The sequence below is a fragment of the Triturus cristatus genome, chromosome 5_2 (assembly GCF_964204655.1).
Source record: "Triturus cristatus chromosome 5_2, aTriCri1.1, whole genome shotgun sequence".
Taxonomy (NCBI): domain Eukaryota; kingdom Metazoa; phylum Chordata; class Amphibia; order Caudata; family Salamandridae; genus Triturus; species Triturus cristatus.
The window spans coordinates 793,835,759-794,124,116 of record NC_140588.1 but is presented as its reverse complement, the minus strand read 5'-3'; the positions used below and the strand labels follow the sequence as shown (position 1 = coordinate 794,124,116).

The following is a 288,358-nucleotide window of genomic DNA, read 5'->3' as shown; positions in this document are numbered from 1 at the left end:
AGTGGTTATATGGGTTGTTAAGTGGGTACATGAGTGGCCTTATGGGTGATTGATTGGTTGTCTGAGTACCTGTATGGGTGTATGAGTGTCTGTGTGGGTGGGTGCGGGGGGGTGTGACTGCCTGCATGGATGAGTGAGTGAGTGAATCAGTGGCTGTATGGGTAAGTGAGCGCATATGTGAGGGGCTGTATGGGTGACTGAGTGTGTGTATGTCTGTGTCAGTGAGTGAATGGATGTGTCAGTGGTATATGGGTGAGTAACTACATATGTGAAAGGCAGTATAGGTGAGTGTTGGAGTATATGATTGGCTGTGTGTGTGAGTGATTGTGAGAATGGCTGTATGGGTGAATGTGTACTTGTGTTAGTGACTATACAGGTGAATGAGTATGTGTTAGTATCTGTATGAATAAATGAGTGAGTGCATGTACAACTGTAGGTGAGTAAGTGGCTGTGTGATTCACCCTATGGGTGAGTGAGTAGGTGTGTGAGTAGCTCTATGGGTGACTGACAGTGTCTGAGTGGCTATATGGGTGTATGAGTAGATATATCAGTGGCTGTATTAGTGAGTGAGTTGGTGTATGAGTGGGTGTATGGGTGGTGGATGTGTGTGTAGACCTATGAATCAGTGAGTGGGTGTGTAAGTAGTGGTATGGGTGTGTCAATGGTTTTGAGAATAGTAATGTAGAAGTTGGAGTGGGTGTATGAAAGGTTATATTGGCGTGTGAGTGGGTGCATCAGAGATTCTGTGGATGATGTCATCAGTGACACCATTTGAGATGTCATGAGTGATGTCACTGACCATGTCATGAGTGATGTAATTTTGTGAGGTCATTAGCAGTGCATTGCGGGGGCTGAATTTCTCTGGTTATGTACAAGTGAAACCTGAGCCTTACAAGAACATCTCTGTAACAATTGTTTTTTCAGTGAATTTCTAAGGTTTTATTAAATGCTCATTCCTAACTATAGCGTCTCTGTAACCTTTGTTTTGTTTCAGTGAATTCCTACTTTTTTTAACAGGTAGCCACATTGGCAGAGTGGTGGAGAAAGGGGGCAGGGCATCTGACCAGTTCTCAGGAATCCCACTGAGTAGGACTTACAAGAGGTACCAGGAGGGCTTCTTGGCCCCAAAGGTCCCTCAGGAGTAAAGTGTAGTTTATCCCCCAACCAGTAGTGCACCACGAGCTGCGTTTGCAGAGTGGCGGAGAAAGAGGATGTCGGCTCCGAAGACCACTTAGTAATCAATCTGTGTGAGACTTATTGAGGAAAGCAGGAGGGGTAGTTGGCCTCCAGAAAGTCCCATCCAGCAGGATTGCTGAGACCTGATAGTAAGCCATACCCCCCTTCTTCACCACTCTGCAAACGCATCTCCGGGCGTACTGCTAGTAGGGGGATGAAGTCCCCATGGCTATTGAGGGTCTGTAGGGGCCTGCTACCCCTCCTGTTACCTCCAGCAAGTCCCACACAGTGGGTTTGCAAGAGTTTTCGGTGGCCACGTCCCCTTTCTCCACCACTCTGCAAACACGCCTCCAGGTACACTACTAGTTGGGGAATGGAGTCACCTTGGCTCTTGGGGGCCAACTAGCCCTCCTGTTACCTCCAGTAAGACCCATCCAGGTAGATTGCTGAGACATCGTCAGAGGCCATGCTCCCTTTCTCCAGCACTCTGCCAACGCGCCTCCTGGTGCATTACTTGTTGGGGTAAGAAATACACTTTAGTCCTGAAGCCCACCAGTCCCCCCACCAGTGCTTAGAGGCATGTTTGCAGAGTAGTGGAGAAATGGGGCCTGGCCTCTGACCACCTCTCAGCAATCCCACTGTGCGGGGCTTACTGGAGGTACCAGGAGATCTTGTTGGCCTCTAAGGAACCTCAGCAGCAAAGGGGACTTCATCCCCCACACAGGAGCATGCCAGAAGGTGGGTTTTCAGAGTAGTGGAGAAAGGGGGCGGTGCCACCAGCGAGTTGCTGGCTTTTTTTTTTTTTTTTGGGAAGGGGGCTGTGTGGCCCCCCTTCCCTGGACCATTTTGCACACCGGGGACCCCATCCCCCGGGCCCTTCCCCTTTTTTCATGTTTTTTAATAAAAAGATGGGAGGACCCACGTGGCCCCCATCTTGGGCCAATTTCCGCCCCAGGGACCCCATCCCCTGTGGCACAACCTTTATTTCATTTTTTAATACCTCAAAGGGAGGGTGGCCGAGCGGCCCGGCTACTGGGCCATTTTTGGCCCCGGGGACCTCATCCCTCAGACCTGTCCACGCTTGCTTTTTTAAAAACTTTAGCGGGGGATCCTCTGCAAATTTATTATAAAAAATGCTTATTACCCCCGGTGGTGTCCCTCAGGGACCCCCCCCTCCCATCTCTGGGGGGTCAGGGTATTCCTACCCTGTCCCCTTTTCTTTAATGATGTCCTGGAGATTTGTCAAGCAGCGCCAAAGTTATTAGCAAAACAAAAAAGATTTTCCTATGGAAACTTTGGTCCTAACTATACAGGTGTGTGTGTGTGTGTGTGTGTGTGGTTGTGTGTGTGTGTGTGTGTGTGTGTGTGTGTGCGCGCGTGTGTGTGTGTGTGTGTGTGTGTGTGTGTGTGTGTGTGGGGGTGTGTGTGTGTGTGTTTGTGTGTGTGTGTGTGTGTGTGCTTGCATTTTACTGCCACCGATCTGAGTGACTGAGCACGGACCACGTTATTAGTGCACAAAGGTGTTTATTCAGACTCCTCCTCCAACACCAGCCATCATGACGCGTTTCGAGCCCCACGGCCCTTGATCACATGACGCGCTCTCAGGTGACAGGTAAGTTTAAATACGTTTTTTTACATTTTTTTCACCATTTTTTTCTTTTTTAAAGTGACAGTGCAATGGGTAAGGTACATAATAGACATAGCAGACAGACTTGCGACCTTGTGAACTTATAGGCAGGTATTTTAAACATAGCAGCAATTACTAGATGATTACCTGAATAAATAAATAAATTAATAAACAGGTAAATAAATAAATACACATTCCCAATTGGTCATCTGTTAAAAACAGTTTACATATATAACTATAAAAACCCTTACTGTGAATAACTTGTACCTAGCAGCTTGAATGGACTTCGGCAATAGTGCTTGGGTCTGGCTGTGTCTAGTTCTAAGTTAATATATGGGGTACCTTTTTTAATGGGTGTCCCCATTTTTACTTTTTTATTTAATATCTATAATTGTCCCTGCTTGGTTTTGAAGTGTATTGCCTTGTCTTTGTTTTTGTCCTGTCACGCTGTAATACCGTTAATTTTGCTAGATTATCCTTCGGGGGTTAAATGTGGCATTCAGGTCTCAATACCTGGTTTTAGGCCAACCTTGTTGAAACTTTCATTGTTATCTTGTATAGCCCTCAAGGCCCTTGTATCTGCCTTGATTGTTCTGTTGCGGGCTCTAAGGTGTCAAACCCCTCACGTGATCGTATCCATTACACGTAGTGCTAAAAATATTGATTTGATAAAAGTGTAAAGTGCTCAAGTGCTATTATCATAATTGATACCCCATCTTAAATCGTGAATAATTGTGTTTTAAAATAAATTTAATTTGGAGTTAGGTGGATTTCATATCTGGTCAAGTGACCTTGTGACTCTTGTTAAAAAGCTGACAGTTTCTGCTAAATTTTGTGCAAATGATTCCCTAAAGGCAAGTATAGAGCTCCTCGGTAGCGTTCAGGCCCCGTGCGGCCTTTGTAACTAGATCCAAGATATATCGGGTCTCTAAGCGTCTTAGTGCCTTTTCTCTGTTACCTCCTCTCTTGTTAGGTGCGATGGCATCAATGAGGAAATACTTAAGACCAATCGGGTTTCCATTGTGTTTTTCCTCAAAGTGTCTCGCCACTGGGTATGATTTTTTTTTTTTTAAACATTTTTATTGGCATTTTTGGTTTCCTTCTGGACACAAAATAAAAACAACCAAACAAACAGGTCAGCACCGGTCAACACACCCACCTTGCCCGCCACCCACCCCCCCCCCCCTCTCTCTCGCCACTGGGTATGATTGATCGTGGTTTTTGATGGCTCTTATGTGTTGGAGTACCCTTTTGTGGCCCTGCAGGATAGTACTTCCCACATATTGTAGGCCACATGGGCACTCCAATACATAGACAACAAACTCACTTTTACAAGTTAAGGCTTTGGTGATGAATTTGCTCTCTTCATTGAAGGGCGTCTGGTAACTAGTTTTGCTTGTCCCAAATTGGCATGCTCTACACACTTTACGTTTATGGAATCCCTTCCTCTGAGATAACCATGAGCCAATTGCTGGTGTGCCTACATCATTGTGCACCAGAGAGTCCTTCATTGAAGGTGCCCTGCTGAATGTGATGGACGCTTGTTTAGGTAGTAAGTGTCCTATCACAGGGTTTCCTAACAGGAGGAGCCAATATATAAATATATATATCGTGCAAAGGGATGCTGGCTATCCTGGTGAAATTCGCTTGGAGCGACAGAGAGAAAGCACTGGCAGAGATAGCCACCCTGGAAAAGGACCTAGCCAACGATGCCGAGAAGAGTAAACAAGAAGATTTAAGAGAGGAAATGAGGAAACGGCTACATAAATATGAACTAAAGATAAGGCAAAGAAAACAAGAAAGATTTGAGCGTGATGAACGAGACTATATGCAGGGAAGGATTTTAACTTTCGCTAAGAAATTTGATGAACCCCGCAAAGAACTGAACAGAAAGAAACCTCCTGGATCCACAGCAAGAATTGAAACCTCCGAATCGGAGATTACAGAGAGTGAGCTATCAGGAGATGAAACAACTGCCCCTCCTAGTGATCAAATGAAAACCCCTTTTCACCAGGAGTTCAATCTTATCCGCCAAACCTGGCTCAGAGGTGGCAAGAGCAAGCCACCCGAAAGCGAAGCCAGACAAGAAGAGGCGGCTGGAAGGGGAAGAGGAAGAGGAAGGGGCAAAATAGCATCACGAGGAACACGGAGCAACAGGGGCAAGAGATGGTAGTTGATGCGGATGATCTTACTATCATCAACCTCACACCACGAGTTTTGACAGCAGCAGAAGAATCTGCCCTGAAACTAGGACTGTCATTCTGTCCCAATGATCGTATGGAGTACACACAGACGAGAATCGATCTGTTCAAGTTCACACGCAAAATCAAACTACACAAATTCTTTAAACTGAAGCCATCAGTAACGGAAGCAAGACGACACAAGCAAAAATTACAACGGAAAGAGACAGATATTTTAACAGCATAGGATCTCAGCATGCTTGAGATGCTTGAGGAATTACGAACAGAAGAAGAATGTGAGGACAATCAGAGTGGTGATACAGCAATGAGAGCATGCCGGGCGGGCATTGAACAGGAAACACCAGCTACCACTTTTAAGCCTCCATCACTTTTCAACCCGCAAATGCCATATGATGCGATTGATGCGTTCTCTGATGCTGTATTACAGGACCTCCTAAAATTTAGAACTAAGGCCATTCCAAATAAATTCAAAGAAAGGAATTTAACAGAAGAACAAGTAATGATCCTCAGAGATCTGACCTCGGATGACCAGATAATCTGCAAACCTTCTGATAAAGGAGGAAACATTGTACTACTCACCAGAGAACAATACTGTCGTGAAACCTTCCGTCAATTGAATGATAAAAGATACTACGAGGAAACAAACAAGGAACAATATCATATCAGTATCTCTTTGTACCACAATCTCATTGATAAATGGCGTAATAAAGGAATGTTGGACACCAATGAATTTTTCTTTCTGCGCAATACTGATCCAGTAACACCGACCTTTTACCAACTTCCGAAAATCCATAAGGACAGAACTGACCCACCTTGAAGGCCGATTGTCTCCTCAAAAGGAGGCCTCACTGAAAATATGTCCACCTACATAGACTCTTTCCTTTTCCAATTGGTGCTTCAATTGGCATCATATGTCAAAGACACCAAAGACTTTATCATACAGATGAATGACATCAAATGGGAATCAAACTATTTATTAATTGCCTTAGACATTACCAGCCTGTATACATGTATTGATCACAATCAAGGCATAGAGGCAATGAGATATTTCCTAAACAAAAGACCCCTGAAATTTATGGAACATAACAATATGCTGATTGAATTTATCCAATTCTGTTTATCGAATAACATCTTTTTGTTCCAGGGCCAACTATACAGACAGCTCTCAGAGACTGCTATGGGGACCTGCTTCGCTCCCAGCTATGCGAATTTATTCGTTGGCTGGTGGGAGGAGCAGGTGGCCCTTAGCAATGAGAAGAAAAAATGGGCCGAATTTGTAGTTGTATGGCATAGGTACATCGACGACCTTCTCCTAGTTTGGAGAGGGTCGGTAGAACAGGCGAAGGATTTCATACGTGATCTGAATAACAACGACCTTAACCTTAAGTTCACGTATGAAATTAGTCCAGCAGGAGTGAGCTATCTAGAGCTCAAGGTATACGTGAGAGATGGAGTTCTCGAGACAGAACTGTATAGAAAACCTACTGCCGGCAACTCTATCTTGCATGCCGGCCCTAACCATCCTCCCAAACTCATCAATAGTATACCGTATGGCGAGTTCCTTCGCCTTAAACGCAACTGTTCAAGAGAGGCCGACTTTGAGACAGCAGCTGCCCACTGTATGATAAGATTTCAGGCCAGGGGTTACAATCATGAGGTCTTGACATCGACACTCAATAAAGTCAGAAGAATTCCAAGGAAAGAGCTTCTAATTCAGAAAGATGCAAACCTAGTAGGTAGAAGGAAAGATAATGAGGCTGGCAAATTCCGTATGATTACAACCTTTTCGGATGATGCCAATACCCTAAGGAAAATGCTAAAAAGAAGCTGGCATATTCTCCAGACTGACTCAGTGATAGGCAAGGATATTCCATCAGTACCATTAATCACATTTCGGAAATCACGGTCACTAAAAGATAAACTTGTTCACAGTCATTTATCACCGATTGCGCAGACAAAAGGCACACTGAAAGAAATGCAAGGCTTCTTTCCCTGCGGGAAATGCAGGGCCTGTAGTAACAGCAAAAAGACCCTGAGATATAACATTCAAGGAGTAAAAAGACATAGAGTTATAGATAAATTCATTACATGTTCCACCACACATGTTGTCTATTGTCTGACATGCCCTTGTGGGCTGAGATATATAGTTAGCACAATCCATAATGTTAAAATGCGCATCCTCGAACATCAGCGCGCCATAATGAATAAAGATGCCAACTACCCAGTAGCCAGACACTTCGCCCTTAAACATCAGAGCAACAGGGAGCTGTTGCAATATTTTGGTCTGGATCATGTGCCCATAAATCCTAGGGGTGGAGATAGAGTACAAAGACTGAGGCGACTGGAATCCCGCTATATAATTGATTTACACACTAAGGTCCCTTATGGTCTGAATAGCGGAGAAGAATTAGTTGTACACCTGGGAAGATGATTCTGATTTTGATTACTAAAATCTGTACTTTGAAAATATGTTTCTTGATATTTTACCATCTGACATGCATAATATTGCCAGACTTTAAGCCTTGTCGAGACCTGGTTCCTGTTGTGTTTCCTTTCTTTTTCCTCCTTCCTCTCTCTCTTCTTCTTTCCCCCCCCCTCCCCCCTTCACCCTTCTTCTTTTTTCCCCCCTTCATTTTCACCTTTTGATGTACTAGTATCAATAACAGGAGTGTTGCTCATAACATGAGCTTAGTTGACTGAGGGCGATAAGCTTTCTAATAACATATGTTTAGAACATCGTCATACTGAGAATTGGAGCCAATACATGGCATTATTACGTTACAGTGGCTTAATGAAATGCCGATATACGGCTTAATTTGTTGATAAAACTGTCCTTGAATTGACGGGACTGATTCTGTTTATCAGAACACATGCGGTATTATACCGGTTTGTTAACTGGCGAAATGAGATGCTATATATTATAGCTCATATGTTAAGATGTCTGATATTCAATCACTTATGGTAACACATACTGTTAATATACTAGGAAATGGAATGCACCATAGCAATAATGATGAATTTTGCATGATGAATACACTGTTTTAAGATGGCCGCCTTGTTAAAATGCAATAGCGAGGCTTGTATCACCGTCATCGATTTTGTTGCAACGTGAATGGCGTAAATTAATTTAAATGTCGGCGCGCGGCGTCTGTAACCAGACACTGACGGAGGAATCTCCGAAACGCGTCTGTCTTTCTGTTTTGGTTCATCTGCTAATTAAATAAGAGCCGATACAAAACCCCCCCCGTAAGTGCTTGACTTTGTAAGAAAAGACGAAGTTGGGAAGCTTGAGTATTGACACGTGGGGCACCACCCCGAGACAGCACCCGCCCGTGAGTGACTTGGCTTTTGGTGCAAACTTGGGAGCAATATATATATATATATATATATTATTTATTTTTTTCCACTGAAAAAAACAATAGTTACAGGGATGTTATAATTAGGCTCAGATTTCACTCATATAAAACCATAGAAATTCAGCAGTTATAGTTACCTCAGCTAACTATAACCTACACCCCCCACAATGCATTGCTTATGACCTCACATATTACATCACTTATGAAATCGAATCAAGAAAACGGCAGCCATCTTAAAGTAATCAGTGTGATAAAGGACTAATAGTTTAGGAACCAAAGTAACGGCGGCAGCCATATTGAAATGGCACAACTAACTTTAAGGAAACTATTACAACGACCATGTTCGATATAGGCAAAGTTATTAAGGGGACCGTCCCAGCTTGTCTCGCAATTGGATCAACATTAAGGTATCCAGAAATTAACAAGAAATTAATTAGTGCAAAATGAAAAAGTAGAGAGAAAAACTCAATCAGGAAAATAATCTATATAATTTAAAAGTGAAGCAAAAAACACCACTAGAGTGATTCCTTTGGAGTGAACAACATTGGGTTATAAACAATTCATAGTCCCACAGTTATAAATTGAGCCAATTCATAAACATATATAATAATTCTTAACAACCATTTTGATGATAGAAATTACATATACGAATCATATTTGATGTTTATAATTCACAAGTTGTAAGATATGATACAACCATATTCATGTGATAACTGATATGACATAGTAAAATTCAAAGGTGCATATCATACTGGTAATCCATATACTAAATATTTAACATAGATAGTTTGAATGAGAAACTTAACTTATCTAATCAGGCATTATTATTTTGCCAGATGAAATATAAAAAGGCACCAATCGCACATTCTTATGCCCCAAATTTTGCAATAATGTTTGTGGATAATTTTGAGCAGGCCTACATTTACAATCAAGCCGCTAATCCATACTTTCAAAATATCTGCAACTGGCAGCGTTACATCGATAATGTTTTCTTTATTTGGACTGGTGACAAATCTTCTTTTAATATCTTTTTGTTGTGGTTGAACTCAGTTCCCCAGATCTCAATTTCACTTCACATGCTAGTAATGAGAGTGCTGACTTCTTTGACTTGACAGTCATTCCTCACGATGGAGAATTGGCAACCAAACGTTACACCAAGCCAACTGCACGAAACAATCTCTTAGAATATACTAGCCACCATCCCAAAGGCCTGAAGGATGGTCTCCCCTTTGGGCAGACTACTTCCGGGAAGTGGATATTCTTGGAAAAAACTTGAACAGCGTGGGTATCCGAAGAAATAGATTAAACGTTCACTGAAGAGGGCATGGTACAATCTTCAAGAGTTTTTACTTACACCCCGGACCCCCAAAACACTTGATCGTATACCGTGTGTTACTACCTTTAGTACAAAGAGTAACCAAATCACTAAGATTGTTAAAAAGCATTGGCCACTTATTCAACCTACTGGCATTACAAAAGAATTACCTCCTTTTGCCTCCAAAAAAGGAAAAAACATTGGTGATCATTTGGTCCGAGCTGCATTGCCTATTATGGACCCTCCCGACTTGACCACAATGTGGGGTCTCAACAAGATTGTTGGCCACTACCGTTGTGGCAATTGTCTTATGTGCAACTCTACTTTTAATACTAAGCAGTTCACACATGGTACCATAACATACAATAAACGCAACCATACAAATTGCAATTCGCAAACTGTGGTGTACGCAATTAGGTGTTCTTGCCAACTCATTTATGTGGAACAAACAACACGACGCACAAAAACTCGCCTTTCGCAACATAAAGGTCGTATTAGGTGTAAAAATGAACATGCACCTTTGGTAGCCCACTTTATTGAATATAACCATACACCATCTGAACTACATTGGCAGGTGATCAAAATGATCAAGAAGCCACCCAGGGGTGGCGATATTGCACTGATATTGAATAGAACACAATGGATTTTCTTGTGTGACAGTATTAATAATGGTCTGAACACTTTGGAAGAGTGCACTGCTATAGAGTCCAGTTAAAATCTGCCTTCTAACTTCTCCTGTCACGTGTCTGTAACCTGATTGTGACATAGTTATTTGGACGGTTGTTACACTGTTTGTCATGCACTTTTGCCTATTATAACCATGCTTTGCTTCATGACTTTGAATTTTTTTTTTTAAACTTGTTTTTATTGTTTTTATTAGCAGCAGCACAATACAGTAATCAGGCACATAATTTTCCACAATGTAGAGCAATGCAGTAGCCCCTGAATGCGGCAAAATGGCAGAAAACAATTCAACAACGGTACATTTCCTCAACATCCACCATCCCACTCCCCCACCCCCGGGCCCCCCCATCCTAGTCTGTGTCTGAGGCATCATCTTCAGTGTCTGAGGGCGGGTCACAGATGTCACCCCTATAGGAGTTCCACGCTCCCCATACTTTACTCCATTTGCCAGGACAGCCCGTCTAATAAAGGCCGACTTCTCTGCAAACATGGCTTCGTCCATGTCCGTGCCCCAAGCAGTGAGGCGCGGCAGCTCCCCTGTCCCCCATTTTTGAGCTATGTTGCGTTTAGCTATCATAAATCCTAACGTGGCCCAGCCCTGCGCCAGGCGCGAGAGGTCGTTAGGCTCCCAGATATTCAGCAGGCAGCGTCTGGGTTCTGGCACCAGCGTGACTCCCCCCGACTGTGACAGCATGTTCATCACCCCCCGCCAATACTCCTGAAGCACGGGGCAGTCCCATATGGTATGGAAGAAGCCTCCCACCTCCCCGCAACCACGCAGGCAGAAAGTGTAACGCCCTGAACGTCTCAGGATCGTTTAACAGACACGACAATGAGGACGCAACCACTTGTGAAGGGTTAGTTCTTTTAATGAAGGCAAATAAAATACAAAGAACAAACAAAAGTTATAGTCACTGGAATCCTCCAGGCTAAGTACGTTACCAGCCCACAGCACGGATGGTCCTAACCGTCCTCTGCATATACGCCGATCCCGGCGTATGCCAACAGAGGGCAGAAATGAAATGGCCGACAATGCCAATCGGTAGGCTGTGAGGGGCACGAAGAGTGTTGGGGAGAATCGAGGAGTCAGGGAAACACCCAGCCGGGGTCTCTACCTGAAGGGAGCAGCCGCTCAACCTCTTCCTCAGACTGCACCGGGACGCGGAGTCACCTCCTGGTGATGCGTCACCGATACCCCAATCACAAGCAAGAAGACTGAACCGAGAGCAGCCGCTCGATCGATCCTGTGGACTTCCGAGTCTGTAACGCGGCAAACACCTCCTGGTGTGCGTTACAGCTGGCAGTCCCTGTGTCTCTGGTCGGGCTGGGAGTTACGACTCCAACCAGCAAAAGCGCCACTGCGCTTGGACTCAGCCGAGTCAAAAAGCGAAGCTCAATGGTTGACCGGTAGAGCTTCCGGGTCCTTCACAGGTGACGATGGGGCAAGACACGGCCCAGGGAGTAACGACTCGACCTACCTCCGTTCTTGCCTTACTGGAGCACCACTCCGGAACACTGCTCTTCACGAAGCAGGTACGTCGGTGTAAACACAATATCCGACAGCCTTGTACCTCCCGGTTCCTCCCTTTATAGGGCGTGTTTTCCTTGAGTTATGTAACAGCTCTCCTGTTTACATAAGGGCGTGTTTCCCTTGAGTTATGTAACAGCTCTCCTGTTTACATAAGGGCGTGTTTCCCTTGAGTTATGTAACAGCTCTCCTGTTTACATAAGGGCGTGTTTCCCTTGAGTTATGTAACAGCTCTCCTGTTTACATAAGGGCGTGTTTCCCTTGTATGACAGGAATTCTTGACAGTACATCCTCCCTCTCAGCGGCTCCCCACGGGTCCAGCGCTGGCAGGAAAACGCCGATGGAACAAGGAGACCAAGCGCGGAGCATGAACCCCTTCAGCCGGTTCCCATGAATGCGCCTCCGGGCCATAGCCTTTCCACGCAACCACGTACCACAGCTTCCCCCTGCGCCATTTGGACGCCCGTATGCCCGACACTTCATACTCCACCTCCGACTCCACGCATACCGGCCTAGGTGTCCCAGACGGCTTGGAGGGTGCTGGTTTGAGCAATGATACATGAAAGACAGGGTGTATCCGCAATGACTGGGGCAAGCACACCTTCACGTTCACGGGACCCATACACTTGGTAATTCGATAGGGGCCAATGTACTTGGGATGGAACACACTGTTCTTTCGAAACCTCATGTTTCTTCTGGATATCCAGACGTAGTCTCCAGTGCGGTACAGTGGCCCGGGCCTTCTCTTCCTATCTGCCGCAGCCTTGTATCTTCTCTTGGCCTCTATTAGGACAGCCCTTGAGCGCATCAACGTGTCTTTTATGTGTGCCACCCTGTCCGCTGTGGCGGGAATCCTGTCCTCTCTGAACGGATGTAGAAATGGCAAGAACCTGGGATGTTGGCCATAGTTGCTATAGAACGGAGATGACTGTGTGGAGCTGTGAGTGGCGTTGTTATAGGCTATCTCTGCAACCCATAGCAAGTCGACCCATTCTTCCCTGCCCTGGTCCACAAAACATCGCCGATACTGTTTAAGCGTTTGGTTCAGGCGCTCGGTTTGGCCGTCCGTTTGAGGGTGGTAGCTGGTGGACAGGGCGGTCTTAACATGCAGCGCAGTGCACCAAGTCTTCCAGAATTGCGCAGTAAACTGCGACCCCCGGTCCGACACGATCACCCCAGGTAATCCATGCAGTCGTACCACATTCTTTAGGAGTAGTGACGCCAATTCCCCGGCCGTAGGGACTCTCTTGCAGGGGATGAAGTGCCCCATTTTCGTCAAGTAATCCACCACCACCAGTATTGCCGTCATCCCCTGGTCTACCGGTAGGCCCACCACGAAGTCCAGTGATATGCTATCCCATGGTCTATCCGGGGTCGGAAGTGGATGTAAGAGCCCTTGGGTTCGGCCATGGTCGGCCTTCATGGTAGCACACGTAGGACACTCCTGTCCCCACCTCCTGACATCCACTCTCATGGTTGGCCACCAGAAATGCCGTCCCATGCTAGCCACCGTTTTTTCAAAGCCCAAATGACCTGCGCATGGAGAGTCATGGCACCAGATGAATGCTTGTTTCCTTAGCCTAGGCGTGGGTATCAATAGGCACCTGCCCTTCAGGGGTATCCCGTCCTTCAGCTGCCATTCTCTGTGACTGAGGAGCCACCTCCGCCATGCGAATGACCTGATCCCTCTCTTTATTCCCCTCAGGAAAGTATCCGGTTGGATAACCCCCAATACCATCCTCGGGGAAATGATGGAACGCTTGGTTGCAGGCAATGGTTCCTTAACTGCAGATTGACGGGACAGGGCGTCCGCCTTCCGGTTTTCCGTCCCCGGCCGATATGTGATGCGGAAGTTGAACCCCGCAAAGAAGATCATCCACCGCAGCTGCCTGGGAGAAAGGTGTCTAGTGGCCGTCATGAACTGTAGGTTCCGATGGTTCGTGTACACCGATACCACATGTCTTGCCCCCATCAACCAATGCCTCCATTCGGTGAAGGCGTCCTTGATTGCGAGAAGCTCCTTCTCCGCAATATGGTAGTTGCGTTCGGCGTCGTTGAGTTTGCGGGACATGTACGCAACGGGATGAAGCACCCCTGTGTCGTGGTTGCGTTGGGACAAGATAGCCCCCAGCGCCACATCCGACGCGTCCGCTTCCACCACGTAGGGGAGATCCGGATCGGGGTGAGCCAACACCGGCGCCTTACCAAAGGCGCTTTTCAGGGCCTCAAAGGCTTTGTTCGCTTCAGGGGACCAGACAAACTCCTTGGACTTCCTCAGTAGCTGTGTGATTGGGGCCACCACTCCTGAAAATCCATCTATAAACCGCCTGTAAAAGTTGGCGAAGCCAATGAAACTTCGGACGTCCTTCACGCTTTGGGGCACCGGCCATTCTTTCACCGCCTTGATCTTTCGTTCTGCCATCTCCTGTCCCTCTGGACTCAGCATCACTCCGAGGAATTCCACGGATGTGACGTGGAAGTCACACTTGCTGAGTTTACAAAACAGCATGTTTTCCCTCAGCTTTTGGAGCACAGCTTTGACGTGGTGTACGTGCTCCTCCACACTGGACGAATAGATGAGGATGTCGTCGATATATACGACCACGTAGATATCCAACTCCTCTCTGAATACCTCATTCAAAAAGTACTGAAAGGCTGCCGGGGCGTTGCACAGACCGAACGGCATGACGAGGTACTCAAAAAGGCCGAACCTGGTCTTAAAGGCGGTCTTCCACTCGTCTCCGTCCCTCATGCGCACCAGATGGTATGCCCCTTTCAAATCCAACTTGGTGTAGATACGAGCTTTCTTGACCTGTTCCAGAAGTACACTGATGAGAGGCAAGGGGTACCGATTTTTTATGGTTATCGCATTCAATGCCCTAAAGTCCACACAGGCTCTCAGCTCCCCATTAGCCTTCGGGATGAAGAAGAGTGGCGAGGCGGCCGGAGACTTGGACGGGCGGATGAATCCTAGCTTGAGGAGTTTATCCAGGTACCCCCGCAGATGCACGTTTTCAGGCTCCGTCAGGGCATACAGCCTGCCGCTGGGAACGCTGGCCCCTGGCACCAGGTCGATCTGGCAGTCAAACTGTCTATGTGGTGGTAGCACTTCCGCCTTCACCTCATCAAATACATCCTCAAAACTGTGATAAGCCTGGGGGAGAGCCACATCTTTTTCTGCCGCTGTAGCCACCGTCTGACTCCCGCTCTCATCTGCGTCAAGGGATTCCGTTCTTATTCCACAATGCAGGATGCAATACGGTGACGTCATTTCGATGCGATGTGTTGGCCAATCCACAAAGGGGTTGTGTTTCTGTAGCCACGGCAATCCCAATATGACGCCATATTGGGGCGCTCGGATGATGTTAAAATCGATTTGTTCCAAATGGTTCCTCCCATATCTCATCGGAAGGACCCCCGTGTGCTGTCCGATGGGCCCCGTCACCAATCGCCTTCCGTCTACCGCATAGACGTCTTCGGGTACTGCTTTGGGAAGAAGCACTAGCCCTAGCCTGCATGCCTCGTTGTGGTCCATAAACATGCCTGTGGCCCCTGAATCCACCATGGCCACAACGGGTATCCACTGGTCATGCACTCCCACGTGCACCGTGATAAACAGGTGTCGTTGTCCCTTAGTGACCGAGTTGGAAAGTGAAGGGATGGATGAGTGACTCCGAGAAGCCCCTTCTCTGGTCTTGGAGTCCTCTAGTTTTCCGCCGGTATGTCCACCACGGCTGTTACCGACCGGTTGGCCCGATAACGTGACGTCTTCGGTTTGGCAGGGCAGTCACGTACGTAGTGGCCTTTTTTGCCACAATATAGGCACAATCCTTGTTTACGGCGTGACTCTTTCTCCGTGGCTGTGAGGCTCGCTCGTATTGCGCTGATGTCCATGGGTTCTCCCTTGGATGCGGTGGAAGTTTCAGGACTTCCCACCGTCACATAGGATGGAAGGGATTTTCCTTTTCTCCCATGATCCCCCTTTCTTTCACTTAGCCTATGTTCCAGCCGTAATACCAGGTTGATAAGGCCCTCACATGTCTTGGGTTGAGGGTCAATATGAGCCACGGCGTCCTTGAGCTCATCGCACAGCCCTTGATGGAAGAGCGCCGTCTGTTTAGCAACAGGCCACTTGGTTTCCGCAACCAGCCTTCGGAACGCGTTGAGATACTGCACCAGGTCGTTGGATCCCTGTCTCAACTCAAGCATTTCACGGTCCGCCGTGTACGAGTCAGCCCTTCTGTCGAATACCTTCAGGAATTCCTCGCGAAAAGCACCCCAATCACATAAGAGGGGGTCGTCCCTGCTCACCAGAGGTACGGCCCATTGTGCCGCGTTTCCAGCCAAATAGGATATAAGGAAAGCCACACGAGCCTGACTCGTGGGGAACGCCTTTGGTTTGCACGATAAATGTAGCGCCACTTGTGTGAGGAATACCTGCACTGTGTTAGGATCCCCACTGTACCTCTCTGGTGTTGCCAAGGGGATGGCTACCGGCATTTCCACTACTACCGCAGGGGTCTGGTTCGTGAGGGAGGTGCTGGGCGTGAGCGGGTCTAATTGGATAGCATCCAGTCTGGCTTTTACATCGGCTGTTTCTTGCCTAGAGGCAGCCACTTCAACTTGCATGGCCGCTAAAGCAGCCAGCACATCATCAAGTGTTGCCATGTCTGTTATCGACCGGGAGACAGTTAGTGTTATTAAGGTCGGATATTTTGTAACGCCCTGAACGTCTCAGGATCGTTTAACAGACACGACAATGAGGACGCAACCACTTGTGAAGGGTTAGTTCTTTTAATGAAGGCAAATAAAATACAAAGAACAAACAAAAGTTATAGTCACTGGAATCCTCCAGGCTAAGTACGTTACCAGACCACAGCACGGATGGTCCTAACCGTCCTCTGCATATACGCCGATCCCGGCGTATGCCAACAGAGGGCAGAAATGAAATGGCCGACAATGCCAATCGGTAGGCTGTGAGGGGCACGAAGAGTGTTGGGGAGAATCGAGGAGTCAGGGAAACACCCAGCCGGGGTCTCTACCTGAAGGGAGCAGCCGCTCAACCTCTTCCTCAGACTGCACCGGGACGCGGAGTCACCTCCTGGTGATGCGTCACCGATACCCCAATCACAAGCAAGAAGACTGAACCGAGAGCAGCCGCTCGATCGATCCTGTGGACTTCCGAGTCTGTAACGCGGCAAACACCTCCTGGTGTGCGTTACAGCTGGCAGTCCCTGTGTCTCTGGTCGGGCTGGGAGTTACGACTCCAACCAGCAAAAGCGCCACTGCGCTTGGACTCAGCCGAGTCAAAAAGCGAAGCTCAATGGTTGACCGGTAGAGCTTCCGGGTCCTTCACAGGTGACGATGGGGCAAGACACGGCCCAGGGAGTAACGACTCGACCTACCTCCGTTCTTGCCTTACTGGAGCACCACTCCGGAACACTGCTCTTCACGAAGCAGATACGTCGGTGTAAACACAATATCCGACAGCCTTGTACCTCCCGGTTCCTCCCTTTATAGGGCGTGTTTTCCTTGAGTTATGTAACAGCTCTCCTGTTTACATAAGGGCGTGTTTCCCTTGAGTTATGTAACAGCTCTCCTGTTTACATAAGGGCGTGTTTCCCTTGAGTTATGTAACAGCTCTCCTGTTTACATAAGGGCGTGTTTCCCTTGAGTTATGTAACAGCTCTCCTGTTTACATAAGGGCGTGTTTCCCTTGTATGACAGGAATTCTTGACAGAAAGGATGTGTCGCGCTGCCGATTTTATGCAATGTGCGCCTGGTGTAATAGGAGCGGTGGAAGATGCGGAGCTGCACCAGCCTGAGCCTCGACGGTATACCCGCCTCCCGTGGCGAGGCCAGCGCCTCTCGCCACTCCGGTTCGTCAAATTCCCCCAGATCACGGGACCATTTCTCACGGAGAGGGCCCATTGGGTCCGGCAGGTTGTTAATCAGCTTACGGTATGTAAACGATGTGGCCCTTTTCGGCATAAAATCCGTTAATAACCGGTCCTCCAAGGGCGATGCCTCTGGTACCGCCACACCCGGTGTTAGCCGTGCCAGCAAGGCGTGTTTAATTTGCGTGTAGCGGAACCATTCGGAGGGCGCCAGTTCATATTGCTGTTGGAGACGGTCGAATGTGATAACGTCATTCCCATGCCACATGTCGCCAATCGTAGAGATCCCTATAGCGTCCCACTTGTCAAATCCCCTGCGTGCCGGAGCCTCCCAAGCTGCCTGGTGTCCCACAGCGGTGTGAGCTTAGCAGCACCCCGCGCCACCCTAATCTGGCCTGCGCTGCATGCCATATGGCCACCGTTTGCCTGAGAGGACCGAAGAAAGCCGGAGTCAGCCCACCACCATACAGGGTCGCCAACACACCTCGCTCCCCCATTATGTCCCTATCTGCTCTGAATTCCGGGTCCGTATGCGGGACATGAAGCCATTGGTTAATTACTTTGAGCTGCGCCGCCCAGTAGTAGAGCTGAATGTCGGGAAGCGCTATCCCCCCGTCGTACCAGCCGCGAGTCAATTTTGACTGCGCTATGCGCGGCGGTCTGCCACCCCAAAGAAGGGTAGTCACCTGCTCTGCTATCGCGCGGAAGTAGTCTGGCGGGACGCGATACGGTGTGTTCTCCAGCACGTAGACGAACCGGGGAAGAGCCATCATTTTAAAGTGGGCCGCCTTCCCCAGCAACGCAAGCGGTAGCGTACCCCAGTGGCGCACATCGCGCCGGAGACGGTCCAATGGGGGGTGCAGATTTAGTTGTATGAAGTCCGTGGGGTTGGCCGTGATGTGGATACCTAGATACTTAAACGACTCCGTCACCGTCTGCAATGGGCAGCCTATGGGGAGCCGGGGAGCGGTGCCGCGCAGCACATAGAGCACCGATTTCGACCAGTTGATAGTATAACCGGACGCTCTCCCGAAAATATCACAAATGTTGAGTAGGGCGAGGATGGAGCGTCTCGGGGAGGAGAGATAGAGTAGCACGTCGTCCGCGTAGAGGGAGATACGATCCTCCCAGTCATTTGTCCATTTAAGTCCCCGTATCTGGGGTTCCCAGCGGATCCAAGCCGCCAAGGGCTCCAGCACCAGGGCGAAGAGCAGGGGCGACAGGGGGCATCCCTGTCGGGTGCCACGCGTCAGGGGAAAGTCGTTCGATATGTGTCCGTTCACGGCCACATGGGCCAGTGGGTGGGCATAGAGGAGCCGGATCCAGGCCCTAAATTTGGGCCCAAAGCCCAAGTGCGACAAGACGGCAAAGAGGAAGGGCCATTCGACCATGTCAAATGCCATTCGCGCGTCCAGGGAGAGCAGCACCGCTGGTTCCCGCACTTGCCCCACACGGGCCAATACTCCGTGTAATCGCCGCAGATTAAGGGCCGTGCTCCTGCCAGGCATGAAGCCCGACTGGTCTGGGTGTACAATGTCCGGCAAATGCGGCGTGAGCCTGGATGCCAAGAGTTTCGCGAGGATCTTCGCCTCTGCGTTCAGCAGAGAGATAGGGCGATAGGATGTGCATTCTGACGCCGGCTTGCCAGGTTGTGGGATAGCCACAATAGTAGCTGTCCGCTGATCCTGCGGGAGTACACCCGCTCGGAGACTATCCGTAAACATGTTGAGCAAATGAGGGGCGACCGTCCCGGCCATTCGCCTGTATAGCTCGACCGGTATTCCATTAGGTCCCGCCGCCTTACCCGACTGCAGCGCAAGGACTGCCATTTGCACCTCCTCCGCGGTACTGTCAGCCTCCAAGGCGTCCGCCGCCTCAGGGGCGAGCCGGGGCATTGCCAGATCCTGCACATACGTCCCTGCCTCCTCCTCTGTCATAGATGAGCTGAAGGAGTAGACCCGCCGAAAGTGACGCGCGAGAGTGTCCGCTATCTCGCCAGGTTTTGTTAGCACCTGACCTGCCTCAGAGGTGAGCTGCGCTATCCACCTGGTTCCACCCTCCCTCCTGTCAAGCCATGCCAGGAGCTTCCCTGTCTTATCCCCCAGGTCATATATCCTGTGCCGTGTGGCCAGCAGTTGCTGCTTCGTATGCTCCGTAAGGTGCGCCCGATACTTGGTCTGCGCAGCCCTCAGGGCTGCGGCTGACTCCAGAGTCGGGTCCCGAGCCTGTCGAGCCTCCGCCAAGCGCAATTCCCGTTCAAGCAACTGTAGCTCCGCCAGCGTCGCACGCCTGTGCGCTGCCATGGTAGTGAGCGCCTGATCACAGAGGACTGTTTTGTACGCCTCCCATAATATCGTCGGCGAAGCGGCAGAAGGGGCATTCTCCGTAAAGAAGAGGGTCGTCGCCTTCGACAGCGCTTTATGTATCGCCGGGACCTGGAGACAACCTGGGCGTATCACCGGAATACGGCGACGTGCGAGGCCGTAACAATCATATTTCAGAAGTATAGGGGAGTGATCGGAGATACCTCTAGGTCGAATCTCAACACTATCGATATTGCGAGGACAGTCAGTGGACCCCAGGAAGTAGTCAATCCTAGTGAGACTGTTATGCACCCCCGAGTGGTACGTGTATTGCTTTGTCGTTGGATGGTGCAACCGCCACAAATCCAGCAGGCCCATGGCCTCCAGAAAACCTCCGAACCGAGACAGTCCCGCCCCACCCGCTCGCTGAGGGTGCCTATCAAGTGCTTCGTGCACTACTGCATTAAAATCACCGCCGATGAGCAGTTCTCCAACCGGTAGGTCGAGGAGGAATTCGCTGAGCGCCGGCAACGCGGTGGCGTGCATGGCAGGGGGGATGTAAACGGAGACTACGTTAAGGGGCCGTCCCTCCCACTGGATGGCTATAGCCGCAAACCGCCCCGCTCTGTCCGTTTTATGTTTGTGTATAATAAGTGGGTAGCTTTTCCGTACTAAAATACCCACCCCTCTAGACCCGGAAGTAAACTCCGAATGTACTACCATTTTGTACCCCCACCTGTCCATCGCTTTACTAGTGGTGTCGATCAAATGGGTTTCCTGCAACAGGACAATCGCTGGGGCGCATCTCTTAAGACTGTGTAGAACGAGGCCTCGCTTGATTTTGTCCCCCAGGCCACGCACATTCCATGTGAGCAGGGAGAGTGGTGGTATCGGAGCGGAGGGGCCCAGCTCAGGCGCCTCCTCCCAGCCAGTAGCCATCAGAACGCTTGTGCACCAGGGAAACCAGCGGCGCGCAGCAACCGGCGCGCAGTGTGTGCTCTGTAGTGGTTGCATGTGCCGCACAACAAACATTACTGCCAATGTAAACCTTAACTGCTAAAAAACCCCAACAAATTACCCTCGTACCCCCCAACCCCCTCCCTGCCATGCGGACTCTAAACCGCCCGCCACCCCAACTCAGCAGAGCGCTTTGACCCCATATCCCAACACCTAACTTGCGCGCAAGGAGCGGAAGGTCCGAGGAAGACCAGTACCTTCCCCATTTCGAGTGTCCATATGTCCCGGGCTACTTTAGGAAGTACAGCCATCTCCTCACCCCATGGTCGTCCCCCTTACCCTGCACCGTCCATATAAGTAAGCAGTGTCCAACACCGTCGGGTTAAGCCTCGTGCTGCAGCCGCGCCGCAGCCATCAGAGCTTCATCTCGGCCAGTGGGGTCCGGCGCCTCTCCCGCCGGTCGTTTTCGCCTGTCGGAACGGCCTGACTGCTTCACCTTCTGCCACCCCTCCAGCCAGTCATGAGCTTCCTCCGGCGATTCGAAGAACAAAGTCTTTCCCTCTGCCACCACTCTCAGTCTGGCCGGAAATAGCATAGAGTAGGAAAGTTCGCGGGCCCTCAGGCTCTTTTTGACTTCCAGGAAGCTCCGCCGCCGCGCCGACACCGCCGCCGTGTAGTCCGGAAAGAAGGATATTTGGGAGTTCTGGATACGCAAGGGTGGGGCCACGCGGGCCGTCTGCAAAATGGCATCGCGATCGCGGAAATTAAAAATGCGAGCCAGGACCGGCCGGGGGGGAGCCCCGACCCTCGGCCTCCCCCCGGGCACCCTGTGCGCCCGCTCCACTGAGAAGAAGGCAGAGAGCCCCCTGGGCTGCAGTTCAGTTTTTATAAGGTTCTCCACATAGAGGTCCATGGCTGGGCTCCCCTCACTCTCTGGAATGCCCGTGATGCGGACATTGTTGCGGCGGGAGCGCCCCTCCTGATCCTCAAGCCTCTCGACCATGCGTTTATTCTCGGCCTCCAGTCGCGACACCTTCTGAAGCAGCGTGCCAGTGTCTCTCTGCAGAGTGGTAGTCACCTGTTCAACCTCTGTGACTCTGGCGGACATTTTTTGGAAATCCGCCCGGAGGAGCGTCACGTCCGTGGAGATCGACCCCACCGTCGCTTGTACAGTGGTCAGGGCGGCCATGATGTCCTCCAGCGTTACTTTCGGTGGGCCGGCCGGGTCAGAGGCCGCGCCCGCGCGCTTGTCGTGATCCGTCGGCGGGGGTGAGCCTTTAGTGAACGCATATTTGTCCAGTTTCCCTTGGTGATGCGCCCAACTCCCCTTACCGCTCATGGTGAGGCCGGGGACCAAACTCCGTGACGGGCCGTCGTCCCCACGTCTCCAGGGGGGGGGGATAGAGAACCAGAAGCTGCTTTACTCCACACTGGACCCAGAGCAGTATTGCCACCCTTCAGGTATCTCCAGGGGGGGCAGGGCGATCGACGGAAGGCGCCCCAGCGAGCCAACGCCAGCGCGCCAAGGCCGTCGCAGTCTCAGCTGCCCAGGGGCCGCACCCCTCCTCTCCCCCTGCCCCCGGTCACTGCTTCTGCTGCTTTGCGCCGCTGGTAGCACCTTTAGGCCGCCCCCGCACTTCCAGCGTCGCCGACGGTGCTGATCCGGGGATGTTGTCCCGCAGGGGAAGCTCCGGTGGCGCCGAGCCGCCACTGCCCCGCAACGCCACCCCGCTCCTCACTCGACGATGCCCCGGATGTACCAGGGGTCTGCGTGGCCAGTGGGCATCCTCCAGGGCAGTCAGGCTCCAGGCTGCTGTTCCGTGCCGTCCGCTACACTGTCCGGTCAATTGCGAGGCAGAGGTGGGGGGCCGCCACTCAGCGACCCCGGGGCTCGCGCACTGCACCTGGGCACGTTGCCGCACTCGAGGTCCCGGCCTCCGCCGAAGGTACAGGCCCAATTGCGCAACACGGCCGCGGCAGGTCTCCCGGGCGCGGAGAGACTCCCGGGTGACACAGATGGACGCCGCTTCGTTGCAGCGCTGCAGGCGTAGGCTGGGAACTCGCCACAGGACACGGATCAATGTGCGGATGGCGGGGAGGACGGTCTCACCCCCGGAGCTCCTTCAGGCTGCGGCCATCTCGCTCGGCAGCTAGCCACGCCCCCCATGACTTTGAATTTTAATATGTGTCTCTCCATATTCTCTCTGAATAATGACAATGCAGATACATAAACCAATTGATTCGTTAATCTGAAATGTGCGATTGGTGCCTTATTATATTCATCTGGCAAAATAATAACGCCTGATTAGATAAGTTACGTTACTCATTCAAAGTATCTATGTTAAATATTTAGTATATAGATTACTAGTATGATATGCACCTTTGAATTTTACTATGTCAGATCAGTTATCATATGAATATGGTTGTTTCATGTCTTACAACTTGTGAATTATTATTTTTTTTTAAACTTTTTATTAATAGAGCTCGCAAGATCATACAGTGTAAAAACATTTCCATTAGTACATCATGAAGTGATCACATAAAATCGATAACAGATTGGTCATGAGGGAATACAGAAGCTATTACACATCCAACAAGCATCTATTCGTCCACACCCAACCCTCTATACTTTCGCCAGGGTGCCTACACTTTCCCCCACTTTTTAGCACATCCCCTACTTTAGTACTCTGTTTCCTCGGCACGTTGGCACCAGTCTAGGTCACGTTTTCATTCCTCCAGCTGCGGGGGTTCGGGTGCCCTCCACCCCCTGGCAATGTTTCGCTTTGCTATGCCCGCTGCCAGGGCCAACCATATTCCCGCATATCTGGACCAGTCAAAGTCGCCTTTGATCATTAGTAAAAGCCACTTCGGCTCCAAGGGGACAGTCTCTCCCACCACTCTGGTCATAGTGTCCGTGACTTTCTGCCAAGACCGAGCTATCTTGGGACAGTCCCATAAAATATGCAGGAAAGTACACTCTTGCTGACATCCCCTTACACAGAGTGCTGTCAGAACCCTACCCCATGTGTATAGGCAGGACCAAGGATAATAAGTACGGTGTAGAATCATGAGCTGCACTAGTCAAAATCTGGAGCGCATTGCGACCTCTCAAGGGCTCTAAATTGCCTCCTGCCACTCCTCATTATCTATGCTACCCAGATCTTTGATATGATCAAAAGGAGGGACGCGGAGCCAAGTTTATTAGGTCCTGCTCGTAGGCCCCAATGGAATAGTAGATAAGGAATGAGCAGTTCCTAGGGGTGCTGTCTAGGACAGGGGGAAGGGGGGGAAGGGGAAGCACAGGTGTTTCTTCGAAATGCCCTCACACACCCCAAGGGATGTCATGCTTCATCATATGGGCATTTGCCCCTCGTCTGGCCGGCGCTGCAATGCCTGACGGGCTCCCGAAACCGGGGCTCTTTATCGGGGATCTTTTGAAGAAGCCGTATGGGTGCGTGTGGGTGTGAGGGCGGGTTGGTGCACTAGGGGTGAGATGGATAAAAAAGGTTATAAGAGCAGTCCTACCAATTACAGTTTTAATTCATGAGGTAGCACCAACCTTATTAAAATTGTGAAGAAGCCCTGTATAGGAAATAATGTTCCCTAAGGGCTAATCTTAAGTGAGTGTGGTCAACATGTTTCGTGCCCCATCTGCCCCAGAAGGGGTCAATGGCACTTCGTCAGGACCGATTAAATAAGAAATGAGTGCACCGCCATATCGCACTAGTTGCTGATTACGGCAGGAGGAAGTTGATGGATAACTGGTACTTGGGATGTACCAAAACCTGTGGAAAAAGGGACAAGGTGAAAAAGGGGGGGGATAAGACCAGCGGTTAAACCTGCCAAGAAAACATTAAGTACAGGTGCTGTGGTGAGGAACACATTTGTGATTTTTTAATGAACTTCAAGTGGCTAAAAAACTCCAACCCAGCTACGGAGTGATGGTAGACTAGGTAGATGAGTCGTGAGGGAACCAGTGTTCGGTAGTCCGAGGTGGTAAAAAAACCAACAGGTAACGATCGAATGTGGTTCAGTGAGAGAGACAAACTCGACTAATCATGACGTGCATCAATAATGAGCGTCTAATTAGGCAACAAGATAGAACGTCTAAACAGACCACTACAATTGACCAGGACCTGTATGGTAAAGAGGTTAACAAGTTTTTTGATCCGGTGGCTAAAGCACATATGACAAAAACCCGACTGTAATACAATAACAATAGTAGTGGACTAACTAAAGACCATGCAAGAAAGAAAAGCTGCTGTAAAACGGGTAACGGGCATATGTTGATGACTCACCCCCAATGGCCTAATTCGGGCTGACGGGGAGGTACAGAGCACTATAGTTGCTCCGGAGTCTAAGAGGAAAGCAAAAAGAAAAGAAAAACATGACAGGTCCTGTTACAGAAAACTATTGGCAAATCGGCGTGCAAGGAAGGCTTACCGTATTCGATCAAAACCATGAATAGTACTCACAGCGGTAGACAAGCAACTTTGCCGGTGTCCTACCCTCGCTCTGGGCCCCGTGGAGAGACTCTTTCGTAGGCGTGCTTAAGTAGCGCTTTGTGATGAGCGTACCTGAACGTAGCGGCCATCTTGGAATGGGCTCACAGAGCAATTCCAACGAGGAACACTTTCCGGAAGTTCTGGTTTTTCGCCGTAATCTCGCAGCAGCCATATTGGAGTGGAATAGGTGTTATACAAGTTAAAAGGTGTAATCTATCTGATCGAACGCTGACCCTTATTCGTATACCTTTATGTTCGTAAATCATACCCAGACTTAATATGATATAGTGCATAATGTAATAAAGGAAAAGTTAAAAAGCATGAAGGAGGCAGAGTTTCATAAGGTGCTAATGTGGTATAGAGTGCCTAAAGCAACCACCTTGGAGTATGTTTCTCAAGATTAGACCATCCATCATGGGCATGTAATTCTTATCAGTGCAGCGTTAAAATGTGTGGTAATTCAAAACCAGAGGGGTGGTATCATACCAGTTAAATGGAGTTGTGCCATAGATTGATTAGAAATGACGTGAGACCAGTTCAGCCTTGATGTCTCTAATTATTGTTTAGTTCTGCCCAGGGTATGTCGTCATTTAAACCCCTGAGATGAGAACCCAACTTAAACACCCAGCATTGTTCTTTCCTAAACAGGGGTTCTTTTGTGATGTTGGGAAAGGCCTCTAGAATAGTCCGGTTTAAATCATTGGGCGTATGATTGTTTTCTACAAAATGTGAACACATTTTAGTATTTATTTTTTTGCAACGTACGTTGCTTCTGTGTTCAATTAATCTGGTTTTGACTTGGCGAGTGGTCATCCCAATGTATTGTAGGGGGCATGGACACGTGATCAAATAGATACAATTACGAGTGTTGCAATTGGTGTGTCTTTTCTGGGTCCAACTCCAGTTGCTAGTAAGTTGAACTGTTTTGGAAGCTCGAGTTAAAGGACATGCCACACATTGACCGCAAGGGTAATGACCACTAGCCAGAGGTAGGTTCCATAAGGTGGTGGGAACTGCAGGGTCTGTCTTTTTTGGTCTGGTGTTAATAAGGAGATCCTTGAGGTTTGACGTGCGTCTGAAGGCAAATCTCGGTTTTGGTATCGACAAATCACCTGAGTCCAGGATACGCCAATGTTTATTAATGACCCTTTTTAACATGTTGGATTCTGTGGTAAAAGTAGTCACACATGTAATCAGATCTGATTCAGGTTTGGTTTTTGATTCCAAGAGGGTAGATCTGTGAGTGTTGCGTGCTCATTTCTGTGCATTATCAATGATACGGGTAGGGTATTGTCTCTGAGCTAGATTCATACTGAGTTCAGAAGCTTGTCTTTTATAGTTTTCCATTTGGCTGCAGTTCCTGCGGATGCGCAGGAACTGCCCGTAAGGAAGATTATCCTTAAGTGCTTTTGGGTGGAAACTATTGTATAGTAGGGGACAGTGGCTGTCAGTGGGCTTTTTGTATGTGATTGTTTCCAAATAGCCCATCCGGTTGATAACGGTAAGGTCAAGGAATGGTAGTTCCCTTGTGGAACAATTAGCGGTGAATGTTAAAAAGGGGTTGAGGTCATTGATCCATGACATGAAATTTGGAATATCTTCCATATTACCCTTCCAAAAAATTAAAATGTCATCGATGTAACGCTTCCATAGGAGAACGTTACTCGAAAAAGGGTTGGTATCCGTGAGCACATACCTTGCCTCAAAGTCCGACATATAGAGACATGCCAGACTAGGGGCAAAGGTACTGCCCATCGAAGTACCTTGGGTTTGGTGGAACATCAGTTCCTCAAATTGAAAAAAGTTTTCGGTGAGAGCGATACTTGCACACTCCATGACGAAACTCACGGGGGTAGGTGAGTCCCAGTTCGTATTGAGCAAGATTGTCTCAACCACCTCAAGAGTATTAAGCTGAGGGATGTTGGTGTAGAGGGCCTCAACATCCAGCTTAAGAAGTACATCTGGATGTGGGCCCTCCAAGTTGGTAAGTTCAATCAATTTCAGGACGTCTCTGGTGTCTTGTAAGAATGTAGGGGTGGTACGTACTAATGGTCGTAAAAAATTATCGCAAAATTTAGAAAGTGGTTCCAAGAGGGACCCTATGCCAGACACAATTGGTCTTCCAGGGGGGGGAGATACCCCTTTGTGGATTTTTGGCAGTGTATAAAAGTAGGGTATTCTTGGTTTAGTGTTCACTAGAAATTCGGCTTCATTTTTAGAAATCCATCCTTGGTTCATTGCCGCTGTGACCATGGAGTTTATTTTGGTAGACAGGCGGGGCGTGGGGTCAGTAGTGAGTGGTGTATAGTAGTGGGTATTTTGTAATTGGCGTAGACATTCCATTCGGTAGTCTGTGCTCGCCATAATCACTATAGCGCCACCTTTGTCTGCTTCCTTGATAGTTATGGCAGCGTCGTCGGCTAGTGTTTTTATAGCCAGGGCCTCCTCATTGGTCATGTTCGAAAAATTCGAAGTATGGCGTTTGTTGGAAATTTCTTTAAGTACTGCTTTCTCAAAGGTGAGGACTTCTGATGGGACCATGCTGGTGGTAGGAGTGAAAGTAGAAGGTTTTCGTAGACCGGTGTCCGAAGGCTGTGAATTCGATTGTTCGCCAAAGTAGGCCTTGAGGCGGATTTTTCTAAAGAGATTATGGATTTCCAAGTTAGTGCGAAAGGCATCTACTTTAGGTGTAGGTACAAATCCTAGGCCTCTTTTAAGGACATTTGTTTCTGTGTTGGTAAGAAGGCGATCTGACAGGTTTACGATTAGTTTCTCTTCTCCTGGTGGCTCCGTAGTTCCATATGTAGTGGTGGTTGCGGTGCCTGATCCTGCCATTGTACTTGTTTTTGTTGGTTCTGTGCGCCTCTTCTTCTTCTGCCTCGCCCCTTGCCCCAGCCTCTGCCTAAAAAAGGTTGTGGTTGGAAGGGTGGGAAGAGGGGTGGTGGTCCTTGTGGATATTGCCACATGGGTGGTCCATGGAATGGATAAGAGCCTTGAAAAGGAGGCGGCCCTTGGAAAGGTCCCGGTCCTTGGTATGGTGAATTGCCATTTCCGTACATGGTGTTGGTGGGTCTACGAGACTGCTGGTTGTGGTAATAAGTCCCTTGCGACTCAGTACTCGAGTTGCTGCTTGAGGAATTGGTGCGTCGGCGAGGATTAGTACTGTCGTCGGATAAGTAGTCATCTCCAGAGGGTACAAAATCATCTTTAAGGTAGGGATACACCTTTTCCTTGCTGAACCGTGTGATGTCCTTCTGGAGCTTGGTTACTTTTTGTTGCATCAAGTAATCTTTGTTGTCATTGATCTCTTTTGTTATTTCTGCCAGTTTTGCCTTGAAGGCAGTGATGGTTATGTTGGCCTTCATAGTACCTTCTGCTATGGTAATCTTTTGGATGAGATCGTCAGCTAACCTTTTAGCGGTTTTTATAATAAGTACCAGAAGATCCCTGGTGCATTTCCATGACACCTGGGACCATTCCACCTTAAAGAGCTTGTCCTCTAGGAAAATCCTTGGGGTGTTAGTGACGATCAAACCGTTCGGTGCTATATTTGCACGCAGATATTCCGTCATGATGGCACCATGCATGATAATTTTCATGAGTTGCCTTTTCATGTTTAAGATAGTAGTCCAATCTCCAGCTGAGTTGCTGGTTGATGCCCCTCCATCTGGATCCAGTATGGAAGGTCCACTCAGGATTTCTGAGACGTAATCCTCGCCAAAAGACAGGCCTTGGATGTTGTCCATGGCGGATGTGAGGCGACTAGTAATAGCTAGTAGGAGGAATGAAAGTCCCATACGGCTTCTTCAAAAGATCCCTGATAAAGAGCCCCGGTTTCGGGAGCCCATCAGGCATTGCAGCGCCGGCCAGACGAGGGGCAAATGCCCATATGATGAAGCATGACATCCCTTGGGGTGTGTGAGGGCATTTCGAAGAAACACCTGTGCTTCCCCTTCCCCCCCTTCCCCCTGTCCTAGACAGCACCCAGATCTTTGACCCAGGCCTCTTGGAGGGTAATCAGGGGGTCTGGTAAATTATTTAGCAGTTTGAGATATAGCGTAGAGGTCGGCTTCTCAGAGATGGGGTAAAGTAACAGTCTATTCTCTAACAGGGAATAATCCGGTATCACGGCCCCGCTGTGTATGTGGGCGCGCAGAGCATGTGTGAGTCTCATATAATGGTATTTCTGGGACTGATGTAGACTGTATTGCTTCTGGAGATCCTCAAACGTGAGGGGGGAATCCCCTTTTCAAATGTCCCCCAGGTATTTGTTACCAATTAGTTTCCATCCTTTAAAACCGGTCAGCACGGCCACCTCACGCAGCGGATCTCCCATCCATAGGGGGTCCTACCGGTCAGTTTTCCCACCCAACCAAGGAGTCTATTAGCCTCTCTCCAACAGTGTAGAACCACTTTAGTGTGTTCAGGCCACTCCGGTCGTGATCTACGAGAATATAAGAGGGGCTCACAATTCTCTCTTGGCATGACGGCTTTGTCAACCCTGTAGGCTGGCTCCTCCTCGCCTACATATACCCAGTCAATAAAGACCTGAAGTTGCGAGGCCCAATAATGCAGCCTGATGTCTGGGATGGCCAGGCCACCATCGTACACTCCCTTTTGCAACTTGTGAAGCGCGATTCTCGGGGAGCCACCCTCCCACAGCAGTGTCCGAACAGCCTGCAGTATGCGTTTGAAAATAGTCGGAGGGAACGGGTAATGGGTGTTTTGCAGGATGTAGAGAAGCCGTGGTAACGTCATCATTTTAAAAAGGGCTGCCCTACCAATGAGGGAGAGCGGGAGGGTGTGCCAGTGACTTACATCTGCACCTAAATGACTCATTTGGGGTTCAAGATTCCTGTCTAGGAACACCTTCTGGTCTCGCTTGACATAGATGCCCAAGTACTTAAAGCCCTCAGACACCATTGGAGCCGAACACAGCGACGAAGCCCTAGGGGGGGGACCCAAAAATGAAAAAATCCCCGACTTTGACCAATCAATATTGTAGCCGGAATAGCATCTGAAGAGCTCAAAAATATGTAATACCCGCGCTATTGACTAATAATGTTGTGCCTGATATAGAACAATTTCGTCGGCGTAGAGGGACATATGCTCCTCCCACCCCCCTTGTGCAGCTATACCCCAGATCATGGGATCCCTCCTGATCCAGTGCGCCAACGACTCCAGCGCGAGAGCAAAACGGAGTGGGGACAAGGGGCACCCCTAACTTGTGAATTATATACATCAAATATGATTTGTATATGTAATTTCTATCATCAAAATAGTTGTTAAGAATTATGATATATGTTTATGAATTGGCTCCATTTATAACTGCTGTTATGTTCTTCACTCCAAAGGAATCACTGTAGTGGTGTTTTTACCTTCTCTTTTAAACTATATCGATTCTATTCCTGATTGAGATATTCTCTCTTCTTTTTCATTTTGCACTAATTAATTTCTTGTTAATTTCTGGATACCTTATTGTTTTTTTTTTTTTTTTTTAATTTTTATTGAACAATAATTCGGTTACAAGCACGGGCCTACAACCACCAGGGCCGGCCGCTAGGTACAGAATGAAATATACATTTATCAAGGCTGCAGTCAAGTCCCGGGGCGCAGCCCCGTAGTGGCTCCGGATAGTTCTAAAGGAACAGGAGACTTAAGTCCAACAGACACAAAAACTAAAAGAAAAACAAAAGGCGAGGCATAAGGGCAAACAGTGCGGGTCAGGCTTCCTCCGGGGAACTCCAGTGCAGACCATTAAGCAGCCGGCAAAAGGAAGGAGTACCGGGAGGCTGGGGACGGGGGGGGGGGGGTCAAGGGAGATGAACGTCCATATGTAGTTATTACAAAAGGTGCCAGGAACCATCAAGGGTCAGGGGGACATGGCGATATCGGTGTCCACCAGATTCTACCCCATGCCCCGGGCTTACCACGGGCCACATACACAGTCTTCTCCCTGAACATACACCAGTCCATATTCTCCTTCCATACTGACACGGTGGGTGGCCGTTGGGCGCCCCAAAGCTGCGCTATATCTCTCTTGGCAATCATGTTCCCCAGGGCCGCCCACCGAGTCTGAGCCGCGCTGTAATCATTGGGCTCCCACACATTCAGGACACAGCGACGCACCTCCAGCAGCAGCACAACCCCAGTGACCTGTCCCATAATCGTATGGACCCGGCGCCAGTAGTCCGCCACCTCGCGGCACTCCCACAGGATATGGAGAAAGGTGGCGCTGAGCCCACAACCCCGCTTACAGAGCCCGTCGTCGGAAAATCCCATCGAGACCAAGCGAGGACCCGTCACATACACCCGGTGAAGAATCTTGAGCTGTACCAACCGGAGACGGGCCGGAATGGCGATGGATACCTTATTGTTGATCCTATTGCGAGACAAGCTGGGACGGTCCCCCTTAATAACTTTGCCTATATCTAGGATGGTCGTTGTAATAGTTTTCTTGAAGTTACTTATGCCATTTCAATATGGCTGCCGTTACTTTGGTTCCTAAATTATTAGTCCTTTATCACACTAATTACTTTAAGATGGCTGCCGTTTTCTTGATTCGGTTTAAATAATTAAAAAAATGTTTTCAACAACTGTGGCTCGCATATATTGATAAAAAAACCCCTTTTCAGTTGTATTTTTTTGCTAAATGCCCATGATTGTCACGTTGTTAAGTGGCTGACAATTGGCCTTTACCGAGGGAATCCGTCCCGTAGAAGTCCTCTTTTTATTTTCATGCGCTGGACGCTATAACTACATTGTGCGCGTCCTGATTTTCACTCCCCGACTTTAGAGCGGGGATTCATCAGAGCCGGGATGCTGGTTGAACGAGGTGGTGCCTAATGAGCAGTAAGTCGCTATCCCTCTTGATTCAGTTAGTTCAATTTTTCCATCAGTAGACTATAACGCTCGGCGTGCCCCTTTTTTAATGTATGCATACCCCTATCATCCTGCTGAGCTAGTCAGTCCGATTCTACTTCTTCTTGAAGAACCAGAACCTTTTGGGTCCGGCGGTGCAGGGTACGCCTTAATCTCCTGGGTTCTCCTGCTCAGCTACACAGAGACACGGGGACACTCCGTCGGCGTAAAAGATCAGATTTTATTAGCTGCAGCTAGTACAGTTGTCCTAGAAGTACACACTGTATGTTCTCAGGAGACTGCCACTTCACTCCGTGGCGCACAATCTTATATAGGTCATATGTGAAATATATATTAACCAGGAACACACCTAAAGCAGATAGAAAGAACCAATAAGAAAAGTTGGAAAACAGATCAGAACCAATAGGAAAGGTTTGAAAACAGAGTATCGGGTAACACGAAGAGCCTCTCCTCCAACTGTGTTTGCCACCCCTGCCCACAAACTAATTCATTAACAGGTCTGTGGTCGACTCGCAGGTGACGAGATACGTTTGTGTGCTTTGGAGGACAGTTGTGAAACGAGAGAATACGAGCAGAAGACAGCGAAGGCCAGACGATAAGATAAAGTTTAGAAGAGAATAGTGTGAACCAACAGATAGTTGAGACAGGGATTAAGAAAACCAGACAGGGATTAGTTACTCGGCCAGTGCTAACATTAGCTTTGTAAATAGAGGCAGAAGGCTTATTTTGACACAAAGCTGCAGAAAAGACTATGTTCGCCGGGATGCCTGAGTGAGGGCAACACAAACTGGCGGCGGAGCACAAAATGGCGGGTCGATTCGATCACGATTGAAAATCGAATTTCCTCAGACCCTCCTTTTGCCAGAACTCAGGCAAGATACATAGACTCACGTTAGCCTGAGTCAATGTTGATGGCTATAAGGTCATCGAGCTGTTGCTGTAACATCATTCTAATATTCTCTGTTACTTGTGGTTTGGGTTTAGGGATGCACATAGTAGCACACAGGTCGCAGACGGCGGGACCACAGTGTATACAAAGGCAACAAGAGAAAATGATGGTCAAAACTACTCCAAGGAATGTCAATACCTTCCAACCCCATTTGGACAGTAGTCCCCAAAATCACTCCAATAATGACCAATCTCCTTCGTCTTGGTGAATCGACTCAGAGATTATATGTAATTTAGAGATAGCTTGGTATACTGTCGGAGCGTCATCAGGTATGAAAATACAGCAACTTGACCCGATCAATTTGCACACTCCACCACGATCCGCAAGAACAAAGTCTAAGGCAACTCGGTTTTGTAACGTCATAAGACGATCTGCCTGTAGTTCTGCCGTGATATTACTTAAGGCTCCTACAGTGATGTCTATAGTGGTTTCTACGACACGAACCAGTTGCCTTATATTTCTGCTGTTGGCCATCGGACCCCAAAAAGGAAGAATTCCTTTGAGGAAATCTCCTCCCTCTTGTCCTGCTGTGTCTTTTGAATCAATAATCCCTCTGCCATATCTGTTTCGATGATGATTTGCAGAAGCGGTGTATGTAGGGGGAAGAAGGAAAGCTATATAACAGGTACCAGAAAAACCAGTTGGCAACCACGTGTAAGCCTTATCGTGGCAGATAAAATACGTGCCTTGGGATGGTACTAGAGGAGGCGAGTTCTGAGAGGAGTAGACATATATGTGGGTACAGTTGTTTCTTTGTATGGTATCAGTAGACGGATTATTAATTTGTAGACAGAAATTTCCCTGATGAGGAATAGTCCAAATTGGTGTTGATTTTCCTTGTTTAACTTTATCACTAAGGCTAGTGACATAATGGGTGACGTTCCAGTTGGTGTACGCTTTCCTTTCGTCAATGGAAATCTTACTATGCTCCATGATTTTAGCCATAGCTACCATTCCCTTTATTAGTGAACTATGACTGAAATCCGGACCACCAATATATGAACTAACGGGTCGTCTGAATTTACTTTGGTAGGCAGTGGAGAAGATGACAAAATAAGCCCAAGCGGAACCCTCAGAAGAAAAAGGAATAACTAAATACGGCATTCCTTTCTCTGTGGTATGTGGTATAAGACCACACACCCAACAGTCAGTTGTATTGATTACTAATTGGTGTTGATGTAATAACTGGACAAATGAATTGTTGTAATACTCGGTTCTTCTAATGAGTTCATGTTGAGGAAGGGTATGAAATAGATGTGGAGAGACAGTAGAAGAAGACAAAGAGGTAGAAGGAGAGACAACTTTTCGCTGCAGAGAGTAAACAATCCAACTTATACACGCCAAAAGAATACATAATAATATAATGATACACAAGGTTATACTAAAATGATTGTACATTAATTTACATAATTCTTTCTTCATTTTATCCTTTCTCTCTCTTTTCCCTAATGTAGTTTCCATCTTTCTAATGGATAATCACAGCAATCTTCCTCAATCACTTAATTATGATTATCTGCCGTCCTACGACACTGCAAGTCCTGCAGGCCTATTGCCACTACTCAGGTCACAACTAAGACTCCTACCGTGACCCTGCAACCGGGATAGAATACTACATAAGTGAGAAAAAGAAATCTTAAGTGTTCTTCAGTCTGGGTCTTAGGTTATAGTGTTCTTTGTCAGGTACAGTTTGGTCTTGGAATAATGTTCTCGGATTTGTCGTATTTAGGTGACGATGTGGCGGTACAGCTTGCTGAAGAATGTCGTCGTCCTCTTTCTCAGACAATGTTCCGTTCAGGCGTGCATCACTGAAAGGTACAAATCGTGGAACCTTCTCGCTCTTAGAGTCACCAATGCCTTTACGCATCCATTGATCAAAGGGTAGGGGCAAAGGCACTTTCTTACAATGCACGCCGTGAATCCAATTTTTCTTTCCTTTGACCTTTACTGCTGTTCTCGTGGTGAGGAGAACCAACCGAGGCTCCTTCCACCTGGGCTCCAAATTTTTCGTCCTTTGGAAATTCTTTGTGCAGACCCAGTCACCTGGTCGGATGGAATGACCTGGGTCTGTGGAGGCCTCCGGCAAAGCACTCTGAACCTGTTGATGGAGAACACGCAATTTAGTTGTAAGTTCATGCAACGATCAACAGTTCGATCAACATTGAATATGGCAAGTCTGAGTATTTCTTGGGGCGAGGGACTCCCCATATATTAGCTGGGCGTCCAAACACCACTTCATAAGGGCTAAGTCCCAAACGAGAGTGTACAGCAGTTCTGGTGGATAGAAGAGCCAATGGTAAAGCATCGGGCCAATTAAGTCCTGTACTAGCTTGCACTTTAGCTAGCTTTAACTTCAAAGTTCCATTGTAGCATTTCACTAAACCCGCTGATTGTGGATGGTTTGCCGCAGGAAACTTTTGCTTGATACCAAGTCCCGCACAAACTTTTTGCATGACTTGGCCCACAAATTCGCTTCCATTGTCACTCCAGAAAATGCGCGGCAAACCAAACCTGGGAAATAATTCTTTTAATAGAACTTTAGCTGTGGATAAGGCTTTCCCCCTTTCTGGAGATGACTGCGGAGTGCCCCGCCTCCGGCTAGTCAGGTGCCCGAAGCTTCCACGCCCATCCCGTAATGGTGTACTTTGAACGCCAACGTTAACGGCGTCTTTCTCCTGCTCGGCGACTCGTTTCCCCGTTTCCCTGTGCGGCGCCTTTGATGCAGACCCGCGGAGTGTGGGGTGAGAGGCAAAGAGTTAAAACAACGAGACAAGTGTTCGGAGGAGCCAGAAGCCAGGAGTCCGGAGCTGTATCAGTTTCGACACCAAGCGAGCGAGTGAGTGAGTAATGCTGTAACTGGAGCTTCATTTTTAAAGTGCGGTCCGGTGCACCTTAAGACTCGACTTGAATTAATCTTTGAAAAACGGTCCCTGAACGGTAACTTGAGCTCTCTGTAAAAAAAAAAAAAAAACGCTTCCATAGATCAAGACCCAGGATCCGTTGCCTTCTCGCACTGAATCGCTATGGCCTCGAAGGGGGAGATAAAAGGACTAGGACTATAACTATATGATTCTGCCTTCTCGGTCATATAAACGCCACATCACATTCAAGCTTTGGGGGGGGAAAGACTTTGTTTCTAAATATCGCCTACTAGCAGCTGTTGGCAGTGGCAGTGGCAGTGGGAGAGATAACATTCTTGCCGTTTTTACTAAAGTTGAGGCGTGTAGCCTTAATTAAAAAAGTCTTCCCTTTCTCCCTCTCTACCTAAGAAGTAAGAAGAAAGAAGAGAATAAGAAAGGCCAAAGGGGGAGAAAAATATGGGTAAACCCCTAAAATATTGCAGCGGGATGGCTAAAAATGACAACGTAGCCCGTCAAAAAAAACAAAAAACTCGCCCAGCTCAGGTGAAGGAAACAAGACAAACTGCTAGCCAGGTCCAAAAGGGAGATGAGCCCACGCCCACTCCAGTCCAAGATAGCACCTTCGAGAGCTCCTAAGAGGAGCTGGCCTTATCAACGCCCCTAAAAGCCAAGGAGCCTCATACGGAAGACGAACCTGGGCAGCTTCGCGAGTCCGATAGAGTGGATGCTGATGCTGATGGTCCCAATGATAAAATAAATCCTTCCAAGCAGTTTCCGCTATTCTTCAAAAAAGCAACTTTGCCACCTCCGGTCTCCAGCTCTAGTCCACCAATAAGGATTACAACCAAGGGCGATTTAGCGGACAGGAACCAGATAATTAAACCACTCGACAGTATACCCCCAAGACAGGAATTATCTCCTCAGAGTCATTCAATTGAAGGGGGCAAAGATCTGGAGTCCGCTCAATCGCAAGGAAGAGATCAAAACTTAAATTATGTGCAAGGAAGAGATCAAAACTTAAATCAGAATATGAATATGCACAGGGGCTGTGAGACTCAAATTCCGATAGCTGCTGAAACATCGGACGGAGGCTCATTTATAGCATTGGCCTCATCGCATCTCGATTCTATAGGGTCTGAAAGCCCATTTGAAGTGCCTGTACCAGTGCCAGTGCCAGTGTCAGTACAAGGGGAGATTACAACTCTTACTACTCTTATTACGTCTCCCAAGTCTACTGAGTCTACTATATCTCAGATTGAGTCAATCATAAGTTTGGAGAAAGGCGAGAAAAGCGACGTAAGGCAATTAGACATCAAGGACCTTCTCAATCTTATTCTAGAGGAAATTCGTGAGATGAAGAGGGCACAGAAAATCGAAACAGCAATATTATATCAACGCTTGGGAAAAATCGAAGAGGCGATGCAGGGGTTCCCTATTAGACTTCAGGAGGCAAAAGCTAGAGTCTCGCTTCTTGAGGATCAGATGTTTACTGTGTCTAAAGAAATGAAAGCAGCCACAATCAAAGAGAGACATCTTGAAAGTAAGATTGAGGATCTCGAAAATCATTCACGAAGATCAAATCTACGGATAGTCGGAGTTCCAGAGGGAATTGAAAAGTCACAGCCACTGCAATGGGTGGAATCCTTTATTAAACAGACTGTCCTTCTGGAGTTTGAAGGAGACCTCACAATTACAAGGGCACACCATGTACCAGCACAACCTTTCCCAAACTCTTCGATGCCACGAACAATTTTGGTTAATTTTATGGACTTCCGAATAAAAGAAAGAATAATAACAAGAGCAATTCAGCAGAGGCAGTTTTCTTTAAATGCCACCACCAAATGTCGTATTTTTTCTGACATGAGCGCCTCAGCTGCTCGTAAAAGAAAAGAATTTGTTAAGCTCTTGCAACTCTTCAAAACTTATGGTGCCCAAGCCTCAATTGCACAACAGTCCAAACTAAAAGTTCTTGTCAAGAGCAAGTTCTTCTTGTTTTCTGACCCGGATGAAGCCCAGGCATTATTAAAGGAAATCTCAAAGGGAGACTAAATTTAAATGAAAAAGCTGCTTGATTTCCACAAATAATTTTTGATGTTCAAGGTTCTAAGCTAAACTCACAAGGAAGGGGTGGGGTGGGGGTTCCAGGGCACTAAGGGTGTAAGGTCAAGACACCCAAGGGTGTAGTAGGGTGGGTAATAATGTGGCTAGCGGGGTTGGTAGGGGACTTTCCACATTCTAGGGAGGGGTTTTCTTTTTCTAGGGGTGGGTGGGGTTGGGGGCGTCGAGTGTCCACTTATGGCAAAGGGGGGAAAAATAGAGCAAGAGGTTTTTGGAATAAGGTTACGATTAGAATATATATGGAAAGGCAAGGTAGAAAATTGGCTATGAATAGACGGATAGATGGCTAGGGAATTGAATAAATGCAAGATTCTATCAGCCAACGTAAATGGCATATTGAATAAAAAAAAGTATGGCGCTCTAATTAGATGGCTAACTTCATTAAGTCCTCAAATCCTTTTCCTTCAAGAAACCCATTTAAAGTCCAACTCCCCCAAGCTGTTTATACCTAGAACTTTCTCGAAAGTATTCTTTGCATCCTCAGGCTCAGCAGCGAGGGGTATAGCAATTTATCTCTCAAATAAGCTTCCTTGGGAGGTTGTAGAAGTTCATAGAGATCTGCAGGGCAGATGGATATGGGTTGCAGTAAAGTTATATGGGAAGAGGCTTAATTTAATTAATTACTACGGCCCGATAGGTGATGATGAGGCTCCAGTGATCCAAATATACACTTTATTATCGGGTGCCCCGGGACAGATGATACTTGGAGGAGACTTTAATTTTATATTGGATCCAAGAAAAGATACGTCAAACAAACAGAGGAGACAATTAAAACCGAGCACTAAAAAAGTTTTGGAAGCTATTATTAAGGGTTTCCAATTGGTGGATGACTGGAGGGAAAGGAATGCGGAGAGAGAATTTTTTACTTTTTACTCACATCGCTTTCAAACTGCATCCAGAATTGATTTCTTTCTTAGCTCCAGGTCCCTCCAGATTGTTGAAGCAGGTATAGGATGTAACCCCTTTTCTGATCATGCTTATATTATTCTGGAGATTAAAATCAATGGAGAGAATAGGGAACGACCCAGGTGGTAGCTGGATGGTTTCCTACTGCAGAACGAGGAATGGGTAAGGGATTTCAGGGTCTGGATTGGGGAATACTTTCGGATCAACGAAAATACTGCTTCCCCCTTTTCTGTTTGGGGTGGTTTTAAAACGACAGCTCGGGGTCTAATAATAGCTTTTACAACTGCCCAATATAAGGATCGAAAGGATAAGATAGCTCAATTATAGCTAGAACTTGAACGGGAGTACGCCCTTCAATTGCAGTCTCTTCCCAATAAATATGACCAGGCAAAAATGGCATTGAAAGATTTCTTTACCATTGAAGAGGTTTGCAACTCTCAATTATTTCAACAGAGGGTCTATGAGGAGAGACAATTGATCGGCAAACTCCTGGCAAATTCTACTAGAAAGAAACAGGAATCAGCTTCAATAATAAAAATATCGGATCCCTCTACTGGTTCGGAAGTAGTCGACAGCTCCAGAATTGCCCAACTCTTCTTGGATCATTATGCCCGGTTATACTCCACTGAATATAAAATACAGAAAAATTTGATTGAAGAGTATTTCTCAACTTTAGACCTCCCTCAACTATCCTCGGAGCGGATCCTTAATTTAGAAAGTCAAGTTGAGGTAGGTGAAATTTTAGCAGCTATTAAATCAACTGCGGGATCTAAAGCCTGCGGGCAAGACGGTTTTCCAATTGAGTTTTATAAAGTTTTTTCAGAGGAATTACTTGTTCCTCTGAGAAACCTGTTTAATTTTATAAGAGAAGGAGGCCAGGTCCCCAGCGAATTTAAAGAAGCGATTATTGTTTCATTCGTTAAAAAAGATAAAAATCCCAACGATATGAATTCGGATCGGCCCATAAGTCTTTTAAATTCTGATTACAAATTATTAATGAAGGTTTGGGCCGAGCATTTGTTACCAGCTGCTCAGGAAGTCATTCATAGAGATCAAACGGGATTTATAGCGGGCAGATCAATGGCTGCCAATACCCAATTTTTAATACAAGCTTTAGACTATATTAATATTAATCGTATTCCTGCAAGTATTGTAATGGTCGATGCAGAAAAAGCTTTCGACCTTGTAAATTGGAAAACCTTATTTATTACTTTGGATCAATTTGGCTTTCCGCCAATTGTGGTAGGAATGCTAAATAATATTTATCAGGACGCTACAGCAAAGCTTGTAATAAATGCTACCTGCGCAGGAACAATACAAATTAAACGTGGAACGAGACAAGGCTGTCCACTCTCTCCTTTACTTTTTACTTTTTTTATAGAACCCTTGGTTCTAAGAATCCGAAATAATGCTGCTATCCATCCCCCAATTCTTGATATGCCTAAACTTAAACTATTCGCCGATGATATTATTTTATACCTGGCCCCTAATAGGATTAATTTCGAGGAGGTCTTGGGAGAATTTTCTCAGTTTGAAAGAATAGGCGGCTACAAAATCAACACAAATAAAACAGAAGTTCTCGCCATGAACGCGGATATAGACGCATTTCCTTGTTCTTTAAAATTACAGGCATCCAGAACTGACCCCATAAGATACCTATGGATTTATGTTTCCTCACAGTTTTCTCAATTATTTGATCTAAATTATTTAAGGATGAAGACAAAAATAACCAAATTATTGGATCAATGGTCATTGCTTCCATTATCAATAGTAGGGCGAGTATCATTAATCAAAATGTCTATACTACCTCTATTGATCTTCCTATTCACCAATGTTCCTATTAAAATCAATCAGGTATTTTTTATGGAAATCGATTAGCTTTTTAGACAATTTATCTGGGAGAAGAAAGCCCCCAGAGTCAAATTGAACACCTTACAACTACCAATAGATCAGGGGGGACTTGCGCTTCCACACGTAAGATCATATTATGAAGCTGCCCTTCTTGATCTTGTATCTGGGCTGTTAGGATCTTCCTCTTGTAGAGATACTTTTTTCATCGATAGAATGCTGCTAGAAATTGGTTCATCCACTCCAGTGTTTTTAAAAACTGCTAAGCTTCCTAAGAAAACTCGATATAAAACTTTAAGGGACTCCCTTTTTAAACTTCAGGCTATCTTTAGGGACATAAATCTGATGGGCTTTCAATATCTTAATATAAGAGAATGTGTCAGCCTCGGTTTCCAGATACAAGCTAGTCATATTAATGCTTGGGAGAATTCTGGATTAACCGAACCGAGACATTTTATAGTACAGAATAGGCTGATTTCCTGGCAGGAAATATTGGCCAGGATAGGCACTCCTCTGAAACCGGCATTTTTTGAATATCTGCGGCTAGTCTCCTGGTTGAGAAGTAATGGTGATATAACCGAATCTCCCAATCATTTGACAGCTGCCCTTTATGGTGCCAAATTACGAGGAATAGGCAACTGGTATAAGTTGCTACATAAAATAAAACATCCTGCTTTGATCCAGAACCATTTGGAAAAAATAAATCGGGAGACCGACTGCAGTTTATCCGAAAGAGAGTGGCAGTGGATCAGCCACTCAGGTGGCAGAGCATTGCGTGCTGCCAACTATAAGAGGATGGCCTTTCTTTCAAGGTGGCTGGCCTATCTAACACCTTCTACTCTAAGTAAAAGGTTCCCAGATGTAGAAGATAAGTGCTTTCGGTGTTCCAAATCTGGGGAAGGTGGTTGGCACCATATTTTTTATGTATGTCCCGGTCTGAGGTCTTTTTGGGAAGCTGTTTTTCTAGACATTGAGCGCGCAACCAGAAATAAAATTCCGATCGCAGCAGAGACTGTACTATTTGGCTATTGCAAGGGAGGCTCACAACTGTCTAACCCAGAAAGAGTTTTTATCTTTATCGCTAGTGCGGTAGCACGCTCCTTAATCTTGCAAAATTGGAGATCTAATGAAGCCCCCTCTCATCTGAAATGGATTAATAAAATGAAAAGGGTTAAAAAATTTGAGGAGGCCTATGCTAGGAGGGTAGGAGCTGCAAAAAAATATGAGCGAAATTGGAGGTTTTTTGAAATATTGGAGAAGTCTTCTCCAAATCCGATCTCTATATGAAAGTGAATCTCCCTTTTTGATTGCCTGCCAAGAATGCATTAGCACTTTTTAGTAATTATATTTTAAATACTGGAAGTGATGAATCGTTTTGAAACTTGTTTTCTATTGAAGTTTTTATGCTATTAAATTCCTTTGATCGCAATACTTCCGTAATTAGTAATGTTTTGCACTTGCACTTTAGTGGTTTGGAGTATTGTATTTTTGCTGTTTGTACATGGCACATTGCACTTTCGATTGGAAGTGAATCCATGTTTTGATTGGCTTTCATTAAGAACGCATTCAGCACTTTATAGATTTTATACTATTGAAGTGGTGAATTGTTTCAATGTATGTTTTTGAATCGATTTTTATATGCTAATGAATGTTCTTCATTGCAATACTATCGCAACTATATACGTTTAGCACTTGCACTTTAGTTGTTATTGCGTATATGTACTTCTGCTGTCTTGCACTAGGCACGTTGCACTTTCTCCTAGTACTTCTATTTCTTTGTACTATTACATTTTTAAAGCCATATTATCTACGATATGAATGATAATTGTACTTCGCAATGTACCTCTTGCTCTGCTCAATAAAAAAAATAAAAAAAAATAAAAGGATATGGCTGTATTGTCTTTTAGAGGGTATGCTTCAATCCACCTAGAAAAAGCGTATACCACCACTAGAACATATTTGAGGTTGTTGCATCGTTCCATATGAATGTAGTCGTTCTGCAACACTTCAAATGGATATGTCGGAGGAGCAAAATGACCCGCTGGAGTTGGGGTTCCCTTTCCTGGATTGTACATCAAACAAACAATACAATGTTTCACTACATTGTCTGCACACTTTGGGATTCCTTCATTTTGCCACACTGGAGCCAGAAGCTTGCATATAACTTTTGCACTTATGTGGGCTGGACCATGCGCCATAGCAACTACTGGAAGTACATAGGTGTCTGGTAACAACCAACGTTGGTGCTCAGATAATTCCACCCAACATCCCATCTCATCTAACATTCCTGTACTTTCTTTCCACTTGCTTAATTCTTTCTCTGTAGCCTCTTCCTGAATCGACCTCACACTTTCTACTGTATTCTCATACATTCCTCTCTCTCTAACCCAGTTCGCAGGACCCGCAACATACATTCGACTTGTAGCATCTCTCGCTGTCTTTTTCGCTACTTCGTCTGCAAACGCATTTCCTCGACCAACATCATCTGTAATCTTCTTGTGTGCACTACACTTTACAATTGCAATCTGGGCAGGTAAAGAAAGCGACTTAAGAAGATCAGTCACCAACTGACCATGTTGTATTTTAGTGCCATGTGAAGTAAGAAATCCCCTCTCTTTCCAAAGACGCCCAAAATTGAACGCCACACCAAAGGCATACTGACTGTCAGTATACACATTCACTCTCTTTCCTTTTGACAACACACATGCTCTTGTTAAAGCTATCAGTTCTGCTGCTTGAGCTGAATTGTGTCTGATACGGGCTGTTTCCACAACTGTATGTAAAGTAGTAACAGCATAGGCTGAGACTGTATCTCCATTAGGAAGTTTAAAGCAAGAACCATCCACCCATAGAATTCCATCTGGATTTTCTAGCGGCGTATCTTTCAAGTCAATCCTTCCTTTTGTCTCTTCCTCAGTACGGAGGAAACAATCATGTTGTTTTTCATCGTTTTTATCTACTGGAAGAGGCAACAAAGTGGCCGGATTTAAAGTGTTACATCGTTTGATGTGCACATGACCAGCCAAAAGTGTCAACTCATATCCAGATAAACGCGCACTAGTAAGATGCTGTGTTTTCGTTCGGTTTAGTAAGGTATCCACTGCATGCGGCACCATAACAATAAGTGTGTTGTCTAACACTACTCCAGCAGACTGTCGAATAGAATTTGCTGCTGCTTCTGTTGCTTTAAGACAACTAGGCAATGCTTTAGCTACCGGATCTAACGTAGCTGAAAAATATGCACATGGTCGCTGTTTGTCTCCAAAACGCTGCGTTAAAACTGACAACGCACAACCTTCTTTTTCATGAACATATAATGTGAATGGCTTACTATAATCGGGAGTACCTAATACAGGAGCAGAACATAGCGCAGTACGTAAGTCATTGAAACTCTTCTGACATTCGCCAGTCCATGGAAGGCGCTGAGGTGTATCTTTCAAGGTGAGTGCCAACAGAGGTTTGGCCAACAGAGAGAAGTTAGGGATCCACTGTCTACAATAGGAAGTAATACCCAGAAAGGCACGGACCTCCCTTTGTGTGGATGGCACAGACATTTGCGCAATCGCCTGAATTCGTTCTGGGGTTAATCGTCGTCCCTCCTTTGATAGGAGATGACCCAAGTAGGTAACCTCTCGACGAACATATTGTAGTTTGGAAGGTGAAACCTTATGATTCAGATTAAACAAATGGCGTAACAATGCAACAGTCACGTTTTTACAAATATCTTCTGAATCCGCAGCGATCAACAAGTCGTCCATGTACTGGATAAGAGCAGCACCAGACGGCAAATGAAAAGTATCAAGATGACATTTTAAAGCTTGGCTGTAAATAGAGGGACTTTCACAATAGCCCTGAGGTGCGCGCTTGAACCGGAAGCTTCGGCCTCCAAGAGAGAAGCCAAAAATATCTCTACTCTCTTCTGCAATGGGAATACTAAAGAAAGCATTCTTTAGATCGATAACAGAGAACCAAGTCGCTGTGGAAGGTATCATTGTCAACAGAGCAGTGATATCTGGGACAACAGGAAATTGTGGTACAACAATTTTGTTTACCTCCCGAAGATCAATTACGAAACGATAAACAGGAGGCTGAGAAGGATCAGTGCGTTTAAGAACAGGAAGAATAGGACTATTGCATATGTTTCCTCTCGTTTCTTCAACCACACCATTCTGAATCAAATCATGAATGATTTCCAAAAGTGCTTTTTCACCTTCAGTGGAAATTCTATACTGTGGAATACGAGGCAATTCAACATTAGGCTTGAGCGTGACAACATAAGGTGGAATCTCAAGACAGCCCACATCGTTCGGACCCGTGGCCCAAAGCGTTGCCGGAAGAGAAAGCAATTCAGGTGGAAACTGATCTTTGGACAGATACATTGGAGAAATTAAATTCTGACCTAAAGTAAGATGTACACCAGAAGGAGAACAATATATCGTAGCATGCATTCTTTTCAATAAGTCCAAGCCCAACAGATTCTCACCACAACCATTCGTCAAAAGAAGCGGAGCTTCCAAATCATAAGGACCAATTGAAATGGGCAAAGGGCAAGAAACCGGATTACGAACAGGGGCGCCAGAAAATCCTACAGATACATTCGTTAAGCCAGACAAAGGTGCCCCAGGGAGTTTTGAATAGATGATAGAACTTCTCAACGCACCAGTATCTAAAAGAAATGGCTCTGAAGCACCCATTGTAGTGACTTTAACATAAGGTCCATTTTGATCTACTGGAATCGACACAACTCCCTTACTTTGTCCATGGCTGTCCTAGTTAGCATGAAGACTTTCATTCCTGTCTTCAATGTAACAATCCTCATTGTAGTACTGTGTAGACCGAACGTTTTGCTGATCAAAGTAATTCACAGAATTAGGAGGAGGAGGAGAACGCTGTTCTTGGGTCAACATACCCCGACCTCTACCTCTGTTTGCTGACTGGAGGCCAGCACGACCTTGTGAAGCAGATGGTGTGCCATTACGCTGCAATAAAACCGGACAACTATTCTTGAAGTGACCTTCCTCTCTACAATAGGCACATTGATTAGGTCCTAACAAAGGTCGCGGAATATATGGCTCGGGCTTTTGATACACCCTCTGAAACTGCGGAGGCTGTTGAAACTGAGGCTGAGCATATCGAGGTGGATAAGCCTGTTGCAAGAGAACCTTAGTTTTTTATTCTTTAGTCTTTTTCTCTTGCTTATCTCTTTCTTCTTTATCTCTATTCTCATAATATTGAGCAGCGGCCAATATCTGAGCTGAAGAAGAGACAGCCCATGAACTTTCGGAGTCTTTCAACTTATGTGACAGCTCGGGAAGCAAATTAAATACGAACTTATCCACAAATAATCGCTGTCCACCCTCTGTAGTCATGTCCTGACCACTGTGATCGATGAATGTCTCCTCGAAACGAGTAAAGAAATCGGAGACACTCTCATCTTTCTTCTGCTTACACGCGGCTAGTTTATCCCAGTTAACTCTCAAGGCAGGCATCATCGTTTTCATTAATGTAATAATCCTACCAGGGAGTTCTGAAATCAAAGCATCAGGCTTCGCACCACCCACTTGGTTTCTATCTGCGGCAATGATAGCATCCCAATTTCCACTTAATTCTTGGGCATGATTTTCTTTACGAATCCTAGCCCATAATGCTTGCGGAACTACATTCCCCATCAACATGTCAATATATGCTAAATTCATGATTCAGGCTTCAACAGTTTGTGACAATTCTTTATAATAACCTGCAGGATTCTTACGAGGATCCCGTAAAGACTGTTTAAGGGCTAAAACTTCAGACCTTTTCCAGGGGACATGTACCCATATTCGCTGGAAGTGAGCAGGAATAGGTGGAACGTTACTTGCTGCTGGAACCTCTTCTCTCCATACCGGAGGAACCTCTCTCATTGGATAATTTTTCAGTGTCAACCTAAATGAAGGATCGGAATCTAGAAAAGTATGTGAAGAAAATAAGGTCCTAAAAGAAACAAGTGTCTTTACAGCGTCATCAACCTTAGAACCCACAATGAGACCTTTATCAAAATCAGCCTGAATGTCTAACAGACCCTGAGGAACTGAACCCAAGTCCATATCCTCCCATCCTTTAATAAGAGTATCGCACATCACATTGAAAACATATCTCTGCGTAGGCGCATTCCATTGTGAGAAGGTAGGCATAATATCAGGTACACTATACCGTGGACCCTTTTCAATCAATTTACGAGCAAGAGAGTCCAACATTTCCCGTTCTTCGGAATCTGGGAACTGACTACGAGACTGTCTTCGAGAAAATGCCGGAGACACATTTAATGCCTCAAAGAAAGGTGATAAAAGACCAGAGACTGTTTCTGTAAGCCGTTTACGCATAGACGGAGAATTGGACATAAGAATAGGGGACAAAGTATTAGGCGAATTAACGGAGAAGGAATCGGTAATTACCGGAGGAGCAGAAGGCAATGAAGATGAAGGCAAAGGAGTCGAAGGCAAAGCCGGCAAAGGCGGCAATACTTGAGGAGGCAAATGTGGAAGAGCCGGAGCAGGCGGAGGTGCAACTGGCGGCTGAACAGCTTGTAACAACTGGGGTGCATTAGTACCTTGTGCATAGGGCGGAGGCAATCTCAATAGGTGAGACATCAAGGAATCCTCTTCTAAATTCTTTCTTTTATCAGAGGTGGAAGCTGGCAACATCGCATAGCATTTATCTATTGTCATACGATGTTGTCTCTCTGAAATTTCCATCGCATTATCAACTTCATCATCTTTAAACTGCTGAGCAGCCTGTATAATGGTCATACCCTGTGCTTTCTTATCTCGTTTTTCTTGCTTAATTTTCTTCTGTTTGGCTTCCTTACGCCAAAGGCGGAAAGAGTCAAACATTGCCGGCCGGGCTTTTCTTTTGAATAAAACTGCTTCTAAATTATCTAGAATATCAGACTCAAAGCTACCATTTTCTGGCCATTTTAAAACACCATCATTCTTCGTATATCGAATCCATACCTCAATAAAGGCGATGGGACCAACACCATGTTTAGAATAGAGCTCATAAGTGGGAGTTCCAAACGAAGGAATCGGGCAAGAGTCCTCAAGCCGGGAATCCCTATTACAACCGAAGCAACGAATTCTTCCAAACTTAGTCAGACCAGGCATCTCGTGATTTCACCGGACTGTTCACAAACATCAAGGGGGCAAACTCAGTTTACGCAGCACAAATGCACTTACCCTTGGCTTTGGCTATTGCAATAGTCAAATCTAAGGACCGGAGGAAAACAAAGAACCAAAATTGTGGGCGCGACCCACCAAATACTTAACTAAGGATGTCTTGTTACGCCAACAGAGGCCCCGTCTATCGTCTTGCCTTACCATACATCATCGAAAGAGGGCCAAGGCAGGGCGGCAGTCAGGGCAGCAGTCGTCAGTAGCCGTCAGGAAGGAGTAACCGCGCTGCAAAAGACCTTCGGACCACTTTCGACATACAGGGGTCGCTTAATGTGGCTCGCGATTCCTCCAGAATTTTCTTGCGGGGTTCCTCATGACCTTCAGGCAGAACCACTACCTTTGAAGCCGCCCCACGTTGGGCGCCTGTTGAAGAACCAGAACCTTTTGGTCCGGCGGCGCAGGGTACGCCTTAATCTCCTGGGTTCTCCTGCTCAGCTACACAGAGACACGGGGACACTCCGTCGGCGTAAAAGATCAGATTTTATTAGCTGCAGCTAGTACAGTTGTCCTAGAATTACACACGGTATGTTCTCAGGAGACTGCCACTTCATTCCGTGGCGCACAATCTTATATAGGTCATATGTGAAATATCCAGGAACACACCTAAAGCAGATAGAAAGAACCAATAAGAAAAGTTGGAAAACAGATCAGAACCAATAGGAAAGGTTTGAAAACAGAGTATCGGGTAACTCGAAGAGCCTCTCCTCCAACTGTGTTTGCCACCCCTCCCCACAAACTAATTCATTAACAGGTCTGTGGTCGACTCGCAGGTGACGAGATACGTTTGTGTGCTTTGGAGGACAGTTGTGGAATGAGAGAATACGAGCAGAAGACACCGAAGGCCAGACGATAAGATAAAGTTTAGAAGAGAATAGTGTGAACCAACAGATAGTTGAGACAGGGATTAAGAAAACCAGACAGGGATTAGTGTACTCGGCCAGTGCTAACATCAGCTTTGTAAATAGAGGCAGAAGGCTTATTTCGACACAAAGCTGTAGGAAAAGCAGAAAAGACTATGTTCGCCGTGATGCCTGAGTGAGGGCAACACAAAATGGCGGCGGAGCACAAAATGGCGGGTCGATTCGATCACGATCGAAAATCGAATTTCCTCATTCTCCAACCATAATGTTTGGTTTCATTATCTTAGCATATGCACACTGCATAGCCTGGTACTTTGTACCATTGGTATTGGTATTGCAACATTACTGTTTGCACACGGGTGCTTTAATAAATATATAACGCTCTTTAAATACCCTTTTGGGTTAGACACTGGCGTGGTTGCACTGAGTTGCCAATTTTTACTTCTGTTTCACTTCTGTAACCTATGCATACTGTATAGCCTGGCATTTGTTGTACCCTTGGCATCGTAATAGCATTTGTGTATGTGCTTGTACATAGGTGCTTTATCCAATATATCATGCTCCACAATACTTTTTTGGCTATATACTGGCGCGTTTGCACACAGTTGCCTATTTAAATAAACCACGCTGCCCAACAGTCAGTTTTACTTTTCCATTTTACTCTTCCATTTGTGATCGTTTATGTAGTCCCGCATATATGGTTTTGTGGTAACTCAGGAACATGGCCTTATTTGCCCCCTTTTTATATGTTTACGGTTTTGAATAAGCACACAGACCGGGTTTGCCTGTACCAGCATACCTGCTGCACTTTTTGGACTTGCGATTAGGTACAGTATATAATCTGTATATGGGAGGCATATATCTGCTAATAGGCTCTCCACTTAACTATTATTATTTCTTGTTAATTTTTCTTTATTAGATCACAACTATCTCTTGGCAGCCCTAGAAATTATGGGCTTCATTACAAGCACTGGCGTTACGAAAAATTGAGGTGGCTCCCTGCACGGTACAAGGAGGGGCCCCCTCCAGGCTCAATCAGGAGCTATCTGGCCAGAGTGCAGTGCCGAGGGGGCCCCCTGGAGCATGGGGCCCCCCCACACCCTGGGGGCTGCGGGGTCCTGTGTTACGCCCCTGATTACAAGTACTGATTACCATAATTTCTTGCCATCTATCCATTATTGGTATGTTTTTAAATAGTTGGATTTATTCTCGTTCTTCCTTATTATGTATGGGATTTTTACTTAGTGTTTTGTTCCCCCCTTTTTCTCCTCCCCCTTCCCTCTTATATCTTGACAGAAATATTTTTTTGGTCTTACATTTGCTGTTTGGGAGGCTGTGTGTTTGATGCACATTTTAAATCTGATGAAGTCTCTTTGATGACACAGGTTATTATAATTAAAAATGTTCATCTCTCATCAACTATCCGGGTTCAGTTTGATCTATACTTCACGCACTTTTTTCATAGTCTAATGCTTTACCTATCTCCCTTATTTTCTGACACTCATTCATTCCTTGGGTGCATGATGTATTCAGTTGTTCACTTCTCTTGGGCTATAGGAATTACTCCTTTTCCTTGTAATTTTAAAATATTAATTCTCTGAAACCCATGTGTGTATATATATTCTATTACAGATATTTTATTGAAATCCAGTGGACGCTCTCATGTTTGATGTTCTGTCCTGATGATGACCCTTTAATTAACCACGGGTCAAAACGCCGTCAACGCTAATATGTGGCTCTAAATGAAGAGGATACATTTTTTGTGTTATGTGTTGCAGTTTTGTTTTGTACCCTGCTTTTGTAGTTCTCCTCAGCCACGTTTTGTCTGTTTACACATGTCATTGGTTATATTTGTAACACTGTTTGTGTAACTTTGTGAGCACCATTACTGTTCTATGTATGATTCTTTGATGATACATTTTTCTAATCAAAGGTGATTATCTGTGCAAGGGTTTAGGGTGTTTTACTAGTTGTCTAGCACCTCCTTTTTTTTTTCTTTCTCTTTTTTTCTCACTTTCTAATCAAAGTCTTACTAGACAGTCTTTGATTTATATTTCAAATTGTTGGTCTATTCTAATGATGTACTTGAACCACTGTTTGGATTCCAGTATTATTTTGCCCCTGGTTCAGGTTCTAGGGTGGCCCCTGTTGTTCGCAACTAGCTTTGTACTGGAGCACAAGGACATGTCACCAGTGACCTTGTAGGCGTTTTAACTATGTGATGGTTCGTGGTGCATCTTCATTCAAAAATATATGATAACATGAATACTCCAATAGAGAAGACCACAAGACTACAAATAGGTAAATATCAACCAAGCTCGGGTCCTTCCTCTTAACTTAAGTAAGTGCTTTGTTAGGTGGAGATGTCCTCGTATTCTTCAGCATCAAGAACTCCTCACTTAAATTGGCAGGAAACACGCTGGTGGCTACTTCTTAAGCTGTCCATCATCCTGGCAAAAGATCTTTGGATACTACTAAGGTGGGTGGGCCAAACGGGGAAGCTTCCAAGTGATTTGCACATTTGCATACTTATAGCTGTTTAAAGGGAGAACCATGGACTCTGCTCTCACCGGGACAGGACAACAAAAAACCCACTTATCACAGTCACAACAGATTGCACTCCAGATCAAAACACTCACCTTCACAAAGGATTTCAGATTGTTCTTCAATATTGAATTGCCGCGAAAATACATTTACTTTGCCTTCCCAAACCTAGGAGTTAGGAAAATTTGGCCTTCACAGACGTGGTGCTTCAACAGGGGCACCAGCTATATTTATATTTGTAAGTGCCTCCCGTTGCGGTTTAATTTCTGTGAAATGAGCATCAGGGCCAGAACGACCCTGCAGGCACTGCTCTTGCATGGAAGGAGCTTCTGGAAATGCAGCTCCCTGCATGCGAGAGCAATCGTTTCATCCCTTTCCCTGTCCGCAGAAAACTCCGCTTCCAGCAAACAGGAGCAGTTTGACAGCTCTTGTCGCTGGAAGCAGAGTGCTTGCTTTTGCTTTGTGGGAGCTGTCAAAGCTCCCGCAATGCGAACGGCTATGTCCTGGGGATGGGCACCCCGAGACATAGCAGTAGCTCACCCTGGGTGGTGAGGGTCCCCAGGGCCATGTGTGGCTCCAGGAGGGGGGCTGCTCTGCCCTCCTCCTTTGATTTTCAAGGGCCTTGTAACGCCCTGAACGTCTCAGGATCGTTTAACAGACACGATAATGAGAACGCAACCACTTGTGAAGGTTTAGTTATTTTAATGAAGGCAAAAATAATACAAGGAATAAACAAAGGTTATAGTCACTGGAATCCTCCAGGCTAAGTACGTTACCAGCCCACAGCACGGATGGTCCTAACCGTCCTCTGCATATACGCCGATCCCGGCGTATGCCAACAGAGGGCAGAAATGAAATGGCCGACAATGCCAATCGGTAGGCTGTGAGGGGCACGAAGAGTGTTGGGGAGAATCGAGGAGTCAGGGAAACACCCAGCCGGGGTCTCTACCTGAAGGGAGCAGCCGCTCAACCTCTTCCTCAGACTGCACCGGGACGCGGAGTCACCTCCTGGTGATGCGTCACCGATACCCCAATCACAAGCAAAGAAGACTGAACCGAGAGCAGCCGCTCGATCGATCCTGTGGACTTCCGAGTCTGTAACGCGGCAAACACCTCCTGGTGTGCGTTACAGCTGGCAGTCCCTGTATCTCTGGTCGGGCTGGGAGTTACGACTCCAACCAGCAAAAGCGCCACTGCGCTTTGACTCAGCCGAGTCAAAAAGCGAAGCTCAATGGTTATCCGGTAGAGCTTCCGGGTCCTTCACAGGTGACGATGGGGCAAGACACGGCCCAGGGAGTAACGACTCGACCTACCTCCGTTCTTGCCTTACTGGAGCACCACTCCGGAACACTGCTCTTCACTAAGCAGGTACGTCGGTGTAAACACAATATCCGACAGCGTTGTACCTCCCTGTTCCTCCCTTTATAGGGCGTGTTTTCCTTGAGTTATGTAACAGCTCTCCTGTTTACATAAGGGCGTGTTTTCCTTGAGTTATGTAACAGCTCTCCTGTTTACATAAGGGCGTGTTTTTCTTGAGTTATGTAACAGCTCTCCTGTTTACATAAGGGCGTGTTTTCCTTGAGTTATGTAACAGCTCTCCTGTTTACATAAGGGCGTGTTTTCCTTGAGTTATGTAACAGCTCTCCTGTTTACATAACCTCTCAACCGCTAAGCATCCTGGGAGATGTAGTCCGTTTTCGCTGGTTACAGTTTTCCTCCCCTCGCATGACAGGAATTCTTGACAGGCCTGCCCTGGGAAGGTGTTGGTCCTTGGGCCAACAACGGACCAGGACGGGGGTCACGCCGCCCCCTCTGAAACTTGTGGTGTAGGTGGTCCGCGCGGAACCCCTCTTTAATGTTTGTTAGCCCCGGGGAGGTGGTGGTCCCCGGCGGGGGGGAGAGGTCTGCACGGCCCCTCCATATATTTTTTTATTTACAGCTCTGGGGTAGTGGTGGTCCCTTGGGCACGGGGGGTCCAGCTGAATATAAACATGAGCCCCGGGGTGGTGCTGGTCTTCGGGGAATAAATAAGCTCTTGGAGGGGGCCCCATGCGCCCCCTCCATTTTTCAATAAACAGTGCATGCCCCCGGGACCTGACGCATCCGGGGGTGACATTAAAAACAAGCGCGGGAGACCGAGGTTGTTTTTTTTTTAATTCACAACGATATTCGCGACTTTCGCTGTGAATTAAAAAACACAGATTTCTTTTCTGCCCTGCCGAGGTCCCTCTGGGACCCCAGAACCAAGGCTACGGTGTTAGGGTATTCATACCCTGCCCCCTTTTCTTTTTAATGTGTATTTTTGGCTGCCAACACTTCCTGGTTGAAGTGTTGACAGCCAATCAGAGTTCTGCATGTCTCTGCACAAGCTCATCAATATTTGCATAGGCTTCTCGGTCATAGATTGACAAATTTGGATTTCCTTTCATTTCTCAAAAACTATTTCCCTTCATTTCTCAAAAACTACTGAACGGATTTACACCAAATAACCTAAAGTGTGATCCACGAACCAAAAGCTACCTTTCGGGCAAATTCTGTGTAATTCCGCCCATTGGTTATGTGTAGTCATATTCGAAACCCCTATGCGAATTAACATGGGAAATGCACTTTTTTGTACCCCCTCCACCCCCCCCCCCCCCTTTTTACTCACTCCCCCTGCTTTCTCGCTCCGAAACTTTCCATGCAAAACTAGAATCACTTGGGCACTTTGAAAATTTTTGTGAAGATTTGTCAAATGGCGCCAAAGGTATAGGCAAGTCAAAAAATGCTTTTCCTATGGAAACATAGATGGTGACCACCAGTAGGCATGTTTATATATAAAATGTGTGTGTTTTTCACATGATTGCACTGAGATGTACTTTTGAAAACAGACAACTATCGCTTTGGAGTAGGTAATAAAAGGAGACGCAGTTGTCTAGCATTACTATGAGGTACCGAGATGGTACGGCATGTAAAGTGCATGGCGCATGTTATCTGGTTTCCTTGAAATTGCACCATCAACAATTGACTAAATATCTAAAAATCTTTATTTTTTTCAGGTAGCCACGTCGAATAATTCCCGAGCGACAAGCAGAGGCAAGCATCAACCGAAAAAGTTGGTTAGTAAGCATGAGTGTGCAGTGTACAAAGTGAAAGTGAATTATATGAATAAAGCTACATGGATAAGGTTGGATGGAGTACGGGATCCACCTGTGGAAATCTGGGTGACCCGAAGGGCAGAGAAAAAATGGCTGAAACATGTCGACCTAAATAGACGTAGGGGTAATAAGTATCTCCAAATATGTCATTTGTTTGTTTTTTATAATCCTGAGACCCATAGGAACAAAGAAACACAGAGGGGATTAGAGGCTGTTTTAATTTTTTTTTATAGGATCCCTAACTAAAATGCTATGGGTTGGGTTAAGCCCATTCAGGAGCATTAGGCCTACGGGGTTTGGACCCAGTGAAAAAAGCGTGCCACATACATTTTGTGTGGCTGAAGGTCCTTTTTAAACATCAAGCAGTTGCCTGTTGATAAGACTGGTACAGTTTGGAAACAGATTAAGTAATGTGGTCGACCTCCTTTCTTATGTTGTAACTGTTTGGGTAAAAAGAAACAACTGTCCTATAGGAACATTCTGCTTTCCCTCGTATTTGAATTAAGTAATATACGTTGCTGGGCATGACGCATGCTGCCTTAAACGTTATGCCTTTTCACTGTAAATCGCTGTCATCCACATTGATGTGGCCTGTGTTATAAAAATAAATGAACTAAAACAGTTAGCATCTGAAGGGTTATCTGACAGGCCGGGTAAGGCAAGCTCGAAGGGTACACAAGGAGCCCCTAATCATAACAGAGCCCTAAAAGCGTGAAGCCTTGCGCATTTGTCTACTTTGTCATGAGGCTGAAGTTTTGTCCATGTCTTTGTAAACGTTTCTGCGTGTGCTTGCTCGTGCTCATATACGGGCACTTTCGGTGTCCTAGATTTGCCTGATCCAAACATGGTGCGCTTATTTAAAGTATTCCTCACCCTGACAGTACAGCATAAAATTACTGGAAAACAAGAACGAGGTTACAAAAGAATCGGGGAGGATTTGGCAGAGTTCCAGGAAAACAGACCTTGCTATTGCACAAGACACTACTGACATGAAAAAGCTATCCTCCTGGTAGAAATGACCAGCGGGGGCAGCATTGCGAGGAGCTTTATTGTGCAGTTCCAGTGTGTGCTATGAACGGCTCCTGACATCCTGTTGGTGCAGTGCTGGCTCTGAGGAGGCCGGCGCTACTGATTTGTGCACAGTGGAGCGCCATCCTCGGCCCCCTCCTCCCCGCCAGCTTGCTTCAGACGTCACAGAGCCGCTTCCCTGCCAGTTCCCTGCTCCTCCAGTATCCCGGCAGCCCAGCGCCGGACTGTCAGCGGCGCAGGACAAAGAGCTCGTGCCCAGCATCAGTCCCAGCCCCACAGCGGCCAGGAGGTAAGAGCCGCGGGCACGGCCTCGCGAGCAGCTTCGTTGTCCCGCCTCCCTCCCTCCACTGTGCGCCGGCTCTTTCGTTTGCTTTGTTATTTATTGTGTGCCTACGGAAGCCTCTCCACCTTTACACTAATTCCAAACCGTGTTCCTTACGCTCCACCCAGACTCCCTTGACCCCCACTGCCCTACCATTCAAGTTAGCACCGCCCTGGTCACCTGAGCCCCTGCTGACCACTTCCGTGCAACCGGGCTCATCCTTCTCTCTTCCTAACGCATAGCAAGACCTTGGTCACTCTGTTCCCTTTATGTACTCCAGGCCACTGCGCCCCTTGTAGGACACAGCCTTTGTCACTTAACTGCTTGCTGTACAGAACAGTCGTTGGCCATTCCTGTACAACACACATCCGGTCACTTGCCCTGGTGTCTTGTAGCACACCCCTGGGCACTTCGATACACAACCCTGCTGAAAGGTGCACCCATGGCCAATGTCCTGCTGTACAGAACCGCGCTGGACACCTCGCCCTTTCCGCAGCACTGCGTGTTCACTATTGCCCCTGCAGTACAGCACAGACATGGCCTCTCACTTAACACTACAGCCCGCGTCGGCTCTTCTATTCGCGCATGCCGCAGACATGGCCATTGTGCCTCTCCTTTATAACACTGCTTAGACCTCTCTGCCTCTCATGCACAGCCCTGCACACTGTGCCGCCTTCTGTACAAATAGAGCCCTAAAGCATCAGCCCACTTGTACATGACACTAGACAATCTTCCTTCTTGAATCGCACAGGCCAGTCTCCCGTACATCACGTTTGGGACTCTTTGCCCCTCCCTAACTATACACCACAGCTCAAGTCACGGTGTCCCTTCTCCCAGGCTTTTGCAGTGGCCAAAACACTTTCCTGACCATTCTGTCCTTCTTCTGTACCCCGCAAACAGCCCTGGTCAGCGTGACCCTCAAGTACGCCAGAGACGTGATTCCTCTGCCTATCTATTCCTGTTCTGCAGAGCCCCTTGGCGTACATCACAGTTCTCTCAAGGTGCATTCTCTTCGCGTTGGAGCACAGCCAAGGCAAGTGACCACTTCACCTTTCTGGCACTGTGCCCAGCACAGCCAGGTAACTTCCCAGGTCAAGCTACTCCCTTTCGCAGAGCACTGACCTGGTTACTCTGCCCTTCCTGCATGCCCCCATTTCACCTTTCGTTGCCTAATACCTTGGAGTACAGCATCTCTTATATATTGTTTACCCGGGCACACGTCCTAAAAAGAGAGAAGTGGGTGGATTATCCAAGTCAGGTAATAGGCAAGTAGCATCATGGCGCCTAACATCGCCCTTGTCATTACAAAAAGTGTCATCACAACCCATGATCTCACAGAAAGTGACATCATAAGAAGTGACATCAGAGCTTAAGACCTCACACATATGCTTAACAGTACATTTGAGCAGATTACATTATTTAACAAATTAGATTTTACGACGAGGTTGTAACAAAAAAAACCCAGACACAAAATCTGGGCCTCAACTTAAACAAAACGGTGCCTCAAAGAAATTGGCAGCAAGGAGAACTGTGACTGTAAATCTGTTCTGCTTGTTTGTAAAGTCTGCATTTGAAAATGTCTTATGCGGTTAAGGCACCTGCTGCATAGATCGTTTTGTACCCAGAAATCTCAGTGAATAATAATTGTAAGATAACTCAGGAGGTTAATGCACTTGCTGGAGAGATCTGTGTTTAGTCTAGTCCCAGTTTTTATACAAAGTAGCATAGAGGGTTAATATTGTCTCCTTCAAAGCACATCACGTGACGTGCAGATGACAGATTTGTATTAAATGTTGATGGGTAAGCGGGCTACTGCTTTTAACACAGAGATCCTTTTGTTACTTATAGTTCATAAATGTTAATCTTTCTAATATAGCACAGTGAGCTAAGGACATGTGACTCCTACACCTTGTAACTCTCACTGTCTTATGTAACACATCCTGTACATTGATTTAAACACACATGATTTATTGTTGATGTGTATATATATATATATATATATATATATATATATATATATATATATATATGTATGTGTGATGTAAAGCGCGCTGACACCCTGGATTGAAATGAGTACAACTTTAAATGAAATATAACAAAATAGTGGTATTTAAATTATTTATGTCAATACTGGGGGCGACCATCACATGTGAAATTCTTTTTTTTATTAATTCTTTTTGTTGTGAATCGACATTCCAAGTTACAGAAAGAGAGCAGTGCAGAATTGGATACACAAATACAGTTGTTAATGATAGGGCATACAAATGGTACATAATGAGTTACATCTGAAACTCTTATAGCGCATGATTATGTCTTTTACCTCAACAAAGTCAAAAGCATGCCTCTCAAGTACTTGTGAATTAATAACAAGCTGTTGGCCTTTCTTTCCCCACCATTCTATGTGCAGGTAGGTGTGAGGCTCCAGGTAGTTCGTAGCCAGCATACTCAATCAAAAGAAGGCCTGCTGCCCGCTTAACTTTGGCCTTTGTTAGGGGCCCAGCTGCAGTCTGCACTATGAAAGCTCCCTCCCCACCTGCAGGTTGCTGCATGGAATGAAAGCAGACAACCTACAGGCAGTGCTGAATGTGTCCAGGGTCTGAAAGTTACAGTGGAACCAGTTCAGGATATGTTGGTGGGTCCCAACGTCTTGGCAGGGGAGACGGCGTCCACCCTGTGAAAAAAGGGGGTTGACGCCATGAATCCGCGTGTGTCCTCGACTTCCACCCTGCTGTTTTTACACCCACAGTACAGCGCACTATACCCTAATTCCTGGGGACTCTGCCCCATCCCCTGTAAATCATGTCATACACACCGGTGGCGGTCCTGACTGTATGTCTTTCATGATGGCGGGTGGTGCTGCTGTCTAGTTTCTATGGGGCGGTGCCTCGGTGGCCCCTGTTCGGCTGGGCTCGCAGTTCAGGCACGTGTAAGCCTGTGCGGTGAGAAGCGTAGATCTGACCCGTGTTGGATGAGGCGATCAAAGTGAGCTGTCCGTCTACCTTAGAACCCATCGCTCTAAAACCAGGAGGAGATTAAACCCCCAACCTTCCGTCAATCACGAGACCCCATACATAGAAAGTAGACACAAAGCTGCTGCTGTTGTGTAATGCACACAACTAACCATAACTCGTAAGGCAATATTAGAATGCAGCACATACCCTCCCTTGCCCCTGTTGTCTGTGATTGGACTTGCCCCTGTTTGTCTGTGGGTGCTAGACAGACGTTCCTGGCCTGGTTCCCGCTGCATCAACAGTGGTTTGGCTAGAATTGAAATCGGCAGCTGCTTCCGATTCCCGCAGTCATGGCCCCGGCCCTGAGTCGCTGCTTACGTCACCGCCAACCTGACACACATTGCACCAGCGACTGGGCTGTAAACAAGCCGCGCACGTGACTAGCCACGTGGAGGTACTGCGCGCGTCACTGCTAGTTTGGAATGTCAAGTCCCGGGGAAAATGAGCCAGTGCCTCGCAATAGCGTCACGGACCTGCGATTACCCGGGGAAGGCGCCCACTGTGCGCTGTGACCATGTGCCTGCGCCCGGTCACCGATCTGCGTGACACATTCCTAACATTGCACTGCATCGCCTGTCACGAGCCAACAGTGCTTTGCGTACGCATTATGAGACCTTACCATAAGGAAAGTTAATCTAGAAGTTCCAGAGTGCAACGACGTTGGGTAAAGTGGTAGAATTGTCTGAAGTTTTACACGTGACACTTTTCTTTTTTGGTGTCCCTGCCACTACGTAGTAGTGTGTGTAGCCCTGGCGCCCCCCTGAGGCTCTTCTGACAGAATGAGGCAGTCCTGTAATAACTGATCGATCTGAAATATGCGTTGCTAGATGAGTTCTACTCAGTTATCGAGGGTCCTGTAATTTCATTGACAGACCCGGTACATTCTGGATGTTAAAGTCCTGGTTGTCTTCAATTGGACTGAAGTAGTGATTTGCCGAACGAGAAAATGAACTGAAATACAGATTTCCCCGGTGACTTTTTTAGTAACCTTATTCAGAGAGAGCGTTAGACGTGCACTCCATGACAGTATACTATAATACTGGAGAGTTTAGAGTCGTGTGCAGTTCCAGTCCCAGAGGCAGAGGTCGCTGTGAGGGGGCACGAATAGATCTGAGTTCCATTTCCACATTTCTTAAAAAATATATATATATATTGGTTTTTCACAACACAAAGCAACATTGCTCCACCGTATACATAAAATCAACATAATTACTTGCGTGGCCCACAACCAAATCGAGTGGAAGACCAAATGATTCCAACTAGCATCTTCCTTGAGATCGGAATCCTTGCAAAAATCAGCCCAGAACTGTCTACCTGACACATGAGTGCTGCTGCACTGGGCACATCAACCGAGGGTCGCCTTGCCTCCCGCCGCTGCACCGACATCTAAAGCGGCCGCAGAGCGGAGGAACTACACTTCCCAGCGGTCCTAGCGTCCTGGGAAAGGAACCCGGAAGCCACATCATCGCGCCTGGAGGCGCCATAAATTGCAGCCTCTCTCCCGCGTCGCGGGATGCGCGTGGGCGGCGCCGGGCTGAGCCCGGGCAGAGGGCGGGCCGTCTGTGGCCGTCCGGGGCAGGAGGCGGCAGGGCAGGGCCACACCATTGCCACCTGACCACAACCAACTTCCAAGGAGGACTAAAGGTACTGTTGAGACATATTAGTGTGCTGGTTTAGTGATTTGGGGTTGTGTATTGCTTGCTGGTACCTATTTCACATCATGCCTAAGCCCACTCTCCCAAAGCGTTCCCAAGGGGCCCGTGCATGCGCTGCAAAACGACAACCAACAACACGAGCCTCTGAGGACAAACTTCCGACTGCAATCGACCTAATGCTTCAAAAAGCTATTGTTGTGGTTACTTCGGAAATTGAACTAACGGAGCGCCGCCTTTCCTTAATTCCTGACTTTCCACCTTTGGACTTGTCTGCCTCTCTTACTGGGCCAGATTGTAATGAAACACATACCAGTCAGTCTTCCTCTCCACCAGCTGTAATCATCCAAGATTCATTAACAGCGCCTATGACTATCAAGAGCCCTTCACCTATACCCCCTAAAACTAAGGGAAAAAGGAAAGCTACAAGAGTCGGAAGTAAGACCAGGAAGGCCAAGGGGAGTCTTACTAAGGAAACTACTCGTTCTAGTACACAATCCACTGCCACTACCACCGCACCAACACTTTCCCATGATACATCGTACCCTGGTTGGGTTCACTTAGTGGCGACTAATATTGTTGACCAATGCAGGTCTATCATTAAAGAGGAGTTAGCACCTATTTTAAAACTAGTCCAAAGTCTTTCGACAATTTGCACTGATCCCCCATGTAGTTCTAAACCTAGTACATCTAACGCCCAAAATGTTGGCATACCTACACTTCAGACCCTATTGAAAGCTCCAGTGGTTTTACAAAGCAAGATTAACCAAACAAAGGTAACTCAGCCTTCTCTATTAACTAAGGGACCCCCTATAAATAGAGGTACTACAAGATTACCTTCCCATGCTCCCTCTGTGCAAGATCTGAGCTCTAACAATCCAAATTCTCCAATGCAGATTACTAACACCAACGAGCCTCTAGTTAATCCCATAATAGCATGTAAAAAACCTTCGGGAAACAATATGGTGCCTATGGCTACCAACCTCCCAACGATTAATCTTCCTCCAGCCGCATCCCCGTTTGTGACTATATTGACCGGTGTCCCCGAACTTAGGGAAGGGACCAATGAAAACCATCTTGATCTCCGTAACAAAGTCCTCTTTTGGCTGGCAAGATACAAACAGTACCCTTATGAGATGGCTAATGAGATTCTGATGGTGAGAAGGGTTGCATGGATAGGTCCAACAGGAAAAAATCTTAGGGGGGATTGCATGGTTATCAACTTTAGACACCCGCGGACTAACCAAAAGGTCCTCGACCATCCTACACTATTTTTAGGCCAACAAACCTCAATTAATGCATCCCCCCTTGAATTTTTCTATCCCCAGGTTCCTTGGATTTCTGTCCCTCACCGAATTGGTCCTACTTTCTTAGATAATGGGCTACCCCAAAATGTGCAATTCAAAACTAATCTGAATACTCCACATTATGGAATACCTGTACACAATCGATTTGCTCCGTTAGAGGACGTCGATTGACTGGTAGATCCGACTGACACTGGGCCAATCAATAGGGGTTCGTTCTATCCTCCCCTAAACGATGCAAGTACTACGATCAACTCTAGCAATAGTTTGACCCCTTCTTCCTTACATATTGCCCCTCAAAATACTATTGTCTCCACTAAACCCATCCACATCAAACCCATATCAAGCAAGGCGTCCAACTACTCTTTTCTCCCCACGCCTACTATTCCATGTTCCGAAATAAAGAACCCCCAATTAAATAATCTATTAAAGGTTCTATCTTGGAATGTCGCGGGCATTGTCAACAAACTTCTCTGCCCGGACTGGGATTCTTTTATCAATCAGTACGATATTTGCATGCTTCAAGAGACTTGGGCAAAAGAGGACTTTATAAAAAAGGTTTTTTTTACAGCCAATACGTTAGCCTCTGTGGGTCCTAGGGGCAGGCCATTTGGTGGGTTGTCCATTTTTATAGGGTCACACCTGGGATGTGTAACTTCAGAAATTATCACGCAGACACCTGATCTCCAATGTTTACAGCTTACGTTTCCTTCAGGCTCTCCACTTATCTTGCTTAATGTCTATTCCCGTCCTACTAAATCAGGTTGTGAATCACCTACATTGGACATTTTGGATAACCTTATCCAATCAATAAAAAACAAGGGTACCCTGATTGTCGCTGGAGATTTTAATTGTCAATTCGAGCCTCTACCGGGGCTCATTGATCCTATCACTAGGGAGGAAGATGAACAATGGTCTATACCGGCTCTCCTAACTCCACCTGCCAAGGCTTGGACACCTTTAGCCCTGCAAATTAATTCCCTAGTACTAGCTAACTCACTCAGAGCATGTAATGGGCGCTCTCTGTCGGACTTAGAGGGTAATCATACTTTTAATCGCCCTGGCCAGACCTCGCGCATTGACTATATTATGGTTGAGGTCAAAACGTGGTCGAGGGTTATGGACTTTGTAATTCTCCCCCGACACGATAGTGACCACAATGCTCTGACCCTCAATTTGTCTATAGTACAGGAGAATACTCCCACACAAAATAGTTGTAGGCCTCTACCCTTACTCCTTTCTGGTGACCGTAGACGCCTTAAGTGGCCGATGATTCTCAAATCTCCCGATAAAATTAGTTCCATCTACTCGGCCACATGCAATGCCCTCGCACAAATGTGTTTCACCTTGGACCAAGCCAGTGATTCTAGAGAAAACTACGTGACCCAAATCCATACAGAGTTAGTCACTACATTGGGAAACCTCTTAAACCCAATGATATCTAGAAAGAAGAAAACCCTGAAGGCCCTTTCCTGGTTTAACACAGAATGTAGAAAGGCTAAGTCAGCTTTACTGGCCTCACTACAATCTGGTGATAGGAATAGGGTTGCTGCGAGTAGAGATGAATACAAGCAGGTTGTAAAAGTGGCCAAGCAGAATTGGGAATATGATAAATGGGAGGATATTAAAAGAGCTCTTATTAAAAAGGACATGAGAGAATTTTGGGCAATCATCAGATCTGAATCTAAGGAAGGCCTAATAGCAGACGACCCTAATATTGCTTCGAGCCAATGGATCGACCATTTTCAGAGCTTATACGCCCCCTCGGTTCCTGTTATTGAGACCTTATCCCTCCCTGATTTGAATGATGAAGCCATTGATAATATATCTCTAAAAGAGGTGGAAAGGGCTGTAAACAGACTCCCAGCAGGAAAGGCACCAGGCCTTGACAAAATTCCCGGGGACTTATATAAGCACAAACCAGAGGTTTGGACCCCTTTTCTCTGCTCCCTTTATAATGCCATTCTCCATGGTGCTTCTATTCCCAATACCTGGGCAGGGGCCGAGATAGTCCCGGTTTTCAAGAAGGGCTCTCCCCTCTTGCCAAGCAATTACCGCCCGATAAGTCTAATTGTTGTCAGTCAAAAGCTCTTTGCGCGTATCATTCTAGATCGAGTGCAAGCCTGGATGGATGAAAAATCAATACTAACTCCCTACCAGGCCGGCTTTAGAGAGAAGACATCCACGGTAGACCAACTCTTTCGTTTACAACTTCTTTATTGGAAAACCGTGAGGGTAGAGGGTGGCAGCCTCTACCTTATCTTCGTTGATTTCAAAGCAGCTTTTGACCTAGTTCCCCGGCATACCTTATGGGCGGTTTTGGCTGAGATGGGGATGCCCGCCTGCCTACTGGGGATTATAAAACGTCTCTACAATGACAATTTCGCCCAAGTAAGGTGTGGCAAGCGGGGCAACTTGACTCCAAAGTTCCCTGTTAACCGCGGTGTTAGACAGGGATGTGTCCTGGCCCCTACCTTATTCTCTCTCTACACCAATGCACTAGTGTCCCACCTGAGGGGAGTCAAGGACATTGATGCCCCCAAACTTAACAAAGAGCAGGTGGTCGCACTAATGTTTGCCGACGACACCCTTCTGGTGTCAAAATCCCCTATGGGGATCCAGCGTGCCCTCGATAGTTTTTCTGAATTTTGTTTTCACAGAGGACTTGAGGTTAATTCCTCGAAAACAAAATTTATGGTATGTAACCCACCCAAAAAAAGTGCCCCTAATCCGTCTCTTAATGGTGTTACCTTGGACAGGGTTTTAGTGTTTGAATATCTAGGCATCACACTCTCGGATAGGATGGATTGGGGTCCCCAGTTAGCAAAAGCTAAATTACGACACACGCAGACTTGCGGTGGGATCCTAAAAATCCACAGAGCATCCATCTCTAAACCGATAGCACCCACCATTGAGATATACAAAGCACAAGCTCGGGCTGCAACTCTCTATGGGGTTGAACTATGGGGGCACTCTCCAACTGGAGATATCGGCAGATCTGAGAATTTGTTCCTAAGGTCGTTACTGTCCCTACCACCTAGCACCCCCCTTATACCACTCAGAATGGACCTGGGAGTTAATTCCATCCAAGATGAAATTGCTTTAAGGCCTTTATTGTACTGACGTAGGTTGTGGGCAACACCGGAGCTAGTGAACTATCAAAACGACCTAAAAACATTATTGACCCCCCGCGGCATAGATAACACACCGTGGCTACTTTACATTAGAAGGGAGCTCACTAGATTAGGGTTTTCAGCTTTATGGCACCATCCTGAAATAAATGCTACAAAAATTTCTAGAGCTGAATTGGTAAACGCATTTTGGTCTAATAGCAAAAATATGATGCTTACCAATAATAAATTGGGCTCACTGACTGTGGACTTTTTTTAACACTAAGATGGAACCCAAAATGGAGCCAGTTTTGGATATAATTGAGTCCAATATCTCCAGAAAACTATACATGCAATTCAGGTATGGAACTTTGCCCTTGAGTGCGTTCACAGGAAAGTGGTCGGTAGACAATCCTTTTGACTGCCCATTCTGCGGTGCCACAAGCGAAACTGACTTACACGTTCTCTATTTTTTGCCCCACATATAAATCGATTAGAAAACGTTGGCTCCTTCAATTATGTAGGAATCTGGGGACTACACACTGTAAAGTTGCCTATAGAATCCTGAAGACTGATACAGCATTACCTATAGTCTTCTCGGTATCACGTTTCTGGCATGCTGCGTGGCGAAGGAGATGTTCCCTTCTATTGCTTAATTCATAATTTTAACCAAATAGTTATCTATTCTGTGTACCACTGTTCTATATACACTTTTAACTTTTTATCTTTTTTAACTACTGTTTTTACGAATTAATCATGAATTTATGTAATCTTTATTGTACATACCTTTTTATGAACTGTAATTCTTTTTTTATTGCAAAACATGTATGTTCCTGTGGACTGTTTATCTTTTATGGTCTATGACCGAAATAAAGATTACTTTAATTGATTGGAATCCTGCCGTCCACCAACCCCTCCCCACTTCCCGCTCGTGGCAGTCCTACAGCCGTGTCTCTGAGGCTCGTCACGCCCGGAACCTCAGGCCAGGCTGTAATGTTTTTTCCATGGATCCCACACTTTAAGAAGTTTCTCTGGGCACCCCCTTGCTTTGTAAACTTCCCTTTCTGCTTCCATTCAGTGCATCATACCTGTGACCCATTGCTCTTCCACATTTCTTGTTGAACGTGCCCATTTCCATGCCCATGAACGCTTCTCAACAGGGATGAAAGCAATTGCTGCCTTGATGGCGGAGAACTGCCTTCAGTTAAATGCAGGAAAAACAGAAATGAAGGCTTCCGACTGGTGGCTTCAGAACTAGGCAAAGCTCCGACACCCAAACAGGTAGTTAAGAACCTGGGTGTCCAATTGGATCAACCCGCACCATGAAAGAGCAGGTTTTGTCTATCATTGGCAAATGCTTCCACATGATGCTCCCGTTGAAGAAAGCCTTCCCATCCCTCCCACTTTCAGCGAGGAAAGTACTGGTTCAGGTACTTATCGGTCGATTGGATTTGGCAATGCCCTACTAGCTCTGCAAATGTGACGTTATTATCGAAACTACAAGTTTTTTAAAAAACACTGCGGCCTGTCTCATTTGCAATCTTCCATCTGGGGCTGCCCCGTCTCCTCTTTTTTTGTTCTTTAAATTGGCTGCTTGTCAGGAAAATTGTTTTTTTTTAAATCTGCTGTTTAACACATAACTCATTGATGGGGAAAGGTCCAAGCTACCTATATTCAAAGCTCGATTACTATCATCCAGTCAAACTTCTAAGATCCAGTGATAAAGCTCTGCTCGCTGTCCTGCGGGTCCGAAGGTCCCGAGCCAATGGCAGGTCTTTGTCATATCCAGCCCCTCTCTACTGGAATGAGTTTCCTCTTCACATACAAATGTGCACTGATCATCTTACATTTAGAAAATTGCTCAAGGACGTGCTGTTTTAATACAGTAGTTTTCCATTTGCATGCGATCTGCTCTGCGCCGAGATGCCCCTCCTGGGGTGATTCGTGCGTGATCAAATGAACTAATCATAACATTACAAATTAACATTTCATTTTGCAGCTATTTTAATAGTTCCCGTATTTTTGTTATTGTAGTTCTGTGGTACTGCACAGTCTATCCTGATATTCTCCCCACTGACGGGATGTGAAACGAAAGCATTACACTTTCACTCTGGAGAAAATGACTTATTGTTTTATAATAATGTGTTCTATATATGACACTTTTATAAAAAAAAATACTTTGTCTAGTACATTTATGAATGCTAATTAATTATTCCCAAGTGAGACTGAAGCCCATGTCATTGACTCGATGGAAATATGAATAGAATGGTTGACCTTGCCAGGGTGGAACCCTGTATCGTGTTGGAATGTCTCACTGCAGCAGAGTGCTTAGCCCACTGAGCCTCATTCTATCATCTTACTAATGCACATGAGTGGAGAGCACTATTGGTTGCAGTGTGCGGCGACTTCCTAAGAAAACTTTGGGTCCTAGTGCTTATTTTCTTACCAATTAAGCAATGACTGGTAAAGGATGAAATGTGCACTGTAAAAATTATGGTCGTCTCACTCTGTCATCGTGGACACTTTCCAGCCTGGGTGTTTAAATTGCAATTTGCAGCTTCTCCTACCTGTTAGTGAAGGAGGGTCCTAATTTTATTAAAGACAATGGAGGCATATATTATGCTATCTCTTTTCTTGATTTGTTTATACCGCACATCCAGAGAGAACACTACAATTCCCATAATCCTGCATTCTCAAGCAGGCAGCATTAACGTCAAAGACACCCACGAACGTCCTATTTTCATGATGTGCTGGGATTACAGACTATGGAAAAATCTAAGTATAAGCAAAAACAAAAGAACATTCAGTCAGTCTTTATCCTTTAAGTTGACGCATGATTAGTTTAAACTGGGACTGTAAATAATTAGAAGAGCTAGTAATAAAATGCCAGAAGCCAATATCTTAATTTATTATGGAAATAAAATATTTATACATATAGTGGCAGCTCGGGCTGGACTGTTCCAATGTTGAACAGGGTCAAGCTTGATTTGCATATGGCAGGGTCTGACCTGGGGTGGCGAAGTGAGCTAAAGAGCGATGATGGAGTCAACCCAGATCTAATAGTGACTGGGGCCGAGTGTCTTGAAAGTTTCAGAGCTCCGTCCATCATCTCCTTGTGTATGCTAGGATAATATTTGCCTTCATTGTCTTTAAAAAAAAACAGGACTCTCCTTCACTAATTATTAGGAACATCTGCAATTCTGTTACAAGACTGGAGGCTCTATTATGCAAGTTCAAAGCTTCCCCACCACATCCATTGCAGCATGCTGAATGGGATTACAATAAAAAGTTTTCTTGTAGAAACCCTTGACCAATCTGCTGGTCTTAGAATATCTTCCAGCCTGTAACCAGCCCAGAAGGCTTTTGAAGTCATTGCTCCCCTCAATAAGTGTGCACCAAACTGATGTGTCTGCACCTGCCAAAGCCATTACCTCTTTTACCCATCTACCCAGCATGGCCGATGACACTGGGGCAACGGGTTTCCGCAGTGCTATAAATAACTGCGCAGCTGCCAACCTAAACCCCTCAGTTACCAGTAAATATTGTTGAAGACAGCTTAACTCTCACAGTGTAAGGTGTAAAGGAAAAAAGAAACTCAGTGGTGTAGAATAATTCTTGGGACGCCTTGTAATTGTAAAGTGTACCCCAACTGGTGAAAACACATAGCAGATACATCCAAAGCCCTAATATCAGTCACCTTTCTTAAAGAAACCAAACATAACAAAGCTACCAGTTAGGCTGGCAGACACTCGAATGATCATTTATCATTGACTTCCAAGGACTGAAAGAGTTGTAAAACGAAGTTAACATCCCACAGTGTATACTATCTAGAATTAGGAGGTTTCTCATACCTAATCCTCTTCAACAATCTACACATCATAGTATGTTCATCTACTGGCTTACCCTCAACTGTCTGTACCCTACTGAAATTTCAGACCTTTATGTATTAAGCAGACTGTAAGGTTTCAGAGCCGCTACCAAGAAGTTCAGAACACTTGTAACACCTCAGCAATCAAGATCATTGTCCCTTTCCACACAGCAGCTACCCAAGATATCCCATGCTAACTTGTAAGCAAACTCTAGTTGCATCTTTTGCCCAAGACGCCCTGATATATTTGGAAGCTAACTCCGAAAGATCTTGCAATTCTGAGATGGCGCAAGCCACCATCAGTACCTTGCCTTCCACAAACAAACTGTGGTATTAGCCAACAGGATTCCTCAGCAATCCTTACAACAACTGGATCAGAACTCGGCAGTACATTGACAACTCCAGGTAAGATGGGAACAATGTCTGGGTCCTCCACAGAGGAGTCACAATTGTCACCCTCTCTGAGTGTCTTTGTACCTGAGAAACACACATGGGGATCATGACGAAAGGTGGGAAAGCACCCCCAAAATCTGCCTGCCCTGGGAGAGACCAGCCCGAAAAGCCTTACAGGAGAAGAATGGGCTTTGCCTAAAGATGTGAAAGTCTGAACATACACTCCAATTTCTATTATGAGGTCATTCCCAAAGAGGAAACCCTAGATATTACTTGCAAACTCAGTTCAGTTCAGTTCAGATAACTTTATTCGATTGTAATCTTAACAATCATAAAAGCACAATACATAAACATACATTTATAAAAAAGTTTCGTAAATAGTTAAAAAAGAGCTATCCAATTCTTTTATAAGACAGGCAAATTATGTAAACATTGTAAGTAAAAGCATATAAGGGCAACAGGCAGAATAAACAAGTTAAGAATATAAATAGTTTGTGCAGAATTAAAAAGTCATTAAAGGGTACAACAATAAATAGCAGCATAATTATCCCTCCATGCTTTTCCTAAAAGAAATAGCTAATTTTAGGAAACTGCATATATATAAAGTGCATTCACAATTCAAAAGTTTAAGGAAATAAAGTGCTGGTTTAATCTGTGTGAATTTTAGTTTCTTTAGGCAGGGCTTTAGGTATAACCTTCGAGGTACTGAGTAATAGGAACAAACAAATAAAAAGTGCGCCAAATCTTGCGGAGACTTTCCGTCGCAGCCGCAAGGAGGCAGCACTTGCCCACGATGGGTCCCTCTTGGTACTGCCAGTAGGAGGTGAAACAGGTCAAAACGGAACCTTGTCAGCAAGAAACGATCATAGCCAGACATACTTGCAAACTCAGAACTCGCAATTTCCCCCCAATTTTGAGTCGATGTATTACAACAAGCTGGTACGCCTCTCAAAGGATAACCCCACCGTAGAGTTTCCTAGAAAGCAAATTGCTCTCTGAGCCCAACAGATTTCACAACAGGACCAAGATCCTCATCCAAAGTTTGTGCTTGCTCATCCAAGCAGAGCATCTTGGCAGTAGGGCCCAAAGAACCCGTGCCCTTTTCACCCCTTTTCTGGGGTCCTTACCTCCTGCTAACGAAGGTAACAACTTTAGGATCTAAAAGTGGTGCCAAAGCCGCCTTATCTGAAATCACCAGCTTGGGACATTCGCCCTCATTTTCATTCTTGTCGCCCTATCAAAAGAGCCCTTAATGTAGTTCTTCATATTTATCCAAATGGCGGGGGAGCTGCACCGATGAATTTGGATATTAAATAAGGCCAAGATCACACATACGGGAGCCCACTGCAATTATAATCCCAATAGGTTCATCCCCAGACTTAAACTTTTTTCAACATTAGTTGCACCATCATCATCATAATATGAGTTGTTATAATAAAAATAATCAATAATTTTATCATCCAGGATATCAAATGGTCTCTTACCCTGATTCCCAGTTGCACCCAATAATGAGTTTTGCCAATTAGACCACAAGTCGCCCCCTGCGCAGTTGAACCGGCACCTCGCTGTTCACTCCCATGTTCCTGAAGGGATTCCATTATTATGTGCTTTATTTTCATTACCCTTTTGCCACCTTGATTGTCTCCCACCGCTTGCTGTGGAGGATTACTGTTTCCTTGTTGACAAATAATATGTCAAATCCTCCGGGAGTTGGACCTCCCCCCACACAATTAATATACTTGTGTTTTTAAGGATATTTAAAAATACAGAGCGACACACACCTTAGTTGCATTTCAAGCTTACTTTCTCCGAGAAATAATGAGACAATTCCCTCTAAATCTTAACCACATATAAACGGAAGTGAAAGCCCGCTACCACAGGGAAATCACAAATCATAATCTTCAAGGAAAAGGTTACTTTATCCGCCCGCCTCCTCCATTAATTGTGTGAGCAAGTAAATCATGTAGCTGAAGTGAAGCAAATGAACCAGCCATGTAACTGTTGTCAGGCAAATGCAAACTTTATACCCTGCGCTGCCAAACAGATACAAATATTCCCAATCAATCAAAAACAGTGTGAAAAATGTAATTAGGCTCTACAGTAACACTCTCACTCTAAGCACAAAACAGCAGAATCAAAATGCTAAAGCATGCAAACTTGACATAAACGTAACTCGCAAGCAGCAACACATGAGGACGTTTGATCGGAACCGCGCCGAATGACAGTGTTGGTGCCTTTCTTCGATGAAACGCTTCCTGCTTGAAATGTAGGTTTGTGGGAATGTGCTGTATAAATAAAGAAGGAAAAGAGATTGCATAATAGAGCCTCATGTCTTATAATAAAATCAGTTTTATCAGGTGTGATAGTCTAAGTAGTTAAACGGAAACAGAACAAGACTACTATGCTAAAATGCATTATTGTGATATGGAAACCAAGGACTGCAAATAGTGTACAGGATGACACCATTTGGCACCCTAACATAAGGTGACACGGACTTTGGACAGGGTGATTAGACACTGAGCGAGGCGTACACGGGCACTCTTATCGGGACGCACTCTTTTTCACCCTGGGGACTTTGGGTCCCTCAATTTTACTGCAATATTTAATAACAAAGTTTCATTCAATGGAACAAATGTGTCGCAGAAAGAGAAGACAGTGCATCAACCGTGGTCTGATATGTTGGTCCCTCTCCTTCGGTGTCCCAAGCTTAGCTTCAAAACTTGACCAGTCTGTGGACTGAGGCACAAGCTACTGCGTTCTTAGACTAGAAACAGCAAAGTCCTTGCTCTAAAAAATGCACCACCCAAGCAAAACAGGGTCTCACCTAAGTAAAGTTAGCAGTAGTGTTTTCAGGGTGCCATCGTCTTGATACCCAAGTCAACAGTGAACGAGGTTCAGCTAACTGCTTTCCAGGTGAGACACAATGAACGTTTTTCAGATATTAGTTGAAGTCCCAGATTGTCTCTAGGTGTTAAATCGGGCAGATATAGCAGTGAGTCCACACCCACTAAGACTTCCTTCATAGCTACCTTACATTAGGGGATCATAACTCAGAAACTACCAGTTGCTGTCAGCATTTTCCAGTGATGGTGGTGCTGAGAGTGGGAGTGAAGGCTCAGAACCTTCTGGGGGTCTCAGAGTTGCAGATATGGGGAGCCTATGAGAATGGAGGGATGGGGGTAGTGCGGGCCCACGATTAAGGTATAGGGAGCAATTCTGCAGCTCCTCAACCCAGATGATGCTTGTCTGTGGTCTTTGTTTCTTCTTCCAGGTGATATGTGCTGCGTACTTCCTATGGCTTCTGGGTGGTCCAGGTTCCTCGAAGTGTCCTCTATGCACAGTCTTCAATCATCTTGACCTTATGTAAATCTTCCAGTGGTCAATCAACTCCTCTTCACACAAGGCAGTGATTCTCCTTCTAGATTTTGTATTCTTTGTGACCCTTGTGTTGAGAGCTTTGAAAACAGGTCACACACAACACAAGGGTACTAAAAAAAAAACAGACTTAACCCAGCCTGAGAGAGCAAAAATTCACTTCCTGGCGGTGCTTGAACCAACAACTGTTGCTAAGAGTCTAGTCGATATGCAGGTGTTGTACGAGTTTGTGGTTTGGAGAGCGGAGGCAGTATTTTTCCTCCTTTGGGTGCCACAGCAGAAAGCCTGAGTCAACTAAAGGTCTGCATTTTTTAAATGAAAGGTCTTCTACCAATCAGGGGTAAGTGCTCCTTCCTTCTTTGTCTTTAATTTTGGTGAGCCACTGAAGCAGGGGTGCCCTTGTCTCATCATTTTGAATTAGTGTTTTGCTGATTCAAATCAGACGGAGCCCCAACAGAATTCCACCAACCTACATTGAACAAGAGAAGGGTGTGGGAAGCCTCTCCTAGTGAAGAATTAGGACAGGTTTTGGGAAGGTGGCCTTGAGCACATTGATATTCTGTCTGTCATGTCCACCAGTGAGAAAGGCATTCCTGTAGCAGTGTGTCTAGTATCCCTGTTACTGAATCCTTACCTGAAGGAAGACCGCCATCGTGTGCACACATGCATATGTTGTTCTACTTGACTCCACCATTATTTCTGGTGAACCTCCTATGCACTCATCTGACACTACCCACACATGAAGACCCCCATAACTGTGGGGGACTGGACTGAAGTTTACAGGGGAGTGATAGTAGTTTGGTTCCCCACATTGGTACTGGCCAGTTACCTCTGAGCTTGGCATAAAGGAGATCGGTGGCCACCATCACTGGGATTAGGGGTTTACTTTGGATGAACCAGTCAACAGAGCTAAGCCTGCTGATGAACAGCGCCATGTTGCGCTACACCACCTTCAGAAACTGACTCGGGACTCGTACTCTGGACCAGGGTCACAGAAGCAAAGGAGAGTTTAACACAGACTCTAGAACAGAATGGGATAGGGAACAGTGACCCCGAGATAGAAAGATAAGGACTCACAATCCCTGGCTCAAGGAAATACAGTGGGACAAGCCCACTCAGCAAATTGTAGGGTACATGGACCCTGGAACAGGGTGACAGACACAAAAACAGGGCAAATGGGCACTGAGAGAGTGACGGTGGGAAAGGATGACACAAACTCTGAGACAAGCCAACATTGACTCCGAGACAGTGTGACACACATTTTGGGAAAGCCTGTTTCGGATATTGTGACATGATGACTTAAGTTCTATGACTTAATGCCTTGGAGACTGAAGCATGATACTCAGATGTTAGGATGGTAAGGCATGGACTATGGAACAAAGTGTGAGATGGGTGACTTCTCATTTTTTCAGGAATAGATGAATGCAGACTAAGACGGGAATGTTTAGATCCAGGTTTGCAGTTACATGAGTACTAGGGCATGGGACACCAGACAGTAAAATATGAATACATTCACACATAAAAATAAAGAGACAGATTCGACCACATGGATACACTGATAGGGAGAGAAGGACGCAACAGTACTGAATCAGAAGAAACCAGACTTAATCACAGACAGGCATGACACGCTAGAGGTTATCAGGGTGTGCTGCCAGGTCTTGGTCATGTAGATAAAGAGACACGGACATGAGGAAAGAGACACTTGTACATGGAGACAGAAAAACTGGAATGTGGAGACAAGGCCTCAGTGACAGGGATATTAGATACACTGATAAGGGAATTCAGACACTTGGAAAGAGAGCGGCAGAAGGCCACAGTTACTCAAGGAAGTGCAGATTCTGGAGCATCATAGACTCTAGGGCTCCGGAATATGGTTCCAGATTTGACTCCCTATGAGACTCCCAACGTAGGACGGGAAGCAACCAAGTCAGCTAATAGACTTAGAGAGTGGTACAGGAAGGCAAGGTCAGTGGGGCTAGAAGACAGCTCTAAATGCCAAGAGGCAGGAAAATAGCTGACCTTTCACCTTGCAAAAACTATGTAACACTTCTGTGAAGCTAATTAATTCAGTTGTGTGCCAGTGTACCATAGAAATAGGCAAGCTAAACTTTAATCTGGTTCGACCAAATGGAACAAAATGAGCAACAATCCAGGATGACCCATGTTTGTGCATGTTCCTTTCACTGTCTAGCCGTCCACCAAATCGCCTCTAAATACCAAAACTTCTTCCCACCTCTCCATTCCCACCGTACTCGCCTACACCTGCCCCCTTTGCTGTTCACAGTTATACTGCTTCTTTTGTTACACTTGGTTCTCTAGCCTCTGCAGTTTACCCTGTTACAACACGTTTCACTGTATCACGTGACTGTGCAGTGTGCCCCGATACTGCCCCAGCACCATGCCTTGTTGCTACAATTGTAATTGCACCCTGCCAATACCCCCGTCTCCTGCTATGTTCAAATGTGCGTTGTTTCTATTTCCCTCTTTTTACTGCTGTTTACTGTCTGTGTCCTGTGAGTATGCACTGTGCTTATCAAGGCGACATTTGACCAGCCCCTTTGGGCATTATGTACAAATCTCTGGTTCCTAGCACCTTTTTTTTGTTTTTTGTTTAAATCTGTTTTATTATTTTCACAGCGTTTACATGTGTATGCAAGACAATCTCCAACATTTCATTACAACCACAATTAGAGTCTTCTGACAGTGACGCTCAGTTCCCACATACGAGCTTGGAATGCCCACCGTGTATCCTAGTGACCTTATAGCCACAGTTCCAGGTTGAACTACAACATATGTGTTGCGTCAGCAGAGGTAAAGTCCACAATGCAGTTGTGATGTGATTCTGGGGATATCTTATGCAGAGTGTTACAGAACATACATCTCGTGTGAATGCACAGATGTTATAAAGTAAACAAACAGGAACTGAAAAAACCCCAACCACAGCAGGTGAGTCCGACTTCTACTTACACACTCTTCACTTAGTCCCCCCACCGTCCCCCCTATTGTAACTACTTCTGTCTCCCCATCCCCGTCTCTCACCCCCCGTCCTGCAACTCTTCACTAAGGTGCAACGCCATCCAACACACATAGTTGCATCTCTTTTTAATCAATGGTCAGTGTAAATGTGTCTGCGTGGTGGGATGAGGGTGCACCTGACATGTTGCCCATCTCAGGTTGCGGGAATGCCTCCCTCAGCATCCGGCTGCTGCTCTAGGCTGTCCCCTCCATGCGCATAAGGCCCTGAAGCAGACCCTCCCATTGCGCTGCCATCGGTGTCTTGCGCAGACCCAGTGTTTCCTCCCGTATGATGGAAATTCCTTCTGCTTTAGCCCATGCTATGAGGGAATACCTCCATGCCCTCATGTGTGGTGGGGACTGCACCTTCCATTTCTTTGTTAAGAGGCACTTGGCAACTACCAGCACCAGGTCGAGGAAGCGAGAAGTGACTTTTGTGGCCGGGGTCCTACGAAATTGATGTAATAAGTAAGTAGGCCACTCAAAAGGTATGCTGCGGCTCGTGCACGCGCACAATGTCTCACTAAAAGCCCGCTAGTAGGTATGCAGTGTGTGACAGCCCCACAGCATGTGCACTAGGCCAGTCCCCACCTCTGCACAGCGGGGACAGGCCGCATCCACTCGGCAAAAGTACCTATTGATCTTTTCGGGAGTGAGGTATGCCCTGTGAACTATGAATAATTGAATTTGACGCAACCGCATGTTTCTGGGAATATGCTTAGGACTCTTCAATATCTTTTCCCACGCCCTATTTTCCATCTGCCTCCCCAAGTCTTCCTCCCACCCGCGTCGAAGTGAGTCTAATTTTATCGCCGCATGCGTACGGTGGGATGCTGCAAACCACCGGACTAAGTGTCGGCCTCGACCCATTACGTGGAGATACTGTATGGTGAGATGTTGACCCGGCTCTTCCTTCATGTCCCCGCATCTAGAGGTCAGGGTAGTGATCAAAGAGCGGTGTCTTAAAAAGTGTCCCTGTGGGAGCCCCAGCTCTTCGGTAAGGGATTCAAATGATAGGAGTGTGCCATCCCGGTACAGATCTCCCAGGCTCTGTATGTCGGCTTCGTGCCTCTCCAGAAGTTCCAGCGATGTGAGCACCCCAGGCCCGCTGGGGGAGCCCACCAGCGGTATGGCAGGCGCATAAGGGACTAGGTCTTTAGTCAGTGGCGGCTCCCCCATTGGGGCGTTGCCCCCACTACTTTCTCGCAGTGCGAGAAGGCAGAAACATAAACGGTATAAACTACCATTTATGTTTCTGCCTTTTCGCATTGCGAGAAAGCAGAAGTGCCTCTGTGCCTGGTTGGGGGCGGTCCTGCTTGAGGGCCGGGAGAGTGGCTTATCCACTGTTGTGGGTACTGACTGTTTGGTGGGCTCAGGGCCGACCAAACAGTCAGTACCCACAACAGTGGGTAAGCCACTCCCCCCGGCCCTCAAGTAGGACCGCCCACTCTCCGTCTTTCTCTATGCAGAGAAAATGTCCCGGGTGGGGCGCTAGCCAGCTGCACCTACCAGCATTGTGATTGGCTTCCCTTGCGTTGCGTAGTGGAGGTAAGCTGCCTGCTGGCTGCTTCCTGCAGCAGGAACATGCGGACCCACCAGTACAGGACGGAGCGGAGGCTGTGTGGTATCCCGGTGGCACTCAGGTATGCTTACTTTTATTTTAATTGTAATTTGTTTTATTCCCCACCCGCGGGCCGAGACCCCCCTCCCTCGAGCATGCCGGCCGCCGCTGTGTTCTGATGTACATTCAACACAGACCAGTAAGTGACGTGGGGGTGTGCTTTTCTTTTAGTACACATATTATTCAGGTTCACTAGAACTAGGCGGCAGGGGGGAGCTAAATCATGCTGAAGCGTTGACAAATTATGTTGCGCAATGTGGCCCATTCTGGGATAGTATTACATCCGTAATTGGGGTTTTTACACAAGTTAACGCTGGGCAAAGGCAGCTCCTCCATAGGGGCACAGTACCGGCGGTAAAGGTACCTAACTTTTAATTTCAATCCCAGCCCGCGTTCCCGTCCCCCCCCCCTCCCCCTCCCCGAGCATGCTGGCTGCGGCTGAGGCCCGTGGCGTTAGGGCTCTTCCCCAGATTCCAGTCAGCAGGCTAGCAGCGCATGCTGATGCGTACAAGGACATACCTGCAGAGTCACTCACTTACGGCCATTTAAGTTGCCTGCACACGGAGAAGGGGCATTTATGGTCTGTTCCTGTATTGTAGGGCTGAAAATGTCACCTCGAAGAAGGTGCCGTGACAATGAAAGGGCGAGAGGGGCCACAGGTGAAAATGGATGAAATTCTGGACTACGAACAAGTAATTAAGATTAACGTTGGTTATTATTCAGAAATTGCTTTAAAATCTATCACAAAATGCGTATTGCAAATGTTAGACTTCCTCTAGGGCAGGGCGAAATGTTTGTGCCACGGATGCAATCCTGGGAAATTTCTGGTGTTTCTCATTATACTTGCTATACTAATTTTCTGAAAATTACATCATTATGCCACATAATGTAATTTCCTACCACAGGTAAACATGAACAAATAAGAGAGACGCTGTTGTTCGCAACACTTGTGCTGTTTGCTTTTTGTAGTCCAAAATGCATCCTTGCCTGATTTTAGTCACCAGGTAATGCCCAGGCGGGCATTTTTTAAACTTATTAAGGCCCGTTTAGGGCCTTGTCGTCACATGGATGGATGTCGGGGTGGGGAGGGGGGACAGACGCACAGCGGCATTGCTAAGGTCTGTGTTAAGTGAATTTTAGTTTGTGTACTTTGAAACTACATTAACCAATGATGTGACTCTTCATCTTGCACAAATTTTGAAGACCTTATGCTCTTTCACAAATCGCTGCTCTCACAATTACTACGACTTTACCAAACTATATTTCTTTATTTTAGGGATGGGCCTTCTTTTTGTGGCACGCAATGTAAAGGGCCCTTGTTTGGTGCATCCTGTTATGAGCTAGAAAGTGGTGAAACAGAAAGTATCTATCTATCTCATTTCTCTCTCTTATTTGCTCGTTTTGATCCTTCCAATGGTGAGGTGCAGTGAGTGTTTGAAGTAGAGGCAGCGGGTAGGTAGGGAGGTAGTGGTAGTCACTGGGTGGTATAGAGAGAAAGGGTACAGAAAGGTGTTTTTTGAGAGAGAATTGAATTATATGTAGCTGAGGTATAGAGAGAGTCACATCATTCCCCATGGAGATTGTACTATAATGATTCTAATTAGTGTGTTTTCTAGATGGATCATGACATGATGCTAACACATTGTTTAACCCCTTCAGTGCCCGCCCCTTTCCCCGCCCTGTGCCGGCCGTTGCATTAGCGGGCGGGGTCTATGACGAGCTGGACTCGTCATGGGCACAGCGCCACCGCGGCCCATGACGAGTCCAGCTCGTCATGGGCACTGAAGGGGTTAAAGGAAATGATTTGTCACATTTTCCTTTTAGCTGAGGTAGAGAGAGCGAGACCCCCTCCCTCCCTCCCCCCCCCCCCCCGGGGCAGGTGATGACCTCAAGTAAGAGCAGAAAGATTATTTTTTTAATTTAATTTTATTCAGCGCCTCATAACGCAAGTGATTAATGTTTCTCCTGGAGAGAAAAGGAAGTTTTGTCTAGTGGCAGTTGTGATTCACCATAAAGAAGCACAGAGGACTAATACACCTGCTGCAAAGAACGTGTACATGCACATCACAGAATGGTAATCCTCACTGGTTTGTGTAACATTTCCTATAGACTGATTAACACACGTAAGATTGCCTCTGTGTAACGTGTGTGATGTGAAGTGCTCTGACACCCTAGGGTTAGTATGAGTAGAGCTATGAAACCTGAAATGCATGTGTGTGAGAGGGACTGTACATAGATGAATGGAACTGTTGGAAGGTGGGAGTGAGGGAATCTTTGCTGAAGGTGGTCATGATGGAGGGGCTCCAAAACGATTGCCACACTCTCACTCTAAAGCCGGCCGGCAAGATTCTTATAGATAAAGCAATAGTATAGTCCATTAAATGAACCGCAATAGGTTTTTGTACCGCTGGTAGTGTTAAATTAACAGATTTTAAGGTGCTTTCATATGTGATAGTGAGGAAAATGAATGATCGGTGAAGTCAAATATTTGTCTAGGATCACAAATTTTGGTTAATCGGTGAAGCTGCAATTAATCCAGGTGTTCTGTTTCACTTTGGCAAATTAACTACTAAATGCTTATCTATTTGTCTCTCCTTTTTACCTTAAATGTTAATGCTGTGAATTAAGCTGATATTTCTTTGCCAGCGTTTAAAACTTCTTTTTATGGATAGTTTTTCTGTAACATGTGAGCATGACAAGGATACTGAAAATACATCACAATACAGAACTATCTTTTACACATTACAGTGCCTAAACTGCAAAGATTCCATCACAATTACGGACCACCATGTATGAGTTATTTTCTTGTGAAGCATCTGACCTGCTGCACAAGCCACTATTGTACTCACAAATCGTATCACTTTCACCATAGGTTGTTGGGGCTCGATCGATACGCTCGCCGCAGTGCAGTACGACATTGATTTTACGCCCTACCACTTTCAAATGTCACCAGCCGCCACTGTCTTTAGTGATGTACAAGCAGCGGTGGAAGCATTTGTAAGCCACCGCTAAGAGGAGGGGAGCCGGTGTTGGCAACTTAGCAGCCGGGTGAAAAAGCCCAGTAATACAGTCCAAAGAGAGGGGGGGTGCTGTTGTCACCGTATCCTCTCGACCTCTGTCCGCGAGCCATCGGGCTATCCACTGCAGTTGCGCAGCTAAATAGTAGTGTTCAAAGCAGGGTGCAGCTAGGCCCCCCTGGTCCGCGGGCAAGTACAGCTTCGCTAACACTATCCTATGGCGCGCATTACCCCAGAGGAAGTCTCTAAGGAGTGTAGCGAGTTTGTTAAAAAAGCCCGCCGGGACATACAATGGTAGGTTGGCAAAGTAATATAGGAGGCGCGGAAGGATCACCATCTTAGATAACGCCACCCTACCTGTGACTGTGAGTTTCCTATCACCTTTTATTGTGGGGTATAGAAGAATTGCCAAGCGATGGAACCATTAGTTTAGAAGGTCTTGATGAACAAAATCTGGTACATTTTAATGAATCCTTAACAGCAGTAACTAAGGTCTGTGTATTTCACTAATTGATGTATTTTTATAGGGTTTATTCAGTTTATATGGTTTATTATACATTAATTAACTTATAAAAACAACAATGAGCTGTAGGAGAGAAGGTTTTTCTGTGGAGAAAAAAGGTTCAACGTTTGAATTCGTATTTCCAGATAATTGTCAGCTTTGAGTTGAAACGTGGACTCACTGCAAATCCTGGCCTCCCCTAAGTCTTTCCAAAGGGGTCGGTACTTCACACACCTCAATAGAGAAAGAAAAGGAAAACGGGAGAGTGGACTAGAAACACCAGAGTTTTTACAGTAGCAGGACGGTGATGGTAAAGGCCGGTCAAGATTAGTGTCACTTTCGGAAAAGTAAGTTGTGTACTTCAGGAGATGACCAAGGATGTGTGCACTGAAATTTACATTTAGGCGGAAATAGTGCCAAAAAGGTGAATAGCATGTATGCGGTCAGCTTACCCTGCTCTACGATGGAAGATACAATGATAAGACTGCACAAAGACAGGATACCAGCTCTGATTCCCTGGATGACACAGAGCAGGTCATCTTGCACACATGTAGCAACACAAGGACAGACCAACTCAAATGGAGACACAGCAAGGTCAAAGCACAACCTCAATGAGAACTGGACGGACCTATAGAGGAGCTGATAAGGGAAAACAAAACAAAAGCGAGGACCCTAAGCTGAGTGGACGAACTAACGAGAGCAGAATGCCAGTGCAACTGCGAGCTGTTGCCAGACAGAGTTGAGTTTACAGTGGGCTCACATACTCTGCTGATGTGAACCCGGAAGCGATCGCCATACTAGGAAGTCCCACCCCACCGTACTTAGCAGACTAGATATTGCTATAAGTCCCTGTCATATCTTCCATAATCTGCAGTCCCAGCCCTGTCAATATCGCGTGATTGTTATTTCTTCAGGGAAAGTTGATGCCCCGTCTCACTTTGCTCTGAATCTAAATCAGGAAGACACCACGTACACACTTCAGCGTTTCTCTCTGTGACGACATCTTGACAATCATGAACTAATTCAGATTTTCCACTAACTGGAAAATGTGCATAAGCGTATTTGTAAAGTTAGAGAAGTCCTGAAATGTATGATGTAGATTTCTAGGAGTTCCCATGGGATTCTTGAGAATTCCATAAAAGTTAGAAATCTTCTCCAAACGCCAGAGTATTCCCTCTGGAGAAGATTACTGACTTTTTGCAGCCTGCTTTAGTGAATGGTCCGATATACCATCCCCTATAGTGAAGGATGTGTGGAAAACGCGTTTAAGGCAGTATGATGAATGATGTGCAACACATAGAATGAATAATGTGTGATGCATATAATGAGCACCGGGCGTCTTCTATATACATTTCAGGGAAAGCTATAGGGAATGTCTATAAACGTTTCCATATTTTTTTCTGTTTTCTTTTTGTTTATGACCACTGAGATTGACTAATTGGTTGTGCACCTATACAGTGATGTGTGCCTCGAGGCTGTTTGAGGGGTTTAATTTTGAACAAGACCGGTTGTGCTACATTTCTTTTTTCCTCCATGTAGTTGTTTGTAATTCTGTGTTGTGAATGACACCTAAGACCCTTTCATAAATGTTGTTGTTAATATGTTGTGTCAATAAAGAAGTCGTAAAATAAGTTAATGTGCCGTGATGTGTTTCTTGTTGTCTACTTCCACACTAGAGGAAACGTTTACCTAGGGGCCACGTTCTGTGATTGGGTGTGTAAGGAGCTCACTGGAGAGAAGTTCCACTGCACAGACACATAAAGCTGCATGCACTGGATGGAACTAGATGGGATCAGTTTTACGAATGCTGCAGAGCTAGTGTGTGTATGTGCTATCTGAGCTAGAATGGAAGCCAGAGCGCAAAAAGAACCTCATGCAGTATCTGTTTACGGCTGATGTCTTGTAACATGAATATGTGTTGCTACCAAGAGCATAAGCAATGTCTCAGTAGCTGCCCTGCAGACTGCATGATGTACATATATTCCAGTGTCACACCACACATAAAGGTAGTGCATGTTCTGTTATTCACTAGAGACTGGTTCAGTGGCACGGGGTATTCTTAAGAACTGTAGACTTGCTGAAGCCTCTGAAAATTACATTTTGGTAATTCCAAATATGTGATATTAAATGTAGTTTAAGGTTTGTCGATGGCTCAAACATAAGGGCGCATGGGTATTTACTGATGATCATTGGACAGAGTGTTACTGAGTAAGGTGTTGATAGGACTAGAAAGACAGGTTTGTTTCACAAGACTATTTAGTTTCTGGGGAGGTCGGAATTTCCCCTGTGAATATGGAAAGAATTCAGATTGCTGTCTTCCGTAGTGCAAGTGATTAAAAGCAAAATCACTTGTTACTGGAGAAAGAATTTGTGTGAGGTAGCAGACCTGAAGGTAGATGTTGAAACATACACAACTGCACTTCCTGATGCAACTTTGGTACTTCCCATATAGGATTCTGCCTACCATTCACATGGTTCGTGTTAGAATTTTCCTCGCCTTCTAGTCCCCAAAAGAATTACGCATCTTGATCATGGTAGACGGGAAAACGTACATTTACCCCGGGACTCACCACAACTGCTTTGCTCTGCTGTGTAATGGACGGAAATTATCCTGAGAAGACCAAGGTGATAGTAGGTGGTTTGCAGTTCAGTAGTAGTATATTGTACAGAGCAAATTGGATGTTTGCCTGTTTTTTGCAGCCGTGTTGAAGTTCCACATGTAGTGTGTGTCAGACCAGCAAAAGAAAAACCCATATTGGTGATAGTAATGATTAGAGCCACTTGTGAGAGAGTCGTCTCCTGTGGTTTACAGGATTTTATAGCAATGTACTGCAGCGTTTTAAAGCGAGCATCCGTGTCCTCACCTTCAAATTCTTCAACCTGGATTGCGTCCTTTCCTCAGGGTCCCGTGTGTATAAACTTACTCTTTCGGTCATGAGTGCTCTGTATACGTGCTGTGTACGGTGACTCAGTTAATGCACAGAGAGATGTTGGTAACTAATAGCCTGCGACTAGTGCTGAAACATGTAGGGTGGCTAGAATGTGGAACAGGGAGCACTGGCTACTAATCGGTTCCACCAGTTGTTCAGTTGTTCATCTTTCTGTCAATATGTTTATTTTGGATAGGACCCAAAACACAAAAAGCAGGGATGTGGAATTTAATAAGAATATCTACTTGTCCATGGGGCAGGTTGCTTCATAAGTCTACTTGTCCTGTAACAAAATCTATTTGCCCCTTTGGTGCCATGTAGTACAGTGACACATTATGGCAGCAATCTCATTATATAAGAGCTCTGATATAGCCTCTCTGATTATGCCAGGGCTCATACCATAGAAGTGCTTGAATATTTGCAATCCCCTTATGTTGCTACGTTTCCCCAGATCTACATACTAGGGCTGAAGGTATTGGTAAGAAATATTTCTAGGGTTAGAATGCCTTTTTGAGTCTGTGCAAACCTACTAACTTGCATGTTTTAATCATTTTCAATGACTCTTCTCCAATTTTTTCCCATACTGAGAAGTGTTGGAAATTTACTCCTGACAATGGTAGATGTAAACTTCTTCAAGAGTTGGGAAAAAAGTGGTTGGAGGGAAAGTGAACTTAAAACACACAGATTTTCACATGAGCAAATCTACCCATGCAGATTTGCTCATGCTAAAATGCAGTTCAGAAATATTTTCTAGGAGTGCTATTTTTGCCCGACTTCTGTAAATTCTTGGGAATTCACTAAAGCCGTATAACTGCACTTAATGCATGGACATATACCATGGAATCTTTAGACTTTCTTTATTAATTTTGCCCCTAATTTGGTCTGGCGTTGACCGTGACCTTTTGTGTTTATTAAAATTCTGCCTGTCTCTCTCTCTGTATCGGCTGGCTTCACTGTGAGTGACAGCATTCTGCTCTTTCACAAGGAGCATATCGGCACACAAAGTAGTTTTGTTCAGTGCCAGTTACTACTGTGGCAGTGTGTGCTTTTTGATACCAAAAAACAATTTTTGCTTTTGCCAATGTTCGTTTTAATGGTGAGGGCCCGACAGCTCCCACACCAATAAAGTTTTACAAAAACCATGCCCAAAGAAGTCACACATTGACCAAACTAAAAAACTGACCACCAACTGCCGGCCTACTGGCTTTGCCAATGCTTGTTTATTTGTGTTTCCCATAATCTTATTTAAACTGGTTACACTGATTTTCTATCATGAATATTTTTGGGCAATACTAGCACGCATCAACATGTGTTACTAAATGATGCTGCAAAGAAATGGCACCTGAAAGTTTACAGTAGTTTAGCTAAATGTTTTTTTCATGCTTTGTTTGTTTTATGAACATTTTATTTAGAAAGCAAAGAATGATCAATCTTGCTTTTAAGCTTTTGCAAATATTTGCATCAAATCAGAGAGTATTCTAGCAGCATTATACATAGCATCATATTGCTAAACTTTGAAAACGTGTGTACACATTTTTATACTAGAACAACTGTCAGTAGTGCAGTCGGAGCTTATATTTACTTACAGCACTCACCCTAATAATAAAGGCTTTCTATTATTGAACAATAAATACAAGTTTGAACAGCATTTAACATATAGGCAAAATATTACCTTAACTGCAGACAGTGCCCTTCCCTGATCCATAATGTGGTACTGCAAACTGGCAGCCAAAGGGATTGTGCTGCAGGGGGTTGGGCCTACTTGTCCCAAGTACAAAATAACATGAAAACTTGTTGCCCTTGACCCCAAACAATATGTCCTGGCGTCGGGCTATAGGAATGACCCATCCCTGACAAAAAGGTATGGTGGCTATACAGTGCTATTGTTTTCAGTGTTATAAGTAAAAATCACTGATACTTAGATTATTAAGATTCTGGCATGGATAGGGGTAGACACAGGCAAAGCAGAAAGATCAATCTTTTCAGAAGAGGAAACCACACTCACATAATGTGACATGCTTAATTATAGACAACCTCTCCCCGCCACCAGGGTGGACCTGCTGGAGGAAGTTCTTAAATAAGATACTTTCCTGGACAAAACAGGGGATACAGATAAAGTTAAATATATTTCAAACTGCAAAACGTAGTTACAGCTAAGGCAGGACACTATTCCCCCACAATCCTCTAAAGGATATCTCCTGGGGGGGGGAGGAGGGCACTAGAGAATTTGCGGCCAGATGGCCACACTTTAGTGCAGCTGTGCTAGCTGGCAGGGATGAATATTTCGACCAGAATCCTGCCATTCGGCCGTAGAACACCTCCAAAACTGGGGGCTGTAGTTGGCAATAGTGGGGGCGGCCATCTGTCCTGAAAAAATCACCTGTAACTCACTGACCAGAGAAATCGACCCAACATTGCGAACTGCATGAATAGGCCTCAAATGGAGGCTCAGCATTCGCTCAGCGGAGCACACCAGGGACTGCCTGGAGGCTGCAATCCTACAGCTATGACTGCCTCTGCACTGAGGAAGCTCACCTGAGAAGTGTCAGCGGTTTGTGTCACAAAGGAGCTGGGAGTGTCGCAGTGAGAGCCTGAGAGATTGCGGACTGTGCTGCAAGCTCTGGGGCCTAGCCGTGCCCAACTGAGAAAGCGGCACTACACTTACCTGTGCCCGGGCCCTCAGGGGGCGGCCTGGGGACCCTTGGCCTGGAAGCTCCCTCTCCCAGCTGCAACTTTCCCTGCCGGCAACCCGTGAGAAGACTGGGTGGAGGCAGAGCGCCTTGGAGTGTGGGGCCGGACGCCTGACCTAATAGCAGAGGCTGCCATGGTCTGAGGAGGTTGCCTGCTGGGTGCCCTGAAACTGAGTTACTGTGCGGCGGGGGGCACTCGAATTGCAGAGAGCGGGTGGCATGCGTGGGGGAGGTGCGGCTCGGAGCTTGCTACGGCGCGGACCGCGAGCAGTGAACAGGACCCTGCCGAGATGCTTGTAGTATTGCATTCAAACATTGGGCACTAGGACCTCCTCGGCTGAGGAGGCGGGTTGAGGGTGGGATAAGGGAGGAGGCGGAGTCATGCCCTGGGGAAAGGGCAGTAGTGAGAAGGAATCGATTAAGGAAGTTAGCAATAAAGAAAGTTCAGCGAATCCTGACCCTGCGTCTGTGTCCTCTGTGGCTAGGACACTACAACTGGCTACGAGGGTGGCCACGGCCCATGCGGTGTGGGTGCTTGCCCTGTGAGTCCGGCTGCCAGGAGGGACTGTGCGAGCGCGTGGAGCGCTTTTACAGGATTTATGTGGCGCGGTTCGGGAGCCTACACCGACCGCGTTCGTTTTGGCGCGTCGCGATCCGGGTGCCCACCCCGGTCGTGTCTGGCTCGCTGACGGACTGAGGGGTAGTTGAGAGCCCCCCCCTGATGTTGGAGTAGCGTAGAAGGAGTGAGGGACACCTGTGAGCCCCCCCCGACGTTGGAGCAGCGTGGAGGTCCCACGTTTACTGCATGTAAATGCGATCTGGGTGCCCACCCCAGTCGCGTGTTGCTGAGCCCCAGTACCTGTGGGTGAGTGCCTTCCTTCGTGTTCGGCTGCTGGGGGAGGTCCGGCTGCTTGAGGAGCTGCTGCCGGTGTGTGAAAGGCCAGATCTCGTGTGGTGCGAGAGTTCGTGGCGGCCATCTTTAAGTCAGGCACCTGCACCAATCCCCTGCGAGGAAGTCCCACGGCCATTTTGAAGTCAGGCGAAGCTCCCAAAAAAAATCATCAAGCATTGGTAAAGTCAACTGAAAGGCTGCTTCATCACCATGTCTACTACACCACCTCCTCAAGCAGGTCCGGCGCAAGCCAATGTTGGACATATGGGGGTGCTTGGAGTGTCGTTTCTGCGCCCACCTGAACCTTTGGTCCTCGAAACGGGAGAAGGTATGGGTCTTCGTTGGAAGGAGTGGCTTGAGGATTTTGAAGACTTCATGAAGGGTTTGCACGTGACGGACGCTGGTCAACAGCTGATAGCACTACGTAATTTAATAGGACAAGACGTCGGCCAAATCATAAAGGAACTACCTGCAGCCGATGTGGCATCTTACACTGATGTGTGTGAAGCCTTGAACCGGAAATTCTTGCACAAAAAGAACATTGATTATGAGAGATACACGTTTAACCTGGCGGCTTAAGAAAAAGAAGAGCCCATGTGCGCTTTCATCACACGCCTTAGACGTCTGGCACGCTATTGCGAGTTTGACTCTTTCTCGACCGAAGATGCCCTTCGTCTGAGGGTTATTGAAGGCTGTCAGTCTGAATCACTAAGACGGAAACTGTTAAAGAAAAGCTATTCGCTGGACGAAATTGAGGAGATGACACGGGTGCATGATCAGGCTGAAGAGTATGCCAAAAAGATGGAGCAGGGAGAAATGAAAAGCGTGAACAAGCTTTCAGGCTTCAATCTCGCAACACACGCAGATATTCTCCAGCGAAGCCTAGGTCATCCCGGTCCAAGATGCAGCAGCAACCTGTGAACCGACGACGTCGTAGCTCCAGTCGAAATAATAGACGGCGGGAGCGTCATCTCAAATGTTATCGGTGTGGCTATGATTTTCCCCACACGGACGGGTGCCCCGCTATGGGTCAGGAATGCAGGAAGTGTGGGGGGGGGAGAACCACTTCGAGAACGTATGTGGAACATACAGAAAAGACAATCAGAGAGATCAGGAAAGGTCATCTCGACCTTCGAGCACGCGTCACCAGGCCAAAGCAGTACGTGATCACAGAGACTCGTCAACAGGATCGTCCCGCTCCAGCTGCCAGTCTCGCCGAAGTTATCGATCCCGACGCGCGTCTTCTCAAGAATCAAGGTCACTGTCTCCCATCTCGCAGGACAGTGATGAATACGTGTGTATGGTCGCTGACCCCGACCGATTGAAGAAATATCCTCGGCTCAGCATCCAAATCGGCACGCACTGGACCAAATTTGTGATGGACAGCGGAGCTTCTCTCAATTATATACCAGTGGCGGAATATCAGAGGATGAAGTCACCACCGCAACTAAGCCCTGCTCATGTGAGAGTTTACACTTAGATGTCCAAAAAGCCACTCCCTTGCGTGGGAAAGTTCTCAACGCACCTCACGTATCAAGATCGCACAATTCCTGCCTACATCCATGTCATTAAAGGGCCAGAGGCTTATTGCCTTGTGAGTCTTCCGACTGCTGAGCGGCTAAGACTAGTGGACATTTTGTACAATGTTGATGACGAACTTGATGTGGCTCAAAAATTTCCAAAGCTATTTGCTGGCCTGGGAAAGATGGCTCATTATCAAATTCGATTACACATTAACGAACAAATAACTCCTGTAGCTCAACACCATAGATGGATCCTCTTTCATCTCCAAAAAGCAGTCAAACAGGAGCTACAGGATCTGCTCAAAGCTGACATCATTGAAAGGACAGATGGACCTACACCCTGGGTTTCTCCAGTAGTCGTTGTGCCGAAAAGAGGTGAACTTGACAAAGTCCATCTGTGTGTTGATATGAGGGCGCCCAACACCGCCATTGAAAGAGAAAGACACCCCGGGCCACATATCAGTGACATGATTGCTTCACTCAACGGAGCAAAGTTATTCTCCAAACTGGATCTCATAAAGGTTACCACCAACTGGAGTTACACGAGCGGTCGCGTTACAGCACAACTTTCTCAACCCACATTGGTCTCTTCAGGTACAAGAGACTCAGTTTTGGAGTGTCTTCTGCTGCTGAAATCTTTCAAGAAGCCATTAGAAAAACGATTCATCATATCCCCAATGCCCTAAACTACAGTGATGACATCCTGGTTTATGGGTCCACAACACAAGAACACGACACCGCCCTAGAACGAGTCTGTCATGCACTAATGGAAGCCAACATCACGTTAAATAAAGCCAAGTGTGAGTTCCATAAGTCCACGTTGAAGTTCTTTGGCCATATCTTCTCCCAGGCGGGAATGAGACCAGATCCAGACAAAGTGGCTGCGTTGAATGACACCCCCAGCCTCGGGATGCAGGAGATGTTCGCTCCTTCTTAGGGATGGCCAGCTACTGTGCCCGGTATATCCAAGACTATGCAACCATCAGCTATCCCCTGAGACAACTCACAAAACAAGGTCATCCGTTCCAGTGGTCGGTGGGATGTGAACAAGCCTTCAACAAAATTAAAGTGGCTGTGGAGTCAGCCGACAACCTGGCTTATTTTGATCCGAAATAAAAGACAGAAATCACTGTAGACGCCAGTCCCGTGGGGCTGGGAGCCATTCTAGCTCAATATGACTCTGAAAGTGACCAACGATTCATAATTGCTTATGCCAGCAGAATCCTGACTGAGACGGAGAAAGCATATTCACAGCTCGAAAAAGAAAGCTTGGCTGTCGTTTGGGCCTGTGAGCATTTTCACATCTTCATATACGGAAAACATTTCACATTAATCACCGATCATCAGGCCCTCATCACCATCTTTGGCAATCCTCGGGCTAAGATGCCACCGAGAATAGAACGTTGGGGCCTTCGCCTCCAAGAATACACTTACACAATTGTGCACAAACCCGGAAAAGCAGAAAACCCTGCTGACTACATGTCAAGGCACCCCAAAGAGACAACCAAGTGCAGATCGTCGGTGGCCGAGGAATACCTATGCTTTGTGGTGGATCAGGCCTGACCACCAGCAGTCCCGCTGGAAGCCATCTTAGATGCCACTCTGCAAGACGTAAAGCGCCGTATACAAAACAATGACTGGAGACACTTAGATGTCAACACTCCAAACAGCGTAGTTGACAGACATGAACTTGCCGCTTTCAAGCAGGTGAAGGAGGAACTGTCAGTAGCCACAAATGGCCTGCTCTTATGAGACAATCGAATAGTCATCCCGAAACATTTACGGCAAGGCATTATTAATCTGGCACATGAAGGCCACAGAGGCATTGTGGCCACCAAGAGAGCACTGAGGGAGCGGGTATGGTTTCCAGTGCTAGACCAAATGGTAGAGCTCACATTGAAGGACTGTCCCCAATGTCAACTGGTCAGTCGACCTGATCCTCCCGCACCACTGCAAATGTCCCGATTGCCGGAGGGTGTGTGGCAGCATATTGCTGTAGACTTCTTTGGGCCATTTAAATCTGGACAATATATCCTGGTTATCATGGATGAGTACTCACGTTTTCAAATCGCACAACTCATTGCGTCAACAAAAGCGTCCAGCACAATACCTGTCTTGGATGAAGTGTTCGCTGCCTGGGGCATTCCCAAAATAGTGAAAACGGATGATGTGCCTCCGTTCAACAGTCAAGATTTCGAGGACTTTGCCAAGCATCTCAACTTCAAGCATCGCAAAACTACACCACAGGCCAACGGAATGATTGAGAGATTTATGTCTACATTAAAGAAAGCCATTCAACAGGCTGAAGTGTCGCGGCAAGACACTCAAATGGTCCTAAATTAAGTCCTGCGAGCTTATAGAAACACGCCTCATTCCACTACCGGTAAGTGCCCCGCAACCCTAATGCTGGGCCGGCCGGTGCGCACCAAAATACCCATGGTTGACTGGAATGATGGAGCAGTATCCCACGACTCTGACCCAGATGACATAGCTGGCACTGACCGACTCAAGAAGGAGAGAATGAAGACGTATGCAGATCGTCGTAGAAGAGCTGCACCGTCCTTGATTCACGAAGGTGACTGGGTACTAGTGAAACAAGAACAGCAAAAGAAAACCGATTGTCGTTATCATGAAACTCCACTAGTGGTCACTAAACAAAAGGGAACCATGATCACTGCTGAATCGGATGAGAAGAGAATCACCAGGAATGTGGCGCACTTTCAGAAGTGCAGTCCTAAAGTTAAAGAACTACTCAATGGTCCTGCCACTGGAGAAACGAGACTTAGTGTAACTGAAACCAGTGACCAGCCATCGAGAGCGATCCCTGATGGAGGAGAACCTGACTGTCCAGACGTCCGTATCCGTCCCCGCCGAACCATTAAAAGACCGAGTCGTCTGATTGAAGAACTGTAACTATGTGACATTTTTTTTGGTTATCTATTGAAAAGATTGAACTAACTCATTTTGTTAAGAAAGGGGGAGATGTAGTATTGCATTCAAACATTGGGCACTAGGACCTCCTCGGGTGAGGAGGTGGGTTGAGGGTGGGATAAGGGAGGAGGCGGAGTCATGCCCTGGGGAAAGGGCAGTAGTGAGAAGGAATCGATTAAGGAAGGTAGCAATAAAGAAAGTTGAGAGAATCCTGACCCTGTGTCTGTGTTCTCTGTGGCTAGGACACTACATGCACGTCTCTGAGGCCCCGCTTAATGCACGGAAATTCGGCTCCCTCCTCACCCCTTCCTCTCTTGCTCAATATTTTACTCTCCGTCCCTGGGTTTCTCGTGAAGCCATCCTGACGGTGCCCCTGAGACTCGAACCTGGTTCCCCAGCTTTAAAGTCGGCAGCTCTGGCCGTTAAACCACACCCTGTAACTAGCAACCTATTTAATGGAAAGAGGACCGACACCATTGACATAGCACGTGCAACGGAGGTGGGAGGGGGCCATGGAAAGAAAGTCTGCAAGGTGGTGGAGATGCTGGTACCATGAAGTAGAGAGGGTGGTATGAAAAGGGGAGAAGTGGGAGCAAACCCGATGGGAAGAGGTATGGAATGAATGATGCAGAAAGTGAGAAGAGGAGAAGATCTGAGGCAAACTGAGTTTGGTAGAGGAGTAGGGAGAACTGCAGTGAAAAAAGAAAGGGAAGGATGCAATAGAGAGGGGCGAGTGATAGGGAAGAGTGAGGGGTGGAAGGACGCATGAGGAGGGGTGAAGGGGGAGATATAAACGCGAGGGAGGATGAGGTGCGAGTGAATAGCGAGAATGAGGAAAATAGATGAAAGAGAGAGAGGCAAAAGCCGGTAGAGCGAGAGAGAGGGGAAGGTGGAGTGAGAGCCCCCAATGATGATTCACAGTTCATGGGAAGGGGGTATGTATCTTGGACTGAAAGCAGAGGTGATAAGGTATTCTAACAACTGCTCTTTTCAAATGTCAGACCTGTAAATCAAGGAACAGAGACACGTGTCTATTTCTACTGGTAAAGGTCCCAGCTCCCCCACCACTTCACCTGTGATCTTAAGTGTGTGCTAAAGTGAAAGTGTGTCATTTCGTAGCTTTCCTAAAAGGAAGGTGTCAGGAAAGTGCCAGGTGGCAGGTCTAGGCCTTCTTTGAGAAAAATTCTTACTATGGCAGCTATTTCCGAAATCCGAGAAAGCTGCAGCCTGGAATGGCCCGTATTGTGCTGAAGGTAAAAACAGACTTTGTTACAAACCGCAAATCGCTAGTAATGCGCCAGATCTCTTCTGCTACTCCCCCTGGAAGCGGAAAGGCAGGGTGCACACACATCTACGGTGGACAGAGGCACCCAACCTACTCAGCTGCTTTACAGTTTTGTCCCTGAGCAACAAAAGCCCTCCTAAGTCTGTAAACACGCTGTAAGTGGTTACGCGTGCCCTCTTGGGTCAGGGGAGGCATGCCCCTGGCGCCGCGCCCCCTGCTGGGCCCCCCATTAACAGCACATTTTTAGGGAGATGGCTGAGGGAAGCCCGGCTCCCATTTCAAGGGTGAGGGTCATGAAAAGACGAACACCCTGCCCCCCTCGTACCATGGCCTCTAGTCTGGGGGGGAGTGGATTGGGCCAGGTTTAGCGCTTTAGCTGCTCCTTAAATGTTTGTCTGGGGATGAGGGAGGCGGAGAGATGGTAATTTGTCTCTTCGGGGTGCAAATGCACTGCTGGCCCAGTCGTGGGGGGTTTCCTGCTCCAGGGGCAGCTGGTGACATTTGAAAGTGGTGGGACGTAAAATGATTGGCATACTGCACCGCTACGAGCGAGTGTAGGGAGCAAGCTCGAACCACCATGAGGGGGGTTCGTTGCGATTCTCTTCCCGTAAAAATGTTGAAAAAAGAGAAGAAGAATTGTGCATTTTCAAGCAAATTTGAGAAAGCAGGAAGGTTAATAAAGCAATTGTGAAAGTGCCTCTGTGAACTGTCACTTTTCTCTTTACCTATCTCTCTCCCAGAATTCACCACCTTCACCTGTAAGTGGCTGCGAGCTGCTCTATCGGCGTCACTCTCTTCCAGTGACACTCTCACTTTCCCATCATCTAAGTATCCCTTCCTACCTTATCTCTTTCACTATCTCAGCATCTCCCCTCCTCTGTCACTGGCTGGGTGCTGCTGACACTGCCCGGTGACTGTCTCTTGCTGCCCCTTCCATTGTCTTGCAACCCCCATGCTCTCCTCTCCCTATCTTGCTATCTCTTCCTATCTTGTTGCTGTCACATCCATCTTGCTTGCTATCCCTCCCTACATCTCAGTATCCCTTCCTCCCTCGTCTCTTTCTCTGTCTCCGCACCTCCATTCCCCCATCATAGCAAATGACAAGTAGTTACGACAGAGCACATCTGACACAAGAATCGGATGAACTATCTCTAGACTCTACTATAGCGCCTAATATGTACCGGTGATTGCAGGTGGGTCCGGCGTCCGGTCCGGGGCGTATTTCTCATCATCGGCCTTCACCCCCAGAGCAAGAGAGAAAAGTCAGTTAACCGGGGAATAGAAAGAGAAGGAAACAGTGACATAGGGGAACGAGGGTGCAGAAAGGAACGTGTGAGAGTAACGGAGCTGACCTAATGCCCATTGCTTATATCATTACAATACAAAAGCAGAATGGTTTCAAAAGAACACGTTTGTGAATACAGAGCCACAGTATGCTTTTTGTTTTCCAATGCATGCACCCAACAAGCAGGTATTTCAGTACCTCCAGGAATAGTGTGCTTTCCCACCCAGAGAAAACATGGTTGTTCAAAGAGCGAGGAGGCGACAAAAGTAGGGCTTCACTGGCAAACACTGTAATGTGGCGCTAATGTGTTTAGGTGTGGATAAATCAATATGGCCACCTTGCTTTAGTTAGTTAGTTACTTTTCATATTTTTAATGTTTTATTTCTCTCTACCCTGAGGCTGCACTTAGAAATTGAAAAATGTCAGCAAAAGACTACGTTTCCAGCAAGTGTTTTTCTTTTTTAGATCCATTTCACAAGGAAGCAAATAAACGAAAGGAGGAAAGAGAAGGTAATACCTGTTTCTTGAAGTCTCGAACCAGTTTTTACTACATGAGGAGGAGCGAGTCAGAGAGGGAAGAGGGGGAATAAAGGAAGGGGGGCCAGCTGCCAGCAGCGGGAGAACTGGACACTGTCCTTGTCTTCTTTGGGCATGAAGGAAAAGACAGAGTTCTTTTCCTTCTCTGCCCGTTTTGCCCGTCCCCAAAGGCCGAGCCTTAACCATCGGCCTTGCCCCTTGGCAAATTCCGTCGCTGGGAAGGCATGTTTAAGAAAGTAGGGGAACGGACTCAAGCAGTGACTTACGACAGAGCACATCTCGCGGGGGGGGGGTCGCGTGGGGGTGGGGGGTCGAGGGAGAATAAAATTAAGACAAAAACTTACCTTACCGCCTCTGCTCCGCGTTGGCAATGGCGCCTCTTGAGTTCAACAGCACTGGAGTGGCAACCCCTCAGCCAATCCTGGCGCTGATTGGCTGAGGGCACAGCTTACTCTTCGCCTGCCGCCTGCCCATTAGGAGACCGAGGGGCTCCTAATGGGCATGCGCAAGTCCGTGAAAACACAAGTGGTCTCTCAGCCAGGTGCGAGAGTGTAAAGATAGTATTCCACTCAGCACAGATGATACAATTAACAGTTAATTACAGCAGCAGGAGAGGCAGGGACACCGCTGTGAGACATGCCAGGCTTCAGCCTGCTGACCCATTGGGAGGGGGAGGGAGAGCAGAACAAATGCACAAGAATGAAAGGGAAACCAGTGTGCTCGTGGAACTGCTCGGGAGTCATCAGCCTCGAAAAAGTGAGGCTGATGAGTGACAAGAGGGCAGAAAGAGTCAGATAAGTGAATGGAAGCCAAGAAAAGATGGAAGGGTAGGGTGAGAGTAGAATGCGAAGAGAGAATTCTGGCAGTAGCATATGGGAAGGCGGAGGTAAAGGTTACGAGCCAATGAGAAAGAAGAAAAAGGCAAAGTGAAAAGAGGATAAAATAAGATAAAAGTTGAGCAGAGAAGTTGAGAAGAGAGGTAGTGCAATGAGCGGGAAATTAAAGTGGGAGAGATGAGAGACTGAGACATGAGAAGAAATGGGGGGGAGTCTTAAGGGGAGACCACCCTCTTGATTTGTCACTCCATGTGCCCCAACCACAATTCTTCCTGTGTGCTCTGACAGTGTGTCCCAAAGAAGAGCTCACACTTGACTATGGATCTCTGATATATCTGTAAACTTCCACAAATGAGGAACTCGCGCCGTGAGACTGGTCTGGACTGGTTTATCTGATATGTTAATAACTAAAGAAAAGGTTGAAGCAGGGACAACGAAATAAAGAGAGCAATGAATATTCATGCAAACAACAGTACATTATTCACTCTCACAAGCAAGGTATGCTCCTCATCTGGTTCACGAATGCCTGCAAGGAAGGCAACACGGTCAGCATCTTGTCTCACGTGACAACCACATCCAGAATGCACCTGTGCATGGCTAAGGGTTCTCTGCACAACTGTCCTGTAGAAGAAAAGTGCTTCTTTCTATGCTATGAATATAGCTGGCCTAAGCCGCAAAAGGGACCATGACAGAGATACCACTGCGCAGGCTCCTGCACCCCACTCCAAGCGCCTGGTTCGCAGCCAGCGCATAACTGGGCAGAGCAGGAAAGGCTAGGCGGCGATCTCTGGACCTCATCTGTTCCACTGCCTAAAATAACATAAAAAGGCCTCAAAAACATTGCACAGCATACACACACAAGGCTAAAACAGCAGAAAAACCAGCGCAACTAGCGCTGACCGCCGTCGCGCAATCTGTTTCCAATTAACGCCAATGCAATAATTGGAGACAGATGGGATTGAAGCTCGAGCTCAAGGACCCTATGCCATCGAACAAACCAGGTGGGACAATCACCCGCCTTGCACCAATTGCGTGCTGTGTTTTAAAAAAAGACACATGCACAGGCCAATTGCGGGCTAAGAAAAAAAAGCACACGCACAAGTGTGTGTTCAGAGCTCAAAAGCCCTTACTTAATGCCTTGCAGAGCAGCGCATGCACGCTGGCTCAGGCGAGACCTAAAAATGACCACCAACACCAGCATGCTCTCTCTCTGCCTAAAGTGTAGTGGACTGGAGAGCACCCAACAGGGTGAGGGATGGAGAGTATTTAAAAAGAATAAAGTGCACCAGTGCCAATTTAAAAAGTAGGGGCATTCCCATAGAAAAGTGCTTGAAACAGCATTCACACCACTCACAACAACATCACACATTCCCATATTAAAAGTAAAAAATTCAGACACAAATAAGCACATGAGGAAAAAGCAGGATAGAGTACTTGTTTTGTTTAAACACGTTGCCGCAGAACTGTACCTTAAGCTTAGTTGGCCGTCCGCACTGCAGATTGCTTTAAATGGGCCATAGGAGAGATCCTAAGTGGACAACTAGAGCGCTCAGCCACCTAACATGGCACCTCTGGGTGTCCTGGCAGGAGGAAAAACCGATGCGCTCACTCCACATAATGAGTAGTGCACTGGTGAGCGCCCAACAGTGTGAGAGATAGAGAGTATTTAAAAAGAATAAAGTGCAGCAGTGCTAATTAAAACAGTCAGGTAACCTCAATGAAAAGTGCAAGAAATTGGGATATTACCACTCACACCGACAATATCATCCATCCCCTTAGTAAAAAGTCAAAAATTCAGACATAACGAGGCATTTGTGCAAAACGGCGTAAAAAACATGTTGCCCCTCGAATTATACCATAAGCTTGATGTCCGCTCCGTGGCTTGCTTTAAATGGGCCATGGGGTAGAGCCCAAGTGGACAACTACAGCGCACCCACCTAAGATGGCACCTCTAGGCACGCTCTCTTCGCATAAAGAATAGTGGACCAGAGAGTGCCCAACAGGGTGCGAGATAGAGAGTAAAATGAATGTGGTGCAGTAGTGCTAATTTAAAAAGTCAAGTAATATTAATAAAAAGTGCATTTAAAGGCGGTCACGCTATCCACAACTACAATATCACATGCCCCCTAATTAAAAACGAAAACATTCAGACATAAATAGGCATATGCCCCAAATGCTGGATAAAGCACGCATGGCTTGCTTTAAATAGGCCATGGGTGAGAGCCAAAAATGGTGGCCAACACTGGCACGGTCTCTCCACATAAAAAGTAGTGGACTGGAGAGCTCCTAACAGGGTGAGCAATAGAGAGTGATTAAAAAGAATAAAGAGCAGCAGTGCTAATTTAAAAAGTCGGGTTATCTAGAAAAAAAATATATACAATCAATATATACAATCAACAGAATAAATTTACAGCAAACAAATCCAAAATCAAAATAATGATCTTTTGAAAATATAGGAACAAAACAGAGAACAATTTTTTAGGGTCGAGGAAGTTAGACAATATTTTTTTATACCACTATGTAGGCATATGGATGTCTGACAACTGCTCGAGGAGGTGTCAATTCTTTTGCAAAAAAAACCAAGCATTGGCATAGCCAATAGGTCTCGCCTTTGGAACCTTATGTGTTTAGCCATGCAACAGTTGCATAACTAAATATTTATAAGGTCCCAAAAGCGAGACCTATTGACTATGCCAAGCGGCCGCGAAAGTGATCGTGATCGCGATCAAACATCAAAGCGGCCGTGAAAGTGCAAGTAATCGTTTTAAAGCGCGGCGCGCGCCCGCGCACATGCTCTGTAGCTCTAGGCTGGCCTGTAGCACTTTTTGGAGCCCTCTCAATAAGTCTCGCCAGACCAGCGCATGCGCTGGGTCAGGCGAGACCTAAAAATGGCTTCTACTCTCATCTTTGCCATTTGTAGGATTAACTCAAAACTCGCAAGCCTCTCAGCGAAGGCCATCCTCCAAGTAATGAAAGGCAAGTTTCTATCAACACTCTCCTATGGACAACATATCTTTACCGCTGCGGTAGGTTCACTGCAAGATAAGCTTCAGTGTAAAATCTACAGGAAAGTCTTTCATCTCCCGGATTCCACCAATAGCACACTGATATGCTTGGAATTTGGCCTACACCCAATAACTGGTGCATAATGCTGCTTTCTTTGAAATATATATCTTTATTGGTTTACAGCTTTTCGTAGGCAGTGCAGTAAACATTACTTAAGGTGCCAAACATGCACAGAACTTTAACAAGTAAACATACACACCCACACCCACCCCAGGTAGTCACAGTATTGCTATTGTGTAACATCTTCATAGAAAGAAAATTCACAAATAATGCTGCTTTCTTGAAGTACTGTTACAGCATTAGACACTCATCTACTGAAATCTTGAAACATCACTTAAGAGTAGCAATTGAAGATAACAACATCCGTACACATCTGTGGGACAATCACCTGCGTAGACCTAGGAGATTTGGAAATAACTCTGGGGAGGAGGAGCCTAGCGCGCAACCAAGATGGCCGCGTAGGTGCGAAGCTCCCGAGGACCTCCGCGACCTCCTGAATTAATCCTGATTATATCCTGTCTTTGATGAGGGGACTGTGTCTGAGTACCCGAGCTGAGGCGGCACCCGTTTTCCGTTTTCGAATCGGACCCCGGACACCGGTGGGAGCACCGATCGAAGATTGCGGCCTTCTCCGCGCCGGCCCCCCGGATTGGAGTTGTGGGGCGATCCGGGGACAAAGCGAACAACAGCGGCGGGCAGGGCTGGGCGACTCGCGTACCCCGCGCTTTCACTTTCGCTTTTGCGCCCTCCTTGCCCTCAAGCGAGGTAGGGTTGCGGAGCGGGGTGCGGTGGTGTGGCCTTGTCCCGGTGCCCGGCTGACCCGCCGGCTGTGAGTTGTCCTGCGATCCAGTGGTCACCCCCCCCCGGAACCCGTGAACTGGTTTATCGGCCCTTTCGAGGAGATTGGCACGACTTTGGGAGTGCGACATGTCCACAAAGCAAGATGGCGACCGGGCAAAGGTGAAATCGACCCGCCGTGGCCCGGCACATCAGTCTAACAGCATGGACCGCTACACCCTCCAGAAGGGATCTCCAGAGGCACCGCGTACATCCCCCGCGGGCCCGACTGAGGCGTCTGCTCAGCCCGCGGATCTGACCCTCCGGGACGTCATGGGCGCCATTGCCGAGATGAAGGCCTCGGTGGACCAGCGCTTTGATACCCTGGCGCAGAAGATAGACTCGGCCCTGGTGGATGTGGGCCTGGTGAGAGCCGACTTGTCTAAAACAAATGACCGGGTCGATTCCCTGGCCCACACTACCTCGAGTCTCACTACAGACGTGGCGGCCCTTCAAAAGGAGGTGCACCGGCTTGGCCAGGCGAGCGCCCTGATGGACCGTCGATTGGAGGACTCCGAGGGTCGGGCCCGGAGGAACAACGTTCGCATTGTCGGGGTGCCGGAGGGACGGGAGGAGGAGGCGGCAGATTTGTTTGTGGAAGACCTGATCCTCACCCGTCTCCAGCCCCGGGGGCTGAGTAAACTTTTTGCGGTGGAACGTGCTCACAGGGTCCCCGGCGGAAGACCTAAGGCCGGAGCCCCGCCGCGGCCTCTCATTGCCCGGATTTTTAACTTTCGGGACAGAGACGCTATCCTGCAGACTTCCAGGCTACAGGGACCGGTCAAGCTCGATAATATGGATGTGAATTTCTACCCTGACTTTACTCCGACGGTCCAAAAGCAGAGACTGAGTTTTCTCGGAGTTAAACGTCGCCTACGGGACCTGAACCTTAAGTACTCAATGCTTTTTCCAGCTAAGCTGAGGGTGGAGGTGGATGGTCGCACGCACTTTTTTGACCGTCCCGAGGCGGCTGGGGACTGGTTGGATACTCTGCCTGGGTATCGGGGCCGGGGGGGTGGGGGGGGTGCGGTTGGCGGGGAGGGCTCGCCGGATCAGAACTGAGGGGTGAATAGTAGGCCTTGCTCTGGACAACATTCCGGTTACCATTCACTGATCGTGTATGTTCCCCTCCTATGGAGGTCGTACGGGGTCCATTGGGGGCTTTCCCTCCTCCTCTGGGGGACTAGTTAGTTTTTTGTCTATGGGGCGACAGGCACACTGCACTTTGGGGGGGCTGTCTGGGCTCATGCAGGGGTGCAGGGAGGGGGGAGTTCTGTTGGGATGGGTGGGCGGGGGTGGAGTGTTGTTTGTTTGCACCGCAAGGCGAACCCTTTACTGTATTGTTGTTTTCGAGATGCTCTTTGGGGGACGACTGATGGCTTCCATGTATGATGGGGGGTAGGGATTTGACTGTGTTATCATGGAACGTTAACGGACTGGGGGATAGGATTAAGCGTGGTGTGGTCCTGCAGTATCTGAAACGAATTTCACCAGATGTGGTCTTCCTGCAGGAGACACACCTTATAGGCAATTCCTTTCATGCCATGAATCGGCGAGGCTATCGCTTGGTGGCCCATTCGGGCTTCACTTCGGGCTCGCGGGGGGTGGGCATCATGATTAAGAACTCGCTCCCATTGGAGATTGATGAGGTGCGCCATGATGAGAGGGGACGTTACACTGTCTTGGTGGGTAGAATGGAGGGCAGAGTGGTCGTTTTTGTATCAGTGTACGTTCCGCCGGGGTTGCAATCTACCACGTTTGCGGACCTGGGGCGCCTCCTCCTTGACCTCCCGGGTGGGCTTCTGGTAGTTGGGGGGGACTTCAATGCGGTGGCTTCTGGGTCTATGGATCGTCATCCCCCCAGGGACCTCCCCCGGGCACAGGCGTGGCTGTCCGGCCTTTTAGATACACTAGGATTGGTGGATTGCTGGCGACTAAAGCATCCCGCGCAGCTGCAATACACCTTCCACTCGGGTGCCCACGGTAGCCTCTCGCGGCTTGATTATGTCCTTGTCCCTGCGGCCTATGCTGGGAGAGTGGGAGAGGTGCGCCATTTGGCGCGGGGTATTTCAGATCACTCCCCACTACTGTTGCACTTTGATGTCTTCCCGAGGGGGGAGGGCAGGGTAGCCCCAATCAATGCCTGGTACCTGCGCGACCCCACTATTCGAGCCGAATTGATCAAATCCTTGCAGCGGTACTTTGAGGAGAATGTGGGGTCTGTCCCTTCGGCTATCTCCCTGTGGGAGGCTTTTAAGGTAGTTCTCAGAGGAGAGGCCCTCTCCTTTATCTCCCATGCCCGGAGGCGCGAGCGGGAGGAGGTAACCCGGGTGGAGGCCGAAATTACTGAACTAGAGGGTGACCTGGGGAGCGGGGTGACGGATGCCACATTGCATGTTCTACACCTCAAGCAGGCGGCCTATAGGGCCCTCGTCACGGAGGCGGCCAGGGGCCTCAGTAGAGAGCAACAGGGGCGACTGTATGATGTGGGTGATAAGGCTGGTAAATTGATTGCGTGGTTGGACAAAAAGGAGAGAGCGAGTCGTGTGGTTCCGTTGATCGAGAGGAGGGATGGTGTGTGTGTCACCGAGCCGGACGCCATTGTCTCCTGCTTCGCGGATTATTTCCGCGAGGTGTATTCCCCGGTTTCTCCCTGCTCGGAGGAGGATTCCCATGCCCTGCTTCGGGACATCGCGCTGCCCTCCCTTTCGGTAGAGGACAGGGATTCGCTGGACGCTCCTCCCACCTCGGACGAAATTGCCCTTGCTATCCGCTCGGTCGCATCTGGCAAGGCCATGGGCCCCAATGGCATCCCTATCGAGCTGTATAAGCTGCGACCGGATGTACTGGCGCCCCACCTGCGCGCGATGTTCCTGGCGGCCCGCTCGCGGGGTTCCCTTCCGCCGGACCAGCGTCTGGCCACGATCGTGGTGATCCACAAGGAGGGGAGACCCCGTGAGCGGGTCACATCCTATAGGCCTATCTCGCTCTTTAACGCGGAGCCCAAAATCCTCGCCAAGGTGCTGGCCAACCGGCTGGTCGGCGTGGTGGGCGATTTGGTCCACCAAGACCAGTCCGGCTTCATACCCCATCGCAACACGGCCCTTAATCTGCGACGCTTGCACGGGGTGCTCGCGCGTGTCCCGTTCGTGCGGGAACCGGCCATCTTGGCGTCCTTGGACGCCACCATGGCGTTTGATACGCTCGAGTGGCCATACATTTGGGCGATGCTGGCGAAGTTTGGCTTCGGACCGGGCTTCATCAGCTGGGTCAAGTTGTTGTATTCCGGCCCATTGGCGCAGGTGGTGGTGAATGGACGAGTCTCGGCCCCATTCGCACTGGGACGGGGCACGCGACAGGGTTGCCCCCTGTCGCCTCTCCTGTTTGCATTGGCCCTGGAGCCCCTGGCGGAGTGGCTGCGGTGGCACCCTTCCATCCGTGGTCTCCGCTGGACCCCCGAGCATGAGGACCGTGTGTCCCTCTACGCTGATGATATCCTTCTATATCTTGCCTCCCCGCGTAAATCACTGATCGTCCTAGTTGATGTTTTGCGCTCATTCGGTCGCAACTCAGGCCTCGTCATCAACTGGGCGAAATCCTGTGTATATGTGCTTGCCGGGGAGGCTCCGGTCCTACCACGGGACTGTCCGATCCAGATTGCCTCCCAGGGGTTTCGGTACCTGGGTATATATATTACTCTGGACCCGGAGGCCCGCTACGAGCGGAATTTGCTGCCCCCCCTCCAGCGCTTGAAGGAGGACGTGGTGCGTTGGCGGCGTCTGCCGCTTTCGCCGCTCGGCCGAGCGGCCTTGTTTAAGATGATGTCGTTGCCGCGCTTTCTGTACGCTCTCCAGAACACTATGGACTTGGTCCCGGCGCGCTACTTCCGTGAGGTGGAGAGTTTGCAGCGTCGCCTGTTCTGGGACGGGAGGCCACGTATTGCCTTGGTTAAATTGACGCTCCCGTGGTACGATGGGGGGGTTGCCCTCCCGGATATTAAACGGTATTACTGGGCCTCCCAGCTAGCTGCGATTAATCATGGCCTTTACGGGCCCGCCCTGAACCCGGCATTTGAAATGGACAAGATGCTCCTGCCCGGTGGCGACTACAATCGAGCGCTCTACTCTGGCGCGCCGGACCCTCGCCTGACGGGACCGACGCGTGTCATGGTGCGTGTATGGCACGCGGCTAACGCAGCTATGGGGTGGAAGGACCGTTTGACCCGGGCGTCACCGCTATATGCGTCTGCGAGGTTGGGCTCCCTGTGGACCTCGAAGGGCTTCGAGAAGTGGGACACGATCGGCATCAGCACAGTGGGAGATCTCTGGACGAGGGGGGGATTCAAAACTTTCGAGACGCTGCAGACGGAGTTTCAGTTGCAAGGCAGTGAGTACTTTCGGTACTTACAAGTCCGCCACGTGCTGGGCTCCGTCTTCCCGGATGTCGCGTCCATTCCGGAGTCCTCCCCCCTGGAGGACAGAGTGCTGGATGGCCATGTCCCAGACAGCACGATCTCCCTTATATATAAAAAACTGATCAACGACCGATCGGGCCTGCTGACTGGCCTCCGCGAGGCCTGGGTTGCCGATGGGCTGGAATTGGACGACGAGGACTGGATTTCCGCGGTGGCCTCTCCGAAGGAGGTGGCCATCCCGGCTCGCCTTCGCTTCGTCCAGCTTAAGATCCTCCACCGGGTTTACGTGACGGGGCCAAGGCTTCTACGTATGGGCTTTGCTGAGGATGGAGTGTGTAAGCGTGGCTGTGGTGCTTTGGCAACTTTCTTGCATATTCTGTGGGAATGCCCAAAGGTGGAGCGATTCTGGCGTGGTGTGCACGAGGTCCTGCGAGTGGTTACGCGTGTCGCGCTGTTGCCTGAAGCGAGGAGATGCTTGCTGAATGTGTGGGAGCCAACTGACTACTCGGTTCCGCAGACGCGGTGGGTGACTCTGGGATACATGATAGCTAAGCGTGACATTGCTCAATTGTGGGGATCCCAAAGGCCCCCGGCGGTGTCGGCCTGGAAAGAACACATGGATTGGTGTATGTTTCGTGAAAAGGTGGTGTATGTTGCGAGGGGTAAGCCTGGGGCGTGGGTGAAAATCTGGGGCCCCTGGAACGCCTATCGCGGGGGTATTTGCGAGCCGCCACTGCTGCCGGCTGCCTCACCAGCTCCGTCCCCCTAGCCGACCCCCTCCCCCAGCCACGGGCACGTGGTTCCCCAGTCCCTGATCTGTTCTCATTCCCCTCTTCAGAGTTTGGCGATTGGTTGGGGTCCCCCACTTAAGGAGCGCGTGCTGTCACTTGGGATTGCGGGTTGCCTTGCGGGTGTGGTTTTTTTTGTGTTGTTGTGTTTCGACAAAAGGAAACCGTATTGTGGGTTTGGAGTTATGTGGCCTGCACTACTGATATCTCCTGATTTACCTTTTTGCACCGCCAAGAGATTTTTCTGTATATACGTCATATGCTTCTGCCACTCTAGCGGCCGGCCAGACGGTTGTAGGCCCATACCTGTAACTATTTGAGATTGCAATAAACGGTTTCAAAAAAAAAAAAAAAAAAAAAAACTCTGAATGGTGGAAAGTTGTTTCTACACCTGCTTTAAAGTCGTTGCTAAAAACTCAGCTCACTTTAATCTTACAAGCGAAGAACTACTGTGCTTTTGTACAGTCTAGCAATTCATAGGAGAAACTCATTGGACAAAATTACTTGAAAAGCTCAATGAAGAGGGCAAACCGGACCATCACAATGCGGATTTGTTTCTAGTTCTTCCCACCTGAAGAATACATAAGACACTGGCGCATAAACTCTCACAAATCCTATCACAAATCCTATCAGACTTTGCACATACCATCAGGAGACAATTCTGCACCTCCTTTGTTGCTTCCCAGGAGTCCAAGACGAGAGAGCGAAGCTTGTGAAACCGATTTACAGATCTTTAAATGCTGTAGATATCCTCGAGTTATCTCGTTTGGTGAAGTTTCCAAGCGTAAGCTTTATAGAACTGAATACATACCCTCGAATTCTTAATATCAAACTCCTTGCTATAAAGCAATTTTAACCCTTATGTTTGAACTTTTTTTGCGTCACAAATGATGCTGTATTGTCACAATTGTAATTAAATGTATTACTCACACTTGCTTACAGTCATGTGTACAGTGATCACAGATACCGCCATCCTGCAGACAGCCAGAACCCACTTATGAGCACCAATGCACACAAAGAAGATTATGTGCAGGAAAGACAGGTAAAAACGGCCCCACTCAGACAGTAGAGGTATGGCCCATAAGCAGTGTAGTTACTAATGTTCTCAAGCAGGTTACAGAAACATTGAATCCCCATAACCCCCGCCAACATTTTGCACTACAGCTTCTATTCTATTAAGCAAAATAGGTATTAACCCTTAAACCCCCTTCCCCATCAAATAGTGTAGCCAGGCTGTACTGCTCAAACGCAACACATCCCCACATTGGACTGGCATAGAGGAATTTCCCTTCACCATTAGATTTCCTGAACGCAGAACGGGATGCCTAAAAAGGTACAGGAGACTAAAATAAAACACCACAGTACAGCAAGAGATTTCTGTAAAAATGTAAAAGGCACCAAAAATCAAAATTACTTTTAAAATCGACATTTCAAAAATGTTTGCGTGTCTGCTACATGGGCAAGGATGAATGGCTACACCACTGTCAAAGAAGCTCTTAAGCCACTAACATCACAACTTGATATCGATTAATCTAACGGAGTTGGAGAGAAGAGGGACCACAGCGGGCATAAGCTGATGGGCCTATAGACAAATTCCATTTGGCACCGCACCAGTGCCTCATTAATCCCAGGTTATGCCTGGCACCTAATGTGTCTGTGGAGTCCGCCCAAGCTCTGGAGCACGTAAATGACCATGCCACACATGGAGCTCTGTAGTGCACGTCTTTATTATTTGGCATGCAACCATGAACTGAACGTACTGCGTCATAGACTTTATTGACCACACCCAAATATCTAACTGATTATGTAACTTAGTTAGGAGTCCGCCTAGGACCACAAGGGTCCTACTGCACATGATCACACGACACTACCGTGACCAACATGGCTTTACCACTCATTGTTAACAACATTTGATCTCTCTTTAGGCCTATGGTTTCCGAATATACGAACATGCTTCTTCCTTTTGTGATACATTAGAAAGCAAAAACAGGACATTGCAACTGTAATTTTTTTTGGGGGGGAATAAGCATTCCTCTGCGTGGTTTAGATGCAACATTTTGAATAATTGTATCCATCGTACTCTGTGGATTGCTGTTTGGCAGCAGAAAGGGAAATGGTAATATTGTCTGCTTTCATTATGTAGTTGAGAAACATCCTAGCTGGGAGAAATGTTGGTCTGCGGTTACTTTCCACCGCTAAGGTTTTATGGAAAGGTTTTATGGGCCAAATATGGAATAAATGTTGGATTTCGATACAGGTTATGCAGTAACCGCTGAAATTGTTTTGCAGGCGGCGAAAGTAACACAAATAAGTTGTTTGCGTGTTAGCTCATGAGGTTTTGTGAAATCTAGCTACTGAACTTGATTCCTGAGTGAAATGTAGACGTGAGGCACACTGCTAGTTCACAACACTTATTCATTGATTTCTTATCGCCCCTTCGGTTAAGGCAATACCAAAGGAAGGCACCCCTCGTCCACCTCAGCCGCCTGCAGGGCTCAGGCACTATCAGCTGCTGGCTGTCCAGGGACAGCTGTATTTGAATAAAAAGTATAGGAATTGTTTCTATGACAATTTGGCAAAGTTGTTCCCAATAGTTCGACTTCTGCTCCTGGTTACGTCATATGTAGGCCTGACCCAGTTCACTATACTCATTTGACAATTACAGATTGACCCTATATCTAACCCCATAAGAGGGAGAGTAAGTGGGGAGCACAACCTATTCCAGTTACAACTCTGTGAAAAGCCAATTCGATCAAAACACCCATTATTGATTTACCCCAATACATGCGGCAATGGTCACCATACTATGTGCTAAAAGTCTAGTCCGCAGAATAACTTAACTCGGCGATGATATTTAGCATAGACCAAGTACAGATTGCTTCATTTTGATTAGGGTCCTCCTGTAGCTAGCGCAGAGATTGAGATACTATTTTTCTTTTTTTGTTCTTTCCATTATGTTGCATCTTCTTTTTTTATTTTCTTCCCATTGTACTTCGTGTTGCCTCTCTATCTGTGTTGCTTCTTCCCTTCCATCCCAACTAGCCCACCAGTGTGGCTACTTTCTTCCCACACCCCACCCTCCCATTGTCTGTGTTGCCCCTCCAGCCAACTCGGTGTAACAAAAAAAAGCCATATGACACGGCTAGCGCCTGCTGCGTTATAGTGAAAATATTTCCCGAACCCTTGCACTTCTACTAACTAAATGTAGTTTTTGCCGCTGAAGTCTTAAGTTAAAGGTTAGCGAATAACAATGAAAAGCCACATCAAAGCCTATCTGCCTGAATGTGATACACTGGAAACAGTAAAGGTGGTTCTTATGCACTGCATTGATTTGTACCCAAGATACCTTAGAAGCATCAGTCTAGTAATCCACATCTGCAAATGGGACAATTTGTGTGATTCGAGGGTGATGTCGCTTAGTCAAGACATCTCATGGGCATTGTTGTAAAAGTCGAGAAAACAGGGCATCTCTTCCCAAGTGGTAGAAAGAAGCTGAAGATCACAAAAAGCGCCTGCGGCCAACTTAAGGGCGTTGATTACCTCCACTAAAGCTTTAAACCTGTGCATAGCAGGCAGCGCTAATGCCACTCGAGCAAGTGCTGCCAAATTCTTGTTTATGGTGTAAAAAAACCTAGGTAATCTGAATATTTGGTCTATCTGTAGAGTTAAATGCGCTGAGGACAATAATGAAATTGGTGAAGTGCCACTATGAAAGTATAGTGCACTAAATTCTACCACCGGTTCCTGTGATTAATTCGTTTCGACTTCTGTAAGCAGGATCACTATGCAGTGGTGAATCACTCATTGGAAAATGTCTCATGTCTTAAATGTGTTTTTAGTTTTCCTGATGACAGATCGATGTACATACCGCCAAGCCTCTTACCTCCGCTGTACTCAAACTCATCTTGTTTGCCAATTAACTTTAATCGAAGTGATTCATCAAAGATTCTTGATTTATCCCAAATTCGCTAAACTTGTGTTAGCTGGTCCACAGTGCCACAGTTCTAGGCCTCTGGGAGTGAATCCTCCTATACTCATCATGATGTATATTCAATTTACAGATATAAAATCATAACGCTTGAAGACCACTGGGAATTGGTTTCCAATTCTGCTGTTTGTGGGGGAACTGACAGACCCCTGCACTGAGGGCACAGGCCTTTGGGAGGGAGTGCGATGCGTGCCAGCTCTGCCGGTGACTCTGGACCATGAGGAAGGAACTCATTCATTCTGTGCTTCTTTCCTGCATGGAAGCGAGAGGAGTGGAGAAGTAAAACAAGAAGACTGGCGGCGCCAGAGAGACACAGGATCTTTACCAAGCATTTGTAAAGCTAGTCGTTCTCACCTCTGTGAGAGCTTTTGGCTTTGCCTGTTTCTTTTAGCCATGTTGTAGAGAAGGTTGGCTAAAAGTTATTTTAAAAAGCACTATAAGTGCTTTTTTTTTTTTTTTTACCTTCCTGTGTCATTGTGCTTTTATTTTGTAAACCTTTTATGGCACTTTAAAAAAAAATAACATTTGGCCAATTTGCACATTAGCCCTAATTCTCTACAACATGGCTAAAAGACAGGCAAAGTCAGTAGCTCTCACACAGGAGAGACCTATTAGCTTTTGACACTGCTTGTTTAAAGTATAAATGCTTCAGTGACGCTTATCTGGTAGTTTAAAGTTGTGGAATCAAATCTTCTGCTTCATTTGAGGATCTGGAAAAGCTGCATTGGGAGCATGGAAAAAAATGTTCCCTAATCTTATCAGATCTGCTTATTTTTTTCAAGTGTATTATCCTTGATTTATCTTTAGAGCAGAGGATGCTGCGACGATAAAATGCTAATGTGTCTAGTAGTTCATCTCTGGTCTAAATCCCATCATTAGTTTTTGATACATCCGGGTTAAAAAATGAGTCATTTTTGTACAGGAGTATATCAAAAACGAATGAAGGGCTTTAACCCAGAGCACGAGATGGGTCTGTGCTGAGTAAAGTCCTAGTTTATGACACGTTTGTATAGCGGAAAACAAACATTGTAAAATGCTCCTGTACATTTTCGCCCCCTTTACAATTATGCACCAAACTTGGCTTTCTGCTGAATGTACTAATTGTGTGTCAAATTGTGTGCATATTCATCAAATGCCAGAAATGTTGTTAGCAAAGCAAAAAAAGCTTCTTTAGTAGTAATTGAAGCTTAACCATAACTACAGTTGCTAATGCAGCTTTTTCCAATCTAGCGCAGTTCAGTCTTTCGCTTCATGGCTCATCACAATGTAGTTTGTCTAAACTTTTGAAACGTGTTAGGTAGGGTACTCCCTATTCCTCTGGGCTCACAAACACTCTGTCATCCTTTCCAACATATTTACTGTTACTCTGGCAGCATGATGACTGCATAGTGATTGAATTTTCTCAGTGATATCAAAATGAATTCTTGTTGTCCATCTTAATTGTTTAAGTACAGAGCCCATCTGTCAACCATGTTCCTTTACTGAAAATACGGATTGGCTTGCTCATTTCAAACCACGAACTTTGGATCCTAGTGCCCTCCTCATGGGTCACCTGAGGAGGGTTCCGGGCAGTATTTATGTATACAGTTACTATCCTGGGATATGTAAGGCTTGAGGGTCTCGGAGGATTCCTGGCAGACAGTGCTTTAGATGGGCAGGTACTGTCAGGTACTGAGTAATTACACCTCTTTAATCTGAAGAGCAGAACCCCAGCACTTCTCAGCACTGCTGCAATACATTTAACAAGAGAGTACTACACTTCTCAAGAGCAAACAGGAACTCCAAATAGTCAGTGCCAGCACTTTTTATGGCTTGGGTTGACAGTGCCGCTGTCACCAGACAATTATGTGATCACCACTAAAGAGGGGCTTTGGCTACGCATGTTGGGACACAGAAAGCAGAGAGGGGCCCCACTTGCCCAAAGGGACAGGCCACAGCTCTAGACTCTTAGTCAAGTGCAACATTCCCATTGGGTTTCTGTATCAAGACTCGAGCAAACCCCACTCTTATGTTTCACTCTCATTCCATACTTCAAATTCATTCAGATGACATCAAGATTCAACACCACACCTATATGTTTTTTATGTAAAAAATCATTAATCCTTTATTCGTATATCCAATCTCATCTGAGAGCCAATAATTAAATGATATGTTAAGAACCCAATAATGCAATACCAAAATCACAATAGTTAAAATACATGAAACATTAAATAAATCCATCATAGTGTACTCCTTTCTAATGGAAGGGAGGAGCTCTGTTCTACCCTACAAGACAATTCATTGTACAAACATATAGACAGAGATAAGGAGAGTACAGTAGACAGTTACATGTGTCTTTACCGTTACTAATCTCTTGGATCATTGTTTGTGTCACAGAGTATCATCAACTCGTCAATATGTGTTCTTCAATGTCTTCCAGATTTGGTGTTAATTATACATTGACATGTTTTTCAGTAGTTACCCTGTGTTATAGGCCTCCGATTAGAGGGCTTTCTCACACCTCATAGCAATCAATTTCTTAAGCGTGCCCCGTGGCCTTACATACTTAAAATGAAATGCAATGACATTGATAAAGCGCGATGGCTACCCGGAGGCCTCCCAGCGCTGCGGACAGGTACAGAAGACAGAACAATGAGAGATGAATTCAGATCTAAAAAAGCCAGGTTTTTAAGCGCTTTCGGAACGTAAGCAGATTAGGCTCTTTCCGCAAAGGGAGTGGAAGGGCATTCCAACCGATGGCAGCATTATATGAAAAGGAGCGTCCACCACATCTGGCTCTCCTTATTCTGGATTGTAGGGAAAGGAAGGAGGCTGTTGAACGAAGGTCTCTCCTAGGTCGATAGGGAGTGATCAGGGGTTGGAGAATGGCCGGGCCATTCCTCCAGAAGGCTTTGTGGGCCAGGCACATGGCCTTAAACTGAATCCTTTCCCTGATCGGCAGCCAGTGTAGGCTCCTTAGAGCTTGTTTTACGGAATACCAGCGAGGAATCTGGAGGAGTCTGCCAGCGGCACAGTTTTGAAGAATGTGGAGTTTATTGATGGTGTACTATGGAGCTCCCCGATATAAGGCATTCCCATAATCCAAGCGGGAGAGAATAAGAGCTTGGACCATGATCTTTCTGCCCTGGAAGGGGAGAAGAGGAAGGACCTCCCGAAGCATCCGTACTAGGCCAAAGCAAGTCAGCGAAAGCTTTGCTGCCTGATGATTAAAAGTAAGGGAACGGTCAAGCCAGATACCGAGGCTCTTGATCTGGTCTTTCGGGGCTGGGACCGGTCCTAGGCAGTTGGGCCAATGTGAAGCAGGATTGAGGGAGGGGGAGTTGACCAGGAGCATAAGCCTCGTCTTGTCCCCGTTAAGTTTAAGGCATGAGAGTTCCATCATCTTGGCCACCTCCTCTAGGCAGCAGCCTAGGGTGCTAGATCACCCCTCGGTGTGGTTAAGCGCCACCACGAGCTGCGTGTCATCTGCATAGGTGATGATTTTTATGCCAAAGGGATGGACAATCTCTGCCAAGGGTCTTATGTAAACGTTAAACAGCATGGGGCTCAGGGCAGAGCCGTGGGGAACCCCACAGCTGAGAGGCAGCTGGTTGGAAACAACATCTCCCTCAAAAACCTTAAAGGAGCGTTCACTGAGAAAGGACTGTAGCCAGGCTACTGCAGAGCCGGACACTCCCAGATTCTTGAGTCTGAGAATCAGTGTATTTTGGTTAACAGTGTCGAATGCAGCACTGAGGTCAAGAAGGATAATTGCCGCAGTGCCCCCTTGATCTATTATCCTTATTGCTTCCTCTGTCACTGCAAGAAGGGCAGACTCAGTGCCAAGCTAGGGGCGGAACCCAGTCTGGGAGGGGTGAAGTAGATTATTAGATTCCAGGAAAGCTACAAGAGTAGTGTTTATGTGTCTTTCTAGAAACTTACTCACCCAGGGCAGGAGGGAGATGGTGCGGTAGTTAGCCAAATTAGCCTGATCAAGATTGGGTTTTTTCAGGAGGGCTTTGACCATTGCGCATTTCCAGACCAATGGAGCTACACCATAGAAATAGAGGAGTTCACAAGGTCAAGAATAGCAGGGTGGATAGTATTCGCGACCAGAGTAAGGGCCTGGGGAGAAGCAGGGTCTATGGGGGAGACAGATTTCATTTTTGTCATAATTAAATCCTGCGAAAAAAGATCCAGGAGAGGAAATTGTCCTAATAAAATTTGAGTTTCTGAAATCAGCTCAGAGGAGGAGGTCATGGAATAAGTGGTCTGAGAGGACAAGAAAGACATGTAAATATTTTGGATCTTCTGTTGAAAGAATTCTGCCAGGTTATTACAGTGTGTAAGTGCATAATCCAAATTAGGTGGTTTCTGAGGCAGTTTAATGAGAGTCTTTGCGATTTGAAAGATTTCTTTGGGAGAATTTGCAGCTGACTTAATTTTCTGTTCATAAAAGGCAGCTTGAGCAACTTTGATTTCACTGGCTATCTTATCCCATGCATGCACAATGTAGCTGAATCAATTTAATGTCCCCTGCACAAGTGCCTTGATCTGCCTCTTGCATTAATGTATTAATTAGGGAAATGCTTATGTTGCTGAACCCCCTGGCAGACAGAGCCAAATGCCCACGGTTACTGCCTAATATAATACATAAGGACAACGATGTATGCTCCAACTGCCAAGGATGGCTACCAAACATTAACCCTCTCCTCCCCAAATCTCTATTGAAACCCAATCTAAGTTCTGACAAGACCTATCTTCCACCAACCTATGTGGGACCGAAGCCTAGCACTAAGGGAAAACTAATTAGCGGACTATTAAACGTTAGATCCCTCCCGAAACACGCCATTGAAATACAGCTTTTAATTGAGTCCAATAATTTGGACATTCTTTTTTTAACTGAGACATGGATGGCTGCGGGATCAGAATCAGAGCTAGGTCCAGCATGTCCTGCAGGATATAAGATAACTCATAAACCTAGAAATACGGGACGAGGAGGAGGTTTGGGGATCATCTTTAAGGAGGAGCTAAACATTACAACTCTGGACATTGACACTATCTCATGTGTTGAAATCCTTGGGATTTCGATAAAACACGATTCTGAACATTGCCTTACGGCCCTTATTTGCTATAGGACACCGGGGCACTTTAATGCCTCACAACAGCAGGAATTGATCACTGTTATAAACAATATTTCTATCTCCCACAGTAGGTTGCTGATATTGGGTGATTTCAACATATGGGACAATGACCAATTACGCACAGCTTTGTATAACATCACTCAATCCTGTCACAATCTAGGGCTGAGACAGTGGATAACTACCCCCACACATATACAGGGTAACATATTGGACTTAATATTCGCAGCAGAAGATTCAATGACCATGGATACAATTCTTCCAGTAGGTTGGTCAGATCATCACCTCCTTATTTTTAATATACATATCTTGACACACACAGGACCCGCAAGGGCACAGACCAGAACTTTTCTTGGTCGGGACTGGAGGAATCTGCTGAAAAGGAAAGAGGAAGGTAAATCTGACTTCTGTTAGGTTGGGACTTCGTTCAATCCTGAGAACGATGTTACTACAAACTATCTCTCATTCTGTAATGAGATAACTAAGAAACTTGATGATATCATACCGCTGAAAACAATCAAGAGAAGAGGTAAACCCTCCGCGCCCTGGTACACGGATAAACTGAAAGAACTGAAAAACATTTGCAAAAAGGCGGAGAAGCTCTGGAGGAAAAACTATTCAGAACAGGAGAAAGGGCGACGGAGGCTCACTATTGTACAATATAAGAAGGAAATTATTACAGCTAAAACTAGCCACTTCGCAGATCTTATTCTTAAAAGCTCCAATAAGTCTCGTGACACTTTCAAGATTATCAGAGAGCTCTCCCACCCTGCTTGTGCTGACAGCCAAACTCAGCCTTCACAAGAACTCTGTGACAGCCTAGCGGTATTCTTTCAGGAAAAAATCAATAAAATAGTTGAGGGAATGAATAGTAAATCTATCCCCACAATGCAGGACAATAGTAGCCAAGCAAACAGAGATGAGTTGGTGGAATCTGTTAGAAACCCCTCTCCGAATGCTACTTTGGATAATTTTGTGGTCCCTTCAAAACAGGAATTTCTTATAACAGCCTTTAACACGTCATCAGGGTCCCGTTTAGACCCTCTTCCCCATAGAATGGCCAAGAACTTCGAGGCTGATATCTTCCCGGCTTTGCATCAGCTCTGTAACCAATCCCTCCATACAGGCTCCGTACCAAGAAACTGGAAATTGGCGGTTGTTACTCCATTATTAAAGAAACCAAATCTGGACCCTAACTGCCAAAAGAACTACCGACCCATCTCCCTCTTACCATACCCGATAAAGATCATAGAGCGATGGGTCAGCTGATCCCTAGCCCTCTTCCTAGAAACCAATAACATCTTGGAAGAGGAGCAATTTGGTTTCAGACCAGCTCATGGAACTGAGTCAGCCTTGCTGACAGTCATGGATGACCTACGTATGAGGGCGGACAGGGGAGAACCAGCAATCCTCATCTTGCTGGATCTGTCCGCCGCTTTCGATACGGTGAACCACGGCATCCTGATAGAAAGACTAAAGAACATCGGAGTTGAAGGAGTCGCGCTTGACTGGTTTAGATCTTACTTGACGGATAGATGGCAGGCAGTAGCCATTCCGCCATATCAATCAGAGTTCATTAGAGTTCCGCATGGGGTCCCACAGGGGTCTGCTATCAGTCCCATACTTTTTAACATTTATATGCAACCCCTGATGAGGATCATCAAAAGCCACGGCATCAGCGTGATAAATTACGCAGATGACACTCAGCTAATGATCTCTCTTGATGGAGCCCATGCAAACTCACTGGAGACTTTCCACACTTGCATGTTGGAAATGTCACATTGGCTAAACCAGAACTCATTACAATTTAACAGTGAAAAAACTGAAATACTGCACTGAGCAGTAGGAAGAATCCCTACAAATCTACCTATAGACTTCTGGCCTCAGTTGCTAGGAGATTCGCCTATCCCTGTGAATTCAGCAAGGAATCTCGGAGTCATTATTAACGACACTCTGAGTCTTGAGACTAACGTCAACAAGCAGGTTAGTTGCTGCCTTGCCTTGCTACGAGGACTGCGAAAACTGCTACCTCTCCTGCCCCTGCAGACTAGAGCTAATATAGTCAGGAGTACCATCCTCAGCCGCCTGGATTATTGTAATGCCCTTTTGTTAGAATCCCCTGCCTATCTCATCTCTAGACTTCAAAGTATCCAGGCGGCTACAGCCAAACTGGCACTCTCTAGGGAACGAGGATCTTCCACCACCTCTGCCCTGGCTGATCTCCACTGGTTGCCCATACACCAGAGGATCTGTTTTAAACCCTTATGTATTGTCTTCAAGGCAGTCCATGGGCTAGGCCCCCGACCACTCCAAAAAAAGTTCAACTGGTATGAGCCGACCCGGTCCCTCCGATCCTCCTTCTTAAACTTTATCAGCATTCCTAGGATCAAGAAAGCTACCTGTGGGGGAAGAGCATTCAGTATAGCCGCAGCGCACTTATGGAATAAGCTCCCCACTGACATCAGGAAAACTAACGAACTGATGGCCTTTCGTAAAAAGGTGAAAACATGGCTCTTCCCTAAAAAACTCTCCAAGTTTTTTTTAAATATTCCAAAAAGTCAAAAATCCAACCGATCAGCCCACTGTCCTCTCCTTCCATAGGTTTCTCAGCTGTATGTACTTTAGCGCCAGGATGCCCGTAGGGTTGCAGAGCGCTCTATAAATACTATAAATGAATAAAATAAATAATTATTTACCAGTGAACTTCCTTATCCTTGGTTCGAAAAGTTGTGTTTTGGGCACTGAGTTTTGACTTGTCAACTCATTTGGTTATATTTTTGCTTTGAAATAATTCATTAGTAAATGCTTTAGTTTGTCAGTTATTAGTGGCCTTGTATATATATTTCTTTTTAAGTTTGAAGGTCAGAATGGCTTGAGTATTTCCCACAGGGGTGAGAACAAGGGATGTAGGGATAATGTCTTAGCTTCTTACTGTCAAGTTTCATTATCCTTAGTCTTACTCTGTCTTGTCACAGTTATTATAAAACATCCTCCTGCCTGTAATTGCTGATCTTCCAGTGGGCTTGTTAAAGTGAGGAAAGATGCTGTGTAGGCTATACTTTTGTAGCCCCATGTGGGTGGTCGAACCTAGCAGCAGTGCGCATACGCTGCTCGCTCTGCGAGGTATGCAGTAGTTGAGTATGCTGTGTAAGCCTCACCCACTCTCTGCCCATACTTTTCATTGACTGGTGTCATTGTCCTTGGTAAATGCTGGCTTCCGATTCATTATGAGGCTTGTTACTCCCTCCTTGTTACCACCTTGTCGCCATTTGTTACTGCCCATGACGACTGGACCTTTTACGGGGCTCTGCACACGGGTGGCTTTATCTATGGGGTCAGCACTATTTAGTTTATGGGCCCTTTATGGATGCTATTTTATTGTATTTGTATCCTCCGCACGGCACCCGCTTTAAGGACACCGCGCTCAGTTTATTTATTTATATTTAACTTTTATGTTGAGCGTGGCATCCACTTCTGGGACACCGCGCTCTGTTTATTTATTTTAACGTTCATAATGAGCGCGGTGCCCGCTTCAGGGATACCGTTCTCGGTTTCTTTTTATTTTTTTTTAACTTTAAAACTGAGCGCGGCGCCGCTACAAGTTCACCACGCTTGGATTCTTTCTTTTTACTTTAAAACTGAGCTCGGTGCCCGCTTCAAAGACACTGCCTCAGTGTTAAAGTTTTAAAAAAAGAAAAGAAACTGAGCGCGGTGTCCTTGAAGTGGCGCTGCACTCAGTTAAAAACGTAAGCAAGCATTTGCAATGTAATAGGTCTCACATTTGCACGAGTTTAAACTATTGGCATTGTAAATGACAATGCCTTTTATTTATGTTTTAAAAAACTTAAATAATAGGCATTGTCATTTACAATGCCAATAGCTTAAACTCACGTAAATGTGAGACCTATTACATTGCAAATGCTGGGTTTCTCCTGTCCTGAGGTGAGAACACCTTGTGAGTAATGATTGTGACAAGAATGGGAGGTGGAGGGACAGTTAGAATTGGCTTGGCCTAACCTTGCTATCCCTGGTCTATGCGGTCATGGAGGCAGTAGCAAGAAGACAAACTAAGGGCCTCATTACGATGGCGGAGGGACCACCACCGCCAGCCGTGCGGGGCCTTCCGCCATATGACAGCATTTTTCCCCCACCTGAATATGATGGTGGGGGTGGGGAATCTTCAGGGAAGCGTGGCGGACGTAAAGGCCATCCGCCATGGTTCCGCACAGCGGTCCTTTTCCGCCCGCCTTGCAGAACCAAAACATAGTGCAGCATTGCGGCGGTGCTTACGATATCCCTTTCCACCTGTCTTTTCGCGGTGGTCATCCAACCACCAAAAAACAGGCGCAAACGGATTCGGGGACCCGTAGCGGGCCCCCTATGTGTTGGGGGGAGGTAGCGGTGCACTGGGGGGGGTACCCATGGTACTCCCCTGCATTTCACTGCACTGCGTGGCAGGCACCGCGTGGGATCTGAATTCCACCGCTTCTGCCATTTTTGTGAATCGACATGAACGGTAGGTTGACTAATTGGAAGAAAAATCTGCAATTAAAAATAACAGGATGACCTTGAAAACCAACATGGAAACTTCATTGTGTATAGGTCTGGATGAAAACTTTAATTAGGCAAGCGAAATTGTTGAATTATGTGTTACAAAATTAAAAGAAATTCTTGAAATTTCGCATTACAAAACATCATTTAATTTTTGCCCATTGGAGACAGGTTTGTGCAGACGGTTGTGCCAAGATATGTACCGCTGCAACCAGTGCAGTGCTGTTATCTTGCATTACCCCTTTAATGCTAGCTATGCAGTGCTTAATTTGAGCTGGTGGTTTCCAGTGCTCGGCACCGGCACTTAATTGGCAGCACCAGCACTTATGACAGTCTGCCACAGGGTGGGCTGTTTGTCTGATTTAGAGTAAGTACAAAAACACTTGTTTACCAATTCAATATATGTTAAAAATGACTATTACCTGCCGCCCATGCTAATCTTATAGCTTTGGGGGCCTGAAATAGTCTGACTTGTCACACTTGTAGGAGAGTGATGGTTAGTAGCTGGTTTGGTACTGTCATTGTCAGCGCTGGGAGGGGCAATGGGTGGTGTTGGCTGCAGTGGCCTCCTGATGAGGGCTCTGGCACTTAATGTTTTACAAATTAAGCACTGTAGATATGTCTTTGCATAAAAAAGTCACTCGCGATATCAACGAACCCCATTTCATCCTAAAAGTGTAATTTTGCAACATTTCAATGAACTTTGAGAACTTTCAAGCGAAAAAATTACGCAGTTTCGCATACCCTTTATTTTGTGCCCCAGATACCCTCAATAGCATGTGTCCCATGTGTGTATATCTTTGACACATCTGCAAGGAGAGAGAGGTGTGGAAGTACCAACTCAAATGTGTGAAGTTACTAACAAATGCTGCAGCCTCTAGCTATCCGAATGATACTCTTTAAAAACAACATTTCATTAAAGCTAAACCGAGCAAGTCGCAATCTCACAGAAGCCACTGGCACCCCGATGCTGCGCGTTGGTACAAGGCAGTGACTAATCTGTAACTTGAGCACTGCAGACTGTTCTCGCCTTAATAATTACTTGCGAGATGCCTAGAAAACGCAGCACTCACGCCCCTTGACGAAACAAAGGGCGTAGCAAGTGATCAGAAACGCTCCGCGTCCACTTACACTGCTGTGACTGGCGTTAAAATAGATCTCAAAACCTAAGCACGCCTCATCAAGCAGCATTCTGGAAGGCCTGGTAGAGATTGTAAGCGATGCAGGGCTGGGCGAAGGGGACTCTTTTTTGTGTACATTGGATGGCACCCTTAAAAGCAACGTAGCAAAATAACAGACATGGCTATGTCGGATGAAAAATTATTATACCTCATCTGTTAATACGTTATAGTGTACATGATCGTGGAAGGTCATGGGCCTAGAGAAGCAAATCAGATAAGTTAAGTGGACTCCTGTTGTGAGTTAGAAGAGATGTGTGGATATGGCATTTGGGTTGGATTGCAATTGTGTCATACATATATTACCACTCTGTTAGTTCTAGCATGCGTGCTCTTCCTACATGCATATCGGCAGCAGCCATTATTCTTTGGGGCGCAACGTCATTGGATGGCACTGGTGAAACGCAAAAGCGTGTCTCTAACTACATATCTGCAGTGGCCATTACTCTTTGGGCGCAATGGCACGCAACATTGTATAATCTATGCAGGAGTGTTTCTTGGTGGCATAATTTGTGGAGTTAGAGTAAGGTAAAGAGTTTACAAGGGAATTGTTTAAAAAAAATATTTCAAAAAGAGTTCTTTACAACTTAATTGCATCAATTCTTAATGCTACAGCACAAAATCATATTGTTCAAACGAGTTTCCCAAGAGGAGACCATATGAAGCAATATATAAATAACAATTTGAATAGAGAAAATTATTTTACTTAGTTCAAGCCAGTATGCAACAAGCAATTATTCCTCCTTCTGCTTTTGTCCCTGATCCTTCTGCATCAAAGTGTGATTGGGAGCAATGGACGGAAAGCTTTGAGGCGTGTCTTCATGCCATTAATGGGGACTCCTTCACTCAAAAGAAAAAATTTGCAATTTTAAAACATTGTTTAGGTCCAAAAAGTCGTAAAATATTGAAGCACACTCCAAAAGAAACTGTGTTAAGGGAAGGTGACAATATAAATGAATATGCTTCAGCACTTAAATCATTTCACACAAGATCTAAAGCAAAGACAAACATAAGGATGGAAAGGCACAACTGCCTGGGGAAACCGTAGCTATTTTTGTAGGAGGTTTAAGTATTTTTTTTAGTTTCGTGTGAACATAGAGCATTTGAAGAATGAATGAATGGAGTTCAGCTTGATGAAAAAGTAAATTATAAGAAATTACAAGAAGCACTACTCTCTACCCATGATTTAACATTAGGAAAAGCCATGGATATGGGTCACTCAGACACACAGACAGAGCAAGAGTCCTTAATCTCTCCCTTTTCCTAATTAGGTGAAACCAGGATCACTCCCACAACCTCATAATGCAGGAATGATTCTTCGCAACCATGCCCAGTTCCCATACTTACCCTCTCATATCTTCTTTTCCCCAGTTCTCATATTGTTTCTGTACTACAGATCCACCTCCATGAAACTGTCAATGAGGATGGGAAAACAGCTATTTTTAGGTCTCGCCTAGCGTTGCAGCACATGCACTGCTTGCTCGGCGAGACATATTGTGAGAGAGGAGATTTTCGAAGTGGACTTGAAGCCCCGCCCATCATTTTCATTGGGTCGTGTCAGCGTTTATGCTAAACGCTGGCTTCCCATTGAAAAGGATGCTTTTTGGTTACTGCCCTTTCTCCCTTTTGGATGGCCCATCCGGACTGGGTCGTCTGCTTCACGGCTGTCGTGAAGCAATTTCGTGTCCTTAGGGGGGCCATCTGTTTCTAATTAGCATGGCCTTAGAACAGTCGCTTTCACTTTCGCGGCCGCAAGTTGTCCACCCCTTGACTTGCCATCAGGGAGCTCAAAGTCACCGGATTAGCCTAACCCTGCTCTGTGGGCAGCTTGAAAGCACATTAGCGCGTGTGGGAATTTAGGAGGGCTCCAACTACCACACCCTTATATTCATTATCCTGAGAAGTGGAGGAAATCCTCAGGGCTTGTAAATGACCACACATTAACCACAACCAGTATCTGGGGTGGGGGGAGGGGGGCGCTTATGAGGAAGCGGGGCTTTAACTCTTAGATGTACGGTTCTTGGGCTTAAACAGATGGTGTCGGTCCTGCTCGGAAGGGGCCGTTGATCTGTCTGTCTCCGCTGCCTACTCTTTCATTTGTGAAGGTAGACTACGGGATTATTAAAGGACCCCTAGAGGTTGAATGTATACATACCATTTATAGAGCCACTTCACACACATACTATCTTGTTCTTGAAAATATGATAGTTTATTTTTATGGATTTGTAAAGCGCATAGCTGCCCGCGGGCTTCCCAGCGCTGAGAGGGTTGAGAGAGTCTGCATAGAGGATTAGAGGATTACGGGAAGAGCCACGTTTTGAGCTTTTTTCTGAATGTCAATTCATCAGTTAGCATTCGTGTTTCCTTCGGCAGGGAGTTCCATAGTCCCGGGACCAGATGCAAGAAGGATCTCCCTCCCCATCTGGCTCTCCTGATCCTGTTCTGCTTCATGAGTAGATTTGAGGATGATCTAAGGTGTGTACCTGGGTTGTATGGAGTGATAAGTTTTTTTATTGTAATTGGGCCTTTATCATTCATAGCTCTATGAGCGATGCAGAGTGATTTGAACTCTATTCTGGCCTTTATTGGGAGCCAGTGAAGTGTCTTCAGTGCTGCCTTAGCTGATTGCTGTCTGGGGATGCGGTGTAGAATCCTCGCTGCTGCGTTTTGTGTCACTTGTAGTCTGTTTATGACGTATTTAGGTGCGCCGAGATACATCGAGTTGCTATAATCCAATCGTGACAGTACAAGGGCCTGTACAACTATTCTACGCGTAGTTTCAGGAATAGGCGGTAGTATCTTCCGAACCATTCGCAGTGCTCCGAAGCATGATCCTGCTATTTTTCTGGCTTGAGCCTCCATGGACAAGTTTTTGTCCAGCCAAATTCCAAGATTCTTTACCTCTGTCTTCGGGATAGGGAGATCCCCTAGTTCTGGAGGCCATCTAATCGAGTTTTGGGGGACCTCCTTGTTGCCCAGGAACATAAGCTCTGTTTTGCCTCCGTTCAGTTTTAGGCATCCCTTCTTCATCCATTCTGCCACTTGCATCATGCATGGTCCCAGGTTGTGGTGCCTTGATAGGGGGTCCTCTGACACAGATAAAATCAGCTGGGTGTCATCTGCGTATGACACTATTGACACTCCAAATTGCTGCACTATCTCTGCTAGTGGTAGCATATATAGATTAAAGAGTGTCGGGCTTAGTGCGGAGCCCTGTGGGACTCCACACGACAGTTGGAGTGTATCCGAAAGGTGCTCCCCTTCCATTAGCTGGAAGGATCTGTTTTATAGGAAGGATGTTATCCATTTTAAGGCAGAGCCTGTGACTCCGATTTCCTTTAGTCTGCGTATCATAGTCTTATGATTCACCGTATCAAAGGCGGCGCTGAGGTTGAGGAGCAGGATAGCTGCAGAACTTCCCTGGTCTAGGATTCCTTTCAGTTCCTATGTTGCCACCAACAGAGCTGATTCTGTGCTATGATGGGGTCGAAAACCAATTTAGTTGGGTTCAGCACTAAGATGCAGAGGGAGGGTGTTCACATGCTTATCCCTTAGACTGAAAAATATCAGCCACGCAGTTGAGCCCTCATGATATGCAAAACATTTACTAAATAAGCAGAAGCAGACTAGAGGTCCCTGCAATGTACAAAGTTGCATTTCTCATTACAGCTTAAATAAGGACTCTTGTGGTTTGAATGTCTGATATTAAATGCACAAAGCTTTGAACATAGACTGTAGGACTACGGGAAGGCAATGAAGATTATCGAGATGGTCAGAGATAGAACATCTGAGAGGGTGTCCTAGGAGATGACTTAAAACAAAACTTTGGGTGAGTTGAATTTGATCTAAAAGATGTTTAGAAAGGCCAAAATACAGAGAATGACCGTAGCCAGCTCATGAAAGAATTATCACTTGGACCACACTTTTCCAGGATTCCAGAGGGAGAAGCGTTACAACCTTGGGAAGCATCCTAATGAAATCACAGGAAGAAGTGAGAGAATTGATCTGATCATGGAAGGAATGCGAGTTGTCAAACACATTTCCAATGGTTTTAGAAGGAATAGGAGCCATGCCCAGCAGTGGAGGCCATCACAACCTAAACGAAAGGGGCAGAGGACCGTCAAAAACAAGAACATTAAGGCATTAATTGTAAGCGAATAATCCCTCATTCAGTGAGCCACCAAGGAGAGGCAGTTGCAGAAACAGTCTTGCTCTAGTCCCCTGAGTTGTCATTGAAAGAGGTGACGATCTAAGGAAGAATCCAAGTGTTCTGATGAGAGCCATTAACAGGCTCATATAGATAATGAAAACTGTGGGACTAAGGGACGACTTCCATGGGACTCCACAGATTGTAGATTCAGTCAAGGAACAGTAAGGAGGAAGAAAGACTGCCTGAGTTTAGTTAGCTAAAAAAGAAGACTGCCAAGAGATAGCCAGCACTTGTGCCACCATCTGCTATCATTCTTAAATGATCTGCAACAGCTAACAGTGCTGCCTAAGTGCTGTGGAGTGGGCAAAAGCTTGGTAAAGCAGTACAAGTTCATATTCTTCAAATACCGAGTTCTGTCTATTTACAAAACAGACTGAACAAATAATGGTAGCTCGGGGGCCCGTTTGTTGCACAGACCACGTGTGTTATCTTGTTTTTCAATGCACTTTTCAGGTGTTGCCCACCTCAACAATGGTTCGCTACCAATTTGAACCATACATTTTATAAAGTTTTTAAAACACACAATTGAGAGGCAACCTTAAGACAGAGCAATATGTATCAACCAAATGCAATTTATATTTGTGAAAAGATGGGTCGAGAGGTGTTGTCCTTGATTAGTACTGTTCATTATTTGAATGTCATTATGTAGGCAAAGGAAAAAGACTTTGCGCAGCCAACGCTTTTCGCCCAGTTACGAGCTTCTTCAGGGCATCTAAACAGAATATGAATAGCGTCTATCTTTGACAACTCTACTCCCAAAGTGAGTTATCCATTGTATCCTCATTTATCTGTTCTTTGTGGTATGTAATGGCGTAACTCGATTTTTGTTATGCTCTGGTATTTTCCAGTTTCTTTCTGTTTTTAGTAGGCACTATGTTCTTTCACCATGTTCGGTCCAAGGAAATAGAGGCATGCAGTTTTGGCGTCTGACGTGTATAGTTCAAGAACTGTACGTGTCAGACGCCCAAACTGCATTTGGCTGATACATATTGCTCTGTCTTAAGGTTGCCTCTCAATTGTGTGTTTTAAAAACTTCTCTCTATTTCCGTCCTTTTCTTCAATTGCCACTGGGAATTACAGGTTGTGCTGGGATGTCTGAGATTGAAGGATGTTTTACGAGAGACATGCTCCTACATTTCTTAAGATTAATAGGGAGCTGCAACATAAAAGCGTCCACATTCTGATATGTATCCTACCCACACACATACATGAAAACAGTACTTTCTTTTGTAGCTATTAGGGAAAAAACTCTCAGATAGTGTGCAATGCACAGATGCTGTTTCTGTCTCAGTTCAAAGTAATGTCAGGGCACAGACTATGTATTTCTTGGAATGGTGGTTTTGTGTCACTCACAGATCATGTCAGTGGGAATATGCCTAAGAGAAGACAGTTGTGCAAGATGCAGTAAATACCAATGACCAGACTCCCAGTGTTAAGGCGTGTTTTTTCCCCAGCACAAACCTCTGTCTATCATTATTTATGCAACTACCATCTCATCTCTTTAGCTTCAGCTTCTACCTGATCCATTTGTTGATTGCAGAGATCAAGACGACTGCAGTGCTTTCAAAACATAGGGCCAAGCTTCACCTATTTTGAATTGGTTTGCTATTGCCATTGCTATGACTAATTGGCGTGCAAATCACAACAGCAATTATATCCACTTACAGATGCATTTATAAAATATTCATATTTCTAGCATTGCTTAATATTGATAAGTACAATTCATAAATCTTTGAAGCCTCCTTGAAATATTACCAGAATGTCTGAGGGATAGGATTATCAAAAAAATCAATCATAGAGCAACAGAATGAATGAATGAAAGAATGTATAAAGCACAACATCCATCCGAAAGGGCGTCCCAGCACTACAGTATAACAGGTAGGGCAACATGCTGCCTTCGTTAGAGAGCACTTAACAACAGTGTTTCCAATTGTTTCTTAAAGTGAGTCTCATTGACATTATGACGGTAAACAGAAGGAATATTATTCAAGGCCTTAGAACAGAAGGAATATTATTCAAGGCCTTAGAACATAAGTAATGTGAATCAAGGCCCTAGAACAGAAGGAATATTATTCAAGGCCCTAGAATAGAAGGAATATTATTCAAGGCCTTATAACGGAAGTAATGTGAATCAAGGCCCTAGAACAGAAGGAATATTATTCAAGGCCCTAGATTAGAAGGATTATTATTTAAGGCCTTAGAACAGAAGGAATATTATTCAAGGCCTTAGAACAGAAGTAATGTGACTCAAGGCCCTAGAACAGAAGGAATATTATTCAAGGCCTTAGAACAGAAGTAATGTGACTCAAGGCCCTAGAACAGAAGGAATATTATTCAATGCCTTAGAACAGAAGTAATGTGAATCAAGGCCCTAGAACAGAAGGAATATTATTCAAGGCCTTAGAGCAGAAGTAATGTGAATCAATGCCCTAGAACAGAAGGAATATTATTCAAGGCCTTAGAACAGAAGGAATATTAATCAAGGCCCTAGAACAGAAGGAATATTATTCAAGGCCTTAGAACAGAAGGAATAATATTCAAGGCCTAAGAACAGAAGTAATGTGAATCAAGGCCCTTGAACAGAAGGAATATTATTCAAGGCCTTAGAACAGAAGTAATGTGAATCAAGGCCTTAGAACAGGAGGAATATTATTCAAGGTCCTAGAACAGAAGGAATATGAATCAAGGCCCTCGAACAGAAGGAATATTATTCAAGGCCTTAGAACAGAAGTAATGTGACTCAAGGCCCTAGAACAGAAGGAATATTATTCAAGGCCTTAGAACAGAAGTAATGTGACTCAAGGCCCTAGAACAGAAGGAATATTATTCAAGGCCTTAGAACAGAAGTAATGTGACTCAAGGCCCTAGAACAGAAGGAATATTATTCAAGGCCTTAGAACAGAAGTAATGTGAATCAAGGCCCTAGAACAGAAGGAATATTATTCAAGGCCTTAGAGCAGAAGTAATGTGAATCAATGCCCTAGAACAGAAGGAATATTATTCAAGGCCTTAGAACAGAAGGAATATGAATCAAGGCCCTAGAACAGAAGGAATATTATTCAAGGCCTTAGAACAGAAGGAATAATATTCAAGGCCTAAGAGCAGAAGTAATGTGAATCAAGGCCTTAGAACAGGAGGAATATTATTCAAGGTCCTAGAACAGAAGGAATATGAATCAAGGCCCTCGAACAGAAAGAATATTATTCAAGGCCTTAGAACAGAAGTAATATGAATCAAGGCCCTAGAACAGAAGGAATGTTATTCAAGGCCTTAGAACAGAAGGAATATTATTCAAGGCCTTAGAACAGAAGTAATGTGAATCAAGGCCCTAGAACAGAAGGAATATTATTCAAGGCCTTAGAACAGAAGTAATGTGAATCAAGGCCCTAGAACAGAAGGAATATTATGTAAGGCCTTAGAATAGAAGGAATATTGTGCAAGACCCTAGACGACAGGTAGGAGAACGAATGGTTTCCCCTCCTGGCAAGTCTGATCCTGGTCTGATAAGCAGATGGGCATCCGATGACCTCAGATTCCTGGTCGGGCTGCAGTGTGCAAGCCTGTCTGCCAATAAGATATTTGGGACCAGTATTATGAAATGATCTATGAGCAAGAACCAATGATGTAAAAAGAATATGCTTTTGTACAGGTAATTAATCAGTGTAGTTGTTTGAGATGATGAGATATTGACAGTGGTTGAGGTATCTTAAGAATTAGAGCTGCCGCCTCACTTTGCACCATCTGCAGACGATTGATGAGATAGCCGCGGGAGCCCATGGTACAACATGTTGGCACAGTCTAGCCTGGCCGTAATCAGGACATACACTCTGAACTTACGGGTCGCAAATGGTAAAAAGTCGACTATTTTTCTTAAGGTACAAAGAAGAGAAAAACAGGTGCCAGCAACTGATAAAGACAGGTCATTATCAGAAGTAAATCCTAGATTTCTAGTGACGTGGATGGTGAAGGAGGAGTTAGGAGTCCAGCAGGCCCCAAGCATTAGGCCAGGCCTCACTCATATGCACGTCTGAAGAGCAGGACTTCTGCTTCGTCTGAATTGCGTTTTACATGCCTGTTCCAGCAGCCCATTACACCAGTTAGACAGGCTTTAAACGTGTCTTGCCCTGAAACCGTTCTTCCCGCTATAGAAACCAGCAGGCTGTCTTCGGCATTGTAGACTACACCAAAAGGCTGAATTCGCGTTCACACACTAAACAAAGCATATCTTAATGGAGATCCACGAGGCGCCTCAGGAACGGCTGAACATGCATGCACCTTTTGCTGAATAGCACCACACACCTCAGCACGTCGGCGAAAGCACTCCTCCTTTTACAACGGAGGCTGCGCTCTGCCATTTCTGCTCGTTTCATGCTCAGGGCTGAGTTTCTTTTGAACTCAACGCGGCGCCCCACTGCTGCTGGCAAACCTGCTTGAGTGGAGCTTTTCGGCTGAAATAAGAAATGCAATATGTACCAAGACAGCTATTCTAAAGACACATTTTACTTGTTACAGTTAATATTTTTAATTAGGTCATATTACTCTAACACTTTTTGAAATAACAACCTTGGGTCCATGCATTTAGTTACAATTCTCGTTCATGTTTTGCAGGGGGGTTAAGAGAGAAGTTTCAAAGAGACCATTAACGTGAGTTGAATTCAGGCTAGCGTTGGACTTTCATCCAGTTCTTTCTAATAATTATATGACTTGCATTGGTTTACAAACTCGTATAGCAATACAAATAGTATGTCATCAAGACATTGAGCAAGTAATATACTATTTGCTCGAAACATGTGTGATCCCTCCCCCAAGTTCCTCCCTTCTTCAAATCGACCCTCCCATTTCGACATCATGTAGCGTTTGATTACACATTATGAGTGTATGTTCAGTATTAATTTCTACTTTAGTGATCTTAATGTGTTGACCAGAAACATATCTTGTCTCAGCAGCGTTCTCCCAGATAGACATAATAAGCAGAGTGTCATCAGCATAAGATACAATTTCAAAGCCTCGTTTACTTATAATGGCAGCCAGTGGTATCATGTAAATGTCTTAGAGGGTCAGGCTAAGGGAGAGTCCTTGAGGGAATCCCTGATTTATGGAAACCAGGTCTAATTTGAAAGGGGAAGATGGATGGATTGAGTATAATCAATAAGAAAAGTCTGAAAAAACGTCTGGGCCGTACAATATATACCTATTGTATGCACGTGTTGGATAAGTATGCCTCATGACACAGTGCCCAATGCTGCGGAGAGAAACCAGAATGATGGCTGCCGGTCTGCCCTCATCCAAGCTGCGCCCGACATCATCAGTGGCTGCCAGCACGGCAGTTTCGCTGCTGTGGCAAGCTCTGAAGCCAGGCAGAGGGGTCTAAAAGGTTGTTACAATATATATTGGACAGCAACTGGACATTAATACATTTTTCCTGGACATTAACGGCATAAGGAGGGAGTGGTATGGGCAGGTGGGACGAATAAAGGGGTCAGCAGAAGCTGTTTTCAATAAGGGAAGAACGTTAGCATGTTTCTAAGCTGGTGGGGTGTCTGCATCAGAAAAAGGCATATGGAACAGATCCATGAGAGGGACTCTGATCACCTTAATGTTAGCAGAAATTATATGTGAGGGACGGGTTATCCGGGGATCCCACATGCATCACATGCTTCACAGTTTCCACCTCTGGCATACAAAATCGCTGAAACCTAGCCAGGGACCAAATTGCATTGAGATTGAGAGATCTATGGAGGCAGGTGAGAAATTTAAGAGGGGGTTGGGTAACAAAATTAGTGTAGATGTTTCTGATTTTATCATGGAAGATAGAGGATAGAGTGCTACATAGTGTTTGAGGCGTGGGGATGTCATGGAAGCTGACAGTGGGATGAGTAATATCTTTTACTATTTTAAAATTCCACTAGAGGTATCTTTATTTTACTCAATACGTGCTGCAGGTAGCGCATGCATGATATATTATTATTCCTGTGACAGTCAGGGGGCTGCTCGGTAAACTGTTTAGTCAGACTCGAGCTTAGAATGACGCCAGGTATGTTCAATGCACTTGCAGAGTTTTTTGTTTTCCCTTAGATCTGGGATATGCCAGTTCACAGTAGTAGATCTCCTGCTTTATTTAAAAGCTTTCATAGGAGATATACTATCTAGTGTATAATAATGACAGCATTAAATTGAGTGTCCGCTATCTTGATATAATCTGCTAGTCTACATGGCAGTAGATCAAAAGGATTAAGCAAATTAGAATTATTTTGGGAATTCCACTGTCTGGATTGAGTACTAGGAGGTGCTTTAAGGTGTCCTTGACTCACGGCAACAAAGAAATGAAGAAGGTAGTGGTCTGGCCAGATAAGTACCGCGGGGGATTCTATTGGACTGAACTGGAATTGAAAATAAAACAGGTCGATGGTATGTCCTGCGGCATGAATGGGGCCTGATACTTTTTTAACAGGCCCAGACTCTCAAGGGCATCCCTGAGAACAATTGTGTATCTTCCATGTCTTCATAATGGAAATTGAAATCTTCTACAACGAGGAGATTGTCATACTTGATGCTAAAGAGGTACAGTATATCTGCTAGGGTGGAGCTAAATGTTTTTTTAGACACAGTGGTCTGTAGATGAAAGCTTCATCTAGGAGAGGCGATAAGTACAAATAATTAATAAACATAAGAATTTCATAGTTGTTTTTTCAAATGGCTTCTCGCCTCCACCCATTTTGTGACGATGGTCGAGCTTGATAATGTTGCATCACTATGGTATTACAATGGAGTTTCTGTGTTTGTTTGTGGACTGAGTTAAGTTTCCGTAACAAACCATAGATATGGTGTGGAACTATGAATATTGCCCACACTTGTATATTGTACTTAGAGAGAGATCAGCTTTAAAGGAGCAATAAATAATGACTAGGCGTATTTCGTGCTGGGTTGGGGGTCCATGCCTAGACTAGAGGTCACCTGACTCAGTGGTAGATTAATAATTATCCCCGTGATGCTGGTAGCTACTTGCAGACTGGTGTCGAGACAACAAGAGACCCTGCGGTGCAAGCAGGAAAAAGGGCCTTCTTGTGGTAACAGGAGTGCCCTTACAGAATTTATCACTATACATAAAGGGCCCCTAAGAGAGAGAAGGAGAAAGCACAAGTATGTTAGTCTCACCTGTGGGTTCATGTTGGAAAGGCCAGGGTTTCTGACGTCTTGTGTCGTCCAAGTGCGGACAGACTCGCCTTTGGCAGTCTTTTGCGCTAGGTTAGGGGTCCATGCCTAGGCCTGCTGCACATACTCGCTGCCCGAGAGCAGAGCAGCTCTGATTTTTTCCCCCTGCCCCAATTCATGGCTATAGACAGAAAGACTAGAGTGTCGGCCAGCCGAAAGTGGCTGCTTCTCAAGTGCCAGGCAAGAAAGGGAAAATGGCTGCCCTGCTACACGAGTCAGTCATGTCCCTAGTAAAAGCACACACAGTAAAGCACACACTGAATAAAAATACCCCCATGTAGCTTACCCCCTGCCTCAATCAAGCAATGTAAATTGCAAGTGAAAAATGTTGAAATGTTAAAAATAGTTTGTTAATTGAGTTGATGTAAAAATGCACAGGGATGTCTTCAATTTAAAATACTGCAAGTAGTAGTTCAGATGAAGTGCAGGAGACAATACGGTGCCGACAGGCTAGTGAAATGTACAGTTTGGGATCTTAGTGAGCAGGTGAGCAGAAGCTTTGGTTTAATCCCTGCTGCAACACATGGGCTGGGACAGACAGAAAGACTAGAGCATCAACCAACAGACAATGGCTGCCTGTCAAGTGCCAGACAAGATAGGTAAAAATGGCAGCTACACGCAAGACAGCTATGTCCCAGTAAAAGCACACACAGTAAAACACACATAGAATAAAAATATTCGCTTTTCTAGCTTTCTTCTTCCCTCACTGACTCAATGCAAATTACATATGAATTACAAGATTACAAATAGTTTAAGTTAATTGAATAGATTAAAAAAAAAAAATGCATAGGGATATCTGCCATATAAAGGTGAACAAGCATGCAGGTCAGATAAAGTACAGGAGACAACGAGGTGCAGGCAGGCTTGCGAAAAGCACAGCTTGGGATCTTAGGGCCTGATGGGATACTTCGTTCCAAACGTGACAGATATCCCGTGCATTGTATTACAAGTGCATTATATATCCTACGGCACTTGTAATACAGCAGCGGGATATCCGTCACGTGTGACGGAGTATCCCATCCGCCAAGATCTAAATGAGGCCCTTCATCTGACAGGCTTTTCTACAAACATGCTGTAAAGTCATCTGGACCTGGTGCCTTCATGGGTTTTAGATATTAAATGACTGCGAAAACCTCTGACTGCATTATTGGAGAGTTGAGCTAATCTCTTTGATTTTAATTCATTTCGGGAAGAGCTGTAGATGCTATTTATTCAATTCAGTCTTTCTCCATGCGATGATCAGCTGTGTACAGTTTAGTGTAAAAGTCCCTAAATACTTCAGATTTCTCCTCCTCCGAGTTGTGTGAGTGTCCTCCTGGATCTTGAATGTCTGCTATTTGCCCCATCTCTAAATTATGTCTTAATTGTCTCACTAAATGTGGGTCTATGTTTTTTTCTCTGTTCATTAGATCTGTTCACAGTCAACACATTAGGTTTGCATCTTAGGGCAGTTACCTTCCGCAGAAGTAGTCAGTTAGAGTTGGCTTTATGGTCTTGTTTTGCCATAATAAGTTCTTTTTCAAGCAGATCGCTCTCCATTATACACATTATTTCAAGACCAGCTAATGCTCCTATGCATTTACCTTTTACACAAAATGGCATAGGCGGCCCACCTCTTCATGCTCATTCATTTGAAAGTATTTTTCTATTTGAAGGTCAGCCCGCAGGACTGGGTCTTGGAGTACTGCTGGATGCATTATCTATCTCCTTGTGTGGGGAATGATCTGAAATTGTTGTAGGATATATTTTGACATTTTCTGCGTGGAACCAAATTTATTGGCCTGCTGAAACAGGCTCTGATTTTTCCCCTACATGCACCAAAAGTCTTGGTGTTATGGTGGATTGCAACCTTACAATGAAGCCACATATTCGGTCAGTTGTTTCTATGTGCATCTATATGCTAAAAATGATTAGGAAGCTATTGCTGATTTTACTAGGTAATTCAAACAATCTATCTAAGGCTTCAGAATAATCTTATTCGCAGATTACAATTGGTTCATGCCGAGGCTGTCTGCTTAATATACAGACTTGCTAGGAGCCCTCTCATCACCTTGCTATTGAAGCAACTCCAGTGGTTACCAATAAAACAAATAATTCAGTTTAAATCATATTGCCTAGCTTTTAAGGCTTTAAATGGCTTTGCTCCTCGCTTTGTCGCCGGGAGGATTAAGCATTACACACCAGTGGTATTCTATGGTCATCCCATTCAAGCTGTTTGACTATACTAAGATATAAAAAGCGATAGGTGAACGCAGCGTTTCAGTGCACGCACCATTATTGTAGAATCTACTCCTGACATACCCACGCCAGGAAACTGAACTCAGGTTATTCAAAAGGAACCTGGAGACACAGGGCCTGATTTAGATATTGGCGGACGGGTTACTCCCTCCCATAGGATATAATGGGGTTTATATTCCGCCGAAATATCAGTCCCAATATATTCTATGGGATTTATATTTTGGCGGACAGGTTAGTTATTTAAATAAGCTTATCAATATTAACACCTCTTTTAACTCCCATAATTGACTGCTCAACGTTTCACTTAGCGCCAAGAAACCTTTGCTGAACACGTGCTTTAGTAAGTTGATTTAATATGAGGGTGGAAGGTATGAGTGAGCAATTTGTTGTCACTTCAGAGGTATATGTGATGTACATGAGAAAAGAAAGTATAATCCCTCCGTTCCGCATTGAGTTCTCTCTGGGGATCATGTATGTCCAAGTCCTCCATTATCGTTTTTATGCCTTTTTGAGTTTTGTAGAGAAAGATTATTTAGACTGTGTTATGCAGTTCCCTTACCTATCACTTCATGCACCCCACACCAAGTTGAAAACACCTGGGATTATTATGTCACCTACAAATAAGGGGGCGCTCACTGTTCCTGAGCAAGTTGAGAAAGAAGAATCTAAGTTATTAATAAGTTTATATGCTAAAGTAACCCTTCAGGGGACCCGTAGGGCATTGCAGTGCCAGTCCGACGAGGAGCATCTGCCCTATGATGAAGCATGACATGCTTTGGGATGTGTGAGGGCAACAAGAAACAGTCTTTGTTGACTGTCCTGTATAAACTTATTAATTACCTAGATTCTTCTTTCTCAACTTTATCAGGAACAGTGACCCCCCCCTACCCTCCCCCCCCCCTTGTTTGTAGAATGCATACACTTGGAGCACGGGCACTGGACCTTCATCAGCTCCTGGTCCCCCCTCTTTCTCTTTGTGATTATATTATTATGTCACCTTCTGCAGAACCTGCTAAAGTGTTAAATTTTTTTTACTAGAAATCCATCTTGCCCTGCACTGGTGGCAAAGACAGTTGCTTCTGTAATTTTTCTGTTTTGAATGTTTCTTGTTACAATCATATCCCTTCGTTTCCTGCCATTTTGCTGTTCTTAGGTGTAACCCCTAATGATCAATGGAAAGCGATGGCTAAACGGTTGAGCTTTGTCAGTGATAATGACTTAAAATCTTCTGTGTAGTGCTTATGTTTAAGGTAGTGCTCATCTTGCCTTTTTAGGTGTGCTTCTTGTAAAGTTATCATGTCATAGCGTTCTTGAACCAAACATCGCCACACTCTAATTCTCTCGTTATTCTTTCCCAACACATAAATAGTGTACTCCGCTTTCTGCCAGACGCGTACTATCTCTCCTACCAGTTAGTTGCATTGCGATCTAGAGGTGGCCTGGCCAGTTGGGCGTAGCGACTCTGAGGAATGCCAGAAGAGGCGTAGGTTGGAGAGAAGCCTTGTGTAAGTCATTCACACTAAGGAATTGCTCCTTTCATGTGTTCATCCATGCTGCCTCTTGGTAGCTTCTAGGTTTAAGCCCCATTTATCTAAGTCTACATTAATGGTACATCCCGACTCTGAAACACGAGCCGCACCCAGATTTGCACTTTATTTCAGGTCTTCGGTAAGACAGGTTCACCGCTGTGCACTGACTAAAGTCTACCTTTTAAGGAAAAGTAGCATTATGTGCTTTAATTGCCTTTGGAACTCTCATTGATTACTGAATCCACATATGAGCACTTCTGTATTTCCTTTTGCAATTGTAAGGTGAGTAATGTGCCTTCTTGCCTTACTTAAGACATACCTACAGCAACTTCATGTTTGTGCGTGGTGGCCTGTGGTGAGGTGCTTGAGATAGCCTGGGCATTTCTTTCTCAAAGTATTTCCTCAAGCTGCTCTGGTTATCAGTAGCTGGGCAAAGGAGGGTAGGTATTCCAGGATTAGCTTTTGTTTATCTCCTCAGGATAGATGCAGAGATTGTTGCTTCACATTTATGTTTTGCACTTTTTCATGGAAAATGGTTGTAGGGAGTCACTGTGAACATGGCCAGCAAGTAGTCTGATGATCTCCTAGGCGCTGTCATCAGGGTAGAAGAAGAAGTGGGTTAGTGTTTCTCTACAGAGAGTGCATATTCTCTGATTCCAGACTTTGTCTGATCAGCCTTTGGTGAGGGCGCCAATTCGAAGGTACCCTACTCTTAGGTCTGTATATTTGTGACCCTAAGTGAGGGATGAGATTGGCCATCTCTGTGATATAGTCTTCACTGCTGGTGTACTCACAGAGGCAATAAAAATGCACCTTTTTGTAACTTGAGGAAAAGAACGATATGAAATGTCTCAGGGGCTGTCTAGATATCCCACTTCATACGATGCCTGCACAAACTAGCAATAGGGAAATGTAGGTCTGAGCAGGGTATCTATGCCCGATTTCCAAAAAAAAAGATAAACATACATGGAATAAATTTAAATGGAACTCTGAGAGTCAATTGCATTCCTGAAAATCTGGCATTGATCCAGTGCTCGTGCACTTACATTGGGCATCCCTGCGCCTGCCCTATGTGATCCTAGTGTGGGGAGGGTGGCAAGTAGATGTTGGAAAAAGTAGTGGCTCGGGAACGGACTGCGAGCTGGATTCTGTTGGTAAATTGAAGGGAACTCTAGCAAAAGGATGAAGTTAACTAACCCTTTTACTGCAGTTACAACATTTAGGGGAATAGTGACAGCCCTGCTTTAAATTAGTGCGGCAAGTGGAGTGCTAAAATGTGTGGTAAACATGCTTAAGTACAGCGTCATTGTTGCAGCACGTCTCAGCACACATTTTAGCACTGAACTCTGGTAGGTTGCACTTCCAACCAATATTAACAACTGCAAAATATGATGTCACTGGCAAAGCACTTAATCTTTTAGTACTAACTGTGCCATTGAGATTGGAAAGCGTTCAGTAATTGATTTGAAGTGGTGGTTTACTTAGGTGGTATTTTAGTCAATTAGGTGTAATTGGAAAACCTTTTATCTAGAGGATGTACTGCATGGGATGTTATATCGTATGGGCAAACCATAACATATCTGGCATTGCAGCATATGTTTTAACATAGCTTTCTTGCTTCTTTGTATATGTCCAGGATTATTGTTTTGAAATATATTTTTGGGGAAAATAATATCAGTGCGGTTGTTTGCGCTATGAATAATAGGATTTACCGAATTATTTGCAGCCAGGCGGTTATGTTTGTTAAACTACTGTTGTGTAAATTTGCACATAAATGCATTTTAATGGGGCTGTGATTAATTGGTGTTTACTCTCTGTTTTGATAGGTCCGTCATACAGTTCTTTTGTTTGTATATAACTAGATTTCATATTTGTACTACTGCTTTTTATTCGTTTGCGATGTTTGTATTTTGATGATTTTAAATAATCAAATAATAAATATCTATTATTATTATTATTAGTGCTTCTTTGTAAATTACCCGGCCGTGTTTAGTACTCTCCCCTTGGTTTTCAGGTCTCGGCCTGACGTAAGCAGCGCATGCGCTGCTCTCGTCTTACGAGGCTTCTTGGAATCGATACGATTTCAGAAGCCTCGTCCCAGCTCCGCCTTCAGCTTTCATTCATGCGCTTCGTTTGGCGTCACAAATTATGCCAAAGGCAGTGCAATGATTGCACCAAAGGAATGTCAATCCCTCCTTGTTGCCACCCTGTCTCCTTTTAGCCCCGCCCACCAGGATTGGATCGTTTGCGAGTGGATTTACACTCTTTCCTTTAAAGGACTCAAAGCACTCTTTTTTCTCATTTGCAGCGCTGTCCACACGCTTGTAATGGCCGCTCGGACATCCTCTCCTGCTTCAGCCCCCCACCCTCGCAAAATGTTTCTCTTTTCTTTCTGCCCTTAGGTATTTCCACCCTTTCTTTATGGTGTTTAGCTTTTTAAAGCAATCTATTCATACATTCATTTGCGCATTATGATGAGCTGACGAGTATATTTCATGTGAGGCGGGGTTGGACTACAGAGGTATGCTTGAATGGTCCTAGTTAAGGATGGAATGTATATTTGTAATACATGTTCTGGTTTGCGGACATGAACCCAGTGGTCTTCGGGGTAGTTAGCCAGGCCATTGAAGAAACGTTGGCTCTCGTCACACAAGGAGTGCAGCGTCATCTTAGATCTTGCACGGCAAGGATACAATGAGCCCCAGTGGGACACTCACCGCTTAGAGGTGATGCAGACACACCACAGAATGAACACAAGTGCCTGTTGTGTACCTCGCATGTGCGTCTGTTGTGACTCAACGCTTGTGCCCTGGTGCTGTGCACACGAAGGCAGGGCCGCGGCAAGCAGGGCTGCGGGAACAGAGGCGCCTGTAGGGTACTCGGTCTTTGTGTGTCGGGTATCAGTAGCTCAGTATGAGATGATGCCACTAACCTCGGAAGATCGTCAGCAGGAACAATGACACGCAGAAAGGCCTCTCTATTCCCCTGAGCGCAACTCCACATAGAGTGCATCAAACACTACCATGTGCAGATCAACCCTGGGGAAAGGGGAAGTGGATAAAACAATAAACACTGCAGACCAAACGGCTCCTTCTAGTCCTGCTTCTCTCTTCAGAAATCTAACGTGCAGTAAGACGCGTAGGGGTTCCTTGAAGGTAACTAGATGCACAAAACGAGATAAGAAGCAAGGGATTAGGAGGAGACAGAACAGGAACCAATCACACCTGACCGTTCTTAGGTAAACACTCCCTACTCACAAATGAAACACTGCAGTCCCCCAGTTGAAGGCAAGAGGTATTCTTTGGAAAGAAAATCCTGCCGCCCCTAACCATGGGGGTTTAAGAAGAAGTACAAGGAGCCAGGAGAGTCAATGAAATCAGTAACGACCATAAACAAATAACTGCTGTTTCATCACAGCATCGGTGTAAGGAGGTAGAACCAAAATCAGCAAAGGCAAAAAAAAACAAGAACACAAAAGGGAGTTCCCAAGAAAAGCGCTCCTGCGCTACTTCTCCTTGGGCACACCTAAATACCTGTGTCAGTCGCGTGTTGCAAGGCGTCTTGGAATTGCAGCTAGAAGTAACCACGTCCCTTCCAGCAGCTCACCAGTACTCGTACTTGGGACCCTCGCGCTGCGAGGGAAGTGAAGGGGAGAAATAAGAAGCGTCCGTCGGTAGCCAATGGGAGGTGGTACCTCGGCAATCCAGCGGGGATTACCTTCCGCTCTGCCGAGCTCCGTGACAAAAGCACACTGGGTGGTAGCAAGGAGTATTGGTACACAGAGCCTCAGCGATTCAGCGGGGAGTAACCTTCCGCTCTGCCGTGCTCCGCGACAAAGGCACTCTGGGCGGTTGGCAAGAAGAAATGGTACACGGAGCCTCGGCAATCCAGCGGGGATTACTTTCCGCTCTGCCGAGCTCTGGAAAGTACGGAAAGTTTGTCATGCCCCGAGCCTCTGCAGAGGATGGGCTTTCTAGCCTCTGCGAGGGCAGCAATGCCGGAGTCTGCTTCCGGTGCGCCGAGAACAAGGCTGCTGGGAGTTGTAGTGTCCTGCGCTCCGTGTGCCCCCCAGTGGTCGAACACCCATCATGCCTCCACAACCATGCACTCGCTTGGCAGCCATAGAAGGGGGATGCGTGTTCAGCACTCCCCGCCCTTGCACGCTGCCCGCGATCGCCACATTGTGTACATTATCATGACCCTCTGTTGAGCAGCAGCTCAGTGATGTATTTAACGATTGGAGGAGATGAGACCCCCTGATGGACACACACACTCGCTGTGCATCACACTGCACACAGGCGCACGCCTCCACAGATGTGAAAGTGGAGGACTGCGCAGCAGGGTGTGCGGTGCCAACGATGTCAACAACGCAGCTGATGCGAGGTGCAGGCCGGGACATGAGCACCGCTCAGCTCTGGGCCTGCAGAGGCCTGTGGAGATGTTACAATCCCCACAGATGTGTCTCTGTTGGCACGGCCCCATGGATACTCCCGAGGCAGCTGCTGGCAGATGCCAGGCGCGCGCTGGCAAAAATAACAGGCATCCATCTTCAAGCAGCCAGAAGGCTAACGCCAGGTGTGCCAGGACAGCTTGGGCACAGAAGGCAATGCTCCAATTACCAACCCACAATACTAATGTTGGGGTCACAGTTCTTACTTTATGAATAGTCGTCCATATCTGGGAAACAGAGTTCCTCCCCATGACCTCCAAATACCAGACCTTTCACCCCGTAATACTGGCTGTAAACTTCAAGCACTGACACACTGGTAAAAGACACAGACAGGAAGGAGGGGTGTGGCCAGTGCTTAATTTACACACAAACACGTGCTGGCCCCCAAAATGTGTCTGAAGAGGTGGTGTGAGCAGAAGGGAAGGCAGGCCTCCGATCACCTCTTCCAGATGCCCCCCCCCGTACAGTTGAGGCCCAGAGAGAGCAGTCATGTCTAGTTCATAGAAACAGAAAAAGGATCCCCTGCACCGTGAAATGATTAAGGTATTGGTCGCCATTCGATTTCTACACACAGAATAGTAGAACACGTGTTATTACCAATTGTCTTTCTATGCATTTCTGCCTTCCAAATGTAAGACATTATGTAAAAAATACCTTCTAAGTCACATGCTAGTATTGGTACCCACAATTTCAGAGATGTGCAAATAACTACTGCTTCTAAACTCCATATCTTGTTCCCATTTTGGAAATACATAGGCTTCCTTGATACCTATCTTTCACTCTTCATATTTACCAAATGAATTGCTCTATACCCGGTACACAATGAAAAACCATTGCAAGGTGCAGCTCAGTTATTGGCTCTGGGTACCTCGGTTCTTGGTGAACCTACACGCCTTATATATCCCCCAACCAGAAGCGTACAGCGAAAGTAACAGTATAGTGCTTTTAAAAATCTGCCATAGTTAGAAGAAGGTACAGGTGGAAATGTAGACACAAATGGTTATTTTTTTCCACTCAGTTTCAGTATTTATTTATTTCCACTGTTACTTTCTATAGGAAAGCCATGAAGGAGCTACACAAGTGACCCCTAGTTGAATTCAGAATTGTGTCCACGTTTCAGAAATATATATCTTTCCGGGGATCCTTTATTGGTTTCACACCCATTTCTACCACTAACCGGAAGGAGGTCAAAAGCCCCAAAAATAGTAAAAATAGGCTATGTCCCAGTAAAATGCGAATACTGTGTATAAAAATATGGTTTTCATACAAAGGTTTGCCTGTTCCTGAAAGCTGTGAAGGTGGTGATTTTAATACCACAAACACTTCATTGATACCGTTTGTAGGGAAAAAAATAGGCGCTTTCTACTGCAGCACTTTTCCCCATTTTCCTGAAAAAACCCAAAATGTACCTGTAATTTGGCTACTTTCTCAGTCTCCTCCAGGGGAATCCACAAACCCTGGGTACCTTTAGAATCCTCAGGATGTTGGGAAAAAAGGAAGCAAAGTTGGTGAGGATACCATATGGGGACAAAATGTTATGGAGGACCTAAGCGCTAACTACCCTAAATAGCCAAAATAAGGCTTAGCACGGAGGAAAGGCCTCGCAGCAAAGGGGGTAAGCTCCGTGGGATAATTTACAAGTAAAAGAGGTTTGTTAAATGGGAGATTGCACAATGAATCTAATTGACAGTGTCCTGTAGTGCGTCTGCACTAATCATTTACCAAAATCTAACGTAAATATGAGGGCAATAGTCTATTTTACCTGCAAACGAGGCGGTGCTTAATTTGAGCTGGTGGTTCCCAGTGCTCAGCACCAGCACTTAATTGACAACACCGTGCTCATGACAGTCTGCCACAATGTGGCACTGTCTCACTAATTTATAGATGACCACAACAACAGTTAATGATTAATTACATATACATTAAAAACAACTATTACCTGTTGCCCAGGCGTTTCTTATAGCTTTGGAGGCCTGGAATAGTGAAAATTGTCACACTTGTAGGAGTGTGATGGTTAGTAGTTGAATTCTTACCATGACTGGCAGCATGGCAAGGGCAAAGTGTGCTGCAAGCTGCAGTAGCCTCCTGACGAGAGCCTTATTTTGCAAATTAAGCACTGAAACGAGGTAATAAGATTCCGATATCAGTTCTGATTGCCTGTCTGCTAGCTGTCTGATTGGCAATAACTGGAGGCGCGCAAGAGCAGCAGGCTTTGGTGTGGGTTACTGCTGCTCAGCCACTCCGGATTTCAGCAGCAGGTCTAGTAGACACTCAGGAGACTGAAAACATCCACACTGCCACCTGCCCCTCTTTCTAGCAGCTAGGCGCATTGCCTGAGAAATTCAAGGGTGGCTGGAGGAGGGCTGGAAAGACACCCGGGTGATGGAGGTGAGGGATTTTCGAGGAGCGGTGTTTTATTATAGGAGAGGCAGAAGTGAATTGGACCTGGTTTGGGAGGAGAGTACCGGGTTCCACTGGAGGAAGAGTGCCGGAAAAGCAATGGCTGCTGCCTTCCTTCGTCGCTTGCTGTTTTCTGACTAAGGAGAGACAAACATGCTTTAAATTTTTTGTGCATAGAAGCGTGACTAGAGCATGGAAAAACCCATTCAACATCACTAACCTGATTTGCAAGGTCAAGGTCTGTACATTTTCCTGTGCTGAGATAACAGCCAACGATTACAGAAACTCCACCACCTGCAGTAAAATGTCTGAAGTCCAGACACAGAGGGGAAAGGAAGTGAGTGTTTCAGGGGGAGTGAGCCCTTCATCTTTGGTGAACACTCACAAATTTACATTTCTGTGGATAGTGACCAACATTTTCGGTGCCTTTCCCACTCTTCAGTTCAGGAGATACATATGGCTTAGCTCGCACTGCACGTAATATACAAATGTAATTATTCTATAAAATATCTAGTCTATAACAAACCTAACACACTTGTTGACCATATTTCTGAAATCCACACCATCCAAGAAAAGGGCAGAAGGCAGTCAGTCTTGTGAATTGAAAAGCATATGAAAAGTAGTACACGAAGCAAATAGCATTGTTTTTGACAGGTTATATTAGCAATGACGGCTCAGTCGATACTGGCAACGGGTGCCCTTTGTGGCGGATGATGCATAGACTCACAAAGGGCACCCAGATTCTTCATCGGGTCATTCATTCATTCCCAACCATGTCATATATTGAGCTGCAGCTAATATTTCTTAAATGCATCGTTTTAAATCGCACTGTAGTCATGTCATGGTCTTTGATACTGCGTTAATGTAATTTGTTAATGTAGAAACACGTGTGTGTGATCTGTGCAAGGAACAAAATAAAAACATCAGTAGTAGTCTGGAGACTAACAATGAAAAGCAAAATTAAAGATGTGAAAATTAAGGCTACATTATGAAGAAATGAATTTGAAAAAAATTGAAGCGAAGGTCAATGCATCTTTTGTATTTCTTTATTTTGCACAATAATAAAGATTTTTTTTGGCGATGTCAGCATTGGAGGTTTAGAGTTGAATTTAGGTGTAAGATAACAATACACAGTACAACATAATAGAATTTATAGAGCGTGCGGCTACTTGCGGGTTTATGGTGCACTGAGGATTGATACAAACTCAATGCGGGGTGCCTAGTTATCGAACAGGTATGTTTTAAGGAGTTTACGGAAGACTGATAACACAGGGGGCGAAACGGAGGGCTGAAGGCATAGAGTTCCAAAGTTAACAGTTAAGTAGGAAAAAAATGGCTTCCTCTATTTGCCTTACTAATCCTTGGGACATAGAAAACTTTTTGTCCATTTGAGTAAAGTGCTCTCTTCTGCTGATAAAGGAGTAGTCTTTTTCTCAAATAGCCGGGGCCTTTATGCTGGTATGCTCTGTAGGCAAGTGTTAGGGCTTTGAATTTAATATGACTAACTATGGGCATCCAGAAGGTCTGTGCAGGGAAGCTGTAACTGAACCATGAGCTGGTAACTTCAGAATCAGCCGGGCCGCTGTATTCTGAATAATCTGCAAGCTGTGAAGCAGGTAGGATGGTAAGCCTAAATAGCGGCCAATTGCATACTCTAGTTTGGACATTGGCAGAGCATGAATGACAGATTTATGGCTCTCCCCTGAGATCAAGTGGATCATTTTCCTAACCGATTTCAATGTGAAAAAACAGCTGGCCAAAACAGATCTAACCTGAGGTTCAAAGGATAGATTGGGGTAAAATTTTACCCCAAGGTTTCTTATCACTGCTGCAGGAGAGGTAGGGGAGCTAAACTCCGCGGGCCACCAGTTGGAGGCGTTTGTATGACGAGCAGTGGCAAAAAAAAAGAATCTGTTTTTATCAGAGTTTAACTTGAGGCAGCTCGTATTCATTCACCAACGGCCCTCATGCATCCCTTGAACGCTGTCAATGTACCCACCTCCATCTCATTGAATGAGAGCATCAACTCCGTGCCGTCTGCATAAGAAATAATCCTTATGCCCTAAGACTCCACTAGCTTAGCTAAAGGGGCTAAGTAAATATTTAAAAACATTGAGCTCAGGGCAGAGCCCTCAGGTACCCCACAATCAAGTGGGTTAGCTGTGGATGTAAAGGGAGGGAGAATGAACCTCAACCAAGCCCAAGCAAGACCTTGGATGCCCATATCCTATAATCTATCGAGGAGAATAGAGTGGGAGACCGTATTGAAGGCCGCCGACAAATCAAGAAGGACAACCATTGCTACCAAACCCTGATAAAGATTGACCATAATTAATTCAGCAACTTCTAAAAGAGCAGATTCCATGCTATAGCCTGCACAGAATCCCAACTGGGTATCATGGCACAGGTTATTATTTGGCAAGATGCTGAAGATTTGTTGATTGACCCACTTCTCTAACATTTTAACAATGGCTGGAAGCAGGGCGATTGCTAAAAATGACTATGCATCCTGAGGTCAGCATTAGCTTTCTTCAGGAGAGGTAAAAGCAAAGCCTGCTTCCAAGAAAAGGTGAAGACTTGTTTGAGGCATGTTTTGGAGTTATGTTAAAATTTTGAATTGGGTTAGGTTGGAGATTTTGATAAGGGCATGGGTTGTGTTAGTTTAGGTTTGAGGTTTTAGTAAGAGATGTGGGTTGGGTTAGGTTTGAGGCTTCGGTAAGGAGTACGGTTAACTGTTAGATTTGCGATATTGTTAAGGGCATGGGCTGGGTTAATTTTTAGGTTTTGATAAGGAGCATGGGTTGCGATAGGTTTGAAGTTTTGGTAAGGGGTATGGGATAGGGTTAGGTTTGAGATTTTGGTAACGGCATGGGTTGAGTTAGGTTTGAGGTTTGGGTAAGGGGGTATGGTTTAGGGATTGGCCAGGGTAATGGCGAGAGGTAAGGGCACAGGTCAGCGTGTATCTTGGGGTTTGGGCTATGTTAAGAGTTAGGGTTTCAGATAAGGTGACGGTAAGTGTACGTCTTGGGGGGGTTAGAGTTAGGGTAGTGTTAGGGATTTTCTTCATTCTGACATTCTTCTGAATTGTATCTATATACGGGTCAGTACAATATACGATGCACTTTTGTTCATAATCACGTCATTATAAATTTACTTTGCATTCTTCACATACATCCAAATAGGTTAGCTGAAAAAATCTTTTATTATACTTTTGCGTGCATGATGAAAAAGTATGATTAAAAGTAATTGTTCTTTTTCAGAACTGCCAAAATGCTCTGAAGCTTTTTACTGAAGCGCGTGTTGAGACAAGAGGATTCCAGATAAGAAGCTGTGGACAAAGAAGAGCGGAGTCTGTGCCAATGCAGCAACACAGAAGGCAACCAGAGCTAGTGGAAGGATACCTTCCTGTGTTTGTTTTTCCGACAGAACTTCTATTCTACGCAGATGACCAGTCAACGCAAAAGCAGGTCTTGACGTTGTACAACCCCTATGAGTTTGCCTTAAAATTCAAAGGTCAGTATTTATTTCTGGCTGTTAATCGAACTGCACTAAGTGTTTTGCTGTGTGCTGTTTTCTCCTCTGCTCACAGAGCTGTTCAAGTGACAGGCTTTTTAATATGTGTTTATATTAGGAAATATTCTCTTAAAACTGTGTCTAGCGATCATAACTTGATGTTATGCAAGCTTGAAACAGTTTACGCATTGTGGGCTTATGCTGACAAAGATGCAGAGCTTGTGAGTGACCTCACATATAGTACCAAGCACTCAGTTCGTAGACTTCTAATCGCAGCCCTCAGGCATCCTGGGCTCCCTGGGTGTCAGGGAAATAGTATGGTAACTATATCACTGACGGATACTCTGAGATGAAACCTGGGAGCTAAATTCCAAGAGTGGAAATCCCGTTCCTCCATGCAGTAGTGCACCAACAGCAAAAATAAACAGGGGCGAGTACCACAAATCAAGATGTGTCTATATAAGAAATACTACTAAGACTCAAAAAGTCATCTAGAAGCTGATATGAAAGGTGAAGAAGTGATGCATTGTATATTTCTTCTCTTGTTATCCTGGAGTGCAGAGAGATATGGAGGTTGCCACCATCATTGGTTGCTAGTGAATCATCTTGTGGCTGTGTAAAGGTTTGGCTTCCTTTCATGTTCACTATATTGAGCATGCTAAGCTTCGTGATGGATATTTTTGGATACTGAGCTTTCTGTTGTATTATGTTCTCTTGGTAGGAGTTCTGTTCTCACGGCGGCCAGAAAGGGTGGGAGCAATCAATCAAACAATCAATCAATCAAGACATTTGTAGAGCGCACTACTCACTCGTGAGGGTCTCAAGGCGCTGGGAGGGGAGGGGGGCTGCTACTGCTCTAATAGCCAGGTCTTGAGGAGCCTCCTGAAGGTTAGTAGGTCCTGGGTCTGCCGTAGGAGGATGGGGAGGGTGTTCCAGGTCTTGGTGGCGAGGTGGGCGAATTATCTGCTGCCGGTGGTCATTCTTCAGATGTGGGGGACAGTGGCGAGTGGAGCGGAGCTGTCGGTTCGGGGTGTAGAAGGTGAGTCGTCTGTTGAGGTATGCCGGTCCGGTGTTGTGGAGCGCCTTGTGTGTGTGGGTGAGGAGCTTGAAGGTGATTCTCTTGTTGACGAGAAGCCAGTGCAGGTCTTTCAGGTGTGGTGTGATGTGGCCGTGGCGAGGGATGTCGAAGATCAGGCATGCGGAGGCGTTCTGTATGCGTTGTAGTCGTTTCAGGAGTTTGTCTGAGGCTCCTGCGTAGAGGGCGTTTCCGTAGTCCAGCCTGCTGCTGACGAGGGCCTGGGTGACCGTTCTTCTTGTTTCGGTGGAGATCCACCTGTATATCTTGCGGAGCATGCAGAGAGTGTTGAAGCAGGAGGACAAGACGACGTTGACTTGCTTGGTCATGGAGAGCGTTGAGTCGAGGATAAATCCCAGGTTGCGTGCGTGGTCGGTGGGTGTAGGTGCTGTTCCCAGGGCGGACGGCCACCAGGAGTCGTCCCAGGCTGAGGGGGCGGATCCGAGGATGAGGACCTCTGTCTTGTCTGAGTTCAGCTTCAGACAGCTGTTCTTCATCCACTCGGCGACGGCTTTCATTCCTTCGTGGAGGTTGGTTTTGGCGGTGAGGGGATCCTTGGTGAGGGAGAGGATCAGCTGGGTGTTGTCGGCGTAGGAGATGATGTTGAGGTCGTGCAGTCGGGCAACGTGGGTGAGCGGTGCCATGTAGACTTTGAATAATGTCGGGCTGAGGGATGATCCTTGGGGTACGCCGCAGATGAACTCAGAGGCTTCGGAGCGGAAAGGGGGGAAGCGGACGGTCTGGGTTCTGCCGGAGAGGAAGGAGGTGGTCCAATCCAGAGCCTTGTCTCGGATCCCTGCGTTGTGGAGGCATGTGCGTAGGGTGCGGTGGCAGACAGTGTCAGGCAGATATGTCCAGGAGGATGAGGGCCGCTGTTTCGCCTTTGTCCAGTAGGGCCCTGATGTCATCAGTGACGGCTATGAGGGCAGTCTTGGTGCTGTGGTTGCGGAGGAACCCGGACTGGGACGGGTCCAGGATGTTGTTCTCCTCGAGGTAGCGGTCAGCTGTCTGTTGACGGTCTTCTCGATGACCTTCGTGGGGAACGGGAGCAGGGAGATGGGCCGGAAGTTCTTGAGGTCCCTGGGATCCGCCTTGGGTTTCTTGAGTAAGGCGTTGATCTCGGCGTGCTTCTAGCTCTCCGGGAAGGTCTCGAAGGAGATGTTGATGGCCTTGCGGAGATGGGGTGCGATGGTGGCGCTAGCTTTGATGTAGATGTGGTGTGGGCATGGGTCTGACGGGGAGACGGAGTGGATTGTGTTCATGATTTTGATGGTGTAGTCGTCTTTTATGTTGGTCCAGGTGAGCAGGGGATTGATGTGGGTGGTGGCCGCGGGGTCTGCGGTGTCGGTGGTTGTTGGGGCGGTCAGGTCGTTAAAGCTGTCGTGGATGTCTGCGATCTTGTGATGGAATAAGGTGGCAAGGGAGTCGCACAGGTCTTGGGATGGTGGGATGTCGTTGGTGTTGGAGCTGGGGTTGGAGAGTTCCTTCACGATGTTGAAGAGCTCTTTGCTGTTGTGCGTGTTGTTGTTGAGTCGGTCCTTGAAGGAGGCCCTTTTGGGGGATCTGATGAGATGATGGTGTCTACGGATGGTGTTCTTGTGGACTGCGTAGCTGTCTGGTGTCTGTTTGCAGTGCCATTTCTTCTCTAGTGTGCGGCAGGTTTGCTTGGAGGCCTGGAGGTCCGCGGTGAACCAGCTGGCTTTCTTGTTAGTGTGCCTGTTGGAGGGTTTCTTGATCGGGGCGAGAGTGTCGGCGCAGTTGTCGATCCAACTCCAGAGGTTGCGGGTGTCGGGGTCGGCGGGGTCGGCAGGTGGGCTTTGGGCGAGGGTGGTGTTTAGCTGGTCTTCAGTGATTTTGCTCCAGCTGCGGTGGGGGATCTGTTGAGTGCGGTGGTGCGTGGTGGGTTTCTGGAAGGTGAAGTGGATGCAGCGATGGTCGGTCCAGTGGAGTTCGGTGGTGTGGCTGAAGGTGACGTGGGGGCTTGCGGAGAAGATGGGATCAAGCGTGTGGCCGGCGGACTGGGTGGACGTTGTGACGAGCTATCTGAGTCCGAGGTTGGCGAGGTTGGCAATCATGGTGGTGGTGGTGGTGGAGTTGGTGTCGTTGTTGTTCACCACGTTATGTGATTAGCCTGATAATAAAGTCTGTTGAAATTCATTTTGTCTATTGGAGGAAGACTTCGCTGCATTTTGGTGATGAGAATAAGATCTTTCATCAGTGTGTGGAGAGTAGAGGATGTGTGTGCTTTTGGTGACGTCACAGTGTTTGGGTAGTCACCAATTCTGGGAGATGACTAGTTAGATTTGTGTCTGCATGTTTGTGCTTGTGCCTAAGCAGGATCATGTGGCTTAGTTAGGGTTAGCCTTCCATTTAAATTGTACTGAACATGCTCTACTTAATTATAATCATCTTCACATTCTACATTCTGATAATATGTATGTGCTGTTGTGCTGGTGAGAGTACGAGGAGGCCAGGCAGAAGCACCCCGTTAGTCTGGGCACAGCCTGATAATTGTTTAACTTGATGCTGTGTCTTGGGGGAGTAGTTTACTTCATAGCTACCATTAGAAAGAGGGTGAGGTTAGGAAAGTTGAGGTCTGACATTGAACTAGAACCTGAGAGACGGGAAGAGACACACTGGGACATGTTAAATACAGAGGAAGATGCACACTGGGTGAATTGGTCAGTAGGCTGAAGGCCAACTCTGGCATCTCAGAGCATCTTAATCTCCATTAACATTAGAGTTACCCAGGACATCACAGGTTACTGTGGAGCCAAACTGGAGGAGAATATCCCATGCTCTGACAACTCCGAATGAAAGCATTCTTACTAGACAGATTTGTATTTTTTTCTGAGACATATCCTGCAGGTTACAGCATACACTCAGGCCTCTGGAACAGGGTTTTAGGTCTCGCCTAGCGCAGTGTGCATACGCTGCTCTAAGCAGAGGACCTCTTGGAATCACTCCAGCTTCCAAGAGACTTCTCCGTGTGGGTCGGCTTCCTCCCACACATTCCATTGGCCTTTGCGTGTTGCTTTCAAAAATTGAAAGCCCACAATTGGCCAAAGGCGGGATCATGTCCCCCCTTCTATCTAAATGTTGACTCCCATGGTTCTCGGGAGCGAGCAGCAGCGCGGCCGGGTGCCAGCTGCATACCTAACATTCCTTGCAGTACAAGCGCACCACTCGCGGTCTTGTCCTATAAGTCAGGCCCAGAAGTAGCCTCTGTACCTATAGGACTGGCTCTGGTGCTCCTCTGAATTGCCCCCGTGTGTACGTCTGGCCAAGGTGCAGCTTTAGCTGTAGGACTTGCACAGGAGCAGTTCTGCATCTCCACAGTAACTGTACGTCTGGTCCAGGATCAGCTTCTAGTCTTCACTCTTCCTATAAGTCCAGCCCAGGAGGTGCGCTCTTTGACTGTGGCTCTGGCTCGGAAGCAGCTCTCAGTCTCACTCTTTGCGCATTGAGCTCGGCCCCACAGGCATCCTCTGGGCTGAGCACCTGAGCAGGTCCCACGGGCTCCCCGTCCCCTCCGGTGCAAGCAGAGACCGCCATATTGATTGAGAGCTCTCGCTGAAAAGCCATGTGTGTGCACTCCAAGCAGAGCCGAGCGCAGCATCAGAGGGGACGAAGCGCAGGCCTCCGCCATCAATCTTCACACCCAGCATTCATAGAGCCTCTATGGCTTACGTGCGGGTGTGTTATCAGCTGCTTTCATTCAACACGCAGTGTCTTGAGTGTGCGATAAAAGCTGTTTAATAAAACTTATACTGCTTCTTATCTTCATCCGTGTCAAAAGTCATGATGCCGCTGGGGGTTAAAGGGCATGTGGTGTCACTTCTGTTACACCAAAGATTTTAAAAACTGACTGCATGATCAAAAATAATATATATTATTATTTTGGATTTTTCCTTTTCATCCGATTAATGTTTTATACAAAGAGCACCTTTGCCAGGGTTGATATGAATGGTGAACAGCGCGTCTTTCCTATGAGCACCTTGGTAGTTAATGTAGTGACGTGCAAAGAGACGACCCCTACTGTGTGTGCACTTTAGTTGTGCAAATGTTACTCAAGAAATATGCATCGCAATTTAGAGAGCTCACTGTGTATTCAAAGGAAGTGTTTCTTCTAGCTTTCCTTGCAGAGACCTGGGTTGTTCTACGGATTCCTGTTCCTAAAACTGACCGGTCCTTCTACCAGGCCCCTTGTTTGATTTCCGTGCTGCAGCGCAGGGGTCGCTCTGTTCAGCTGCGAGGAATATTCCATCCCCGTTCCCGGTTAAACGTCAGCCTACTCTTTGGTGCCCAAGCTAGAGTCTGCTGGCGCCTGCCAGTGCTAATGCCTCAGGAATGGAGTCGAGACAGAAAGAAAAGAATAGAGGAAGGACTGTGTCATCAGTTATCACCTTGCGGTGCTGAGAAAGACCTTCCAGCTGCTTCTGCTTCCTCTACACATAGACCGAGAATAATCGGGGCTGGACGATTGGCTGCACCTGAGCATTGAAGAGAGATACTGACACTGCAGACCAAGCACCCATATCAGTGTGTCCACCCAAAGACATCCTCACCCATCACACCTACAGCAAACAATGCAAAGGCTGCTGGGAGCAAACAGAACATAGTTCAATATTTACATTAATACCTTCAAAGTTCTAGCGGTAATTGGACCGAAATATCAGCAGCTGCTGTTTCTGGGTAATGGATTGTAAGTTTGCTTGAAATAGTACCTTCCCTGTAATGTAGCGCTGCGAGTGGCTTTGTATCACACCCGGGGCATATAAATAAATCAGTACATTTCACCCGTTTGTCCTCCTTTCTTGGCACAGTCCTTGCATTGTGTGATTGGGTCTGGTACAGGGCAGGTGCCCTTTCTTATTTTCTTTATTTTTTTATTGTTTTTGTCTGTGCTATAGGGTGGGTTTCTTTGAAGTAATATTGTTACTTTTAGAAGCCTAGAAGCCAGTCTAGTTTCTTTACTCTTTATATATCAGGATGGGCCTCACTCTGCACGCTGAGATCCTGAACGCCTACCATTCCCTTTGACTTCTTACTGTGACACCCTGGGCCTAAGAGTCCTCTAGCTGGTCTCTGCTGATGGGGGATGTGTTAGTACCTCGCCCCTGCTTTTTACCTCCTTGTTAATCTGTTCAAGCACTGCAGTGGACCCGCCTGCCCGTTTCCCCTGCCCTTTGTCTCCTCAGAGATACTGTTCTCTGGGTCAGAGGGCAGGGGCAGCTCATGGGAGCTTTAAGCCAAAGTCTTTCTTCAGTGTAGTGGAGGCTCTGTTTATGCTTTTACAACATGAAGGGCAAGATTTCTGTAGGGTCAATGCACCCTCTCCCTCTATTAACACTTTGGTAGTAACCTTCTGTAGGGGTTGGCAGACTGCATCTCTTGAAAGCCTCAGGGACTGTGTTGGGAAGAGAGACTATCCTGTGAAATGTCTTCACCCAGGCTCCAAACTGGACGATCCTGACTGGGGGTTATTTGTAGACCAATATGATGTTGTATGTTCCAGGAAACTTAGGCTAGGGAGGACCCACATCGGCTGGGCTTTGCATCATTCAGAGTAGATGCCACTACTAGGAGAAAGGGTAGGCCCTCGGGCGGGCGCTGCACTTGGGTTAGCTCGCACTTGGGTTGTACAGCCGAGCAGATGGAGTCCTCTTCCAATTACATCCTGTGTACTCTTCTTACCTGTCTGTCAAGGGTTATTATTGCTCTGGCAAATGTTTATTCCCGGCCGGTTAGCAACAGTCAGGAATCGCCGACCATCGATCAGTTGACTACTTTTATTTCTACCATTCCTAATAATTTTATAGTGATTATAGGTGGAGATTTTAATTGTCTATTTGAGCCCCTGGATGGCCTGTCTGGAGGACACCCTAGTGAAGAGAACGTACATTGGGCAGTCCCCAAGCCAAAGCTCACTGCCAACCAGGGCCTTGACTCCATTGGTGCTCCAGATAAAATCCTTCACTCTGAGGCATTGCCTAATGGCATGCAATGGTTGCACCAAATCAGAATCACCGGGGAACTACACTTTTAATAGAATAGGGCATTCCTCCATTCTAGACTACAACTTGGTAGATATGAGGTTCTGGCATAGGCTGGCTGATTTTGAGATCGTGCCCCGGCACGACAGCGATCACAATGCCCTGATCTTAGAGGCGGCAATGCCGACTTCTGAGATCGCACTCGGCTCAAAATCCACACATGACGATAGACTAACACTTACCAACTGCAGGAGGAGAGTTCGGTGGACGGATATACATAAATCTTGCGATAAGCTGTCCATTCAATATGAATCTATTATCCAGTTCCTAATGGCTGTGGAACACTCTATTTCTAATGTTGGCATATTCACCTCCCTCATGCAAGTTGCTGAGATCAACAAAGCACTAACATCCACACTGGCTGACCCCTTCTTCCCAATTAGTAGAACAAGAAAGCACGAAAAGGCCCTACACTCTTGTTTTAGCGATAGCTGCCGAAAGACCAAAATAACTCTCATTGATGCTATCAAAGTCAAGGACAGGCCTCTAATCAGAGAAAAGCAGGTGATATATAAAAACACTATTGCTGATGCCAAAAAAACGTGGGAGTTGGACATATGGGACTGCCTAAGAAGGGCCTTAGCCAACCACGACATGAAGTCTTTTTAAAACGTATTAAATACGGGCTGTTGTGAAGGGAAACAGCCCATAGAACCCAATATTGCGGCAGATGTCTGGAAGACACATTTTGAAGTCCTCTGTTCAATGTTGGAGGATGAGAGCTGTATTTTAGTCATTGAGTCCCCTCTTCCACAGAAATCCTGCACGGAGGCCCCTGAAATAACTCTAAAAGAGATTACTACTGCCATAAGCAAAGTAGCCCATCCAAAGCCCCAGGGCTAGATAAGATCCCAGGGGACCTCTTTCGTAGCGAACCCGCCATTTGGGCCCCTTATTTGTGGACCCTGTATAACGCTATTTTACAGGGAATGGTGATTCCCCAACTTGGGCTGGTGCGGAAATCTTGCCAATTTATAACAAGCATTGACACAGACAATAGGTCTCACCTTTGGGACCTTATAAGTGTTTAGCCATACAACAGTTGATGTTGTTGCACCAAGAATATTGTGCTGCATAACTAAATACTTATAAGGTCCCAAAAAGCGAGACCTATTGGCTATGCCAGTGCTTGTTTATGTATTTTCCTCTTTAAGGCGTGAGCCCAAGGCCACCTTCTTTAGACCGCCACTGCTCTTCAGTATTTGTTTCCCACTCACTCTGAGCCCGAGGCATGTAAGGTAGTAGCATGCCAAAGAATCATTTGTTATGCATTGTGGGCCAAGCCAATGTAAAACAAATGATCTGGAAGAATTTGTTTCAAGGAGCAATGTTTTCCCATTTTAGGGTCCATGCTGAGTATTGTTAGAATTATTTAAGAACTACATATATAACTATTCTTTTGGGTTTTGAAAGTTAAATAATTCTATCTTCATTGACTATGGTAGTTGGTGCATCATAGTTCCTATTGTATGTGCTGTCTTTAACACTCAAGCTAGAATGCCATTTTAAGCAAGTACATGTACATATGTTCCATTTGGTCCACAGGCCTGCTCACATTCCCATTCTCAGATATGCAGCTGAATACAATGTAGGCCAGGTATCATCATCAGTTTGTGGTATCTTCACAATGTTGATGAACTGCTTTTTTTTTATTCAGCTGGTGAGAGAGAGTAGTAAGATTGCAATTAGTTGCACATGGAAATCTTCCTTATGGGGATTGAGTCATTTATCATCAATCAATTTATCATCAATCCAGCCTCAAAGTGTAGATTCAGTTGTTGAGACCACTCTTTGTTGACCAACTGGGCCAAACTCCTGTCTTTTGCTGACTTCACTCCTCACAAATAGAAAGTAGATCTTTGCAAATATGACCTACATAACCACTGGCTGGATCATCCTATTCTGGAGCTGCATATATCTCAGAGCAGGCAGTTGTCTTATGGTGTACCTCAGATAACCAAAAGAAAGGGCTTCAGATTGTAACAAATGGCCTTCTTACTAGGATGAGGAAGCACTCTTAGGGAAAAACATGATTTTGCATTAGGAACCAAAATCCCTTGCACCAGACCTGGATGGACGAAGCCACTTCCAGGAGGGATCAATAAGAAGACTTTGGTTCCTGCGTCACCCTGGGAATTCAGGAAGTTTTTTTATTATGTATTAAGTAAAGTTACATAGTTGGTTTCCTTTTTTTTTCTCCTCATTAGCCTCTTTAATGGAAAGAAAAACAATGACGTTCTTCCACTTGCACATTTTGATGGGCGATGGTGACCTAGACACCTGTGCTTTTTATCAGATCGGAAAGAGAGACGGAAATCATAGCTCTATATGGCCCTCGGACTCAACCTCCGTCTTCCCTGTTTTCCTTTTATCTCAGCCCTCTCACTGTCCCACTGGGAGACTAGACAGAGAAAACTTAACCAAAAACCTGATGAGGCTGAGAAGGCTTAATCATCGGACCTCTGAATTACTCCTATTATCATTTAAAACATCACACCATTCGAAAAAAGGAAGCCAGAAGTCGAGATTTCTAGAGCTCTTCATATTTAAAGTGGCTATATGTTTCAAGGAGCACAACCAGCTATCCATGGTGGGGGGGGGGGGGGGGGTGGAGGGTGGCAGCAGCAACCCACAACTTACATATCTCTCTCCGCGCCAATAGTATACCATTAAAAAAAAAGCCTTGCCTGGTTTTTAGTAGTTTTAACTACTGATTCCACGTGTCTGAAAATAACAAGCATAACGCTTACCTCGATATTGAGCTCCAACATTTCGGACAGTGCCCACTCACTTCTCTCCAAAATACCTGTAATTCCGGGCATTCCACAAACATGTGGACATCATCCTCTTTCATCCTACCACATTTCAGACAGACAACTTCATCTCCTTTCCCAAATTTTGACAATTTAAAGAGAAAACCCTCTTTACCTCCTGATTCCAGACATGAGATTGTGAATCTCATGCCTCCTGTCTTTGTTTGACTAGGAGTGTTGAAAAGACACCTCCCGTTTTTTAAAAGAAATGCCCAAGAGTAGAAAAGTAAGTCCGGCAGAGCTAAGCTCCCTTTCTCCACCCTCCTTCTCAGCTTTTTCCAAGCTATTCTTGGTCCTTTACTTGCCCAGATAAAGGTACAGAGCTCGCTTTGAAGCTTCTTTAACCATTCCTTCTTCTTTTTTTTTTTTTTTTTTAATTTTTTTTTTACAGTGACCAATATTTATTGACTAGAGAGTAAAACATCATTAGCTCCAGTCCATGTAGTATGTTTGGTTTTAACAAATATTGGATTTAAGAAAATCTCATGTTGAATTCTGAAGAGTAGACAAATAGTTAATGCATTACATCGTGTAACGTGAAAGAAGTGACACTTTCTATTATTATGCTGAGACAAATTAGTCCATATGTTATCGGCCATTGGGACACCCCTTATTTTAAAATTGAGAACATTTTGAATGTACATATCCAGTTTTGGTTTACAATATTCCTGCATCCCTATTTCTGTAAGTGAATAGAGCAATGGCAATAACCTTCTTATTTTAATGCAATGATTGAAAACTAAGGAATCAAGCTACAATATGCCCTGCTTTTTTATCCAATTTTTATAACCTAATTGGAACATGTTATATATTTGAACATTTTGCAGCATTGTATACTGCAACCATGAATGAAAAGTTAAGCTTCATTTCAAGCGAACGATAAATGTATAGATTATGCTTCTCTGTCGGGGTCTGCTTTTCTTTTTTTTTGTAAAATCTTTTCTATTGTTTTGAAAAACATAACATAATCAGGTCACAGAAGACTGGTCTAAACAGTCCAAACATCTGGGGTGTCACAGCACCGGCAACTTACAGAGACAGCAGGAAGACCAAACTGATATTCTTGAGGTCGGACGTCAGCCTTGATTAGACCGGAATCTCCAGGCCAGACAGCTGGGCCTGCGGAGGCTCAACTATGTCCCCTCGGTAGGTGTTCCAGAGTGACCACACCTCCCCCCACTTTTGTGGGCACCCTCGCGCCATATATACCGCCTTCTCCTGTAGCATACACCAGTCCATATCGGTTTGCCAGTCCACCAGTTTAGGCAGAGTCGATGCCCCCCACAGACGGGCTATGTTTCTTTTTGCGACCATTTGCCCAAGCGTGACCCAGAGTCTCCCTCGTTGGGGCAAGTCCGTAGGCTCCCAAATGTTAAGCAAGCACCTCTTAGCCTCAGTGCGAATAGTAGTCTCCCGTACCTCACCCATGCAGGACACCACTCGCCTCCAGTACCGTTGTACCCCTGGGCATTCCCACAATATATGGAAGAAGGAGCCCCTCTCTCCACACCCCCGCCGACACAGTTCCTCCCCTCTCCTCCCCATCGCCTGTAGCCTGGTGCAGGAGACATATACCCTGTGCAATATTTTAAGCTGCACCAGACGGAGTCTAGCCGATATCGCTACTTCCCTAGGCGACGCCAGAGCGGTGGTCCACTCATCGTCATCAATCTCAAGTCCATCCGCCACCCACTTCTCTTTCAGGGAGTCAAGAGGATCAGGGGGGTTGTTGACCAATTTCTTGTACGTGAGCGAAATGGCATGTGGCCGTCCAGCAGCCTGTCCTCAAGCGGGGAGGCCTGCGGGGGCCTAGTTCCCGAGGGGATATTAGCTTGGAGGGAGTGACGGACCTGCAGATATCTAAAATATTCCGTGCGCGCCAGGTCGTATGTGCCCTGGAGAGAGGCAAAGGATCGGACCCCCTCCGGCCCCCAAAGGTCCCCCACCCGGGAGATCCTGATAAGATCCCAGCTACGGAACCCCTTAGTGTGACGCAGGCTGCCCAACTTCTCCGATGCCCACAGGGGAGTGGCCAGGGTCAGCGTGTCAAACCATCCCAGCGCCCGGTGCGCGGTGTGCCATATTTGAACCGAATGCTTCGTCGGCCCCGTGAGGTGAAGCCTGCCCGGTCTGGAGTACAGCGCAACCTCGAAGTTCCCCCCCGGGAGCAGCCATCTATCCATCGCGTACCCCGGGTCATTCCCGTCGCAATACGTCCCCTGATTTATCGCCGATAGGTGAGCGGCCCAATAGTACTTGCGAATATCCGGGAGGGCTATCCCCCCGTCATACCACCCCAACGTGAGTTTTCGTAACGCTATTCTGGGAGCGCCCGACCACAGGAGGGTCCGCTGCGCCGCCTCCACCGCCGCAAAGTACGAGGCAGGCACCAGGTCCTGGTGGTTTTGGAGAGCGTACAGAAATCTAGGGAGTGCCATCATTTTAAAGAGGGCCGCACGACCCAGCAGCGACAACGGCAGCTGCTGCCACGAGGTTGAATCACGCTGGAACCGTTGGAGCGGTGGCATGAGGTTCTTTTCAAACCGGAGAATCTTATCCAGCGTGATAAACACTCCGAGGTATCGAAATCCCTCCTCCGCCACGACAAGCGGGCAGCTGTCGGGAAGCCTGGGGGGGGTCGCCATGGAGAACATAGAGGACGGATTTAGCCCAGTTGATGCGGAATCCGGAGTTCTTCCCAAAACTGACAAAGATATCTATTGCCGCCAGAATAGATCTCCGTGGGTGTGAGAGGTAGAGAAGGATATCGTCTGCATATAGCAAAATTTTGTCTTCCCATCCCTCCGCCCACCGCAGCCCCGTTAGACAGCTGGTCTGCCGGATCCAGGACGCCAGCGGCTCAAGAGAAAGCGCGAAAAGGAGGGGGGAGAGCGGGCATCCCTGTCTGGTGCCCCTTTCCAGGCCAAACACCTCAGACACCCTACCGTTAATTACCACCTGGGCCAGTGGCTCCGAATATAGGAGGCAGACCCAAGCAATGAAACACGGACCAAATCCCATTTTTCGGAGTACTGCCATCATGTATGGCCATTCGAGTGTGTCGAATGCCATGGTGGCGTCCAGCGACACCACCACCGCGTCTTCCCGAATCGTGTGGCACCTTCCCAATACACCGTGCAAGCGGCGGATGTTAAGCGCCGTGTTACGGTGGGGCATGAAGCCGGATTGGTCCGGGTGGACCAGCTTGGGGAGGACCGAGTGGAACCTGTTTGCAAGAGTCTTAGCCAGTATTTTCGGCTCCGCGTTCAGCAGAGAGATCGGCCTGTACGAGGAGCAGGCATCTCTTGGCTTCCCTTCTTTTGGAATGGCCACTATAGTAGCCAGGCGCTGGTCGCGCGGCAGTATCCCCACCACTGCGCTTTCCTCGAACATTCGGAGGAGATGCACGTTAAGGACGTCCGGCTTTAACTTGTAAAGCTCGATAGGCAAACCATTGGGGCCTAGCGCTTTCCCCGGGCTGAGGTCCACAATCGCACGCTCCAATTCAGTCGCGGCGAGGGGGGCCTCCAGAGCATCCCGGTCGGCCTCCGACAGACAGGGCATGCGAATATCCGCCAACAAAGCGTCTGAATCCTCCTCTGGCCGGTCTGACCCCCTGCTGTAAACCAGCCAGAAGTGCTTTGCAAATTCCCCGACAATCTCTTTAGGCTCCGTGACCGTAGCGCCAGACACTGTCTTGACCTCCGGCACCACCGTCGTGGCCCGCTGCTTTTTGTCCAGCCATGCGATAAGTTTGCCTGCCTTATCTCCCTGGTCATATAGCCTGCCCACCTTATGCTGAATGGCAGTCTGGGCAGCAAGCGTGACCAGCTCCTTATACTCTGCGGTTTTGAGTCGCAGCCGATGGTGCACACCTGGCTCCGCCTCCTCACATGCTGCCTCTTCCAATGCTCATAGGTCCGTCTCGACCGAGGCGACCTGCGCCTCTCGTTCTTTACGGCCGCCGGCAATGGCCGAAATGGCCTCCCCCCGCAGCACCGCTTTGAAAGCCTACAACAGGATAACCGCGGAGCTCGTCGACCCAATGTTGAGCTCGAAATAGCGCTCAATAGAGCTGGTCAATTGTTTCCGCAGGTCCTCATTCTTAAAACGCCAAGCGAGTATGGGGGAAAGACATCCCTCCCGGCCACCCCCTAGCGCGATCTGTATGTATACTGGCGAATGGTCAGAGATACCACGTGCCAGGAGGAAAGCCTCTCGAATGGACATGTCCGGCTGCATGGAGGCCAAGATGTAGTCCAGACGGGAGAAAGAGCGATGCGGACCCGAGTGGAAGGTGAAGTGCCTACTCGCAGGGTGCATCAGCCGCCAGGTGTCCGCGAGCCCGAAGGCGTCGATGAAATCCGCCAGCCACCTTTGCCCCGGGGGTGTGTCCCTGGGCGGATGCCTGTCAAGGGTTCCAGAGGCCACGGCATTAAAGTCACCCCCTACGAGCAACTGTCCGTCAGGGAGGGAGAGCAGGAGTTTCCCCAAGTCCATGTACGCCTGTGACTGCAAGCCGGGGAGGATATATGTGGAGACGAAGTTAACCCGACGACCCGTCCACCTCCCCGACAATCCCGCAAATCGGCCAAAGGGGTCTAGCTCAGTGCGGTCAATGTGCAAGGGCAGGGAACGGCGAACCAAGATCCCCACTCCCATCGAGCCAGAAGTGAAGCCGGAGTGAACCGCAAGGGTGTATCCCCATCGATTGAGGGCCTGGCATGTATTCCCCATCAAGTGTGTTTCCTGCAGAAACACTATGTCCGGGAGGTGGCGTTTAATGAACTGCAGGACAATAGTGCGTTTAAGCCCATTCCCCAGCCCGTTGACATTCCAACTAAGGATCTTAAGGCTGTCCACCCCACCGCTAGCCATAGTCCCAGCTGTAGAACCCCGTCCGTCTCCAAGCACCGGCGCTGCCCGCCACCCCTTGTCGCCCATCAGTGTGTGACCAAAACAAACACGCAACACCCCCCCCCCGTCCCCCCCCAACAACCCACAGCTATGTATAGCACAGGTAAGGACGATTCAAGGGATTCGACACCCGACATTCGCAGCAACTCGATTGCATCAGCTGTAACATCTACCCAAACGAGCCCCCCCACCCTCCACCCTGCCCCCTGCTCCGTAGGTCTTAAACTACCCACTGCCCCAATTAGCAGAGCGCCTGTCGCCCATCCCAACCCGGAGAGAGTAGCCACCCTCCCCGGAGAAACCATGTGAGGGAGAACTGAGGCTGGCACCCACTCCAGCCGCCGCCACCACTGTGCTACCCAAACTGTTACATCATCAAGCGTGCAAGGCAATCAAGGGACCCTCTCAATGTCAATTAGCGGGAGAGCGTCCACTCCCTCCCCATAGTCCCACCATAGTCATTGGAACCCCAGCGCATATCAAATACATTACTGTTCGTTGCGGCCCGATGCCGTGGGCGAAAGGCTCAGCGCTTCGCCGTGTCTGGGGGAGAGTCCCAGCGGAGGCTGTTCGATCTGGACCGCCACGACCCTTGGCTCTGCTCTGCTCTCCCCGGTCCATCATCCGCCAAGCCGGGGGATGCCTCCACCACCCGCATCGGCCGGTCACGTTCGCGCCTACTGTGATCCTCTGTCTGCTCCATGTCGAGCCACTCTTGGACCGCAGCCGGTGAGGTGAAGAAGTACGACTTGCCCTCCGCGATGATTTTCAGCTTGGCGGGGAAAAACATCATGTATTTAATACCTCGGTCCCTGAGCGCCGCCTTGACGCCCATGAACGAGCGGCGCTCCTGCTGAACTCGGAGCGTGAAATCCGGGAAGAATCTGATAGTGGCCCCTCCGCGCTGAAGATCCCCCTGCCGCCTGGCCTCCTGAAGGATAGCGTCCCGGTCCCAGTAATTCAGGATCTTGGCTATAATTGTCCTGGGCGGGGCCCCCGGCCTGGACTTGGGGATCGGGGCCCGGTGAGCGCGCTCAACTGTGAAGAGCTTCGAAAGCCTCCCGGGCTTCAAGTGCTGGAGAATGAGGTCCTCGAGAAAGAGCTCCACGCTGTCCCCCTCCATTCCTTCCGGCACACCTACGACACGGATGTTGCTGCGTCGCGCCCTCCCCTCTTGGTCCTCGAGCTGCAGTGCCATTTGGCGGTGTTGGAAGACGAGCTCGTTGATGCGGCGCTCAAGCCGCTTCTCCGAGGCCTGCAGGGCCTTAATGTCCGTCTCATTGGCTTTGGACCTCTCCGTGGTTTTGCCGAGGTCCGTGCGCAGAAGGTTGACCTCGATCGAGATCTTATCCATTTTGGTCTCAAGATTAGTGCCCAAGGTCTGTATGGCGGCCATAATGGAGGTCAGGGAGGGCTCCGCCTTCTACGTATTAGCATCCATCGGTACCTCAGAGAGCGTCGGGCGGTGGGCACCGCGTATTTGTCCAGCTTGTTAGTCTGTGTGGGCTTCCCCACCTTTGGGCGCATGGCGACCTTCGTGCGCCGCTTCGCCAAGGACGTATCTCAGCCCAGTCGCCGGTAAGGACTCCCGGTTCCGCTTTGTCACCTCCTCGCCTCTCGGGACAGCACCTCGTCGCCGCCCCTCCGGCTGGCACCCTGTGCGTGGAAGGATCAGCAACTTCAGCACCGCTCCTGCCGTCGATTCCCCCACACCCTCCGCTTGCACTATTCACCGGGCGGGAGCCACACTCTGGGTCCCCAAAGATGCCGGGCGTTTGATCGCTGGTCCGGGCTCGTCACTCCCCCAGGGTAGGCCGCAATCGGTAAACTGCTTCGCCGCTGCCGATCGCTGCCTCTCCCGCAGCCTCACCCCGCGGTGATCCACTGCTGGGGCCACCGCAATCTCACCTCCACTCTCAGCCCGGAACGATGTATCCGCGGGTACGTGGCCCCTCCTTTCACGCCGGACTCATCCACATGGTAGGATCCAGGCCCGGGGCTCCGCTCCTCATACGTAAGCCGCCCCTACCGGCCTTCAACGGCACCAGCACCCGCTACGGCAGACCGCTCGAGACCCTCCGCAACCAGCAGCAGCTAGACCGCTGGCCACGGTGATCCGTCCCTCGCCAGCCTCGCAGATGGTATAGGCCGCACGCCGGGGCCTCAATTGGTGGTTCGCCCGCGCCTCAGGCTCCAGCCGACCTCCGATGCCGCCGCGACAACAACTGCCGGCACCGCCGATCTTCCCTGCGCTCCCTGAGCGCCGCTCCTGGGCTCCAGCGGTCGCACCACCCTCCGGGAGTGTGGCGCCGGGACTTCGATGCGTGCAGTCCGGATAATGGAGCGGATGGTCACTGGCAGCACAGTTAGCTCCGCGGAGCTCGGGACCTAAGCAGCCATCTTCGTTGGCGCCTGGCCACGCCCCCAACCATTCCTTCTTAATAGGCAAGGGGATAGTGTCAAATAAAAAAGTAAGGTTTGAGAGGGCTATCATTTTTACTAAGTTACTTCGTCCAAGAAGAGATAGCTGAAGATGAGACCACATTTTCAGAAGCCTACTGATCTCTTTCCTAGCTTTCTCAAAATTAAGTTTAGCTGTTTTGTTGATGTTTTGTGCTATCATGACCCTAAGGTATCTAATTTCTTCTTTCCCGTTCTCCACCTCGATGTTTTAGGTCATGATTTCGGACTTGCCACTATTAATTTCGTAGTCTGAGATCTTTCCAAAGTCTGACGTTATAGTCATTATACGGGACAGGGTTTTCTGTAAGTTTGTCAAAATAGCATCTGTGTAGAGCCCCAATTTCCTGTCCCAGTCAATAAATTTGAAAGGTAGAATTTCGGGATCCTCTCTGACTTTTCTTGCTAGAGGCTCTATGTAAAGGTTGAAAAGAAGGGGTGACAGAGGGCATCCCTGCCTCGTCCCTCTGGATATAGTCACAGGCTTAGTTAAAGAGCCATTAACTATCACTCTAGCTTCCGGGGCTTGATAAAAACCTGCCAATGCCTTACAGAAATTTGTTCCTAAATTCAGAGATACTGCCACGGCTGTCAGGTAGACCCAGTTCACACGGTCAAAGGCCTTGGTGGCATCCAAGGCCACCACGTCCAAAGGAAGATTATAGGAGGTGGCCAGATCTATTGCACAAATTAATGTAAAGGTCAGATCTTTTAAAGATCTTCCCCTAATAAATCCTTTCTGGTCATCATGTATCAGCTCGGCCATTAGATCATTCAACCTGTCTGCCAAAATTTTAGCTAAGATCTTGTAATCGCTATTTAGTAACGAAAGTGGCCGATAGGAATCACATTTCTTGGGACATTTGCCTGGCTTTAGAATTAGTGAGATTGTAGCTTCCTTCCAAGAGGCTGGCAAATCGGACCTATTAATGTAGAGATCATTGAAAAATTTCACTAAAATAGGAGTTAATGTACTTGTCAGGATTTTGTAGACCTCTTGGGGTATACCATCGGGCCCTGGGGCTTTCCCATTCTTGAGCTGACTGATTGTCTTTTCCACCTCGCTACTATCGATATCTCTATTTAACTGATTAGATTTTTCTGGTGTAAGAGGATTTACGGTGTCTTGTCCTAACCATGTTTTTAAGTTATCTTCAGATGAGTTTAGCTCTTCTCGGTAGACTTCGCTAAAGTAATTATGGAACGTTTGCTCAATCCCACCGCTGTCCCCAATCAAGGTTCCAGTTTGTTCGCTTATAACCTCCTCAATTCTATTCCTTACTTGCTCTTTTTTGGCCTTCCAGGCCAATAGTTTACTGCAGCCTTCACTATATTCAAAATGAGCCATCCGGCTGGCCTATCATCTCTTCCTGACCCTATCTTGCAATACTATTGCTAAACTGGATTTTGCCTGTGCCACTTCCTGCAACAACCCCGTCCTGACCCCCTCACCTAATCTTGGATCAATTAATTTTTTTTCCAATGAACGAACCCTTTCCTCATGTATTGCCACCTCCTTATAATATCTTCTCCTCTTCTCCGCAGCCAAAGCCCCTAGTCTACCCCTTAAAAAGACCTTGTAAGCGTCCCAGGTCACTCCAGAGGCTGAGGATCCCCAATTCTGCTCGAAAAAATCTTCCGTCTCTCTATTGAGTAACTCAATAACTCCCGCATCGTGCGATCAAGAGTCCATCTTGATTGAGTGCCCGCCTTAGTGATCTTTAGTTGAAGCATCACTACCGAGTGGTCGGACAGATGTACTCCCACATGGTCAATCTGCTGTACCTCATCTTTTATTTTGCAGTCAATGAGGAAGTAATCTATCCTAGACTGATGTCGATATTTTTTATTGAAAAAAGTGAAACCTTTTTGTGGCCCTGCTTTTTGTCGCCATACATCCTGCAGACCTAGTTGTTCCATCATTTGTTTTACTAATCCAGACATTTTAGGATTAACCAGTGCTCTGCTGTGTGAAGACTTATCTAAAGCGTAGTTTAGCTCCACAATAAAGTCTCCGTCTAAAATAATTGGGTCGGAGAAGTTTAAAAGTTCGACCATCAAATCGCCTAAAGGTTTCACATCGTCCTGATTTGGACCATAGTAGCCTGTCAGAGTGTAGGGGCCGGCTAAATTTTTCACTTTTGCTACTATCCATCTTCCTGCTTTGTCTGATACAAAGGAGTCTAGGTTCACTTGTAGCCCTCGTTTAATTAAGATTGCTACCCCTTTTGTTACGGCTGTTTGGGCTGTACATGCTACGTGGGCAATCCATTTCTTTGATTTAAACAGTTCCGTAGCCTCCTTTTCCGTTAGATGTGTCTCCTGAATTATTATAATTTGGGCTGGGCAGTCTTTAAGATACTGTAGAATTTTCGCCCTCCTTCCACTTACCCTAAGGCCATTTAAATTTCATGGCAGAATTTTAATAGTACTCCTTCCTCTCACCCATCATCAATGCTGACTAAATAAATAACTAACTTCTGAAAAATTAAAAGAGACTTCAGAGGAACTATTTTTTTTCTTTTTTCCCCACTGCTCCCCATCCTGTGCTCCCCCCCTCCCGTGCTCCCCCCCCTCCCATGGAAAACCCCTCCCTACCTCTACATGTCTAATAGCCATACAGGTATCCCCTCAGAGCAAACTATTCTATAAGATGTTATCTCAGTAAGTTTATAGCCATGTTTAGAGCTAACAATTCTGGGAAAACATAGATAGAAAGAAGGAAAAATCTTTTATTTATGTGTTTTTTTTCTTATTGTTATTGTTGTTTATATTTATTTATTATTCTTTTTTTTAATGATATATATTTTTTTCCTTTTCCCTCCCATCCTTCCTCTTCCCCTCTTGTCGATATATATATTTTTTTTCTTAACCTTCATTCCCATTGATTTCAACGAAGTAAGCCGAGTAAGTTAAGATTACAGGCCACCTACTTGAAGCTCTTTAATTAATTCATCTACCTTTTCTCAGGAGTGAAAGATGTGCATTTTATTATCATGCATCTCCTTCAGAAAGGCCGGGAATCTGAGCTGAACCACTGCACCTAAACTTTTGAGTTGATCCATCCTTTTTCCTCCCATTGCCTATTTGAGGTTGCATTTGAAACGTCCGACCTAAACTCATATTTAACCCCCTCAACCTCTATCTTTTTCAAACTCAAGGCTTTTGATAGAATCTTCTCCTTTAAAGTGAAAGTTAAAAAGTTGAGCAAAATCTTTCTGGGCTTTGTCCTGTTTGTGTTTAACCTGTAAGGATCTCTGTGCACGTGTTGTATATCTCTTCCTATTTCCTCTTCAGATTCTTCTAACTGTAACTCTTTTTTAATCAGTCGCACCACATAGGTTTTAATATCTTCGCCCTCCATACTTTCAGGCACCTTCAACATTTTTATATTATTCCTTCTCTGAAAGTTCTCCAACTTCTCGACTCTGTCGAGGTACTCCTTCTCTGCAGGCTTTAATTTTACGATCTCGGCCGAATTCGTGACTACCTTCTCTCTAAGCTCCTTAACTTCCCCCTCTAACATAGTTGTTCTGTTGCTGGGGTCATCTATCTTTCTCTCTAAAGTGTCACACGCCTGCCTTATTTCCTTATGATTTCCTTCTGAAGTTTCGAACCTGCTTTTAATCTCAACAGTTAAAGCCCTTAAAAGCATACCTAAAGCTGGGTCCTTCCTGTCTGCTTGCACTGAAATTTGCTCGGGATTTGCTGGCGTTGTCTTCCCCTGTATCATCTCTACCATAGGCTGATTATTACCCATGCGTTCTTCTAGGGGGGGCATATCAAGCACTTGATACCTATTTGGAGATGTAAGTTTACTCCAGTCTGACGTGGCCTCTGAACTTCTGCTTGTTCTTTACTAGGTTCCTTCTCTGTAATTATATCTCCCTCCATTCTATTGCCCGCCAATATTATTGTCTGGGGCAGGACTTTAAAGTATGTTTTTAGGGACAGAGTGACCTTTATCTTCTGATCTGCTTTTTGCTTTCGTACCGATTTTTTCTTTGAACTTGCCTTACTTTTTGTTAATTCACCGTTGTTCTCAACCCCAAGTTCTTGCGAGCCACCAGTTAAGCTTATTATTATGTTCCCTTGCTCCTCCCCCTTGTCTTGCCTCAATTTCGTAAGGGCGTACCGTGGGGGTTTCTCGCCATGTACAATCTTCTTATTGTCTCTGTTCGCTTTTACCTGGGTATGAAACTCCTTACCGCTAGTATCCGGTACTCTCAAGTCTGCCGTTGGGTCAGGTTCTAGCTCGGGTGCCGGTTTTTGGAGAAGGGGCCAGCTTTGATTTCCTGCCGACTCCCCTCCACTCTCCTCCGGCAGCTTTCCCAGGCTGCAGCCTCTTGCGTTCGCTTACCCAAGCCCGCTGCTGCAGCGTCCTCCCTTCCCCCGGAAGGAGATCCTAACAGTTGCGCCTCTGCATCTGTGGAGCTCCAGGTCCGCCCTTTTCCACGACCGCTCCGTAGTTGCTGCTCCGTAGTTGCCGCTGCCACCTACGCTTCCTTCGTTTCCTTCACTCCTTCGCTCCAAACCTGAATCCTAAACGCTGCTACCACACAGAGCCGATCCAAACTTTATGTGAGTGTTAATGTTATGTTATTATGTTTGTTTTTGTCGCTTTTCACAGCCTCCGTTTTAGTCCATTAACTCAGATTTCAACGCATTTCAACGCGTTCCTCTGCTCCGCTCTCAGGGTGCTCCAGCGACCGGCTAAGCGCTGGCCGCCATGTTTTCCAAACCGGCCTACATAGTGGGTTTTCAGATCCTCTGCCATGCAATGTTGCAGCATTCCCTGGTACTTTGTAGTAATGCCTGTTGAGCTGTGTAAATCTTTTGCATAGGGTAGTACCATAACATTGCAGATAGATCTATCCCTACTCATCCTTCATTGGTGTGTATAGTTCCTAGTCTCTTCTGGTATCCTTCCTCGACGTCACTTTTCCCATATATGATTCAAATTCCGGCCAAATATATTTTGGTCTTCACTTATTATATTCTTCACAAATGTTTTCCTACTTTTTACTGCACTACATCTATTCCCTAAATCATTAGTTGTGTCAGGTGCCATCCAGTGCATTCCCTTTACCTAGTAGCTTGTTGTTTAAGAACTGCAGTCAGATGGACGCTAGATTGACCCTGAGCAAGGGGCCTTTTCACCAACATGCAATTGCCTAGATAAAAAGCCACCACTATGTTGTACCCAAAAAGGATGAATTAGAGCTTTTTGTTGAGAGGCATGCACTAGCCAGTTTTAAAATTGCAGGGGAAATATGGCCTGGCAAAATATCAGAGATGCGTTAATCAGAGGCAGCATGGAAGCTGCCAAAGAAAACAAACATTGTCAAAGCAAATAGGTCACACCTGTGAAAGGCCTTAGCAAATTTGTTGGCTTTGTCAATGCTTTTTGCTGATGGATAGACAAAAAGATAGAAGAAAAAATGGTTGTTGCTGATGCTGCACAGCATTGGCAAAAAGAAAAAAATCAGAAATTGGTCGGCTCCGGCTCAATGACTGTATGTGAGCGTGAGTCATCATGCATGCCCACATATGCACCAAGGAGCCTATTTTTTACGTTTAATTGTTTCAAGATGGCAAAATTACAAGCTTAAAATAGTATATAAAAAAATGCCCAAAAGCACTTTTCAGAGAAAGGAGCAGCTCAATAGCAAATTGCAGCTGCTGGGACCTCAATTTTTTTTTAAAAAAAATGTTAATTAAAACAGTTAGAAAGCTGCACGGGAGCCGAAGAGTAACAGGGGCGTGTGGGGGGGGGGGGGGTTAAAATGCTGCACAGCAACAGTGATAAGGGTGGGTGGACAATGGAGAAGCGAAGAAGTGCCAAAAGAGGCTGAGTGGGACAGTGGGAAGCAACAGATGAGCTTGGGTTTCGGATGAGCAATGGGGGTGAGGGATGTGCGTGGGAAGCTCGAAAGAGGGCATAGAGCAAGAAAATACAAGTACTCAAATTGAATTCACAGAGAAAAAAACAAGTTACCTGAATGTAAGCTGTGGAAGGATACAACTTATCTAATCAGAAGGATAGTAAAGGGATAGGCTCCATGGGAGGGACAAACATAGGCAAAGGATGGAAAACATTGATTAAGAAGCAACTAAATAAAAATGACAAGATCAAAACCACTCTTAAGTATTGGTGTTGTACACAGTAAGCCTTTTGAGAACAGACTGCTATAGCTGCCTGTTGGCGTGATCTAAAGAAAGCTCCTTTATCAAAGAAACAACTGCAGTGTAAACTGTCATTATTGCATAATGGGTGAGCTACTGAAAGTTGAACCTTGAATATTTTGCCTCATTTTCAGGATCTTGTTGGAGAAAAATATTGCATATTACGTTCATGTGGCAGAGGGCCGCTCTGTCAAGGTTTGGAAGAGTGTTTTAGGGTTCAACAGCTAGAGCAAAGCTTTGCTAGTTCAACTTTTAGGCATTCATTGGGTAAGCAGTTTGCCACATGTGGCAGCAGGAGTCCGCAGAGTTAGCCTCACCTGAAGGATGTGGAGAATCAAGTCATGAGAAATTTAGAAGCAACATCGTCTTGGCGTAGAGGAAGTCTGTCATTGGTCATTTCGAAGCCAGAATCCACCAGTACTGAGTTGTCCGCAGTTATTACAGACAAACAGAAAATACATCTCACCATGGACGACATGGCATGTGAAAGAAGCGGTGAAGCTCCAGCATTAATACAAGGGCCATCTGATACAACTGAAAGAGCAATGAGGCTCACCCTATGGGCTCCAAAAGGAAGAGAGGGACTTAGGATGGCGGTACTCAGTCTTGAAGATGATTGCCAAATGAAAATTCATCTTAAAAGCAGCTGCATCCGTTAAATTGGCAAGTATCCAAAGTTTTTAATTTCTCTTTTTTATTAGTCACCCAGTGGCAAGAAGTAGCTATTTGGAAAGAGCTTAGGGCCATATTATCAAGGAACGTCGATAACATTATCGCCGCTTTAGCGGCAGGAAACTGCCGCTAAAGCGGCGATAATAGGCTTGATAATATGCCCTTGTGAATTCCCATAGAAGCCCAGGTTCTGGTGTGAACGTGGGCTTCTATGGGAATTCACAAGGGCATATTATCAAGCCCATTATCGACGCTTTTGCAGCAGTTTCCTGCCGCTGGAGCGGCGATAATGTAATCGCCGTTCCTTGATAATATGGCCCTTAGTGAGGTGATCGTTCCCCGCAGCAGTCATATTCCCTTAAACAAAGTGTTTTGGTTGAGAGCCACTCACGAGGGGAAGACTTGGATGTTAATATAGCTGATGCAGGAGAAGAGTTTTTTTGAAAATAGAAAAAGAAGATGAAACCAGTCATCAAGTGGAAGAGGATCATAAGCTGTGGAATTTCCCTACAGTGTGCACGTTTGGGAAATTGTACTTCATGCTTGCACTGACAATGCAGTGTCGAAAACAAAACATTTACCTGCGTCTCCACTCGCTCACGCTGACGGCCACCTTGCTGCTCCTTTCGTCGGGCCAGAAGGTGATGGGCCCTTAGGGCACAGGTTCCACACCCAATCCAGACGATGCTCTCATGGCATGAGAGCAGCGCCAGGACGGCCGGCAAAAAACACATGCACACTTATAAGTGGACACTACTCCTCCTCCCTGATATGCCCGCCCCGCCCCGCAGTATACTTATTGTGGGGCTCAGACAGCATAAATAAAATAATAATAACATTGTGTTATTATCTTTTTATTTATCATCTGCTGATGTAGGCTGTGGGACCACTCTTTTCTGCCATTACTGAGGAGATGCCCCTGTGACAATATGAAAGGTCAGTTTTCTTCCTTTCTAGGTGTAGGAAATCGTGACACAAGCTGGATTTGAAATGCACATTGAAATCTTTTTGCATGTTTTGCAGCCCATTGTAATGTGCGTTGCTCAATAAAAAGATTACTTTTACAAATGAGTTCGAAATATTATCTGCACGATTGCTACAAAAGTCCTCTAAAAAAAAAAGGACATGGCTACAAGTCCTATCTATCCTCAATCCGCTCCACCATCTTCACCACTACTACTATTGCTTTACACATAACACCTCAAGGTTCTCCCCACACACAGCCTGATATAGAGGATGAGGATATTGACAATAGTCCACTACCAAAAGACCCATGGAATGACTATAATATCGATCCACCAATGGATAATGACCCTGAGTTATATCCTGCTAAACCATCACCTCCCGATGACAATGTACCATATCAAGAGTTGATTTCCAGGTCAGCATCTTACCATGGGGTTACATTATACAAAGAGACTTTAGAAGAAGACTTTTTGTTAGAGACACTAAGTTCTACACATAGAACAAGTCAATATTTGCCTATGTTAAAAAGCATGATGAGGCATGCCAATGACATTTTTAAAGACCCTGTATGTGCCCATATATTAACACCTAGGGTTGACAAAAAATACAATGCTCCACCGTCTGACCCCATTTTTATTAAGGGGCAATTACCTTTAGATTCTTTAGTAGTATGTAATAGGCTCAAAAGAGCAAATTCACAGACTTCAGCAGACGCACCTCCTCCAGACAAGGAGTCTAAATTAATAGATGCATCAGGTAAAAGAGTAGCTGCTCAATCCTCTAACCAATGGCGCATTGTCAAAACACAAGGCTTATTAGCCAGATATGATAGGGCCCACTGGGACGAACTGGAAGGCCTGACCCAACACCTCCCAGATGAGCGAAAGAAAAGAGCACAAGAATTAGTGCAAGAAGGTAAACTACTATCTAAATCCTCCATTAGATGTGCTCTAGATGCTGCTGACACTGCAGCAAGGGGAATTAACACCAACATTCTCCTTAGACGACATGTATGGCTCAGGAGTTCAGGATTTAAACCGGAGGTTCAGCAAATTATCCTCAATACTTCTTTTGACAAAGAACACCTTTTTGGACCTCAAGTAGACGAGGCACTCGAAAAAATAAAAAAAGACACAGAGGTAGCAAAATCTATGGGAGCACTTCAGTCCCCATCTAACAGAGGCTCCTTTCATTGTAATGCCTCCTCATATAAATCCAACACGCAACCCTCTCCATCTACAGGTTTCTATAGAGGTGGGTACAGAGGAAACAATTTCAAGGGTAGAGGTAAATACACACCAACAACACGTACCTCCCCATCTCCCAATAAGCAGTGACTTGCCTACAATTCCCCCCAATCATTTTACACCTGTTGGGGGAAGACTTCAACAATTTGTTCCCATTTGGCAATCAAGAACATCAGGCAAATGGGTATTAGACATTATCCAACATGGTTATTGCCTGCAGCTTACCAGCAATCCGTTTCAGCACCTACAGCTCCTCAAATAAGAAGTACAAGCTCTTTTAACAAAAGGAGCTATAGAACCAGTTTCATTACAAGACCAAGGGTCAGGCGTTTACTCACTGTACTTCCTAATTCCCAAAAAGAATGGGTCCCTAAAACCAATATTGGACCTAAGGATGTTAAACCTGTACATACTGTCAGAACATTTCCATATGGTTACGCTTCAGCAAGTGCTCCCACTTCTACATCAAGGCGAATTTATGTCCACATTAGACTTAAAGGACGCATACTTCCACATTCCTGTTCACCGAGCACATCGCAAATATCTCAGATTTGTGATAGCAGGAAATCACCATCAGTTCAAAATACTCCCCTTCGGAGTTACTACTGTACCCATCCTGTTCACAAAATGTCTAGCAGTAGTAGCAGCTCAATGCAGAAGACAGCATATTCATGTCTTCCCATATCGAGACAGTTGGCTCATCAAAGCCAGCACACAGCAAAAGTGCTTGCAACACACTCAGACTACATTACACCTTCTCCATCAATTGGAATTTACAGTCAATACGCAAAAGTCCCATCTTCAACCCTTACAAATGCAGTCCTATCTGGGAGTGACTCTAAACACTCACACAGCTCTAGCCTCTCCCAATGCAGCCAGGGTTTGAAACCTTCAAACTCTGTTACTAGAATTTCAAACCAACCAATACTTAACAGTCAGGACTTTCATGCAACTACTAGGAATGATTGCATCATGCATCACAATATTGCCTCATGCAAGATTACACATGTGTCTCTTACAGGAATGCTTAGCAGGTCAGTGGAATCAATCACCGGGTCAATTAACAGATCTACTGTTGGTAGACAGCCGTAACCATTGCTCTCTGCAATGGTGGAACACACCAAACCTATCAAAAGGGTGGCCCTTCATCAACCATGTTCCACAGATCATTCTAACAGCAGATGCATCTTTCACAGGTCAGGGTGCCCATCTACAGAATCTAACAAATCAGGGTCTATGAGACAACAAGCACAAAAGTATCCTCAACAACTATCTAGAGCTTCTAGCTGTGTATCTAGCACTAAAAGCTTTTCAGCCTCACCTCATAGGAAAAGTTGTACGAGTCCGCACGGATAATATGACAGCCATGTACTATGTACAAAAACAGGGGGGGACACATTCTCTCCAACTATCATGCCTCTCTCAGACCATTTGGCAATGGGCAATTCATCTCAGAATTCATGTTCTGGCAGAACACCTACTAGGCGTGAACAATCAAATTGCTGACCTCCTCAGCAGGATGCCGCAACAAATATACAAATGGGAACTTCATCCCCAGGTTCTCCTTTCATACTTCCAAAAATGGGGATTTCCCCAAATAGATCTGTTCGCCACAGCAGACAATTCAAAATGCCTAAACTTCGCCTTCAGGTTCCCACACCCTCTATCCAAAGGCAATGCCCTATGGATGAACTGGTCAGGGATATTTGCTTATGCTTTTCCGCCTCTCCCTCTCGTTCCGTTTCTGGTTCGGAAACTCAGGCAAACATCACTCACACTGATTTTAGTGGCTCCCACATGGGCTCTACAATCATGATTCACCACACTCTTATAACTATCAGTGGTTTCACATCAAAAGCTGCACCTCAATTCTAGCCATCTCACTCAGAACCAAGGAGAAAACAGACACCCAAACCCCAAGGAGCTCAACCTAGCGAAATGGCTCCTGAAGTCATAGAGTTTGGATAGTTACATTTACCACCAGAGTGTATGACAGTCCTTAGAGAAGCAAGATAACCTACCACCAGGGCATGTTATGAGGCAAAATGGAAGAAATTTGTTGTGTATTGTAACAACAACATTATTAATCCTCTTGATGCATCTATACAAAATATTGTTGGTTACCTTTTGCATCTACAGCGAGCTGGCTTAGCCTATACATCCATTTGGTTGCACCTTGCAGCAGTAGCCACATATTTGCAAAACAGACAACACTTATCCTTGTTCAAGGTTCCTGTAATTAAAGACCTTTATGGAAGGCCTTAAAAGAGTAATACCACCCAGAGTACCACCTGCACAAGTTTGAAACCTTAACATCGTTCTCACAAGGCACATGGGTTCACCTTTTGAGCTATTACACAATTGTTCATTGCAATTTCGTTCATGGAAAGTTGCCTTTCTAATTGCTATCACTTCATTAAGGAGAGTTGGTGAGCTACAGGCATTAACCTTAGAAGAACCCTTCTGTCAAGTTCATAAAGATAGAGTAGTTCGTCACACAAACCCAAAATTCCTTCCAAAAGTGGTTTCTGCTTTTCATATTAAACAATCAGTTGAGTTACCTGTGTTTTTTCCTCACCCTCATTCAGTGGCAGAAAGGGCTCTTCACACACTTGACCTTAGAAGAGCACTATTATACTATATTGAGAGGATAAAAGATTTTCATAAAACAAAGCACATTTTTGTGGCATTTGCTTCCCCCCACAAAGGCAATCCTATCTCTAAATCTGGTATTTCTAGATAGATTGTTAAATGTATTCAAACTTGCCATGCTAAATCTAAAAGAAGTCTATCTATACCTCCTAGAGCACATTCCACTTGAAAAATAGGAGCATCTATGGCCTTTTTAAGTAACATTCCCATAGCTGATATATGTAAAGCAGTAACATGGTCTACACCACACACTTTTACTAAACATTATTGTGTGGATGTGTTAGCACGTCAACAAGCTAATGTAGGACAAGCAGTGCTAAAACACTTTTTCAAACAACTGAAACACCTACCAGTTACCCACCACTTTGGGAGAATACGGCTATATAGTCTATGCAAAGCATGTGTATCTACAGCAGACATGCCTCGAATGGATTATGTCATTTACCCTGTAAGCATCTGTTCTTGGCATGTAGGGATGTAGATTCACATGCGCCCTCCCGCCTCCCCAGACACCGGTGGTTGTTGCAGTACTCATTATTTACATTACATACGCATGGACATCCCTATACTTTTACTTCCTCTATTCTCACCCTCTTGCGAGAAAATTATCTTACAATGGAGTTGATGCCCATGCGCAATATCACCTTACCTCGTGACTGGAAAAGACTTCTTTAAAGAAAAACAACTTGCAAACATCCGGACCCAACACTAGATGGCAGGAGTATGCAAAGCATGTGAATTTACAGCTCTACATGCCAAGAACCGCTGCTTACAGGGAAGGTAACATAATCCTTCCACATTCCCATCCTGCCTGCCCAAAGATGTTACCTGCGGTTCACTGTGGGACAAGAGCACTTTCAGTTTGCTGTTCTTCCTTTTGGCCTTCCCAGTGACCCTCTCGTGTTCACCAAGGTGGTGGTGGTGGTTGCTGCTCATCTGCGGAGATTGGCGATACCAGTCTTTTCCTATCTCAACTACTGGCTGTTGAAGGTGGCTCGTCTCATGCAATTGCCTCTTACCTCTAGCCTACTGCAGACTTTTTGCACTTGATGGGGTTTACTATCGATGTGCCGAAGTCATACCTGATTCCCTCTCAGACGCTCCCTTTCATTGGAGCTGTTCTGAAATGGTGCAGTTTCAGGTTTATCCTCCTGAATCTCGATTCGAGGATATTCTGGCTATGATACTGATGTTTCAGCCTCTATCATGGGTTTCGGTGAGACTGACTCTGAGGCTGCTGGCCCTTCCCCAGCCAGATCTGACTGTGGTGACAAATGCATCACTGCTGGCATGGGGTGGCCATGTGGGAGAGGTGGAGATCAGAGGCCTCTAGTCTCTGGCAGAATCCAGGCTCCACATCAACCTGCTGGAGCTTCAGGCAATCCAGCTGGCATTGAAAGCATTTCTACCCTCCCTCAAGGGAAGCTAGTGCAAGTATTTACGGACAACACCACTACCATGTGGTACCACAACAAACAGGACGGGGTGGGGTCATGGACCAATTACCAAGAAGGCCATGCGCTTCTGGACATGGTTGTAGTGTCAGGACATATCTCTGGTGGCTCAACATCTGGCGGGCTCTCGGAATGCCTGGGCAGATGAACTCAGCTGAAAATGCTTAGCAGATCACGAATGGCATCTCCACCTGGAGGTGATGCAAAGTCTCTTTCAGCAGTGTGGAGAGCCTTGGTTAGATCTGTTCATCACCGCCGAGAACATACATTGTCAGCAGTTTTGCACACTAGAGTGTCTAAGGCAGCTCTCTTTTTTCTTGAGTGGAGCTCTGGCCTCTTGTACTCCTTTCTGCCTATATCACTCTTGCCCATAGTTCTCAAGAAGATCAGAAATGATTGGGCCCAAGTCATCCTTGTGGCTCCGACTGAGCTCAGAGAGTTTGGTATCCTGAGCTGTTTAGCATGGCCTTCAGTTCTCTAATTATGCTGCCCCTTCCGGAGGCTCTTCTGTCGCAGCAGCAGGGGAGTGTTCTCCACCCGAACCTGTCAATGCTCCTCCTTCATGCATGGAGATCGAGCGGCGACAAATGATAGCTTACGATCTTCCGCCCAAAGTCTGCAATGTTATCTTGGCTGCCAGGCGTCCCTCCACCAAGACAGTATGTGCCTGCAGCTGGAGAAAGTCTGTGGAATGGAGAAGCAAGTTGACCGTCTTTCTGCTTCCCTTTCTCAAGTCCTTCTCTTTATTTTCTCCCTTTCCCAGCAGGGCCCTGTCTTGGGCACCTTAAAGGGCTATCTTTTTGCCATGTCAGCCTTTCTGCGGTTGCCTGATCAGCCATCCCTCTTCATATTCCCTGTTGTAAATGGGTTTTGAAAGGTCTCCAACGTATGTCTCCATCTTTACCTCATGGGACCACAATTTAGTATTTACATTTGTAATGTGCTCTACCTTTAAGCCACTACATAACTGTAAAACAAATGGTCGATGGTATAATGGTAGGAAAACTGGCGCCACAAGGGTGATGTCACAAAATATCAATATATAGGACTGTATTAATTCAACGGTGCTGTAGGGTGGAGAGAACCACCAGCGCCCCCAAAACTTGTGGCATAGGCTACAAATGAACGAAATTACAATCCCCAGCACACGTTTTCTATTTTAAAGACATGAAAGCAGTAACATGCGAAAGGACACGCAATTGCAAAAAACACCATAATGAGGGTCTTCCTTTCTTTTATTCTTTTCCTCTTTTTTCTTTTTTATTCGAACAAGTTCTTAGCCAGCCAACACGTGTTTCGTTGCTACATTGGGAATATAGACCTGCGACTTTTTCAAGGCTCAATTGTCCCTTGTCCTGATCTTTTTCAATTGTGGTGATAATTCCAACCCACAGGGTACGTAGCCGAAGATATTCGTATGGTACGCTATTCGCTTTCAATATTTGTCTAATATCATAACTGACTTTCCTGGTCAATGTTCGAGTTCCGGTGCCTCGAGTATGAGCTGGCTAAGAACTTGTACGAATAAAAAAGAAAAAAGAAAGGAAGAACCTCATTACTGTGTTTTTTGCAATAGCATGTACTTTCGCATGTTACAGCTGTCATGTCTTTTAAATAGAAAACGTGTGCTGGGGATTGCAATTCCGCTACATAACTGCCCTCTCAGGCTACTTACCATCATGATGGCATTCCTTGTGGCAAGTGGTCAGTGAGCTCCAGACTTTGTCATGTAAGCCTCTGTACCTAACCATCTTTCCAGACAAGCTGGTTCTTCGCACTAGAGCTTCCCTCTGCCGAACGTTGTCGCTCTCTTTTATGTAGGCCAATCCATCACCCTGCCTACCATTTATGCTCTTCCGCATCCCTCTAAAGAAGTGGAGCGACTCCATTGAATCGACCCAAAAAGAGCGTTGTCGTTCTACCTTGACTGCTCGAGAGAATTCTGGGTGGACGACCAACTCTTGGTAGGGTATCTCGGACCCATGAAGAGAAACGCTGTGCAGAAATGGACCATCTCCCTATGGATCGTGCTCTGCATTAAAATCTGCTATGCATTCACCAAGAAGCAACCCCTGAGAGTTTACGTGCTCATTCTATCAGAGGTAAGGCTGCGACCACTGTGTTGGCACGCAGAGTTCCGATCCTTAACATCGTTCAGGCAGCAATGTGGACATCTTGGCACACGTTCACCAAGCAGTACCGCCTGGACAGTCAGGTCTGTTGGGATATCCATTTTGTCCATTCGGTCCTGCACGACTTTATATTAGGAACTTGTTCTGCAGAAACACCATTGAGGAGGTATTGCATGGGTATCTAGTCTATGGTAAGCAAGTTAGTTACCTTCGGGAACACTTTGTCTGGTCGGGACTCTGTCTAGCCGCAGCCTCCTTACTGACCAACCAATCCTCCCTGCTCTGCATACAGATTTCTAGGATCAAGGCTGTACCCTTTCAGGGCCTTAGTTTTCCACACCAGTGGTCAGTGTTCTTTGTGGCTCCACACGAAAAGAAACTGACAGCGTGCTGGGGTTGCACCTATATAGGCGTCGCCCACGTCACTTCCGGCACGGGTACCGCCGGCACACAGAGTCGGACGACGCCACCAACTGGCATGCATGGCTACTGTTCAAGAATTTCTTTATTTTTGTCCTCATTCAGCACATGATCTAATGACCTGTACCTTTGTCTTGCCTTACGAAAGAGAGACCAAACAAAGCCCGGAGTTTAAGCAGTTTTCCTCCTTCTGGTATATCTCTCACCTCATCCAATTCTTGCCGCAGCTGCATCGGATCAAGCCGATATACGGAGGGGGGGTCCTTGCAGCAAAAGCGGAGAGTTATGTAGGTATAATCATTGGACAGATATTTAGATCTCTTATCCCCTTTATTTTCAATTATCCCCACCCACCTCTGCAACATACCCCAGAATCTTTTCTTTTTGGACCCCCTTCCCAATAAGTCCATTTTAGACACATAAAACATGGAGTCTAGCCACTTCAAGTGTCGAGGTGAAGTTTCTCAGACCCAGTTACAGCAGATTACTCTTCTAGCCTGTAGGATTGCATAAAACAACAAATCTCTAGTGATTCCTACTACCCCTTCCATTACACCAAAAATAATTAGTGAAAGGCTTACTTTTATTTGTACCCCCAAAATACCTGAGGGTGTCAGTTCTACTTCCTCCTAAAATCTCTTAATCTCTGTGCATTGAGAAAACATGTGGACATGTGTTACCTTTTCCAAACCACAGTTTGCACATGACATCGATCTTCCTTTTCTTCCCAGGTGTTATATATGTCCTGTGGAGTGAAAAGAGGTGGTTTCTTTATAAAAAAAAGCAGGCTTGACAATGGAAAATATTGTGTGCATCAATACTTGCCACGTATATTGTAAGTCGCCCCTCGGCAATCATCTTGCCCATAAATGTTCTGCCAGGGTGAAGTCTCCATCCATGATGTCTTGTAATTCCCAAAACCAAAAGGAGACTTCTTTCTTTCCTGGGGCTTTCCTAGTAAGTAGCTCTTCCAATTCATTTCCGATACCCAAAGGCCTTTTTCAACTCTGTTCCCAACTCTTCAGTTGCATATATTTAAAACGTCAGATTTTGCCCCCAAGAGGTCTTTTAACTCATTCCATGCCATTAGCTGTCTACCTTGAGTGATCTCTCCCCAAACGAGTATCCCAGCATTTCTCATTGATAGCGCTAGTTTATGAATAAGACATTCCGGAGTCCCTGGTGATTCCCAAATTGGGGCTGAGAAGGAGTAGTACTCTAGTTTAGAATATTGTCTTATCATGTACCACATTCTGGCAAATGCATAAAGCACTTTTAGTTTGATTTTTTTAAAGAAGTTTTGGTCCCCAAATTTCAAGGGAAATCTGTTTATACCCATCTTACTTTCTTTTATCTTTGCCAAATACATAGTTCCTACATCTGAGCCATCAGGTGTGTTCAAAAGCATTCTGGAGTTTGTGATCTGGAAGGCCCAAGCATAGAATTGAATGTCCCATTCTCTCTTCTTCTCCGCAACTTTTTCCACGAGATCTGAACCCCCTTATGAGCCCAAATAAAGGCATTTATTGCCTGTTGGATTTTATCTATTGCCGCTTTCTCAAAATGTAAGGGGATAGTATTAAAGAGATACTTTATTTTTGGCAGTATCACCATTTTGATCAGATTAACCCGCCCAAAGATCGTTTGGGGGAGGTGTAGCCAATTCTTCATTAGCTGCAAAATTTCTGTAGATATCTTATCCAAATTTATTTCGGGGATTTTGTTTATATCTTCCACAATTTTTAGACCCAGATACTTCATCTCATTCTTGATCAACGGGATATCCTTCCTCTGATTTCAAACCATAATCTCTGTTTTCCCCTCATTAACCAGGTACCCAGATAGTTTACCGAAGTCCAGAGCCAAATGTATAGTGGCTGATAATTCGACCTCCAAATCAGAGGAGAAGATCACCAGATCGTCTGCATATGAAGCCGCTTTCTTTATCCAACCTCCTCAGGAAAAAGGTGGAATGTTGTTTGCCATTCTAAGTTTCTGTGCAAAGAAATATTAAATAAGAGGGGGAACAAGGGACACCCCTACCTTCTGCCCCTAAATTTTTTAAAGGGTGGGGATAGGTTACCATTCACTAGGACTCTAGCTGAGGGGTCCTGGTATATCAGTCGGACTGCTCTTCAGAATTTTCCCCCAAGCTTGAGACGTTTCAAAACCGCAAGCAAATATGACCACCTAACTCTATCGAATGCTTTGGAAGCATCTAGCATTATAACTGCTATGGAGTTGGAATAAGCGGATACCACATCAATTGCTCCTATGAGCCCATAGGTTAACTCATGTATATATCACCCTTTGATAAATCCCTTCTGATATTTATGGATCACCTCTCTGGCTACTTTACTCAATCTCCCAGACAAAATGTTTGTAAAGATTTTACAGTCTGTGTTCAAGAGATATTACAAACAAGTCCTGGGCACATGTTTAAGGTTTAAAGTTAATACAATTTGGAAATCAAAAGAAGGTCGACACAGGTAGTTCCGTGAATGTTGTTTTTATACAAGTTGAATTTCGTCAAAGCAAAAGCGCCAGCCGACACGTGTTTCGTCAACAGGTGACTACCTGTGACTCTTCAGGGCTGATAAAAGCGCTACGGTTGAGCGATCGAAGAACCGGTGATATTTCCAACCCGGTCGATGGGTAAAAATGAATCTCGAAATGTACGATCAAAGGTAAAGGAGTCACATGGGCGGATGCGTCCGTGTTAGCGTGGAGCCTGGTATAGGTGGGCCCAGCTTGTTTGTGTCTCGCTACCGAAATGCGCATTTCGGCAACAAGACTGTTAATTTTGAGAAATTCTCCTACTTCGACTTTCAAGTCTTCCTTTGCTGTTGTGTCCGCCAAGATAGTACGATCTAGTGCCCACCTCCTTTCTGTGGGTCGGCTAATATTCCTAATTGGTATGGTTGCCGCTGAATGGTCTGACAAATGGGCCGTCAAGTACCCAATATTGAAGACTCCGCTCCAGTAGGAAGTAATCAATCCTTGACCTATGCCCATATTTTTGGTATAATGCGAGGCTCCCTGCAATGTTCCCACCCTCTCCCTCCATAAATCACTAAGCGAATATTGCTTCATCATGGGCTTCAAAAAGGCGTATGATTTGGGAGTGGGTATAGCTCTGATTTTACTAGATTTATCTGAATTCAAATCCAAAATAACATTAAAGTCTCCTGCCCTAATAACAGGGCCTGAGAAGTCCAACAGGTTAGTAAACACTGCTTGTAACGGTTCACATTCATCGTGGTTTGGGCCATAGTAGCCCACTAATGTTAGTGGGATGTCATTTATTTTTATGCTTGCTATTATCCACCTGCCACCCGTATCGACTCTTGTGTCCATAAGCCATACGTTTCCCCCTTGTTTTTTATCACTATTACCACCCCTCTTATATTAGCACTCTGCTCTGTGCATACCATCTTCTGCACCCATCTTTGATTTTTAAACAGCTTCCGACACTCCTCTTTTACCAGATGTGTTTCTTGTAAAATCATGATTTGTGCTGGAGAATCTCTAAGATACTGTAGTATCTTATCCCTTCTCCCCATCATACGTAACCCGTTGACATTCCATGTTAGTATCTTGAGTCGTCATCTCCTTGCTACGCTTCCCCCTTCCTTTACTTGAACACTACAGTCCCTATTAACTATCCTATGTCCCTCTGAGGTGTTCGTGGAATTTGTCTAAAAAAATGCTCGCACATGCTCCCCACCCAGTGTTCATCCCCCTACCCCCTCCCTTTGGCGAACCCACCCATACTTCCTTCTGGACCTGGTGTTAGTCCAATTTTCTTTCCAGCCCACCGGCACTCACCACCACCCACATATATACATAAAAAGAAACTCATGTTAACCCCAACATCCTCCCGTGTTTTCTCTGTCTCTGATTTTCTTTCATACATCAATCCCTAGGTTCTTTTCTCCCGTTCTTTTTTTTTTTTTTTGAAAACTTTATTGTGCAAAACAACATCATTACAAATATGGGCCTACAACCACAAGGGCCGGCCGCTAGTATATGCAAATCAATTGCTTAAGGTCACAAAGCAGCGACTGATCCCCAGAGGTCCAGCAGAATTACAGGATATATATTCGGCAACTCAGAAGATAGGCAGAATACCAATATTTTAAAGTTTAAGAGAAAGAACAAACAAAAAAAAAAAACAACAAAAAAAACAACAAAACAACACTCAAGGCGAGAAACATTCTAAACGGTGTCGAACTTCGATGAGGGGGGACCTATCATACCAGGTAGAGAATCAGGAGGACAATAGAGATGACCAGGGGGAGGAGGCAGTGGAGAAGGCGGGACAATCAGCAAAAGAAGTACAGTATTCTAGGAACCTCAGGATCAGGGGGACAGAGAAATGTCCGGAGTGTCCTCAAAGGGGGGCGTACAGATGTTACCTCGGTAGGTGTTCCACTGGCCCCAGATTTTATTCCACGCCCTAGGCTTGCCCCTAGCCAGATAGACCGTCTTCTCTCTAAACATGCACCAGTCTCTGTTCTCCTTCCATACTGACACGGTGGGAGGCCGTCGGGAACCCCAAAGCTGCGCAGTATCCCTTTTTGCAATCATGTTCCCAAGTGCCGCCCACCGGGCCCGGGCAACGTCGTAATCATTCGGCTCCCACACATTCAACAGACATCTACGAGCCTCAGGCAACAGAGCGACCCCAGTGACACACTCCATTACAGCATGCACACGGTGCCAATACGCCGCAACCTCATGGCACTCCCAAAGGATATGAAGGAAGGTGGCGCTCATTCCACATCCGCACCTACACAACCCATCCGAAGAAAAACCCATAGCAACCAAACGAGGACCCGTCACATAAACTCGGTGAAGAATTTTGAACTGGATGAGACGGAGACGGGCGGGAATGGCGACCTCTTTCGGGGAGGACAGTGCAGACTGCCAGTCTTCGTCATCCAACTCCAACCCGTCTCCGGTCCAGGCCTTCCTAAGATGCACAAGGAGATCCGCCCGATTGTTGATTAATTTCTTATAAATCAAGGAAATCGTACTATCGGGCAGATGACCATCAAGTATACGGTCCTCGAGTGGGGAAGACACAGGGACAGTGGTACCGGCCGTGAAGACCGACAGCAAAGCGTGGCGGACCTGTGCATATCTGAAGAACTCCCTCTCACTCAACTCCTACTCGCTCTGAAGCACCGCAAAGGACTTGACTGCACCTTTCACCCAAAGATCACCCACTCTGCTAATGCCAATCGTATCCCAGTTCTCAAAACCTTTCGTTGTCCAGAGGCATCCCAATCGTTCCGAAGCAAACAAAGGGGTCGCTCGTGTCAATCGATCATTCCATCCCATGGCCACATTGGCATCCTTCCACACACGTACCGCAATCTTAGTGGGTCCCGTTAGATTCCTCCCCACTGTCCGGGAGTAGAGCGCTCTGTTGAAGTTGCCACCAGGCAACTGATATTTGTCCATCTCGAAAGCCGGATTTGGACCGGGTGCATACGTAGCATGGTTGATGGCGGACAACTGGGAGGCCCAATAATACCTCCTGATGTCCGGGAGCGCAATGCCCCCATCATACCAGGGGAGAGTCAGTTTTGCGAGAGCGATGCGTGCGCGACCGTCCCAAACAAGTCTCCTCTGTAAACCCTCCACCTCCCGGAAGTAGGCCGCTGGAATAATATCAAAGGAGTTCTGGAGTGCGTAGAGAAATCGGGGCAGGGACATCATTTTAAAAAGGGCCGCTCGACCGAGTGGCGACAACGGCAATTTACGCCACCGAGCCACGTCCAACTTCAATCGCCAGAGAGGAGGAAGGAGATTATGCTCGTGTCGGACCGCCGGGTCCAACGATACGTAGACCCCCAAGTACTTGAAACCGGATTTCGAAATGTGAATGGGAAACCTATTCGGTGAGGGGGGAAGGCCACCAGAGATAACATACACACACGATTTAGACCAATTAATGATCAAACCGGAGTTTTTACCGAAAGAAGTGAGGACGTCGAACAGGACGTTAGGGGGTTCACGCGGGGAGGTGAGGTACAAGAGAATATCGTCGGCGTACAATGAAACCCGATCCTCAAAGTCAGGGGCCCACTGAATGCCCTTTATCGATGGTTCCCATCGGAGCCAGGCTGCAAGCGGTTCTAAAGCAAGAGCAAAGAGCAAGGGGGACAACGGACACCCCTGCCTAGTACCCCTCCCGAGAGCAAAGGGCTGGGACACCCTACCATTGACAACAACCTGAGCCAGCGGATCCGTATATAGAAGTCTCATCCAACTAATAAATCCCGCACCGAATCCAAACTTCGCCAGAGTGGCCCAAAGATATGGCCATTCTATCGTATCAAAGGCCATCGTGGCGTCCAAGGAAGCCAAGATGGCCGGCTCAGAGAGAAACTCCGCCCTGGCGAGAACGCCATGTAAGCGCCGCAAGTTAAGAGCAGTGTTCCGGTGCGGAATGAAACCCGACTGATCCGGATGGATCAGGTCACAGATGACAGCGAGTAAGCGATTAGCAAGGACCTTGGCAAGAATCTTAGGTTCAGCATTCAATAGGGAAATAGGCCTGTAAGAGGCACAACGATCACGAGGCCTGCCCTCCTTAGGAATCACAACTATAGTGGCCAGACGCTGATCACAAGGGAGGGAACCAAGCTCACGCGACTCCAGAAACATATCACGGAGAAACGGTGCGACTTTATCCGGGCGCAACTTGTACAATTCAATAGGCAATCCATTGGGGCCCATAGCTTTGCCAGAACGAAGGGAACAAATCGCGGCAGCAATCTCGTCGGCCGACAACGATGCCTCCATGCGCCCTCGATCCTCTTCGGACAGGCAGGGCAGCGCAATGTCCCTCAACAAGAGACGAGAGTCATCCTCATCTCTATCAGACACCGGGGAGTAGACCACACAAAAATAGTCAGCGAAACACTCCACAATCTCGCCAGGGTCAGTCACATGCACACCATCAGAATTCTGAAGCACGGGGACCACACGGTTCGCTCTCTCCTTCTTATCAAGCCATGCAATCAATTTACCCGCCTTATCCCCGACATCATACAGTCTACCTTGCTGTTCCCTGTACATTGTCTTGGCAGCATCCGTAACAAGGGATTTATATTCAAACTGTTTCAAGCTAAGGGCGTGGAGCCTATCCTGGGTAACACCTAAGTCTAGATTAGCCTCCAACTCCAGTATTTCGGCCTCCAGCTTCACGACCTCCCCATTCCTAGCTTTCTTGGTCTCGACTATTAATGATAGGGCCTGTCCACGAATAACAGTTTTGAAGGCTTCCCAAAGGGACACTGAGGACAAAACAGACCCCTCGTTCTCCAGGAAGTAGTGGTCGAGCGACTTAATGAGGCTGTTGCGAGTCTTGGGGTTGCGCAGATGCCAGGGGCTAATAGGGGCGATCCGTCCCGCGGCTTGCGTCCCAGTGTCGAAAAGAAGCCACACAGGGGAGTGATCTGAGATGCCCCGGGCCAGGTGTCTCACCTCCCCAACGTGGGGGGACTGGGCCGCGGGCATGAGGAAGTAATCAAGCCTGGAGAGACTCCCATGAGCCCCGGAGTGGAAGGTGTATTGACATTGCGTCGGATGCATTAACCTCCAGCAATCCACCAAACCAAAGGTGGCCAAAAACCCACCAAGCCATGATTGGGAAATGGGAAGGGCCCTGGGGGGGTGGCGATCCAGATCGCCGGATAGCACGGAGTTGAAGTCCCCACCCACGAGGAGAAGACTATCGGGGAGTTCCAGCAACATCCGACCAACATCAGAGAAAGTGGAGGTCTGGAGGCCTGGGGGAACATATATCGTGACTAAGGAGAGAGTCTTACCCTCCCACCTACCAGTTAGGGCGGCATAACGCCCTCTGTCGTCAAGGATGACATCATCAATCTCGAGTGGGAGGGAAGACCGGACCAGAATACCAACCCCTCGGGAACCAGTGGTGAACCCAGAGTGTGCCACCAATCGGTACCCCCACCTATTCATAGCATGACACACGTTGCCAACCAAGTGCGTCTCCTGCAGGAGTACCACATCCGGCGTCAAACGACGCAAATATTGCAGTACAACACCCCGTTTAATACGATCCCCCAATCCATTGACATTCCAAGATATCAACCTCAACCCACTACCCCCCATCCCCACAAGAGTTGCATGAGTCCCCCCACAGAGAGCAGGACACCTGAAACAGAGAAAGAACCAATATGCCACCTTGAGAAAAGAAAACACGAACACAAACACCCCCTCCCACCCCCAAACCAAAACCCGTTACAACTCCCCCCTCCCTGCACCCCTGCAGACTAAAAAGCCAACCCAAAATGCAGTGTGCCTGTCGCCCTAACAATCCCATTCTACAAAAAGACCCCGGAGGAGGAGAGAGGCCCGTCTCCACCCGCCACCCGGACACGAACTACTATAAGGCAAAATATACAGGAGAAGTAGAACCCAACTGAGCAATGCCCGATTGTCAAGGTTAGGGACCAAAGGGTCACTTCTGTGTAGGCTCACCACCCTCAGCACCGCCAGGGTGCCCCGTGCGATCGCCCTGACCAGGTAGAGAATCCAATCAGTCACTCACACTGTCCGGTCGCTCGAAAAAGAAGGTCCGTTCCTCGTGTTCCACTCGAAGCCTGGTAGGAAAAAGCATAGCATACTTCAATCCCAGGTCCCGGAGACGTCGCTTAACCCCCTGAAAGCCCATCCTCTGCCTCTGGACAAGTTGAGTGAAATCCGGTAAAAAGTTGACAGAGGAGTTTTCAAATTTCACCGGGCCGTGCACTCTCGAAGCTTGCAAAATCGCATCACGGTCTCTGAAATGAAAAAGTTTTGCGATGATAGGCCTCGGAGGAGTGCCAGGCTTGGGCTTACCGCCCGGGACACGATGTGCATGCTCCACCGCGAAAAACTTGCTCAGTCCAGAAGGGGCAAGATGGGTGAGGATTAGATCTTCGACCAGGAGGTCAACCGAACGAGTCTCGGGATTCTCTGGAACACCTATGACGCGAATGTTGTTGCGTCTTGCCCTGTTCTCAAATTCCTCCAGACGCTGGGACATCAAGTCGTTGGCCGATTTCAGATTGCCATGGTCTGTTTGAAGTTCCGACACATCGGCCGTGAGGCTGGAAGTCTTCACGTCCAATGACTTGACCTTCTCGTTAGTCTTAGACAGGTCGGCCATGATTAGAGTGACATCAATGGCGACCGTGTCAATTTTACGAGCCAGAGCCTCATACTGCTGGCCGATGGTCTTCTTCATGCCGGTGATGGCGCCCATAATGTCCTGCAGGGACAAGTCAACAGGGGCAGAAGGGTCGTCTCTGGCGTCCTCCGGGGTACTGCTGGAGAGCCCGGGGGAGCCTTTGGCTTGAGTGTAACGGTCCATAACATTTGTCTGGAACGGTCCCCCACGAAGAGGCGTCTTGGTCTAAGAAGCTGGCTCGTACGATCCGAAGAAAGTCACGACTTGACCCAAGAGGCTATAATAAGGAGGCAGCGATGACACTGAGTGGAGGCTGGATTGGTCCCCGGCCGAGCGAAACGGTCTCTCAATCAGACCATGTCAGGATCCGGAAACGAAACCGAAAGTGGGGGTACGGCCACAGATGAGGACCCACTGCCGTTGTTGTTCAACTACGTCCCGGCTCCACAAATCACCAAGTCCCCGGCACGGCCTCCAGGTGGGCCCCAAAAGTTCAAAGTGCTGTAATTATGGTCGCCCAGGTCCGATTCAAATTCTGGAAAGAGTTATGGACTCAGTCGAGGTTCACCTTCGAGGGTCCGTCCGAGAAATCAGGATATCATCAGGATAAATTGCGAGGAGTGGCGAGGGTCCGGGGAGCCCTGTGCTCACGCGACCATCTTGGATGCGCGCTAAGCTCCTCCTCCTTTTCTCCCGTTCTTGATGGCCTCCAAGAGATTGTCAGCCTCTCTTACACTTCTCAACAGATGCATTTCATTGTTGTGCATGACTCTCAGAGATGCCAGGAATCTAATCTGAGCTGTTGCCCCTGCTTTTTTAAATTCATCTAAACGCATTCCCAGTTCCCACTGTCTATTTAAAGTGACCTGGGCTAAGTCCGATGTAATCTCAAATGTGAAGTCCTTCCCCCTTCAAGTCTTTAAATTTTAATGCACAGGAGAGTATTTTTTCTTTTAGGGCGTATGTTTGAACGTTAAGAAGGATCTTCCGTGGCTACACCCTATTTGGGTTTTTTCTAAAGGGGTCCCTGTGTGCCCGTTGGATATATTTCTCGATGGCTGCCTTAATCTCTTAAATCTGAACTGCTTCCTTTATTATGGAGAACACAAACATTTTTGAGATCATCACCTTCCTTTCCCTCTGGGACGTTCAATATTCTCAAGTTATTTCTTCTTGAGTTATTTTCAAGTTGTTCCATTTTCTCTTGCAATTCCTGCTCTCCTCGCTGTAATGTTTGAATCGCACTTTTACTATCATTTAGATCTTTTTTCAGCTCCACAACATTAGCCTCTAATGTTTGTGTTCTCACTGTCAGGGAGTCTATTTTCTTCTCTAGAACCTCACAAAAATGACGTATCTCGCCCTGGTTAGCCACTGATATTGCGAAGCCGTTTCTGATGTCCCCAGAGAGTGAGTGAGTGAGTCTCTAAAGAAGAGGTTGCGCCCCCACCTCTTCTTCCTCTCCTACAAGGTCCTTTAAGGGTCTATCCGGCTGAGGTTCCTCCCTATTTTTATCTGGATGCAATCACCAATGCCATCCCCCATCTGGGACTGACTTCCAGCTCCTTCTAATGTTGTTCCTTGACTAGGCTTTACAGGGCAGGCTATCTCCCCCTCTGCCGCCATTTTGAACATAGCTGGGTGTTTTCCCAAGCTTTTCTCCTGGCTTTGGAGAATTACCCCGGGTGGAAGTACCTTAAAAAAGGTCCTCAAGGACGGAATAACTTTAACTGTGCAGCTCACAATTTCATTGTGTCCTCTTTAACCTCCCCTAGTCTCTGTGTCTCTTTTCCTGGTTTCCCCTTCAATCTACTGCCCTGCGAACCCTGTGAGCCAGACCCTTCTGTGGTAATCTCAGGAATACCAGCCCGGCCATCTGAGGGAGCTACCCAAACCTGTTCAAAGCATGTTTGTTCGTTGCCTTCCTCCCCCAAGTTATTGGCCTCTTCTTTTTGTCCTTTAGCCGTATCAAAACTTTGTATTTGTGTCTCTGGGCCAACCCTCCTACATCTCTGATATACTGCTACCTTGCCTGAAAGCTGCTTCTCCGGTTTTCCTCTTTTTCTTCCGCCGACAAGGAGCTAATCTCTCTTCCCTCTCAGGCTCGGGGAAGCCTCCAGACCTCCCACTGATGCGAGAGCAGCACTTGTGCTGACGCTGCTCCTGCTGCTCCCGCTGCCCCGTAGGAGAACTTGCACTACCGCCCTGCAGCTCTTCCTGAGCTCAAGGGCCGCCTTAATCCAGCAGGTCTCTCCGATGCAGATCTGCTTTGGGTTTTTCGCATCTATAGCCGTCATTGCTGGCACTCCAGGCACTGTCTGCAACAAACCGGTGAAGCACATCAACTTGCTCGCCCATGGAGGGGGTTCAATTTGTCTGGTGGTGGAGTGCACTCAGCAGCGCCTAGCGACATTGTCTGTTGCACCTGCCATGTTCTCTGTTCAAAAATGTATTTCTTGATCCAGTCTGACGCTTGGGGATAATTCTAAAGTAAGGCAGCTGCGGTAAGTAATTTGTTCTTCAGTCTGATTTTCCTTGCTCACTGTTACTATTTCCAAATGTTCAACACCTGTGATAATATCCAGTCACAAAATACCCAATCGTTATTGCTGCTTTGTATACTACAAATCAGTACTTGGTGTTGTAAGTCATATTCATTTATTTGCAACACTTTCTTGGTGTACAGATGATGGATTACTTAAACCAGCTATGCAGCTCTCCAGATATTTGGGCTAAGGTCTGTGTATTTATCAATTCGTTTTTTTTTTTGCAGAATTCCTCTCATAATGATCAGAAGCAAGGACCACCTTTGTTTTACATTTAGTAACTGCTGCCAATCAAATAGCCACAAAAAATAAGGTGATGTAAGGAATATTCTCATTAATCTCAGCCACTTGTGACTGCTCGGGTCATATTCCAGTTCAATGTGATTCTCTCCCTATGCTGTTCTAGACCGAGACCAGCTTATGCAAATCAGCCTTGGTCTAGCTCCAATAGCTACAGACTAGCCCGAACTGCCTAGCCAGGTCTCCTCCATGCGGGAAGAATAACATCCTCATCCCGCTTAGGCCTCATCAGTGAGGTATAGCTTTGGTCTTGTTACAAAGTGAGCCCAGGACATCCGTCTTGGCGTACTTGATGCTCTAAAGGCGTGACCTGCCACAAAAACAAGTAATGGATTAGACTGCCGCATTTCTTTCCAGCCCGGGCCTTTTCTCATTAAAACCCTGAACTTTTTGCATATGAAGTATTGTTTAATCACCCTTCAGTTAGTCTCTGAAGGCTATTAGCTAACCAGCATCCGTAAAATATAACAAGATTATTTGACTGTTAGCACGTTGAAACTAAGAATATGCTCAAAAAGGCATCATTTTGACTGGCAGAAAGGTGGTTAGTGGTCAATCTTAACAAAGGCAATCAGTATACAGGTGTATGGTTTTCTCCGTCTGTAACTGGGGAAAGAATGTATACAACTCCTGCCATGTGTCCATGGCTAAATCCTTTTCAGTAGAGGATCATCAAATTCTTCTAAATGGATTTGTACGTTTTTAGTGTTAAAAATCTAGCCCTTTCCTAGTTCTCAAATCGTTTGGCGTTCAGAACGCTACAGGTGTCACTTGCCCTTTTCATCTCATGAGTCAGAATTTAAGGGTGTGGTGTCCTTCAGTTATCTATATTGTCTCACCTTCTTGTAACTGGTCTGATCCCCTGGCTCTCCTGATACAGTCTCTTCACTATGTTATTTTTCTTTATGCAGATGACAATCAGATCATCATAAAAATTCATTGTGGTGTGAAAAATATTGCTGCTCAGTTTTTCGACTGTGTGTTAGGGTTGAGAGCTGGATGAATTTAAATCATCTTAAACCTAATGGTGACAATACAGAGATTCTTTGCCCCATTAGACATTCAGTGGGACCAAAGGCTATTGGTTCCTTTTTCACAAGGAGAGACCAAGCCAGGGCTGTTGCTAGAGCTTCAATTTACCCTGTAACAATATATGTTACAAATAGGTGGACAATGAAAAAGGCGCAATACAATTACGTTCTATATTTATCTAATTTTTATACTTATTTCATGAAATTCAATTTGAATCGATACGTGCCAGCATGGCAGAGTTCCTCTGATCTAAAGCAAGCCTGATTGTGTCAGTGGCCTCCACCAAGGCCGACCCGTGCTATACGAAGCACAGAAACCTGACTGGAAGGTGTCTAATAGTAAATGGGTTTCTAGAAAAGAAAAAAAGTTGATGGTTAACCAGGGTCTCTGTAACTTTCCCTAGAAAGGGAAGCAATGATATTGGTCTATAACTGACCAAATCTGTGGGGTTGGCCGTTGGGTTTTTAAGGATAAGTCTATCCCGAGCAGCTTTCCATTTGGTTGGAAGAGCTTTATTAATCTAAGGTCCAATGAAAACTATATCTTGGATATATTATAAGTTATCTTTTGAGTTCGTTTTATGGAATTTAAAAAAGTTGATCATCGGGGTATTGCAAAGATAGGTTGTGTTCTTCCACTCACAATACTATCTGTTGGCATGGAGGGTGCCTTATCGATTAACAGCGTTCACGACGTTTTGCCTTACTTTTGTGTGTTAGGCGTGGCTTCTAGTGTAAGCCTATAATGTGAATATCGGATTCTAAAGCTGGTTATTTATTGATATGACGTAGTAACAGAGTGAATCAAACGTTGTTTCCCACTGTTGCTACATCATAAAGGAATGTGGACTGCTCTTACTGGCCTCTCAGTGAACCTATTAGCTTAGCACTGGCTCTACTCTGATTGAGAGCATAGAGCGCAGCTTTGGAGGTGGGGCCCAGAGGGTGGCAGGGGTGGGTGGCAAGGAGCCAGGTGTGTTTTCTTTTTCATTTGGGATAGGGAGGAGAAGTCATGTTATGTATGGCTCCTCCATTACTCTTCAGCCCCTGCATAGCAGTTAAAAGTAGGTATGGATGATTTGGGGGCCATAAATAACAACATTATAGCTGGGAAAATATAGATTGGAATAACAGCAATATTTTTCACATTGTAGTTTCAGAATGACATCAAGCTTTGCTTCCATTGTCCATTTGATGTCACTCAGATGCCTTTGGCAGAAAAACAACTGCTTATTCACTGTTACACATCTATAATTCTATATGCTATCACATGCAGCATACAAAGGGATTAATATTATTGCTCCCTTTTTGGAAAACCTATAGGCACTTTCGAGCACGCTCTACTATCATGTATGCCCCTGACAAAGTGAAGGCAAATGCTTCTTAGCTCAATCTTGAAAAAAACAGGTTTGTGAACTATCAAAGTACCCTCCATATGGTGTTTACGAGGAGCATTTAATTATTGTTTTATACAATTGTTTAGATCATTTGCAATGTTGTTTTTTGATAGAGAGTTTAAATCCCTTTTATAAAAGAGTAAGTGTGATGATTTTGTTTTATTTATGTACGTTTGCATTACTTTTGTTCCTACTACATGTATCAATGATTCATATGAGCCTACATATAGTAAATAAATGCAAACCCACATTGTCCAACCAGCTTTTAGACATCCTCTCATCTGATGGATTTAATTGATGGTGTATCCATTTTTTTTTAATTATTTTTTTTAAACCGTTTTTATTGCAGAATCACAGGAGAATCGTCGTACATGCATTGCGGCCCTGCACCGCTAGCGCCAGTGCAGGTCCTTTGTTGATGGTGTATCCATCACCTTGAATACATCCCAGGGCAGGTTTCCAGATCATGAATTAGTTAACAATCCGATGTTTGGGGATTCAGAGAGCTTCTGGTAGAGCCCTCTGGTAGTGTCAAGGAGGTGCAACATCATCACACTTCCATGCCAGTGTTCTATAGATCTGAGAATGTGCAGCTGGAAAAGAGAACGCCTTGTATTTCCTGAACAACCATGAGAAATGCTGGGATGGAAATGTACTCAAGTATTTTTGCACTTCAATAAATGCATAATGAGTTGTCCAGGAATGTAAGAGGCAATTACGAGGACTTGCTAAACGTGAAGGAATTAACAGTCATTGATTTCCATCATCCAGTGCTCATTATCTGTCTAATCACCCATGTTAATCAGGCTTTAGATACTGCATGCACATGCAGCAATGCCTCCTATCTCTGAAGCTCAATCTGCATTAGACATAAAAGTATGTTTGTATTGGCATTTATGCAGCGCAAACCTAACTAGGAAGAAAAGGAGGGTGTACATAACTTGGGAGAACATTTTACAAGGGTGTGTACATCCAGTGGGAATTATATAAAAACAATGCATATATTACATGGCACATTTTTAGACACAGTGAGATTAATTGATTTGCGCAGACTCACAGAGTGTGGATTTATGCTCACTGGCCGGGATTCGAATCCGGTTCTCCCAGTTCCAAAGTCAGCAGCTCTAACCGTTAGGCCACTTCTCTCTAAAGTCAGCTATGTGGCTGTCCCATTACCTATTTTCTAATAATTGATACCAGTACCTTTACCTTATGTTGTTCGGTGTCCTCTGCATAAATAATGTAAGGTCCCTGGTGAATGCCAATGATACCTTGAACAGATGCCCTCCGCTGATCGTCGGAGGGCACAATACACACAGCTCTAGTTTAATGAGCTCTCTATGCCCTATGCGTGCCTTAGAAATGTGACGATTTCTTGTGACTCGCTCCTCAAGCTTGCCTAGCTAAAAGCTCCTACGTCTGAATATTCACATATACAAGAAGGTCAAAAGCTCTGCAAATCACTGACGTATATTTGAAGTCCTCTCCCTAGACTGCTGTCTTGTGTTGAACATCGGGCTTTTCATTACAGTTTGCCTGAATGCTAATAAAAGCATCCTTTGCTGTCATGTGCGCTCCTTAATTTAATTATATAACAAGCCTACAAAGTCAGAATTGAATCAAATCTTTTTTTTCCCAGTGTTCCATAGAACGAAAAAGAGCCGCCCCCCACCCCCCGCACACCCTGATATTAATACCACCTCAAACTGCCGCGTTTAAACATTTTCTTAATTTTATCTTGAAATTACTTCAGAAGGAATTAATTCCATTCTGTATAACTCAACCTTAAGATAGTCTGCACTTAATAAATGTTAAACTCAAATCCATAAATATGCTGGCAGTGGGCACGGTTGGTGATTGTGCGGTTGATGTAGCCAGTGGGTTTAGGTTAATGAAAGATAGGTCGGCAGAGAACCCTGCGAGCAGGCAGCACCGGAAGAGCACACGTCACTAAAAGCCCTGACGTCACATGCACGCGTTTTGTCGGACACCAGTTAGTGCCTGTGAAGGAAGCCCTGTGATTTCCTTATGCGAAGACGTGGGATCCAGAACGAAGTCACGCTCACGAAGAGCAGAGCACGTGCTTGGTCTTCTGCACCAAGGCCTCACGGCCAGAGCTCGGTTTATTTGTACTGATTGAAAAGTATATCAATAGAACACTTCTACATCTCTCTTGCAATTTGGGAGAGGACGGGGCCTAACGGCTAGGGCGGTCGGTCTCAATGAATCTGGTTCGAGTCTCGACAACGACGCTCAGCATCCTGTGATTCTGGGCAAATGACTTAATCTCCTGGTGCCTAACAAAATGAATGTGTCCGTCCGTAACGCAACTGGTGCTCCTGTGAGGCTGGTCAAGTTCGGGTCGGGCAAGTTCGCGCTACATGAAACTCCCAAAACCAAATAAACTGATTTTCCTGTTGTCAGATTTCCAGATGTTATATTGTATTCGCCTATTTTTACTGTCTTCAGTTTAAGGACGAAGGGTCGCACTGTTTGCATGGCTGACACGTTTTAGAATATTTCACTCTTGGGTTTGTGTGGCATTAAAGAAAATGATGTTGTCTCTTTTCCAGTTCTCTGCACGGCTCCAAATAAGTATGTTGTTGTGGATGCTGCCGGCGCAGTCAAGCCTCAGTGTTGTGTGGACATGTAAGTAGTTAAAACTGTTTTTAATCCTACTAAGATTTTTCAGCAGTTTCATTAAGAATGCATTGATTTCTCTAACGCTGATGCCCTTTTAAAAACAGGCATTGGCAAAGGCAATAGGTTTCTCCTATGCAAGACCTATTGGTGTTGTCAATGTTTATTGAGAATGTTACACCGCAGCCGAGCTGTTGTGCAACAGGACTAAAAGTAAATAAAAATAAAGTGTTATGGCGCAGCCAGCTTGTCCGCTTCATAGCGCTTTGTTTTTATTTACTTTAATACAGGTTGCCCATCAGCCTCTGCCGATGTGCAGTATGCCTTAATTCAGTTCAGAGGGAAACAGGGAAGTGGGGGGCTGAGGGGAGAGGTGAAGTAACCCTCTTCTCTGGGGAGAGCATGTGACGTAACGGCCAACGCTGCTGACTGGGGAACCGGGTTCCACTCTCAGTGTCGGCTCCACACCACATCCTGTGATTCTGGACAATTCACCTAATATCCCTGTGCCTAAAAACAAAAATGAATGTGTCCTTGTGTAATGTAACTGAGAACGTACGAATACACTCTTCAGAACAGCAAACTCGTAGGACTTGCGGCAACATTAAGCAACAACAAGCTCATCGCTGACGAAGACTAATGTGACAAGACCCTGCCCTCTTCTGCTAAAACCAGGGGAGATCTAGTGTAGTCAGTTGGGTTCCGTGCCTGGGACAGGCACAGGCAGAATTCGAAAGCAGATAGGCACTGCCCCTTTTAACATTTGTGTTTTTTTAAATTACAAGTGCTGTGCAGGTGAAACCTAATACAATGAATACTTAAAAACTATGACGCAGCAATGTAAGGACTAGGGAAATAAATAACAAGCATTGTCATAGCCAATAGGTCTTGCCTTTGGGGCCTTATAAGTGTTTTGCCATGCCGCGCTAAATCCTGGCTTTATTCTTGAAATTTGTGAGACAGTCATTAATACTATAAGAGTAAGACCCATCGGCATGTTTGGTAATCCTGCCCTAGGTGTTTGAATAGATGACTGCATGCACAAGTGTTTTTAAATGCAGCTCTTTGATGGCAGTTCTTAGCTCACTGTGCTAGATTACTATTGTAAATTGTGAACTGCACAGTAATAAAAGGATCTCTGTGACAAAAGCAGAAATCCACAGTGCTATACACATAAAATACACTGCTGTGATTTGCGTGGTACACATTTTTTGCAGCAGTCACATTAACCCTGAAAAATGGGTACAAAAAAAAGACATAAAACAACTAGTTTATAACCTGGTGAAAATTAAAAGGGCTAAACAAGCACTTTAAATTTACAAGGATAAAATCACAGCAGTGAAAACAAGAATGTGTGGCACTGCAGAGAAGTGTCCAATTCAATAGTCCCGTGTTTTAATCTCTCGGGCTACATTTCTTTTGGTTTGCAATGCCAAGCTAGGACATCCGCAATCTTGATGTAAGAGATCGGCGACTACTTCCTTAGCAAAGGAGTTTACTTGCAAACTAAATAGGAAACCCACACATTTCTCCTTACACTTTGGAAAAACTAAAAGTTACAGGATATATAAAAAGTTATGCCCCTTGCAGGAAAAAAAACACACCAGGCGCAGAAAAGCGACCTAGGTTAATTAGGTTTCCATACCTTGGCTCAATGAAGGCTGTGTTCACAAGTACTATTCTCTGCCAGAGACGGTGTAAATGCAGACTGCACTTACACAGTTACAAATCCGCTGATGTGAGTAATCAGACAGAAGTCCACTGGCTACCCAGTCAGGTGACTGCTGCCCCGCCGCAGCATTCCTTCCCTACTGCAAATCAGGAGCGAAGCTCATAAAAACAGTGCCCTGTTTATATACGGCTCATTCAGAATAGTAAAGTTATAGTGAAGTCACATGAAGCAGCACGTGGGACCACAGAGGCGATGGAAGGGCAAGTCAATCAAATAATCTTCAATGGACGTCATAACTTGGAACTCAGAATTATAATGAGGCACACCGTGTATGTGGTGGGGGGGGTTAAGGCTGCTTAACCACATTAACAGGGAATCTAGGCATGCTTTTTAAGATTTGTATTTCACGGATCACTCGAAGCATAACGATCAACATGCTTCTACGGAATTGTATTTCATATTTGTATAGCACCCTGATTCCACTAGGGTGCCCCATAGCGCTTAATGCCTAATCAAAATGTAAGGTAAAGTGTAACACAATACTAAATACAATGGCCACAATCCACTAGATATAGCAAGCACTTCACGGATGGACTTTGTACTCTGACTAAGGCTTTGGAACAGTCTAGCGAGGATTTCAGACTTAATACCAGCCTGCTGTAACTCAGGAGCTGCCCACCCATTCAAGTCTTATCAGAATGATGAAATGTGTCTACAGGTCCCTCGCAGTCACAAGCGTATCTGCTATACTAATTAAACAAATTAATCTATGGGGGCAACGTCTACAATAAGAGAGCAGGAGGAGACAGGGGATTGTAATGCCAAGCAAAAGGCTTGTTTGCAGGCACAACACAGGCTTTTGAGTGGTAGTTTGCGATTCCCTGGTGAGGGTGCATCGGCATCGCAAAACGGGCTGTTTGGACGTTACAAAAGCAGTATGTTGTATTAGTATTGAAGTACTTGTAGAGATTAAAATTCATTTTCTCCTCCCTCCCACACACCCCCCACCCTCCAATCAGGTCTCAAAGGTTAAAGCAATGATGCTGTCTCTGGGGTGGACAGGCTGATGCAGCATTAAACAAAGCTTTGCAAATGTGCGCATTTCATATCACCCGGTTAACTGTATTGCAAACTACACTCTTGACTGAGTCTCTGTTTACAACTGTAACTGTGCATCCCTACTCACATCCCTGCTACACTACTCTAAGATCTGCCCCTTCTCCCTCAGTGATAGCTGCCAACTCTATCCACTACGCACCCTATCTTCATTCGCCCCTACCTCACCCACAGCCCATCTCCACGGACAGCGGGGGAGGGGGCAGGAACAGAGGGATTAGTACTGCGAATGTGAGGGTGCAGGAAGAAAGAAAACCCGAACAGCGGGGAGCAAAGGGGTTGCAGACAACGGGAGGGGGTAGGAAAAAAGATAACATGAGCACCGGGTGGGGGCGGGAGCAAAGGGAATGCAGACATCGGGAGGGGGTGGAAAAAAGATAACAAGGACATTGGGGAAGGGGGCGGGAGCAAAGGGGATGCGTACAATGGGAGGGGGCGGGAGTAAAGTGAACAAGGACGAAAGTGAGTGGGAGGAAAGTAAAAGACGACAGGAAATTACTAAAGAAGCCGATGCAAAATTAAAAAACAAGCTTTTGACCCCTTTTTGCGGCCGCCATTATTCAATGTGTAAAAAAAAGTTTTAGACGAGGTGCACAGCCCATCCTGCTAGTGGTGGGTGGGAAAGTGAAAGCATGCTTAGCGTGCTTCAAGAACAAAACAAAACTTGTGTACACAAACACACTGCCTGCTGTGACCGTTTGCGGCTGCGGAATGGCAAAAAATAAGTGCTTACCCACTAATTAGAAGCCAATAAAACATCCAATCACGGTGGGCGGGGCCAAAAGCGGACAGGGTGGCAACCAGGAGGGATTAAAATGCTTCCAGTGCAATCAGTACACTGTCTTTTGCATAATTCGTGACGCCAAACGACGAGCACAAATGAAAACTGCAGGCGGAGCAGAAACACGACTTCGGAATCCGTATCGATTCCAAGAAGCCTTCGCATGGTGAGAGTGTAGCGCATGTGCGCTGCTAACTCCAGGCGAGACCTAAAAACTGGTAGATGTTTGTTCCTGTATATCATTAAAAAAAACTTGGCTATTTGAACAAAAGCTGCAATGTGGAGATAGTTTGATCTTGAAAACCACTGTTCTCATGACGTACCCCTCCTTGTTCAATCCTTTTGTCATTTCTATAAAGATGCTTGTTGAGTTTATGTGTGTGTTTGAAATTCAGGTTTTCACAAATCAATAAAAAAGTGTAAAAGGTCAAGTAAAATGTCTGAAGGTTTTGTTGTCCAGAAAAAAAGTCATTGGGGGGATTTAGGGTTTGATGCTGAATTTAAAGATGGCTTCCAATGCAGAAAGCCGTTCCCCTCAAAATGGTTGCCGCATATATGGTGAGAGGCAGCTTCTTGGGGAAAAATCATGACGACGGCAGCAGGTTCAATATGCCATGTCACCATGGTAGAGCTGTTGTGACAGGTGAGCCCAGTTAAAGAAAAGTGTAAAGAATGTGAAAGCATAGACAGAAAATATTGCGTTATACCCCACATTAAAAGGAAATTAAATCTTCAGGTCTTAGCTCATGCGGTCTTAACCCTTTTGCTACCAAGCTCATTTCTAAATGTCACCAGTAAACCTTTTTAATTTTCAGGGTTGAGTGTTCCCTAATGAATGATACTTGGATGAAGGTCTAATTCATTGCACCCACCTTACTTATCCACAAAGTGATTCAGAATGTTCAGATATCGAACGACTAACTTTCTGATATTGGAGGCCCCAGGCTCGGTACTTCAGCCAGTTCTGATGCTTAGATCACCTGTTTGTAGCTAATGACAGAAGCAGCATCCTTCTTTAGGATCCCTAGTATAGTTTTGATGCTTAGTTCCTGCGTCCGTAGCTAGCGACAGAATCAACAACCTGCATTATGCTCCCTCGCTCAGAGGTGGGTGATCATCTGTCACAACCTGTGCAACACAGGCCGGAGGACAGCAAGGTTAATTCCACCTTCTCTCCTTCTAGGTCATACGTCTTGTGCCCACTTCAGGAAAGTAGGAAACACCTTATTCGAAAAAAGTGAAGAAGTAGTGTGGAATTTTATCAAAGCAAGAGGGAGCGAAAGATTCGTTTCCAGCAGGATGGTTGGTTAAAAGCCCTGGACTGGACTTTCTGACAAGATGGCACAGCATCACAGAAACAAAATACAACTCACTGTCAAGAGAGATAGCAGAAGACCATGGCTATCATATAATGGGAAAAGGGTTCTTATAACAGGTAAGCACTATAGAAAAGCTTGAGATGACTTACTGGGTGTGAGGGGAAGCGTCACTGTAACTGGCCCCCAGGCAAAGCCAGAAACATGCCAGAAAACCAAAGACTAGTAACACTCCACTCCACTAAAAAGCTGAATCATAGTCGTCAAATGAAAAGGGGGAATCTGAATAAACAACAGGATCCTAGCCAACTAAGCAAAATCACAAGAAAAAACCGGAGCAAGATCAGAAATCAGTAGCCTAGTCAAAATACCAAGAACAGTTAAAAACTAAAACTGGGGTCAGTACAGGGAAGCTGAAGAAGGGAGACTGAGGGAACCAACAAAGAAGAAAAAAAAAACAAATGTGTAGAAACAGAATCTGGTGTAAACTGTAACGGCAAGGAAGGGAGTCAGTACAGCAGATGCTGCCAGACTCAGTATTCTGCATCCAATAATCCGTTATGGGGTCCTTCCCTCTGTGACCTGTAAGCCAACTACCGGTCCTCTTGTGGCAGGGGCAGCGTGTTTTAGACCCTACCCTGTAAGCTGGTGTCCTTCACGGAGTTTTCTACCACCTACAGCCGGATATGTGTTCTAATTCTCTTGTATGGTGTCTTACCCCGAAACCTGACAGTACCCCACTATGAAAGACCAACCTCCTCTTGGGCCTAGGTTTTTTGGGAGACTTTCTATGATAACCTTATTACTCTTAGGAAATAGATAATATCTGCTGGTTCCCAGAAGTTGTCAGATACATCATATCCTTTCCGCGGCATGAGAAATTGTGTAGTTGTCCTCAATGGTATCTTTAATCTAGTAGTTCCTCTACTTTTTACTAAGATGTTCCATCCACACACTTGCAGAGGGGGGTAGCAACCAAAAGTAGAGGAAGCACTCTTTTTGACTATCGGTATAGGGACTACAGGTTGTATCCTCCAGTAATCTGACAGCCTTAGTTGTAGTGCACATATCCTTATTAATTTGACAATAAAAACAGTCCTATAAATCCTGGTTCAAACATAGGATGGGGCCCTGTAATGGGCAGTTAATTGGGAGATAACCAAACCTTCTCACCTGTATTAAACACTGATCATGCACTGCTTTGTCTCTCTGCAAACCTCATACACTGAGCATGTGCCTTTCTTAGATGGGTTAATGCTGAATCTTGGGTCTTACAAATGTCTTTGAATAGCGAGTTTACAAAAGGAACTGTGGTGGAGGAAAAGTAAGTGGGTAAGGGTGGGGATTGAACCCAGTGAAACAGAAAAACAGGGGGTATCCCAAAGAGATGCGAAGGTGTTATTGTAAGAAAATTCAGCAATAGGAATCCATTGCTTCCACTGTTAAATAACGTTCAGGTGTTTGATCCAGTCTTTTCATCTGTCCGTCTTTCTGAGGATGGTAGCTAGTGGACATGAAATGTACTCTTTCAAGTTCTTTAGGTAGTGTTATTCAAAATCTAGATATGAATGTAAACCTTTGGCTGATGAAATGTGCTGATGAAATGTAAAAGTCCATGTAATCTGACAATTTCTGTGAGGAAAACTGCTGCAAGTGTGGGGGCTGTGGGAACATTTACTAACTGCATAAAATGTCCCCTCTTAATGAGATAGTCAGTTACCACTAACAACTCAGTATTTCCTTCTGAAGGGAAAATGGGTTATAAAGTCCATTGAGATATGTGACCGGGGTTGCTGAGATGTAGGCAAGGGCTACAACAATCCTACTGTTTTTTTCAAGAGGCATTGACGTGTACACAGATGACACATTACTTTACAAAATTTTCAGTCTCTCCCCTCATTTTAGGCCACCAAAATCGATGGATTATCAACTCCTGTATTTTATGGATTCACTGAGCATCCTCCCACACAAGGCCCATGTCCCCATTTTAGGATTAATCTTTATAACTCAGGATCTTGAATGAAAATCTATCCATTGTGCAAGATAAGCTCTTTTTCTAGTTTTCGGTGTGTTGGACTTCAACACACAATCCACTCTGCTATGTGGTGAGGATCTGAAATTATTGTTTTAGGGATTTCACAAAGTTTCTGCATCTTCACTTGCCTTTCTTATTAGCACCAAGATCGTTGGAGGACTGTTGATTAGTTTTTGTCCTTCTTGACGCAACCCAGTATCTACTTTTCCATGCCTGTTTCCTGATATATTGAAAGAGACTACCTAGCATGCCTTGGATTCATGCACTTCACTGATTTGCTACATTGAGGATTCGAAAAAAATGTGCTACATGATGTACCACTCCAGTGTACTGATCCTTTTAGTAATAGAATTGCTCCAATGACACTTGATGAGGCATTGGTCTCAAGATTAAAAGGCAATTCACTATTGGGATGTTTCAAAAAGATGGAAGTAATGAAGACCTCTTTAAGTTTCTTAAAGGTTTGTTCTTGCTTATTTCCCCAATTAAGGGGACGATTCCGATCCGGGTCGGAAAGCACTCCGACCGAACCGGATCTGGAGTGTTTTCCGACCGAGCCGGAGTCCTGCAGTCCAACCGAGCGAGTACTATGCGGCCGTATGCTGACAGACTTGGTTCGGTCGGACTCCCATAGAAGTCAATGGGAGCCGGTCGTACGACGCGTACATGAGCTCCCATTGACTGAATGGGTACGTCGCGGACAAGTGAGAACAGGACCAAGATGAGTGATATATTTTTCCTATTGTGAGGGCATTGAGTTATCTGTAGTCAGTGCATGAAAGAAACTTCCCTCTTGGCTTTGGTGTAAAGAAGAAAGGAGCATGACCTGGAGAGGTGTGGTTACTCTTTCTCTAGCTTTTCTTTCAAATAAGTATAAAGTACTTAATCCATAGAGACAGAATCCTCTGAGCCATGTATATTCCTTTTCTTCCAGAGTGAAAGTCTTTCTGATGTTACCTACTTGCATCAGCGCTTTAGGGGACTTTATGGAGTCCCTGGCATTTTCCACAGTGCTCGGTACAAATATCTTCTCAGTATAGAAGGCTGTTTCAGTACAAAATGAGGACGTACTTCTACCAGTGGACCAAGAACTGAGCAATGTCCTTTGTGATATAAAAATTACTAGTGCTCGGATCAGACAGGCAAGTGAAGCAAACAACTTGACATTCATTTTTACATACCTAAGGCTTCCATTCTGCACTATACTGCAGATTACAGCCTTTTACAGCAATTCAGGCATCCACACATTTTTCAACAATAGAATGTCACTTGTACTGAAGTTTACACTGCCATGTGGTAATCGGCCACCTGTGTTTCTCAGTCACACTGAACAAACCAAATATGCACTGAAAGAAATTGCTATGGTTATTGAAAACTATATGCTAGCAATTGGCGGCAATTCCTTTGGGTCCAACAGTAAACAAGCTCTTCTTTTCAGTCTGTGTATGGAAGGTTAAGAAGTTTTTGTGCATCTTCCACCTTTGCCACCATCATTGGGTCTTGATGCGAGGGATTATGACTCATTTACTGAGGTGAAGGATAAGTTAAAGCTTTTTTTAACAGCAGTCCCGCATACTATTATGGAAAGATGTATCTTTTAATATTGTCATCAGATGGTCAACAAACCGGTGGGCTGTTATGTTGCTGTGTTGCTGAACTCAGTTTTCTAGCTGCTAATTTAGATTTTAGCAAGATTGTGAATTTTTATATGCAAGATCAAGTTACTGTTTGTTGCTTGAAAACAAGCATTGGAAAGCCAATAGGTCTGGTGTTATCTGCCAGCATTTTGGCTTGGTCAGTGTTTTTTTTTGTTTTGTCATGGATTTGCAAAACATTAATGTATTTATTTATTCATTTATTTGTATAGCCCACTAATACCCTAGGGCGTCTAGGCGCTTGGCATCAAAACCTCATGATAACAGTGAAGAAACTTTAAAAAAAACTAGAATTTAAGAAGCTCTAAGGTAAATAACCAAGTCTTGAGACCTTTCCTAAAAGATAACAGATCTGGCGAATTTTTTAGCTTACTAGGTAAACGATTCCATAATCTGGCTGTGATATTTACAAAGCTTTTGCCTCCCCAGTTCGAGAGTCGGGGTATGATACCTCTACAAGCTTGTATGATGAAGACCGAAGATTTCTGGAGGGAACATACCAGCAAAATCAATAAATCAGATAATCTGGGCCGTGGTTATGAAGGGCTTTGAAGGCAATGCATTGAGCCTTGAAATTGATACGTTTTTCCACAGGTAGCCAATGCAAAGCCTTAAGAGCTGGCTTAGCTGAAGAGTATTTAGGAATGCCAAAAAGCAAACGAGCCCCAGAATTTTGAAGAACCTGCAGCTTGATAAGGAGGCCCTTTTGTATACCGACCAGAAGGGCGTTGCAATAGTCCAACCTAGACAAAACAAGCGCCGAAACTGACAGACCCTTGGCAATCTAAAAATAAAAACATATTGATTAAAAGCAAAAATAGGCACACATTTATGTAGTGGTTCCTGACAGTTAAAGAAACTTATTTTCTGTCTGGGTGTGCTCTTTCAGATTCACAGTGAAAATAGCCAACAGCTGAAGTGGCTTGACCCACTGCCCCAATGCACATGCTGTAGTGGGTGTAAGCAAAATGCGAATGACACAATAACAGACCAATGGACGAAGCGGGCTAGTTGAAAGCCCTTTTAAGTAAGTATATTATACATATCATTTTTGTAAAATCAAATGGTCTTAGCTAACTCCAGACCTAACAATATAAGGGCAGTTGCTCAGAAATTGCAATCCATTCTCAGCAGAAACAGTTGTTACTACCAGGAGTGTAGAAAGATGTGTTAACTCCATCAAAATACTCACAGCCCTATGCACAAAGGTAAAGTTACATGTGTAGATATACTCTTGTGTACATTCCCCCTTAGGTGGTCATCTTTTATGTTGTTCACCATTTCCAAGTGTAAACTTACATGTCTCCACCCGTTAAAGCCAGGGAGTTTTTTAAGAGCATAAAGTTACTACTAGTAACTTATTACAATTATGTTGAGCTCTCCGCCACTATGGTAGAGATCGCTGCTGCTGTGTTGGAGAACTCCCTTTGGAAAAGTATAGGGAACATTTTTAAAGTGTATCAATCTTTAAAAAAAATTCAATATAAAATAAATATGTAAAATCATTTAGAATATGTATTCTTAACATAGAACTAATAATAGATATTTATTTAACTTATAAATATTTCTTAAAGAATAATTTTAGAAATCTCACCCACAGTAACATTTTTATTTGTATTTAATAGGTATTACATTTGTTAAATGTCATATGTTAAAAGGTCCTCTCTGCCATCTCACTGTAGGGCAAGGCAGGGTAGGGCAAGGTAGGACATAAATACGTTTCTAGAATTGGCCTTATTTGGCAGAGGGTCAGAGAGTGTATATCCATTCCACACTGAAGTGGGAAGAGATCTCCCACCTTCTATCAGCAGCTAAGTACAATAGTCTCTAACTTTCTAGTGGAAGCATATTAAGCAAGCCTGTAAACTTGGTTACATAACCTTTGGCATCTGTTGGGGCTTGAGAAAATAGCATACGACCTAGATGGTAGGTCTCTATTTTTTTCTAAGCTATGAAATCCTGTTCTCATTCATATCTTTGAATAAGGATTACAAAGGCAGGACATGCACACAAATCCTGCAAGCTTTAGGAATGACTGATCCATCACTGATCCCTCGATTTGGGTCTTCCGTGGTCTCGGAAGCCTGATGAACACAGAACTTTCCTGCTTTTAACATGAGTGGTCTAGTATGCTGGGTGGGAGTTTGGGTGGGTGGTTGGGAGTTGAAAGTTGGTAGTTGCATCCACCGGATGTTGGCTCGATTAATATTCTTGTTTACCAGCAGAAATAAATTTAAAAACGACAGAAAAGTTGTGTTGAATTAAAGTAGTTGTAATTATTTTTGCAAAAGTTTAAAGGTTCATTTAAAGTAATTTAAATGTTATTGTTAAATAAAGTTTAGTATTACATTGTAACATAATACAATAGTTGTTTAATAATTATATATTTTTAACATTAAACAAAATATATGAATTTATTGATTTAGATTTTAAAAGTCAAAATGATGTTATTTATTTAACATTATTTCATGCGGGTTTATGTCTCTAACAAAATTATTTTCTATGGCGTATGTTGCATCAATTGTAACCATGTGTGTTGCTTGACTTACTTACTCTAAGGCTGGGCTGAAGTACTTTTACTACTGTTTTTCATTTTTAGAGCTGTAGTAACTTTATAAGTGTTTGTGAACAGCAGATTTCCTTACTCTTTTATGGGTGGGAGTTTGAAATAGCCTATCCCTCCTTAAATTCCATCCTTACTTTTCCCTAAGCCCCTCCCATTTTGTAGTAGATATTCAACATTTTCCCACCATCACTCTATTCTCTCCCACATTTGATACTAAGTAGCAAATGTATATGTGTGGATATCTTCCCATACAAAAGATACAAAAGGTGGAGTGCAGAGTCTCACTCATAGATTTGTGAATTGCATTTGGTATTACTGTAGTACTACCTTATGTACTACAAAATGCAGTTTGTGAGTTGGGCCCGTAATGTTGATAATGGATCAAGTGTTGAAGATTCTGTAGTTTCAGAGTGCAGAGTTATAGGAGTACATGTGATATAGCTAAGGATAAAACAATTCAACATCCGCAAAACACTGGTTTTAAAAACAAGTGATCTTGATGTTGTTGCAGACATAACATATCTTTTCTTACGTTATGTATGGCTTTAAGATCAGAATGTTTCAGCTGTGGGAAAACAGGTTCTTTTTCTACTGTCTAGTTGAAGATTGGCAGCAGAAGAGTGTTTCTTGTGCAGGAAGAGATTCCTTAAACTAATCGAAAGGTAATTTAGTTCTAGCTGTGGGCTCTCAATAGCCAAAGTGTTGTTGCCCATAATGTCTGATGATAGTGTCAATAACAATGTAGTTGCAGCTGGGATCATAGTCCATTGTAATAGTATGTACATAAATGAAAACCTTATACTCCAACCAATTGTGAGATTGAGGCTGATGCTAAAGTGTTAAGGTAATGATGAATTCAAGTTCCTCTTTCACCATCTTATCGGATTTTTTTTTTTTTACCATTGGAAAGATAAAAAAGGAATTGGTAAACAATGATGTTAGGGGTTAGGCATATGTAGAAGGATTAGATTAGATATTTTGTTACCACTAGTTGTTTCCAGGGAAGGAGCATTCTGGCAAGCGTTTAGGCTGCTGTTAAGCGTCACATGTATTGTTTGGCATTACCAATGTAATCTAAGCATAGCTCTTGATCCCAGTGCGAAAAATCCGGCTTTTTTATATCAGTGATATAGGTAGTCTTGTGTATTGCATGATGGTGGTGGATTGTTAGTGACTATTCTGGGCACGCCGATGAAGGTTTTTACCCACGGAACTTAAGAAGATTAAAGAAATGTTGTTAATATTTAATGTAGAAAATGCCATAGTCATTAGACACAAATTGAGGAATGTTCCAAGAAAGGATCTTTTGAAAATGTTCAAAGAAATTTGTATGGAACATGTCATAGAGCATTGTATGCTGCAAAATGTTTTTTTTAATTGTTCTAATACGCAGAAAATAAGGGAAGCTTGATATTGTTAATGGCTTTTTGTTCTGTCAGTTAACAAATTATTGTAGATTGTCCTTACTTACTCCACCTTTGCATGGTTTTGGAACATGTTAAATTGTTTATCACTCTCAATTTAAAATCTGCATATCACTGTAATGAATTTAAGTATTTGTCCCCTGATAAGGCTTCCACTTTAGGATGCCCTCGTGACTCAGCAATAGAGCAGGGCCGAGTCTCCACAACATATACCTCTATTTGTGGGTATTGAGTAGGGACAGATAAATGCATTTTACTTGCCATCCTAGATGGTGTATAGTCATTTTTGCTGTCAGACTCCCTTCCACAAAATCGATCTGCACTGATCACTGGGGCAAATTTGTTGCCTGGTGTGATGCATGAAATTCTGACCACTTGCAAGCTAGACTTTCTGGTGTCTTTTTGTTTGTGTTTCTGTTGGCCCAGAATGACCTTGCGGTGGGCACAGTGAAAAGGTATTTGTCTGTCCTTTCAGCACTTCTCTGTTTACTTAAACAACCTTCCTTTAAGTCACTAGTTATGATGTGTTTTATAAAACGTTTGACTCACGTTTCCTCTCAAACCATTTGTTGTGCCCCGTAGGATCCAAACATGGTATTGACATTTCTTGAATGCACGCCCTTCAAGCCTATGCACAGCTGTTCTTTAAAGTTAATAACATTAAAAACTATCTTCCTCAACTCTATTATGTCATCATGCTGTATAAGTGAACTACAGGTGCTTTCGGCCCATCTGCCTTACGCCATCTTCTTTCCAGAAAAACTGGTACTGAGGACAAGGGTGGCCAAATGTTTCACATTGGCAATCAGTTATTCTGCCAATTTTTTATTTTTTTTGCAACGACTTAACCCTCAAAGGAAGGGGAGACACTCCATAGTCTTGAACCTAACAGGGCCCTGAGCTTTTACATCGACTGCACAAAAGACCATTGGAGGATGATCAGCTCTTTGTGGGTTTCTCTACGGCAAACAAAGGAAATGTGGTGCAGAAGAGGACTCTGTTGAGATGGATAGTCCTCTATTAAATCTGCTATGCATTGGCCTGGAAGAAAGCCCATTCCAGAAGCACCAAAGCTACTACAATAGCATCAGCATGAGGATGCCTGTTCTGGATGGTGCATACTTTCACAAAACACTACTGCCTTGACAGTCAAGTCTGGCAGGAAGGTCTCTTTACCCTCTTGTTTCTGCAGAACGGTTTAGCCTGAGGCCTTTCCCCAGACCATCCACATGAGATATTGATATGTTATCTATTATGAAGGTGAGGAATCTTTGGTGAGAAATATCCATCAGAAGAACAAGGTACTTACCTTTTTGGTAACATTCTTTCTGGTGGATATCCTATTTATTCATAGGTGGCCTTCTACCATCCTGTTCTGTGGGGTGGCCTGTTTCTCAACTTAGGAATCAGCACGCTGTCTCAGGCAATTTGTTCTACGCTCCGTGTCTGAAGGCACAGAAGGAGAAAGATACAACAAACATGTCAGCATGCAGGGGTGGCGCTTATATTAGGCTCTGCTCTGGCACTTCCAGGGCGGTACAGAATAATCACAGAGCCACATGGTGCCACCTGCCTCACACAAGAGCACTGGTCAAGAATTTGTATAATTCAGTCTGGTGCCTGGGAATCTTCTAAAGATGAGGAATCTGCGGTTAAATAAAGTATCCAACAGAATAAGCATCACCGAAAGGAAAGTAACTTGTTCAACTGAATGAGTTGGAACCTGGTCTTAATTGACACCTGTCAGGCTCTCTTCAGTGTGTCTTCTTATTCCGAATCATCCAACCCACCCTCACCAGTCTCCCATAGTATAAGCAGATGTCCCAGTAGATCTCGGGTGTTGTTGAAGAGTGTTTTATTACTGTGGAAATGGCCCATGCTAAATTTCCAGCGCAAGAGTTAATATATTCATGTCAACACTAAATGCATTGCAAAGCTGTATGAATTTAAAGAACTTACATTTGTGTGGTTCAAAGTTGGCCTGCAAATGTTCAAAAATATATAGTCTTGGTCCAATATAGCATATATTTTGTATAAACCTGCAGGTACCACTATGTGAAACCCTGTAGTTTACTGAGCCCCTTTTTACAATGAGTTTTTTCACAGAATTGTTTCACCTGTGAGTTTTCCACTCCATCATCTTGGTGCCTCAGTGCGACATCCGTAGGACTGGTCTGGTATCCCCCAACATCTTGTAAGGCCTTCTAACTTCATACGAATAATTTGTCTTCTTACTTATCGCCAACCTATCACAAATGAGAAAGACTCGCCAGGTGGGGAATAAAAGGCCAGACATTTACTGAGAACAATGCACCCTCATTGTACAGACTTCTGGGTTGGAAAGAGTATTGACTTTTTCAATTCATCTTGAAACAAGAATATCTATCATATTCCCTAAAGATGGAGAACAGCCTGGGGGTAGATTCGAGGGGGTTTGCCATACAAATGGATATAATTTGCATTACGTGTATTATGTGCCGCCATTCCTTGTACCTTTGGATAGTCCATACCATACAATTTTGTCTTATAAAACATGGCAAGGCTTAAAAGAGAGTACTAAGAACATCAGACTTGACTTCAGATTTATCTAATTTTCCACCATCACCATAATAAAATCTCTAATATGGATAGGACCGCATGATATGGCTCCAACATTAAGGCACGTAGTTTCTCCAAGACCAAAATATGGTGTTTTAGATTAATGTCAATTCATTGTATGGATGGATGGACAGCAGAAAGTATGTTTATAAAGCGAAGGAAAGAAATATGAATTAAAAGAATGATGGGTGGATGAAGAGAAGTATGGCTGGATGGAGAGCAGGAAGGAAGGAAAGATGAAAAGATGGATGGATGGATGGATGACTAACTTTATTGAGAATTAAGGTGTGAAAGGCGCTATTTGGCCCCATTGGTTTTTAATTTCACCAAGGAAGCAACTGAACGAGCACTAGGCAGTGTCATTAAGTATATTGTTCACAAAAAGTGGGTATTTGTATTACTTTTCTGGCTGCTAGTTTGCTTCACTCCAGCCCCCTGCCCCCGCCCTTGCACCTACACCTTCCTCTAAGTTGCCAGGAACTCGATCCCAAGTGTTTGCATTAGACTGAAGGGGCACACAATTGCATTCGGTCTAGCCTCGCTCCTTCGTCTGCTTCTTGGGGGCTCGGGGCTGTGCTGCTGAAATAAGCACGTTTGCTTTTCTCTGGCACCTCACAGCGTCATCAGTAATATGCATGCATGCACCATAAACAAGGAAAGGCTCATGTGGTGGTTTACAATGTACACTTGGGTAATGGAAGCCTTTAGGCGGGCAGATTTTTTGCAATGCAAGATATACAAACACATTGTATCAGTGAGCACCCCCATCTTCCTCTATCCCTCGCATCTTTCTCACTCTCTGATCACCCACCCCAGAAGAGAGCAGATACGAATATGGCAAAAGTCTGTAAGGTGAGTATGCACATGCTCTCAAACCAGCCTGCATTGATTCCTCCATACCTCAACAGGATAGGGGGATGCAGATAGGACATAGATATTTAAGATAAATATGCTAAGGTCACTTGATTCCGCAGACCCTTGATGCAAAGCTTCCCAGACTACACCTCTACACTACAGGAAGACAGAACTATTAGTGGGATGGGTGGTCATAACCCCTAGGCACAGCTGAGAGTGGTGTTCATTGTGGTTGCTGGGAGAACAGTGTATTTTGAGTGCAGGGAGAGTGGTCTGTATTGAGTGCAAGTTGAACAGTGATCATTGTGAGCACAAGGTTTCAGAGTGTCTGCGTGAGTACAGGGTGAATGGTGTGCCTGTGCGAGTGCAGGGTGATGTGTGAGTGCAGGGTGAGTGGTGTGCATGTGCGAGTGCAGATTGAGTGGTATGCCTGTGTGAGTGCAGAGTGAATGGTGTGCCTGTGCAAGTACACAGTGAGTGGTGTGCCTGTACGACTGCAGGGTGAGTGGTATGCCTGTGTGAGTGCAGGGTGAGTGGCATGCATGTGCGAGTGCAGGGTGAGTGGTGTGCATATGTGAGTGCAGGGTGAGTGGTGTGCCTGTGCAAGTACACAGTGAGTGGTGTGCCTGTGCGAGTGCAGGGTGAGTGGTGTGCCTGTGTGAGTGCAGAAGGAGGGGTGTGACTGTTTGAGGACAGAGTGAGTCATAGCAGGTATGCTTGTAGTAGTGTATCACGAACAATGTGTCTGCAGATAGAAGGTGAATGGTGCACCTATGAGTTCATAGTAAGCATTCTGCCTGTATGAGGGCAGGGTGAATATTATGCCTGTGTGAGGGTATGGTGAGCACTGTGCCTGTGCCAGGGCAGGGTGTAGCACATTAAAGACAGGACCATTGGCTTGCTTGTTTTCTTCTATTTTTTCTTTCAAGGATTTTGAAAATCATTTGCTTGGTGCTATGAGTGAGGCAAGAAGAGAGAGGGGGTAGGGAGAGTTTATCAGCCAGGTATTCAGGTTTTCAGCATGATCATACACACATATCATAAAAACACAACACATATTAAAATATTTTAAAAATATATCAGTACAAACATTCATCACTAATATATACAAGTAGTAAAAAGAATTAGCAGCATAACATCAGGCACAGTCTCTAAAATATAACGGGATGAGTCACTTTTTCAAAGATTAAAAATAAAATAAAAGTGGATTTAACATATGTGCAATCAATTATATACTTAATTTTTGTTTAGCTTACGCCACTAAACTTGGGTCAGGGCCCTCACTAGAGTTTCCCGCTACTTCAGTGAAAAGGGATCGTGTGACCGCGTTGGACCTCAACCACCAAGCATATAAGAGATATCTGGATAAAGTAAAGACAAGCCATTTGGTTGTATCGGAGCTAAATACACACAAGGCTTCTGAAGGACGGGAAAAAGACAGCTCCCGGCATGCAGTAACAATCTATTTTTTTCTCAAAGTTGCATATAAAGGGCAGAAAAACAAATAATGATCAAAGGTTTCAACAGCAGAGTTACAGTATGGGCACATAGGAGTAATGGTTGAGTTTGTCCATCTGCCTCTAATAGCGTTTAACGGAACAGTGCCAAATATGAACTGTATATAAAGTGCACATGCCTGCGGTGGTTCTACATCATCCATATACGTTTCAAATCTAAAACAACTTTTAACGTTTAAAAAATGTGTAGTTAAAGTGCCTAGTGACCTAGATTCAGTGCATTGTTTTCACCTGAGGATTCCTAATTTAAAGAGCCACCCCTAACTTTCCCAAACCAAGGCAAAAGGCCTGATTTCTTTTGGAGATAGTAATTCTTCCACAGCATCTTTTACGGATACTTTGGGGTTACTAGTCCAGAGTCTCACCCAGAACAAAAGCACCCTCAGGACAGCGCAGTGGGAGATCGATTTTAACCCAAGGTTGGGGCGTAGTGGCAATAGGGGTGTATGCTTTGGAATATTTAGAAGAGCTCTTAAAAATGTATTTTCAGCAACTTCTAGTTGTTTGATATCCTCAAGACCCAGTAGTTCTGCCCCGTAGAGTGCTGCGCCCAAGCCTTTTTACCCTATGTATTTCCAGCATGGGGGAAATAGGGCGATACGCTGAGCTTTTGGCTCTTTTCATTAATGCACAATCCACATGTTGGAGTGTCAAAACACTTTTCAAAATTTGGGGGGCCCATGCCAAATTATCACTAATTCTACTGTCTTGATAGTCAAAGGCATTGACCTGCTCTAAAGGTTGGCCTTCTAACAGCACTTTCTCCTTGGCAGATTTATAGGGGTTGAAATACATATACTTGGTTTTCATACAATTAATTTCCAGACCCTGGGATTTACAAGCATTCGAAAATTTAGTTAAAACATTCTGGATGCTTATTGGGGTTTTAGATATGAGTAACATATCATCGGCAAACAGGAGTCATGGTATTTGCTTGCCTCCCAATTTCAGTGGGTCACCTCCACAATCGTACAACTCATTTATTAGCACATTCAATAATAAGGTAAACATAGTTGGGGCCAGCACACACCCCTGGCGCACTCCTTTCCCAATTAGAATATTTTCAGACAGCCTCCCATCTTGACTCCATCTGACTCTGACATAATTATCGTGGTGTAACCTGGTTAGAAGATGGAGTAGGGCAGGGGGAAGGCCCATGTCTCTCAGGGTAGTCCAGAGCCTAGTGCGGTCGAGGGAGTCAAAAGCAGTTTTAAGGTCAACAAACACTACACAGAGGTGGCCTTTCTTGAGTTTGACCTCTTTCCAGATGAGCATTAAAAAACAAAACACTTGGTCCAGGCTGCTGGTAGCAACTCTGAACCCCGCCTGCAAGTGCGAAAGAATGCTATTGTCCCCTGCCCAATTTTTTTAACTTCTACAAGGGAAAAACTCACTTCCTCGTTACAAACAAACACATCATTGCAAACCCTAGGTTCCTCCCCTGCATCACCCTCGAACTCACCGTCCTCCTCAGAGTATAGTGCCTGAAAATACTCTTCCCAGATATGCGGCTGTATGTGGAAATCGTTTTCAACAACCTGGTGAATAACCCCCTTAGAGAAAAGATGCCAAAATAACCGGCAATCCTTTAGCCTGGATGCCTCAACTAGGGTACGCCAACTCTCTGATTCCCAATTACGTTTGGCTCCCCTTTGAATGCTGTTATAGGACTTCCTTTTATTATGTATCTTGGGCCTCATCCCCTCCTTTACTGCCTCCATGAGTTCAACTCTTGACTTCCTGCATTCCTTATTGTACCAGGCAGCAATTTTAAGTTTTCGAGGGGGTGACCCTCGCTGGCTTCTAAAATAGGGAGAGATATTATTCGAGAGATCTTGGTAGCTGGATAAAATAGCATCGTCATTTATGGTGGCATTAGACGTCTTCACAAGAAACGGCACCACCTCTTTGTAAACTTCTGGAAGAAGCTTACCATCAGCAACTACATTAGACCACTCGATTCTCCTATTGTTATTAGTTGTTACTACCTGAGCCCTTGTTAGATTTTGTTGAGACTTCTGAAAAGCTTAAGAGTAGGGCGTTGTGGTCTTTATCATTTCGGTTTAGAATGGCCATATCACTTACTTGTGGCCAGAGATCGAGATCGACCAGGATGTAATCTATTCTACTTCTAGTGCTCCCCCTCTTATATATATAAGCTGCACTAGGATCTGAGAGAGTCCTCCTGTTGCATGCCCGCACCCCCTGAGCAAGAGTGAACAATAAAACTTGCTGTGCTACACTGGTAGATCTTTTAAGAGTTGGAATTTGGAGGCTTTTGATACCTTGCGCTTCTTCCTCCTCCCGAACTAATTCCTGCACATAATCCACTGGCTCATACGTATTATTGAAATCTCCGGCAATAATGAGGGGGCATTCATTATTGTCGGTTTCAAGTAAATTAATTAACAGTGTCTGTGGGTTTCTGTGGACTTTTAAACCTATTATAAACGTTACAAAATCCTAACATGGATATCCCCTTTGAGCGAAGCCATGTCAATGGCCAGAATCTCCTGGTAGTCTATATCTAGGCACTTTATTTTACAAGCAAGTGTTGTTTTAGCCTAAATCACCATCTGCCAGATGATGATTGTTTTGCTTCTATGCTAAAAGAGGTGAAGCTTACCCTATAGATCGGTTTGATAGCCCAGGTTTCTTGAAAAAGACACATATGACAGTTGTCCACAAGTGTACCCCACTCAGGGTCATTGAGTTTAGAACGTAGCCCTGCAATGTTCCATGAGAGAATATATAGCTGCTGGTCAATATTTGATCCTCCCTTCTATATCTGTCTTACTTCAGGGCTAACCCTTGTTGAGGGTGTAGGGATTACCCTACTGTCAGATGGGCTAGCTGGAATGTAAATCTATGACTCATTAGGGTGGGAAAGTGTCTGGACCGCCGCTGGAGAGCCGGCCTGAACGGTGCCCTGCAGTATCACGGGCACGTCTTTTCCGGGCTCCAGTCAGTCTAGTTTGTCCTTGACTGATAATGCCTTGTATCTATTGCTAATTTCAATAGAGTTGTACCTTTCTCATCTGGTTGTGTCATGTTGGTCGGGGATTTTGTAAGTATGGTGGGCCGTTAGGTATAAGATGTATATTAGAAAAAACAGTGGCATTATGCTTATCCCCTGGACTGGACCCCTCTGGAAGTATTGCTCCCGCTCCTGATTATAGACCCCGCAAGATCAGGACTTCGAAAGTTTATAACAACACAATCTCCGTCCATGGAATTGCGTAAGGGACCAACCCATCCTACTCTTCTTACCATCAGGATGTCTTTGTAACGTGAGTTATCGTACTCTGCCGAGTGGGATAGCCAGTGACAAACCTATTTTTTTTAGCTGGCCTGTACATTCTTGAAAATTCTCCGGAAGCGAAGGGACATTAGTGAGTATAAAAACATAGGGACAACATTCTGGAGGTAGATCCAGGATAGCCTTGTGTGGTTGATTACCAGAAAGGTCCACAGCGTTTGTCTCACTGAGTAGCGGCCTCAATGGTGTGTTCCCCTTTTGATGATGGTCAGAACGCTGAATATCAGACCTAGGCTTATCAACAGTAGCTCTGCAGTCATTTATATGACTAGTATACTCAGGGACCCTATTTTCAAAATTAACTTCCCCCATGGCATTCCCTGCCACCCCGGGCTGTACTACTGGTATGTGCCGGTTGTTATGGTTCACTAGCCTATTATGAGTACCAACTGGACCGTGAGACCCCCCCCCATGCAAGAACCACCCTGTTGTGCTATATCTTTTCCTCCCCCTTCCGGAACACATGTAACAGATTTTATAAAAAAATCCACATTTTGCTCTAGTTTGTCAAGTCTAGACAGAATTGGTTTGATGTTCTTAGATAGAAGTTCCTCCAACCGATTTAGAAAAATGTCTGCGACATGTAATGAGCACGGAGAGGTGACTATTTCTGGTTCTTGCACAATAACTGGAGCTGGAGGGGCTGATAGTCCCTTGCGATAGGTCCTGCGATTTTTTCTTGGACCTTGTCTTAGCCTCAACTAAGAGTTCCATGTGTTTTGACTTCTTCTTTTTTGCGGGGGGATCAGGTATCATGGAAACTGAGTGGGGGGGGGGGGTGAGATCGCAGGGGGTGGCAAAGACTCGGTTTGAGATATAACTTGAATCTGCAGGCTTTCCGGGACTCCATGTTTGTTAGACTCATGAACCCCACTAATCAAGGGGTCTTGATTCAGAGTGGCTAGGGAGCTCCCCCCAAGGATAACCGACGTTCAACTGCCAGAATTTCTTTATCGATAGCAGAGGCAGCCTTTGTTAGAAAGCAGTCGAGTGTAGAGTTTTGTAGAGTCTTGGGGGTCCCTTATCACCTGTTGCTTCCCTTTGACCATTTATAGTCACAAGTTTGCCTTAAAGTTTTATAACAAACAAACGTCACCACCACAAGGAATGCTGGGGAGCGCATAGAAGAAAAACAACCTCAATTAAGTATGATAGGGACAACACACATCCCCTGGAGCTCCCACAGGTACCTAGACAGAAGAGGCAGAACCAAGAGACAGGGCCCATCCCAGCCTCGTCCAGGCTCTGACAGGCACAGACGGCCCAGGCACGCCTGCGTGCGTCCTGCGCTGCTGGAGCCCGGGTAACCTTTTATGCACCTCCGGCACGTTGCTGACGGTGCTGGCGCCTCCCGGCGCAAGGGATGATGGGGGACATAGTCCCTAGCTGCCCCGGTGCAAGTGTCCGTTCGTTGCGAGCTCAGTTGTGTATTGCTCTGTAAATGAAATGAAGCAACGTAGTAATCACCTCGCACCTACTGAAGAGACCGCAGACAATACAGACTCATCCTTAACCACCTAAAGCGGACCCAAATCACTCCCCACCTCAAAAAGCTCCACTGGCTCCCTCTTCAGAAAAGATGTCAATTCAAGATGCTGATCCACACCGACACAGCCCTACACAACCAAGGACCAGAATACATCAACCACCGCCTAAACTTCATACCACCCGCATCTGCCAACGCAACAGTGGGGGGTGCTCCTTCTCCTACCTCGCTTAAAAGTCCTAAAACAACCTCCCTTTTCACCTCTGGACCTCATCCTCTCTGCTGCTGATCAGGAAAGGAGTGAGGACCTGGCTGTTCAACTGAACCCTGCCCAAGAGCAGGGTTCTCAGCACCTGGATACCCTCACGGGTGATTAGCCACACTCTATAAGTCCTGTTTGATTGATTGATTGATTGATTGATTGATTGATAGGGATGTGAGTTTGATGCCGGTGTGGAGGGGGACCGAATGTAGATTTCTGGGAGTAATGGTAATGCGATCCAATTTACTTTCTGCAGTGATGAGGGTGGGCTGCAGCTTGGATGGCTTCTGTAAGTGTAACAAGTGTTATGTATCTGAGGACAGTGAGCTGAACTGTGACTTCATGAATGTGAAAGAGAACAAGGCATGTAGTGTTGCTTCCAAAAAAGGTAAATATAGATATTTTTATACCTAACTCCACATGTACCTTGATGATGTATATATATCTTCAAGGTATGTAGATGTGGAGTTAGGAATAATAGATATATACTTCCCCTACAAGCACTTACCTTTCGATAGTTTGTTCTTCAATATTTTGTTCAGGGTATTCCTGTATGACAATATTTCTATGTTCAATATTCAGTATTGCAATCATTCAACTTGTTTCATTTTCATTTGCCGGGTGTATGGGCACAGTCTCTAACTACATATTTCTCTTTCAGTGTAATTCGTCATAAAGATGTGCGTGCCTGCCACTATGGTGTGATCGATAAATTCCGCCTCCAGGTTTCTGAACAAAGTCAAAGGAAGGCTTTGGGACGTAAAGAGGTAATTGCAACACTTCTCCCGTCCACAAAGGAGCAACAGCAAAAGGATGAAGAAGATAAAAGATTAAAAGAACATTTAGCTGAAAGCGTATTTTTTGAACAGGCTTCATGTCAATCAGGTATTTAATTTTAACAATATTGCAAACTTTTGTGAATACTTTTTTGGAATAATACATATTTTTATGGCATTGTTAAGATTCTGCCTTTATGCTGATCTGCTCTCACAGTGATCCGACTGTCTCCCCTAGCTTCGTTCTCTGCATTTCAACTTGTCAGTTAGTGCTTTGCTTAGTACGGCCAGCATGACACTGATAATTTGGGCATGAGATGGCATGATGCTTTAGTTCAAGCATGCTCAATACCTACTCACAAACCGTGCTTTACAAAACAGTGGGTCATGCACCACCCTTTAAAATGGGTTATCATATCATCAGCTTATCATTATTCAGCTCTATGGAGTCAGAAGCTGCCATCAGGGGCTCTAGAGATTTGGAGTTGTTATCCCAAACTAATGACCTAAGAACAATAGGATGGGATTGGGTGGAGAAAAACCTCTGGGCCCTAGAAGCTGTTGAGTATAAAGTAGCTGAGGAGGTGGCTGTGCTGACTAGAATTTCAAACGAAGATAGTCTAGAGAAGCTGAATATTCTGCAAGAGGTACTTTACACGCAGATTAGGGAAACCTAGGGCAAAGTGAAAAAGGGGGGGAATAGCAAGCAAAAATAGGGTGGAAAAGCAGCCCCAAGCTGTACAGTGGTACAGTCAGGAATGCAGGTAGGCCAAGGGCAAGCTCCTACAGGCAGTAAAATCGAAGTCTCGCCCTGAATTGGTAGGGTGTAGAGCTAGATATAGACAGGTACTTGATCGAGCCAAGAAACAAAGGGAACATGATAAGTCCTTCTAGAAGACAGCGGCTTTATGGTTGAACTGCCCAAGGACTGCTCTAGAGTACACTGTTAAGCCGGAGGAGTGGGTGTCCCATTTTGGAGGTTTGTATGCACATAGTCCTAAGGAGGACATGGAGGACAGCAGTCAGTTGGATAAGTCTCCATCTGGCAATGTTGAAGTCCTTGAAATTTTGCTCAAGACAACCTATGCAGCGATTAGTTCCTGTATCCAAGCTAGAGCACCTGGACCTGATAGAATTCCGAACGATCTGTACAAGAAAGACCCAGAAGTGTGGGGTGCTTATATCAACTTGCTATTGAATGTCATTCTTTTGGGTACCCCCACTTAAGAAAGTGGAAAGTGGACAGGGCAAATCCAGGAAGCTATACCAGTGCTTAATTTGTAAAATAATAAGTGTCAGAGCCCTGACGAGGAGGCCACTGCAGCTTGCACCACCCATTAACCTATCATCTCTGCCAAAGGCAGTGCCAAAACAACTACGAACCATCTCTCTCACGTCCAAGTGCGACAGTTCATATTATTACAGGTCCCCAAAGCTAAAGGAACAGTTGTTCTGATAATCTCTAAATTAGATAAGCAGCGCCACCATGTGACAGAGTGTCATAAGTGTAGTGATGACAATTGAGTGCCGGTGCTGAGCACCGGAAGCCAATTAAGTGCTGGTGCTGGGGCAGGGCTGGTGGCACAGGGGGAGGAGTGGTTTGCACACTCCAAGTATGCATGACTGGCCGGACGTCTTGGGCCGGCCAAACAGTCATGCGCACTTTGCATGTTCTCCACCAGGCTGCATTACACAACCTGATGAGGAACATGCCCAGCTCCCCTTTCCCGTCTGAGCGCCGAACCACATCGCTCAGACCAATCACAACGTTGCACTGCAGTGCTGTGATTGGCCTAGAAAAGGGAGCCTGTGTGCTTCCTGGTTCCAGTCGCGGAAAGATGACAGAGGAGAGATGTGGCAAGGAGGTAAGTGTTGTTTTTATTTTATGTAGTTTGTACCCCCTCCCTCAGCTATCGTCCCCACCCCTCTACTCTTGTTCCCTGCCAGCCGCCACTGACCACAAGGTAAACTTTGGAAGGTGCTGACAGAGATGGGGATCCCACCAAATTTACTGCCTATTCTGGTATGATTACATTCAGCAAATAAGGCCCAAGTCGGGTGAGGAGAAGAGGGACAGCTAACAGAGCCCTTCATGATGAGACATGGAGTCAGACAGGAGTGTGTTTAAGCACTCACCCTGATTTCACTATTCATTAATGGGGTAGTAGGGTACCTCGACAGAGATAAGTGCAATGCTCCAAAAGTTGGAGGGAGAAGAGCTTCTGCCCTCCTCTTTGCTTACAATACGTTATTGATATCAAAGTCTTCAAAAGGGCTCCAACAACTTTTAAATGATTTTGAATAGTTTTGTGATGAGCGTGACCTGGAGTTAAATGATTTAAAAGCAAAATATATTCCATTTTCCAAAAGGTATTGTGAAGCCCCCAAGAGATGTATGTACGTTGGGGACAGACACATTGAATTAGTCTCTACCTTTTCATTACCTGGGGATTCGTTTAACCCAGAATTTGTGCTGGACCCCTCATAGAGAAAGCACACCATTCTCTAATTCAGTGAACTGCCCATATAACCAAGATCCATAGAAGAACTGTGTCAAGAAAAGTGGCACCAGCACTATAAATCTATAACACAAAAGCCTTAGGCTCAGCTACTTATAGAGCAGAACTGGTGGGAAGTGGGAATACATCTACTGTCTCTCCGTGATTGAACATCGTTTCATAAGATCGCTTCTCAACCTCCAGGCTAGCTCTCCTCTAACTCCTATCTTTCTTGATTTGTCCCATAAAAACTGCTCACAAGATGGAGTATAAGCAGTTAATGTTTTGGTATCTTTTATGGACGACAGCGGAGCTTGCCCCCTATCGAGTGGGACTTAGGGTCTTATGGTATTGCCCAAGGTTAGTAAAATCCCCTGGTTCTGTTCCCTTAGGGAACTATTGAGAAAATTGGGGATGGAGGATTATTGGACCAACCCGGAGGAGATGTCCGCAATCACAACAAGCATTGGCATAGCCAATAGGCCTCTCGTTTGGGACCTTATAAGTATTTAGTTATGCAGTACAATATCCTTACTGCAAAAACATCAACTGTTGCATGGCTAAACACTTATAAGGTCCCAAAGGCGAGACCTATTGGCTATGCCAATGCTTGCCCTTTCTAGCTACCGACCAGAGTTCGATCGGTAACTAAAAAGTAAAACAAAGACATTAGGTGTTATAGTGTTTATAAAGCAAGTGTGAGGAAATCAATATGGGGTGGAGGGCAGAAAATAACGAGGAACTGAAGCCTATCAAACAGGTGCTCATCTCTGCATATAAGTGCCCTTATTGCAGGCACTGGTGAAACATGGACACTACCAGGTTGCAAGCTGAAGAAAGCTACTGAATAATCCTGAAAAATCATGCAAGGAGCAAAGCGTTGTACTAACGGGCAGTGGATTTGAGCTGCAGGCTTGAAAGTGCACGGACATGCAAGCTTTGGCTTATTTCATTTTGCTGGCAATTTTCACCCTCCAAAATTGTATTGTTTTCCCAGTCTGCCTTCTATTTCTTAGCAGCAGACACCCAGTGACTGACCCTTTATGGCATCCATCACGGTTACAATCATTCTAGTTGAAAAGGGATTTCTTTGTTTTTGCCCTTAATGGCAAGCCATGGCGAAACTGAAATCCAATCTAATGGTATGTTTAAAGCAGAAGTTCTATGTGAGGTGTGTCCAATGGCATAAGACATGCTGTTTTGAAGAGAAAACAGGCAGAGTGGAGAAGCAGCTCTTTGATGTGCTCTCTGTTAGGTGCAGGTTAGACCAGCCCGTAGGCAGAGCAAGAGCTGGCGGTGACCAGTTTGAGATGTCTCCAAAATCTGTGCAGGGAGAATCCATTGAAATACGCAACACTCGGGAAGTCGAAGGTGTATGAAAGCAACCGGCTGCTGAAGCAACAGTGAGTGGCACGGTGGGATAAAAACAAACGGAGGGGATCACGAATCATGATGAAGGGAGCAGAGAACTGTGTGAGGGATACAGCTGGAAACAATTAATATACTCTTGCAACATATAGGGTATGTAATGTTTTGATGCTTTGACCTAAACTAGTCCATGCTTTCAGCTGCACTGCATAGGCAGTGAAAAGCGTTTGTTTACTCTGTGTGTCTCAAAAGAACTCCTTGCCAGTTCCTCTGCTTGCAACACACACGGGTTTTGCAGTGTGGGCACTGCAATTCGTAAATTTAGTTTGAGATGAGGGTACCCTCCTGCCGTCGATTAGAGTATTCAACCACGTTGATGGAAGTATTCAACCATGGACAATAGGGTCCCACCCCGCCACATCTTACAGCTTTGAAGGGCTGTAAATTGTCTCAAAAGCTGTAAGCAAGAGCTATACAAACAAACAAGTTTACGCGAAGAAAAGTCCCAGTGCAGTTATCATGCATCGTCAAATGCTACAGAAAAAATACCAAATTCATTGTGAATGCTACAGTTGACTAGGGGTATGTGTAGAAGGCTCACAGATTAACGCGGATGGCAGAAAATGGGGTAGTTGCAGTGGGCTGATAGTGGAGACATTCACAGCATCGAGGCAACTTGTGTAGATGACACACGCTGCTCAAATTACCATTTGCAAATGCTGTCGGAGACCTGCTGCCAGACCTATGGTGATTCCAAGGAGCTTTGGCAAGCAGCTTCTTAATAAAACACTCTTTAACCTCATCCTTGTAGAAAAAAAGCACAGCTCTGGGAGGAGATGAGAAAATGCAAAGAAAACAAGCATTGGCCGTGCGGCCGTAAAAGTAACGTCGCGCAGCCGTGAAAGCGAAAGTGATCGCGATCACAGTGAAAGCGAAAGTGATCGCGATCGTGATGACGCGCTCTGTGCACAGCACGCAAGGGATGCACGCGCAGCAGTTATTGGAGAGGCGGAGCGTGGTGCGCGCGCTTCTGCGCGTGACCGCAAGATGGTGGCCGCTTTAGTAGCACTTCGAGAAGCCGCTTACTAAATGTCTCGCCAGAGCAGCGCATGCGCTGGCTCAGGCGAGACCTAAAAAGGGGGGTTAAGGACATCTATTGGGAATTTATTATGGTGGAGAATGTGTCTAACCTTATAGGTTCACTTACTTGACAGTTCCTAGATTTTAAACCCTACCCACTTCTTAAAAGATACTATTGATAAGATTGTTCCGCCATTGGGACGGAAATTGTTTCTGCAGTTTAGGTACAAGAACTAAAGTGTTCTGTAGCAAATGGCGCGTATTGTTCTCTCCGATGCCATATGTCCTGGAAGTAAAGGAAGGCTCGTATCCCTAGTCCACCTGCTATTCTTTTGCTCTCACTACAATAACCTGAATTCTAAGTGGATTATTCCTTTGTGTAGGCTCATTGGTCCTGGCCATTATCTAGAAGTGTTCAGAACACTTAGTACAAATACTGGAAGAGTAGTGGTAATTGGCTTAGCTAAATTCTGGATGGCCGTGTGGATTAGACGCTCAAAGTGCCTTGCGTAATATATCTAGTCTATTGTATCCTTTAATCTATGTTTTTATTATAAACAATATGTATTGTTTTTACATGGTTTTATGTAGATACAGGATTTTATGCCTTTAAATAGAAAGATGTACTTATTTGCCTATTGACCTCTTGTTTTCTATGTTTTTAGGAAGACAGATTTAGTATTCTGAATCAGTTTTTGGTGTTTGTAATGTATGTATGTATGGTCCGAGATGCACTTTATAAGATTTTTGGGATCGACAATAAAGTTATGATAAAAGAAATACAATGTCCCAGAGTTTCCAATAGTGAACTGAAATAAATATTGTCACATTTTTCTATACTATTTTTCCGATTTAGTGCTGCTTCATGTTGTTTTTTACTTAGGTACTGAGAGTAGCATTAGTGTGCTAAAAATGTCTAATATATGCCACCGAATAAAAGGTGTTAGTGCTTGGGCAAGGATAATTGTCCTTTGCCCAAAAGTATTTCCTATGTACATGCAACATTTTGGAACTCATCAACAAAGGATTTAATCATTACTGTCCCAATAGAAACTTGAAACTTTAGAACTCAGTTGAAGACAATAGAAAGGCTCAGGCCCAATAACGGCTGGTATACACGTTTTGCTCCAACATTCCAATGTTTGTCTTTCTGTTTCTGCTTTTAATTCAGAACATTCTACCCTAACTGGGTGAAATGTTCAATAGGCTTATAGCATTTCTGCATCAGGCTATCCTGGCTTGTTAAAGGCCCTCCCCATCGTTATAGACCCTCGTCTTCAGCTCAGACATATAACTAGCGTGGAGGGCCTTTGATAACCAGTATTTCTTTCAACAGTGGGCTGTAAGGCTTTACTAAAACAGTTTTGTGAACCAGCCATGCCAGATTCTTGTATGGTGCTTGTGCTTCTCTGAGGCCACCTCAGTTCTACAGGACAGATGAGTGAAGGAAAGGACAATGTGGAAGGGAGGCATGGAAAGAGATTTACAGAATGAGGGCATAGGTGAGGGGGACATTAAGCTATGATATATTGGTATGCTGTGCAGAGCCATTTCAAAGCATAGGAACAGAGCATAGAAGTGGGAGGCATATGAAGAATAGAGGGTGGAGAGAGTAAAGAGAGAAGAAGGAAAGAACTATCAGCTACGAGTTCCTTTGATCAAGGCAAATCCTAAATGGCAACCAGCCCTCTGCAATAGTCTCCCAACTTAAAGTTGCTGATGAAAACCTAGCATTTTGGAGGGGGCTTCTAATTCAGGTGCTATGAAACCTTCGGTTTATAATTTAATCAGTACATTCTTATACCAAACACTTTTGTGACTCTTCCTCTGGTTCTGCTTTCTCTTCTAACATGTTTCACTCATTACTTCTGCCACATTTTGCTTATCCATGCACCTTGCCTTTGTTTGCACGTAGTGAGTCCCTTAGACTTAATTTGTATTAGAAAATTAGAATGTTGGGAACTCCATTGATGATAATGGAGTGGCTGAGGGCCAATTATGGTGGGTATAGGCCTTCTGCTCCAACATTCCAATGTGTGTCTTTCTATTTCTCCCTTTTAATTCAGAACTATCTACCCCCAAGTTCATCTGCCACAATGTGGAGCATTTGTGGCACAAAATGAGATCTCAGCAGATTCCAGCATAGAGCTGAACTCTAATGACCTCAGCAGAGTAGAAGGTGGGCCCTGTGTGTGAAAGGACTGATTTAGAGTTTGGCTGGTGGATTATCCGTCTGCCACTATAGCGGAATGAGATCTTCCACCAGACTGGAAATGGAAAATTCTACAGATTCAGAGATTTAGATTGTGGCAGAATCTCCATTGAATTAATATTCTTTGGAGGGAATTTTGACAGAATTTCGTTCATTGCCCTTTTGTGGGATGGGGGACGTTCCGGCACCAAATATACCCCCAAACATCGCATTTGCCTAGTTACTGAGCACAGTGCTTGCGGTTCCCATTATGGCATGGACACTATGCTTACATTTTATTGAACGTCTGCCATTCTTTTCTTGGTTCCCAGTCATGGAGTAAACTCTAGCATAAATGTTGGTGTAGTTTCTTCTCTAAAAGGGACTGTTGATCCGTCATCATTTATGGGGGAATTCATCCTGAATTGTATCTAACCATACAACGGAATTGTATGAGTCATCACTACCAACACCTCTGCCATGGAGAGTGCTCTAAAACAGTGTGCCTCCACCGCAGGAGGTTCCGAGCTCTTAGGTATTTTCTCTAAATTGAGTAAAAGTGTGAAAATGCTGCTTATTTAAACATGGTGACCAGAAAGAATAAAACCTTTCCAAAACGCCAGTCGTGCAAAAATATCAGTGACAGTTTCAGAAAACTCATGGTAATCCCAGAGACTTAAAGGGTCTGTTAGGGCTAAACTACAGCTGGGGAATAAAAAGATTCCTTAGCCCCAGTCATCTATTTTGCAGTAATTTAATATTAACTCATTGCTGCCTTTTGTTGAATGTGGACCAGACCAATTGGGTAATGCCATTTTAAACAACTCCAAGGGTATGATTTAGAGTTTGGCGGATGGGTTACTCAGTCTTAAACATGACGGATATCCTGCCCACCTTGTTACTAGTGCATTATATCCTATGACACATAGAACCCGTCTGCCACATTCTGAATCACGCCCCATGCCTTTAACACAGTTGTTAATAATACTGAGGTGTATACAGGTCGTTGCGGTGTTGTGCAGTTAAATCAGTGCAGCTTAAATAAATGGTAAGCTCATGAAAGAGTTAAAAATCAATGTTAATTCTTACGGCTTCACATATAGTTCTGTGCCACGCGTCCAATAGCATGCATGGATGTAACAAATAATGAAAATAAACTTGCCATGTAAATTGCCATACCTCAATAATACTCAAATATGCTCTAAGCCATATGTAAAAGTAACTGAAATACAAATACATAAAAAAAAAATAAAAAGTGGAGTAATGCGTGGGTTCTGTTAAAACTCTACGCACATCAATACTGAAATGTGCGATGCACAGAGTCCATAGACAGGTTGTGTTTTTGCAATTCTGGGCACATTTTTAACTGGTGGTGCAATAATAGGTGCCTTAGACTTTCTATTTTATCAACTGAAATAGAGTGAAAATATTGAAGACATTTTCCATAAAGATTTATCTGTGAGAACTAACAGCACAGTTTACCTTGGTTATACAACTAGTTACAGTGGTTAAATAAATCCCGATAAAGTATATGTACCTGTAGCCCTTATTATCTAATGCCACATACCTCATGGTACATTCACAGTGTACAAACTGAATGTACAAACGAGCTGAAGCTCCTACCTGGAAGGGGTGTGATGAAAATACGACCAAACCTATAAAAGGGTATCAGCTGGCTATAGTATTCGCGTATAACTCTTTGTTTTCGTGGTTGTGTAGTAGCTTTTAGTTTACTCATCATTCATCAGGGAGGAAGGTTTTCATCTCTTTCATGGAGTGCAGAATTTCAAAACGTCTGCTGCTCATTTCAAGTCTGGAGGATATGTAAAACACGTATTAGGGAACATTCTGAAGAGGACACTACATGAAAACAGGTCTTTAAAGCTCCTTCCTATCAAGTATACCATCTTTAATAACGTTGTTGCCACTTAACTTGCGTTATTGCTGTGCACAGCTCCCTTGTTTACGCACAGATGGATTAAGACCTTTAGAGGCCTAGGCCCTTAAAAGATTTTGGTGCCCTCATATATATCTAATTCAAAATATAATATTAATAAACTGTACAATTAAATGTTATTTTTCGAAATGAAACAAAACCTACAGTTAGATTTAAAAAATTGTTTATTGTTGTATACTTCCACTTTATATCTATTTGATAAGTTTTCTCCTACCTTTTCTAATTGCAACATTTGCAGTTTTGCACCATATGGTCCATGGTAAATCTGCCAGTGGAAAAACTCTGTGGTGTCCCTACCCTTGATGCCCTAAGTACGTGCTTATTCTGCTTAATGGTTAATCCAGTCCTGTGTATACGTAGCTTGTTGTGAAGACACGCCATTGGAAGGTGATCACAGGCAGAGTTGTTTGGTAAACACCAAGTAGCCCAGACGCAGCAATGTATACCTTCTAAGTAGAAGGCATATTAGAATACGAGGAGAATAAAGCAGATTCCCCTCATGTCAAGTAGTCAGAAGGGGGTTAGAAGAACAGTTTGTGGGATTGATAGAGGCAATGCTTCACTGGTGTTTGTTCTTGAGTAAAACTAAGTCTGTCCTCGTTGGAGGGAGCCTTCATTCACACGGGAAGGTGATCTGTGTTGGTTGGGATTATGTTCAGTTTGGTGTTTTGATTTGTTTTTTTGTGTGAATTGTTTAGCAAATATTTCATTTTTCCGTAGATTGGTTTGAGTGTGGTTTTCTGGGCCACTGCTTCCTTTATCAGTCATGAATTTGGCAGCTATAATATTTTCTCCTTGAAGGAGTCATTTGATGAATAACATCTTAATAGATATCCATACCCTAGCAGACATCATCAAACAAAGCACCATTCCAGAGTGTCTGTCGCTGGTGATTGTTCGAGATTCTAGGCTAGTTAAACAGTTTTTTGTCTACATTGGCTTGCCCGTTTAACTAATTTGAGGTTTGCAAGTGCTTGCCTTTTGGCAGTTTTCACCACAGCCTTTTTCATGCTACAAAAAATGTATTTGCTCTAGAAAAGTTTAATACCACAGGACTATTAGAGGCTGTGTGTTTTTCCCTTTTAGGCTAAAAACGGCTAATCATTACCGTTTTGTTTATTGCCCTTATTCATTATCATTGATTAATTGTCTTGTAATACAAGAATGTCTGAGAGTTGATGCTCATTTTAATTCAATTATTGGCTAAACCAGGTTTTAATTCTCTTTCTAGAAAGTCCTTCTAATAGCTTTTAACACTCTGGCCCATCCCTTGTGCTCAGTTTTCCTGATTCATTAATTAGTGACGGCAAAGGGTAAATTATGGTAATAATATTACGTTTATTGGACTCCAGGTTTTGATTCCTGATTGAATCAATGTGGGAATGACGAATAATCTTTGTATTTATATGCCATATACATCTGATAGCAATTATTTTACATAATGTTTTAAGATACAAAATAAAGATGTTGTTAAAATCTGTACTTTATTTGTATTCTATTTAATTGCTATTTAATTGCTAATACATACACTTTCTATCTTTGTTTGCCCCCTTTTTCTTTAACTGTTTATACTTTATGGAAGACTCTCTCTCAGGAAAGAATCAAAAGAACAAAAGTGGGAACAGGGAATTTAGAAAGAGAAAGGGTAGAAGAGAAGAAGAAGAGAAAAGGAAGGAAGGAAACAAAGTAAGAAAATTATATTGTTGGATGAAAAGGGATGAATGAGAGGACCAATGCTTACAGTCCAAGGAGAGTGTTGCGCTCTAGTCAGGCTGGGCTGTTAACAGTACCCCGTTTTAAAAAGAAGCGGGGAGGAGGCTCCTCCTTTACGGTGCTGACTGCGGGTATGTGGAATCAATTGCCGAGCCAGCTGAGATTAATGAAAGAGGAAGCATTGAAAACATACCTCCTCAGCCTTTTGGGTACGGGTTTACTGGCTGAAGCCTGCACTTCTGTTTGTGCCATTGGTGTTGAGGGCCGGGACACTCCTGGAGTAGCCGTTAGCTATGTAAATAATTTTCCGTCATTCGAAAGTGAGTTGGACACTGGGAATGTTACACAATGCCTATCAGGATTTACTGCTGGGATAAGACTTAATGAACCTTATAACCAAATATGAAATTGTATTCATTGCAAATATTTACTTTTGTGTAGTGCAGTATACATTTTAATATTTCCCTAAGCCTACTTGAGTTTGCTGGCTCTGGTTCGTGTTTCTGTTACATGGAGACATAACCATTGGCAAGCAGTATGAACGGGTGGGCCGCATTTGCCTGCCTGTTGTAAAGGCTCACAAAGCTGCCAGGGCCAGTGGAAGTGGCATCCTCTACCCTTCCATTGCCACTGAAAACACAGGGTTGCCTCTTCGCCACAACACTGTTACCCCAAATTAGTCTCCTATTTGCTGTTGAGGAACTCTGGAAACGGCAAGCGGAGGGCTACAGAAAGTCTTGCGATCACAACGAGCACGGTTTTGCTGCTGTCTCCATGGCCCTCTGGGTCCAGGCATAGCAGGGACGCTGTCAAAGGATAAGCCGGGAGTAACTCGGGCTAACACCAACTTAAGTTCATGTATTTAAGGTGTTGATTTGATAAACGTTACACTCAAAGTTTTTTATACAAAACAGTTGGATACCATATTTTGCAAAGTAATATATGTTCGAGATGGTTGTAATCATCACAGGTTTGCCTTGGTAGTGGCTGGAAATTACTTTAAAACCACGAAAAAAGGGTCCTGAAATGTTCTGGTTATAGAGGGTGCAATATAAATAATTGAAACTGACAAAAAGTACAAATCAACTACTTTAACTCCCAACGATAAACAGGTTACTGCAGGAAAAACTGTTAACCAGTAGCAGAGCAGCCTCGTTCTCGGTGTCAATAGTCACAAAAATTTGATAAAGTTAAACAGTTTAGTGCCTAAAAAATGAAAGCGTGATTCTGCAAGGAATCATGGGCTAGGATTCAATCAGCAACGTCCCTTAGCGGAAATGCAGGCGAAGTATATTCGCCGGACTAAACCACCATGAAAGCCAAGAAATCAGTCACATAAAGCTGCCATACCAATTATAACAAGCATTTACAATGCAATGGTCTCGAGAATATTATAGGTAGAGCTATTGCTCATTATTTTTTTATTATTTTTGTATCCGTAAATAAATGGCATTGTCATTTCTATTGGCATTAGCTTTTTTTTGCATATGGGACACCTATTGCATTAGCAGAGAGAGAGTGAGGTAGTGAGATACAGAGAGAGTGAGGTATTGAAATAAGAGTGTGAGGTAGTGAGAAAGAGTGAGGTAGATAGAGAGTGAGGTAGTGAGATAGAGGTAGTGAGATAGAGAGAGTGAGGGAGAGGGATGTTGTGAGGTAGTGATACATACCTTCTCTGTGGGGGTGGGGAAGGCGGGGGAGAGCCGACACCGCTGGAAGTTAAAAGAGTGGGTCCCGAGAGAGAAAGAGGAGCGGTAGTGGAGGGGGCAGAGGGTGGTAAAACAAGATAAGAGCAGGGAGAGAACGAGACGCAGAAAGGGAGACGGGGGCGGGGTGCGAGGAAAGGGTATGAGAAGAGAGGATAAGAGAAAGTAAGATAAAGAGAGAGATTGGTGAGGGAAGTGTAACTGCTGGGGGCGGGCAGGCACGAAAGAAGAGGAAGCGCACGTGAAAGATAGGAGGGAGTTTGAGGGAAAAAGTGACCCAAAGGAAGAGAGAGGAGATAGCTGGGTGGTGGAAGAGAAACGTGTGAGGTGAAGGACAGCAGGAGTAAGTGAGGTCACAAGGAAGGAGGGAGGGAGTAACACAGAGGGAGGAAGTGACACAGCAGGACTGGAGGGGCAGAGAGGAACTGATAAGGAGAGCGCAGAGCATAGGAGATGAGAAAAAAAGAAAAGTTGCGCCAAGGATGGAAGTGTTTCTGCTGGTGCAATCCATCAACTGTTTACAAGTGCGAGCTCATAGCGTGACCTCTGACCTACAGCAGGGGGGCGCTCTGCGCTCGCGGGCCAGACCTTGCTGAGAGCACCGCCCCCTCCATCTACTGCGAGCCTGGAAATACTTAAGATCAAAGCTTCCCCCCTGTTGCAGAACAAAGGCAAATGTTGTAAACGGGCAATCTGGGCTTTAAATTAGGAGCCACAGCCAATTTACATGCCATGGCTTTATTGGGGGACCGATCAATTATTTTCCAACTGGGCTATATAAAGTTTAATAAAACATCGAAACTGGCTGGGTTTTAGTTCTGGACTTGCATGCTTGCATGTTGTACTTGAAGGCAGCGGGCATCTTCAAATAAACAGGGGCTGGAGACCCACGGGCCTTGAGGTAACGGAGATGGGAGGCAGATGCTTCCTCAGGCCTGACCACGGTGCGCTGTACAACAACTCTGCACACAAGGAAACCACACTATACGGGCCCATCACCCGGCTGCCGATGTAACCCCCTCGTGGCCATCTGTGGGCAAACAAACTTTCCAACGAAAGCACACATTCTCTAAATCGCTTTCGGGCACTACTTACAAAAGGTGTTTAACCCCAGAGATACATTCAATTCAACATCTGCTTGTTAACAATTTGGAGTTTTGAGTGCAACATAACCAGCAACAAAAAACAGCCACGTGACTGTCCGCCCCCTACATTTTGCTTGAAGCAAACCAATTCAATCGTTTGATACTAAGCCCTGCTCGTAAGTATGCACGGTGACAATTTTTTGTCGGTTACTTTGCATACTTGAGAACAGGTTGCATATACGTAGCGAGCCAACCCTCGCAGTCAAACACGCCCCTTTCTTCTAAGAACCCCGGCCATGAGTCCTTAGTCTCCTATCACGAAGGCCCGTCTCCGCTATCATGGCACGGTAAGTACCTAAAGTACCAGCCCAGAAAACAACTTACTCACCCTTACAGTTGCTGAGCCCTTATGGCAATCTACGTATAGGATCCGTGAACGAATGCCCTCCCATTCCTTGCTTACCAGCAGGTTGCTGCTACGGTTATCTCCCTCCGCCATGATCTCGGATCCACAGACGGTCAACGACTGTACTCCGACAGCTGTGGAGTTAAGAGAATATAAAATAGCGCAATAAATATCCCGACAGCTTTTACGTGTTTCCGGAATATCACCGTAAACACATCGACACGGGGCGCCCTGATTGGTGTAAATCTACCGAAAACTCTACCCTCGTCAGCCAACGGCAAGGCGCATGCGTATCCGGAACCACCAGGAGAAGTTTACATTTAAAACGTTGATGGCTTGAACACGCACTGTTTACTGTTGCCATAATTTGCTGAAAGGAAGCTCCAACACATGTCAAAGAGCACATCTAGTGTTTTAAAAAATCAAATAAGACCACACCCACAAAACCACATCAAACCTAAACAATAATCTGGATCACTCAAGTCGAATCGAGTTTTCCGTTATTGGTATATTGGAAGCCGGCTCCAGCACGGGATTGAGAAGGGTGATCCAGCGCAGGATTGAGGAGACTTGCAACGAGGTAAAGTTACGGGGGTCTAGCACAGAACACAGGATTGAGAAGGGTGATCCAGCGCAGGATTGAGGAGACTTGCAACGAGGTAAAGTTACGGGGGTCTAGCACAGAACACAGGATTGAGAAGGGTGATCCAGCGCAGGATTGAGGAGACTTGCAACGAGGTAAAGTTACGGGGGTCTAGCACAGAACACAGGATTGAGAAGGGTGATCCAGCGCAGGATTGAGGAGACTTGCAACGAGGTAAAGTTACGGGGGTCTAGCACAGAACTAAGACGTGGGATCTTGCACAGTACTGCTAAGAAAAAAAAATGGCGGATGGAAGCTTCGAAACTTTTTCGGATTCGGGGGCGTGTTCCTGCTGTTCCAAAGGGCGTGGCTAAAAAGTGGAAAGAACAGCAAGGAACACGCCCCCGAATCTGAAAAAGACGGAGCCTATTTGGAGGGACGGCTCTCTCCTCCAATGGCTGGCCTCTGTTTAGGAAGCCAGCCAATGGAGGAGAAGCTAAAAGAGAGGCGGGCTAAATAGCCACTCTAGAAAACATTAAATCTCCGACTTCCGGTTCTGCCTTTCGGCAGACCGGTAGTCCTCGACCTAAAAAGGAAACGATAATTATTAAAACAACACCAAAGCAATAATACTTCGTTCATGAAATTAAAATAAAACGGCCAAATATACCCATTGAAAACAATTTGGGGAAAATTCCAGTGTAAATAGTAGAGCATCATAAAAAGTGATCACTTATGCGCTAGTCTTGCAGCAAAAACGAAAACTAGTAACCTTTTAGCACTCTAACAGGCTGGGAGAGTGGAGACCCAGTTGTCTTTTTGGCTGGTGCGCATTTCCTCCTGTGAAATGATGTTGCAGGCTTCCTCAGTTATACAGATTGTCCGAATTTGCGAAAAGGGAGGAGACTCCTGCAGTGCGCCCCCCCATTGCTTTCAGAAAGAGGGTGTCTCCAGTGCCCCCGAATCCTTCACATTGTGTGGCGGCTATCCATCCCACACAAATAAACAACTATAGTGAAAGTCTGTCGCAGTCTTAGCTGCAGCAGTCAGTCTACTCGCTCTCACCCTTCAGGCCACAGCAAAGCTGAGTACCTGCACCTCAAGGTCACCTTGGCTCAAAAGACTTTTGAATGGGGAGGACACATGAAGCGCAGTCCGAGCAGTTCACAAATTCATGTATCGGCACAGCCTGACCACCCCGCAGCAGAACAGCAAGTATTCTCCTCACTGGACCCGAGAGAGAATCAGGGAATTGGCAAGACCATTTCTGGGAAGAGAGTCCAGTGCAAGTTAAGAGATAGTGGCCAGGAGCACAAACAAACCACTAGCCATCCTGAGCAGAGTCAACAGCCAAGTTGTTGCGTCTCCTTTCTTCTAAACATTCCTTGCAAGTCGTCTCCTTCCATCCCAAGAGCCCAGTAGTGTTCTTTCTTTCGGGGCGTGTCAGCTTATTGTATAGTAGGACACAGCAGTGGTTGATTTGAAACTCTGAGCTATACTGGCCAAGTTCCCACGCTGGTCCCTCCCCAGTTTTCAGCACTTCCCTTGCTTTATAGCCCGATCGATCTCAGAAACCTATGGTCCTCTGCCCGCGCCCCCTTTCTCTCTCACTGGCATCCTTATCTTGACTGCAAAGCTCTCTCTCTTTATGTCCAAAGCTATAGGTTTAAGGGAAGGCCAACTGACAGCGGGGTCTTGGCTGCATAAACTGGTCAGATAACTCCCAGTCCACAAGGGAAAGATCAACAGCCTTTTTAGAAATGATATTTGAGGCATGGCTATGGCAGATCTGAGTCTACCAATGATTAGAATGGTGTTCTGTAGATGCAGTTGCTTTGTGATTCTTTGGCCGAAATACACAATTTAGAAATGTTCTGGCAGATTTGTCAAATGAAATCCGGCATCAGCCTGGGAGTAGGGTTTTTTGGGTGTGTTTATTGCTGAAACTCGCAGGCTTCATTTCGTAACATCATGCATCTAGGCTACGGGCTTTAAGGCATACTTTACTGGTGACTTATCCAATGTTAGAAAGGGCCTCTTACATGTCAAGATTAAAGTCAGACATGTTGACCCTGTAGGGTTACACAAAGCTGCTTGTACGTATGTGATGATGTTTGTAAAATCCCACATGTAGGTGGTGTAAAGCCACACTGACTCTCACATAGGGCATTTGACACTTATGCCATTTGGGGCTCTTTAGAGTTGCACAGTACTCGGGGCATGGCGATATTGCATCCAGTTTTGCTTTTATAGTTCATTTAACCTGCACCGGTACCATGGAATTATAGGGTAAATCCCCTTGAATGGGGAATGTAGCATGACCTCTGCTTCATCCAAAGCTTCAGGCCATCTTTATGGCCGGAATTAGCCGTCGGAATAAAAATGGTTCTGGTTCGACCACAGCCAGAAAAACTGGTGGAGTGGAATTCCACAGGATAATTCTGCTCCACCCGACTCGCAATCAGCCCTAGCTGAACTTTGTGGCCTTAGCTATAAGTCAAACAATTTAAGTGATGTCTGCCAATTAAACACCTTGTTTCATGGGTGAAGCACATGTAGTGGGAGGCTCTCTAACACTCTCCCAATATCCAGAGTCAAAATATGCCAGCCATCTTAGTCTATAAAAGCAATAAAATGTACAGGGAATATGCCAAAAGTTTAATTTTTCCTTCAGCCCTTAGCTGGGTGACTCTCGTCAAATGTTCCTTATTCCATCTTTAACCTAAAGCAGCATTCAAAGCTAGGTATCAGATATCATCATCACCATTCTGTATATCAGATTACACTACAATTTTAGTACACACCATGACACACTCAGAAGATCATATTACAATATGCCTCTCCCTTTTAAACTTAGAAAAAAATAAAAACAAATGTGAAATTTAAAAATACTACGTTTTTTCCCCAATCATTTTAAAAACATTTATTATACATTATCGAGATCAGTGGTATAGCAGTAACAAAAATGTGTAATTTGAGAGAATAAATTCTTCCACCATAGCCATAATAATTAATGTTTGGTATACCACACACATTGCATAAGAGAGATGTCTAAGATGCAAATGAGGGGAGGTGTATTTCCTCGATATTCTCACCACCCTCTCCTTTCTCTTTGGTGTCTGAACGTCTCACCTGATATCACCTAATGGAGGAAGACCGGTCTTTTAACATGACCTCTACTAACGTCACAGCCAAGCCTTTGAGAATCACCTCCATGAATGTGAATGGACTGGCCTATTATGGGAAATAAAGGAAAATATTACTCTACCTTAAAACTAAAACATCTGACATCATGCGTTCTCAAGAGAGACACGGCTCCCTGTGGTTGAATCCTCAAAACTAGAAAGGAACTGGGTGAGATCTGTGATCAGTAGCTGCCGTACTGTGCACGCGCAAGGTAACCTCTGCAGTATGCTCCAAAAAGCAGAGTTGCTAGATTCATCAAGAAAACACTACCCAATAAAACTCGTAAATGGCTGGGTCCCGAGCAACAATATGTTTTTGTGAAGCTTCGTACTCTGGACAAGAAGATTATCATAGGAGCTGTTTATGCACCTATTGTCCATAGGCAACCCTTCTTCTCAAAATTGTATGGGTTGTGTATGGACTTTACTGCTTCCAAACCCCTAGTGGATGGGTTCTGGAGCATAGCCATAGAGCCCCTCGTAGATAATGATTACAGGCTATTTGACCCGTGGTGCCTTTTATGTCTGACTGACAGGAACTATACCTTCCTTTCCTGTGCCCATAGCACAACCCTCCAAATTGACTAATTCCTAATCCAGGTCTCCTTGCTCCTAGATGTGTCAGTCTGTGCAATATTAGCAAGTGGGATCACTAATAATTCTCTTATATCAATCTGTGAATCAATCAGGATTTGTAAAGTGCGGCAAATCATCTGTAAGGCAGCAGGGACTGGCCTTTACCGGGAGGGTGAGAAGGCGCTCACACGCTTAAAATAATATATTTTAAAAAATTAAAAACTTACCAGAACTCGGCGACGTCCGCGCTCCAGACCTCTTCTTTCCACACAGGAAGCAGCAACTCCCTCGACCAATCCTAGGGCTGATCTCACCAGAATAAGAGCAGCCCTAGGATTGGTGGGAGCTGCCTCATGAAGTGCTCCACAGCGCTCTGGAGGCTTTGGCTTTCTCAACATAGCTTTCTTAAAACAGCTGGGATAGAGATGTTTGAAGTGTGGATGTGTGGCTGGCCGTCGCAAGACGGCTGGGCAAAAAGATATGCACACTTTAAACAGTGCCCTATCAGTCCATCCTCCTCCCTGCTGAGTGACATAATTGTGCCACTCAGCAGTAACCCGCCACCGTCCTGATGGTCGGCTTGGGACAGGGGATGAAAAATCAAATCGTAAGTAATTACCATTTTATTTTTTATTTTAGGGGAGATTTTTAAATGGGGCGATGCTCCTCTGCTCATGCGGAAGAGCCATCCCTGCTGTGAGGGTCTTGGGGCGCTGGTGATGTAGCTTGTTCACACTATCCCCCATCTGCCAATGCCATGGCATATGAAAGCTAATAAATACACAACACACCTGATGAAATAAACACTCTTAGATCACACATCATGGGACCGTATAGCCTTGTGTAAGAAATCGTTGGCTATGCACAGATTCTAAGGGCTGCAGCAAGGTTACTTTGTGGGGTCAAATCATGTGTGATGCTGCCAAGTTGAACTTGAAGTGAAATGGCATGGAGTATTAGATAAAGATTCTTACATAACAATATAACATAAGCTCCTCCTCTGCTGTGCAGTACAAACCCAAAATCACACAAACATCCCTTAACTCGTTCTTTACATTGACAGCAGAGTGGGCTTTAATCAAGCTACAGTGGAGACACAATGAAAGGAGGAAGAATGCAGGCAGGCTGCTTGCAGCGCAGTTAAGAAAATGGGTGGGTGCTCACAAACCCAGTAGACATAGCAGAGGCCTTTACCTACTATTATGAATTTGACTAGCTGGGCACCTCAAGTGCTGAGGAACACTTTGTTTGTCACCTATTCCTAACCATGGTAACTGATGATGGTAGGGCACTATTAGACGGAAATAGAGGAGGAGGATGAAAGAGAGGCAGCCATCTCTGACCTGCCCATCTATAAATGCCCTAGAGGATGGCTTCCTTGGAGAATTTGCTTCCCTGGAGAATTTTAAAACACAGGGAAAACACTCCTGGCTCCATTACTTTTCCTTCCTCCAAGGAGGAAAAAGCAACAGAAACTATGAGACCACTCTTGAATAAAGCCATCCTATTTCTCATTCTAAATGAAGATAGGGACCTTCTGGAGTGTTCCAACTATTGCCCCATTTTCATGATGGGGATGTGAATAGATTGGCTAAAAGGTAGCCTAAAAGACTGCTTAGGATGAGTCCTTCCTTGGTACACTCCTCTTAGGTAGACTTTTACTCTTATCGTTAATCAAGAAATCATCAGAGAACTCTATTGCACCTCCTTTGACAGATGATGGACCTAAAGTCGAAGACTTGGTGCAACCTCTCAATGCAAAGGATGACTTTGACTGCAATGAATTTAGGAATTGTTTCAGATTTCAGAAAATGGTCGAGCGCTGGACATCATTTTTTAATCAGACTGCGATGGCTGTACGAGTCTCTGACAGTAAGTTTTAACCATGGAGTCTGCCTATGTAGTGATGGAGACAACAATGTCCACTGTCTCCTCTCCTTTTCTTAATGGCACAACTTTCTACTGCTCTTAGACTAACAGAAGAGGTAATGTGTCCGATGATGCACTACTAATGTCTGCATTACTGAATAACTTGCTATTCACCCTGATATCACTAATAAACTTGTTTATGCAGATATGGGGCTACAAGATGCATTGAGGGAAGTGAAAAAGCATTACCCATGCCCTGCATTACTACAAAGACCAGCATCATGAATTTGCGTTTAAATGGGTCCCTAAAGAACTCAAATTTGTATTTACGGGGCCAGGAGGGGTTGTTTAATGACAATCCAACTCCATTGTTTGCCCAAACAAAGTCTCATTTTCAACCCTGGTCCAATCTCAGCCTGTTAATGTGGGGAAGCAATGACATGCAGAGCATTACAGCGATCATAACACATTGATATTACAACATCTTCGGAATGCTACACCTGAAGATGCACAAGGACACGCTGAGACATGTTGATTTGGACAACAATTCTTTAAGGGCGAAAAAAGCCTATATTGAAATACTCTAAAGTATGGGCATGCACAACCTCACATTGAGTCCTAATACATGCCAACACCTATCATATCTTGCTTATTTTCTGCCAAGGTAGACTTGTAATGGCAGTTTCTGGGGTGCTTAGAGGGTATGTTGCTACTTTATTCACCAGTGCCCACTGTGATTGTTGTAGATAACCTGCTGACTAGAGTTATGTTGATGGAATGGAAGGAGATACACAAGAGGCTGAAAACAAACTCTCACCTCCACTGCTCACCCTTATATGGTGGAATGCAATGCAACTGGTTGGTAACAAACCTTTAGTATGGAAAGACTAGATATATACCCTGTTCTTGGAGGAAAAACACAAAAGCATTCAATCTCTATTACACCACACCTGTCTATGGCTATATATCCAACTGACAAATTGTCCAAAGCACAAGATAGGGCCCTCCCATGTTGAACAGCCCAAATCCTTTATTCTTCAATACCTTAACATATGCAGTCATCAGAGATGAGTAGTCTCCGACCCCTACAGTGTCTACATCAATGAGTTAGACCCTACGTCTATTGAACACTTGACAAGGCTCTGTGGCAACAACAATGAACAAGGGATAGACACCCAAAGAGTGGTCAACACTATTATTGTCATACAACATATCTGTGAGAAGCTAGACTCGAGTTTCTTGAATTTAAGATCCTATGTAACTGGTACTGGGCTCCTAGGAGATCACACAAGGGTGGCCTCCTCTATAATTCAGTTTGTTGAACTTGCAGCCAAGGAAGTGTGTTCTATTGCATATCCGAATAAAGAGTCCCAGGTTATAGACGCATACATTGTGCTGGTATTTGGACCAAACTCTCTGTGACAAGATTCCTCAATATCCCTCCATCTGTACATTTAGTAGGATTCATGTTACTGGTCACATTGTTGGTTTAATGTACCACAACCATTGATGGTTAGCAACATCTCTGTGATAATCCAAAATATCTATAGTGCAACATCGGAAACAGCCCTCTGTTCCCACAGTGGATAACTGGCTTGCTAAACAGGTGAAAATTGCATACTGTGAATTCTTTGTATATAAGATCAAGGGCAAGTTGGAGGTATTTAAACACATATGGGGCCGGTTCTTCAGCATGTTGCTAAGTCCTAAAGAAGTATGACCAACAAACTTGACGCTATCTTAGGCAGGTCCCCCTAGACAAGTGCCCGCACACTTGTGACTCAAATGCTTCATAAAAGAGCTCCATGAAAGGGGAACCTGAATGCTCTTGAATCATTTACCTCTTATCAAGAATCCCACTGAGAGTCTCATTCAGCAGGCAGACCCTGGTTCTCATGCAGCTTTTAGTCACCCCTCGAGTATTCTCAAACCAATGCATGCATGGGCCACCTCATGCACACGCGATATTCCATCTTCATACAGCTGACTTGCTAGCTTATCACGAGGGTTGTACTATATAATTTAGATGAAGTGTGCACTGTGTTTACCCAACCATCCTTCCCAAGTTCTAACTACTACTGGGTTACACTGTTAGAATTAGAATTAGAATTAGAAATAGATTTATTGAGCGCGGTTGCTACCCAAGGGCGTCCAAGCGCTGAGATGAGAATTGGAGAGACATGCTGAGTGACAGATTAGAGCTCGGAGGCTTTGGCGAATAATAAAGTCTTCAGCTTTTTTCGAAAAGAGAGCAGGTCCGGGTTGGAACGGAGTGAGAGGGGGACGGTGTTCCAAAGTTTAGCTGTGTTCAATGAGAACAACCTGCCCCCGGATCTGGCTCTCTTCACTCTAGGAACCATTGCCAAGAAAGCCTCAGTGGAGGTTCCTATTTGGGTGATAGGGGATGACAAGGTTGCTGTTAATTGCGGGTCCTGTTTTCCAAAAGGCCCGGTGCGCAATGCACAGTGCCTTGAATGTCACTCTGTGCTTGACTGGTAGCCAGTGAAGACTTTTTAATGCAGGTCTGGCTGACTGGGCTCGTGGAATCTGTAACAGGGTGCGTGCTGCGCAATTTTGCACCACCTGGAGTTTCCGGAGAGTCATCTCGGGAGCCCCTACATATAGGGCATTGTTTGAGTCCAGGCGGGACTGGATGAAGCCTTGTACTGCCACTTTCTTGGCTTCTAGAGGCAGAAGTGGAAGGACTTTCCTCAAAGTCTTGAGGATGCCAAAGCAGGTGGCGGACAACTTAGTAGCCTGGGTGGAAAAGGAAAGCTTCCTGTCCAGCCACACTCCTAGGCTCTTGACACTTTCCTTGGGGGTAGGGGGAGTGCCCAGAGCTTGGGGCCACAAGGAGGTGAAAGGTATTGGCGAGGCTGAGCCTAGAAGCAAGAGCTCTGTTTTGTCTCCGTTTAGTTTAAGGGAGGAGCTGGTCATCCACTCCTTAACATCTTCTAGGCTGCTCAGCAGGCCTCCATGGGGTTGGCTGATGTTCTCTTGAGCCAATGATACCACTAACTGAGTGTCGTCGGCGTACGACACAATTTTGATGCCGTACGGTTCGACGATCCCAGCCAGTGGTTTCATGTAGACATTGAATAGCACAGGGCTCAAAGAGGAGCCCTGTGGTACTCCACAGCTGAGAGGCTTGCTGGTTGATATTATGTCGCCGTCGAAGATCTGAAAAGATCTATCGGACAGGAAGGAGTCGAACCACCTTAGAGCGTCGCCTGAGACTCCGATGTCCCGGAGACGGTTCAGCAAGGTGGCATAGCTGACCGTATCGAAAGCGGCGCTTAGATCAAGGAGGATCACTGCCACTGATCCTCCCTGATCCAGAACCATTCGGGATTCCTCGGCGACCGCTAGTAAGGCAGTTTCGGTGCCATGTTTCGGCCTGAAACCTGTCTGGGATACATCCAATAGGGAGTGATTTTCAATGAACTGGACCAGCTGGACATTTATGTATTTTTCCAATACCTTGCCAGCCCAAGGGAGGAGTGAAATAGGACGATAGTTGGAGTGATCATCGGGGTCCAGGTTCGGTTTTTTCAGCAACGCCCGTACCATGGCTTGTTTCCATGCTGTAGGAACGGCACATGAGGCTATAGATGTGTTTAGGAGTTCCAATATAACAGGCAGGGTAGCTTTGTGTGCTTGTATCAGAACTTCTGGTGGGGCTGGGTCACGCGGGGAGCCGGATTTAACTTGGCGTGCCATTTTGCCGAGGGTGTCGAGGTCCAGGGGAGGGAAGTGCTCGAGGGTTGGCTGGTCTGGGGGAGGGAGGATTCTAGGAGAGGGTGGGTCGGCTATCTCCGAAGCTGTAGCTCCCGTTTGAAAGGTGGAATATATTTTCAGGACTTTGTTGTAGAAAAAGTCCGCAAGCTCGTTGCATTGGTCTTGAGTTTTGCTCGGAGGGGGGGCGGTAATGACACTTGAGCAATGATTTATTATCTGAAAAATTTCCCTGGGCTTAAATTTAGCCTCTAGGATTTTATCAGAATAGAAGGTCGCTTTCGCCGTCCTAATCCCATCTCTATAAGCTTTTATCGCCTCTTTGTAGGCTACCTTTTTTTCCGGGAGAAAGTCCAAACGCCAGGCTCTCTCTCGTTGCCTGCAGCAGCGTTTTAGTTCTCTTAAGGAGTCGGAGAACCAGGGTGCGGATTTATGCATTCTCTTAGATGAAGATCTCCGGAGAGGAAGGATCGTATCTAATGAGTTAATGATCCAGCTGACATAATTTTCGTTTGCTACACTAGGGTTTGAGCAAGGGGGCGGGCGGGTAAAGTCCAGGCTGTGCCTCCAGGATTCCAGCTGGAGTTTTGACCAGTTCCTCCTGATTGTTGTCCGGGGGGGTGACTGGGGGACCTTGTGGATGGCCCAAGCAAACGGAATCAGAAAATGATATGACCATGGGAGGGGGATGGGATTGTCAACAGTCAGATCGCTGCAGCTGCTGAAAATTGGATCGAGCAGATTGCCCTTCTCATGGGTTGGAGCTGTGACCAACTGGCACAGCTGAAGAGCTCCAAGGTAGTCTATTAGCTCCTTGGCAATATTATCTGCGGGGGAGTTGAAATGAAGATTCAGGTCTCCTAGGACTGTGTAATTAGCCGCAAATAGAGTTCTTTTCGCTATTATCTCCGGGAGCGACCTATGGAACAGTTTTGTTGGATCAGGGGGACGGTAGATCAACGTGCCCGAGAAGGAAGTGTTGGCGTTGAACTCTATGCAGAATTCCATGCTTTCGCACTCGGGGATACTTTCTGCTGTGGTGCGGCAACGGTACTGGTTTTTAAGAATGATAGCCAGACCGCCGCCTCTTCCTACTGGTCTGTCCAATCTAACGATGTGGTATCCACTCGGTAGAGCTGCGACTATGTCTGGGTCAGATTGAGTGGAGAGCCAGGTCTCTGTTAAAAAGATAACATCTGGCTTGCGCTCCTCTAGCAGCATGGACATTTGAATGCTATGCTTTGGCAATGATCTACAATTTAATGCCAACATGCAATATTTCTGTACCGAGGGGCCAGCCAGGGTGTTTCGGAAGGAATGTTTGCATTCGGAGCAGCAGGGAGGGAGGGATGTGGCTGCAAAAGTGCGGGTACATAAGGCGGTAACTCTGCTTCCTATGAGGCGTAAGGCAGTGGAGCTGTAAGTCCTGACCGGAGGAACGGGAGAGGCAGGGGGGGTGGCCCCTGGTCCCGTCTGGTCGCGGACGGGCTACGCCTCTGTTTTTCCTCCCTACTCCTCGCACCCCCTTTTTAATTTAAATTGAATTTCACATTTGTAAAGCGCAAACTTATCACCCCTAAGGATATCCAGGTGCTGGGAGATGAATTGAGCAATTGCCCTGAGTCACATGATGCTGAGCTGCCACTGGCGCCAGGGATCAAACCCTGAGCCCACCGCTCTGGAGGCAGCAGCTAGGGCCGCTGCGCCACACCTCTCTGATGCAGATTCAGTGTCTGCCACAGATGGACATTTCCAGAATCAGTGCTAATATTTTCTTTGTTTAATGCATTAATAGTACAGACCTCTTTTGGGAACTATGGGCTGGGCGATACAGCTGATATGAGATGTAAAACTGTGTAATGTTTATGGTGGGGATTATTGTCGTTCTTGGATGGGTACTTCAGTGAGCTGCATTGGACAGATCTTATTTCTTCTCCTTACACAAATAAAGAAAAAATTGTTGCAAAACAAAATTAAAAGAAGCAAAGATACATGGAGCACTTGCGTCACTGCACAGAAACACCAGAACATACGTGGCGCCTGTTGGATATGAATACCCCTGTAATGCCAAAAATGATCAAGAAGTGCAAACTCCAGAGGGAGCGTGAGGACCACAATACTAACTTGAATGATGCATACATATTTTGAACAAATTACTTTGGCGATTCATATTTGTATTTGATTGGTTTATAAACACTTCTATTCATAGAAGGACAATAGCATTGATAACAGTTTTGTATAATGGTCTGAGTTACAAATGATGACATATGTTATGCCTGAAGTTTTGTTAAAGGTATACAAAGATTTAAAAATGCGTAGAGGTGAAGAAAAATCAGAAGGCGTAGTTCACCCTGTTCATCATCTACTATGTGCTGTCAGCGGTATTGGGAATAGCCATTTTGGTACTATTCCCTTATAGACCAATTTCGTTTATACAGTTAATAAGCTCCATAGCTACTCAATTTCCCATGATTTTGGTAACAAGGATAGACTAGTGTTGGGGTGGTAATTGTGATTGCCAACTACACCAGCCTTCATGTTCTTAAGAAGGCGTCTAGTAGTGCGGACTACTAAGGCATAGGCATTTGCTTGTTTATGCTCTACAGGTGTTGTTGCAGTTATCTTTGGGTTCTTGGTTTCAAGAGATACATTTTTAGTTTTCTTTATCTATTTATATTTGGGTTTAGGTTGATTTAGTAGAGAGGCTTTCCGTATGGTGATAGAGAGATGAACTGCAAAGTTATCAGTCACTTTGAATATGGTCATCTACAGTTACACAGTTTGCATAAGCAATATTCAGATCTGTTGTTTCCCAGATTAGTGCCTTCTCCCAAGACGTGTGACTTGCTCACAGAAATGCCGGCATAAGTTACACCTTAATTAGGAGTAAATATGCAAGATAGAGGAGTAAATGTGCAACATTTCTTCATTGAAGAAACTTTGTGTCATGTGCCCAAGGAGGCAAAACATTGTAGAGGAACAACAGTATCTAGATGCTGTGTCATGCTTCCCCTTAATCATAGTTTCCTGGTGCTCAAGTTTGTTTTTGATTCATGACTCTGTATTTTGAAATGTTTTTTCATGCCGTCATTTCAAAGGAATCACTAGACCACTACCTTGTTGGAAAGTGTTGGACTTCAGATGGGTTAGATTTATATTCCCACTCCAGCGTAAGCAAAAGGAGGGAAAGTGATGGAATTAGGAACGGTTAGATATACCATTTCAATTCTTAATGATTAAAAATTAATTTAGATACCTAACAACATAAAAATATTAAAATGTATTACCAATACAAATATATGCATTATAAATAAATAGAATTGTAATTAAGAAAATAAACCTTACCAAAATAATTTAACAAATATAAAACGAATTCAATAGATCTAAAATAAATACACTTTTCTCCCTACCACCCCAAAAAAACCATCAACCAAAAAAAAGCTTTCAAATAAATTTTAAATTAAAATTAATAACTTTAAAATAGTACTTCTTGTTATTGGGTTTATAAAAAAACACACATACAATAAACAGGAGCAGTAAGCTACCAAACACAGAGCACATTATGACAAAAGGCAATGAACCCTCAGATGGAAATGTGTGTAGCTGGTTGGTGCGGCCCGGCTTTCCAATTGTTGCAGGTTTATGCCTGATAAAATTCATTTTTAAAGTTTGTTATTAAAGAATACGCAGTAAAATACAACAAATAATTAACATAACAAATAATCAGTGATATAATTTACATAACTAAATACCAATTAAATATTTAATAAACATAACAAAATGCAAAAATAATAATAATAACTTTCCACCCCTTTCCTCACAACACAACTCCTTCTGAATGATAAATTAGTAACTAAGCTATACAAAATTTAAATTACACATTAAAAATGAAAAAAAAATATTCAAATAATTAAAATACGAATAATAAAGTAAATACGTTACATGCTTAAAAAATAAATATTTAGTAAACATTGAAATTTGATTAAAAGTGCTCCCCGATGGCCTGCCACCCGCTACATCTGTAGCACCTTGACATGGAGAGACGCTCACAAAGTCCTTGGGTGGAGGGACGCCTAAGAAAGAAGATTCCACTTAGGTGCGGGACCATGCTGCTGCAGGTTTCCAACCTACAGGGATTCGAATTGTGGGGGATGATTGGCATATCCAAACTGGAGATGTTATGGTAGGCAACACGAAGAAATCCTTTTTGAACCTCCAAACAGAATTTGACCTACACTGCAATTTTTTACATACTTACAGCTCCGACACTTTCTTACACCTTATATGGCAGATCTTCTCGAGATAGTAGAGTACAGCCCGTTGGAGGCCAAGATCCTACTAAATACACTGGCCAAACACATACGTTTCCCAAGTGTACCGATCACTGGTGATAAATTAACTAGACAATTTAGCTTGTTTACAAGAGGCCTGGAAGGGTGACTTGGGACTACTCTCTGAGAAAGACTGGAGGGAGACCTGGCCTCACCTCATAAATTGGCCATGGCCTCCCAGTTTAAACTTATACAATGGAAATACCTCCTTATGGTGTACTACACACAAGACTGTGGAAAATGGGGGCTATTGCCTCACCATGTTGTTTATGGTGCAGAAAAGGGAGACTTTTCCACACAGTTTGGGAATGCACAAAGTTGAAACCATTTTAGGAGGGAGTGATATAGAACATGGGACATGTGTTGGGCTGGACTCTACCCAAAGACCCGAAATTGGCACTCCTCCATATAAAGGAGGAGATACACACAGAAATATATGAAGCTGCGCTGCTGTGGCTGTGGCTGGTAGTGGCAAAAAGGGACATAGCCAGAGTCTGGAAAAGTGAGGAACTCTCCCATCACTAGAGAAATGCAAGTCTGAACTAGACTGGCACATGTAATTGGAGGCTAGAGGGCGCCTGTAAAAACACTACAAAATTTGGGCTGGGTGTTGCCAGCTCAGGCGTATCACCCTTCAGAGACATGTAGACTCACATTGGGTCCTGGACGTAGAAATTCAGAACTATACAACCTGGGTGCGATAGGGAGGCAGGGGGATTAATGTGTAATACAGTTGCCTTCTCATGTGTGGTAGGGTCACAGTGGGAAACATTTTGGGCAATGATTAACTGTATTTCATTACCTCATTCTATTTCTGTTGCTTCTTTTTCCTATTTCTTTTTCTGTTTCTTTAACATAACATTTGTTGTATGAAAATAGGAGAATCAATAAATATTGTATTAAAAAAATGATTAAATATAGTAACTTCCCACCCTGATCCTCTATAAACACAGCAAACTGCAACTAAATTATAAAGTACTAACTACATTAAAAAAAATTAAATACACAAAACCTACAAACTTTATTAAAAAAACAGTTTTTAGAATAACACCTAAAATGAATGTAATAAATACTGTATAGTAAATAGATTTTTTAAAACGGTATTAAAGTAATCAATATTATATGCAACAGTGTTTTGAAAAACAATATTATAAACATAGAAAAATATATTGTTACCTTCTATAGTCGGTTCCTCAATATGTTTGACCTTAGTATATTTTTGACAGAATATACTAGCAACTCGATATTTTTAAACAATATTCTTGTGTTTCAACTCCAAATGTATGCAGTGAAATCTCACTGCACGGTTTTAACTTCTTTAAAGAGGTCAACAGGATGTGGCATGAACATGTTGCAATAGCCTAAAATAGGCCCTGCCTTCCCTTGTCAAAAAAGGGTGGAGAGAGGAAATGCAATTCAACGTATCTGTTGTTAAGTTGGCGCTTTAAAATGGTGTGAAATTGCACTCTTTTTAGGTTTCGCCTGCAGAGCACTTGCGCTATGCTTGTGAAATCTTTTGAATTTAATAGAAATCTTAAAAGGGGCTTACATCCCGTCCTCTTCATTGGTTCGTGTGCTTGTCACTTACTTTTCCTCCGTTTCTACTGCCTGTAGAATGTTATTTCCTGTTATTCCTCGTGTGTTTCTCTTATCAGTGTGCCATGGCCCAAGTACTGTTTTTATCTGCTTTTATGGAACTTTTTTTATGTTTTGCCTGCACAGCGCTTGCACTGTGCTTGTTTACATAATCTTCCCTAGGATGCACGCATTTCAAGCATGCTTCTTTTAATTTTTTTGTTTCTCCTCCTTTCTTTACTTAATCCCCCGTGGCTGCATGCATTTCAAGCATGCATGTCGGGTGCGTTAAGGGTCATATGACCATCGGCAGTGGGGCCCCTTTTGTTCCAGCAGTTCCTCGCCCGCCGGGAGACAGAGGTGGTTTTGAAATCGTTTTTGCAATTTTAGCCCAAACACGACACAAAGGTATTAGAGCACTTTGATTTCATTTGAGCGACAACCGCAAACAATGCGTAAGGAAGCAGAGTGGACCATCAGCTTTATTTCCTTGGCCCACATTTGCACGACAACCGCAATCCTTTGGGAATGCAAGAAAATTAGTAATAAGGGTTCTTGGCAGGACAGCCTGTGACTTGGGTCCGAACCTCTCTCAATGGCACCAACCATCCGTAGACAACCCTATTCCGAAACTGCCACACTGCTGGCTGCCTCCATTACCACTCCGCACCACTCCCGCTTCCTAAACCCTTTACCATCCCACACAGAAACAGATGTCATCAGAGAAAACCCCTCGCTCCAATGGTATAACACCTACTCTGACCCCCATAAGCGACAGCTCAGGCAACAGTTACACCCCATAGAAGCCATTTATTGACTTTACAGCCAATGACCCTCTCGGAATTCTAAGCGATGGACTAGGTGTGGCTAAGGTGCAGACAATACTCCAATCTTAGACTAAATATGTTCCGCCTTGCAATTGGCTGTTTGTGACCAGGAAGTTATGCAAGACAAAAAGTCGTCTGTGTGGAGAAAAATCTACAATGATGGAGCAAGTGAGTTTAAACCCCACGGGAATGTGCTAGAGGATGGCTGATTTGAGTCTGTGAATGGTAGGAGTTTTTAACATTTCTGTGTCAAATGTTTGCATTGAGGATGATTTATGAAGCCCTAAAATTATTTAGCAGCCACATTTTATCTTGAGAGATATTTTACATGTATTTATTTCTTGGCTATTATAAAGTTTTATGTAGCGCAGACCATGCAAAGTCAATGTCAACTCACTTTTCATTTGGCACACTCCTGCTTTCCTTTGCTTCTAAACCTCCTCGCCCCCTCCGCTTTCCTTTTATTTCTAACTCACCCCCTGTTTCTCACCCCCTCTCCCGCTCACAATTGTTTTCCCACCCTCCTCCCTCGTGTCCTAAAGCGCGCCCGTGCTGTTTTTTACATTTTGCACTGCTGTGCAACATGGCTTAAGGTTAAAAAAAATCAAATGTGCTATTACGGGGTCAGTGCTGGCCGCATAATAGTGCTTTTATTTATTTTTTCTTTAACCCCTTCCATGCCCATGACGGAACGGTTCCGTCATGAGCATCGGTTGCGCTGTGCTCATGACGGAACCGTTCCGTCATGGCCCCGCCCGCGCTCGAACCCTTCAGCACCGCGGGGGAATTCCCGCCGCGCTGAAGGGGTTAAGCCATTGTGTACAGCAGCTTGCACTGCTCTGTAACATGCAAAAAAAATTGACAAATAGATTTTGCATAGGTGAAACCTATTGGCTTTGCCAGTTCTTGTTTTGTAATGAGATGTTTAGTTCACATTATGGAAAATGTGTTTCCCGAAGGAACCTCCATTAATCTTTGGTCCTAGATTCATTGGGTGTTTTTACTAGGGGATGTCATCACATCATATTGCTCACATTTAGTTTGCATATTATTCAAATGTAGGCTATATTTTGGGGTCATTCGGTGATATACGGCTGATTTAAAGGGGCTATTCGGTGAATGAAGTCACAGTAGATCTCAAAACCCCAGTAGCAGTCATTAAGCTAAGCAACATTCTGAAATCGTTAGAGTTGATGATTATTAGTCTGTTAGTGATGCAGGACTGGGCCAAGAGTACTGTGTGTTTTCTCTTCACTGGATGACCATTTAAAGATACGTGTAAGCAGTTGGTAAGGCTCTCCAACCATGCTTATCTAGCAACAAAATCTTACACCACAGCTCCTTGAATAAGGCATTGCCAACCTACCTGGAAAAGAACCACAAATAAATAAAAAAATAAACATAACATCACAAGACAATGTTGTTGTTTGTCTATAATGGAAAAATTGAAAAAACACGGCAGAGCACCCCGCCTCCCCCCACACAAACACAGTGCTACGAGGCCATAGCACTGGCAAACTGTGTTACACAAGCATCAATGACGTGGTATAATATATAATGGTTTTGCCTCCATCACCTTTCAATGTGTATAGTTTGTATAAGAAATGTTTTCAAATGATAACGTTTTGAAGGAAAACATAATGGGGCCAAGTAACAAACCTGCTTGGCTCTGAGTTATTTGCATAGCTGTGACGTTTGCTAGGAGACCAGATCTTGTCTAGTGCGTATGCATTAAAAAGAAATTACTCATAGACTAAAAAGCAAAAAAAACGAATGTGCCTTTAAAATCTCTGGTAAAATGGAGTTAGTGTATTTTGAGCTTGCTCATTGGCAGTCTAGTCTGCAGTTACTGACTCCCTCACCACCCATCTACTGTAAGCCACACTCCACCTCTAGACTCCATAATTTATTCATGATTTAAGGCCTGATTACGGGTTTGGCGGTACAGTAGCGGAACACCACACCAGCATCCCGTTCCCGCACCGCCAAACCCGTATGCCCACCACACGTCAGATTACGAGTTTCCTTATGTCTGGCGGAGCCTATGAAAATGGACACTGCAATGTGAACGCCCAAAAAAGTTGCTGCACGCAATGGACTGTGCAGGAGCTGGGGTGCATGCACCCTGGGGGGCACATGTTGTGCCCATCTGAATGCATTCCCATGCAAATGGGCAACAAGGAACCATGTTGGGCCCCCTTTGTTTCAGGACTGCCCCTTCTTTTCATGGAGGAAAGACATCCATGACACGACTGGCGGTCCTGAAACTCTTAATATGCATGGCAGTGCCGCAGCGGCACCACCAGCATATTACTGAGGCCCTGACTGTCACAAATGGTGGTTCTGTGGAGGCTGCGGTGGTGCAATGGCGGTCTGACGCACAACTTGTAACGGGGAGGTCAGACCGCTGGTGCGTCAGTGGCCCCCACGAATCTGGCATTCCCCTGACTGCCAGACTCGTAAGGAGGCCCTTAGTATGGTGGCTTTTCACTTTTATGAGTTGTGCAGCACAGCCGCCTAACCCCTCAGCTCAGGAAGCATGGTATTATGTTAAGCCGGTAAGTTACTTCTGTAAAGTTCCAGTCGAGTATAATTGTTTTATATTTTTGCAGATAACAGAACCTCCTCATCAGGACCCAGTTTACTGACAGTCTTCCTGGGAATGGTGTGTATTGCAGCCTTGATGTTGCCTACCTTGGGGGAAATGGAATCCATAGTACCGCTCTACCTCCATTTAAGTGTGAATCAAAAATTAGTTGCTGCTTATGTTCTAGGTAAGTTCACTTTATCAATAATTCATAGGCTATGGTTTTCCTAAGCACAGTTCAGAAAGGCTCGAATTAGCTCAGTGACTAAATGCATCCGCTGCTGAAACCGGTTTATAACCTGCAGGTCACAGGTTCCAGTGCTTACTGTGTTGAGATAGCCTTTGATTCACCCTCAGAAGGATAAGCCAAGTACCAATGAGTTAGGGAAGAGCGACCCTTTTCATTTACAGCACTGAGAAACTGCAGTGCTGTAGCAGCAAATCCCATACGACTCATGATCATCGTCATTATTGCGTTACGTCAGATCTTTGTCAAACCCCACTTTAATGAACATATGATATATTAGGTCTGCCAAACACAGGAATAATAGACTGTTTAACAACACCACAGCCCATAGACCAGGCATCTCACTGGCAGTGTATTTATTCTATTATAAACACCTAAACATTTGGTGGTTGCACGCCACCTGCAAGGGCAACTACTTTCGCTGGATGGCCTAGCCTACATTCATGCCTGACAATATATCCCATCTACAGCAGCTCATTACAGGAGTAAAGCTGCTTCTGCCCACTGTAATAGCATTTGACAAAGTTCATTTCAGCACGTTGCTCGGCCGGATACATTATATCTTGTTCCAGCGTTAGCTACGCTAGTGGATTAATATATGAACTTATTTCAGCCCTTGAATGCTCCGCCCTTTACTTCCAGATATTAAAAAGAGGGGCACACCCTATAAACCTCTCTATGGCATTGTATGAATAGTTACAAGCTTTCACAGAAAGGAACTCTTTGCAATATTTGTGCTCCTGCTTTTTTAATTCAGCATGGATTTTCTGTTTCCGTTTACTTAAATTCAGATGTTAGGGTAGATTTAGAGGAAGACAGCTGAGGGCTTTTTTTATGAAAGTCAAAACAGGCGACGGAGAATGACGCTGCATTTTTACTGCTGTAAAGTCAGCTTTCAAGGTCGCGGTCACCCAGCAAAATAAATAGCACCCTAACCCCTGAGTAAGTGGGCGTGTGCCACGAATGACCAGGTAACACAGCATAGGCCTGCTGCAACTGCTACTGTAGATACGTTTCCACTAAGCAGTTGTAACCAATCACATCTACATAGCATTCTGTCTGCAGAGCTTGGAGACTCTAGCTGGACTCTCTGGCCTAAACCTGTTTCACCTTCAGGGCTCCCCAGGCACTCGGGGACTCAGCTTTTCAACCTCTAAAGATAGAAAAGGCTCTCGAGCCTGGACCTGCAGGTTATGCACAGATCTCAAAGCAAGCACTTAATTTACAGCGTTCGCCACCTGTCAGGTAATTAATATACATTATCTGCCTGTCGCACTGTGTTGGTGTATTTCAGCCCACACTAGTATACTGCAGTGCTCAACAAAAGAAGGGCTTATTCATGCCACAAAACACAACTGCTGGACCGGGCATTCTCAGGACTTCTGGCCCTTGGCATAATTTGAGAATAATATATTGTAGGACACTCCTGTCCAAAGTTACTTTTAAACTTGGCTGTTGGTAACTCCCCAGTGGATCAATGATTTACTAAAAAAAAAAGGGTAATTCAGAAAAAAGAAGACCGAGTTAAGAGCGAGAAAGATGTGTACATAGCACACAGTAACACCACTTTCTTCATATTCACACCTGCAGATCAAGTTGTCCTGCACTTGCAAATTATCTATGAGTGTGAACACACTAAGCCTCACCTTCAAGTCATCCATTAGTGCAAGAAAGTTATTCCATATCTGCAAATTACCCACTGGAGCTAAGGTATTGTCACACACTTACAAATCACCCATCAGAGCAAACAAGTAACTCTAAACTCACCAGGTAACACAGTTCAGCAGCGAACTTCTTAGCGCTAGAACCTGCAGCCTGAAGCGATATGGGCGGAGCGTTTGAGCCAATCAAACACTCACCCCCAGTCAATTGACCTGGGTTTAATCCTGCATCATATGGCCAGGTACTACCTACACGCCCTCCTCCCCACTCAAGACCCGAGACAGGAGAGACGTTTGTGGATGCGGGGGGGGCGTAACACCCCCCGGACGTATTTATTAAACAAAGATTAATAAACATTTATCAAAATTACCATATTTACATAATGTAGCAGAAAATATATTTTACACTGATTCCAATTGATAAGTACAGATGTCAGATCGCTAACCTTAATATAACTCTAATACAAAGGTTTCCTATCCATATCTAAACATCTCTTTAATAATCATTACAATCTTTATTTTCTGCGTACCTAATAGAGCCTACGGCAAGGTCACTAACTGGTGTCAGATCCTTATCAAGTTCTAACCACGCCCTCCAGCCGGAGTGCGCATGCGTAGAGGGCCCGTTCACCGTGAGGGTACTTCCCCCCTCCCGGTTACCCCTGTACGCTCTGTACCTGATCTCCATAAAGGGGCCCTTGCAGCTGTGTGCCATTTACTGGCGCCGTTGTGCACGTGCGGGATGGCCAACCAGCCTAGAGAAAGCGTGACTCCCTCCTCCCCCGCACCCAACTGCCCCTGGAGTTCTAGGAGAGACCACTTGTCCCTCCCACTTGGGCGACCCCATTCGGGAATGACGCCGCCTCTAAGGACCTTAAATTTACTGCTCACCAATCATGACCTTACCGCCACAGGCTAGCATAGTTGACCGACTATCTAGCCCCCTGCTGCTGGGAGGTGAGCCCTGAAAGCCTGCATCTTAAAGTGAGAAAGTGCATCAGCAGCATGATTAAGGACACCAGGCACGTGTTTAGCCTAAAACTGAACATTCAGTTTCATGCATGTGAGAACAATCTCCTTCAAGGGGCGGAGAATCATCTTACACCGGGATGCTTGCTGGTTGATGCATTCAACGACGGTCATGTTGTCTGACCAGAAAACTACTGACTGGTTACACAATCGTTCTGGCCATAGAGTCAATGCCACTCAGATGAGGAAGAGCTCAAGGAAACCAATGTTACCTGTTAAGCTGCTCTCCACCCACCATGCGGGCCACCGTTGTGCCACCCACTCGGTACCGAGTATGGCACCAAATCCCTCACTGCCCGCGGCGTCAGTCATTAAACCCAACTCCGCGGAGGCAGTGGGCGGACCGGCCCACACTACCCTGCCATTGAAATCCTGCAGGAATGCCATCCAAATCCGCATGTCCTGCCCAACCTCAGCTGACAGCCTTGTGTGGTGATGTTTCTCCCTGAGCCCAGCCATGGCCTGAGAGATGGATCTGGAGAAAGGTCTAGCCATCGGAATAACCCTTAAAGCAAAATTCAGTTGCCCTACTGTCTGCTGCAGCTGGTGTAGTGTGACCTTCTCTTTGCCCAAACATAGCTGTAGAGCAGCTCTGAACTTGTTGACTTTGTCCGTGGGTAACCTAAAGCACCTCTGAATGGAATCCAACTCAATGCCCAGGAGCTCTATCGTAGTTGCTGGCCCAACTGTCTTTCCCGGGGCCAAAGGGACCCCCAAAGCCTGCATGAGCGCACAAAATTCCTGAAGTGCCCACCCACACTCAGGTGCATCCCGTGTCCCCAGGATAAGAAAGTCATCCAGGTAATGCATGACCCACTGGTGCCCTGTCTTCTGTCTGTAAACCCATTCCAAGAATGAACTGAACTTTTCAAAATATGCGCATGACACAGAGCAGCCCATTGGCATACACATATCCATATAAAAACTTCCCTGAAATTTAAAACCCAGCAGATGGTAATCGTCCGGATGTACTGGGAGTAATCGAAAGGCTGATTCTATGTCAGACTTTGCCATCAATGCTCCCGGGCCCAAACCCCTGAGAATCTCCACTGCTTGGTCAAAGGAAGCATATTTTACATTGCAAAACTCACCATCAATTGCATCATTCAGTGAATTTCCCTTAGGGGCTGACAAGTTGTGTATTAGCCTGAATTCTCCCTCCACCTTTTTGGGCACTACCCCCAATGGGAGCAGACAAAATTCTCAGCAGGAACTGACTAATTTGGCCCCGCCACCCTACCCAGGCGCAGCTCCTTAGCAATCTTTTTGGCAACTATACCTGGATTGACCCGAGCAGAGAGTTGGTTCTGGCACTCGGGTGTTCCCATATAGTTTGTAGCCGGTATCCTAAAACCGTCCCTGAAACGCTCCAACAGAGTTCTTGCCGTGAGGTGGCAGGGGTATTTGTTGAGCCATGGTGTCAGTGCCGTTACATTATTGGGGGACCGTGCTTTATGCTGGGTCACCACGTCACTCCTGCTTCCTCCTCCCTTTATCCTTTGATTTTTTTGAGGCATTTGGATTCGGGGTGTGATGGATTGGCACATATGGAACACGCATGCTTGAACCTGCACTGACCCTGTGGTCTGGTGCAAGTCCACCTGTTGAAATCCCAGCACGTCCCTTTCCTCCCCCCAGTGGAGTTTGAATTATTGTTGTAACTTGTGTTACCCTGTGCCCGAAAGGGCTGAGAGGACTGAGGGGACTGGCTCTTTGTGTTACTATATCCCTCGCCCCCAAACAGACCCACCCATGATATTGTGTCAATTCGGTCCCATGACAGTGATGGGTCGGATGCATTAGCCACCCTGAAATTCTTGTCATATTCTAACCACCCACCCCCTGCAAATTTATCATGGGCCAGAACTATCCTGTTTTGGTAGCAAGCCACCTGTGCCTGCAAATTTGGAAAACGTTCTGCTGTGACTGCCATAAATATGGAAAAGGCTCTGATCCAGTTGAGTAGGTTTTCTTCCACCCTGTACTTCAACATCTGACTAGCCCATTCCCTGGGAAGCATATAGTCTTTGTTCTTCCTTGCCTCCTCCCTTTCCCTTTCACAGATCAGCAATGAAAACATGTTAATATATTCCCCAGCCCAAATTCTGTTCTTCAACTCAAGATAAAACATGCCTGCCTAAGAATTCACGCTCAGAGCGGGACTCGCCAATGCCCAGCATTGGCAATGTTGGCAGCTTACCTGCAGCGGGGGTCCCAGGAGCATCCTGTTGGTTCCCTGCTGCCTCATCGGGAACTGACAATCCCTTGCAGTCCAGAGGGCCGGTACTACCCCCTGCAATGATAGGTAACGGTGCAGCTGGTTCATCAACGATTTGTTCCTTGGGCCCCGCATTAAACTGAGACACAATTCGCATTGCTTCTGCTAAAGCATCAGTACCCAACTCTTTCGCCCCCACCACCAGAGCGAGAATGCCTGCCTGCCCCAACCATGGCAAGATTGCCGCCAAATGTGACACTATGTCTTGTGGGACCACCCCCCCCCCACGGTGGTGTCCCCCCTGTGGGTGTGGGTAATGGAACGGCGACCGGGATGCCCGTGACAGGGGCCCCTGTGGAGGGGGTTGGGGCACTGGGACCACAGGGAGAGCTGGCAATGTAGGGGAGCCAGTATTGGCACTGGGATCACTGGCGGCTCTGGAAGCAGAGGTGGGGTCTGTGGTGCCACAGGTGGTGCAAGCACTGGTGCTACCGGAGGTGATGTTGACGGGACTGGTGCCATAGGGCTCTCTGGACCTGGTACCGGGACAGGCACTGGGGTAGGTGACGCAGGGTCGTTACCACTGGGCACCTGGGGAATGGGTGGAGCTAGTCCCTTCCCCACGCGTTTCTTAGTTCTAACCTTTTTAGGGATTGGAGGAAAAGCAGCCTTGGGGGGACATCGGGGCGCCTAGCCCTCTCTCCCTGCCCCTCCTGCCCCTCAACTTTCTCCCTAAGGTTAGCAAGATCTTGCCCTATCTCAGTCACTTTTCTCATCATTTCCTCCATCAGCTTCTCCATACTAGAGCCCTGCTCCCCACTCTTAGCTTTTCCTGCCATTAGACAGTAGAAACGTAAAACACCCCACAAAAACACACTAAATTCAGATAATGCTTTAAATTGCTACAAACTTTGACCTACAGCGGTAGCAATGGTATGCCTGGAGGGTAATTCGAATGAATGGAAAACAAGCAGCCCTTAGATGTTTTGGATGAGTTAACAAAATTTTGGCATACAGCAAAGAATGTTCCCCCTACACAGGCTAAGTACGAAAGAAATAAACAGCCCTGCGTAAGATTTGACCTTTCTCGAGCCACATAAATACCAGACCTGCACAGCTCTTAAAAATACATATTCACCATTTCCACCTTTGAACTGCACTAATTAAATCAATTCCCCAAAAGGCAGGCACAGCAGCAAGCGGAACTCGTGACTCGGGTTAACTCCAAATATTAAAATTCTTCAACCACTTCCCATCGCGTGTGCCCCAATACAATAGCTCAATTCAAACAAAACGCTACTAATTGGTAACGCCTACGAGAATAATTCGACGTCAACGCACCGCAGACCACCCACGCTAGCTTCGCTTAAGCAAGTAGATCAAGGGCAAACGTGTGTGCCTCGCGCGTTTGTACGGTGAAAAAACAATTATGCCGCTGCAATGCGCGTATTACAATTGCAGACTATCCACGTCAACGCACCGCAGACCACCCACGCTAGCTTTGCTTAAGCAAGTAGATCAAGGGAAAACGCGTGTGCCTCACGCGTTTGTACGGTGAAAAAACAATTATGCCGCTACAATGCGTGACTATCCACGCTAGCTTCGCTCCAGCAATTTAGCAGCCGGAGGGGTGCGCGCTCCCACGAGCCTCTCGCGCCACCACTTCCCGATACCTGCACTGTCCCTGCACCGTCTCGCCCCGAAGTCTCGGCGATCCCTCAGGTCCTTGTCTGCTGCGACCACACGACCCAGGCGGAGCGTAGATCGACCGGTGATCGTAGATCCCAGGACCAGGACACCAACTGTTCCTGATGACACCGACGTCGAGTCGTCGATCTGCAGAAAACAAATCAAAAGTTAAAGCCTCTTAGCGAGGCTTGGGGCAAGCTGGGGAGCCAGGAGCAAAGAGGCAGATTCTGAACTCCCCAGCCCTTTATAGCCCTTGATGGCCCGGCCAGGGCTACTGGCCGGATGTTGCCCTTTCGCGCGACCCGGAAGTGATTCGACCCGGAAGTGATTCAATCACTTCCGGGTCGCACCTTAAGGGCAAGGACCTATGGGGGAAGGAGGTGCGCCTGCCGCGTCACGAATGTGCGCGAGAGGCACACCTCCTGTTCCAGAGGAGGGGCCGGCTTGACCACCATACCTTTGGCCTGGCCGATGCCAGGCCCGCCGTTCTATTCTTTAGCTCACTCCACCACCCCAGTTCAGACATGGCCATATGCAAATGAGTCTGACCCTGTGCCTCATAGGAACAGTCCAGCCCGAAATGTCAAACCATGTCTTCCCTGGACCAGAAGCAAGCATCCTGGGACCGTTTTCGGGTTAATTACCCTCATCAGCCAGGCTATCTTGAATCCAGTGGCAAAGTGAGCAAGGGACCCACGTCTGGGCATACCCTGCCAACTTATGGCGAACAAAGCGATACCAAAGGGAATGATGGATGGAGCGTTTGAGCAAATCAAACACTCACCCCCAGTCAACTGATCTGGCTTTAATCCATCATCATTCTTTAGCTCACTCCACCACCCCAGTTCAGACATGGCCATATGCAAATCAGTCTGACCCTGTGCCTTGTGGGAACAGTCCAGCCCGAACTGCCAAGCCATGTCTTCCCTGGACCGGAAACAGGCATGCTTTGCTCAAGCGCTCCGTCCATCATCCCCTTTGGTATCGCTTAGAACCTGCAGCCTGGACATCACCTGTACCAGAGACTGTGCCCTGGCATCTGACAAGTAATGTGAAGTGGCATAAAGGAGACTCGATTAGTCTGAAGAGAAGAAGGCAGCATTCTCCAAATAAAAGGTGTGAATCTCATAGAGTCTTTCTGGCAGAAGTATGGGGACAATGATTATCCAACAGTGATAATACCGTGCATAGTGTACAGGCTTATATTGTTCAACTGTATGTGATTGTGGGGCTGTATATGCCCTTGATAATGATTTTTGTCTAGAGACGAACTTTTCATTATGAAATGTCATGGATACCGGAACTGCGTGACAGCCCCACTAAAATAAACAGAGCTCTAGTAAAAAGACGTCAGTGTTTTCAGAGTAGTGGAGGTCTCTGTGACGACTGTCCCAAGCACCTTCACCCTGTCACTCGGCCCCTCTGTGACGACCGACCCAAGCACCTTCACCCTGTCACTCCCTCTGTGACGACCGTCCCAAGCACCTTCACCCTGTCACTCGGCCCCTCTGTGACGACCGTCCCAAGCACCTTCACCCTGTCACTCGGCCCCTCTGTGACGACCGTCCCAAGCACCTTCACCCTGTCACTCGGCCCCTCTGTGACGACCGTCCCAAGCACCTTCACCCTGTCACTCGGCCCCTCTGTGACGACCGTCCCCGGCACCTTCACCCTGTCACTCGGCCCCTCTGTGACGACCGTCCCAAGCACCTTCACCCTGTCACTCGGCCCCTCTGTGACGACCGTCCCAAGCACCTTCACCCTGTCACTCGGCCCCTCTGTGACGACCGTCCCCGGCACCTTCACCCTGTCACTCGGCCCCTCTGTGACGACCGTCCCAAGCACCTTCACCCTGTCACTCGGCCCCTCTGTGACGACCGTCCCAAGCACCTTCACCCTGTCACTCGGCCCCTCTGTGACGACCGTCCCAAGCACCTTCACCCTGTCACTCGGCCCCTCTGTGAAGGCCTGGCCTTCTCACAGAAAGGGGCATTAAGGAGAAAGAGGCGGAACTGCCCAATTTTCAGAAGCTTTGCTGAGGTAGCCTTCGACGCTTGAAAGAGAACCACCTTCCTCAATGCAGAGTGTGAGGGTTGTTGAAAAAAAAATATCTTGTAGTGTAGTGCATGTCGGGGCTTAATTTGTCAAGGAAAGAGTGCTGGTGCCCGAAGCTCTGCTCTGCCGGTGCAGGTAAACGTCGGGGCGCCAAACACCGAGGCTGCCAGCCTTAAACCACTCGTGCCCTCTTGAATCCACTACCAGGCACTATCTGCCCCTTTATTTCACTCTTGCAGGTTCCTGCTGCTCCCTTTGTGACAGGCTTTCAGTCTTTCTTTCTCTCTCTCTTCTTTTACGAGTGTGTGTTTTTCTCTCTCTTGCTCTCCTTAATTATCTGATGTCCCCAAATATAAGTGCCGGTGGCCCCCCACCGCCAACCACCGGCTCAAACTAAGCACTGCCGACATGCTAGCACATATTTCTGTTTGCTAGTGCTTTAAAGGACAGGTGTTAGGATCACCCATCTCAGTTGTACTCACTGGATCTACCTATGAAGTAAGAAAGGTGGTGTCTGGCCTGTTAAAACCCAACCCCATCCCATGTCCACAGGTTTCACACACACTAAGCTAATTTACTGGCAATGCCTTCCACTGTGCCGGGGCACGAGCAGAGAAGCAGCCTTCTTCTATGAACGAGTCTACATTGGAAAGTGAAGCTAGCAGAGGGTGTCTGACACACGCGTGGGCAGGCATGTTTGCACCATTTGTCTCATGACGTTTGTAAGGTGATCTCCAGCAATCATTCAAAAGTCAAACATAGGATTGTATAACAAACTATTGTTTAAACATGAAAACAATGTAGAGTCCCGTTTAACTGCCCTAAAATCAAAGGAATTGGTTGCCTGCACAGTTCCATTGCCAGCCGCGCATCTGCTCCAGAGGCAGGCAGGCTCCCTTCCTCATGCCCAAAATAAAGCAAAACACAGCTGGCATGTGCAAGAAGTTGAACGGTTTAACAGGAGACTGCACGCACAGAATGGCTGCTGTTGGGCAGCAGTGCCATAGACAATCCTAATGTGCAACGAAATACTGAACAGAGAGCAAACACCACTGGCGCATCACTAGACGTCCATGGAAAGTTGCAGCTCATGCAAGGTGGCAACACTTCTCAGAATTTAGGGCTCAGACTACTACGGTAGCCCCAAGTACATGCATGCAGAGCATGTTCCTGGTCTAGTTTTGAAGGAAAGACCCAGTCATGATTAAGTAGTTCTTTTGTGGCCTCAGTGGCAAATCTCTCGTAGGAAATCATTTGTTTTTTGCACTATGCTAACAAGGGATTACATGCTCAGATCACATCTCTAATCAAGCCAGATACTTGAACCTTTAGGCAAAGCTGGATGGCAAACAATGAGCACATTAATCAAGAATGATGGGGGTGTTGCAGTAACACTCTTCGCACTTTGATTCATCTATCAATCAATCAATCAAACAAATGTAGCTTTATTCGACCATGATAATTACAGTCATAAAAGCACAAATCACAGTTAATAGAGATTAGGATAAAAAAATTAATAATAAAAGTATACAGATAAAAAAGGTAAAATACCAAACACACATTACATTAAAATTTTTACATCGATTAAAATCCAGGAACATTTCAAATCCCAGTACACCACCTAAGGAAAAGCCTCCAAAGGCTCAAATGACATGTTTTTCCTCTGCCACAGGACCTTTTTCAAGAATTTGGATACCCTCCAGGCCACGTGCTCATTCTCTAAAAATTGTAAACGCAGAAGCACTGGTCGGCATTGCCTGAGGCCCTGCTGTCTTAACAGAGGCAATAACCAGATTTTCCTTAGTTCTGACTAAAATTTACAAAAGAACGCTAAATGAATAGTGGACTGCTCTGAGTGGGAGTCACACAGACAGGGAGGTAACAATCTTGACCAGTCATTCATTTTAGGAGTAGTCTCTAGTCTGTCTACCGTACCCAGTCTGAATCTTATAAGTTGTATCCTATCATAGCCACTTGGGACAAAATGTAAATACGGTAATATACCCAAAGGAGTGAGCCTTAACTGATGTTGAATAACGGTAGGTTTGGAGGTTTCATCTGCTACTCTCAAAGAGCCCAACATTTCAAGGCCCTCTATCTTCAGTGTTTTTCTTGAGATTCAGGCCATAGTGCTGGGGTTTGAATGAAAATCTGGGTATCCAAGATCATTCATGAACCTATAAACATACTTGAGCCAAGGATTCTTCAACACCCCGTCCAGCCTAATACAGTTGCGCAGAATATCTCTATTTAAATGTGTCTGGTCACTAACCCATATCCTATGCCAGAGCAATATTGGCTCCAGTTTGAAGAGATCCACTAAATAAGGGAGACCCAACTCCTCATGACACACAAATGAAGACGTGCCAGGGGGGACAGAAAGAATGTACCGGAGGAAGGCATTTTCCACGGTTTGTAAAGGGGAAGAATTAGCGATGCCCCACACCCCTGCCCCATATGTCACTGCTGAAATACACTGGGCTTTATATAATTGCAAAAGCTCGCCGGGCGGCTTCCTGCCCAGTTTCTTTGCAAAGGTGGCAAGGGCACTAGTTGATCTGCTAATTCCCAGTTTTTTCAGCTCAATTGAGCGGGACCAAGTATCATTCTGGTTAAAAAGAACGCCAAGATACGAGAAAGTGCTTGTCGATGCTAACTTCCTACCATCCAGACAGATGTCCCTACCCGTGACCCTACGAGTCCCTATGCCACAACTCATTATAAATGTCTTGGAAAAGTAATACTTAAACCCAAGTCAAGCATAAAAGTGTTAAAACTGTCCAAATCCCTCTGTAAGCCATTTTGTGTACGTGCCATTAAATCGGCGTCGTCTGCGTTTAAGAGAGCCGTTATAGGTCTCCCACCTGCTTGAGGAAAATCTTGTCCACTCTTTAGGAGTGCCTCTGCCAGCCCGTTAGTATATAGATTAAAAAGAAAAGGGGCCAGGACGCAGCCCTGCCTGACCCCTCTTCTAACAGAAAAACCTTCTGTACGCTGACCCTCCAGCCCATATCTAACGCTGGCTGAAGCCCCCTCATAAATACGCCGCAGATAGACAATAATATTTGGGTCCACCCCTAAGTCAGCAAGGATCTCCCATAACCTGGCATGGATTACAGAGTCAAACGCTGCAATTAAATCAACGAAGACTAGGTAAAGACTCCCCTTTTTGGCTCTTGTATACTTCCCGACGATAATCGCCAGATTCAAGCTTTCTTCAATAGTACCCAACCCCTCCCGAAACCCGTACTGAAGGTCAGACAGAACGTGTTTTTCTATTGCCCAGTCCTGTAGTTGCTGCAGGACGACTCGGCCTGCCACCTTCACCATGGAATCAAGAAGGGAAATTGGTCTATAACAACCAGGATCTTGACGGATTCCCTTTTTGAATATTGGGACTATAATAGACTCCGTCCAGGACTTCGGGAAGGGAGTACGATCACTGGCGTTAATCAACTGAGTTAGTAGAGGGCCCCATAACAGGACGTTTGACTTAAATAAGTCAACAGGCACCCCGTCGGGGCCCGGGGCCTTACCTCCCATGCTCGGAGCAAGAGCCAGGGCCATTTCGTCCAGCGTTACATGAAGGTTACCATAATGTATAAAATGAGCTCCCTGGTTTAGCTGCTCATCGGAGGCTGGGCCATTGTATAATGCAGAAAAATGACTTACCCAGTCTTTTTCTGGGATCGCAATCTCAATGGGGGGGGTCTCCTCCCCCACGCATGGGCGGAGCTCTTACAATCCTCCAAAAGGCCACGGAATCCTTCTTTTGGGCAGCTGCATGAAGCGATTCCCAGGCTCCTTCCCTCAGTGACCTCTTTCTTTCTACAATAGTTCTCTTGTACTATGTTCTAGCCCTCCTCACCCTCTCAGGCGATCTGGGTTGTCTATGAACCTCAGCCTTCAGATTAGAATAGGCCTTAGTACAAGCATTGTTAAACCAGCCAGGCATTTTCAGCCCATTTCGACAATGTACACTCAGTAAGCTCTAACTTCTTTAGTTATCTCAAGGAAGGAGTGCACTATGTCATCTGCAGTGGAAAGCTCATTTTAACAGATGTCAAAAGCAGTTATACAGGATAACATGAGCTATTTGGTCAATACCTCAGGGTCAACTTTGGACCAGCGAAGGGCGTACCCATTCGTTTTATTCAACACTAAGGTGCCCATCACCCGATTCGCTTGCTTCTTCCCCACAGAGCTTTTGACAGATAAATGTAATTTAAGACAAAGCGGGTAATGGTCACTCAGTGCAATGGTCCCTATCGAAAAGGATAACAAGCTCGGGACAAGGGAGTATGAAACAAGCATGAAGTCGATGTTGGAGACAATACCTCTACCGTTAAAAGTTGGGGACATAATCACTGGGGTGGGAACAAGTTCATTCACAAATCCCAGATCGTATTGGGACATTAATTCATTAAAGAGATGCCCAGCCCTTGAGTGGGAGAAGTGGCAGTTGTGAACCCCTTCATCAGTGTGAATACCACATATTTTCAAATTCGCTGATTTACACAGAGCGCAGTTAAAATCCCCCAGCAGAATAATCATAGTGTCCCTAGAGCTCGAGTTACAAATAGCATCCAGAGCCTCACCAATCCTTAAAAGCTCTATTCCCAACTCACCCACAGCAACATTATTATAGAAATTTACCATAAGCACTCTCTTTGAATTATTTATGTACAAATGCATAACCTGGTAATAGCAATCCCCAGCACAAAACAGGATCTTATCCAGCACTAACAAGTTAGAAATATAGAAACACAACCCTCCCTTAGGCCTACCTACCAAGCCCTTCCCTGCAGGTGTGTTGAAAGTCATGTAGCCAGAGATATGCACTGGCTCCAACTCCCATGTTTCTTGTAAACACAAGATATCAGTGCTATCTGTAAACTCACACCCTAGTGGATTAGAAATCTTAGCACACAGCCCGCAATATTCCAGGAGATGATACTGGTTTCTGTCTTTATTTTGTTGGAAGTTGGGCTTACTGGGAGAGTGGGTAAGTGGTGACTTTCACTGTGAACAGCCCCTTCAATGTTCCATAAAGCGCTAACGTTCTATGCAAAGATCCTACTATGGCGCCATATCTGCGGCTAAAAGGCAGTTTTATGCAGTCCGCATTGAGGCGGCCAGGAACAATTCCAAAGAAATCTTCGCTATAGTTCAGAGCTTCATCTCTCCTTTGGCTCAGAAAAGTTCCACACCCTCCTCTCTCGATTGGTGTAATACTCTGTCAGAGTTTTTTAGAGATAAGATACTGGCCATTCAGGCATCTTTTTCTCCTGACAGTGATGTACGGGATGGTGTACGGACTGCTTTGCCCACTCCCTCTACCTTACTGTCTGCTTTTTCCCCGGTTTCTCCCTTGGAAACTCTGAAAATTCTTAAAGGGCTTAAGTCGGGATCCCCTGCTGATGCATGCCCGGCCAGACTCTTAGCAGAGGCTGCCGATTGTATCTATCTGGAGGTTAATTTGATTATCAACCTTTCCCTTCAGTCTATGGTGGTCCCTCAGGTCTGGAAGCAGGCAAAGATTCTTCCTTTGCTGAAGAAACCGTCTTTGGACCCGCTCAATCCGGTCAGCTATCGGCCCATCTCCCTCCTCCCTGCTATTGCTAAGGTTTGTGAGAAGGTGGTGCACAAACAGTTGTCGGATTTTGTGGAGACGGAGGGTATTTTACACCAGGCTCAATCGGGGTTTCGGACTGGCCATTGCACCGAGACGGTCCTGGTCGAGGTGGTTGAGGCGGTTCGAACTTGCCTGGATGATGGGGGCAGAGCTGCCTTGATACTATTGGACCTCTCGGCGGCCTTTGATACGGTCCCACACGGCCTTTTGTTGACCCGTCTCACGGAGATTGGAGTCTCTGGGGCCGTGTGGGGCTGGCTCAGGTCTTTTCTGGAGGAAAGGGCCGAACAGATCTGGATCCCCCCGTTTAGTTCCTCCCCGCATTTGGTCACTACGGGAGTCCCGCAGGGCTCTGCACTTAGCCCCCTGCTCTTCAATATTTACGTCACACCGTTGATTCATCTTGCAGAGGATCTGGGGGCTAAGGTACTGGCGTATGCTGACGACACCCAGCTACTTTTTACGTGGGATAAGACCTCCAGCTCTGTACTGGCCGCCCAACAGTGCCTTCGATCCATCTTTTCCTGGCTGGCTAATGCTCAGCTCAAGTGCAATGAGCAGAAATCTGAGATCTTGCTCTTCGGCACGTTTCCTACTGACTTCCGTCAACAGCTGTGGCCTCAAGAGCTCCCTCCTCCCTTTTCGGAAGGACTGCCCACTAAGAACCTGGGCATTTGGTTTGAGGAGAACCTGTCCTTCTCCACACACATTAAGAAAACGGCCGGATGCTGCTTTGGCCTGATTAAAACACTCAGAAGCTTCTTCCCTCTGATCCCGCAGGCAGCCAGAGTAACCGTGGCCTGCGCGCTTATTCTCTCTCGGCTAGACTATGCCAATTCCTTGTTCACTGGAGCACCTGGTTATTTGGTCAGGAAGCTGCAGGTGGTCCAGAACACGGCGGCTAGGCTGGTCTTAGGTTTTCCATCTAGGTCGAGCGTCACCACGCACCTTAAATCTCTTCACTGGCTGCCGATCTCGGCCAGGATTAAATTTAAATCTTTGGTCCTGGCACATCGTGCTCTTCATGGGCAGGGCCCACTCTATCTTCAAAGACGCTTTGCCTTTTATGCGCCTGCTAGGGTCATGCGCTCTTCGGCTCTCCGCCTGGCTGTCGTCCCGCGATTCAAGCTTCAGAGGATGGGAGGCAGCTCTCTGGTGGTCAGAGCTAGTAGGGCCTGGAATGCCCTTCCTCTTGATCTTCGCCACACTCAGGAGCTCGCATCTTTCAAGAAAAAGCTTAAAACACTCCTTTTTGTATGAATGTCTCTTTCCCCCCCTTTTGGTTCGCGCCGGGACACTCCTGAGTAGCCGAGCGCGTTACAAATGGAATAAATGAAATGAAATGAAATTAAATGAACGTTGTTTCTCGAAACGTCTATGTGGGAATTGCTGCGAGTAGGCTCCATACGGTTACTCGCAACAGTGGCAGAAAATGAACTGATGGCAATACTAGGGCTAACTGTCTACTGCACTGAATTTCAGGGCAGACCACATATGTACTAAACCTCCCCTCGTCCACTTTATCATGCTGCGTTTGGGTTGCTAGTCAGTCCACCTCATCCAAATTATAAAAGGGGGCATAAAAATTACTAACAGGAATTTGGTAGCTAAGACCTGGTGGACGGCGTTGAAAAGGTCTTATGGGATGATAAAAGAAGCCCAACGGGACGATACTGACCCCCTTGCTTCTAACTGGCCAAAGCCCACCCTATTCATAATTGTACGGACAAGTGCAGGGGATGCAAAGGAAAGAACCACACAGTCTCCTATAAGGGACTTGTCGGAATGACTCACCCACCCTATCCTACGAGCCATTCTAAATTCACAAAAAAGCTCGGGTGTCAAACCTGTTTTCCCGCTTAGATAGTGCAAAGATTTATTGCGTAAGGTAGACCAATGTTCAAACTCCCTTTGTGAAAGCGGGGGGACATTCACCAGGACTATGGTAAGTGGTGTAGCTTCCGGCGGTAGATGAAGTACCTTTGGGCCCATGTCTCCCCCCCCCTGCGGCCCACTGGGGTCCTAAATCCATACATGACGGCGATCCTGGGGTCGCCTTTTGTAACAGCTGTTTGTTGGGTTTATAAATTGATTTGGCAGGGCATGACTTGCCCTGCTGTCGATTAGTGTAAGTATGGACCGGGTTATCTGCCCGGGTTTGGGGAAAAACACCCTCAGAGACTATGCAGTCTAAGTTAAGTTGCGGACTAGCACAGGTAGGGGCCCCTTGGGGTCAAAGGGTCTGGTTTGGTACTCTAGGCTGGGGGAAATGTACGCACAGAGGCATCTAGAAGACTGGGTGGAGCCCTAGGAGCATGTTGGCTGGAACCTTGTGAGACTACAGTAGGGAGTTTAATAAGACTTTCCAGGTTCGCTAATCTGTCCTCTATTTTGGTAAGGATAGCTTTTAAAGGGCTCAGAGCCACTGTAAGTGTTTCCTCCAACTTTTGCCAAAACTCTCTCGAGCATGAACCTGTAGAGCCGATAGTAGCTGCCTCTACAGAGGGTGTAGGCTCAGGAAGTAGTATTTGTGGCCCAACATTCATCACGGGTTCCAGAGTGATAGATTGTTTCTTGTTATTTAACCTAGTGTTCGATATGGTCTTCCTTTTCTTCCCCGGAGGTTTCATGCAAGATGGTTGTTTTTTTAAATCTTTTTGGGCCCTTGTAATAATTTTAGGCCTTGCACCCTCTTTAATCGTTTCCTGGGAATCATGAGGAAGAATTACTGGTAGTGGGAGTACAGGTATAGGAGATGTTGTGGGAGTGCTTATGACTGATGAATTAACTTCCTGATCACACAAAAAAGGATGTAGTCCTGCTACCATGGGTTCAATAGACAGCCTTCGTTCTGTTTGCGCTATTTCATGTATTAGTACTGACTCTGCCCGCGACAAGAAAACGTCCAAGGTGCCCACCACCCCCTTCCCCGTGAGTGACTTTCTTTTTGTCATGATATAGGGCCCTAATTATATACAGATAAGTGAATACAGATCTGCTTAGCTAACAAGTTTATGAGTCCCGGTCACAAAATTAGTATACTTAAAGGGAAAGAGAAAGAGAAAAATATGGAAAAGAAGGGGCACAATGAGGGCTCACCAAATGTATGTGCAGGGTGAGAAGTGACAGTGGGGTGGCCCTGCCCGGCCTCTTACGGCCCCTGACTGGCGCAGACGGGCCCGCCCTTGACCCGGGCGTGGCCCGGGCACGGCCCGGGCATGCCCGCGCGCGTCCCGCGCTGCTGGCGCCCTGATCCTCCTTTAAGCGCCTCCCGGTGCTGTCAGCTGGTGCAAGCGGCGTTCATGCCGCGTTGAATGCTGGGGGTTGTGGTCTCTTGACCCCGAGTTACACCAGCAGCGGTGGTGGCGGGAAAAGCGATGAGCAGCCTCCTCCAATGGGCAGTGAACAGGGAGCACATCCTGGCAAGCGTTAGAATGAGCGTCCCGCATTGCGGGAGCCCTGATCCTCCTTTAAGCGCCTCCCGGCGCTGTCAGCTGGTGCAAGCGGCGTTCGCGCTGCGTTGAATGCTGGGGGTTGTGGTCTCTTGACCCCAAGTTACACCAGCAGCGGTGGTGGCGGGAAATGCGATGAGCAGGCTCCTCCAATGGGCAGTGAACAGTGAGCACGTCCTGGCAAGCGTTAGAATGAGCGTCCCACACTGCGGGAGCCCTGATCCTCCTTTAAGCGCCTCCCGGTGCTGTCAGCTGGTGCAAGCGGCGTTCGCGCAGCGTTGAATGCTGGGGGTTGTGGTCTCTTGACCCCGAGTTACACCAGCAGCGGTGGCAGCAGCAAAAGCGATGAGAAGCCTCCTCCAATGGGCAGTAAACAGTGAGCACGTCCTGGCAAGCGTTAGAATGGACACTCAAATGTGGGTACTTCTTCAGATAGGGAAGATTGTAGTTTGAAGAAGACCTGAATGCTTCAAAGTAAGGATGTAATTTCTGACTTTGGTGTCTATCTCCAACCCTGTGCGCACAGAGGAACTCTGCCATTGAGAGACATCTCTAATCAAGCCAGATACTTGAACCTTTAGGCAAAGCTGGATGGCAGACAATGAGCACATTAATCAAGAATGATGGGGGTGTTGCAGTAACACTCTTCGCACTTTGATACATCTATCACTCCATCAGCATCACAGGAAAGCTCCATTAACTCTCAGATCTGCACGTTGTCACCATAAAACTGGAATGATAGCATAAAAGTAGAAAGATAGTCCAACATGTGAGTTACCTTTGGTACATACTACAGTGTGATCTTCAGCAAATATTACACTGTAAGGAGAGAGTCCCATGGCTACTTGAATATCATCTCACTCCCCTATAGAACTGTAGATAATATTTTGTTTACGCATGAACTGCTCTTTCCCTGGGGCCCTTGTGACCCAGAGGATGCATTTGCCGACACTAGCCCTTAGTGCAGGTGGTCATGGCCAAGATGTGATTAAAGCACCAGCATCTGTCTGAGACTTCAATCTGCCCCTGGTGTCTGCTTCTTCACTCTGCTGAAGCACTATTAGAACAAAGCCCTATCCATCAGGGAACAACTGAGAAGGTACAGAGACTTTGGCAGGTTGGGGTGAGTCACAGGAGAGAGAACAGCTTAATTTCTTACTCAACATCAACCACACATTGTCAGGCTTTCCCCTTCTTACCTCAGAAGAGGGACATCAGGGGCTGGTGTTGGAGCACTGATGGGAAATACTGAATGTGAAATGTAATATAGCTTAACCAGTTTCCACATCCTTGTCCATAGAAAATTCTGAACAGTATTCTGAACAGCGGTGTGGTTCCTCCAGTGGAAAGACATCTCAGCTCTAGATTGTTTGTCATAGGGTATTCTATAAGCTTTTTACAATTTTTTTTATATTTTGTGTCTTTCAGGTCTTATCACAATGGTGATCCTGCGAACATGAACACGCGTCTAAGCTTGAAACCAGAGTCCCCTTCCTCGTACTCACATTATCATGAATGTGGACTGCCTTTTATTCATGTGTGTCTCAACAGTATGCTCCAGAATAACTTAACAATGGTTAAATACTTGCACAAGTGTAATATATATTTTAACTGTGTGTGTGAATGTGATTGAAAGAGTGCAAGCATATCATTCGACGATAGCGTTGCAGATGGAGAAGGAGCTCCGTCTAGTGGTATTTGTGAAACGGATCTGAAGAATACGTGTTTTGTATTGCACAAATGAAAAACTTTTATTAAAACAATGGTCGTTTTACACTTCTTTTGTGATTGCGTTTTACATATTTAAATGTAACTCATTGAGCTTCACACTCAAAACAACACCGGTTAAGGGATCAAAGTCCCTGCATTTGTAATGAAACATATCATTATATTCAATGCTATGCTCACCCACTTTTCCATAACACTAGTGGTTCTGCATTAGTAATGATGAGTGGAGTTTTCAGTGCCTTATTTGTGATTTTCTATTCCCCGATAAATGTATGGTGTAAAGACTTACAGTGACAAATCAGATGGTTGCCTTCCAGTCAGCAACCTAGCCTTAAAATACCACGATTTATGTTTCCTTTATCTTTAGCTTACATGAGTGAACCTCGGTGGACTCTGGGATTCGTGTTACATACTTGGTCAGGCCTCTCTTTCACTCAGTGAAGGCCTTTCACATTAAATCTCTCTCTTTAATCATAGGGGGGCATATTTACAAGCCCCTAATGCCGCAGACGCATCACTTTTTGTGATGCACCAGCAGCGCTGTGTACTGCCCCATATTTACAAGGCCACGTAAAGCCACCTCGCATGGCTTTTCGTGGCCTTGTAAATATAGACCCTTATCATGCATCACTTTGCGTGAAAGGGGCGTGCCATGGGTGTTGCTGTGGGTGTTCCCAAGGAATATCCATGGATTCTGCCGCATTTCCAGATTTACGAGAAATCGTAAACCTGGAAATGCGTCAGAATGGGCACAACGAGGAGAAATGTTTTCAATTTTCCTCTTTCTATTGGTGCTGCATTCTGCAGCACACATAGAAAGAGGAAACCCCCTCTTGTGATTGTTTTTGTACAGAAAGGTGTCCCTTCCTGCACAAAAACAATCACCCCCACAACGCAGGCACCCATGCACAATGGTGCAAGGGCGCCTGCATCAACGCATGGCAGCCAATAGTGCACCAGCGCAGGGAAAAGCAAAGGGATCCGTCATATTGCTGTAAATATGACGAATCCCTTTGCTTCCAAAGTAACCCACCGCGTATAGTTGTAGGTTGATATTTTGACCATAATAAAAAGCTGCTCCACCAGTGTCTTGGGTATCTCGTGAATCACTGCACCCGCAATCAACCCCCGCAGCCCACAGGATTCCCTCCACAAAAGAAATGTGACATTAGCTAATTAGGCAAATGGGAGATTGCAAACAAGAAAGCGAGTGGTGGAATACCCAACTTCAGGAGGCCCTCACCAAATTACAACTCTACATTCTCCATGCAAACATTGCATCAGCTCAGCAATATCATAAATGAATTCTTCATGAGAAAAATCAATAAAATCCGATACCTTATTGACAACACCAAACACCATCCAATTCATTCCACCATGCAAAAATGGATACTTCAACGCTATCATATTGACTTGCCTCACGGATATTCTAAATGCCTTCAAAGCCACCAGGTAAAAATACATAATCATTCCATTTGCAACTGTTAAATCTCTTTCTTGAGAAGCCCTTACACCCCTTTTTATCACAGGTAATACTACATAAGGCTTCTTCCTCAAAATACTTCTTCCTCAAAATACTTCCTCCTGATACTGAAAAAACTAAACCTCAACCATGTCAAGTTCACTAATTACCATCACATTACACATACCCAAGCAAGAAAAGTCTTAGAAATATCTATCATCATCCAACATCATGAAACTGTAAACACCTGGGTCCTTCTTCACATTTATGACCCCAGGTTCAGACTGGGCTCTAATCTGTCTATGGAGCCTTTGTGTAGTACTCTTGGTTGCCCATGGCATCAAGCTCCACCTCTCTGCCAACGGTACCCAGCTCTACATTAAAGTATCCACAAAGAACAACATCAAGAGATTCCCTGTTCTTCACCCAAGCCTTAATGTCGAGTGCCTATCTGAATATTTGAGCCCCATCAAGACTGAGTTCTCCCTCATTGTTAACAGCCCCAAAGAAATACAATCCGTGAGTGACCATCCAGTATGAACCTGGGTGCATTCACCTCACATATGGCACTAAGACGGTCAAAGGTTTTCCGACCGACATCCAAGGTCTAAACTCGACTGCCCCTTTTACAAAGAGGGTGGTCGGAATTTAAACTAGCCGCTCAAACCGACCTGCTTTAGTCGGCCAGTGGTAAACCGCACATAATCCCTTACAGACGGCGCTTCCGCCGTCTGGATTATGATGTCGATTTCTGACAGGCTTTCCATGTCGGGCTTTCCAACATGGAAAGCCTGTCAGAAAACAACTTTTGGGGCCCCTAGCAGGGACCCCTTCCCTCTGCGCCCTCCAGTTGTTGGGCTGGGAGCAACTATGGTACCCCTCTGTAAATCCCTGCACTGTGTGGCACCCAAAAGACACCTCCTCTCCTCCCAGCTCGCCCTGGCCACCGTCCCACAGATCCATAAGACCAGAACTGGAGGAAAGTCCTCCTTCCTCGCTGCCAAGACCTGGAACACCCTACCCCTCCACCTCAGACTATCCCCCACACTACCCCAGTTCAGGAAGGAAGTATCTCAAGACCCAGCTCTTCGAATTCCCCGAGCACTTAGACAGATCTGCCCCGCTTCCACCAGCATCTTAAGACCCTCACGGGTGAGTAGTTGCACTTTACCAACCCTTGATTGATTGATTGTTGTACTAGGTGTTACTGGTGGTTCCTCCTGGTCATCCCCATTCCACTAGTAGTGAGGTCCAAGGAGGGCTGCAATGAGTTTCAAGTGCTCCTTGGCCTCTGTAGGCAATACTAGAGGCAGCTGTGGAGGAATGTTAGCAGCACCCCGCGGGGGGAGAAAACTTTGGTCTAACCACTGCCGCCACCACCAAGCAGCGTGAGGTGTGTAGTGCTGAGATAAAGGCAAGCTCCACCCTGTTTAGTGTCAGGGCAGCGCACTTAATTTCCTGGGGGCCGATAGCCATTTCCCTCTGCGGTGTGCAAAATAGGAGCACAGTAGGGATAGGCACGCAGAGCACAGGTCAGGTTTCGGCTTCCCATCTTCAAGGGTTCCCTTCACTCCTCTGCAGAACACAGTTTGGTTCAATTGCGAGGGGGCTGGTCTGGCCAACAGGCATGGCAGTACCTGCGATATGGGGTTACTTGCGGTCGGGGCGGCAGCTCTCTGGTCGGCCCCTTAAGTACGTGTCGGCCTTACTGTTAGGGGGTCATTGATAGAGGCTCAATTTGTGCAGACCAGGCCGCACCCCACCTCTCCTGCAACTGCTGTCTCAGCTTGGGCTGGGATCCATCTCCTGCACAATAATGACTTCTAGTCACTGAGGCAAGCCCAGGTCTCGGCGTTTAGCAGCCATGCAGCGGCAGCCTTTCAGGTCTCGACCTCCAATTTCAGTGTCCCTTGCACAAAAAGAACAGTGCCTTCAGGTCAAGGTGATGTCAGGTACATGACAGGGATCGCCCGTGCCCACGATGGCTGGCAGAAATCAGGATGGCTATCGATAACGGGTGTCTTGACGGAGCCTCACTAGAGTGCATTAACCATCTTGACTGTGCTAGCCATGCCCCCCAAAGCCATGTCCTCTCATATCTCCATACCCACGGTCTTCACGGTCCCCTCCACAGCCAGTCCTTATTGACTCTGACCAGGAAGGCCGATTCAAACCCAAGGACCCTTATAATGAGCAGTTTGCACCTGGGGAGGGAGATGACCTCTGGGAAGACTACCAGGTCGACCATCCATATGACTCAGGCCTGGACCCATCCCCCATTAAGGCTTCCCCACTGGATGATATTACTGCATACCTGTGGTAATAAAGAGGTCTGTACAGCATAGCCCCATAATGTTAAAATACATGTGTTGAAGGAGGAAGATGACTTTCTCATCGAGACCTTATCTAAGACTAAGAGATCCACCTAGTACCCGGTGAAAGTCAGGTTTGTCACCCGGCGAGTAGGAAAAAAATTAAAGGCCTTCACAGATGACTCTGTATAGATTAAGGACTGTGTCCTGCCTGGCTCACTGGTGGCCCACATGATGAAAACACGTATCTCAGCAGAGGCAACTGGATATGCTCCTCTTCTGGAGAAGGAGAGCAAAAGGATAGATGCAGCAGGGAAGAGTGTGGTGGTGGAGGCCGCAGCACAATGGAGAACAGCAAAGTCTGTTGGCTTACTCTCCAGATACGACAGCCACCATTGGGAGGAAATGAGGACCCACAGGCCCATCAGAAAAAAGGTTAAGAACTGGTAGATGAAGGAAATGTAAACTCCAGTGCCAACATTAGGTACTCGTTGAATGCTGCGGATACTGCCTTGAGTGAAATTAACACAAGTATCGTCTTCCATCACCGTGCTTGGCTATGAATTTCTGGCTTCTGGCCAAAGGTTTAGCAACATCTGTTAAATGGAGAGCATCGTTTCGGCCCACAGATCAATAGCATGTTAGAAAAGATAAGAAAGGGCACTAAAACAGCCAAATCTATTGATGCCCTACTGACTTCTACTGCTAGGTCTCCCTTACAAAATTCTGTGCAAAAGGGGGTGCACAAACACATACATCCCCAACATGATGGCCCTCGATCTGAAGGATGCCTGTTTCCAGTTGTCCATTCCACCACGGGTATCTCCGCTTTTTGGTAAGTGGACAAGACTACCAATTTGGTGTCACTGCGGCTTCAAGGGTATTTGCAAAGTCTCTAGCAGTGCTCACAGCACATTTGCGCAGAAACCCAATTGTATCTGAAGAAAAGGGTCCTCAGGAGCAGCAGCATAGAGCAATGCCTGGGACACACTCCAACAGTAGTGTCTTTGGTACATAATTTAGGGTTCATCATCAATGCCATAGATATACTGAAGTGGCCCAGCCCCCTATCTTATTGTCATACATGTGTGCTAATAATATGTTCTATATGGTTTAAACAAAATAGATGAGGACTGTCTCACATCAGTAAAATATAGCCTCCAAAACCATCAGAATGTCCACAATTTGAGTTAAAAATCTTCCTTTATTAATGAATAAATATCTAGAACATTTTAACTTGTAGCCAAAGTGTTTCATTATCTAGGAACTTCTGTGGGGCTGAAAGTCTTCTTCTTATTAAAAAAAAAGTGCATTTTTCTAACGATCCATGTACACGTCATATCCTATATATAGGCATAGTCACCTCAGGTCTTGTTCATTAATAAGGCCTACGAGATGCGATGCTCGGAGCATTTAGAGCTACTGTAATGTTTTTTTTTATATTTGAGAAAAAGGAGACAGTCTCATGCCCAAAAAATCCGCCTTCAGTTCCAGCTAATCCAGCTCTTTTTTAGGTCAGTCCTTAACACTGTCACAGGAAAGTCCAACAACAACCAAGATAGGGTTATGGCATTCCAATAACTGCTGCCTCTTTTGTGGTAAGGACATCTTCTTACTGTACAGACAGTGGTGAGATTGTTGAAGATGATAGATTCATGATTCACACTAGTACTGCATGCGAGGCTCCACATGCACCCTTTGCATGAGTGTCTAATGAGACAATCTCACAGGCACAGAGTCCTTGGGAAGATCTAGTGTTGGTAAAAACCAAAACATACTCTTTGATGATGGATAATCTAGTTGCAGGTAGGCCCCTATTCCACCCGATTCTGCAGTTGACCATTTCCACAGATGCTTCTCTCAACTGTTGGGAAGCGCATGTCAACCACATGACTGTACAGGGTACCTGGATGCCACAACAACAGGGTTCCACGTCAGCTACCTACAACTTATGGCATTTTACACTCCCATTTGCTGCTGGAGATGTCAGTGGATCTCCACAAGAAACGAGGACAGATCTTCTATTCCAGCATCAGGGTCAGCTCAGGCGTCTAGGCCACAGACGACCCAATCTAGTGGTCAAGTACCTGAGTTCTGTCATCATTCAATCATTGATGTTATGCTCTGCTGACTACATTTAAGTACTTCTCCAAATCACCGCCCCCTGGTCTCTTGGGCCATTGATCAAATTGTTGCTATAGGTGTTGGATTTTTGGGAAGTTGGGAAGCCGTCAAGAGTGGCATTTAATCCAAGATTACCAGGGACGTTTAAAATATTAGTGGTTATGGTAGATTGTGATTTCTGCCTAATCTGGTACTTCGCCAAATCACCAATGGGGTAATTTAGACCCCGTCATATGGTCCAATGGCATGCTACATCAGCATAACCCTTGGCCTCCTTGTGGACGACTGCTGGCCCAATTTAGAGATTCCGCCAGGCAGACAGGGATCTCTGTGGCTTTAGTGGAAGGCACTGAACTTTGACGAGCAACCTCCATGTTAGTGGATAAATTGAAGATATCCGGCAGTTGCATCTGCTCCCTTTGGCACTTTTTTGTTTAGACTGAAGGCAGAGATTCCAAGTGAGCAAAACCCTTTGGGACTCTGAAATTTCTACTTCCCCAACAGATTATTCTTAAAGGTTTGAGCTTTTTTGTATTAATAGGACAGATTTAAAAGTCATAGAAATGCACTTTGTAACTATTCACTTTGAGACAAACTACGCCACAAATAAATAATCCCTTTTATTTAATCTTACAACTCCTCAAATTAGGAACATCTTTGAGGTCCTTTAGTGTCATAGGTGCACTGTAAGCATCCTTCAATCAATCACACAATTTGATCCAAGGAGAAAGGTGAATTCCTGACTGGGGCCTCTAGCAACATGGCAATTCCACTTAGCCCTTATTTGCTTAGGACATATTAATTATTTCAGACAATATTCTGAAAACAATATTCTGGTACCATACCTACCTGGCACTGGGCGGATGCAAGGTTAAATGAAGATTGTCTTTTACTGTTCTGAAATGGTCTGTTTTTGGAAGAACACCAGATTCTTGAATCAAACTGGAGAAGATTGTAAGGCAAACACCTGACAAGGCAATCTGAAGAAAGGCTGATGTCCTTACTTGGGCTGCCCATAGGACCGCCTCCAGCTTCTTTGCAGCATGAGGACCAAATCTTACTTTGAAAACCCATCTCCTCACTTACAGCAAATACATCTTCTAGGCTGATCATACTGTTTGCAGTGCTTTGCGTTAGTTTGCTAGAGTATATAACATGCTGCCTTGAAAGATGCATTGAGCCTTGAAGGTGTGATGCATTTCTGCTGACCTGAGTAGCTGTAGTAGAGGCCGGCAGATTCCCATTTCCCCATGGGGAACCTGTGAGTAATCCATTGGCTGTTGGTTCAAGGCAAGCTGGTGATGAAAAGCTGGCAGAAGATAGAAGTGGTGAGTCTGCAAATCCACCCAGGCCAAAAAAAGTGTGCACTATTTTAAGCGTTTGCTTCGAAATTCTGCAATGATGGGAGTCCCCGCACGTCATTCCTTTTTTGTTTCCATCACTACCATTTAATACTTGTATTTATCGTACCATTTGCTGTAACAGGCTTTCTGTGTAACCTGCTAGCATGACAAACGTAGGTTGTTACTGATGCACCTGCTTATCTTCCTTAAATTAAGTACCTCAGGTGTCAGGTGTAGGCTAACATTTGCCTGTGACAGAGTAGGCCTCTTGAAAGTTAATGAAGTTCCCAGGCATAGCCTAGGAAAAATACACCTCATCTACACCCAATGAATTTGTATCAGCTCTGGAAGCAAATTCTCACCTCTTCAAGGGAGTTTTTCAGCTGCCAGGTGACAGTCAGGCTCATGCAAATGAGCATCCAGAGGCTTTAGGCAGAGAAAAAGTAGCACTCTCAAAGTGCCTTTTCCCAAATGTTTATTACAGGTCAGACTTCGCCAGTGAATCGGGCTTTTAATAAATATTGTTGAAATTCAAAGAGTGAAATTTGTAGTTGCTTCCTAGCCGGAGATAACAACATTAAATGTAATATTGTATCCGACTATTTTCCTTTTGAACAGTTAACCTTGCTAAATGAAAATAGCTTTTAGGGCCTTTTCACTGTACGGACATCTTTAATATTAACCTTTTAGATGTCCTACTTTTAAATACCATGTACCCTTCCTTTATCAGCAGTAAGGCCTACTTGGGGGTGACTTATTAATATTATTAGGATGGTTTAGGCCTGTCAACAGGTAGAGTTTGCAGCTTAAACCTCTACAGTTAGGCTTCACATGCCAGGCTTGAAGTTATGTTTACTCTGTCACTGTAAAGGATGGCAGAATGGGTGCTGCAATCATCCTGTGACATTTAACTTTCAGGCCCTAAGTACCCTTTTATACCATGTACTATGAACTTCTAGGTAAGCCAAATAAACTGGTTGAGGAAGCACAGGTACTTTACCACTGGAAGGGTAAAACACACAGTTCTACAGCCAGAAAAAAACAGTCAATGCAAAAATCTGGGGGTACAACACACACAAGATGGTCATTACGTACACTATCCCTTTAGAATCTTTCCAGCTCCCAATTTGTTAGTGGTAGTTTTCCCTATTCTCATGGGGCTAAATTCAACACAGCACAGGGGCTCAATAACCAGTTTCTGTCCTAGTAGCAGAACGGAACTTGTAACAGCTGACTCGTTAGGCGAATTACGATTGCTATGGAAATCAGATTATGGTAATTTTGTGGCAATGGTTTTGCTTCATATATTGTCGGCTTTTGATACCATTATTCACCAGATCTTGTTTTCTGGACTAGGTTATTTCAGTGTCAAAAGTGCAGCGGTAGCCTGGTTTCAGTAGTTGTAGGACTCCAGATTCCACTGAGTTCTATTACTTCCATACTCCTCCTCTCGCAGACCTCTCCTCTCTGGAGGCCCATGTGGATCAATCTTTCTCCACTCTTAATTAATCAGTATGTTGTTTCATTGGCACACTTAAATAAATCCTTTGTATTTACATAATTTATGTATGCTTACAACACATAGATACTACAGAATGGGAAAAATGATCTAGATATGTCTGTCTAGACCTGTACATGATTTAAACTGCATTGAATGTGTCACAATAAACTTAAATTGAATGGTGAATTAGGAATTCTACATTCTCACATACAGCCAAAACATTTATCAATATGGCTGCAATATTTTGGGGGTCCGCCTAATCCAGCAGATTGCGTGAAAAAGCTATAGAAAAGTGAATTGCAAACTTTATATGACACCTCAAATTAGCACAATGTTTTTTTCTTATTTGTTCTACCTGAGACTACTTCGGCATGGCCTTGAAATAGTGACTCTAAAATATTGCTTGACCAAACGTTTGTGGTAAAAACTTTAAAGGTAATTTTATTGTTTCTTTCTACAAATATCAATGTTAAAAATACTGTTTACTAAAATATTGTGCCACATAAATATCATTGTTTTAACATTTTTATTATATTTTTGTAGAAAGTACAATGTAATAGTTCACCTGTAAACATGACAGTGCTCATGTCTATCGCCATTGTCAGTATTAACCATTGCACTATGCATATATAACACCCCCCAAAAGAAAATACCAAACAAAATGGAAAGAATCACATTACATCAATAATTACACAATATCAAGTTGCATAGTAATTTGAATCAATCAATCAATCACTACTTGTATAGCGTGGCTTATCACCCGTTAAGGTATCCAGGTGCTAGGCTGCGGGTCTCAGTCGAAAAGCCAGGTCTGGAATCCCTTCATGAAGCTTGTCACCGAGAGTGAGGTTCAAAGGTGGAGGGGAAGGGCTTTCCAGGATTTGGCGGCAATTTGGGAGAAGGATCATCCTCTGGTGCGACAGCAGCGGTTGCACCGTGTCTGTGTAAGGGCGAGGTGAGTGGAGCGGAGGTTTCTAGGTGGTTGATGGAAGTTCAGGCGGTGGTTCATGTATGCTGGTCCTTGTTCAAGGAGGGCTTCATTAGGCGTGGGTGAAAAGCTTTGTATGCTTAACAAATATGTATTTTTAAGGCTAGGAAGAGTACAACAGGACTTTTAAGATTTTCTTGTCTTCAGTATAATCTATAGTTCATACACATATCTTTTAATACTTAGTAGTAATAGAGATTTACGGCTTGCAATTGTACCCTGTAGGGCAGGGAAGGTGAGCCCCTTGAGAGAAACAATGGTCCTCATATAGGTTTGATGTTTCTCCACAAATAAGCAAGAAAATCTGTTAACTTCTCCATTGCTAGGGTATTCCATAACGGGAAGTGCTAGAGGGCAATAGGTGGTGGCTCCGTCTTTTTCCAAAGGGCTGCCAGAATCAACTTAGCTGCTCCAAGATACATACGTATCTGGTCAGATTTCAACTTATCCGTTAAGTGGGTGGAACATAAGCCTAATACTATACAGGAATTGGGGTATCCCAATATTGCTGGTATCACTGCCAAAAACACCTTGATGTGTGTGCAGTCCCACTATATGTGATTAAAGGCTCCTTGTATGACACATTCCTTTCAACATGGTACACTTTTGTGACAGCAAAATCTTTGTGACTGGTCAGAGATACCAATCACAGAGTACTTAATAATCTGTTCCCCTGCCACATATACAACTGGGTGCATTTTCAGAGAAGTCTTGCCAAAGCAGGTCTCATAATTTGCTATCTATCTCTTTCTATGTGACTTTATTAATATTTTTTATATGGCTGGATCTTCAGGGATGTGGCCTGCAGATGAATATAATAAAGTGCGGTTATCCGCCCCTTGGTCTCTCTGGCCAAGATCACAAACTTTCTAGTGATGAAATTCCTTCTGTGGCAGCTGCTTTAGAGTGGTGGATGAGCCAGTGTCCTAGTTTGAGTATAGTGGTACCTTTCCTGTTCACTAACATACAACTTCCGTTTAAAGGACTCAAGATAATGGGGCATATTAGCAAGGGCAATAATGCCGCTTTAGCGGGACCTTTTCCTGCTAAAGCGGCAATAATTCTATCGCCCTATCAGCTAGCTGTCGCTAACAGCAGTTAGCAACAGCTTTCTGACGAAAGCGACCGGTTTGGGTGCCGCTTTGCATGTCAGTGATATTTATCGCTAATGACATGCAAAGTAGGCGTTCCCGACCAACAGACCTGGTAAACAGCCGCTAACAGGCCTATCGCCTATTAGCAAGGAGGCCCTGGCCCCGGTTAGCGACATGAAAAGTCGCGCTAACTGGGGTCATCGCCTTTTTTTAACACCTGCTATATTGGGCGGGATGATCATTTTTGCTAGTGTTACTTGGGGCCAGAGGCAAAGATCGCCAGAAATTCATTTGCTCCTTAATGCTCAATGGTGCCACCCGAAGGTTCCCCTCAATATATATCCATTGGGGTGTGGTTGAGGCAAATACCTAGGTAGTGGGTAGCTGTTGCCTGCCAACGAAGAGGGGAAGTACCTAAACATATGGACTGCAGCGGCTGGTCAGAGAGAAGTGGGTGGATGGCCAACTTATCCTAGTTCACTTGAAAAATGGCTGCTGAAGTGAACTCATGTTGTGTGTTTTGAAACTGGAAAAGTTCCGAGGTGATGTCCTTCAAGTCTATGAGGATGTCGTCAGCGTACAGAGATACTGCCTCCATCCTGTCCTCTAATGGTATTCCCCAACCATTGCCCTTGCGTCGTAAGAGGTTCCATCGCCAAGGCAAAGAGCAGTGGCAAAAGGGGACACCCCTGCCTTGAGCCTCTACTCACCGTAAATGAAGCGGAAATGAGACGTCCTAAGTGGACTCAGGAGGCTGGATTGGTGCAAAGAAGCTGAGTTTATGCGAGAAGGCGTGGACCGACTCCAAGCTGGGTCAAGTCCTAAAAAAGATAGGTCCATGCCAGAGAAGCAAAACAAAAACCTTCACCAATATTCTAATATTAGGCATGCCGCTTGTGAGTAACGTCCCTTAATGCGGTCTTGTATATGGAACAGCCAACTGATGTTCTGGGAAGTACTGCATCCTGGGACTAACCCATTTTGGTCTGCGTGGATTCGATCGGGGAACACCTGGGCATAGCGGTTCACCAATATTATACCCATTATTTTGTAATCAGCCCCTAGGATAGCAATGATGCTGATTGGGCAGGGGTTCTTCCTGGCTTCGCGATAGACCACGAATGATTCCCAAAGCGTATGAGGGAGTTCGCCCGCTAACAGTGCCGCCTCACATAAGTCTGTAAGTTTGGGTGAAAATTGTGAAGAGAAAGCACCATAATATTCAAGTGGTGGGCTGTCAAGTCCTGGGGTTTTATTGCGAGCTAGGTCCCTAATCGCCTGTATTACTTCCGCTGTAGTTATTTTTTACATCAAATGCGAGTTTAGTCGATTGTGGATGCAGGGTAGGGAGATGTTCACAAGAAAGGTGCGTAAGTGGTTCTCAGATTGGTCAGATGGGGCCTGGTACAATTTGGAATAAAAAGTGTAAAAGAGGTGCAGTATGTTCTCTTGGGTATAGACGGGCGTGTCCGTGGGTGTGATCAATTCGGTTATGGGATGCGGATTGGTATGATGTTGCACTAACCAGGCTAAAAGCCGTCCAGGTTTGTCCCCTTCTCTATGGACTTTAGCTGCATGAGCTGTGAAATGAAAGTGGCAGAGGGGCTCTAGGAGTTGTATATATGAGGGATTTGCGGCGGCTGGCTGCAGGGTCTGTTTAGGATCCTGGTCCCCTTCCTTGGTTAGCTGCGCTAGGTGGGTCTTGGCATCTCTGATTAAGCCAACCAGGGTCCTGAGTACTCGCACCACCTGCTGTATGCAATAACTCTGCGTTACCGCCTTGAATGCATCCCATTCCACCATCCTCGTAGGGGGGTGCCATGGTTCCCAGCAAAGTAATGGCAGATATGGCTACCCTGTTTGTCCCAGAAGACTGGGTCTTCGAGGTAGTTGCGCTGGAGTCGCCAGGTAGTTATCTGTGGCCTTGGGAATGCCTGACAAGATCAATGTGGTATGTATCATGATCTGAAATCACGCAGCCTAAATTATCTGAGTGATGTAATAGGGGGGTTAATGAGGTTGAACATAGGAAACTATCTAGGCGCATATGAAGCCTGTGGGGTACAGAATAAAGCATGTAAACTTTAGGAGTGGGATTGAGTGCCCGCCAAGCATCCACTAGGGATCAGGGTTGCGTCCAGTCATGCAGTTGCACCGTTTGTGCTTGTGGGGGGGAACCAGGGAAGGGTGGATGCGATCTGTCTAGGTGTAGGTTTAAAGTGCAGTTATAACCTCTGCCAAGGATACAGGGATTTGCCGTTTTTTGGGCAAGGACAGAGGGGAGGACATCCCAGAAATCCCACAGAACAGTGTTGGGTGCATAAATGCTACAAAAGAGCAGGGGGTGGCCGTCCAGGCACCCCTCCAGATGAACACATAGATCTTCAGTGTTTATGGTGGTGCCTAGGAGTTAGGGAACACCTGGCCTGATTCAGGTCTGGGCACCTCATGCGTATTCTGAGTATGTAGTTGCGTGGAATTGTCCTCTCCAGCCTTTGAACAGACTTTCAACCTTAGCTTGTGTAATATGAGTCCCTAGTAGAAGGACTGTGTGTGCGTGTTGCCTCTTGACATAGGAGTATTCCGCATATCTTTTGCAAGCTGTGTGCATACCCTGCACATTTAGTATGAAAAGGTGAATCATGTCATGGGTGGTCTGCATGATGAATGAGAACAAATAGGGATCACTGGGGGTTGGTCTCCGCTTTGTTCATCTGTGCCGTACCTCTGCCAGCTCTGCCTAGCTGGGGTAAGTGTGGGGGTCTGCCGTGTTGTGCGTGGGGCACAGGTGTGATGCAGGAGAGAGGATCAGCCGAAACTGGGTAAGCATAACAGGTAGGGCCTATTGCAATGACTGTACGTCCAAACAGAGTCATCTAATAAAATTTGGAAGTGGTAGGGGGTAGCAAGCAAATGGGGAGATATGGTGCCCAAGTTGGAGGGTGTCCTGATGTGAAGGATATCAGGGGCGTAGGAAACACTAAAATTCTGGGGGGGACAGGGACAACCTTTTGGACTTTCCAAGGACTCCATACAAATCACCTGTTGTGTGAGACCGTGTGCCCGTTAAACAAATACAAACGCGTGGTTTTGAAGTGAAATTTTGAGAAAGGCAGGCATTAGTCACAGTTTGCAAGTATGCTTTTTTGTTATTTACATTCACATAGTAATTATACCAAATGTTAAAAAAAACATGTATATGAATTTTGCATCTTCATGCACAAAACAAACTAAGGTCACTGACTTCAGGTAGGGGCATTGTGTTTGCAAGTGCTTTATGGTTTGAAAAGCACCTGCTGCTGTATTCCTGGTCTCCAGCAATTTTCAGGCAACAGTAAAAATGTGAAGATAACTCCGGTGATTAATGTTCTTTGTTGCGAGGGATCAGAGATTTGTCTAGTGGATGTTTTGACTCAAGGTAAGGTAGCCACAGTGAGTTAATATGCCCCCTGCAAAGAACGTTTACCACGCAGATCACAAAGTGCATATAATGTAAATAGGTCAGTGGGTTACTGCTTTTGTCTGAGAGATTCTTTTGTTACTTAAAGTTTATAAGTTAAAATCCTAACATAGAACAGTGAGCCATTAACCCTCATCAAAGAGCTGCATGAAAACTGCAAGGTATAGATTAGACCGTTATGATTTTCCCCCTGTCTTTCATTAGCCTAATGTTGGAAATGGGTTCATTTGGATAGAAATCAATTTTGATTATGATAGAGAACCCCCAACCGTGGTTTTATGTTTTAAATTCTGAGTTTGTGCTTTCCAGTGTTGCAAAGTCATCCTCTGCCCTGGGCACCCCCCTCAACTGTTTGCCAACTGCTACTGGTGGTAACTGACTCTGACTGACTCTGGTCTCTGTCTAATCAGGCCCAGGGCCAGTGCTATGCTAAAAGAGACACTTAAAAATACAGTTAAAACACCTACATACACTATGGGTTAGGGTACCACTATGATTGGCATGATCTCCCCTATAAGGCGCTAGTACATGATAGAGCAGAGGGATTAAAACTACCTCTAAGTCCCTAGTACGTAATAGGGCATGGCAGTTTAAAGGCCAGCAACCTTTCTGCACTTGCATGTGTGCAATGCTGAAGCGTGAGGTCAGTTTAAATGCAGCCTGTGTTGCAGGACTGCTTTTAAAATGCAAATTGTGCCCAAATTGACTTCTGTGTTTGGGGCACTTAAAAATTGATAAACTACAATGTTGGGGCATATTAAGTATCCCCAGAGTTTCCCCAAGGTGTCCCAGGGGCGAGTGGGGGTGTCAGGTATCTATAAAGAGGACCCTTATAAAATGAGATGTATATGCCCTGGGTTCAGTGAAATTGAACATTGCACACCCCACATTGTAATAAAGTGCTTCCCAACATTGACTTTTATGCTAGGAGCACTGTGAATTGAGGATCTGCAATATTTTTATATAATCAGAACCCCTAAAGTCTTTTCTATGTGTTCCAAGGGTGTAGGGCCCTGTAGGGGTAAGCAGGGTCCTTATAAAACATGTTCTATAGGCCCCGGTATTGGAAAAATTGCCCAGTTAATTTTTCCATTACAGATCCCCAGCCCATAGGTTAACATTGAAATAGGTTATTAATTAATAACTGGAGAAAGGAAAGGCATACAACATAAAGGACTCAGTAGAATGGTAATGATAAATGCAACAATTTGGTATTGTTGAATGCATTCTAAAATGTACAGAGAAGAAGTTATAAGACTTTCTTGCCTGTAAGCCAAAATGTAGCCCTCTGGTGGAAGTGGTATTAAATAGCCCTGGGGTTAGGAAATTGTTTTGGGAGGAGAAGTTGATGGGCATTGGAATGCCAGAGCCAGGGCAAGGGGTAGAACAAAATACTCTTCAAGGTAAGGAGGAGACAAGCTGGAAAAAACAGTTTCATTTACACCTCTCCCCCCTGCTCCAGAGCCACATGGGGGGATTAAGGAGTAAATCCCAGATGTAAGGGGAGTGGACCTATGCAGATGAAGCCATTTTGAAGGCTGGTTTAGTTGGTACTGCTCCCTCTGATGAAAAATCAACCATGATGAATTTTGGAGAAATGGTGCTCTCTGGGAGAAATAATGTCACACTTTAGAGGATCTGATCATACCCTGGGGTATTGCCCTGCACCTCATTGGACAGGAGTGACCTCCTGCTTGACCCAGAGTACTTGGAATAAGTACCTGAGAGGGACAGAGCCTTTCAGATAATACTGCTTGAAACTTGAGAGAAGAAGGGTCCCTGCTGAGGAGTTTGATTTGCACCAACCAGGCCGTGCACTCTGAAGATTGCGTCTGTTGCACAATCTGGAACGAGCCTCAAGCAACAAGTCCTGCCTGTAGAGGCTCCATATTCTTGCATACCGTGGGAGGGTACGTGGGGGGAGCCATGGATGAGAAACAATAGAAGCTGTAAACAGTGCAGTTGGCAAGCATTCCTGAGTGTGTGGATGGGGTAGGGCTGTTGCCTCATTGTTTTATTGGTTCTAGCACGTCTTTGTCCCCCTGAATGAG

The 288,358-nt window shown here is 45.7% G+C and overlaps 1 protein-coding gene across 3 annotated transcripts; it reads left to right on the top strand.

Annotated features, from left to right (window-relative positions):
- Positions 1 to 55,914: 55,914 nt before the first annotated feature.
- Positions 55,915 to 272,074, top strand: MOSPD1 (motile sperm domain containing 1). Of its 3 annotated transcripts, none has more exons than XM_085607919.1 (6): positions 55,915 to 56,177; positions 145,229 to 145,481; positions 195,593 to 195,668; positions 218,923 to 219,146; positions 252,335 to 252,496; positions 271,724 to 272,074. In XM_085607919.1, exons 2-6 carry the CDS (start codon positions 145,328 to 145,330, stop codon positions 271,753 to 271,755), a joined length of 648 nt encoding a protein of 215 aa, XP_085464045.1. In that variant the 5' UTR covers positions 55,915 to 56,177; positions 145,229 to 145,327; the 3' UTR covers positions 271,756 to 272,074. The 3 variants fall into 3 exon arrangements, with proteins under 3 accessions (XP_085464045.1, XP_085464047.1, XP_085464046.1); XM_085607920.1 differs by lacking the exon at positions 55,915 to 56,177 and adding an exon at positions 95,085 to 95,124; XM_085607921.1 differs by lacking the exon at positions 252,335 to 252,496 and having other exon boundaries at positions 56,047 to 56,177; positions 271,724 to 272,070.
- The last annotated feature ends 16,284 nt before the right edge of the window (positions 272,075 to 288,358 follow it).

Excerpts from the sequence above, each read along its gene's own strand:
- MOSPD1 (XM_085607919.1), top strand. The coding sequence starts at position 145,328 with ATGCAGCAACACAGAAGGCAACCAGAGCTAGTGGAAGGATACCTTCCT. Across the intron at positions 195,669-218,922 it reads CCTCAGTGTTGTGTGGACAT|TGTAATTCGTCATAAAGATG; the intron begins GTAAGTAGTTAA and ends TTTCTCTTTCAG. Across the intron at positions 252,497-271,723 it reads AGTTGCTGCTTATGTTCTAG|GTCTTATCACAATGGTGATC; the intron begins GTAAGTTCACTT and ends TGTGTCTTTCAG.